At 48.0% G+C, this 266,339-nt stretch overlaps 75 protein-coding genes across 75 annotated transcripts; 42 read left to right on the top strand and 33 right to left on the bottom strand.

Moving 5' to 3' along the window:
- Positions 1–353: 353 nt before the first annotated feature.
- ACHE_10887S (uncharacterized protein) lies at positions 354–1,670 on the top strand (the record flags this gene model as incomplete). Its single annotated transcript, XM_043284263.1, has 1 exon — positions 354–1,670. The coding sequence occupies one exon, from the start codon at positions 354–356 to the stop codon at positions 1,668–1,670; it is 1,317 nt and encodes a 438-aa protein (XP_043132007.1).
- A 1,050-nt stretch (positions 1,671–2,720) lies between these two features.
- On the top strand, positions 2,721–4,331 carry ACHE_10888S (histidine phosphatase family protein; the record flags this gene model as incomplete). The annotated part of the gene is made up of 2 exons (XM_043284274.1): positions 2,721–2,914; positions 2,969–4,331. 2 exons carry the CDS (start codon positions 2,721–2,723, stop codon positions 4,329–4,331), a joined length of 1,557 nt encoding a protein of 518 aa, XP_043132008.1.
- A 222-nt stretch (positions 4,332–4,553) lies between these two features.
- Positions 4,554–4,986, bottom strand: ACHE_10889A (uncharacterized protein; the record flags this gene model as incomplete). Its single annotated transcript, XM_043284285.1, has 3 exons — positions 4,554–4,609; positions 4,672–4,736; positions 4,862–4,986. The coding sequence occupies 3 exons, from the start codon at positions 4,984–4,986 to the stop codon at positions 4,554–4,556; spliced, it is 246 nt and encodes an 81-aa protein (XP_043132009.1).
- Positions 4,987–5,771: 785 nt separating this feature from the next.
- On the bottom strand, positions 5,772–8,230 carry ACHE_10890A (putative GPI-anchored cell surface glycoprotein; the record flags this gene model as incomplete). Its single annotated transcript, XM_043284297.1, has 2 exons — positions 5,772–8,084; positions 8,216–8,230. The coding sequence occupies 2 exons, from the start codon at positions 8,228–8,230 to the stop codon at positions 5,772–5,774; spliced, it is 2,328 nt and encodes a 775-aa protein (XP_043132010.1).
- Positions 8,231–9,285: 1,055 nt separating this feature from the next.
- ACHE_10891S (putative oligosaccharyltransferase subunit ribophorin II) lies at positions 9,286–10,325 on the top strand (the record flags this gene model as incomplete). The annotated part of the gene is made up of 4 exons (XM_043284308.1): positions 9,286–9,425; positions 9,479–9,677; positions 9,747–10,031; positions 10,086–10,325. 4 exons carry the CDS (start codon positions 9,286–9,288, stop codon positions 10,323–10,325), a joined length of 864 nt encoding a protein of 287 aa, XP_043132011.1.
- A 330-nt stretch (positions 10,326–10,655) lies between these two features.
- Positions 10,656–11,382, top strand: ACHE_10892S (uncharacterized protein; the record flags this gene model as incomplete). Its single annotated transcript, XM_043284319.1, has 2 exons — positions 10,656–10,884; positions 10,985–11,382. The coding sequence occupies 2 exons, from the start codon at positions 10,656–10,658 to the stop codon at positions 11,380–11,382; spliced, it is 627 nt and encodes a 208-aa protein (XP_043132012.1).
- A 579-nt stretch (positions 11,383–11,961) lies between these two features.
- On the top strand, positions 11,962–12,288 carry ACHE_10893S (uncharacterized protein; the record flags this gene model as incomplete). The annotated part of the gene is made up of 1 exon (XM_043284330.1): positions 11,962–12,288. The coding sequence occupies one exon, from the start codon at positions 11,962–11,964 to the stop codon at positions 12,286–12,288; it is 327 nt and encodes a 108-aa protein (XP_043132013.1).
- A 2,678-nt stretch (positions 12,289–14,966) lies between these two features.
- On the top strand, positions 14,967–17,696 carry ACHE_10894S (uncharacterized protein; the record flags this gene model as incomplete). Its single annotated transcript, XM_043284341.1, has 4 exons — positions 14,967–15,211; positions 15,262–16,713; positions 16,765–17,058; positions 17,117–17,696. The coding sequence occupies 4 exons, from the start codon at positions 14,967–14,969 to the stop codon at positions 17,694–17,696; spliced, it is 2,571 nt and encodes an 856-aa protein (XP_043132014.1).
- A 782-nt stretch (positions 17,697–18,478) lies between these two features.
- Positions 18,479–19,778, top strand: ACHE_10895S (putative short chain dehydrogenase; the record flags this gene model as incomplete). The annotated part of the gene is made up of 4 exons (XM_043284352.1): positions 18,479–18,697; positions 18,777–19,115; positions 19,199–19,506; positions 19,760–19,778. The coding sequence occupies 4 exons, from the start codon at positions 18,479–18,481 to the stop codon at positions 19,776–19,778; spliced, it is 885 nt and encodes a 294-aa protein (XP_043132015.1).
- A 19-nt stretch (positions 19,779–19,797) lies between these two features.
- On the bottom strand, positions 19,798–20,703 carry ACHE_10896A (uncharacterized protein; the record flags this gene model as incomplete). Its single annotated transcript, XM_043284363.1, has 2 exons — positions 19,798–20,552; positions 20,604–20,703. 2 exons carry the CDS (start codon positions 20,701–20,703, stop codon positions 19,798–19,800), a joined length of 855 nt encoding a protein of 284 aa, XP_043132016.1.
- Positions 20,704–22,644: 1,941 nt separating this feature from the next.
- On the top strand, positions 22,645–24,708 carry PLB1_1 (lysophospholipase family protein; the record flags this gene model as incomplete). Its single annotated transcript, XM_043284374.1, has 3 exons — positions 22,645–22,690; positions 22,762–23,437; positions 23,484–24,708. 3 exons carry the CDS (start codon positions 22,645–22,647, stop codon positions 24,706–24,708), a joined length of 1,947 nt encoding a protein of 648 aa, XP_043132017.1.
- A 537-nt stretch (positions 24,709–25,245) lies between these two features.
- On the top strand, positions 25,246–30,360 carry ACHE_10898S (uncharacterized protein; the record flags this gene model as incomplete). The annotated part of the gene is made up of 1 exon (XM_043284385.1): positions 25,246–30,360. The coding sequence occupies one exon, from the start codon at positions 25,246–25,248 to the stop codon at positions 30,358–30,360; it is 5,115 nt and encodes a 1,704-aa protein (XP_043132018.1).
- A 1,696-nt stretch (positions 30,361–32,056) lies between these two features.
- ACHE_10899S (uncharacterized protein) lies at positions 32,057–32,473 on the top strand (the record flags this gene model as incomplete). Its single annotated transcript, XM_043284396.1, has 4 exons — positions 32,057–32,065; positions 32,122–32,183; positions 32,245–32,319; positions 32,398–32,473. The coding sequence occupies 4 exons, from the start codon at positions 32,057–32,059 to the stop codon at positions 32,471–32,473; spliced, it is 222 nt and encodes a 73-aa protein (XP_043132019.1).
- Positions 32,474–33,255: 782 nt separating this feature from the next.
- On the top strand, positions 33,256–33,696 carry ACHE_10900S (uncharacterized protein; the record flags this gene model as incomplete). The annotated part of the gene is made up of 1 exon (XM_043284409.1): positions 33,256–33,696. One exon carries the CDS (start codon positions 33,256–33,258, stop codon positions 33,694–33,696), a length of 441 nt encoding a protein of 146 aa, XP_043132020.1.
- Positions 33,697–33,889: 193 nt separating this feature from the next.
- On the top strand, positions 33,890–34,553 carry MGT1_1 (MGMT family protein; the record flags this gene model as incomplete). The annotated part of the gene is made up of 2 exons (XM_043284420.1): positions 33,890–34,061; positions 34,117–34,553. The coding sequence occupies 2 exons, from the start codon at positions 33,890–33,892 to the stop codon at positions 34,551–34,553; spliced, it is 609 nt and encodes a 202-aa protein (XP_043132021.1).
- Positions 34,554–35,362: 809 nt separating this feature from the next.
- ACHE_10902A (uncharacterized protein) lies at positions 35,363–37,345 on the bottom strand (the record flags this gene model as incomplete). The annotated part of the gene is made up of 1 exon (XM_043284431.1): positions 35,363–37,345. The coding sequence occupies one exon, from the start codon at positions 37,343–37,345 to the stop codon at positions 35,363–35,365; it is 1,983 nt and encodes a 660-aa protein (XP_043132022.1).
- A 2,439-nt stretch (positions 37,346–39,784) lies between these two features.
- On the bottom strand, positions 39,785–41,321 carry ARO8_1 (3-deoxy-7-phosphoheptulonate synthase class II; the record flags this gene model as incomplete). The annotated part of the gene is made up of 4 exons (XM_043284442.1): positions 39,785–40,835; positions 40,882–40,933; positions 40,986–41,252; positions 41,300–41,321. The coding sequence occupies 4 exons, from the start codon at positions 41,319–41,321 to the stop codon at positions 39,785–39,787; spliced, it is 1,392 nt and encodes a 463-aa protein (XP_043132023.1).
- A 377-nt stretch (positions 41,322–41,698) lies between these two features.
- ACHE_10905S (huntingtin-interacting protein K) lies at positions 41,699–42,120 on the top strand (the record flags this gene model as incomplete). The annotated part of the gene is made up of 2 exons (XM_043284453.1): positions 41,699–41,968; positions 42,019–42,120. The coding sequence occupies 2 exons, from the start codon at positions 41,699–41,701 to the stop codon at positions 42,118–42,120; spliced, it is 372 nt and encodes a 123-aa protein (XP_043132024.1).
- Positions 42,121–42,176: 56 nt separating this feature from the next.
- On the bottom strand, positions 42,177–43,965 carry ACHE_10904A (putative MFS multidrug transporter; the record flags this gene model as incomplete). The annotated part of the gene is made up of 2 exons (XM_043284464.1): positions 42,177–43,043; positions 43,093–43,965. The coding sequence occupies 2 exons, from the start codon at positions 43,963–43,965 to the stop codon at positions 42,177–42,179; spliced, it is 1,740 nt and encodes a 579-aa protein (XP_043132025.1).
- An 886-nt stretch (positions 43,966–44,851) lies between these two features.
- On the top strand, positions 44,852–45,772 carry ACHE_10906S (uncharacterized protein; the record flags this gene model as incomplete). Its single annotated transcript, XM_043284475.1, has 1 exon — positions 44,852–45,772. The coding sequence occupies one exon, from the start codon at positions 44,852–44,854 to the stop codon at positions 45,770–45,772; it is 921 nt and encodes a 306-aa protein (XP_043132026.1).
- Positions 45,773–50,541: 4,769 nt separating this feature from the next.
- Positions 50,542–52,216, bottom strand: ACHE_10907A (uncharacterized protein; the record flags this gene model as incomplete). The annotated part of the gene is made up of 5 exons (XM_043284486.1): positions 50,542–50,608; positions 50,667–50,748; positions 50,808–51,025; positions 51,080–51,946; positions 52,002–52,216. 5 exons carry the CDS (start codon positions 52,214–52,216, stop codon positions 50,542–50,544), a joined length of 1,449 nt encoding a protein of 482 aa, XP_043132027.1.
- Positions 52,217–54,510: 2,294 nt separating this feature from the next.
- On the top strand, positions 54,511–54,856 carry ACHE_10908S (uncharacterized protein; the record flags this gene model as incomplete). Its single annotated transcript, XM_043284497.1, has 2 exons — positions 54,511–54,767; positions 54,823–54,856. The coding sequence occupies 2 exons, from the start codon at positions 54,511–54,513 to the stop codon at positions 54,854–54,856; spliced, it is 291 nt and encodes a 96-aa protein (XP_043132028.1).
- Positions 54,857–55,542: 686 nt separating this feature from the next.
- Positions 55,543–56,887, bottom strand: ACHE_10909A (MCT family MFS transporter; the record flags this gene model as incomplete). The annotated part of the gene is made up of 3 exons (XM_043284508.1): positions 55,543–56,493; positions 56,546–56,687; positions 56,742–56,887. 3 exons carry the CDS (start codon positions 56,885–56,887, stop codon positions 55,543–55,545), a joined length of 1,239 nt encoding a protein of 412 aa, XP_043132029.1.
- A 582-nt stretch (positions 56,888–57,469) lies between these two features.
- Positions 57,470–59,297, bottom strand: ACHE_10910A (sulfatase family protein; the record flags this gene model as incomplete). Its single annotated transcript, XM_043284520.1, has 3 exons — positions 57,470–58,212; positions 58,260–59,112; positions 59,166–59,297. 3 exons carry the CDS (start codon positions 59,295–59,297, stop codon positions 57,470–57,472), a joined length of 1,728 nt encoding a protein of 575 aa, XP_043132030.1.
- An 815-nt stretch (positions 59,298–60,112) lies between these two features.
- On the bottom strand, positions 60,113–63,116 carry ACHE_10911A (uncharacterized protein; the record flags this gene model as incomplete). Its single annotated transcript, XM_043284531.1, has 2 exons — positions 60,113–61,168; positions 61,224–63,116. 2 exons carry the CDS (start codon positions 63,114–63,116, stop codon positions 60,113–60,115), a joined length of 2,949 nt encoding a protein of 982 aa, XP_043132031.1.
- Positions 63,117–63,568: 452 nt separating this feature from the next.
- ACHE_10912A (uncharacterized protein) lies at positions 63,569–65,213 on the bottom strand (the record flags this gene model as incomplete). The annotated part of the gene is made up of 2 exons (XM_043284542.1): positions 63,569–64,999; positions 65,064–65,213. The coding sequence occupies 2 exons, from the start codon at positions 65,211–65,213 to the stop codon at positions 63,569–63,571; spliced, it is 1,581 nt and encodes a 526-aa protein (XP_043132032.1).
- Positions 65,214–65,995: 782 nt separating this feature from the next.
- Positions 65,996–70,199, bottom strand: ACHE_10913A (ABC transporter ATP-binding protein; the record flags this gene model as incomplete). Its single annotated transcript, XM_043284553.1, has 5 exons — positions 65,996–66,870; positions 66,920–67,042; positions 67,090–68,983; positions 69,034–69,694; positions 69,745–70,199. 5 exons carry the CDS (start codon positions 70,197–70,199, stop codon positions 65,996–65,998), a joined length of 4,008 nt encoding a protein of 1,335 aa, XP_043132033.1.
- A 1,370-nt stretch (positions 70,200–71,569) lies between these two features.
- ACHE_10914S (uncharacterized protein) lies at positions 71,570–75,136 on the top strand (the record flags this gene model as incomplete). Its single annotated transcript, XM_043284564.1, has 1 exon — positions 71,570–75,136. The coding sequence occupies one exon, from the start codon at positions 71,570–71,572 to the stop codon at positions 75,134–75,136; it is 3,567 nt and encodes a 1,188-aa protein (XP_043132034.1).
- A 1,512-nt stretch (positions 75,137–76,648) lies between these two features.
- ACHE_10915S (putative aquaglyceroporin) lies at positions 76,649–78,317 on the top strand (the record flags this gene model as incomplete). Its single annotated transcript, XM_043284575.1, has 4 exons — positions 76,649–77,101; positions 77,161–77,343; positions 77,399–77,937; positions 77,999–78,317. The coding sequence occupies 4 exons, from the start codon at positions 76,649–76,651 to the stop codon at positions 78,315–78,317; spliced, it is 1,494 nt and encodes a 497-aa protein (XP_043132035.1).
- Positions 78,318–78,483: 166 nt separating this feature from the next.
- On the bottom strand, positions 78,484–79,990 carry MRL1 (putative vacuolar sorting receptor (Mrl1); the record flags this gene model as incomplete). Its single annotated transcript, XM_043284586.1, has 4 exons — positions 78,484–78,675; positions 79,095–79,221; positions 79,275–79,562; positions 79,620–79,990. The coding sequence occupies 4 exons, from the start codon at positions 79,988–79,990 to the stop codon at positions 78,484–78,486; spliced, it is 978 nt and encodes a 325-aa protein (XP_043132036.1).
- Positions 79,991–80,298: 308 nt separating this feature from the next.
- erg24B (c-14 sterol reductase) lies at positions 80,299–81,893 on the top strand (the record flags this gene model as incomplete). The annotated part of the gene is made up of 3 exons (XM_043284597.1): positions 80,299–80,375; positions 80,433–80,737; positions 80,785–81,893. 3 exons carry the CDS (start codon positions 80,299–80,301, stop codon positions 81,891–81,893), a joined length of 1,491 nt encoding a protein of 496 aa, XP_043132037.1.
- A 159-nt stretch (positions 81,894–82,052) lies between these two features.
- Positions 82,053–83,640, bottom strand: ACHE_10918A (tRNA-specific adenosine deaminase; the record flags this gene model as incomplete). Its single annotated transcript, XM_043284608.1, has 3 exons — positions 82,053–83,340; positions 83,395–83,437; positions 83,499–83,640. 3 exons carry the CDS (start codon positions 83,638–83,640, stop codon positions 82,053–82,055), a joined length of 1,473 nt encoding a protein of 490 aa, XP_043132038.1.
- A 181-nt stretch (positions 83,641–83,821) lies between these two features.
- On the top strand, positions 83,822–84,133 carry ACHE_10919S (splicing factor 3B subunit 5 family protein; the record flags this gene model as incomplete). Its single annotated transcript, XM_043284619.1, has 2 exons — positions 83,822–84,064; positions 84,122–84,133. The coding sequence occupies 2 exons, from the start codon at positions 83,822–83,824 to the stop codon at positions 84,131–84,133; spliced, it is 255 nt and encodes an 84-aa protein (XP_043132039.1).
- A 1,010-nt stretch (positions 84,134–85,143) lies between these two features.
- On the top strand, positions 85,144–85,518 carry ACHE_10920S (uncharacterized protein; the record flags this gene model as incomplete). The annotated part of the gene is made up of 2 exons (XM_043284631.1): positions 85,144–85,349; positions 85,431–85,518. 2 exons carry the CDS (start codon positions 85,144–85,146, stop codon positions 85,516–85,518), a joined length of 294 nt encoding a protein of 97 aa, XP_043132040.1.
- A 923-nt stretch (positions 85,519–86,441) lies between these two features.
- Positions 86,442–88,829, bottom strand: ACHE_10921A (uncharacterized protein; the record flags this gene model as incomplete). Its single annotated transcript, XM_043284642.1, has 1 exon — positions 86,442–88,829. One exon carries the CDS (start codon positions 88,827–88,829, stop codon positions 86,442–86,444), a length of 2,388 nt encoding a protein of 795 aa, XP_043132041.1.
- A 14,700-nt stretch (positions 88,830–103,529) lies between these two features.
- ACHE_10922S (uncharacterized protein) lies at positions 103,530–105,759 on the top strand (the record flags this gene model as incomplete). Its single annotated transcript, XM_043284653.1, has 3 exons — positions 103,530–104,912; positions 104,960–105,490; positions 105,541–105,759. 3 exons carry the CDS (start codon positions 103,530–103,532, stop codon positions 105,757–105,759), a joined length of 2,133 nt encoding a protein of 710 aa, XP_043132042.1.
- Positions 105,760–107,214: 1,455 nt separating this feature from the next.
- On the top strand, positions 107,215–109,110 carry ACHE_10923S (uncharacterized protein; the record flags this gene model as incomplete). The annotated part of the gene is made up of 1 exon (XM_043284664.1): positions 107,215–109,110. One exon carries the CDS (start codon positions 107,215–107,217, stop codon positions 109,108–109,110), a length of 1,896 nt encoding a protein of 631 aa, XP_043132043.1.
- A 2,202-nt stretch (positions 109,111–111,312) lies between these two features.
- On the top strand, positions 111,313–112,245 carry ACHE_10924S (uncharacterized protein; the record flags this gene model as incomplete). The annotated part of the gene is made up of 2 exons (XM_043284675.1): positions 111,313–111,570; positions 111,637–112,245. 2 exons carry the CDS (start codon positions 111,313–111,315, stop codon positions 112,243–112,245), a joined length of 867 nt encoding a protein of 288 aa, XP_043132044.1.
- A 252-nt stretch (positions 112,246–112,497) lies between these two features.
- ACHE_10925A (uncharacterized protein) lies at positions 112,498–113,350 on the bottom strand (the record flags this gene model as incomplete). Its single annotated transcript, XM_043284686.1, has 3 exons — positions 112,498–112,817; positions 112,907–113,010; positions 113,064–113,350. The coding sequence occupies 3 exons, from the start codon at positions 113,348–113,350 to the stop codon at positions 112,498–112,500; spliced, it is 711 nt and encodes a 236-aa protein (XP_043132045.1).
- Positions 113,351–125,470: 12,120 nt separating this feature from the next.
- ACHE_10926S (uncharacterized protein) lies at positions 125,471–126,900 on the top strand (the record flags this gene model as incomplete). The annotated part of the gene is made up of 4 exons (XM_043284697.1): positions 125,471–125,662; positions 125,714–126,118; positions 126,166–126,726; positions 126,775–126,900. 4 exons carry the CDS (start codon positions 125,471–125,473, stop codon positions 126,898–126,900), a joined length of 1,284 nt encoding a protein of 427 aa, XP_043132046.1.
- Positions 126,901–127,064: 164 nt separating this feature from the next.
- ACHE_10927A (uncharacterized protein) lies at positions 127,065–127,532 on the bottom strand (the record flags this gene model as incomplete). The annotated part of the gene is made up of 1 exon (XM_043284708.1): positions 127,065–127,532. One exon carries the CDS (start codon positions 127,530–127,532, stop codon positions 127,065–127,067), a length of 468 nt encoding a protein of 155 aa, XP_043132047.1.
- A 306-nt stretch (positions 127,533–127,838) lies between these two features.
- Positions 127,839–131,417, top strand: ACHE_10928S (DUF4470 domain-containing protein; the record flags this gene model as incomplete). Its single annotated transcript, XM_043284719.1, has 3 exons — positions 127,839–128,013; positions 128,062–128,109; positions 128,164–131,417. 3 exons carry the CDS (start codon positions 127,839–127,841, stop codon positions 131,415–131,417), a joined length of 3,477 nt encoding a protein of 1,158 aa, XP_043132048.1.
- A 755-nt stretch (positions 131,418–132,172) lies between these two features.
- Positions 132,173–136,060, bottom strand: ACHE_10929A (uncharacterized protein; the record flags this gene model as incomplete). The annotated part of the gene is made up of 1 exon (XM_043284730.1): positions 132,173–136,060. The coding sequence occupies one exon, from the start codon at positions 136,058–136,060 to the stop codon at positions 132,173–132,175; it is 3,888 nt and encodes a 1,295-aa protein (XP_043132049.1).
- A 1,649-nt stretch (positions 136,061–137,709) lies between these two features.
- Positions 137,710–140,529, bottom strand: ACHE_10930A (uncharacterized protein; the record flags this gene model as incomplete). The annotated part of the gene is made up of 1 exon (XM_043284742.1): positions 137,710–140,529. One exon carries the CDS (start codon positions 140,527–140,529, stop codon positions 137,710–137,712), a length of 2,820 nt encoding a protein of 939 aa, XP_043132050.1.
- A 1,061-nt stretch (positions 140,530–141,590) lies between these two features.
- Positions 141,591–142,814, bottom strand: ACHE_10931A (uncharacterized protein; the record flags this gene model as incomplete). Its single annotated transcript, XM_043284753.1, has 1 exon — positions 141,591–142,814. The coding sequence occupies one exon, from the start codon at positions 142,812–142,814 to the stop codon at positions 141,591–141,593; it is 1,224 nt and encodes a 407-aa protein (XP_043132051.1).
- Positions 142,815–143,436: 622 nt separating this feature from the next.
- ACHE_10932S (uncharacterized protein) lies at positions 143,437–143,896 on the top strand (the record flags this gene model as incomplete). The annotated part of the gene is made up of 2 exons (XM_043284764.1): positions 143,437–143,783; positions 143,839–143,896. The coding sequence occupies 2 exons, from the start codon at positions 143,437–143,439 to the stop codon at positions 143,894–143,896; spliced, it is 405 nt and encodes a 134-aa protein (XP_043132052.1).
- Positions 143,897–144,771: 875 nt separating this feature from the next.
- ACHE_10933A (uncharacterized protein) lies at positions 144,772–145,437 on the bottom strand (the record flags this gene model as incomplete). The annotated part of the gene is made up of 1 exon (XM_043284775.1): positions 144,772–145,437. The coding sequence occupies one exon, from the start codon at positions 145,435–145,437 to the stop codon at positions 144,772–144,774; it is 666 nt and encodes a 221-aa protein (XP_043132053.1).
- A 2,630-nt stretch (positions 145,438–148,067) lies between these two features.
- Positions 148,068–150,887, top strand: ACHE_10934S (uncharacterized protein; the record flags this gene model as incomplete). Its single annotated transcript, XM_043284786.1, has 1 exon — positions 148,068–150,887. The coding sequence occupies one exon, from the start codon at positions 148,068–148,070 to the stop codon at positions 150,885–150,887; it is 2,820 nt and encodes a 939-aa protein (XP_043132054.1).
- Positions 150,888–152,060: 1,173 nt separating this feature from the next.
- Positions 152,061–152,762, bottom strand: ACHE_10935A (uncharacterized protein; the record flags this gene model as incomplete). Its single annotated transcript, XM_043284797.1, has 1 exon — positions 152,061–152,762. One exon carries the CDS (start codon positions 152,760–152,762, stop codon positions 152,061–152,063), a length of 702 nt encoding a protein of 233 aa, XP_043132055.1.
- Positions 152,763–153,060: 298 nt separating this feature from the next.
- On the top strand, positions 153,061–154,778 carry ACHE_10936S (uncharacterized protein; the record flags this gene model as incomplete). Its single annotated transcript, XM_043284808.1, has 2 exons — positions 153,061–154,104; positions 154,158–154,778. 2 exons carry the CDS (start codon positions 153,061–153,063, stop codon positions 154,776–154,778), a joined length of 1,665 nt encoding a protein of 554 aa, XP_043132056.1.
- Positions 154,779–160,024: 5,246 nt separating this feature from the next.
- On the top strand, positions 160,025–162,400 carry ACHE_10937S (uncharacterized protein; the record flags this gene model as incomplete). The annotated part of the gene is made up of 1 exon (XM_043284819.1): positions 160,025–162,400. One exon carries the CDS (start codon positions 160,025–160,027, stop codon positions 162,398–162,400), a length of 2,376 nt encoding a protein of 791 aa, XP_043132057.1.
- Positions 162,401–163,146: 746 nt separating this feature from the next.
- Positions 163,147–165,450, bottom strand: ACHE_10938A (uncharacterized protein; the record flags this gene model as incomplete). The annotated part of the gene is made up of 1 exon (XM_043284830.1): positions 163,147–165,450. One exon carries the CDS (start codon positions 165,448–165,450, stop codon positions 163,147–163,149), a length of 2,304 nt encoding a protein of 767 aa, XP_043132058.1.
- A 1,860-nt stretch (positions 165,451–167,310) lies between these two features.
- Positions 167,311–169,071, top strand: ACHE_10939S (uncharacterized protein; the record flags this gene model as incomplete). Its single annotated transcript, XM_043284841.1, has 3 exons — positions 167,311–167,418; positions 167,466–168,046; positions 168,096–169,071. 3 exons carry the CDS (start codon positions 167,311–167,313, stop codon positions 169,069–169,071), a joined length of 1,665 nt encoding a protein of 554 aa, XP_043132059.1.
- A 129-nt stretch (positions 169,072–169,200) lies between these two features.
- On the bottom strand, positions 169,201–169,667 carry ACHE_10940A (uncharacterized protein; the record flags this gene model as incomplete). The annotated part of the gene is made up of 2 exons (XM_043284853.1): positions 169,201–169,398; positions 169,449–169,667. The coding sequence occupies 2 exons, from the start codon at positions 169,665–169,667 to the stop codon at positions 169,201–169,203; spliced, it is 417 nt and encodes a 138-aa protein (XP_043132060.1).
- Positions 169,668–170,499: 832 nt separating this feature from the next.
- ACHE_10941A (uncharacterized protein) lies at positions 170,500–170,911 on the bottom strand (the record flags this gene model as incomplete). Its single annotated transcript, XM_043284864.1, has 2 exons — positions 170,500–170,774; positions 170,824–170,911. The coding sequence occupies 2 exons, from the start codon at positions 170,909–170,911 to the stop codon at positions 170,500–170,502; spliced, it is 363 nt and encodes a 120-aa protein (XP_043132061.1).
- Positions 170,912–175,152: 4,241 nt separating this feature from the next.
- ACHE_10942S (uncharacterized protein) lies at positions 175,153–177,002 on the top strand (the record flags this gene model as incomplete). The annotated part of the gene is made up of 2 exons (XM_043284875.1): positions 175,153–176,850; positions 176,901–177,002. 2 exons carry the CDS (start codon positions 175,153–175,155, stop codon positions 177,000–177,002), a joined length of 1,800 nt encoding a protein of 599 aa, XP_043132062.1.
- Positions 177,003–177,722: 720 nt separating this feature from the next.
- On the top strand, positions 177,723–177,947 carry ACHE_10944S (uncharacterized protein; the record flags this gene model as incomplete). The annotated part of the gene is made up of 1 exon (XM_043284886.1): positions 177,723–177,947. One exon carries the CDS (start codon positions 177,723–177,725, stop codon positions 177,945–177,947), a length of 225 nt encoding a protein of 74 aa, XP_043132063.1.
- A 431-nt stretch (positions 177,948–178,378) lies between these two features.
- ACHE_10943A (uncharacterized protein) lies at positions 178,379–179,167 on the bottom strand (the record flags this gene model as incomplete). The annotated part of the gene is made up of 2 exons (XM_043284897.1): positions 178,379–178,497; positions 178,573–179,167. 2 exons carry the CDS (start codon positions 179,165–179,167, stop codon positions 178,379–178,381), a joined length of 714 nt encoding a protein of 237 aa, XP_043132064.1.
- Positions 179,168–181,031: 1,864 nt separating this feature from the next.
- ACHE_10945S (fungal specific transcription factor domain-containing protein) lies at positions 181,032–183,412 on the top strand (the record flags this gene model as incomplete). Its single annotated transcript, XM_043284908.1, has 5 exons — positions 181,032–182,182; positions 182,231–182,311; positions 182,372–182,571; positions 182,628–183,144; positions 183,196–183,412. 5 exons carry the CDS (start codon positions 181,032–181,034, stop codon positions 183,410–183,412), a joined length of 2,166 nt encoding a protein of 721 aa, XP_043132065.1.
- Positions 183,413–185,800: 2,388 nt separating this feature from the next.
- ACHE_10946A (uncharacterized protein) lies at positions 185,801–189,283 on the bottom strand (the record flags this gene model as incomplete). Its single annotated transcript, XM_043284919.1, has 1 exon — positions 185,801–189,283. The coding sequence occupies one exon, from the start codon at positions 189,281–189,283 to the stop codon at positions 185,801–185,803; it is 3,483 nt and encodes a 1,160-aa protein (XP_043132066.1).
- Positions 189,284–190,151: 868 nt separating this feature from the next.
- Positions 190,152–190,958, bottom strand: ACHE_10947A (GTP cyclohydrolase I; the record flags this gene model as incomplete). Its single annotated transcript, XM_043284930.1, has 3 exons — positions 190,152–190,457; positions 190,515–190,834; positions 190,895–190,958. The coding sequence occupies 3 exons, from the start codon at positions 190,956–190,958 to the stop codon at positions 190,152–190,154; spliced, it is 690 nt and encodes a 229-aa protein (XP_043132067.1).
- Positions 190,959–193,621: 2,663 nt separating this feature from the next.
- ACHE_10948S (uncharacterized protein) lies at positions 193,622–193,861 on the top strand (the record flags this gene model as incomplete). Its single annotated transcript, XM_043284941.1, has 2 exons — positions 193,622–193,628; positions 193,686–193,861. 2 exons carry the CDS (start codon positions 193,622–193,624, stop codon positions 193,859–193,861), a joined length of 183 nt encoding a protein of 60 aa, XP_043132068.1.
- Positions 193,862–195,556: 1,695 nt separating this feature from the next.
- On the top strand, positions 195,557–195,994 carry ACHE_10949S (uncharacterized protein; the record flags this gene model as incomplete). Its single annotated transcript, XM_043284952.1, has 1 exon — positions 195,557–195,994. The coding sequence occupies one exon, from the start codon at positions 195,557–195,559 to the stop codon at positions 195,992–195,994; it is 438 nt and encodes a 145-aa protein (XP_043132069.1).
- Positions 195,995–198,429: 2,435 nt separating this feature from the next.
- On the top strand, positions 198,430–198,887 carry ACHE_10950S (uncharacterized protein; the record flags this gene model as incomplete). Its single annotated transcript, XM_043284964.1, has 2 exons — positions 198,430–198,609; positions 198,666–198,887. The coding sequence occupies 2 exons, from the start codon at positions 198,430–198,432 to the stop codon at positions 198,885–198,887; spliced, it is 402 nt and encodes a 133-aa protein (XP_043132070.1).
- A 43-nt stretch (positions 198,888–198,930) lies between these two features.
- Positions 198,931–199,320, bottom strand: ACHE_10951A (uncharacterized protein; the record flags this gene model as incomplete). Its single annotated transcript, XM_043284975.1, has 1 exon — positions 198,931–199,320. The coding sequence occupies one exon, from the start codon at positions 199,318–199,320 to the stop codon at positions 198,931–198,933; it is 390 nt and encodes a 129-aa protein (XP_043132071.1).
- A 12,269-nt stretch (positions 199,321–211,589) lies between these two features.
- Positions 211,590–213,871, top strand: ACHE_10952S (uncharacterized protein; the record flags this gene model as incomplete). The annotated part of the gene is made up of 6 exons (XM_043284986.1): positions 211,590–211,872; positions 211,934–212,032; positions 212,085–212,800; positions 212,861–213,189; positions 213,258–213,694; positions 213,744–213,871. The coding sequence occupies 6 exons, from the start codon at positions 211,590–211,592 to the stop codon at positions 213,869–213,871; spliced, it is 1,992 nt and encodes a 663-aa protein (XP_043132072.1).
- Positions 213,872–217,513: 3,642 nt separating this feature from the next.
- ACHE_10953S (uncharacterized protein) lies at positions 217,514–217,816 on the top strand (the record flags this gene model as incomplete). Its single annotated transcript, XM_043284997.1, has 1 exon — positions 217,514–217,816. One exon carries the CDS (start codon positions 217,514–217,516, stop codon positions 217,814–217,816), a length of 303 nt encoding a protein of 100 aa, XP_043132073.1.
- A 1,175-nt stretch (positions 217,817–218,991) lies between these two features.
- Positions 218,992–219,743, top strand: ACHE_10954S (uncharacterized protein; the record flags this gene model as incomplete). Its single annotated transcript, XM_043285008.1, has 2 exons — positions 218,992–219,592; positions 219,664–219,743. The coding sequence occupies 2 exons, from the start codon at positions 218,992–218,994 to the stop codon at positions 219,741–219,743; spliced, it is 681 nt and encodes a 226-aa protein (XP_043132074.1).
- Positions 219,744–224,376: 4,633 nt separating this feature from the next.
- Positions 224,377–225,150, top strand: ACHE_10955S (uncharacterized protein; the record flags this gene model as incomplete). Its single annotated transcript, XM_043285019.1, has 1 exon — positions 224,377–225,150. The coding sequence occupies one exon, from the start codon at positions 224,377–224,379 to the stop codon at positions 225,148–225,150; it is 774 nt and encodes a 257-aa protein (XP_043132075.1).
- A 7,522-nt stretch (positions 225,151–232,672) lies between these two features.
- Positions 232,673–234,715, bottom strand: ACHE_10956A (uncharacterized protein; the record flags this gene model as incomplete). Its single annotated transcript, XM_043285030.1, has 1 exon — positions 232,673–234,715. The coding sequence occupies one exon, from the start codon at positions 234,713–234,715 to the stop codon at positions 232,673–232,675; it is 2,043 nt and encodes a 680-aa protein (XP_043132076.1).
- A 685-nt stretch (positions 234,716–235,400) lies between these two features.
- Positions 235,401–239,288, bottom strand: ACHE_10957A (uncharacterized protein; the record flags this gene model as incomplete). Its single annotated transcript, XM_043285041.1, has 1 exon — positions 235,401–239,288. One exon carries the CDS (start codon positions 239,286–239,288, stop codon positions 235,401–235,403), a length of 3,888 nt encoding a protein of 1,295 aa, XP_043132077.1.
- A 2,141-nt stretch (positions 239,289–241,429) lies between these two features.
- Positions 241,430–243,952, top strand: ACHE_10958S (uncharacterized protein; the record flags this gene model as incomplete). Its single annotated transcript, XM_043285052.1, has 1 exon — positions 241,430–243,952. The coding sequence occupies one exon, from the start codon at positions 241,430–241,432 to the stop codon at positions 243,950–243,952; it is 2,523 nt and encodes an 840-aa protein (XP_043132078.1).
- Positions 243,953–245,180: 1,228 nt separating this feature from the next.
- Positions 245,181–245,492, bottom strand: ACHE_10959A (uncharacterized protein; the record flags this gene model as incomplete). The annotated part of the gene is made up of 1 exon (XM_043285063.1): positions 245,181–245,492. One exon carries the CDS (start codon positions 245,490–245,492, stop codon positions 245,181–245,183), a length of 312 nt encoding a protein of 103 aa, XP_043132079.1.
- Positions 245,493–259,895: 14,403 nt separating this feature from the next.
- ACHE_10960A (uncharacterized protein) lies at positions 259,896–260,423 on the bottom strand (the record flags this gene model as incomplete). The annotated part of the gene is made up of 1 exon (XM_043285075.1): positions 259,896–260,423. One exon carries the CDS (start codon positions 260,421–260,423, stop codon positions 259,896–259,898), a length of 528 nt encoding a protein of 175 aa, XP_043132080.1.
- Positions 260,424–262,117: 1,694 nt separating this feature from the next.
- On the top strand, positions 262,118–263,793 carry ACHE_10961S (uncharacterized protein; the record flags this gene model as incomplete). The annotated part of the gene is made up of 3 exons (XM_043285086.1): positions 262,118–262,410; positions 262,472–263,538; positions 263,651–263,793. 3 exons carry the CDS (start codon positions 262,118–262,120, stop codon positions 263,791–263,793), a joined length of 1,503 nt encoding a protein of 500 aa, XP_043132081.1.
- Between the last annotated feature and the right edge of the window lie 2,546 nt (positions 263,794–266,339).

Genomic DNA, 266,339 nt, shown 5'->3' on the forward strand with positions numbered 1-266,339 from the left:
TCTTGTTTTGCCTTATATATATATTACTCTCAATCTGGGCAACTGGTTTTGTCCAAAGCACACATACCTAATTACCATCTCAATCTCTTCATTCTTTTTGATTATACAATAATACCTGTACAACCTTCACCGTGGCTACACTCGGGATCAGCGTTTTACCGGCACCTTACGCCAACTCGGTGCATTCCTCCCCTCAGTGTCATTCACTTTCGGGCTATCAAATCACCCACCATAATATTCACTCGGCTGCCTCCCCCTCTCTCTCGCGCCCCAAACCCACGGTGCTCTTGGAGAGAGGGGGCCCTACGTCATGCGCCAGTGTACAGCGTCTGACGAACAGCAGTGACGCTGAAATGCCCGTGTCGCACAACCGTTCCCTTTCGGGCTCCTCGTCTGATGACCTTTCCCCGACTCCTACGGCAGCAACATCAACAGAAGAATCCCACAGTCCGGTTGACAAGAAGAGGAAGACACCGGCAGACAGTGAGTCTCCCGAGACGCGGGACTCTGAGCGTCCTCGGCCGGTCTCCTGGCCTTCGGGGCCCGTGGAACCTCCGACGCAGCTTCCTCCAATTGCTATGCCTTCCATCCTGAACCCGGCCAAGGGGGCATCTCATGTCCGCATGCCATCCTCTCCCACCCCACGTTTCGCCCATCCGTCGTCGGCCCACCCGGCCAAACGGCTCTCGCTGTCCCCAGGATCGCAGCACCGCTCGATGACCACACCTATCTCGAGCAGCTATCCCGGAAAGCTGAGCACAAATAACTCTCCCTTGGCACAAGAGTCCCGGTCCGGTGTGTACAGCACGCCTGGATCACCACTGACCTTGGACCCTCCGATAATGTCTGCCGCAGCGCCAACATCGACCTCTGTCCACTCTACGCCAACCTTCCACAGCCGGCGGATCAGTGCGAACCCAACTCCCAACCCAAGTCCGCAAGAAACAACCGCCAGCACTCCCCAGTCCATCTACAGCCACTTTGGACGGTCGTCCCCTTCCTTGTCTGGGCAATCGCAGGTGCCACCCATGATGCATCCTTCGCCCTACGGGACACCCGACTCTGCCAGCCGTTTCCCACATGCGATGGGGGGCCATCGCTACCCCACAGAGCCCCCGATGGGTATGCAGCCGGACCAGAACGGCGCATTGATTCCGTGCGTGTTGGACCTCAAGTCCGGCTCCTCGAGCCAGGCAGAGAAGCGCAAGGCCAACAGCGATGCGTCGCGCCGGTTCCGCAACCGCAAGCGGAATGAGCTGCAGATGGAGCAGAAGATTACTGCCCAACAGGAGGAGATGCGCAAGCAGGCAGACCTCCTGCATCGCCAAACCCAAGAAATCCAGGCCCTAGCGCAGGAACGCGAGTACTACCGTTCCGAGCGGGATTTTTACCGGGAACAACTCGGTCGCGTGCTCCCGCCCAGCCAGCTTCCTGCACGCCCAGCCTCACCTCGGGCACTGTCGTCCGCCATGGAAAAGCCCGGCAATGAGTCGGTGTGGCAGCAGGGTGCAGCACCCGCGACAAGCCTTCCGGCCCCCATTCCCGCCACGAGGGCGCCAGGCACATGGACGACGGCGCCATCCGCATACACTACCGCTCCATCCGCGAACACCGCGGAGGAGCCGGCCCGATCATTGCCTCAGATCTCCGCGACCTGGGCACGGTCCTAATCGTCTTCGTTTCGTTTTGCACTCTTGAAAAGCACCTTTTCTGGTCTTCCATTCGATATATTACCTTTTTTTTTTTTTTCTTCTGACCTTAGAAGACTTTCTGCTGCATGTCTTGAAGACGCCGGAAAGCCGTTGACTTTCGACCCTATTAATATTTTGGTTCTGCAATGTTGGAGGACAGTACAGATTGCAAGCAACTGATGCCACCCAGCGTGGCTTTGGTGTTCAAAAGCGCGGGTCTTTACGCACATATTTCACTTTATTCCTTTTTTATTCCTCTATATTTCTTGTTTTATAATTTTGTCCGCTGTTTTTGTTTTGCATCCCAATGTTGGGCTTGGAGTTGGTATTCTGTTTTCTAGAGTTATTTCGGTGTTGAGGTTAGACTTGATGCGAAGCCAGCGACTGGTGACGACAGAACAATACACGATAGATACAATTTTTTACAACTTTTCTTTTATTATTTCTGGTTTTCTTGAATTATGCCTTTTGGACGTGTCTGACAGGGCCCTGAAACATCACTGAGACTGCGACATCGGTGGGTGCGTGGGATACCGACGAGGCTGGTTAAACTCGTGCATTGAGTCGGTGTACTCCGTAGTAAGTACTCCGAGTACTGTATGTATCTGCTTGTCGCCCCTTTCGGAAGAGTTCTAGGGCTGCTGATCGCGGCTTGAGAGATCCACCGGCTAAGGCTAACGGCTCTGCAGTCGATTTCCTCTGATTCTTATCTGCGCAGATATCAGAACTACTGACTCTACTCCTCTACTTCTTGTAGAGTCTATTAAGAATTGATATATTTAATATCATCCTCTTGCCAGTCATTGAATTATCTCTTCCCACGTGGCCGCCTCCGGCCTATCAGGCACCTCCGCCGCTCCACGTTGAGCCTGACGCGCATCTCCCATCATCCCACGGTCATGTTCAAAGTCCTCGGATTCTCCCGCTATCCTACCCGTCTGTCCGTCATTATTAACCTACGGCGGACCGTTTAATCAAGACGTGATCTTCCGATATCGCTGGTGTGGGTTCTATCTGAAACTCGGTTAGATGACGATGAGCGATTCGCTATATCAGGGCCGTCCGGTCCCTGAGGACCGCATGGGGGACATGGAAAAGGGCGAGTACTTCTACGGCACTTTTCGCGGTGATCAGAGTGAAAAAAGTGCGGAACAGGAACGGTCATTCGGAGTGCGTGTCATGATGAGCATCGCTGCGCTTATTCTGCTCTCGTTGGGCTTTTCGTGAGTTTCCTGCGGTCTTGTTGAAGAACGACATGCTAAATTGAAATGGATCAGGGTCACTGGAAAACCAGTCCCAACCACGACCTCTGACCAATCCTCCTGCGACACTGTCGACGGGGGATACCAATGCTTCTCCAATGTCTCCCATCACTGGGGACAGTACTCTCCCTACTTCGCCGTAGAGAGCCAGTCCGGCCTCTCTGGTGACGTCCCCTCAGAGTGCCAAATTACCTTTGCGAATATACTCTCGCGACATGGAGCTCGGTACCCAACAGCATCCAAGAGCTACAAGTATTCATCCCTCATCAAGAATATCCAGAAAAACGCGACCTCGTTTCCGGATAAGTATGCCTTCCTCGAGACATACGAGTATAATCTAGGCGAAGACGACCTGACCCAATTCGGCGAAAACCAACTCGTCAACTCGGGAATCAAATTCTACAACCGCTACGAAAACCTCACAAGAAACATCGTCCCGTTCATCCGCGCATCCGGCTCAGACCGCGTCATCGCCTCCGGCGAGAAATTCATCGAGGGCTTCCAATCTGCTAAGGCCCAAGACCCTCACGCCAAAAACCAAACAACCCCCACCGTCAACGTCGTCATCGCCGAAGGCTCCCAATACAACAACACCCTCGACCACAGCATCTGCATGAGCTTCGAGAACAACGACGACTTCGAAGACCAGGTCGCCGATAACTTCACTACCCTCATCACCCCCTCCATCCGCAAGCGCCTCGAGGCCGACCTCCCAGGAACATCCCTCTCAGACTCCAACATCATCAACCTCATGGACATGTGCGCCTTCGACACCGTCGCCCGTACCGCAGACGGCAGCAGCCTCTCCCCCTTCTGCAACATCTTCTCCGCCGAAGAATGGCGCCAGTACAACTACCTCAACAGCCTCAAGAAATACTACGGCTACGGTGCAGGGAATCCCCTCGGACCCGCCCAAGGCATCGGCTACACAAACGAGCTCATCGCCCGTCTAACCCATACCCCGGTGCACGACCACACGAGTACAAACCGCACCCTCGACTCGAACCCCAACACTTTCCCACTAAACACAAACCTGTACGCGGACTTCGGGCACGACAACGGTATGATCTCGATTTTCTTCGCCCTGGGCCTGTACAATAGCACGCAGGACCTCTTGCAGGATACCATTGAATCCGCGAGGGACGCAGGCGGGTACTCGGCGTCGTGGGCTGTGCCGTTTGCTGCGCGCGCGTATATCGAGATGATGCAGTGCGGGTCGGCGGAGACGGAGCCGCTTGTCCGTGTGCTTGTTAACGACAGAGTCGTGCCGTTGCATGGGTGTAAGACTGATGAGCTGGGGAGGTGTCGGAGGGATGAGTTTGTGAGGGGACTGGGGTATGCGAGGTCTGGGGGAAATTGGGGGAGCTGTTTCAAGTGATTTTTATTGACCATGGAAAAGGGCATCAGGTGCTGTGTTGATGGGTTGATGCAGTTATGTTATACATAATACCTATCATAGTTTTGGACATTACTTTGGAAATATCATTTCGGTTTTGTCGAGCATCTTCATGTCGGATCGTATTCAATAATAGAATGCATAAACGCTATTATATAAACATATCAGTACCATGCTACCCTAACTCGCACCCAGTCACACCCATCACTCCCGACCCTCCCCAGACCGAACTGTCTTCTCCGTCTTCTTACTCCCATACGCTACAGCAATGCCACATTAGCCATCCAAACCCTTCGAAACAAAAAAAGAATTTAAGACTCACTCCGATCCCAAAGCACATAAGACGTAACCAGGAAAATCGGCAGCGCCACGATCGTCGACGTCCATCTGCGTTCACCACCCAGTTAGCATCCTTATTCCCCCATATCCATATCCATACTCCAGTATCCACAAGATCAAACCCTAGTAAATAAAAAAAGAAGGGGAAGCAAGAAGAGAAAGAAGAGGAATACCGTCTCGCAGCAGTCTTATATTCCCTAGTCTGTCTGATATCAATTGGTTGACGGGGATGCGGGTGCGGATGGGCTCGCGGGTGTGGTGTAGTGTTGGGTGTTATGACGCGGGGTTTTGGGGACATTTTTCCTTATTTCTTTTCTCTTTCTTTTGTTGGATGTGGTGTTATTTATTTGTCGGATGTTGGTTGTCTGGATTGGTAGTTGCCCCTAAGATTCAGTTAGCGAATGTAAAGGATCTTGGATGGATGGCTTGCTGTTTGATACGTAGGGATGTGCTACCTTTTATTTCTCTATTCAGAAAGAAGTTCGTAACATGTAATACTTATAGAACATGAGGGCTTAATTCTCGTCGACCTCGACATCGCAGTGGGAGAGCAATCGTCGCACTATACCTATTTCGTACATCACATGACTCAGATCACGTGAACACTACAAATAAACAGTCCAGTTCAGTCCAGTATAGCAAAGCAATTAATTCGATAAACCAAACCAAACCGAGATAAATTATATATAAAACAGACAAAGGAGACTCTGACGAACTAAATCAACAATCAAACAGACCAATCAATGCTACCAGCCACACACACACAACCAACCCGACTCTTGCAATTTAATATTTGTAGAAAGGATCTCTGGGATGAACTGGAGATCGAAACGGCTACTATTAGTGTAATCAAACAAGAAGGAAGCCCGTTCGATGCTGAGGGTGTAATGTGGACAGCCAATGCGATCGCGGGCGCGATGCTGGCCGGAAAGCCGGGTTCCAGCTCAGAATACGATAAGCCTCGGTCAAAACTCCTCCGAAGCGTGGATCGCATCAAGCCGGAATAAGGATGGTGCTGTAGTGGTCGCATCGCGACCGGCCTCGGCACGTAAAACCTCATAATTGGAAGACTTGTGCACACAACTAGATGCCCGCAATGTCCCACCAATTGCCCGTAGCGCGACGGCGGGGCCGCCGACCGGGGGTATCGTTTGCTCCCTGCCCAGTCGCCTGATCATCATCAGCGGTGGCCGCCTCGGATTCTGAGAGCTTCTGTTTCTTAGCCGGGGGTGCCTCATCTGGATTATCTTCAGCCGCCGAGAGATTGCGTTTTCTTGGTGGACTTGGAGTGTCATGGTCGAGAGTCTTATGTTCATTGTGCATTTGATGTGGTAGACCAGTACTGGGGGTTTCAAGATTAGGATCATCATCTATTTCCTGTCTTGGTTTCTTGGGAGGTTCGGCATTCGTGCCGTTATTCCCAGCATCGATAGCAGCGGCGATACCCTTTCCGAATTTCAATTTAATCTTCATCGATTTCTTATCGGGTGACTCGGGTGCAGACGCTTGAGCCGATGTTCCCGGTGCCGTAGCGCGACGGCGCCGTCGCTGCTTGGGCTGATAGTCCGAGCTTTCCTCATTCGGTGGCACCTGAGTCCGGCGTCGCCTGCGGACCTTCTCGACCGGCTTAGGCGTTTCCTTCGGGATTTCTGGTTTAGAAGGGTGTTGGGCAATCTTAGCACGGATATCTGCGGCCTGCATCGATCGATCGACGGGAATACCAATCCGGCGCGCCTCCTCGCGGGCCAGTATTCTCTCCCTTACTTCGTCGACATCTTCGTAGTAAAATGTGAATTGGCTATTTCGGGGGAGGTTGCGCTCTCCGATGCGTGGGGGGAAGCCGAAAATGCGGTCTTTGTCGAGCTGTTCGCGAGACTTCAACCGGATTGGTGGTAGCGGGAGCTTTGAGTCGCCATAGGTGTTGTTTGGGCGATACACTTCAGAGTCAGAAGGTACCAGAAGGTACTCCTCTCCATGCTCGTTGACAAAACCGGTGTGTTTCCAGCCTTTCTCGTCCGTCCACGGTTGCGAGATTTGCTTACTTTTCTTTGTAACACCTGGTTTACTTGTCGCTGCTGTCGCCGGGGTCGCGGCCGCCGTAGCCTTACCCTTACGTGTCGATATTGACGGAGCGTTCTGTTGTTCTTTCTTGGCGTAATACTCCTTGCGTAACTGGGAAAGCTGGGTTTTGGCATCTGGGGTCGGTTTGAAACTTGGTGACACGGCTTCCACGGCTAATTCGAACAACCGTTGGGCAACAAGTGCCAGATCGGGATGAACGGTTCCGTTTAATTCACCAGACTGTGAATCAGCTCTGGCAGAAGCGCCTCTCTTTCGGCGGTATCTCTTTTCTGACTCGAAGGACTCCATCGCACGCATCGTAGGCTTCCTATTTCTTCGTGAAATCCGGGCGGTTGCCGAGCTTTTCGGTGATGCTTGACCGTCCATTTGACCGTCGACATATACCTCCGTGTCGTTGTCGGATTGAATACTGTCCGGAGAATGCAATGCACTATCTGGCACTTCTGGTTCACGAGTTCCGTTCACCTCCTGGGGAACTCCACGTCTTCTAGTCGTAGATCGCAATGGAGTAGCATTAGTAGAGTCTGCGGCGGTTTCTTGATTTTTCCTTGCGGACTTGCGGTCACGACGGGTGCTTGACGGCGGTAATGGAGTAGCAGATGTTGCATTGTTTTGCTCTTTGAGGGCCTTCTCGGTGTTCTTCTGTCGAGGTCCACGAGCAGACATCTTCGAGATTTTGGCATTGGCTTCGGCTGCTGCATTCTTCGACTTGCGTCCTGGACGCGGCGTAGTTATTTGAGTCTGGTCAGGGGTGTTTTCAACGCCTCCAGCTTCCTTTAGTTTAGCTGGCATGGACTTTCGCGTTTTGCGGTTGCCTTCAGTCACGGAGGTTTCCAGTGCGGGTGCTTTGTCAGGCTTGTCTTTCTTTGATTCAGCCACCTCTGTCTCAGTCACAAAATGACGCGCATTCTCAAGAAAGGCGTGTAGATTAGACTGTTTCGCAGACTGAGAGTTGCGTTTTCCATTAGATGCCGGAGTAGCGGTCTCGGCCGTGTCGCCATTTGGACCGTCGGGCTTATGATTCCGTGCGTGATTTACGGCGACAAAGCCGGATGTTGTTACCTGAGGAGCACTAAATGAGTCATTCTGATTTGGCGTCTCAGGCACATCCTGCGACATTTGCGAAGCCTTGTCATCACCGTCCACTGACTGCTGTGTCCTCCGGCGTTTCCCAGGGATTGGCTTTTCAAAGGTGGTAGTGAGGGGGGTAGTAGGGAGAGATTGAGACTGAGATGTTTGAGACATGAAGGACTCGTTGGTATCAGGTTCTTGCGTTGCTATGCGGGAAGCACGCGAAGAACTACGCCGGGAATTCTGATAAGGTTAGCGATGATTCAACACAGGCAGAGTACAAAGCCAAGAGTATAGAGTAAGGCTCCGATCGGGAAAGAATGGATATAGCGAGGGAGATAGTAAAGCGAAGAATATCATGAGGATGGACCTACAGAAGGGTGTTCCATGAGAACTGCGCTACCTTCCGGGGGAAAAGATGCTCTGCCGACCACTGTTTAATTTATTAGCATTCAGCCCTCCAAATAATGCAGACGCAGCAAACGCGATGCATATGCATATCCCCGGGAGTCGAGTAGGGCGTATGATCCTAACCCTCGACCGGGAACCAACAACCACATGGTCTTACTTTTATATCCAGCCTTTCCAAGGTAATATCCTCCTCCTATTCTATTATTGAAAATCGCCAGAGTATTGTTATCGCTTTGGGTTATTCGAACACAATTCAACTCGTTCAGCGGCAAGGTTAGGCAAACGGATAAAGAGTGTCACGCAGGGGGAATCGCTCGACTCGAAACCGAATTCGGGAAATTGTTATGTCGTAGAAGCCTTCTAAACTCAATAGAAACAGCATGTGAGTTGAGCCGAACGAAAAGGAGTGGTCAAAGGAGAGAATAAGCAATAACCGCAGCTCCGCCGGTAGCAACAAGGGCTCGGTGTACGCAGCCCGCCACCACCATCGCGATAACAATAATAACCCAACGTACCAGTGTAAAAAAATAATATCCAAGCCACTCAAGACGAGAGAATAGTCGAAAAAGCGACACGAAAAGAAATGTAGGGAGCGTCGGTGAGGTGGAGGGAGGAAGGAGTTAGGGAACGCAAAGTCGACTGACTGTTCGGCGGACGCAGGAGAGGCCTCGTCAGGGCCTAGCAGAACACCACGTATGGCATGATACGGGGGGGGGGATAAAACACAGCGATCAAGGTAAGTGGAAGAATAAAGAGAATAAAATGTATTTTTATGGTTTATTGAGGAGGGTGGGAGGCAAAGACGGGGGAGTAGGCTGGTAACAGGGCCCGTTGGAAGGAGAAGAAGCGCCGGCGGGCGTCTGGAGCAGCGCCGGATGGGCAATTAGGGCTTGCGCTGGCGGCGTCTGGTCACGGGACTGCCGCTAGCCCCAAAACAGATAGCCCGCTTGAGCCTCCGCCGGCAGAACAACAGCCACGTCTCTCTACTACCTCTACTTGTCTTCCGTTGTCTTGTTTTGTATAGGCAGTCAAAATGCACCTGTGGCATTCTCTTCAGCTCTGTCTTCTCGCCGCCGCTATTTCTGCGCGCGCTGCTTCGACATGGGGCTACACTGATGCCACCGTGTCAGTTCAGACCAAGGGCGCCGGCGTCGGGTCGGGCTTTAAGCAGGAGTATGTTTGCTTTCCATAATTTCTTAATTTTTTTTATGCTAATCAAGACATAGAATTCCAGACAACAAACCCCTCGCGACCCCCGTCTCTCTCGGAAGCTTGGATACCCTCCGCGTGACGCTGACGGCCCAGGAAGGTCGATCTCCGAAGCGGGCGCATCAAGTCTTCCTCCTCCTCAACGACCCCGAGACTGGCTTGGATATTTCATACCCGTTTAATGTGAAGGACAATGGCAAGTCGAGAGTAGATCTGGTGAGTACCGACCGCGACAACAAGTGTTATTCCCCCCCCCGGCGCAGTAGCTGACATGCCGCTGGATAGACCCAAAAGGACCTCCCGATCCAATTCCTTTCCCTTTCCCAGCCTGTTGACGCCCGTCTCCTCATTGGATCCTTTGGCACCTCGGAAGCATACAATGAGCCCGCGTTCCAGCTGTTGATTACCCGCAACCCCGACGAACCAGTCCCGACAGTTGAGGTGTCGCGGTACGGCAAGCTGCCCGAGATCCACCATATCTTCAAGGAGGACCCCAAGAACCCACCGATTGCTGTTACACTTGGTTTCCTGGGCGTGACTCTGACTGCTATTCCGATCCTCGCGGGTGTGGTAAGTGCTGGACAATCGATTTTCCCCGGTCGGATTGATGCTAATCTGCTCCAGTGGCTCTTCCTCGGCGTTAACCTCAACCATCTCCCTACCGCACTCAAGTCCGCTCCTGTTCCCCACGCTGTCTTCCTCGGATCCTTGATTTCGATCGAAGGAATCTTCTTCCTGTACTATACCTCTTGGAACATCTTCCAGCTGCTCCCCGCCGTTGCTGCGGCTGGTGCTGTTGCATTTGTCAGTGGTAGCCGTGCATTGGGTGAGGTTCAGGGACGGCGACTTGCGGGTCTCCGGTAGATGTGTCATTGTTGAGAAGGGATGTGATTGTCACTCTATGCCACCACTGCATGTACTACAATCCTGGAGATTAGATTACTGTAGCCTTTCAGCGAACGTAAAAGCATTTTTCATAAACGTATTCCATATTCTGTATATAGTAGTGTAGTAGCAACCCTAACAAAACAAACCTGACGTCACTCGCAGTTTCCTAATCGGGCTAGTTTGGTTGGCGGGTCGCCGCCGAAGATTATCTCCGGCTCTATTATTTCTCTCTTAACAACACCATCGGATCCTATCCTCGCCCCAAAGCAACAATCCACAGCTATCTGTTTGTCCTGCATACTCACAATGGGCTCAGCATCGTCAAAGCCGGCCAGATCGGCAGCAAACGCAGTCTCCCGACGCCAGTATCCCAAGCAACCAACCGCCCCTCCGACAGCCGCTCCGAGCGCAGCAGCAAAAGCAGCGCAACCACAAACCAGACCACAAGCTCCTCCTCATCTTGAGAGGGAGCCTGAACCAAGTCAAGGTCCTATATATCATCCAAAGGAGCGGCCAGCTGGCGTGAAGTCAAGCGGTACGTTGTAATTGCGCCGAGTCGAAGCGCAACCATCCTCATTGTTACCTACAATTCCCATCTTCTAAGGACTATCTAGCTAACTATTCAACCAACACAGCAATCGACCTCGACGGCCGCGACCCCGACTTCGCCGCCTCCCTCCGCCACATCGGCCCCGTAAACCCAGCGCCCACATTCTCCCCTTCTAGCACCTTCCAACCACGCCCCGGCACACAACCCACCCAAACCATCTTCCCCCAAGCATCCTCCAACTCAGCGCTCCTCGTATTCAACGCTCGCCAGCAAATTGCCAGAGCTGCAGAGAAAGAAGCGGAGCAGGTCGGAAAGCCGAGTTTCGCGGGAAGGCAGTTTTTGGATGCGTTGACGATTAGGCAGGCGATTTCGATGCGGGATAGGCAGGGTTTGGGGGCGGAGGAGATTGAGGCGATATTGAGGTTGAGGAACGGTGTTGTGGAGAGGTTAGGGAGGAAGGGGATTATTGGGGAGATTCAGTGATCTGTGGTTACTGCATCTTTGGTGGTTGGTGGTCTGTACGATATGCATGTGAAAAATGGTTGGATAGCATGTTATGTACTCTACTCTGTATACCCATAAACAGGATTGAAATTTATTGTTTTCTGTGGACTGATATAGTTGCAATGTTACTACGTTGGCAGTTTGCCCTGTTTGCGAGTTACACATTATGCTCGCAGACGAAGAACTGCTCCAGAAATCCAACATCATTTGCCATATACCAACCATGGCCGATAAAAATATCACCCTGAACAACAACCTAGTCGCAAGCCTCTAGCATCCTCAACTCCGCTGGTATATCAAATCTCCCCTGGACAGCTATCTTTTAACCATCTACGGGGTTCCTGCCTTTGTCGATGTCAGTAACCCAACTTTTCTCAAATTAATCTACCAAAACAGCCTCGTCCTGTCTTCTGAATGCCTGTCCCGGTCTTATCCCTGTCCAAAACGCCCAGCGGATTGCCATTTCCCAAACGGATTTCAAAAGCCGCCTCGCGAGCATCTGTATTTGAACAGCGACAAGAAGCTGGCGGTCTGCATATACGGTAAATTTGACGTCCTATGGGAACTCCCTGGCTTTCAACTCCCTTTGTCCGACTCAGATACAAGAACCCCGGTATCTGGAGTCCCTCGGATCCTCGCCTCCCAAAAGATGTCCTAGGCCGCGGTGAAGGGCGTCTCTCACCAGGGTTCGAGTTCCTGTGGATCCCAAGTCCTACTAAATACTGCGAGGCGGTTATTCTCTTGCTTTGTCGAGATTCAGATACGAATTACGAGTTTTTTTTTTTTTTTTTTTTGGATTGCGACGATTATATTTTGGAGTTCTTGGATGATGGATCGGAATCTTTCTGTGAGGAGGATTTGGGGATGGAGTTTAGGGACTTTTGATGTATACCGTCGTCGTAAGGAGTGCAGATGCCTTCATCCACCTGACGAGAGGGAGAAAATACACCTATTACTGACAATAACCTGAAACCTGGAGGTAAAGTGCTCCTAAACTGCTGTCATATCGGAACTTAAACCGATTCTGCACAGAAACTTCCAGAGTGAGTGGCTTTAGGCGTATGCCTTGATACAGAAATTCCTGACGTCCTACGTCATTTTGCACACACCAGATGTGTAAAAGTAAGTATTACCCTCTTCTGGGATACTATGCAATTTGACAACGACTAAGGGCATGGGTCAGGTTGATAAGTCGTCTGCGAGATTGTTTACGGAAACAAGACCAAGAAAATGGCCAGCGTTCCTTTTGAACAACGGGTAAGAATAAGTTGGCCAAAAAAAAAAAAAAAAACTGAACAGAATACGATAGCATTTCTAGTGCTACTGAGCCGTCTTTGGTATATCGTTGCGGTGAGCAATAATAAGACATGTATATCAAGACATCGGATCTTCTACGACCAACACACGAAGACATGCATATGATAGATCCGATAATCAAGCGTTCTATGAACCCAACATTACAAGTATTCCCGCCTAAGTTATCTTCAACGTTCTCCACATGCCAATTTTGTCAACATTTTTCCTGCTTATCGGAAACCTTGAAAGATGAAACGTGGACATCTGCGGCAGTGCCTGTGCGGCGATTGATTTTGCACATTGCTTACCCTGCGTACTGCCATATAGTGGACCCCCATTCTCCGTTGCAAGCGCCATTGATCAAGCACCAGAGACGTTGCATTTTGCGGGCAAATCTCCATTTCAATTCTGTGAAAGCTACAACGATATGAAGCCCAGCAGGAGGACCTTAGCAGATTTCTGTATAGACTGTTGGACCAGTTGCTGGAGGCATTTTGGCGAGGTGAAAACGGGGACTTGGTTTGGGAGGATGAAGACAATCTTGTGCAACTAGTAATTGTCTATGATTAGTTTAACACCTTCGTCGATGCGGATTGAATTCACGAATGGAATAGTCGGGGCTGTTGTCTTGCGCTACTTTTTGGGCGAGGCAGACTACAAGCCGACCTTGCCGTTGGATCTGATGACGACGACTGCATTCTTTTCCATTGGGGCTGTGAGAGAAGGCTTACTTCTACAAAGTATGTAACAACGCTGCTTCGACTAGGAAGTCGACGTTGCTCGTTACATCTCGGCGACTCGGTCGGCGCTTATTAGTGCCATGAGGAGATTTTACAGGCTATTGTAGTACATTGTTTGAGATTGTCATACTGATTGTGCCCATTGTCGAGTACAATACAAAGATTGGTATCGCTAGGCGAATAAGCATAACGTTCTGACTAACGAGTATTGTACATAGCACAGGCGGTGTCAATCCATGCAGGGTCTGACACGCTGTACTCGAATACGAGCAGGTCAGTGCTGGCACAGTACAAAGGGCAGAGTAGGGGCCAGTACTCCATACAGCTACTCCAAACTCGTACTCGGAGTGCACTTGGAATCGTCGAGTAGGAACTAGGGAGACACTCGGCGCATAAATCACACCATAAGACATTAAGATAGACATGCGCCTACTGCATCGGTAATGCTCCGTCAAGGCCGACGGAATACTCCGTCAGCCGAGACAAAGTCGCAGAAAGCCAAGAATAAACCGAAGATGGCAGAGGGTTCCGGCGAAGCCGCTGCAATGTGACAGGAACGTGGCTGCTGGTAAGCACCGATTGAGTATCTGCGGGGATGCTCGTATTAACGGAGTAGGTGAGATGTAGGGTCTCAAAGAACGTGACCTGCACTTACTAAAAAAGGCAATTCGGGCAGAGGACGATGTCATGATTGGTCCGAGCGAGTTATTTCTGGTGCCTGTTCTTGGCTAGTGGAGTACTCCATATTGAGACATTGAACAGGATTATAGAGTGAATGGATTTTATGTCTTACTGTAATCTACAATGTCTGTACTCTATTCTGTACAGGATTGTACAGATAATTGTACTCTTAACAGCACTCAATCCTCGACCCTACAAGTACTTGTACTGTATACAGGACGATGATCGACGGCGATCTGATTCGGGAACGAACCCGTGATCGTCATTCTTGTTGGTGCAAAATTACGAATTGAAGGCGTCACGCACGTAATTGCATTCTCTCTTGCCCCCGTAAATAAACAAGCATATTACATGCCAATGCATAATGGGATTAAGCATAAGACGTGTTATGTATCGTCCCTGAGACCCTTTTTTTAGCGCGCCCCAGCTGAGTCAGATGTCGCGTGAGTGATTCCTTTTTGGGGATGACTCGCGTGTTGATTGGTGGGGAATATCTCCATCGTCATCTGTACAGAGTACACAGTACATAGTAGAGAATAAGATGAGAGTGTAAGTTGTAGAAATAAATACAGCAGAATAGGCATTGGGCTACAGACCGGTACTTGTAAACAACTTGTGTGGAATTGGACTGGACTGTAGATCATGGGAAATACATACACAGGGACGCAGATCAAAGGGTCTGGTAAGGCTGTGTTGGTTCGTATTGTCACACATTACGCCTCCTTCTGACAGATCGAGCCGCACTCTTTCGCTTTCACCTTTCACCTCTTTTATCTTCTTTTTCCCTCCCTCTCTCTCTGTTCTCTCCTCCCTCGACTCTCCTCTCCAGTCTAAGATGATCCCGTCATGCTCCGCAAGTACCTGCCTTCCGTGCCCCCGCTACTCTTCGCCCTCGTCTTCGTGAACGTCCTCTCCTCCAAGTCGCTACATCTCTTGCAACATGTCCAGTCGCTTCCAGTACTCTACTTGGTGCTCTACTCGCCAACGCTGATTCTCTGGGATCTGTTTGTTATATTCGTGTCTCGGGTGCTGCTGGTCTGGCCCGAGACGCGACTACGATGGATTCCATTTCTCTTTGGCGGCTTTATTGCGTACGTCACCCTTCCTCGAGGCTCGTGCTACTCAGATGCTAATTTCTTAGCCTCCTCACATGGTTTGCAGCTGCCGTCCAGTTTGGCTTCTTCTTCGAGACCGGTGCCGAGGTTGAGTGGTCCGCGACCGATAGCTTTGTTCGGGATCCCGCAGCCATGAAGATTCTCATGAGTGGTATTTCCAGCGTCACGGCCGCTGGCACCGTCCTCTTCCTCGCCTCGTTTGTGCTGAGCAGCCGGTTATACTCCATCACCGGCCGCTGGCTCGATTCGCTACGGGATCGGTGCTGGCAAGGCGTGAGAGAGCCGAAGACCCTGCTTCCATTTGCTAAATCCCCAGCCGGTCGACGATGCGCCTTCCAATACCTCCTGCCTCTCACAGCCCTCAGTGTCTCGTTGATATTCCTTGAAGCAACTCGGCCCTCCATCCCGTACGATCACCTTGCGCGAGCTTTGCCGTTGACCATGTTGGATGCTTTTCACAGACCCTCTACGCAGTCGGTGGAGGGCTGTCGACCACCACCCCTTCCCTTCCCTCTGCTACCACAAAGGAAAGGAGGTCCCCCTCCTCATCACCATCATCCGTTCGACTGGGCGTTTGGGAAAGGACCTCCTCCGTTTCCTCCGCCGCCTCCGCCTCCACCGCCGTTGGGTGACTTTGGGGTTCAGCCTTCGTGGTTACCCGAAGATCCTCCGCCAGGTTTTAGCCGTTGGCAGCCCGCACGGGTTCGCGAGGAGGAACATGGTGATCAGCCGCTACAGTGTCCAAGTGGACCGTTCCAATACTACAATCCGCGATCCGATCCTCTGAAGGTTTCCAACTTTGATGATGATATCATGGGGCCCTTGCAGCAGGCCTTCAAGGATAACCCGGTCGATATCAATCACGTGGTATTGTTGACGCTGGAGAGTGGTCGAAAGGAGGTCTTCCCCATGCAGGCTGGAACGCCCATGTATGATTATCTTGTGCAATCGCACGAGGAGAAGGAACGGAAAGATGCGATCGACAGGCTCTCGAAAATGACTCCTGTCGCGCAGATGCTCACAGGCGAATATGCGTTGAACAGCGAAGGAAGAGTGAACGACTTCAGCAACCACAAGTGGCATGACCAGTCGGGACCAGGAATGGGTGGTCTCAACGTCAAGGGTGGGTTGACTGCGAGCACGTTGACTCTGAAGAGTATTCTGGGCAGTCATTGCGGTGTGAGCCCGCTTCCGGTCGATCTCTTGGAAGAGATCAACCTGGAGTTCTACCAGCCTTGTCTCCCGCAGATATTTGAGCTGTTCAATCGACACAAGTCCAGTGAACCCGAGTCGAAGGATGGCGGGTTCCAGGCAGACCAATGGAAGTCCGTCTATGTGCAATCCAGTACAGTTTCATACGACAGACAGGATAAATTGAATGAGGCCATGGGTTTCAACTATTCGATCTCCAGGGAGTCCTTGAGAGATCCTGATTCGAAACATTGGCCACCGGCGACGGGCGAAATCAATTATTTTGGGTATGTATCATCCTCGCTTTAAATGTCTGTCATTGTCTAACAATTGAATAGATATGCGGAATCCGAAACCAAGCCATATCTACGGGATTTGATTTTCGACGCTGCTGAGAACAACACCCGCTTGTTTCTGTCGCATCTGACTAGTTCGACGCATCATCCTTGGCGCACACCAAAATCGTTCCATACCGAACAATATACCGGAAGCGAAGGCAGCGTCGACCATGAATCGATGAATGATTATCTGAATACCGTTCGTTATGTTGATGATTGGTTGGGTGAGATTCTCGGTCTGTTGGATGAGGCTGGAATTGCGAATTCCACTTTGGTGGTGATTATCGGTGATCAGTATGTCTTCTCTTCTCGTTACCCTGTTTGTGTTGTGACTCAGGCTAATCAATTACAGCGGGCAAGCCTTTTCGGAAGATGCCAAGGTCACTGGTACCTTTGAAAACGGACATATCAGTAATTTCCATGTGCCGATTGTGTTCCGACACCCTCATTTGCCTCATATTGACATTTCCGCCAACGCGACATCTCTCGCTATTATCCCGACTATTCTCGATCTCCTCGTTCAGAGCCAGTCTTTGAACGAGAAGGACTCGGCGATTGCATCGTCCCTACTCCCTGAATACCAAGGTCAATCACTACTCCGGCCATTCCACAACCAGCGTCCCGATGACGGCCTAGCGGTGTGGAATTTCGCCTTGATCAACGGTGGAGGTTCAATGCTAGCTATCACAACAGCAAACTCACCCTACCGTCTTATCCTACCACTAAAAGAAGAATTCAACTACCGATTCACACACCTCGGGAAAGACCCCGGGGAGCTCAAGCCACTAGAAGGATGGTCCATGCCACGCTTAGTGGACCGAGTACGCAAGGACCATGGTGAAGAGGCTGCAACCTGGCTTATGGATGCGGAGAGAGTTGGTCGCTGGTGGGTTGATGAGCAGAAGCGGATTTGGGATTATCGTGGGGAGTAACGGTTTTCTTTTTGTTCTTTTTGGGTTATTTGGGCTTGTTTAAACTGAGTAGTGTACAGCATTGCAGTGTATTATCATGCATTTACGGCGTTGTATAGAGATGATTAATGAATTTTGGACTTGGAGCCGGAAGATTCGGATCCCGTTTCACCTGACTACCCCAGACACCGGACTATATTCGCCTCCAGCCCGATTCAATAAGAATAGCAATCCAATCATAGCACCAACCACCCAAATCTTACAATAAGCTCCATGCGAAACTTTCAGAATGGCAAAACGGACATCAAAGCAACCACCCCGTGACCCCGGTTTCCCTAATCTGGATATCCGCCGGCATGCCCAAAGAGCGTTTCCACGTATACGACCAAGGTTGGTTTATCAGTTTTGGTGTTCATGTGTTAGCTAGCTGTGTGGAATCATCCAGATCTTCATGCATGCATATGCAGTTTGCTTTTTCTTCAAGATACCTTGCCTGTCAGTCCATGTTCTATGGATTTGAGTGACATAGGTCTATAGACCTGGCTGGACTGTGTACAGTATACAGGGGGTTGAATGCGTACAGATATCCCCTCGCTGACGGTGTCTGGTTTGGGGTGTTCATGTGAACATGCGAAAGTCTTGGATATCATGGGGTTATCGCCAGGAGTATCATGAGTCTGGACGCAGAGAGATGTAGTATTTAAGATCCCATTCCCCAGTGTATCTACAATCATCAGTCAACAGCCACCAACTATCAAGCCATCCATCCCGTGCCCTCTCCTTACTCTATCCTACACTACACCATGGCCATCGAAACCCACCCAGCTCCTCTCCTCCAACCCCAACCCCAACCAGCCCCCGAGAACATAGTCCTCGGCACAAAAACCCGTCTCCCAGAGTTCAGCCTCGCCGGAAAAGTCATCTGCGTCTCCGGCGCAGCCCGCGGCCTCGGTCTTACACAAGCAGAAGCCCTCCTCGAAGCAGGCGCAATCGTCTACGCTCTGGACCGGCTGGAAGAACCCGTACGCCCTCTTCCCCTTCCCCAACCCCACAAACTTGGGTAACGTTACCTAACCTAACTGGGTTCGGGTTGACGAATAGGACCCGCACTTCCACACAATCCAAGCACGAGCCAAGACCGAACTCTCCACAACCCTGTACTACCGTCGCATCGACGTGCGTGACACAGCGCTCCTCAACGCTGTCGTCGAAGACATCGCGAATACACACGGCCGGCTGGACGGGCTCATCGCGGCCGCGGGCGTGCAGCAGGAGACCCCCGCGCTGGAGTACACGGCCGACGATGTCAACCGGTTGCTGGGGATTAATGTGACGGGGGTGTTTATGACTGCGCAGGCGGTGGCGCGGCAGATGGTGAGGTTTGGGAGGGGTGGGAGTATTGTGCTTATTGCTAGTATGAGTGGGACTGTTGCGAATAGGGTATGTCCCTTCCCTTCCCCCTATGCACTCCTGTCCCTAACTTGGAAAAAAAAAATCATCTTGCTGATACAAAAGAAAAAAAGGGCCTCCCCTGCCCCGCCTACAACGCCTCCAAAGCCGCCGTCCTCCAACTAACCCGCAATCTAGCCATGGAATGGGGCCCGTATAACATCCGGGTTAACTCTTTGTCCCCCGGGTACATACTAACGTCGATGGTGACTGATTTGTTCGAGGAATATCCTGAGCGAGCAAGCGAGTGGCCTAGGCAGAATATGCTGGGCCGGTTGTCGAGGCCGGAGGAGTACCGGGGGGCTGCTGTATTCTTGCTCAGTGAGGCGAGTGGGTTTATGACGGGGGGTGATCTGAGGGTTGATGGGGGACATGCGGCTTGGTAAGTGGGTTTGGGGATGGTTGTATGTTGGTATGTTGTTTTGTTTTTGGTTATAGTTGGTTACGATTAGGTTGTTGATATGAACGGTTATTCTTGTTCAACCGGAAGCTCTACAATGAAAAAAAAAAAAAGTTATCTGAAGTATTGCATTGCTTTCAAGTAGAATTGTACAAAAAAAATGCTAAACAAACCAAACTCCAAACCCACAAAACAAAACAAAATCACAAATCTAGCTAAAAATGTACATGTCCAGGTATCATCAATCCGTCTAATCCTTCTCCAATAGCCAGTTTAGTTCACATAAGTCGGCTCAGCAGTGGCCACAGGGGTGCTGACAACCTCCCGCTTGCTTTTGTTCAGGTTCTTGTTCTTGCACACTTTAGCGGAAGAACTGGCGCTGGGCGTGGGTGTGCTCTTGGGGGGTTGAGTGGTCTTGGGAGGCTGAGTGGTCTTGGGAGGTTGAGTGGCCTTGGGAGACTTGGAGGGTTTGGGGGTCTTGGAGGGCTTGGGGGCTGGCTTGGTGTTGGTGGGCTTAGGCTTGGGCTTGTCCTTGTCGTCGTTTTTGTTGCTGTGGCTGCTGCTGCTGCTGCCGCCGTGGCTCCTGCTCTTGCGCTTTTCGAGGCTGCGAGCTTCGTCATCTTCACCCTCTTCGTCGGCCTCGTCATCCTCGGCATCACGAGCAACTTTCTGGTGCTGATCCTCATCGTCATTGGCCTCTTTGTCCTCATCCTCAGCTTCATCGGCCTCGTCGTCTTCGGCGTCACGAGCGACTTTCTGGTGCTCATCCTCATCGTCATCGGCCTCTTCGTCCTCATCCTCAGCTTCGTCTTCTTCAACACCACGGGCAGAAATAGCCTCATCATCCTGCCTCTTCCCATCGTCATCCTCGGCGTCAACATCAGCAGATACATCGCCATCAGCGCCAGCGTCCCGAGCAGGGATCTTATGATGAAATGACTGGTCAACCCAGTCGGTGGGAAGGATGGGCAGACCAGCGGCGGGAGTTCCCTGGATATCGGGGGTTGCCCGTGTGCTGCATTCGGTGCCTGTAGTCTGTTAGTTGGATGTTTGATGGTATAGAAAAGGGAGTTGCGTACATTGCTTGACGCCCTCCGTATTACCCTGGTTGAGGCCCTGGTTGAGGGGGGCGCCTAGGGCGAGGCTGGCGACGAGAAGCTGGAGAGTTGTGAAGTGCATGGTGATGGTTTGTAGAGTTGTGTAGATAGGTTGGTTGGAAAGAGAAGAATTGTGATTGTTTGTTGATTGATTGGTTGATTGGTTGGATTGTTGATGATGATTCGAATGAGCAGGATGGATGGGCATATTTATGTCTTTCTGACTTCCATCCTCCAACATCCAAGTCTGTACGAATATGCCTCGATCAAGCATTCCGCCTTAACGTGCTAGCAGCCGCTGTCAACCTGGCCCCAGACCGGGGCGATATGCCTTGCGGTGGGGCGGGCTGTGGTGACGATCGCGGGAAGTGGGCTTCTATTCCGGGGATGTTAGAGCTGTATAGAGCTTGCAGTGTATGTACTATGTACAGTTGATCAAAATGCCTCCCAGCTACCAACTGAGCTACACTCCCTTTTTAATATGATTACTCGAAGTGAAATATGTAGAATGTTGTGGTGCCTGCTGTGGTATTACGGTGTTTAGCACAGTGTCTGGTTATGTGCCTGAGGCTGATTGCGTGAGGTTGTATACACCCACCGAGATGCTCGATTGGCCAATAATATTCTGTTTCCTATACTACTAGTATGTAGAGTGTTATGTACACTTGAAGATCAGAATCCTAGACCCAATGCCTCTCCACAGGTTGCTGAGGCGTTTCAAATGGCCCCAAGGCATTGCATTGCGGGATCGGCATCAGCCTTGAATCGCCCCCGATATACAATGCATAACACGCATAGAATATACATGGAGCCAAATATTGAATAGGACTAAAGTAGAATAATATTGTAGTGTAATAGTAACTTGCATGACATGAATACTCTGTAGTGCAATACTGGAAATAGGCCTAGGTTCTCAGTCAGCCTCTTGACCTATGCTTGTCGCGATGCAGTCAGCAGTTGGTGCTTGGTGTTATCGCAAATGAATAAAATGGACATGGGATGAGGGTATTGGAGTCATGTCCGATAGTCTTGTGTTGAGACATACTGGATAGATAGTCATGCTGCGCATACATACGCACAATACTAGGGCAGTCCGCTAAATATATATCCGAATGTATAGACTACGTTCCATATCCCAAGGCCAAGAAGTATCTATATTCAAACAGGACACTTGGATATACTCAATATACTCTAACTCTAATAGCCAGTGCTAGTGAATTGTAGACAGATGTTTACACAACCTCGACGGTACCTACGCAAGGTATGCATGCCTCAGGCAATGAACCATATGGACCTCAGCAATTCGTACTCGTACCGGCGGACCCGTCGGACATCCATGCGGATATATTATCCAGTGCGCTATTGACATGCCATTGAGATGCCATGGACCAACTGAAACAGGTAGAATACCGGTGCCTAACTGCAGTCAGCCGCAGAATTTTCAGGTGTACTCTGTGGTATACGGAGAAACACGGTGCATAGACGTGGCAGTGCATATGTACGAGTAATTGTTGTCACCTGTTGTCAGTGTACAGATACATATGATTCTACTTTACATAGTATTCTACTTCCAGTGTAGAAGCAAACAAACAATTGTATTCAATTGAATGCTCTTTATGTTCTTTATGCTATCCCTTTATGTACGAGGACGAGATTCCGATCGGCAGGGTTGTCCCGATACGGCAATCGGAAACACCGGAGCTGAGAAAGCGTGTTGACATCATGGATCCCATGCTCCTGAATTTCGGGGCGTGGTCTGATTGGTTGAATTTCAAAATGTTCAGGGACTACAGCCAATCACATGTGTTTCCAGCCTCGGCCTCTGCAGCTGACATAAAAAAAAACAGGGAGCCTCAGAAAACAGGCAGGATCAGGATCTCACTTTTAGGACGGGGATACAAATACAACATTTACCCGCATCATCCCGTCGCTTCGATGATCAACGGTCCTAACTGAGGACAGAGTACTTTGACGTCGACATTGTAGGGAAGTACTTCATAGTACTACTACAAGTACTGTCACCATGAAGCCCACCTCCGTGGTGCTTGCTCTGGCCGCCGCCTTGCCCGGTATGTCTAACCATGCCTGACCTGTCTGACCAGGAATTGCAAATCGCACCGTAACACAGCTGACTGAACAGGCGCAACGGCTGCTCCCGAGCCCGAGGTTGCTCGCGACTTTAGAATCTCCAGCAATGTTCGCCGGTCGCTCCCCAATGCCCCCGATGGCTATGTCCCCTCGTCGGTGGAATGCCCGTCCAGCCGTCCGACGGTGCGTCTGGCAGAGAAGATCTCCAAGAATGAGTCGTCATGGTTAGATACGCGCCGTGACAAGGCCACCTCCGCCTTGAGGGATTTCTTCGGTCACGTTTCGATCGACAACTTTGACGCTGCCGGGTACATTGACCGGGTCAAGAGCAACTCGTCCAATGTGCCCAACATCGGTATTGCGGTGTCTGGTGGTGGTTACCGTGCTATGTTGAACGGTGCCGGTGCTATCAAGGCGTTTGATAGCCGGACGGACAACTCTACTGCCTCGGGTCAGTTGGGTGGACTGCTGCAGTCGTCGACCTACTTTGCTGGTCTCAGTGGTGGTGGCTGGTTGGTTGGCTCCATTTACATCAACAACTTCACCAGCATTTCGGATCTGCAGACGCACAAGGATGGTGCTGTCTGGCAGCTTGAGAACTCGATTCTCGAGGGCCCTGACTCCGGTGGTATCCAACTTTTCGACTCTGTCGGCTACTGGAAAGATATCCATGATGAAGTCTCGGCCAAGTCGGATGCTGGCTTCCCGACTTCGATTACGGACTACTGGTATGCTCTTTCTATCGAATCTCAATTGTCAATGCTAATGAAGCAGGGGACGTGCTTTGTCCTACCAGTTTGTCAACGACACCAAAGGAGGCCCAAGCCAGACTTGGTCGTCCATCGCCTTGACTAATGACTTCCAGCAAGGTAACATGCCTTTGCCCATCCTGGTGGCTGATGGTCGTAACCCCGGCGAGTTGCTCGTTAGCAGCAACGCAACCGTGTTTGAAATTAACCCTTGGGAGTTTGGTTCTTTTGACCCCACTGTCTTTGGTTTCGTCCCTACCAAGTACCTGGGCTCTCGTTTCGTGGGCGGAAGCTTGCCTGACAACGAGTCCTGCATTAGTGGCTTTGACAATGGCGGTTTCATCATGGGTACCTCGTCCAGTTTGTTCAACCAGTTCTTCCTGAATGTCAACAGCACTGCGTTGCCCGATTGGCTCAAGAGCATCTTCACCAACATCCTTGGTGACATTGGTGAGGATTCTGATGATATCGCCGTCTACTCTCCCAACCCCTTCTACGGATGGCGCAACGGCTCTTCCCCGTACTCCTCCTACAAGGAGCTAGACATTGTGGATGGTGGAGAGGATCTCCAAAACATCCCTCTGCACCCGCTGATCCAGCCTGAGCGCCACGTCGATGTCATTTTCGCTGTCGACTCCTCCGCTGACACGGACTACTCGTGGCCCAACGGTACTGCTCTGGTTGCAACTTACGAGCGTACCTTGAACTCGACTGGTATCGCCAACGGCACTGCTTTTCCGGCTGTGCCGGACACCAACACCTTCGTCAACAAGGGCTTCAACCAGCGACCCACATTCTTCGGCTGCAACGCCACCAACGCTACCAGCAGCTCCGGCGACGTCGCTCCCTTGATCGTCTACCTCCCCAACGCACCCTACGTCCTCTACTCCAACGTGTCCACCTTCGAGTACCCCTCGTACAACGACACCTACCGTGACCTCCTCATCCTGAACGGCCAGGATATTGTGACGCAGGGTAACAGCACTGTGGACTCAAACTGGTCCACCTGTGTGGGCTGTGCTATCCTGAGCCGCTCTTTGGAGCGCACCAACACCGATATCCCCCAGGTCTGCACCAAGTGCTTCCAGGACTACTGTTGGGATGGTAGCATCAACAGCACTGCCCCGGCTCCGTATGAGCCTACCACCGAGTTCCACCAGATTAGCGCCGACAAGAGTGCTGCTTCGATTGCGATGCCGACGCTGTTCTCGGTTGTGGTATCTGCTGGTGCTGCGATGTTTTTGATGTAGGCCATTAGTAACTTTGATTCTTTTGGATTTTTTACTTTGAATTTGGATTTGATAATAGTTGGATAATACCATTTTACATTATTTTGGAAGATAACAATGGACTGCTTGGAACTTCAGCTATGTATCTTTTGGACTTCGTACTCTAATTGGTATTTTTGTACATTGTAGGTGCACGTGACTGTCACCACAGCAACGGCAACAGACTACCCAAACAAGCAACCCGCGGCTCCGCCTCGCCCGCTGACCTCCACGACAATCATCCAATCCACGCCATTTCCATTGTGTGCCGATTCTGTCTTTAGAGACTTATACTAACCAGCAGATACCTCCAGCACGCGTCTTATATCGGAAAAAAAGCCCTACACAACCGAGTTTGACGCGCTCACAATGACCGCGGCGATTTGTCAACAATAGATTCGACTGTTTGTTGCTCCCCACCCGCAACGACGCGCAGAACCCACGAAACGAGACGAATCGGCAGGACATTGAGATATTCTTAGCATCACGACAAACCATTAAAAATAAAAACAGGGAAAGATGGCTCGCGCGGCAGTCATCCCCCAATCATCCCCTAAACGGGGTCGCCCCGCGTCCACCAGCACCGCCAGAGGTCGTCCTTCCGTTGCAACAGCGACCACGGCAGCAGCTCGAGCGAAAGCAAGACCCGTACCCGCGAAAACAGCGACGAAGAGGACAGCGCGTGCTGCTGAGAGCACGGATGACGACGACGATGAAATCGCGGCTGATAGTAATGCAAAGACGACGACTGCTAGAGGACGGGCGAACGCTACGACGACATCATCATCGACAACAATAGGGACAGGCCGTGGGCGGAAACCGGCTGCTAGGACCGTGGCGCCGCAGGAGCAGAGCGATGACGATGATGAACTTGCGCAGATGGATGTTCCGAAAAAGCGCGTTGGACGGCCGAAGAAGGAGACTGCCACTACTGAGAAACCGGCAGAGCAGGCGGCTAGGCCGAGAGGGCGACCGAAGGGTACTACGAATGCGAAGACGACGGCGACGACGGCTGCGCGCCCGCGTAGGACTGAGGAGGAGTTGAAGCCTAAGGATATTGCGATTACTTCGGCTGCGCTGAGGTCGAATATTCTCAAGGGACCTGCGAAGAAGAAGACGGTTACATTCCAGGATATTATTGATTCAGAGGAAGAGGAAGAGGAAGAGCCTGCTCCGGCCCCTGTTACGCGGCGAAGGGCAACTCCTGCCAAGCGCGGTGTGGGCGCTAAACCTGCTCGCAAGCCTGCTGCTACCGGCACAGCGACTGGTCGGGTGCGCAAACCCGCCGCGAAGTCAGCTACGAAGCCGAAGCCTCTTTCGCCAAAGAAGGCGAACCAAGTCGCCAAGTCGATTTCATCGTATGTGAGCTCGGATGGTGAAGATGATGAGCTCGCTGGTGGGAAGGATCAGATTAAGCTACATGTCAACTCGCCTACGAAACACGGATCAGAAAAGACCGGACTCAGCTCCCCAGTCAAATCCATTAACCTTACTCCTCGCCACAAGTCTGTTGACGAGAATGGGAAGCCTGTTCGACGGTCTATCGATTTCAACGATGTTATCAGCATGTCCAGTCCCACTCGGGAACCGTCCCCTTCGCCTTTCCATTACACATTACGAGAAACTCCCAGGAGAGTCGGTATTGCCGTCGCAGAGGAACACACTCGACCAATTGCCCAGCCCAACTTTGGCCGCTCCCAGAACTCCCCGCTGAAAGCATCCCCCAAGAAAGCCCTCCTAGAAACCCCGCGAGGAGGCAGCAACTTCGCCTTCAACAACGACATGAAACCCTCTTCCCAACCCAACTTCACCCCCGGCCGAAACTCACCCCTCAAAGCCTCCCCCAAAAAGGGCCACTTCAATGAAACCCCCAAAGCTAGCACCATGGCTCCCTGGGATGGTACCAAGCCACTATCCCAGCCGAACTTCACACCTGGACAGAACTCGCCACTAAAGGCCTCTGCAAGGAAAGGCAAACTGGCCGCTTCGTTTTCAGAGAGCGCGCTGAAAGCATCATCAACGCCCTCGTTTAACGCTAGAATTTCGCTGCTGCAGAGCCCCGCGAAGAGAGTTGCTTCGCCGTTTAAGGGGTTTACGCCGAAGAGGTCTGCGCTTTTTGCGCCGAGGGAGGTGGAGAGTACTACGCCTCGTGATGAGGTTACACACGAGGATGGTGATGTGCAAGCTGCTTCCACGTCGCAGATGGAGGAACCGCTTAGGCTTGGGGAGTTGGATGAGGCTGAGAATGCGGATGAAGAGCAGCAAGAGCAGCAAGAGGAGTCTGCGGATGAGTTGGATGATGAGTATGATCATGATGTCCGTGATCATGATTCTCAGGGTACGATTGAGGAGATTGATGAGGGTCGCGATGCGGAACAGGAAGAGCAGCCCGGTGACCACTTGGCACATGAGGCTGATGATCATCAGGCTCGGCCGGAGCCTCAATCGCCCTTTATGGTCGACGACGAGATGAATGAAGAGCAGGATCGGAACGAAAAACTCGCTCATGAGACGGAGCGTGAGAGCGACGAACACGTCCGTGAACCTGAGCCTCAATCGCATGCCGAAACCGACGAAGAAATGGATGAAGGCTCTGGTTTGGATGCTGAGCCTGAGACTCGGGACGACGAAGACGATGCTGCAGACTATGCCCCTGAGGCTCCGACATATGAAGACCTCGAACGAGAGGTTGCCGACGAACCTTCTCTAGACCTTGGCGAAGAGCTCGCTGAGACTTTCGCTGAGGAGTACGCTGAGGATGACTACGAAGCTCTCGCTGTTCAATCCGAGGAGCATGACTACGACGATGCCATTGAAGGGCATCACCAGGAAGAGCAGAATGACGACGCAGAAGAAGCCGACCAACTTGCCGAGTCTGTTCTGCAAGATTTCCAGAATCTCACTGAGGAACATCAGGAGCCTCAAACCCAAGAGGATGACTATGTCGATGATAGAATCGCTGCGCTGGAGTCGGAGGTTGAAGCTGAGATGCGCGAGGCGGATTTTGGTCCGGTGTCGGATCGGGAAGAAGAAAGTGAACAGGAAACTGACGACGATCAGCCAGAGGTTCCGGCTGAGCAGGATGTGCCCGAAGAACCAGAAGTGCCCGTTCAGCAGCAATTCCCCGAAGAGCCGCAAGAGGCCGCTGCTGAGGATCGTCCGGCAGTCGAATCAGAACCCGAAGACCTCAACGATGGCGATGAAATGGAAAGCAACGACGATTTCGAACCCGACGACGATGTCCAGGAAGTTCCTGCCCATGGAGACGGTCATGGAGACGATGGAGAAACCGAAGAGGAAGTCAATGATGAAGAAGATTGGGATGTTGACGGGACTACGCTTGTTGTCTTTGACGAGGAGCAGATGTACATGGAGGGTGCGAGACCTTCGCCTCGTCGTATGTCACCTCGGCGGGTTTCTCCTGAACGGGCTTCTCCACGCCGACTTTCTCCTCAACGACCTTCACCCCGCCGTGTTTCTCCTCGTCGTGCTTCGCTTCGTGCTCCGCCTCGCCGTGTCTCTCGCCAGAGCATTCAAGTCGAACTTGAGCCCAGTCCTCAGCCCAGTCCAGTGCATATGGAAAGTGCCTCTTCGCCGGCCTCTGCTTCAGTTGTCGACAATGAATACCGCGATGAAGCAGATCAAATGGACTCCGACGAAGAAGCATCCAACCTCCAGGAGACCGCGCACAACGAAACCAACACTTTCGACACCCCCGAACCCAACGTCCCCACCCTAAACCTCCGATCCAGCATCCACCACTCAATCTTCGACAACGCTCCGCGCTTCACACCACTAGCTCACCAATTCAGCCAGTGGCAGACCGGCACTCTCCAAGAGCGAGAGGGAAGCGGATCGAGTCGCCCACGACGGGGAATTTTTTCCATTGGTGGTGCTCCTAGGAGACCTTCTTCGGGAAGGATTTCTGTGGGTTTGGATGTTTCGTATCCTGATCTTGGACGGTCACTTGGGTCGAGGAAGTCGTCGTTGGCGAATGCTACTAGTCAGGAGGATGTTGAGGATGAGGAGGATATCGAGCCCGTTGAGCAGGAGCAGGAGCAGGAGCCGGAACAGGTGGTCGAGGCAGAGCCAGAGACTATCGAAGATGATGCTGCAAAGGCCGATATACCACAGCAGCCTGCTACTGAGATCTACACTGATCCAGAACCTGAAGTGGAGGCCGAGATCGACGAACGCGGAGAAGATCTCCCTTCCCAGCATGCCAGTCCCGCACCCGCACCCGTCCGCGACCAGTGGGACGATGATAAGGAAAACGAGAATGAAAACCTCCCTGCACCTGGACCAGTGACGCCCATGAAAAACACGGAAACTAAGATCAGCCCCTTGCACACCGTCCACACGGTGTCCAAGGTCCCACTAAAGCCCGAGGGCCAGGACTCGCCGCTGAAAATGCCCCTGTCCCTTAAACGACGTCGCTCTTCCTCGAACGCCTCGCCAACTCGTGCCTCGCCGCGGCTGCGCAAGTCATCTATTTTCGCTCCTGCCCTTGCTGCTCAGGAGGAGACTGTGCCTGAGTTTTCGCCGAGGAAAGTGCCCAGGCTTATGGAACATGATAGTCCCGCACGGCGGGCGAGTGCGCATATAGCACGGAGTGTGGAGAGGAGGCAAAGCAGAGCTAGCATTGGCAGCAAGGCGCCCTCCCGATCATCTAGCCCCGTAAAATCTCGTCGCACAAGCGAGTTCAGTGCGCGCAGCGCGGACAGTCGCCAAAGCAGACCCAGCACCAAAATGCCGTCCCGCTCCCCCAGCCCCATAAAATCACCCCGCAAGAGCATCGGCAGCAACAACGGCGTCCTAACCGGTGCCGTTGTTTACGTCGACGTGCACACCACCGAAGGCGAAGACGCAAGCGGCATCTTCATCGAACTCCTCCAACAAATGGGCGCTCGCTGTGTCAAGAACTGGGCCTGGAACCCGCGCGCAAGCCTCCTCCCCGAATCCGCTGTAGAGCAACACAAAGACGGAAGAGTAGGCATCACGCACGTCATTTACAAAGATGGCGGCGTCCGCACGCTCGAAAAAGTCCGCCACGCCGCCGGCCTCGTAAAATGCGTCGGCGTCGGCTGGGTCCTCGACTGCGAGCGCGAAAACAAATGGCTCGACGAGACGGACTACGCAGTCGACAGCACCATCATCCCGCGTGGCGGCGCGAAGCGCCGAAAGTCAATGGAACCAAGGGCATTGAGCAATGTTAACGGAACCCTCATCTCTTCTTCCACTGCCGCTGCAGCCAGGCGCAAATCGGGCATCACACCCTCATCCAGCGAAGAACCGCATACACCAACTACAACGCGAACAAGGAAATACGATACCCCCAGTGCCAGGGATAGAATCTACCAAACGCCCAAGACCCCCGGAACGGGATACGGCTTCCGGTTCAACATGGACGATTATGCGGGTATGTCCCCTGCAACGCCGTTTTACCTTTCGCGCGCGAAACTGGTGCAGCAGACTTGTCCGCCGAAGCAGACGAGACAGGGCATTTTTGGGGGTGATGATGGTGATCTGGGTATGGAAGGGGATGTGGGCGGTGGCGGCGATTCGGAGAGTTCGAGGAGGTTGAAGATGAGGTTGGAGGCTGCTAGGAGGAAGAGTTTGGCTGTTAAGCCTTGATTTATTTTGGATGGAGCTTGGTTAACTAGCATTGGTTTCGCGACTTGATGGATTGTACATACCCTTTTCAACTTTGTTGATATTGGTCGTTCTTCTGGAGTCTTGGGATTTGGAAATTGACTTTGGATTTGATTGACTATAGATGGTCTTTGCTACGTCCGTAACCGCCGTAGAAACAATCTCCTACTCTAATGCAAGTATTTTGTCTCCAGAGTGATCCAAGATTACGGAATCCGTTATGCAGAGCCCTCCCCCCTCCCCATCCGTAATCTTCGTCGGAAAGCGTTAGTTCCAATTCAACGATCACAAAGCAATCCTGTGATCTTGTCGAGCTTGCCAACTGCAAGGTCATCAAATGCCCCGCCGGTATGTCTGCCACCACCAATCCAGCAGCCAACCATGTAGTCTCCTTCGGCAATCAGAGGGATTTATAGGCGTGGAAGGAGATATTCGGGAACGCCTTTAGATGATGAATGGTATTGTTAGGCGGACTCATGGGGAAGTCAACGACAAATGTTGCATTTTGTGGCCTGTCACTCTATTAAGCCGATGACGATAATCTTTCAAATGAACTAGGAGGGGATCGGCCAGGTGATGAAGACTCTGTAACAGGAAGTATTAGGGTTAGTATTATTGGTCGGAATCCAGCAGCTTCCGCTTGTATTGCAGAGTCAAAAAGCTCGGCATTGGCACACCGGGTTAGGCGCGCTTGACAGGATGGCCGACAGTAGATACCAGTTGTGCGCATGCTGTAAACAAAGGTGTCAACTGATATGGCCCGAGTGACGGCGGCACGCCATCGAGCTGCCGTCTTGATATCAGCCACCATGGCAGGCGTTGAAGCGTTGAGCCATCGCATCATGCTGGTGTGATAAAGTGCTGTATACGCCTAGTCGATCCCTATTAGCGGCGAATTGTTTGGCCCACTGAATGCTTGCTTCCTCCAGAGCACGTCCGTTGAGTAAGTTGGTTGTGTATTGGTCAACCCTGTCTTAGGCATCCCTTCTCGCGCATTCGCATTTGTCGGCTGAGCTGGGGGAGTTGAGTATCTTCCCCTCATAAGTGGAGGTCTGTTTCTGTCAAGCAATCCTCGACAACATAACTCCCGTAATTTTGAACAAATTAGGTACATAATACTCTGTCTAGCGGCTTATCGATTGGCTATCTTATCCTATGGCATAATTGGTCGGTCATGAGCCGCCCTCCCCGCTCCCCCTCCTTCCTCTTGTTCTTATATGTGTGTAGAGCTACAACTCGCTTCCACAGGGTGAATTAAGAGATCATTTACTTAAATGGCAACACATACGTACTCTGTACAATTCATGAGTTGCGCAGCCAGTCGGCCTCCCTCATTCAATCTTGCCTCCGGATGTATCTCTGTAAAATGACGCATGTAATCCACTGAACTGCAGCTAATTTGTGGGGCTTCAGCTGGACAATTGTCATGGGTTCTGCCAATAGTTGCCCATGAATGAATGATGAGTTGCGTGACTGGGTGAGGCAAAGCTGGGGCCATATGATGATATGCATGATGAGGTGTATGTGCAGATCCTCAGCCAGCCACATCTGCAACATAGAATTATATATTCCTATACCATCAGCCCACAAATACGATTTCTCGAGAGTCAACAATTATCAAGGCAGTACCACACAGATTTCTGAATATTATATTCAATAACTCTCCTATTATCTGACAATGCCTAAGGTAGGTTAGATATAATACAACCCTGACAACTGTTATTTATACTAATCTACATATAGCCTGTTCAGATCACTTTTGAGGGTGTAGAGGCATGGGAGGACAATCATGAGGAGGTTAACAAGTATGTTGGAGCAGAAACGTCCTAGGGACTTCTTAGAATATGCTATGGCTGACAATCTCAGGCTACTTGAGGAATTAACTGGATACCACGATTACCCCTCAACCAGGTCATTGCCTCCAATTATTTTTGGCGCTAGGTATGGCCCCCTCCAACAATACTATTGTTTCTATATATCTTATGAATGGGCTGGTCCTAATTTCTGACTCAACTTTAGCCTCGATGAATACGGTATTGAACGATTGAAAAGCATTGAGGGAGTAGTTGTCCATGTGTCTGAGGATGATGATTAACTGGCTATATTCCGTTGTCAACTATAATAGCTCGGAAGAATATCTTAGGCACTATTCGGTATGAATAAAGAAAGAACTGTGATTGAGAAAACTATCAAGCATAAGGGCCTATTTATAAACAATCCGTCGGCCATCAACTAGCTGCTAAAGGAGATCGTTGCAACCGAAATTCAGATAAGCAAAATGAATGAAAAAAGGTGCATAACTCATGTATGTGCTGCCCGTAGTCCAAGGATGCTGGCTGCATGGCCCCCCAATCCTATCATCCGTCATCATATCTGTGCGTACCTACTTTGAGACAGCAAGAATACGTATAACGGTTTCGGTTATGGACGGAAGTTAACAGCTGCCTACAGGCGTGTAAGCTACGACAGCAGACTAGTGTGGTGCCCAAAATCACCCACGTATTGATACCAGCCAGACGAGATCAGGAAAACCTGGATGGACTAGGCTGCGTTAACTTTGGGAACCATGTTTTCCATTCAGTGTTCGAGGCTGACTTCGCCCATCCCTACAGTATTGAAAGGCAATATTAGGTGATATATAGCCCAGATAAGGTGGTCATTCTAGAGATGTACTTTATACTCCATTTAACAATGTGACGGTTGGCAGGCGGCCGAAAAGGGCTACGCCGCTCCTCCTTCACCGGCCGTTTTAGGAGCCTCTCTAACCAACTCTCGTCTTGGCATCAGATGAGCGTATTCCCACGGCCACGGGCTTTCCCTTCACGCCAGGTCTCTTGACGCTAACAGGAAAAGCTGGAACTTTTCCAGGATTGGACGATGGAAGCAAAGCAGAAGTATAACAAAGCTTTCCGTGAACTGCGTAATGAGAAGCAACGACAGCGGAACGGACAGATCCGGAATCTAGAGCGGTATAGGAATGAGCAACCCATGATGTTTCTGAAGCGCAAGGGTTTCATGTCTCCGCAGCATCTAATGGTGATTGACCCCACCTTGACCTTACCGGGTGCCACCCTTGAAGGGGAGTATAAGCGCTGGATCAACGCGATTAATGCGATGACTGCATTCTGCCTGTGGAAGAGGGGCGGCCCACGCCTCGCCCCAGCCAATCTCACTGCCGGCCTGTATCTGACAACGACGAACCCTGTCCTCCTGCCAAACGGCGATAGCATTTCTCGGAGGATGAGACCGAGATTATCCTGCATTATACCAACGACGAGACAGTACATTCAACTCTACTACCTGGATTCCATCTCATAGCAGAATCGGAACTAATTGAGAGAATTGCAGACATGAGTATGATGCTCATCCCGGTACACCTGAGATTTGAAGTGGAAGGCTATGATCACTCTGGATAACATGTTTGGAACCCCAAATCTCAGATTCTTCAGTGAAATATGTCAGATGGAGTGTCTTGTTGAAAATGATGTAATCACGTGATCCCCGAAGGCCGATGGTAAATAATTGGTCAATTCGAGAGCAATTGAATGTTTATGATCCACTTTCGGGTATTCCAACATGGATCACTGATGGGAATGTCTGCTTAAGAGGCAAGGCAATTGAATTTTCACCTGGGACTCAGATCTATACTCTCTCAGCAGTGTGTGCTTCTTCTTTTTCACCTGGTGAGAATAACCGCACTCTGTACTTGGCCGTGTTTATCCAACATCAACCGAACAGATAGAACCATGACCATCAAGACAGGACCTGAACACTCCATCACTGTTTTCCAAATCAACAAGTCTCTCCGTTGCATTTCTCACCATCCAACTTTGACGCCTTATCGCCGTCGCGTTTACTGTACTCTCCTCTCCATCCCTCCCGGCCGCTGGACTACATACTCCGCCCTGGCCACATATCTAGGCTCGTCCGCGCGAGCCGTCGGGAACGCCATGCGCACAAACCCGCTTGCGCCAGAGGTACCGTGCCATCGAGTGCTGGCGGTAGATAGGTCCCTGTGCGGGTATAAGGGGATGTGGTCTGGGGGCCGTCGTGGTAATCTTGAGGAGAAGAGGAGGCTTCTGGAGACAGAAGGGGTAGAGTTTGGTACAGACGGAAAAGCTAGGGGAGTTTGTTTTGAGGAGTTCCAGGATTTGGGCAGCAGGAGGAACGGATAGGTGAGCACAGGCATCATTCAGTATTTAATATGCCATACCATACTCAACCACCAAAGCATTCATCTCAAACATTTTCAACATGCCATTTCTTCAATTTGTATCTACAAAATGCCTTTATCTAAGGAATCCTGTGTACAAACGGCTATTACTGCATGGGAAGACGAAAAAGTCCAATTAAAATTGAGAGTCGCCCAGATACTTGATGTACCTGAATTCTCCCTCGCAAGCGGCTTAATGGAATCAAACCATGTCCAAAAACGCGCGCAAATGGTCATAAATTGATATTATATGAAGAAGAGATGCTTGTCAAGTGACTACTAGATGCAGACAGATAAGTGGGGCGTTTCAATTCAGTCAGAATTCCTGTGTGGAATAATACAGATTTTACTTCATAGCTTTCACAAATCCAAGTGCAGTCCTTGGAATGAACTGAGCCTGTTCCTTTACCAAACGTCGTCCTAAACTACATACAAGATATAATTGAAGCATCATATACTAAAGGGCAAACCAGGAGGATCGAAAAATTCTTAAACAGTGACTGAGACTGTACATACAGCTATTAAAGAACATGATATACATGAAGATGGCATCTAAGACTTTGATGGAACTGGCTTTGCAATCAGAGTCTGTGAAACATCCAAGGCTATTGCTGCAGCAGAAAACAGCCAATACCGACAAACACCAACGACCAAAGTGCTGCCCCAGATGAATTGGAAGACTCGTTGGTAATACTTTTGGGAGTTTGGGATGGACAGAGGAACCGGGCGAACATTCTATCTATTGACGCATATCATATTGGTGTCTATATTTCAAGTAGGCATTCGCGCGGGGTCGAATCCTTCGCGACATGGCATTGCAGGCCCTTGCTCTAGAATCTGGCCATAGGCGTCCAAAGCCTTTCCAATCATTCGTACCACGTCCCAAACAGCATCGCCGCTTAAAAGCTTCGCCCAAATTTTGATAACTCGGGTACATAGATCAGAACCATACGGACCGCCACCGCCCCCAGCATCTGCTTCCGTGACCATGTCAGTTATGTAGACAAGGAGTCTAGCTTCATCTTCGTTGAGAGCTGCTCCAGAGGCACGAGGTTGTACATCAATCAGCCATTTGCTGATCACAAAAGCACACTCCAGTGCACAGAGTGAGTGTTGGAGGGACCAAGCAAAGGCTTGGTTGCGTGCCACAATATTAACTCCAATTTTGATCGGAATGCTCAATGCATGTGCAGAGTAGAGTACTGCACGCGTAAGCCTATGGTTGGACGTCAAGTGCGGGCTTCGGTATATAGAAGTCGCGATTTCGCGAGGATTGTGAGTGTCAAGAGCACGCCACGGACCTACGTCCACGTTTAGTCGTATATAGGCCATTCGAAGCAGGGCAGTCGAGTTGAAGGAAATTGGACCCTGTGGACTTCCTGGGCCCAGGAATGATTCTGGATCCCGATACCATTTACTCTGCCAATTTCTCAGTGCTTGCTCCACGTTGGTCACATCTGTGGGAGATAGGCTTCGATCTGAACCAAAGTTGTATTTGCTAGTCTCTCGCAGGAAATAGATGTGCTGGATCAATGCCAGTATCAGAATGTACCCGCCTAATGAGGAACATTCCTCAGGATCTTCATCGCCTTGCTTTGAAAAAAGAAGCGAGAAAGAAGACTGGAAGTGTGGTTCAGGTTCAGACTCTTGCCGAGCTTTCTGCCACTCAATCTCGCTTTGGGTCTCCCAATCTTTTTCCCGCGAGGGTAGATGAATTTTGAGTTCTGAATTTAGAATCGGAGGGGGCGTATCATAGACAATTGTGTGGAAGATGAAAAAGCAGAAAATGATGGCAATGGTCCTTTTGAAACCTTCTGCTTGGATCCATAAATGCCAGGTCGTATCTTCTGGTGCCTGTGGGTCCAAAAGCCTTTCCTCCCGTATATAACAAGCAAGACTATTCCGAAGCCCAACAGCTTCGTTGAAGATAGCCTTTGAATTCCCCCAAGTTGCCATTGCCATGAGCACGAGCAATGTCTGCGCAAGAGGCACCATGTCGAACCGATCATTGCGATTTTGATTCACAGTCAAACCCGCTTGCAACTCTTGAATATGAGATCGTTCCGGCGGGAATTCATTTGGTTGTGATTCGGTCGACAACCTATCTTCCGTGGGAAATGCCCTTTCACATCGCTCAGCTTTGCGGTATCGAAGGCGCTCCTGGACTATACCAAAGGAAGCCTTGAAGAACATGACTGCGTTGTTGTGATCAAAGGCGGACTGCGCTCCGATGCTAGCCATAGCTAATAACAAGTCGACTGGACACTTTGTAGGTGAGAATGTTGGAAGGTGTAAAAATGGCAAATGACGGTGGAACCCAGAGAAGTACGTTGCGACGTAACGAGTCATGGTGTGACGGGACGGGAGGAAGAAACCTGGGGGCAGAACCGGCATGAACACCTGGATTTCGGCCCAGAAGTGATTCCAGTCTTGCTGCGTAAATTTCCAGGGTTCCTGTCTGGTGGACTTTGCAGACTGTGACGGTTTAAACGAAGGAAATGTGGATGTGAATTCGTCAAATAGATGGGATTCCGATGTCCGTACCATGACCGGGTCAGATGAAACCGCAGCAGGATCTTGCCATTGAGCCTGAGAAGGTTGAGAATTAAGGGCACCGAAGAGAGGAGTGGGTGACAAGTTTAAAATAGGTTGATCAAAGCAGATCATAGATGGATTATTTCCATATGGTGTGCTCATACTGTCAATGAATAGAGCGAAGTCACTGAAGTTGCTGGTCGATCGAGCCCATGGCATGTGAGACGTGTTGACTGGCGATTCACCTGATAGCCCAGCTGAACTACCGAGGGGAGCCTCACGGTTATCCTGAGCAGAGGTGCCTGGACATGACGTAGAGACCGCTTCCAAAGATGGCAAGTTTGAAAGAGATAAGGTTGTGTTATTGCATACAGGTCCCGTGTCTCGTGCATGAGCGACATGTATTGGCGGGCTCTTTGGATCATTAGGGGTGAACCTAGCACGCTGCGGAGATTGGTGACTAGCAAGTGTTTCGGGGTCACGATGATCGACTATTGCATTGCTATGGGACAGCCGAAGATGACGGGTGAGGAGGTCACTGTTTCAGTCATTTTCTGTCAGGCCCTTTCCGTGGATGCTATTACGAGGGCACGAGGGGCTAATAAATACCTTCGGCTGAAGCCTGCATAACAGGTTGTGCAGCGAAAAGGCTCTTCCTTAGTATCTGTCAACCAATGAGTAACATGTCTGATCCGGGTCTAGTGGCCATACGTAGTCTTTCATGTCGTTGTAAGTGCTCATTCCGTAAGAACTCCCTGGCACAAAACTGACAACGAAACGCCCTCTTTTTTTTTGGATACGTTAGTCATTGATCTAGATTGCCTGTCTCTCCACCCGCTTGTTCGTCTTCCTTCTCAACCAAGCGTGATTTCAGTCTTTTCTTGGGGGGCATGATTTTATTAAATCATGAACAGCGATGCAAAAATTCGAGAAAAAGGAATTATACTTCTGTCTTTTGAGGGCGTGACTACGGCAATCTATAGCGGCCAAATTGCAATTAATAACTAGTTAGTTAACTAACTAGTCAACTAAGTTAAATACAATGATTAAGCGATCTCACCGCCGGCAGTTCTGCCTACTAGTCTTCTTTAGTGTACTCTGGAGTACACACCCGTCTTTGATCACCTATTACTCATTTAATTATGAATATTTTGGCTTGATATTGCAATAATAGATAGATTATATATGTAACTTTGTACTGGAATGGGGCCGGTAAGAGTGTCTTGAAGAATATTGGTTTTTGACATTGGTCATGACTACTAAGATATATATATTTGACACCTTCTCCAGAGCACACTTAATCAACATATGATCCCTTATGCATATGGCCTTCAATTGCTTAACTACCAGGAGACTAGAAGCTTCACTATATGCTCGATTAACTCGGTTAGATAGTCAATTGGATTGTCGACCATATGCTCAAATTCAGGATTGATTTATGCTTGGTTGTGTCACGAGCTCGGACTAGTAGATACTAACGAAATGATATTCCTATCTAGACTAGTGTAGCCATCGACGAGAATATCAAATCTGAGGAACGAAAGAAGAGAAGAGCAAGGCCTATTTACACGGAGGGATTTTATAGGGGTTGTGTGGCATCGCTAAGCAGCTGTTTGTCTTAAATTGCTTGCATGACATCGTTTGCCATGCTGATGGTGTTTGTCGATAAAGGCGCCGAGCTGAGCCGTCACAGGTTGAATGCTTGGTTGAATGCTCCCCTGGGATTGTACAAGGAAGTTCTGGTTGTTTGTTGGTGTCCCTTCATTCTGTGCTGGCTTTAGTCAAACTATCATCCTGTGGGTTCGTACGAGAACCCCATAACACTCTGCTGTTGTTGGTTTTATTCAATAAAGCTCCATTAGGCTTCTCTTCTAGGGGTGTCAGGCTGATTTTGGTGTTGCCATAGGAATCATTCTCTGCTGTTGCTTGGTCGCCTAAGGTCTCCGCGGATAGCTTGAAATCTCCCCAGATATGAACAACCGCTTTCTCTCCAAAGTGAGCATGTATTGCGGAGCCTTGTATCCGTGACATGCTTGAATCAGAGCCTTGGTATTGACCAGTACGGCAGGTACTGTACCGTAGCGGCTGATGCAGGATTCCATCAGCGGCGCACGATATAGGATACCAAAGGCCCTGGATTGTCACCAGTGACCGTAGCAATGTCGGTCCTGGTAATCTTTAAGCCTTGAAGAGTTGGTGTAATCTTTCAGCCACGAGATGAGTGCGGGTAGATTGAGGGATGGGCCGAGATGATAACAGTTTTCTGCGAGGATATTTTTTTGTCCTTGCTTTTGGAGGTTGTCGATAAGAGGCGCAAAAACATGCTACCAATTTGATAGTGGAGGAGCCGGTGGCAAAAGGGGACCTGAGAGTCCTTGTGCTGGAAATCTGATGGTTTCATTTGCATGGGCAAGACTACTAAGTGAATGGTATACATATAGAGCGTCCTGACTGGATTGAATTGGAGAACATTACCAGAAGTTCTCTTCATTTTTTTTTATTTGATGTTGAAATAGCCATCATAGTTATCTTGAATTGATAAATCTTCATTCATAACGCGGAATTAGACGACACTGACATAAAGCAAATACTGATTTTGGAAACCCGACCTAAACAAACCCGAAATATTCCAATCATTCCCAAGAGCGTTCGCCTCAACTAAATAGAATTCACACCCTCCTCCTTCTCCTCATCCCACTCACGATAGAAACCCGCCACCAAAAATGCCAGCTCCAACGCCTGTTTCTCATTCAACCTCGGATCACAGAAAGTAGTATACCTCTCCCCAAGCCCCTCTTCCGTTAAACCACCAGCACCGCCCACACACTCCGTAACCGCCTCCCCAGTTAACTCGAGATGCATACCGCCCAGGAACGAGCCAGCCGCGCGGTGGATCTCGAGCGCCTGGCGCAGTTCGGAGAGGATATCGCTGAAGTGGCGGGTTTTGATACCCAAAGGCGTGGATTGGGTGTTGCCGTGCATGGGATCGCATTGCCAGACAGGGATGTGGCCGGAAGCTTGGACCGCGGCGATATGTGCGGGGAGGTGCGAGGAGATCTTTGAGGCGCCGTAGCGGGAGATCAGGGTGACTTTGCCGATTTCGCGGGTTGGGTTGACGGTGTCGAGGAGCTTGACGAGGTCTTCAGGGGAGATGCTGGGGCCGATTTTCAAGCCGATTGGGTTGGCGATGCCGCGGAAGAACTCGACGTGTGCGCCGTCAAGCTGGCGTGTGCGGTCGCCGATCCAGATGAAGTGGGCGGATGTTGCGTAGTGGCTGCTGTCGCTGGGGGATGAGGAGGAGGGGTTACGCTGGAGGCGGGTTAGGCTTTGTTCGTATTCGAGGAGCAGGCCCTCGTGGCTTGTGAAGACTTCGACGGTCTCGACGCCGCGGTCTGTGTCGATGCCGACTGTGTGCATGAAGCGGAGGGCATCTTTAACGCGGGTGACGATACGTTCGTATTTTTCCTTAATGGAGGGGGTGATAACATGGCCTAGACCCCAGTCTAGCGGGGAGTGCAGGTCCGCGATGCCAGAGGAGAGCGAGGCGCGGAGGTAATTGAGCGTTGCTGAGGAGTGGAAGTAGGCTGAGACCAAACGGGAGGGGTCTGGGGTTCTGGCTTCCGGGGTGGCAGCGAAGCCGTTGATGTTGTCACCGCGGAAGGAGGGCATTTCGATGCCGTTGATAGTTTCCATTGGGCTTGAGCGGGGTCTACACTATTAGTCTCTGAGGATTATGATTGAGCTTCAGGACTCACTTAGCGAATTGTCCAGCAATACGTCCAATACGGACGACCGGCTTGTTCGCACCTTTGACCGTCAGCAACTGCAATCAGGAACAATAATAGATAAAGCAGCTCACCCCAAATCAAAATCAAACTCATCTGCAGCAAAAGCTTCACCTTGGCCTCGATCATATCCTGGTTACAGTAGTCAAATAGCTCGGCACAGTCACCCCCCTGCAACACAAACGCCTTTCCCAGAGCCACATTCTTCAAATGCTTTTTGAGATTGTGAATCTCCTGTGTAGTCACCAGCGGAGGCAATTTCTGCAGCTTGTCGAGGGCAGACTGCACGCCGTCCGAGTCGCTGTAGACGACATCTTGCTTGATGGGTTTGGATTTCCAGGCTGATACATTAGCTGAGTTGCAATGACAATATGAAATGAGCACTTACAGCCAGGAGTCCAATTGTCCATGGTGGGTGGGTTAGAAAGTATGATGATACTCAAAATAATAGCTAGCTGGACAGTCTTATATGATGGTGTCTCGGTCGTACAACCAAAAGTACAAAGCTGACCTGGAGTGACAGAAAGCAGCAACGACTGCGAGAAATAAGCAAAATAAAAGCCCGAATGCCAATTGAGAAAATCTCGCACAAAGAGAAGCGACAGTTAAATATACAAAGAAAGCCAGTCCAATTCACAAGACACCTGACTCACGCGCTATACCCCTTCCGGTCAAGTCCCTCTGTTATCGGTTATCAGTGACTTCATTCCTTCCTTCTCCAAAGTAAATCCACCAATTTATTCTTTCAAGCTGAAAACTATCGCTGTTCCTGAACTTTATACATACCATGGCTGAACCAGCTGACGACCAGCTCCAGAACCTCCCCGCAAACCCCGAAGACCGTAAGGCTGCCGTCGCCCTGTCCTCGCTCAATGATGACCTCGGCAGCCGAGGGTCCTCCGCGGACCAGGAAGCGCTCGGGAAGGCGATGGGTCGGTTGGAGATTGCGGCGGGTCAGGGTGGGAATAATAATGCCGGTGCTAGTGCGGGGCAGATGAAGCAGAAGCCCGAAGTAAAGAAGGTGGTTAAGTTTAAGGCGGAGGACGTCAATCTGTTGGTATGTGCTTCTGCCTGTGTTTTGTCTATGGGAAGCTAATGGCTAGGCAGGTGAGGGAATTGGATCTGAGCAAGACTAAAGCGACGGAGCTATTGAAGGCGAATGACGGGGATGCAAAGAAGGCTATACAGGCTTTTATTGCAACTGTCTAAGACACTGCTGTTACGATCATGACTTACGTTAATGAACATGACACACACTCATCAGATCACCTTCCAATCCCTCTTCCTTCGTATATCGTCCACAACAACAACCACCCGGCCATCGCTTCCAGCGCCAAAAACCACCACACTCCTCCGATGAAATTATACTGCAGTCCCAATCCCAATCCCCAACCACCTACAAATGGTCCCAGCGTGCGTGCTCCGCTCGACACACTCTGTGCGACCCCGTGGATCGTACCCAGAACAGCAGGGTTCGTGACGCAGTTGTTGACAAGAATGATACCAGCTGGCAGCGCGAATGTCCGAGAGATAACCTGTAGTGCCGCGACGAAGGTGAACGCAGGCCAGACGAGGGCCGGATGACGCGGGATGAGCACAAGAAAGGGCGCCAATGCGTATGCAATCGCAGAAAAAGGTAGAAAGGTGCGGAAGGATGATAATGTGCCCATTTTGGCTTGCATACCGGGATAAACGAAGATCTGGAGCGGGAGACCGATGACCCCGATGATAGCCGTTGCCAGACCCACCCGTGGAGACGGGAGACCCAGCCCACCGCCGAAGAAGATACCGTGCCAACTCCCTTCTGGGGCGCGGGGAGTGGGTAGGAACGTAAAGGTCATGGAGTTGAAGGCGCTGGTGTGGAAGGCGACCAGGAAGTTGCTTAGCAGCGTTAAAAGGACGTTCCGAGTCCAGGTTTGGCGGAATGTCGGGCGTTTGTATTGTGGTCGGATTGGGGGAGTTGGAGTCGGAGCAGACTCGTTCTCGTCACCGTCATCGTACAAGGAATTGTCTTCTGGCTGGTCGGTTAGAGGTCGATAGTATCGAGGGATGCGGTTTCTCGAGACGGATCTGGCGAGTCTCCGGCCCAAGTTCCGGCCCCAGTCATCGCGATACCGCGCAATCACATGTGTCTAGTCGATCTGTTAGCATTGTCTGAGTGCAACAGTTCCATGCACATACCTCATCCAGTCCCAAAAACACAGCCACCATTGAGCAAAAGATAAATATCCCACTCAGCACATTCGGCAACGCATACGGCCACTGCTGCATCCACCAAACTCCATCCTTGCCCCCAAGCACCGACCCAGGTCCAAATAGACCAGGATAACTACCCGCCGGATCAGCAAGCATACCCCCGAACACCGGACCAATGATAACTCCAATGTTGAAGCACATGGGCAGCAATAGGAACGCCCGAGCTTGAAACTTTTTCTCCTCGATCATCTCGGCAATCATGGTCCTCATCACCCCGATGTTACTATTCAGCATGCCACCCAGCGTTCTAAACACCGCCGCCGTCACAAAGGATCTGGAAAACCCAAATCCAAGACACGATATCGACGTCCCCAGCAGTCCAATAAGCAACACCTTCTTCCGTCCCACGGCATCTGCATCCGCCAATCTCCCCCAAAAAACGGAAGAAACGAACTGCGCCGCCGTAAAACAAGCCTGTAGCATACCCGCCTGCGCAGAAATCGTCGAATCAGGCAGCGAGGGATCAAAAGACTTGAGCTGGTAAAACATATACGCTTGAAGGGACGTCTGCGTGAGAGGTTCCGATAGACGTGCAAAGGTCAAAATGGCGAGTTGGGACTTTTTGGGCAGCGACATCCAGGTCGCTTGTTTTTCGGCTTCGTTTCCATTAGATCGTACGGGGTCATCGATATCATCGTCATCGTCGTTCATCGTAGGCTCTGGGATCGGAGCGACATATTGGAAACTTCTCGAGTCGGTGTCGTCGGTCACCGTGTCGTCGTCTCGGTCGCGGTAGGATTGTGTTTGTGATTGTGTCTCTGCATGGCCGGCATGCTCGCGGGATTGACTCGAACCCATTAACAATCGTGATAGAGATGAATCTCTGTTTCTGTGAATTTCACCCAGACACACCAGGCAGGGAAAAAAGAGGATAAAGCATTTTCAGCGTTGAATCGCCATTTGGCGGCCATCGTGCGCGATTCGATTGTGACTTGGCCGGTGGAGTTCGTTCAGCCGCTCCGATTCGGCTCGGATTACCGAATGGGAAAAGGTTGCGGATCCTGGCACGTGACCCGCTGGGTTACTAGTAAGGGAAAAATCCCTTATATAAAGAAAGGAATAAAAGGTCCGCTTTAAGATGTTAATCTTGGAGTTGCGGCTTAGTCAGGGTCGAAAGTAACTACGTATCAAGCGTATATATTCGAGGTCTCTGATTTCTGCAAATAAAGCTATCTAGTGTGACGGCCTGGTCACGTTGGTTGATTATCACGTGAGGTGTGGTTGTTTGCTTTATTGCTTTGTTGATAAATATGGCGTTACCTCCTTTCTTCCTTCCTCATGTTGATTATTCTCGTCGATAGCTACCTAGGTAGAACCCATGAGTTGGACGTTCCATCATCCTAGTAGAGCGCCGTGACATAATAATCAACATCCTCCTTTTATACCTTAGGGAGAGAAATACCAAAGGCTTCTCCCTTCAAGGGATTCGCTGGTGCCGCAGTTCGGGAGCTGGCCAGGCTATAACAGTGTCTCCATTCAAGTTTCCATCCTCAAGTTCATCCTCAAGTCAAGTCAAGCGCTGCTTCAGTTAAGTTTCTAGAGCTCAGGACTGAAACTTCTGTTGTTGGCATATTCAAGTTCAACTTTCAAGAAGTCCAGTGGTTGCGACTATGCTGGCACCCCTTCAAGTTCTCAAGACTTAAGTTTTTCAAGATTCAAGCTCACGATCCCTTTCTTAAAGATCATGGACCCCTTTCAAGAACTCCGAAACGAATTTTCTTCTACGATCCGCGCCCTCCAGAATGAAATCGAATCCGTCAAAAATGAACCCAAACCACTTCAACGACCAAAGCCATGCCTCCCTGATCCCGAGAAATTCAATGGCCAATCTTTGAAGTTTGATACCTGGCTTGCTTCGATGAAGGCTAAGCTTAGGATTGATGCTCCAGCTATTGGTGATGCAGTGGCTCAGTTCTACTATGTCTATCTGAATCTGGAAAGCAAAGTCCAAGCTCTAGTTCTTCCCCAGTTATCTTATGCAGAAGACACCAACACCTGGGATTACAACACCATCCTTGATCAACTATCTCTGGTTTATGACAACCCCAACAAGGTTCAAGAAGCTGAAGATTATCTACTAGTCCTAAAGCAGGATAGTGGTGAATCTGTGGCAGCCTACATCGCCAAGTTTGAGAGGATTCTTTATGAGGCAAAGGGCAAAGATTGGCCTGATGTCACCAAGATTTCAGCGTTCAGGAAAGGCCTCAATCCTACTCTCCGAGGACGTCTCAACCAGCAGTTGAATCTTCCAAAATCATACACTGATTTCCTTCGTGTGGTTCAACAATTGGGAAGTCATTCTTTCAGCTCAAATTCCACCAATGTTTCCCACTCTCAATCACACCAATCTGGCTCTCACACCAAGTCTGATCCTATGGACCTCAGCGTCATCAATATCAACTCCCTGTCAGCAGCGTCCACCTCCCTAGATGAAAGGAACAGACGACGACAACAAGGATCCTGTGTGAGATGTGGCTCCTCTGATCATTGGGTGAAGGATTGTTCCATGAAGGCACACAAGGAATCCAATAAAATATGGAACCAGCAGATGATTGCAAGGTTAGAGGCAAACCGTCTTGATGACCTTAATGATCTCGATGATTGATTTTTGGAGATGTTTGGACATGTTCATGTGTTTTTCTTTTTCAAGTGTCTCATGTATTGTTGCCTTCTCATGTTTTCTTACCTGTGGGTTGACCATGACATTGAGGACAATGCCTATTGAAGCCGGGGGGTAATGTGACGGCCTGGTCACGTTGGTTGATTATCACGTGAGGTGTGGTTGTTTGCTTTATTGCTTTGTTGATAAATATGGCGTTACCTCCTTTCTTCCTTCCTCATGTTGATTATTCTCGTCGATAGCTACCTAGGTAGAACCCATGAGTTGGACGTTCCATCATCCTAGTAGAGCGCCGTGACATCTAGGATCCTATATAAGACCGTAGCCTACCTAACAGGGTATTCTAAGCGAATGTATGGGCACCAGAGGGTACCCGCAAAATTGCGGCCATGGGTATCAACCTGATGCCCATGACCGCGGTTATGCCGCAGTCTACCTCTGAGTAGCCCCTTATGGCCACTCTCATTGAGATACGCCACTCTGGCCAACGACCAGCACCAATGAATGCATGGGAGCGACACATGCAATGGGCCACCGGCCCAGACCATGAACCTTTGACATCACCACTAGAACGGTGGGGACGGCGAATCGCGATCTCTCAGAACAGGTTAGAAGTTATACACCCACATGTGACCCCACCATGGTGGTCAGGTCTGGAATCCCATGTAGCAGAAACTCAGGAAGCTGCCCTAGAAGCTCATCAAGCTGCCTTACACAGCGGCGCCAACATTTTTGCATACACAGATAGCAGCTCGACAGAACAGGGAGTTGGAGCAGCGGTAGTTTCGCCTCTGGGGCGCCAGGCAGTTCGCATTGGCTCCCCAGCTACCCATACAGTATATGCAGCAGAATTACGAGGCATAGAGATGGTGCTCACTCAAATACACAACACAGGTGGACTGGCATCAAAACTTTCTCATCAGACCTAAAAGGCAATGAGTGTGCTGACGCTCTTGCAAAAGAAGCTGCTAATTCTCCGGCACCCAATGGTGTGGAGGAGCTCACTCTCATAGCTAGCATTCGAAGAACCCTCCGCATAGAAGCAGCAAATGCATGGAAGACTGAATGGGCCGCTTCCACTCATGGGAATTCCCTCCATTGTCTATGGAAAGAGCCTTCAAAAGCACCAATGCAACTATACCAAGGCCTACGGAGAGCCGCTACATCCTCATTCAAAGGCAAACTGGAAAGATTGCGCTGGCTAGTTATCTTGGCACCTTTAACGCTATGGAATCGACTGAATGCTCTTGCGGACGTGGCATTCAAGACACACACCATGTTCTCCTCCACTGTACAAACCAGGCAGGCCCCCGGATGCGCCATCTTGCACAGGGGTCAAGGCGGGAGCTGGATTACCGGGCCTACCTAATACGGCCGGACTTAATACCGAAGGCAGTGTGATTCATGCTCGAAACAGGCCTTCTAGGCCAGTTTCAGACTCTACCAACCACATACCGAGTCACAACAACGGACTTGAGGCAACTGGCAGCATAGCGCAGCCAAGGGTATGCGCTTGCAGAAGTAGGGGCGGAAACGAGATAGTATCCAACAAGCCCATGGATCTTCGTGGCTATGGGAGCAGCAGTACGAAACCAGCAGCACGGGATATACAACATGCGGAATAAGATATCAGGATATGTGTATAAAGGCGACGATGTACATAGCGACTACCATTACGGCGGCTTACCCGGCCGCCCCGCAGGACCTGCCGCCACTCGGCCTATAGGGCTGACAGATGCGTGTATGAATAATAATAATAATAATAATAATAATAATAATAATAATAATAATAATGATAATATACACCCGCTTCCTTCATGCCTCGACCCTCCAAACAAACCACAGCAGCAACCACATCTCCTCATCCATCACACCTTCGCGTCTTCCGACGTCATGCAATCGTAGTCCATGCAACATGTCTCTAAGACTCCCTGCTTCGTAGCTTCGTCTCATCTGTGATATGATAGAGATCCAATCCCTCTGCTTTACCATGTCAAGCTCGATCATCAGGTTATGATAGTGACAACATGCCGCTAAATTGATCAGCCCCTTCGACGGGACTTATCCACATTAATCGTCTATCAGTGTAGATCTCCACCTCGGGCTTCCGTTCATTCAAAATTCGGATATCATCAAATATTCCTGCCCGGACGATTGTAATCTCATCAGAATCTCCGTTGGAGCTTGTCTTCCGTCCAAAAAGCGGCGTGCCTATAACTTTCATCAGATGCTGTCTTCCCAAATCTAATATTATAATACAGACCACAGTCAGGACAGAAATAATTCCTGATATAATTTCCACTATCCGATGTTTTTGCCACTTCTTTTGGATTTCCAGAGATATCTAGTTCTGCACTTTTGACGACAAAATTATAGGTATAGGGAGCCCCGGTAAGTTTGCGACAATCGAGACAGTGGCACAGTGCCTAGTGGAAAATAATATTAGGTTAGGTTAACAAAAAGTTGAGTCCTGTGGGTTATACTAGCCGACGTCATAGGCGGGCCATTATATTCAATTCGAACCTTGCCGCAGAAACAGCCGCCAACAGCCATTCTCATAGAGTAGGATCTACTCCAGAAGTGTTTCATGAAGAAGACTCTTAAAAAACGCATAACCAGTTGACTACATCCATGTTGACTTGTGACTAAGCACTTGGTTGTTGGCCCCAACAATACAGTATTGGACAAACCCACTCCAACCATTATGATGATAAGACTCATTGGTTATCTACATCAATTACCATCACAGTTCTGCCGGAATTACAAAGCGGTGAACCAAAGCGGATTAGCGTATTAATTGTTTATTTTCCGGGGATGAAGTCGCAAGAGTGAGGAGGTATAACTAACTGATTTCGAAAACTAATCTTAATTCAATCGAAGATTTTTTGCTGAGCTGAGAATGTTTATTAAACAAGATTGGCAGGTTTATGAAGAGAGTCCAAGCCAGGACTTCGATGATTTTCTTGAATGGTGTGTTGATACTGTAGGTTCACGAGAAGAAAGTGCAAAAGGCCATTTTCGACATTCAGGGTTTCCCATCGACGGCAGGCGGTAGGGGTCGGCAGAAGCGCGGTTCAATGGGTGCCGTTTCTGGCGCCCCACTAACCGTCACAACATTAACTAAAGAACAAGTTAATCTAAGATAGGGCTATAAATACAAATGAGAGGTTCCGATTGCTTATATTGTCTATAATTTAAGAGGTGAATAAGTTGCGGTTTCCTGTAATTCTGACGTTTATGGTAAATGGCCAGTGTTGTAGGGAAAATATATATTCTATATTGACGATAAGTTATGGATTGAGTAAACTATGATTTATTCATTAATTTCTCATGCCCAGATTCATAGTCCGGGGATAGCACAGCAGCTATCCGTCAATCCGAGCTCGTATAATCTGACAGTTAGCTATAAAAATAAAAATGAAATGAAGAACATGAGTCTAGCCTCCTTCCTACTTCAGCATTTGAGTGTCATTCGTCAGACCAGATCTCCGGCTCCGAGACTGAAACACGAAATCCGAACTATGAATGGCCTATCACCATGACCATCACAGAAAATATTCGAATCAAAACCAACGCCTACAATGTCCAATATCCGAGAACTAGGACCAATACCAGCCACACCGGGCGGGGAAATGGTTCCTGACACCTTCCCAGTTTTAAATTATTGCGGAGCTCTGCTCCACAGATCAAACTAACACTGTCCAGCATCTCACTGATATTGTCACCCATTCAGCATGTATATCTTCTCTTCCCTCCTCTTTCCTTTCTTACTTCGCTGACTTTCCTCTGCAGTTTGGCCAACACTGCCTCCCCTCTTATCCCCCTTCTTTGTCACATCTCTACCTTTACACCCTGCTTCATCGCATCCATCATCTGTGGGTCCTCACGCTTCAAGTGACAATCTGAGCCAAGTAGACTAGTTGCTCTCTGTTGACTACTGACTCTCATAAGTTTAAATCCGTGTTTATCGCCTGCGCCACCACCATTGTTGTCTTATGAGGGCAACCAGGGCGCCATAAGGACCGCCGACAACCCAGTTAACCACCCGAAGATGAAGCATATAGCCTACGATACAACGCCATTCGGGACCATATAGGCAATGGAGAGATCTGCCTTGAGCATCTCCCTACTGACAAGATTATTGCTGATGGCTTGATGAAGGCTACCAACCATGTTAGCCAGGGACGGTTGGTTAGAGACCTGGGCCTCGCTTAATTAAGCGAGAAGAGTATTCAACATCTAAGAGAGTTGAAGCGCACGTCCAACTGCCGCTTATCAAATTGCCAGATTTATTGGTTTTTGATTGGTTTGAATGCGCGGCGATTGTACGAAGGGGAGTGATGAGAATCAACCGGAAATAGTTGGCTCGAGTAGCGAGATCCGGAGGTACTTATATAAGCCAGCGTGTATGCACATTTAGCTAGTCAAGCACTCAATCAGCTGGGGATGCGCACATATGTTCGTTAGGCAATATATCTCTACCTTCAGCTAGTCTTCTCCATGTAGACCTCATTTGGTCCGGAATAATTGACTCCCAATTTTCCTTCTGAGCTACGATTCGAGAGACCCCGCTTCAAAAATTACGGAGCACTCACGTTCTGCCTTTATAAAAGCGGTGGCACCCGTATCGGGCAACCGGACGGAACTTGCAGAAAAACAGTTCAGTTATACACTACAAGTATTGGGTATCTTTGTACTGTATCTTTCTACATGATTTATATGCTAATCTCTAGTGGACCTTATTATGTTGAAACTCAGACATCTCGAACCAGACGCGGAGTCACCCACGGGTACGGATAGTTCTTCTGCCACCAATTGAGGCTATTCCGTGTTAGTTCAAAGACATGGGACCAACAAATTGGAGATCCCAGCAACTTACAATGTCCTTTTACCAGAGATCCTGGGATGCAACGCCCACGTCCCCCCGACGACAACAATATGCTTCTCGTCCATAAAATCGGCTATCACAAATCAGCACTCGACAACATCCACATCCATCCATTGCAACCGGAAAACATACCACTATAACCAGGGTAAATATCCATCGGTTTAAAGCCAGGCTGCGGCGTGAAATTTGAACTCGTCCACTCATACGCGCCACCAAGGTCACTCTGTCCGCACAGTTGATTACCCTTGTGCGTCACGGGCGTGGGATGGAAATGGTTGAAGCCTGTGTTGTACCCCGTCATGTCGATGTAGATATCCTCGCGGGAGGAGGTGGGGAGCTGGTCTCTTGGTCTGTCTATGTTAGTGGTGGCTCTATTGCATTCCTTGAATTGGTGAGGGACATACAGGTCATTGTTCTCCGTTGCCTTTCCCTCCTCGACCTGTCGGTGGATACTGCGAGCTTCATGGAGAGTTGGGAGTCGCGCACCGGCCCAGTCAGCGTATGCTGCCGCATCGTTGTATGAGATGTAGACGGGCCAGTCGACGGCGAGTTTCAGCGGGACGGGGCCGAAGACGGTTTTGATTGTGAGACCTTCGATGAAGTTCTCAACTGCATCGCCCGATGAACCATGGCCGTTGGTCAACGGCATCGTCATCGGGGTCCATGATACAGGAATGTTATCCATCTTGCTCGTTTCAACAAGGTACTTGGCGTACTCCCCAATGCACACAGGCCTTGCCTGCGCCTCAAATCCATGAACCACAGCATCATATGGCCCACGCTCATTATCCCATGCAAAATAACCATCTCCAGAGTCATCTTCCGCATTATTGATACCGATGGGAAAAGTCCTCGCCTTAACAGGAAACCACTGATTCTCAACGCGCTGGCCAGCAGCCTCCCGCGCCATCCCCTCGAAATCAGGCCTCTCCACCCCCGGCGGCGACTGCACATTCGGACTCAGGATACTCATCCACAAAAACGTTTCCAGATGCAGACCCTCATGCTCGAACCCAATCCATAGCGCGCGACCAATAGTCCTATCCGACCAGGGCTTATCGGTCTGATAAAGCGCCTCGATCCTCGCGCAGACTTTCTCGCGGAAGGATAGGATTTCGTCCAGCGATGGCCATGTATCTGGGACTTCGCTGTGGTCTTGGCAATTCTCCGGGTTGTCGACGTCAGGGTCTATTCCGCGCTCGAAGATTGTTTGGTAGTAGACTGGCTCGATGGGTGGTTCTTTTGTTGCGCGGGAGAGATGGATGTCCTCGCTGTTTCCCTGTGAGCTTTGCTTCTCATACAGTTTGGGGAGAATGTAAACCTTACAACGTGGGAATATGTCCCAGATAAAAAATCAACTCATTCCGTAGCGGAATCGGCTTCTCATGCAACGCCTCGTTTGGGATCATTTTCAGCGTCACCAGCTCCCAGGCTTTCCATAGTTGTCTCCACTCCTGTATACTCGGCACCGGCTTGGGTGCATAATCTGTTGGACGCAGCGGGAAGGCGTAGGGCGAGGGCGACGTCGAGGACGAATCCATCTTGTACTACGTATGTATGTAGCACGTCAACTCCGGGGGAAATTGAGCTCATCCAGGACCTATGAGGAATGCTCTTGCATTTAAATATATGAAATACGAGTACCTCTAGTAGTGGGGCAAATTGCTATATCTTGTTTTCAGCCCGCCAGTCAGCCACCGCGTCTCCACACAGCCCATCAGCCAGCTAACCTTAGGGTTAAGAGGGCGGTGTGAAGCCATAAGGTTGCAGGATCTCTGCTGAGCTGAAAAAGAATGTTTGGCTTGGGGGTTCCACTGGGTTGCCATGTGGGCAAATGGTGGGAGATCTCAGCTGAAGATTGTGGGGGTTGGGATCCACGTGGCTATCATTCTCTCTCTCTTTTTTTTTTTCTTTTTTGTACGCTTTTTGAGCCGGTTTGAAGAGAATTGCTAGCTACATAGTAACTTTTAATCTCCAGATCCGAAAGGTCGTGTGCAATGTAGATCTACTCTGGCTGAATCTGGTCGATGCTCTCCTTTGTCAGGCGCGGCATATCGTACGACTAGTCCGCAAATTGCGCATCTTGGATATCGGGACGAGATCCAAGTCCAACTGCCCATATCCAACAAATATCAAAATTCGCTAGTTTACCCTATTCCAGACGATCAGGTGACAGTTGTAAAGCTGACAAAGCCCTGTTTTGAAACCAAAATTTTTCATGTTTGGTTATGACAATACTATTCTGCACTTTCCCCTACTTACTGGATGAAATAATAAGAAATGATCTTGTATTCATTATTGAATACTATTAAAATGATAGATCTGGCATGGATTGTAGAGTAGATAAGGCGTGGTTGCGAGTAATTTTATGATTGTTAGTTGATCCATGCAGTCAGGGTGACAATATATATTTAACACGGTGCGAACCAAGCATATTTTCTCGCAAAGGGCTTCAGTACAACATTAATCTACAAGATCTCGCCAAATTTCCTTTGAAATAGCACAGGAAGATAGAGAAAAACATCATAAAGCTAACTATATATAACGTTAACCTCAACTCAATATGGTCATATATAAAAGTACAGAGAGAACTACACTCAAAAACCAGATTCGATGGACTTAATGGTATTCATTTTAATTTCCATGATCGAGGAATTTTGCTGATATCCAACAGATCGAGTTGGACATCCAAGTCCGCAATCTGCGGATGTGATAGTTGGATATTATATGATCTGTTGGATGCTGCCGCAGCCTAATCCGACGTATTTAAGGAACTCGTATCCTTGACTCTCCAGGATTACCAGAGAAGAAGGGACGATGCTCGGCTAGTGGGGAATAGGGATCTTTCGTTAGTAGCCAATTAGCTGCCACTCTCCTCCACCGAGTGCAAAAGCACAGAAGCATGGTTGATATGTAGTTACTACGTACTAGTATATATGCACTCCGGAGTACATATGTATATGATGTCCCTACTACGTAGAGAAATATTCCAATCCTGATTGATTGATGTAGATTAGTCATGTGCTTTGAGTCACAACTTCAACATTGCAATCACCGTTACCACCGTCTCCATACCCCTCTACCTACATGCTCAGTTGCCCTAAGTGGTCAAGAAGCAATCAGAACCGTGATAACGATGCTGGGCCATGTGGTGTCACCATCCAAGATGGCGCATTTTGCTGCATCTGCAAGGCCGGAGTCGCTAAGTACCCATCCTCGTCGCCCTCCTCGTTCCAGCTTTGCAAGTGTGGCCATCCGTAACAGCCCACAAACGCCTTTCAGGTAGCTTCCGTTTTCATTAGGAGTCACCTTTATTATATTCTAAAGACCCAGGCGCTCAACCGTACCTTGCTTTGGAACTATATGAGCTCTCGAGTTCCGAACCCACCCTGCCTGGGGTACGTCCTACCGACATGGGTCTTAGCGATTCCACCTGTCCTCGAACGCGAACTATCCGAGAACTTGCCCGACTTATCAGAGATTATGCTGTTGTGCACATCCGAGGCACGCCAGCATCTAATGCCAAAGCTCTTATCTCGTTATTATGCCAATAATGAGCCGCGAAGGTGGTCGTCATTGCAAGCTGGATTGAGTGGATCAAAATGAGAAAAGATACCGTCGAATTTCTCCTCCGCATGTGCTGCCGTCAAGGTCATACAGGTGTCCTCAAAAACGAACTGCTTAATGAGAAGAACTATGATCTGCTATTCAATGAAGCGCAGGTAACTCATGATGATCCCTACTTCTGGTATGTCATAATAAAGGAACGCCTAGGAATGCCGGGGGGGGGGCGCTTTTGTATTTTCGCATTTTCGCTAGCTATGGCAGCCCTTCAATGGGCGCGCCAGATTATCCCATCATCACTACCCCACCAATTCTCAAGAATCAACAACGTATTTCTCTGGTCGTTCCTCACTACAATGTCGGTCACAACGTTTCTTTGTTTTTCAAGGAGGCGGAGTTCCACGACACTGTTGAGAAGTATCTTCAGTTTAAGGAGTTTACTATTGATGAGGACGTCCGCCGGTATATTTCGAGCAAACAAATGGACATCCCGGTGTCTCTGGAGGGATACCCCGATTTGTGGAGCAGGTATGATTGCGGAATTTAAGAATTCTGATAGGACATGTGCTAATTGTCCAACTAGCATTACCGCGTCAATCTTTATCGTACTGGTCTAACACACATCACATGGAAGGACATAGGCCCGGCTTTCGAAAAGGATGATCAACTCTTCGCCATCCTAACCTCCAACATCTCTGGTCGTTGCTCTCCATCTAGGAATACGATGCCAGACATTGATGCCGATATAATTGATGAGTGTGACTTTATATCCAAAACAGCAAGCAGAACCTGGAGGCCTTTGCTAAAAAATAAATCAGAAAAAACAAATGTGTGGCCCTCCAGGCGGTCCCATCATGAGTCTATGGAAGGCACCCATCTATGTGATGGCTCAACACCGGCTCACCGCCGCATCAACAGCCGATATAGGCAAATGGTGCTAGCACGCCAAATGATGCTATATGAGCAACCAAGGCAAACGGGGGTATAAACCTTGTCGTACAACGCCTACAAAACTTCTTCATCGTCTAGATAGAATTTCCTTTTTTCTTCCTTCTATATTCTATATCCTGGTGATGGTTACACTAGTTCAGATATTCTAGTCCGAGCCCGTATGCTAATCTCGAGCAGTTTTGGGCTTTGCGTGTGCGGTTTAACGTTGTTTATGATGATGTTTCTTCGAGAAAGGCCGATACAGTAGACTACAAGACAACATCCTTCTTGGGAAGAAACGGAAGCGTATATACACATTAACCCTAGCTTGCCACCAAATCTATCCACAACAACATACAAACAGAAAGACAACCTAGCCCCTCTTCTTCTTCATCAAAGTAACCTGCGTAACAAGCACCAATCCACTCCCCACAAACACAGCAACCCCACTGAACACCATCGCAGCCCACCACCCATACCCATCAATCAACGCCCCACAAATCGGCGTCCCCGTCAAACCCGACACCCCCACCAGCAACAACGCCATCCCCAAATACGCCCCAATCAAACTAGGATGCGGCGCAATCTGCGCAATGCACGGCGATAGTAACGAAACAATCGCTCCTGAGAAAAACCCATACAGCGCAGCGAACACGATAATCGCGGCATTAGATTTTATCGCCATCCAGCATAAAAGGAGGACACCGGTGCAGGTCCCCGAGATAAAAAGTAGCGTGAAGTTGCCGAAGTGGTCGGCGAGGATGCCCGGGATGATGCGGCCGACTATGGAGGCGGCGTTTAGGATGGAGAGCATGTAGGAGGCCAGGCGCGGAGACATGCCGCGGTATGTGGCGTAGGTTTCGATGTAGAAAAATGGGGTGAACATACCCCAGATTAGGAAGAAGAGGGAGGCAATTGTTAGGACGTAGCTGGGATCGCGGAACGCTGAGAGGACTAGGATGTTTCCTTTGCGGGGAGGCAACCGTCTTCGCACCGTTACGCATGCTATCGCGAGAAGCGCTAGGATGATAAATCCCGCAATGCGCACTCCCCAGCCAAACGCAATACTGCGTATCTGGATGAGATTGTTCAAGGCTATCGGAAATATCACACCCCCAAGCGATGACCCGCTAACCGCTATACCCATAGCTAGGGCTCTCCGGGTCCTGAAATACTGTCCGACAGCAGCCATAGCCGGAGCAAACATCATGCCGCAGCAGAGCCCACCGAGGATTCCTTGCGCGAGCATGAATTGGTAGTATTCCTTGCACAGGGAAGTCATCATCACGGCGAAGACGAGGAGTAGTGCTGGGGGAATGATGATCTGGACAAAGTCAGTAATCAAACTTAAGAATGTCTCACTAGCAGCGACATACAATAGCACCTATCCGGTCGAACAACGGACCCCCTATCACGCCTCCGGCATAGAGGAAGAATACCTGCACAGATCCAATCCATGAGATAGTAGACGACGACTCATGGCTCAGTTGGTGGCCCTGGTAATAATTCTGGTATACGCTGGTTCAATGAGCATACATCAATCAAATCCCCAGTTCCGGCAACAAAGCATACCCATAAGCATTCAGGTACCCAAACGTGCAAAACAGCACACAAAATGCCCCGGCAACAACCCCCCACGCCTTAACCCCGCCCTCCGGGAAATCATCCAGCTGTGGAGGTGTCTGTTCCTTCTCGATGTCATTCTCGGTGGCCACCATTTTCGGGTGCTTGTATCCAAGTGCTTCTCTTCTGGCCGAATCCGAGAAAAGTCGAAATAAAGGATGCACCCATATCTGCAAACACTGCGATCATATTATATTCCATCCCCGGATAACCGGCAACAAGGCGAAGTTTATCCCAGGGGGGAAATTGTAAAAACTGGATCGGCTTCGGGCGTCGGGTGCCTCTTTCGTAACAGCGAACACGAACAAAGAGAATAAGCGCCCCAAAAGAGCAATCGCGGAAGATCGCCAGATCTAGGCGAGGTCGCTAGCGATCGGGGACAAAGATTTTACTAGAGGGAATGTAGAGATTTGTTTACTTTCCGAGCCGGTGGGATACATATGTATTGATATTTCCGGGGGGTAGAAACAATATGACCGAATCGGGGAGGAGCGGGGAGCGGGGAGGAAATATATCCGAGGAGCTTAATAAAAGGAGTTTAATCAAAACACAAGCTCAAGCACCAGACAAGCCTTGGATATATACATATATATATATATCATTACCGTCATTATGTACTACTCATATGTACTCAGTACTATGTCCAATATGTACACCCCATATCAATCACCGCTCACTTAAAGAGGCAGGAAGTTCCTCCTAGTACCACTCTTCCCCTTCCCTCCGGTATACTTATTAAACTCCTGCGGTCCCTCCTCAGAGATCAAATACCCATTCGCACAAGAACTAAACGAAACCTTGGGCTGTCGCGCATAGAATCCATCGAACTTTTCATCCAGCGCCTGCGTCAAATTCGCAACCGCACCCGCAGGATGCAACTGCTGCCACGGCTTGCGACAAGCATCACCATCACAAGATTTGAGCACCATCATCAGCGCGTCCAGACGAGGAATAATCTGCCCGATTGGCCGATTCGCGATCTTAAAGTCCTGGTGGGCTTGCGGGTTCGCGGCGAGGTTGACGGTCTGGTGCGGGTCCGCTTTCATGTTGAAGAGTTCTTTCTCGTTGGTGCACCAGACGGAGTAGTAGACGCTGTAGGAGTCGGAGATGAGGCGCAGCGCCTTGTAGGTGTTGTTCTGGAATTGGGTGTCTGGCTCGGCGGGGACGTTGCTGTAGTGCCCGTAGATGCCTTCGGGGATGGCGAGGCCCCAGTATTCGATGGCGGCGTGCTCGGTTTTGGCGTCGCGGGTGTCTTCTTGGGTAAAGGGGAGACGCTTGCCGTCGAGGCCTGGTCGACCGCCGGCGCCGGCGATGTGGAGGAAGGTTGGGGCGATGTCGGTGTGACTGGTCACGACGTCTAGGGTTGCGTTCTCGGCGATGCCAGGGCCACGGATGGCGAAGGGGACGTTGATGTCGGTTTCTACATTATTAGCATAGAACTCACACAGTTGGTAGTGAACGACTTACCATAGCCACAGTTCTTCCCGGGGTTCATCCGATGTTGTCCAATATGATACCCATTGTCTGCCGAAAACACAACATAAGTGTTATCCAACACACCCGCCTTATCCAGCTGCTCAATCAGACTCCCAATCATCTCGTCAACAGCCTGCAGTGCACGCAGCCGTCTCCGCCCGAATTCATCATTGTATTGAATAAGCGTCTCATTCAACTCGGGTAAATCCTTCACCCACCCCACTGCGCCCTGAATGGGGTTGTTAAAGCTCGCATCCCGAGGAATCTGGTAATCAGGGAACAAGCCAGCATGGCGCGGCGCAAACTCCGGCTCACCAAACCAATTTGTGTCACGACTGGGATCGTAAGAACCATTCGAGTGAGGCGCCGTAGGCGCAACAGTCAAAAACCAAGGCTTGTCCTTGTGTCCGATAGCCTCGTCCAGGAACCCGCGAGCCTTATCCGCGATGACATCTGTCGAGTACTGTCCCTGGTAGCTGACCGGTTTGCCGCCGTTACGGGTCATCTGCGCGTCGTAGTAGCGGTAGGTGTACGGGTCGAGGAGGAAGTCGGAGCTATTGAAGCCTTTGGCAGGCGGGTTGTTGTAGTTGGTTGTGCTGTGCGCGTTCCACAGCTTGCCGACATAGTAGGTGTTGTAGCCGGCTTCTTGCAGCCAGATGGGGAGGTAATTGTCGTTCCAGCCGGCTTCGACGACGCGGGGGTAGCCGCCGTAGGGAGGGTTTACGTCGGTGATGTTGGTGTTGTGTGGCATGCGGCCGGTCCAGATGTTGGCGCGCGAGGGGCAGCACAGCGCTGTTGAGCAGTAGTGCTTGGGTAAGGTGGTTCCTTTTTGGACAATTTGTTTCTTCACAGTTATTAGTTCCTATTCCAACATCGCTCTAACACAATTGAACATACCTGAAGCTGGGGCATATAATCCGGACTCCCCATATGCTTATCCTGATCATCCGTCAAAATAAACAAAATGTTAGGCTGGGTACTAGCCACAGCCAGACCGGAGAATAGCAGGGTATTCAGAAACTTCATCATGCAGTCGTCTGTTTCTCTTTCTGTTTCCTTTCACTGCTCTTGAACGGCTTGACACAGAAACCAGCCCAGTTCATCTCGAGCAATGACCATCCTTATATATCCTTTCTACCGCCCGAGATCACCTCTACCATCATCGCCTGAGCCAGAGCCAAAGTCTAAGCTCGCCTGACTCTCTTCTCCACAATCCACCCCTCCACACCCGACGCGCAGCCCATTCCCCCGTTATCCCCCATACGAGTACAAAAGACGAGGGCAGAGTCAGTCCATCCGTGCAGAGATCATCACATCGGCAGAGATAGGTACTCTGTCTGGCGCGGGACGGAAAATATCGTACTTGAAAGGGTACAGGGAACGATTGCGAGAGCGCAGCTGTACATTGCGCGAGATGAAGTGCAATTGGCTAGGAGATATGATAACATCAATAGTCCAAAAATGAGGTGATTGCTGGAGCGAGGAATACATATGATCAGCGGAGGTAATATCAAAGTCAATTTGGATGGCCAGTGTAAGAACATAGTATTCGGGTACTGAGAGTAAGGCGAGGCTTTGGTGATTTGCACTAAGAGCACACCATCGGGTCCACCGCCGATCAGATATAGGGCCCCGAGTATTTCCCCGTGCCTGTGTTATCATAGCAGAGCATAGCGAAGTAGACAATAGAATAGACAATACTCCATTAACCGGTTCCTGAACCGAAATCCAATAATGCTTTAATATACATCAATGCAATATCATCCAACGAAAACGCCAACATCAGGACAGTAACACAGTAACAGATGAAAGGATAGGGAAAAAGAATGAAAAGACGTTGAATGTTAACGTCCACTCCGACCGGTCACGTCCATCGTACTCTCAATGCCCTCCCACGGCAGCTCATCATCATCGTCCTCATCCTCTACTGCAGGCTCAGTGTTTTTCCGAGCAGATGCAGACTTGTGAGTCGACGCTGTCACATCTCCACGCTCACCGGAGTTATCAATCCCGATGGACTGCAGGGTCTGCTCCATTTCCCGTTCCGTCATCTCGCGTCCATCTTGCTTCTGCCCCTCCAGTACGTCATACAACGCATAGATTTGATCCGCTTTCATATCGACGTCTTTTAGCAACTTCTCGATTCTCTCTCCGAGAGTCTTGCGTTGTCGCTTGCCCAGAGACGCATCGAGTTTATTGTACGCCGCTTGGTAGGTTGCCAGCTGCATCTTCAGGTGCGACAGTTCATCTTCCAATGCTTTGAGGACCGTGGCCAGTGCGATGGGAGGGTCCTGCGCGGGACGCAGAGTGGGCTCTTCGTTGTATACAGTGGGTTCCGGCATGCGCTCCGACACCGGGATGGGTTTGGGCACTTGGACCTCGTGGGTGTGGTCGCAACTGCTACCAGCGGGGATGATGCGCTGACACACCGTGCAGTTCTTGCCATTGTGCTGTGCGATTCCATCCAATGCGCGCTGTGTCGCTTCGGGCAATTTCGACGGGTCCTGAGCGGCCAGGTCTGCATGACGGATGGTGATATCGGGAAGGATAAAGGCAGAGGTCATCTCCTCCATGTCGCGACGCCGTCTCCGAGGAGAAACAAAGTTGGGACCGTTGTCCGAGTGTCGCCGTTGACGCTCTTTGGGCACGGTAAGGTTGCCATCTTCAGGCGCGCTTGCTTTGGGAGTCGCTGTAACATCGCCAATGGCGGAGGTAGGTCTCGGAGGTGCTTTGCTAGTGTCTTTCAAAGACGACTTCCGTGGGACAGGGGCCCTCGAGCTCTGGCGGGTAGTGTTCGAAGTCTCATGCGTGGCGGTGGGTTCCTTGGGAAGACCCAGCCGTTGTTTTCGTGCCAGTCGCTCCTCTTCGAGAGTCTTTCGCAGTTGGGCAATTTCGCGTTCCTGCAGGACAAACAGTTAGAGACAGTCAAATCGTAGAAAAAAAGACGAATCTTACGTCAATAAAGCTGAGCAAAGTCAAGTCCTGCTCCCCCTGAGAAAGTTTCCTCGTGTGTCTAGTAACTTCCTCTGTTGTAGTTTCGACAGGGTCAGTGACATCGACTTCCTCCACAACTACCCGCTTAACGCGTTTGCCAGTATTCGGCTTCTTCTTGTCAGATCGGTCGGCCGATCGGCTCTCTGACTTCTGCTTCCTGGTGCGCGGAACATCAAGCGAGAACAAGGCCTCTTCAGCCCGCTCCTTCTCGAGTCGCGAGATCTCCTTGTCCACTTGGGTCGAGATCTTGCTACGGGTGTCTTCGTCGCGCGTAGGCTTCAACCTCGAACGCGTGCTCCTCGTGGTAAGGTCTCTCGTGTTGCGACTGACATCGGCACTGCGTTGTGTGTTGGTTTGTGTATCGTCATCGATCTCATCAGTAGCAACGCTTTGCTCTGTCCGGCCAGTGTCATCACGGGTTCCCTGGGTGTAGTTTGTAGATCTAGCAAGCTGAGACTTGAGTTCTGCGTTCTCGCGCCTCAACTTCTCGTTCTGGTTTTTAAATTCCTGTGCCTCAAGATAAGCGACACCCAATTGGGAGACTGCCATATCGCGCTCGTGAGTCAATTTATTGAGCGTAGACTCGGAAATTTGAGCCTTTCGGTCGATGATGTCCAATCTGTTCTGCAAAGCGAGATTCGTGGCTTCCAATTTCTGATTCTCGCTGGCCAACCGACTGTCCCGTCTGTACTCCTCTTCCGAATCGTAGTCCCTCCGGCTGTACTTGTCCTTGGGACGAGACCTATCCGACTTGAGGAACGCATTCTCCTGACGCATATCTTGAATCTTCTTTTCTGCATCGGACTTTGCATGTTCCAATTCAGCCACTCTCTCCTGGAGAACTCTCAATGAAACAAACAGAGCCTTTTCATCATCCGGAACTGGCACCGCATCTAGAGGAAGATGCTGACGGGAGACCGATGTATCAGGGTCTTGCGACGGGGACACAAACCGCGTTGATCGCATCTTCTTATGGCTAGGCAAAACCGGAGTTCCATCTTCATAAACCCCAGAGACAAGCTCTGAAAGATTAGGCAGATCCGGCAACAAAAAAGACTGATGAGTAAAGGTGTCCCCAGCCCCGTTACCCGCAACACTGCGCGTGCTATTCGACAGTTTCCCACCGGGACGCACCTCCCTCGATGCCCGTTCAACAGCCTCAGCAATCTGATGCGAAAGATTCGCGTTGCCAAAGCGCGTCGACCGCGAATTACCACGTCCAGGCGAAGGCCGTTGCTCATCACCCGTAAACGAAATATCATACGGATCACGCGCCCTAGCATGCATCTCGGAAAGCGTCCGTTTCGGGGCATTCGATTGCGGCTTGATATTCTCCTTCTGCGCCTGACTCGCCCTCCGCACCTGGGCATCCTTGCGTAGATTCTCGCTAACCGCTCGTCGAGGCTGGGCGCGCATTGCTGATTTCTGTGGCGTGTGCGAAGTCGGGTAGTCAAGACGAACTGCAGGCGAAGACGAGCGAACGCTATTCTCGAAGCTCATGAGCGAATTCCGTGAATCTTCCATATGACGCGTCGGGTTCGAAGATACGCCCCTGCCCAGCTCGACGGAGAGTTCGTCGTCCAGGAGGTCGTCGTGGAGGTCGTCGTCGGATGAGGAACCGGCGTTGGAGAATTCGGGGAAGGCGCGTTCGATGGCGGAGGTGTTGATCGCGTAGTCGGGTTCTTCGTCGTCTGCTCCGTCATAAGAGTGATGGTTGTTGTGGTTCTTGCGCGCGTTGCTGGTCATGTTGGGGAGACGCGGGCTGTTGTTGCCGTGGTTTGTGGATTGGAGAGCCTCGTGTTCGGGGTCGAAGTCTGAGCCAAACGACGCGAAGCTGCCCGTGGTGTTGTCCATTAGGGCAATACCTAGTCCGTAGTCCTTGTAGCAATTGAAAACTAGGGACGTTAGACGTTAATGTCCCCTAGTTCAAAACAAACAAAGGACCAAAATGGAGCATGGCAAAGCAGTGGAGAGTGGATGACAGCATCAGGAGTCTAAAATGTGCGGTGGCTGGGGAAGGTTTGTTTACACGGCAGAATGTCACCGCCCGAGTCGCCATAACAAAACATTCATTTGCCTCACTATTGTAGTAACTGTACTCCGTAGCAATAGATATACCACCAAGTTTATGGCCAATATCTACAATTAAATACCATAGCCTTCCAGATATGTAAATGTCCAACCAAATTGTTAACACAATCCCTCCAACGCCATGCTAGCCCGCTAATTCGGGGCTTATATCCACTAATGTCCGGGGAATTAAAAGATCGTAATCGTCATACTCGTAACTAGGTGTACAATTGAAATCAAGAGTTTTGGTGGGAAGCCGCAGTAGTCGTGTCGGAGGCGTTGTTGCCGGAATGCTCGGCGGGCTGCTGGGAGGGATGCTCTGGAGCATGCTCTGAAGTGTGCTCCGAGGTGTGTTCCGAGACGTGCTCAGCTTGCTCCTCTCTTGGTCGAGGCATGGTTGGCGTCGTTGGTGTCAAGTCACCGATTGGACTCGCAACGTCGACCTGAATAGTAGGTAGGAGGGAGAGTTGAGGCAGTTGCGGAGGCCGACTTCTTTCCGTACTCTGACTCGTCTCGTTAATTTGTGCAGTCTCGTCTTGTTCGTCTCTTGTCTCGTTTTCATTCGAGCCCGTTGTCTGGCCAGCCTCTCCCGTCAGGTTCCTGCTTCCTCTCGCATCCGAACCGAACTGCGCCACGACCGGGCTTGAATATGCAGGTGCCTCTCCCCAGTCCAAAAAATCATACTCCGGAGGAGGCGGAGCACCGGTAGTATCCAGCTCCTCTTCCGGAATGGACTCAGGACGGCTATTCGAGCGAGACCGCGCGGAATGCATCGATTGCCGCTGAGACACCACAGGAGTCAGAGTATCTCCATCCGAAGTAACAGACGATCCCGAAACAAGAGATGAGTACGATTCACCACGGTAATGAGCAAGTTCACCCGTAGATCCATCCCCCGAGCTCTGCAACAGAGGGCGGTTATCAGAATCAGACGAATTATTCCTCAGACGCGAACCATCATGCCGCACGCGGCCCAAAGCAGCGTAGTTAACACTGGCGATCCGCCTATCCCGACCACGGCTCTGATGTTCTGCCAGCAATGTCGTGGCCGATTGATTGCGGCTGTTGTTCCTTCGAGCCTCCGAACGACTGCGATCGCGGATGGTGCTCTGCAAGCGAAGTTCCTCCAGACGAATAAAATCGCCCCGTTGCCGGGCCTCACGACGCGCCTGTCGTCGAGCCTCACGCTCAGCATGTTCCTGTCGCCGCTGCACTCGAATCTGATACAGCGATTCCATCAACTCCTCTCTCCGCGCCTCCTCCTCCTCAGCGGTCTCGGGAAACTCCACCACAACATCCATACCCTCCCGTTCACCTTCCCGGGCGATAATCTGTTCTTCGGGCTTGGGATTCGCAGAGTACGGAGGCAGCGTGATCACCGATCGAACCGAGGTCTCACGACGGACGCCATTCGTAGCATTGTCAGTCGTGTTCATCTCCGATCCACCTCCACGACCCGAGCCGTGGTATGCCGTGTCCCCGGTCTGATTGGACGACGATCCATTCGACAACTGGCCATATGACCGGCCGGCATTCCATCCATTCCATTTATCTTTAAGGCGTTTCCCGGGGATGTATTTGGGAGCATAGTTCATTCGACGCAGGGTACGGAGGAGGAAGAAAAGGATGACCCCGACGGTGATGGCGAAGACGAGAACTGCAGCGACCTAGCAGAGTTAGCTTTACTTCATCATCATCATCATCATCATCATTGAACAGAGAAAAACATACAATGATAGCAGCATTCGTTCTCGCCGACATCCCCCCCGAATTATCCTTCCCTGGATCAGTATTCCCAGAATCCGGACTACCCTGGCTGTCGGCTCCTGAATTCGCACCCTGCCGGGCCTCCAACCATTGAAAATGGGGAGGAATGTACATAATTTATTCTTTAACTGCTTCCAGGCAGTGTTTGAAAGACGCCTCCGAAATCCTGGGTGACAGAGCATGCAGACCAGCTGTAAGCAGATGGAGACTGCCGCTGACAGTTGTATGTGGCAGACGATGCGGATAGCGGAGAAAAAAGAGGCGATGCAGGTGTACAGGCAGAAAAATAGATGTAGATGCGATATGTTAATAATGCCAGCTCAGAGGACAGCGAGAAGATGACATGCAACAGCAGAAGAGAGAGAAAGAACCGGAGAAAGAAAAGAAATCTAAGAGGCGCAACCGTGGATCCAGCGCTGTATTCGGCTTTACAGGAACCAGCCACAGGATTTTGCCATAATACAAGTATCGTACTTGTACAGAGCACTACAGAGTATATTCGCAGATTATATGAAGCGTAGATGCAGAATATTCTGTAGAAACCTCGAATAAAGAGGTAAAATAACAGCACACCACTTGAAACAACCAATATTCTCCCGATTCATCTTCTTTGCTCTCTTTGAGATCTTCCTCGGCGGTTATTTTTAGAACAGCGCTTCGTACCTGTCCTTGTATGTGTGAATGCATTCCTATTAAAATTGAAAATCCAATAGACAATAGTAGGAACAATAGAACAGGCAGCTGTATATTATCGATATTCACTATCAGTATGGAATATGCACTGGAATGCTTCAACTCTATTAACAAGAATCTGGGGTATGGAATGCTAATGATGCACTTGATGTCTCAGGCCACAACGCCAACGCCTTTATCATAAAAAACCATTAAGAAATAAATTACATACAGTCCTCCACCAACGCCCTCAATTTACCCCCATCCCGTCTAACAAGCTCCCCATACTCCCCCTGCTCAACCAAACACCCCTGCTCCAGCACCACCACCTGGTCCGCAATCTCCATCATCTCCCGCGCATGCGTAATGATAACCACCGTCAACCCTAGCTTCGCCTTAACCAGCTTCCTAACCGTCTGCCGGATTACTTCCGCGCTGGTCGGATCCAGGGCCGAAGTCGCCTCGTCGAGGATGAGGATCTGTGGTCGTCGTACGAGAGCTCGCGCGATAACCAGACGCTGTGCTTGGCCACCTGAAAGCCCAACGCCGCCGTCGCCGATTTCAGTGAGGTAGCCGGAGGGTAGGGAGGTGATGAAGTCATCGATACCGGCGGCTTGCGCTGCAGCGTGGATGTTGCGCATGCTGCGGAGGGGGGAGTTGATGTCGAGGCCGTAGCTGATGTTTTCTTGGATCGTGCCGGGAAAGATGGTGGGTTGCTGGGAGACAATTGAGACTAGAGAGCGGAGGATTGGGATGTGCAGGTGCCGGATGTCGACGCCTCCTAGGGAGATTGCTGGGAGGTTGCTGGTGGACGGTGGTGATTCGTAGAGAGACAGTAGCAAGGACGCGATTGTCGATTTGCCCGACCCGGATCTTCCGACTATGGCGGTACATGAGTCTTTAGGGATTGTGAATGAGATATCTCGTAACACGAAAGTATCGTCGCGCGATGGATAGCGGAAATTCAGACCGGTGATTGTCACAGGAGCGGCTCGAGAGATGCCCATGCTGGCCTTGTGTTCATGCGATACACCTTCCGGGAGGTTTGCGAGACGCAATAGTTGCGCTGCCATGTCGCGCGAAGTGCCTATTTGGGGAACTGCATGAGGTTAGATGTGGTTATAAAAAAGAGTAAACAAGATACTCACTCCATGATAACACAGTTCCCGCATATCCAATACTAAACAGCAGCATCGAAAACGTCGTCATTATATCCTTGACAGTAAACTCTGCCAACGACACCAAAATGGCCCCATAGTAGAAAATCAGAGCTGTTCCACGTTAGCAAAGCCCTGAAAATACAAAAGATATCACTCACCACTGACAAATATGATGGTCGACTCAGCAAGCCCAAACAACACCCCAGTATACCCGGCCCTCTTGAACCCCATCGACATACACTTCCCCGCAGCCTTGATATGCTTCTTATGAAAAAAGGACTCAAGTGTCAAAGACCTTACCGTCTTCACCTCCGAAAAAGCCTCAACAAAAACCTCCCCCGCACTCCTCCCAGCCTCAATACACCTCTTCTCCCAATACCCACTCGTCCTCTCAAACCCCCTCGTAATAGCATAAATGACCGGTCCACACGCAAGCGTCACAAGCGTCAACTTCCAACAAGAAACCAGACTCCAAATAACAGCCAGCACAGTAATCGTAGCAGCCACAAGCACAAAGCCAGCAAACCGGCCAACCAAGTTCCGCATGTCCTCGCCGTTCTGATCCAGACACGCAACGAGTTTGAAAGGCGCGTTGGCTTCGTCTTCAAACCATTGCTTGGGTTGGTCGAGGACGCAGCGGAGGGCTTTCTTGCGGAGAGAGTCGACCCAGGCTTCGCCGCAGAGTTCGAGGAGGTAGTGCATGAAGAAGGAGACGGTTGCGTCGCCGATGGCGACTCCGAGGATGGCGAGGGACCATCTTGTTGCGCTGGCGTGTTCGTCGTAAAAAGTTCCGAAGAGCTCAGACATGCAGTATGAGAAGAGTGGTGTTGCGCTTGCATGGCAGAGGGCGCAGACAAAGCCTATCAAGAGGAGTAGGCGCTGCCAGCTGGTCAGGTTCGGGACTATCGTTTTCATTATTCCATAGATCGATGTTTCATGCTGCTGTTTCGAAAGGCGTTCCGGCTTCGTTTGACTTCCGTAAGGGTTGATAGACTTTCGACGATTCGGGTCTATAGGCTGGAAAGGAGCGACTGAGAGATGACGGTCTTGGAGGTCCATGAGCACCGATTTCTGCTTGTTGATGCGAGCCCTATTAAGCCGACGCATCGGGATTCCAGGTTGATCGAGAATATCCTCATCCCCAAAACCACCGTTTCGGGTGGGGCTTAGTAGCAGCTCCTGAAAAACCGATTTCCGATGTCGCCCATAGGGTGCGGTGGGTGACTTTAGAGGAAGGTCAGGTATGTTCTCGCTCGTCTCGCGTAGACTCTCCGCTATTAAGGTATTATTATCCGAGGTATCATCCGTAAGGTTGTGATTGGTAGAATCACGCATCGTCCCGTGCAACGCCTTTGCAGCGAAGGGGTCGCTTTCTGTGCCCTTTTCCAATGCGCTTCTGTACCCCGACTGCACGACAGAGCCATGCTCCATAACATAGACAAAGTTGTCGTCTTGGATCTGGGCCATATCGTGCGTGATAACAATTGTGGTTTTCCCCTTCCGCCATTTCCGAATCGCCTTCATCACGGCCATCCGATTGGCACTGTCCAGAGCGCTAGTTGGTTCATCCAGGATGAGAATCGGTGTGTCCCTCAGCCGTGCTCTTGCAATAGCTACTCGTTGCCGCTGCCCTCCACTCAAAAAGCTCCCACCACTACCAACACAGGTATCAATGCCGCGTGGCATGTTGTCGATAGTACTTTGAAGCATCGCCATATCAACGCAGTCTTGCACATCATCTTCACCAACGGGTTCGCCTTCTCGACATCCAAACCCAATATTGGTAAGAATTGACTCATTAAAAAGCACGCTCTTCTGTTCGAGGAGGGTTATGTTGTTCCGTATCCAGTTAATGCTGAGCGACTCAATCGGATTACCATCAATGTGAATTTCACCGGATGTCGGGAGGTAGAATCGCATGAGTAGTTGTCCAAGGGTGCTTTTTCCAGAGCCGCTTTTTCCAATCACGAATGTTGTCTCGCCTGCTGGGAAGAAGAAACTAGCTGAGTTTAAGACTGGTCTTTCGGGTTGTGATGCGTATGCAAAGGATGCCTGCAGGGTCAGCTTTTGATGGTAAAACAAGGATATCTGGTAAGACTTACATTGTTCACCTCGATATCGCCTTCGCAATAGTGTGGATACAGAGCACCCTCCGTCTCATCCGAAGGCGCATCTATCTGATAATTCAATGTTCCCATCAACGCCGCAGCAGCGACTTTACCCTTCTCCAACACAATAGCCTGCGGAAGCCCGAGCTCAATCGACTGCGCAGCTATCAAACAGGCCCAGAACGTCCGCAGAACCTCACCTGCTGACAATTTACCAGAACTTGCCAGGAAGCTCCCGTACCAGAATCCCTGCACGAACATACCAAACATCATCAGCCGTATAGTTGCTATTTGCAGAGAGTTGATGCGCGCGTGTCTCAGGTAGTGCATTGCGGATTTGTCGATTCGGAAGGAAAAGTTGCGGAGTTCGACTGATTGTGCGTTCAGACATTTGACGGTATCGATGGAGATGATGGCACTGTTTCCGATCTTTGAGGCGGTTGTAAGCTCGCTCTGCTGGGCTTCAATGCTGGGTTTCATTTTGGTTGAGAGGAAGGCGACCATAGCTGAAAATACGGGGATTCCAATTAGGGTAACCAAGGAGAGGTTCCAGGATGTGTAGAGCGCCAGTACCAGCGATGAGATGGTTCGGAAGGCATACTGCAGAACAAGGCCTAGCGGTTGGGATGTCGCCATTTGTAGATCGTGTATCTGTCTATCCTGATGTCAGCGTGCATCCATATTGTCGAATCGGGGATAACTCACGCTTGGAGACAAGACAAGAAAGCCGCGGTACCATTCTCCCGCCCTTCGAACCACTCAATCTCCCTCTCCAGCAGTCCCTGGAAAATCTTGCCACGAGCACTGGTAGCCTGCTGTTCTCCGAAAATAATGAAGAAAAGAAAATAACTTCCATTCAGAACCCAATTAGCAATACCAAGACCTGCCAGTTGCACGCAGCCAGAGACGACCTGATCAAGCAGCGTCTGGCTGGAGATACTGCCTGCACCAAACACCATGAATGTGTTGAAAAGATTCCCCAGAACTATTGCAAAGAGAGGCATGACGATACCGGCCAGAAGAGCGAGAAAAGTCGCCAACGCTAGCGTCAGGACGTGGTTTGCGGTCGTGAAGCTGAATAGGGACATCCAACCGTTCCGGTGCTGGCGTCTTCGTTCTGGGCGAGAAGTGCCTTTCGTAGGCCAGCGATTGGAGCCCATTGCTGGATTTGTCTGTTACTGCCTGTCAGTAACGATGTCGCAGAAGAGCATCTAGATAGTATCAAGTAGAATCAAGCGAAATCGTAAATAGATATGGGACACGAACCTGCAGCCATAGTGCCGTTGCAGACCCTGGTTAGTGAATCAACAGCTTCCTGATGCAGTAATATTCATAAAATTCTCAGCCTAGAAGAACAATATGATCTTCGTAGTATTGTTGATTAGTTTGATGTGGATTGTGGAGCGTTTTCTTTGTTCGTTCCCTGCAGTGTTCAAAGTCGGGACAGAGAGTGATGCTTCAAAGGCACGTGGTAGAAGCCGCCGACAAGCATAACACAAGTCTGGTCTGAGAAGGCGTATAACGGTCAGAACAAGTCGTTAAGATGGTTCATATTGAATGTTGGAAGGGAACTTTTTCCGAGGTTACTCCGACCCCAGGAAACATATTTTCGGGTTCCAGAATGCACTTGAGCAACATACCCCTCGCTTTTCTACCTTCTACAACGTGACTACGCTATTACTGCTGGTGATTGCAGTACAGACACCGGTATATCATTTTGTTTACAGCCATTACGCATTTGCTGCCAGACTTTTTCTCTACCAGTTCGGTCGTGGTGATCGAGCTGAGAGACGAATCATTAGAGCCTGCAGTGCCGGAGTCAGTTACAGTGCCTGGTTGAAGTGCTCATCTACGCTCTCGGATTGCTGCTGGTGGTCAGAGCAACTGAGTCTTGAGTCTGCGCTGCCATTCGGTGGGCCAGGTCGAGGGTAAGGGGTGATAGTAAGGCAGTGGCGGACGTTACTAGTCATGAAAAGGAGGTCATTTCCAAATCACAACATGAACCCTAGCATGAATTGGAATCGGATGGCAGGGAGAGAGCTGATCCCCAGCTCTCCTTAACAGTACTGATCCAACTGTAGAGCCTGGAGGCCATCAAAGTCTATCCGACTATCGCCGCAGCAGAAATGGGCGACAATATGGAGCATGTGATTCAAAACAGACAGGCACAGGAAGGCAGGCAGGAAGGCAGGCAAAGGAAGTGCGATATAACGAAAATTTCAATCTGAAAATGTCCATATGCATTAAGATCTTATTTGGTGATTGATTAGTCTACACAGATCACCTGATCAACTAGAGTCAGCCTTGTCCACAGGCCTTCTCAGTCACCGTGGCTTTTAAGAGATCGCCCAGCAACTGGAATTCGCTGCAATAGCACTGAAGACTCATCTTACATGTTTGTAAAAACCAGTCTCATACCGCAGACCACAAATTATTTTCTTCAGTATTCAGATATACGAGCAGCACAACACCTTGAACGACTCTACCGAATCCGACTTCCAAACTCGTAACTTTGCAGTAGAAGTGAACCATGCGTCTGCTCCACACCGATACACTCGAAATCAGCCAATTCCACCAGATCCCGCCATACGCCATCCTCTCGCACACCTGGGGAGATGATGGTGAGGACGTGACCTATGAGGACATCAGAGACAAGGTTCTCACGACAGGAAAACCAGGATACAGCAAAATCAAGAACACATGTTTGCGAGCCGCTGAAGATGGGTTGGACCATGTCTGGATTGACAGCTGCTGTATTGATAAATCTAGCAGTGCAGAATTATCGGAAGCGCTGAATTCAATGTACGCTTGGTACCAGGAAGCAGAAGTATGCTATGTCTACTTGGTCGATGTGCCACACGGGTCTGACCGGAGTGTGATTTCGAAAAGCAGATGGTTCACTAGAGGATGGACACTGCAGGAGCTGATCGCCCCGTCGGATGTGATTTTTCTGGATAACGAGTGGCGTGAGATCGGGACCAAGTCTGACTTGCGGGAGGTAATATCTGAGATTACTGGAATTCCGGTTAATATCCTCCTGGGCGATGATCCAGGTCAAGCCAGCATCGCCCAGCGGATGTCCTGGGCGGCAAGTAGGGTGACAAAAAGGATTGAAGATCGTGCTTATTCGCTCATGGGTCTCTTCGGAGTCAACATGCCTATGCTCTATGGAGAACGAGAGAGAGCATTCATCAGACTCCAGGAAGAGATCATGAAGGCTTCAAACGATCACAGCATCTTCGCATGGATGTCCCCTGAGACTAACAGCGGTCCTTTGGCAAGCTCTCCAAATGCATTTGCCGACTCCCGAGATATCGTCCTAGTCGATGCGTTAAATACATTCGACAACCACGCAACAGTGACTAGTCAAGGAATTCAATTGACGGTTCCATTTATGGGGGTAGGACAAGAGGCGGTGGGTCTCGCTATGCTCAATTGTGCAAGGAGCAGCAGACCAGGCTGGTTCATCGCAATCTACTTGCGAGATATATCATTGACAATGCGGAATTTCGAACGAGTTCGGTGCGAAGAGCTCAAACTGGTAAATCCAAAGAGCTTCAACCCACTTATCTACCCATCTCGCGAGATGTATATACGGAACAACCGCCCAAAGATAAAGGTGATACCTGAACGTTCAGAGATATGTGTGCTTGACTTGCAGGGAATACGTACCAACAACCTTCACTTTCATGCCGCATGGGAGTTGTCTAATGGGACACTCGCAGCTGCTATTCCTAAGATAGATGATACAATATGTGGTCGAATACTTGTGTCGTCTACTGATGGGGCTTGGTCCCGAATCTTGCTGAGGCGAAGTGAAGGACGCCTTTCTGCAGAGGTCTCGTCTATCGAGCCGCAACGACAGAGCGAGACGGGTGATATAACGCAAAGAGTCTCAAGTCAAAAGCGATTATCTGTTGCGATTCAAAAGAAATTACGGCAGAATAATCTCTTTTGGACAGTGCGGATCGGTCATGCGCCTCCAGAATGTGACCCCTACGAAGGAATACAGTTCAGCCAAATGATGGTGCTAGATAGAGCATCTGAAGACGAAGAACTCTTATTTGCCGCAAGTCATGGTGTTGAGCAGATCGTCAAGCTTCTCATTGCTCAGAAGGATGTAAAGATGAACTGCAAAGATTCCTTGGGGGCGTTAATTGCACGTGCTGCAGAAGGGGGCCACCTCAACGTTGTCAGGCTACTACTTGAGATTGGTGCCCAGCCAGAGTCTTTTGACATTGAGAGACGCAGTCCAATTCATTATGCCGCGGCAAATGGCCATACGGATATTGTCAGTTTATTGCTGGCTCGAGGGGTGAATGTCAACTTAAAGGATAAGGATCTGTGGACCCCGCTGGCCCATGCAGCAGCGAGAGGACAGGATTTGATGGTGCAGCTTTTCCTCAGCCGCTCGGACACCAGTATAGATATACATGACAAGTACAGGCGCACTCCACTACTGCAAGCGGCACGAGAAGGTCATGTCGAGATTGTCAAAATGCTTCTCGGGTCTGGGAGTGATCCGAACTCTGAAGACCAGGATGGCATGACTCCGCTATTATTTGCAGCACGCAATGGACACGAGGTCATTTTGAAGGAGCTTTTCAACACAGGAAAAGTTCACATCAACTTGGCGGGTGAGAAAGGGAGGCCTTTGCTACAGCTAGCAGCTGAAAATGGCAGAACAGAAGTCTTGCGTATGCTGTTCGCGACAGGGAAAGCTGATCCTCTGTTTCATAGGGCGAAGCTTAGTGGTCTGCCACTCCAGCTAGCAGCAAAGCATGGCCATGCATCCGTGATAAGAGAGCTGCTTGATACTCAGCCTTTGGATCGAAAAGATGGAGCTGGACTACTACAAGTAGCTGCAAGCAATGGGCATGCCGCAGTAGTACGGGAGCTTCTGGCCACGAAAGGAATCATTATGCATACCAGATACGAAAACGAAAACACATTGTTGCATCTAGCAGCTGAAAATGGACACAAAGACGTGGTTAAAGAGCTCCTCACGGACATAAGAGTCGATCCCGATTCCAAGAATAAAGAGGGAAAAACGCCCCTCCACGCAGCTGCAAGACACAGCCATATCGAAGTCATTCAGGAGCTACTTGCAACCGGAAGGACTTACGCAGACTGCAAGGATAATGTTGGAATGACTCCTCTGCAATTAGCGGCTTGTCATGGGAATCAATGGGTGGTTTGGCTGCTGCTGATCAGAAAAGATGTTGATGCCAATTATGAGCATTCACGAGGAATGACACCCTTGCGCTTAGCAGCAAAAAACGGGCACGCCGCGGTTACGCGTCTACTACTTGCTATAGGCATGGTTGACGCGGATGTCCAAGACTTGGAGGGGAAAACACCATTCTGGTGTGCGGTGGTGTATGGTCATCACAAGGTCATAAGGGAATTTCTTAAGGTCGGGAAAGGTGACTTAGACTCCACAGACGGCAGCCGATATCCAGCAGTATGGCACGCAGCGCTGTATGGAAAGGCAGCGGTCTTTGAAGAGTTACTCAATGTGGGAGAGGTGAACTTGGAGTCCACACCAGCTTCAAAATGGACATTACTCCATCTTGCAGTGATCCATGGTCGGAAATATTCCGTGGAGTTATTGCTTACAAAGGCCAAAGTTAACCCGCAACCAGAGGATAACGAGAAGAAAACACCATTATGGTTTGCCGCAAATCTTGGCCACTATGAGATAGTCGAAGACCTTCTTGAAATTGGCAAATGCAACCCAAGCTGTGAGGACAAAGATAAAACGACGCCACTGCATATGGCAGCAGCCAAAGGACATAAGGAAATAGTGAGGAAGCTACTTGCGACAGGTCAAGTTAACCCATGGGCAAAGGACAGTGCTGGGAAGACTCCGATCAGCTTGGCAAAACGCAATGGCTTCCGTGGAATTGTGGAGGAGTTCTCTAGAATAGACACAGCTGGTCCACGATATGAAAACAGTGGAAATACTTCATTGTCACGGCAGGTCAGTGAAGATAAGCACCAGGAAGTCATGGAAAAGCCGCTCGAGACAAACATGGCAAATGCTGTAGGAAAGAGGATGCTGATACGGAACATCTTTAACAAGAACAAAAAATGAGCAACACCGACTGTTTGCCAATATGGTATCTTTTGTGTAAGTATCTGAGCTAGACCTTCAAAAACATCTGGTCAAATCAATCACCTCCCACTTGCCAGTTTCGGTTAAGGGTAAGATCGGAATACTTCACCTCCCATCCCAGAAATACCCAGCTTCAACCTCTCCCCAAGCAACCGGCCGTGCAAAGATGATTCTCGCCGGCTTTCACGGTAAATTTGGCAAGAGGAATATTTCATCCATTGCGAGTGGGCCCTGTAGGACAACTGTAATACTTAGCCTGCATTTCATCCTAGTTAACATGAAGCTCATAATCGAAGATCAGTTGAGTCAATTGACGACAAAATTTCCCTGACGTCTGTCCCTGTTCAATACATCTCGAAATCTACGAGCACGTCAAAACGCAAGACATACATAATGAGCGATCTTGTGACTCACAAGACCAAGATTGAATGGTTATACCGCGTCCATCATACAACGGCGCAATGCCAATTAATGGCATTCAAGCCGCTGATACTTTCATCCCCTGGCCGCATTTCTCTTAATTCCTGTTGTCAAGCAAGAGACACATGATAGCTGAAGCTTAAAGGCGGAATCACGAACAAGCCATGCTGTATAACATACAGGCTGTCTTCAAGTTCGAGTTCCCCCTGGCAGACATGATGACATCCGCGGAGGGCCGCAGCCAGCAGAGATAAGAAGCGAAACTTTTCACAGATCTTCATGGCTGTACAATCAGCATTATATCGGCATTCGGACCAATTCCCAGTAGTGCGATGAAGTTGTTTGTCCTTATACTGCACATACTGCACACATTTTAGAGCGCCGATATAGAATATGGCTGATAAGTGTCGACTCGGAGAAACAGTACCGGGATACCGAGAATAATATAATAGGCTTTTTTTGAATTTCCGATAATCTTCGATAGTGGATTCCTTGTTTTTTCTGTGGATCAAATTTTCCAACTTCCTGATACGGCAATGGGTGGAAATGATACTTGTTGGAAAAATTCGGTGAAGATGGAAAATTCTTCAATGTGTCAGGAGGCAAAGAAAAGGGCAAGTTTTTTCTGTTTCTAGCTGCTCAACATTATATGTGTAGAGTTATTTGTCGGAGAGCTCGAGGGCCACCAAGACCGGCGATTGACATGTCACCTCGACTTCAACCACCATCCCTAGTCCCCATTAGCCAAAGTACGCGACAACAATGGCTCTTCCTTGCTTTGAGACTGGCAATCATGAAGTTCTTTCAGGGTCTGCGGCTCCACTTTATGATATTCTCTACGTTCTATTTCCTTGAAATCATCCATTCATGGTGACGCAATTGTGGATATCATGGCTTTGGAAGTAGCATTTCAAGGTCTTCCATCGGCGCCACCAGACCTCAATGGACTCACGAAGACATACATAAAGCAGTTCGCGCTTTTGCGTCTGCGTCTGCTTTTGATTTTTTTTTTTTTACCTGTTCGTTGTCGTTTTCCGTTGTTGCTTGTGCTAGCGTTGTCTAACCATTTCGATGGCCTCAACCTTAGAACAAACCACGCTCTCCCGCGGAAGCGGACCAAGAAGCCCGGAAGACCCTTCCACCGGTCCTAGAAGTGGCAAGCCATCTACCGACAATGAGCATAGCCTCAACAACCAATCCCAAGGCCACAATGCCACTGGCAACGGCAACAATGTGAACCGTGATTCCGGCCACGACACTCTAGGATCAGAGACTCCCGCTGTAACAGGGGAAGATCACGAGAAGGACGATGCAACGGGTACAAATCCCGACTTCTCGCTTGCGGGCCCGTACAATAATGCGCAGGGCGTCTATGTCTCGCCGGAGTACTTACAGAATGACCCGAACTATGATAAATTGCATGATGAGCCGCTGTGGAGTTTGGCGCAGTCGTTTCCCAGGGTTGTTAGGCCGGGAATGAGGATTAGGGGGGATAAGGGGGGGCAGGTTGTTGCGACGCAGACTGTATGTCCCATTCTATCAATATCACTGGGAATGGTACGGAAGAGACTAATGTTGAACAGGGAACACCGGAAGAAGCACAGGAAACCGCTGCATCGCCCGAGAAACATGATGCGGAATTTGGGAAAGAGGGCAAGGGAGAAGACCCAGCGCATAAAGTCTCGAAACCGCAACACGGTGACTTTTTCAATACCTGGGGTCGCATCCGCAACATATTTCGCGAGTTCTTGGGTGAATTACTTGGAGTAAGTCCAACTACAAGAATCACTACAACAACACACTAACCTAATAACAACGTAGGCAACTATCGCCCTTCTAATCGGCCTTTGCGCCTCTCTCTCCCGCGTAACCTCCCAAGAACAAGCCGGCACCTTCGAATCCCAATCCTGGGCCTGGGGCTTCGGCTTCATGGTCGGCATCTACGTCGCCGGTGGTATTTCCGGAGGTCACCTCAATCCAGCAATCAGCGTCGCGCTCTCCGTCTTCCGAGGATTTCCCGTCCGCTTGTGTGTTCAATATGTATTCGCGCAGATTCTCGCTGCGCTAGCTTCGGGCGGCATCGAGTACGGTATCTACTATAATTCCATCTTGCACATCGCGAGCGTGAACCAGCAAACGCCCGCGCATATCATGGATAGTGTGTTTTACACCATGCCGAAGCAGTGGGTGCACCCTGCGGCGGCTTTTTTCAATGAGTTTGTGGGGACGGGGATCCTCGTTTGCACGATTCTCGCGCTGGGTGATCATACCAATGCGCCGCCGGGAGCGGGTATGCAGGCGTTTTTGGTCGGGTTGCTGATTATGATTCTGTGTGTTGCGTTGGGGTATAATACCGGAGGGTACGTCTTTCCCTTCCGCCAACCCTTCTCCGATTTGAACGTGATATACTAACAGGCAAAGATGCTTTAATCCAGCCCGAGACTTCGGCCCGCGCCTCTTCGCGCTGATGGCCGGCTACGGGGGGAGACTGTTCACGCAGCAGCACGCGTGGTGGGTCTGGGGTTCCTGGGTCGCTGATATCGCGGGTGCGCTCTTTGGCGCGTTCATATACGATCTGTTCATTTTCACGGGTGGTGAAAGCCCCGTGAATTACCCGCCCATACGGCGGAGGCGCGCTTTTACTGTTAAGAAGACGAAGCTGAAAAGCAAGCTGCTGGGGCGGAAGAGGCATGAGACTGCGGATATTGAAGCTGCGCTTGGGGAAGATGAGCATCGCTGATTTTGGCTTTGTCGTGATGATGATGATGCTGATATTCATTCATTTCATTCCATTTTATTGAAAACAATGGATATCCAGATACACGCGGGTCCATCCAAAATTGAAATGGACGGTCAACAGATTTCCTACCCTAGGTCCAACCAAACACACTCAGTGATGTGTCGTTTTAATCCTCCCACTCTTCGTCCAACTGATCGATCAATCGATTCTCAGCGTCCACATCATTCCGGTCTCCGCGATTGATGAAACTGCCGCGACGAGTATCGGCTGCGCCGCCGTTCATCCGGTCATAGCCACTGGAAGATCGTTTGAGGCGGAAGATATTGCCTAAGGATGAGAAGAGAATGATGGCCATGTCCTGTGATTTTAGAGAAAAGTGTCGTTAGCTTAATTCTTAATTCAAGAGATGGCGTTTCGGTTCCATAATCAAACAGTGACAGTAACTGTTATATTAAAGAATAAAGAAAGTAAATAGGAGGGGTGGGGGGACAGTCTAATGTCCAGACGTGGTTATTGACGGCCTATACAGACATAGTCGCTATGCAAAGTACAACAGTTTCTGGTTGCAGTTTCCAAGAAAGTCACGAAACACCCATGATCAACACAGGTCTAGCTTCCTTTTATATATCCAGCTTAGACCAGCCAAGACAAGATATCCAATGTCTAATCCACCCTCGAAACCGGTAACTTTGCATTGCCATACTCCTGAAAAGAGCCTCGACCGCGACGTCTGGACGAGAACGATTTCCGAAATGGTATCAACACCAGGATACTTACTTTGATGAAGTCCACCATTCCGGCCCAGAGACTGTAATTGGGGCACTGTCTCCAGCCGCGCTGGTGCATGACGGTTCGTTGGTAGGCACAGCCTCCAAGCAGATATGCTGCGACCGCGATGAGGGCACTATACATGTCAGCTTTCTAAAAGCGAGGGGAATGTGTGTAATGTTCACTCACATAACGCCAAACACACCCGCAGGTCCTAGACCCTGGCCATCCGGACCTGGGGCCATGCCTCCACATGCAACTGAGCTCCGGACTTCGAAGAAGTATGTGCACTCGTCCATTGTTCCGACGTATGATATGGCCGTTTGAGAGGCGTGGGCATCGCGATCGCAGAGGAAGGACATGATGGTGGACTTGGTTCGGGTATCATCGTCTGAGGAGTCGCTGGAGCAGGGCGAACCATTGGTGTAATTAAGGACGAGCTTGCGGCCGCGAAAGAAGGGATCGGATGCTTGTTGTCTGCAATTGTTCATCAGTGTCTCTATTCTTAATTGTAGTTAAACAATGGATACACACCCAATGGAATAAACCTCCCCATCCAACTCATAATAAGCACTAACATTCTTCCACCGCGCCTTCTCAACCCTCACCACATCCTCGAGCTCCTCAATCACCGGCGCACAGATATTTATGGTGAAATTGGACGGATAGTCATGACCTCGCGCATGCCAGCTCTCCTCCGGCCCTCCCTTGTATGTCTTCTCCCCATCTTTCGACTCGGGCGGGGTTAACGAGATCGCGCTCAGATCGTAGTACAAGCCGGTGGTTGGAGAGCGTGCAACGCAGGGGGCGAGGGATTCTGAGGAGTCCGAGGCTGCAGTGACTGGGATATAAGATGCTGCTAAGAGAAGGGCGCTCTGGATGAGCGAGCTGGTTGATAGCTTCATGGCGATCCGGATCACCGCGACACGACAGAGACAATCGATCTGTCAATCAGTAAGTACTCAAGAGATGAATGAGAAGCAATATAGATGAGATTATTAATCCCTGTGTCCGAAATGGAAGAATCAGACGAGACAGAGAGTGTGAGAGTTGAAAGAATGCCCAAAGACGTACGATTGCGGAGAAGCTTCAGCCGGAGCCCGCGAGATTTAAATCATCGGTCGTCACTCCCAGCTTCCTCTCCCTCTCTCTCACAGCACCACAGTTCTACCCGGAGAGCATATTCTACCGTCTCCCGGTAATTCATTTCAAAATGCCATCCAAGGAATCCAAATCCGGAATTCCCATTCAGCCCGTTCCTGAGAAGCGCGGCTATGAATTCGGTGGACCGTACGTGTCCTTGATCGAGAGCTTGAGGTATATAAGCTAACATTGAGATCCTGATAGATTTGGAGCTTTTGGAATTATCTTCGGTCTTCCCGTTCTGATCTACGGCTTCACGTTCTTCTGTAACGATGTCTCCGGTTGTCCTGCACCGTCGCTGCTTCACCCGCCCTCCCTGACCGTCGATGCGTTGAAACAAGAAATTGGCTGGCCGGAAGGAGGAATCGCCGCTTTTTATGATACACGGGTCACTCTAGGAGTGCTCAGCTATTATTTGCTGAGCCTTCTCTTGTACGTGTTCCTGCCCGGACATGAGGTGGAGGGCACGGAGTTGGCTTGCGGAGGAAGACACAAGTATAAGTTCAATGGTATGGCCTCTTTGAATTACGGTTGGTTTATCTCTAACGCGATACAGCATTCCTCTCCGCCGTTTTGATTCTCTCGGGCTGTGGTGTTGGCACATACCTATACGGTGCGGAGTTCGTGGTCTGGACTTTCCTGTGGGACAACTACCTGCAGGTCATTACGGCCAATCTGTTGATCTGTACTGTGATCGCGGTCTTTGTCTATGTCATGAGTTTCACCGTCCCCTCACCAGGCGAGAAGAACGCCGAACTCCGACAATTGGCCCCCGGCGGACACACCGGCAACGTCCTGTACGACTTCTTCATCGGACGCGAACTGAACCCTCGTGTGCGGTTGCCTATCCCGTTCGTCAGCGAAAGCTCGCGGACTATCGATATCAAGGTCTGGAATGAGATGAGACCCGGTCTGCTGGGATGGATTATCCTGAACCTCTCCAACATCGCTCGTCAGTACCGGGAATACGGTTACATCACAGACTCGATCGTCCTCGTCACCGTCTTCCAGGCATTCTACGTCTTGGATGGTCTCTACATGGAACCTGCACTTTTGACCACCATGGACGTCATCATGGACGGCTTCGGCTTCATGCTTTCCTTCGGTGACCTTGTCTGGGTGCCCTTTATCTACAACTTCCAAACCCGCTACCTCGCCATGTTCCCCTTCGAACTTGGCCTTCAAGGTCTCGCAATGGTCCTCGGCGTCACCGCAATTGGCTACTCGATCTTCCGCGGCGCCAACAACCAAAAGAACCGTTTCCGCACCAACCCCAACGACCCCCGTTGCAAGAACCTCAAGTACATCGAGACCAAGAGCGGCTCCAAGCTCATGATTTCCGGCTGGTGGGGTCTTGCGCGCCACATTAACTACCTGGGTGACTGGACTATGTCATGGGCTTACTGCCTGCCCACTGGTGTTGCGGGTTTCGTCATGGTGCAGAGTGTGAATCCGGCTACTGGTGTTGTGCAGAAGCAGGCAGTGCAGACCCCTGAGGCTCGTGGGTGGGGTATGGTTTTTACTTACTTTTACATGCTTTACTTTGGCATCTTGCTTGTTCACCGTGAAATGCGTGATGAGGAAAAGTGCAAGAAGAAGTATGGAGCTGACTGGGATCGGTACACGTCGTTGGTTCGCAGCCGGATCATCCCGGGTATTTACTAGTCGTGGTGGTGGTGCATTAATATTGAAATATTGGATAGGGTCTTCGGTTCTTGTCTACTGATCTACAGTTCGGCTGTCTGCCCAGGAGACAAAAAATTATTGTGCTATTAATACTTGGTTTAATCTTCGTCGTTAATATTAATTTGTAATCTTTGTATCTTAATGCGAACGCTTCTGCTTCTTGGGATCAATCAAGACATCTAATCCCCATTCCTCGTCTCCCGAATTCGGCACCCATCCTTTCAACACCTTCCTGGCGTCTTGAATAACGTGTCCTCGTACCTTCGCCAAGCCCTCCATTTCTTCCGATACACTCTTGAGCTCATCATAAGTAGACGCCTTAAGCACAGTCTCCCACTTATTGCCTTCCAGACCGCGACTCTGCTCGATAACATCCTTAACCAACTGCCACAACCTCGCTCTCGACAACGCACTCGCCCCCCTTGCCAACGGCGCCGACGCCCGATTCCCCTGCTTCACACCATTAATCAACGTCTCATACAGCCCCGTATTCGACCCGCACAATTTCGGTAGCGATTTGGGGTTATGATCCGGTAAGGTGGAAGCGTGCGATGGTGCGATTGTCCAGATAGCTGATACATTTCCTGGTTTTGTTTTTGGTTTACTTGGCTTATCGTCTGACGGACATGGGGATGGTTTCCGAAATGGGTAGAGTGTGTCTATTTGGCCACTGGGAATTGAGAGAATCTTGAAAGGATGGAAACGGTATCCATGTCTCTGGTCGCCATCATCCTGGTCGATAGTATTGGTCTCCGGCCACGCCCGTCCATTAAGCGCCTTCATCCTTCCATCGCCCCCAAACGCCCTCTCGCATGCAACCCGACTAATCTCTTCCTCGGGGCAAATCACACCAGCGAGGTAGACATTTGCCGTCGGCGCAACAAGCAAACTTGTCTCACAGGACAGTAACGAGGATACCTGCCTCAGCGCCAATTTATCAGAACACGATTTGCTGCGTGTAGACTCTGCGTCCATGCGCGCGGGCTTGCGGCGGACAACGCCTAGGAGTTGGAAGTGGGCGCGACCGATGAGTGATGCCTCCTTGGTGGTATCGTCTTTGTCTGCATTGGTTGATGCTGGTGTAGTTGCTGGTGCTGGTGCCGGTGGTGGAAGTTCCCACGGCGTGGGATCCTCCTGTGCCGCCATGCAGAGTTCCATGCTTGCGTCGCCGCAGGGGGCGCAGGTGCAGTACATGTAGATTTTGATGTCGGGGTGGAGTTCTAGGGGTGGCCAATCGCCATTTTCACTATCGCTGTGTTGGCGATTACGGACGTATGGCGATGGCTGTTGAGCCAACACACCGCGGGATTCGTTTAGAAGCCAGTAGTTGAATGCGCGGATAGCTAGTATCTCCGCGTGGCAGTCATGGAGGACTAAGCCTCTGCATTGAGGGATTTGAGATGCGGATAGGCATTTTGCGCCGGTTCTGGGAGTGTGTTAATATATTTTCATGGCACTGGGAGGATGGGTTTGGACGTACGTGACGGCCACACAGAGTAATCTTTCTGATAGCGTGTTTTCTCCTATTCAGTCTCTTGATCAGTTAGGTCCTGTGAGTCGAATTGATATGCAAAGTATGGTTACCTTTTACGATGACTATTCCGGTCATCGGGATCCATTCTCGCGATCCATCCGGGTGGATAGTTGGTTTGCTGCGCGCGGGGAGAGCATCGAAATGCTCATGGACTAGCTTTGCTATTCGAGATGGTAATGTCTCTGAATCCATATTACTTGAATGTATAGATGTGGAAGAGGCTGCGATCGTTAAAGATTTCTTATGTAAATCACGTGATATCCAACTTTGTTCCAGAACCACATCCTTATCGCAAACCAACCAACACCACCGAACGAATACTTTAACAACCAAACCTATCTATTCCTATAACAAACCAATAAAAAACGATAAAATGGCCGACAAACTCCGTACGATGCAAAACCTGGAGGCCATGCAGGCCCGCTACGTCGGCACCGGCCACGCCGACACCACCAAGTACGACTGGACCTCAAACATCGTCCGCGACAGCTACGCGTCGTATATCGGGCACCCGCCGCTGCTGTCATATATGGCTGTGGGTATGGGTGAGTCGAAGGAGAAGGTGCGCGCACAGATGATTGAAAAGATGGTTAGGGGGGCTGGGAATCCGCCTGAGGTAGGTTTCTGTCTTTGGGATGGGATGGGTGGAATTGGGGCTAATGGGGTTTTATAGACGCAGGAATAAGTCGGATTAGTGTGTGATGCTTCGTTTGGCTCGAGTTTGACATCGCGTGTTACGGTGATATCCTGAGTACTCGTTTGCGACAACGCTGGTCATCTATGGCCCGGTTGCGAATCATAATCGCCATATCTCCTGAATAGCCGTACGACGAGAGCCTACGCGGGTGGAGGAATATCTGGTTTTTAGCATGTATATTCTTCAGCAGTATCCCCCGCGTCATCGTCGCGCCTGGGGATGTACGGGACTGGGGGAAGGGATGCTATAATGTATGGGAGTGTGGTGACTATGTCCAGATAACTGTCTGTTACTGTACCAGTGGATATCTCTCGATCGTAACGTAATAAATATTCGTTTAAAAGAAGCATCATCAGATGGGTTTTTCTCAGCTTCCTACTTTTGCGGCCTGCACTCTCATCTTCTCATTCATCTCAATAGCATCCATACAACCCCCGAATGTCGTTATCTTACACCTGGACCAAACTGTCACATGTCTAACGTAGAGCCAAGTTGTTTTGAACGCTCAGATCTGCGCATTTTACACGAGATCGTGAAGATAAGTTATATGCCGCTTTAATTAAAACCAGCCGACATCGATTGGTCTACGACTTACCATTTTCCAATTTTCACAAGATAAAGATCTTTTAATGACAGCTGCCACTCATTCTCTTCGTCTTCTTAGACACACAAGGAGAAGAAGAAGATATTAAGACGATATGGCACCTACTACGGTTGTTCCAATTTGCGCTCTTGAATCGTGATCCATGCCGTCACTCGAAGAACAGTAACCTTCAGAGCATCAGAACCGTCGCATTAGCTAATTGTAGGCTTCATTCCCATCTCGGATACCATACCTTTACCAGATCCTACGACATGCAAGTACATTAGTAGCATACACAAAAGATCGGTGGCTTGATTTGAGCCCAGAAATGGAAACTTACTACGATATTGAAGCGGTTCTCTTCGCATATTGATGAGACTAACACAACAGGGGCTCGTGGCCCTAATCATACTGCATGAATACGGGCAATGGCAACGAGGCTGCGAACAGCCAGTTCCGCCCGGGCGGTCAGGCTTCCCATGATGGTGATGGCAGCGAGCTGCCTGGCCCAGGTTCTCGCAGCGAGGAATCCGAGGATCTGGGACCAGAAACCCGGGCCAAACAGGGAAACTACGAGAAGCGGTGGTTGTTCTGGGCGCCCATCCAAGTAAGCACAAGAGGGTGGCATCATTGAGGCTTTACGGTATGTACTGGCATCTTGGAATAAATGATAAACGGCAACTTATTTCTCATTATTTATAGGACTCGCTTCTTTGGCAGCCGTGAGCATGACAGGGAGGCTATCAAGATCTCCCACAACGCTATTCATGCCGGCTACAAAACGCGGTAAGTTCCTCTGAAAAATAATGATACTGAGCCCTAATTCTTTGTTTTAGCGCATGCCAAAGGTCCCCATCCAAGACACTGAAGGCGGCCCAGAGAAACTTCCTTGCGGTTGCCACTATGAGGCCCATCTATCCTCTTTTCCTCTTCTCTGTTGTCGGGAATCTTAGCCAATAGATATTCTTAGCTCACGATGCTCGAAATGTGGCTGGTTGTCAAAGGGTTGTTTGATGACGCGGGGAAGAAGTAAGGCCCAATGGTATGATGCCATACATCTTGCTATATAATCTAGGCCTTAGTGTCTAATTTACTGTTTTTTAGGAATCTCATATGACACGTTGCATTGGGAATCACAGATTGTGCTTTAAGAAATCTTTTGAAATCATCTTCGGAGGATTCTCAAATGAGAAAGTATGCTTCTCCCCTCATATATTCTCTGCCATTTGTCTCTTTCTATCTGTTTTCATACTGCAAGACTGACTTTTCTAATGGATGTTAAGCATTGACAATCTCCGCGCTTATGGGGCTCGGCGTTCTGCTGAAGCAGACTATGGCCGGCGATCCTCTGAGTGGGTTTTCCTAAAAATAAAATAAATAGAAAATGCCAACTTTCTTAACATTTGTCTAATTTTTAACCAGAGAAACATGAGATCATCCATAATGACTGAGTTCTAATATACAAAATGAATAGCAACTACGTCAGAGGCCATGTATGGTGTAGCAGCCGGAGAGAATTGGCATATAGCTACGAAGTATCCAAGTCGTAGTGTCGTACTGCAACGGAATTATCATGCGTAGGGCTTCTAAAATTGCGGACAGTGTCCAGGGCATTTTATTATCAAACAAAGCTGTACAATATCAATCCAAATACATGATATCGTACGCAATCATACATCCAAATATACACCTAATCTCTCAGCCTCTGAGAATTCAACCCGCCTGACCCTCAACCTGCCCACCTTGTCCCCCCAACCTCTGATTCTCCCCCTGCAAACTCGCCACCAAATCCACATACTGCTGCCTCTCATTCCTAAGCTTCTCAACCTCCTTCTTCAACTCATCAACTTCTTTCTTCATTCCATCCATCTCCATCCGCGACCTACTCTTCTCCTCCCTCTCAGCCTGTTTTTTCTGCCGTGCTTCGACCTTCGAAGCCTCCTTGAGCTGGTCCTGCTCGATCTTGCCGAGTTGTTTGAGGAGTTTGGATTCTTGGGCGAAGAGGCCCGAGGCTGCTTTGTGGATTTGCGCGGCGGAACGGTGGGATGCTGTTGATACTGTGCGGTTGTGTTTGGGGCGTTCTTGTTTTTCTCTGGGCCGGGGGAGGTCTTCGGAGGAAGGGGGTTGGTGGTTGCTTGTGGCTGTGCTCTTGGAGTCGGAGTCGGGGGCCGGTGTGCTGTCGGGTCGGGATTGGAGTTGTGTTTCGGGGACGGAAGGTTCTTCTGGAGCCTTTTTGCTCTTGCGCTTTTCTTGCTTTTCTCTCTTTTCCCTCTCCTTTTCTTCTTTCTTCTCCCTTTCTCTCTCTTGCTTCTCCTGCTTCTCCTTTTCTTTCCTCTCTTTCTTCTCCCTCTTTTCCTTTTCTTTATCTGTTTCTTTTTCTTTTTCGTCGCCAGAAGCACCAGCGCTGGCACTAGCGTCCAACTTTAAGGCTTCAATCTCCGTCCGTACAGCCTCCAACTTCGCCTGAATATCGCGTTTTTTTTGCGCAAGTTTAGCAAGATGTTTCTCGTGCGAATTCAGCTTCCCGGCTTTCTTATCCATCTGCATCAGATCAACGGGTGCGATGTTGGAATGGCTGATGTCTGAGCCCTCTTTCTGAGATTCCGTCTCCCCACGAGCCTTCGAGCTACTCCTCTGTTTCAAGCTAGACCGCGTGCTTGCCGTAGACAACGCATCGTCGAACTCTTCGGAACCACTCGAATCAGAGCTGAGTGAGGATCTGCGCTGGTAGGGTACGTAGTCGAGAATTGCTTGTGGTGCGTAGCGTTCTAGTCCTGCATTAAGCAAGTAGGCAAAGTTGGCGATGAGGCCGTTTCGCTGTTCTTGTTCGTGGATCTCGTCTTCTTCATTTTCGTCTTCGTCTTCGTCGTTGAGATCTTTGTTCATGCCTGACGGCTTGGCGCTGCTGCTGCGCAGGCTGGATGGTTTACCACCATCCTCCTCGTCATCCCGACTAGCCCAGTCTATAAACTTGACTGTATCGCCCCAGATGCTCTTTGGTGTTCCTTTTTCGATCACCCAGCGGGGGATGCTTCCCCCGGGGTCACTTCTGGTAACCATGATCCATTCAACGGGGTATGGGTTCGCTTCGTCCTTTTCAACAATGCCATCAGCATCATGCTCACCCTTATCATCATGCTTTCCCTCCGAAGCAGTATCCGTCTTCCCCCTCTTTCTCCCCTTCTTATCCTTTTTGCCGTCCTTCGACGACTCTGAAATACCCTCATGCTGGACAAGGTTCGGATCACTCGCAGTCATACCCTTCCTATCCTCCGCCGCCACAGGCGGAATCTCCCTAATAAACTCCAACGAATCATACTGCCCCCGAATATACCCATCCTGCGGCGGCAACTCCGGATGCGAGCACGGCTTCGAAATCGACAACCAACTCCGACATCGTCTCGTCCCTCCATCGCCATTCTCAGGCGTCTCAACACCCTCCTCCCAAGAAACATTTACCTGCACGAAATCCCTCGCTGTCGTGGGCTTCGGGAAATGTGCACAGATATCATACACCCTAATACCCCCAATCACCTTCCCCTCTTCCCCTTGATCCGTCACATCAACACTCTCAACCTTCTTCGCAGCCCCTAACCCCCTGACAACCTTATCTGGCGCAAGCCCATTCTCCAACCTGCCCTCATTCAACCGTAGCGTTTCCTCCAGCTCAGACGATAACTTGCCCCTCCACCGCTCAAACGGCATTCCGTCATGCACACTCCTCCTCCCGAACCACGTCGCTTTTCCATCGCCTGCATGCAGCTTATATAGCGGTATTTCGTGTGGGTTGTCCCGCGAATTCCCCGGCTTAAGCGGTTTCCCCCATTGCCTCTGCAGCGACAACATCTCCGGGTCCGAGGTGCCGAGGCGTGTGGATGACGGCGTTACGGTGTATGTATGTCCGTGTTTGAGTTCTTTCTCTTTCTTGTGGCGGTGCTCGTCATCGTCGTGTGAGGAGGGGGGAGGTTCAGGAACGGAAGCGATGATGGTACGGGCTTGTTGGGCGAGGGTGGAGAGGTAGGCGCGGAGGTCGGGTTGGGATTTGGGGATTTCGTCCCATGTTGTTGGGCCGAGGGCGTGGAGGGCTTCGTGGAGGGACATTGGTATGTTTCCCTTCTAGGTTCTGGTTCTGGTATTGTTCTTGTGTTGTCTCGTGGTTCTGGGGTGTTGGTTGTTGGATGTTGGTGGCCCGTGGATTATCTCGGGTGATCTTCGAAAGTGGATGCCTGGAGAGATCTGTCTTGTAAGAATAGGAATATGTACTAATGTAATACATTTCTGCGGAAATTTCGACACTTGCCCTTTCCGTTTTCGGTCCGACTTCTCGCCGCTTTTGGCTCCCTGAGCCGCCCGGAGCGTACCCGGAGCAAGGTGAGGCGTGCCCGGAGCGCTCAGGGAACCGCGCCGGAGTGATCCTGGAGTGATCCCGGAGCAACTCGGGATTGCTCAGGCTAGGATCACTGCACCCTGGCAAGGGAGCCAAATAAAACGTGCAAAGCCAAGCCTGCGTTCTTACCTCACAAGACCGACCGCTTTGATTTAGTGATGCCATAGAATAGCAAAATGTCTATGTTTTACAACTGTGACCCACTTTACAAGTAATGATTACTGCCTATCACTGCCCTGTGAAGTTAAACCAGTGCAAATTGTACTATTCAGCCTCATGAAACATTATAGCCTTGTGCCATGTATGATATATGTACATATTGCTGAATAACCACACCATAATAAAGAGTGATGACAGTGTATTCGAGGGCTCATTGCTCCACAAGAGGCATTTAGGACTTCTCTGAGTCACAAAATGAGCCATGCATATATGCATGCATAATTTGTTCATGGGATAAGAGGAGCGGTAGTGACTACAGAAGTTAAACCTAATGCATGTATCCAGGAGAGTTGTACAATAATGAAAATATGGGGATTGGCGAATAGCCATAAAGAAAAAGACAAAAGTCTACACCAAGGTCTTCAAGAGGTCTGAATTCTTTCCAAGTCGTGGCTGACCTCTCATTTTCTGATCCTCCCCGCCTCCCGCCTATCCTCATAGGTAAGGAGATATATAATGCTATGTCCTAGATGGAAAGGGCACTATCATAGTTTTCCATTTATCAAATTCTATTTAAAGTGTCAGACAGCTGATGATGTTAGTTGTTTTTGATCTCTATGTCTTTGGCATAGGGTTACAACCTGACAATTCTCGACACGCAGTAGTATCACGGGCTTAGAATAGTGGATAATAATGAATCAATATTCCTATCTAGGCTATTACAACCATCGACGAGAATATCGAATCCGGAGAAGAAAAGAGAAGAGGAAATCTATTTAGGTAATGAAGGGGTTTTATAGTGCTTTCTTTTTTGCGCGGACAGAGCGTTTGTTTATATCAGCCACGAAGGCAGCGCTGAAGTATTGAGTCGTCATAATGAGCCTTATAATGAAATCACTGATCTTTAGTCTTGAACTCTTGATGCATACGTAAAATATGATACTGAATAAAATAAGAAATGCTAGGAGGCCTACGTTCGTAGAATTCATCATCAGTCTATATAGAAGGAATGATAGGAATAATGGAGAAGAACGACTGGCTGGATAAACAGACATACTGCTGTGGAGTGGAAAGGGGAGTCCATCACTTGACTGTAGTACCAGCTAAAGAGGATTCAGGTCAGTTTGAGGTTTCTTAAGGAGATGTTTGTCTATGAAAACCATAGTAGATGTCAAGAGCATGGGCGCTCGTGCTCCATGACAGCAGAAGCAATGCCCTAAAACTGAAGCCATGTTTAGAGTGTCACCGGACGACCTGGAAACCCGCCCCGAACCCGCCCCAAAATCCCGCTGGGCCGGGGCAACGATGGCCATAGCCTGCCTCAGCCCACCCTGAGTGACGCTCTAGCCATGTTCGCATTAGCTTAGAGGAGCTGGCAGGTATCCAGAAAATACCAAGCAGTACAAATACTGTACTTCTGTGCACATGTCGTGTAAGGATCTGAAATAGACCTGTTTTATTACGTACATAGATACAGACCAGCCACAGTATGGCAGTGCGTTATATTACATTAGTATTAACAATACAGGTAATGCACAGTAAATTACTGTAGTAACATGAATAGAACATACTTGATACAGCAGCAAATCCGAGAAGTTGAACCCAATTACAGCGAGAAAAGCGAGGAAGTTGAACAGTTGAACATATGTATTACTGTCAACCTTTTAGTATTCCTGTCCAATCAGCTAGCCAGAAATAGAAACAAAGAAAAGAACCCCTGAAATTTCTAACATTTTTCTGAATACTAAAAATCAATATGATAAGATCACTTGAAGATTTACAAATTCTGCGGCCTTCTGCTTAAGACAGAAAAAGGCAACTGTTCAGAATGTATACCCTCTGTAATCGGCTCCACTCCCCTGTGTTAGAAAAGCTATTTCCAAATCTCATGGACATCTCTTTTTATTAGGGATGTTCTTTTGATAGCCTATGCTCCTATTCGAAAAGAGTAACTAGGAGGTACGTTGAAAAAATATGACAAATTTTTAAAACGAATGTCTTGCCTGGGGGATAATTTATTGGGCAATTCATGAGTGTAATCCTATAGCATTGTATGCCTCATTTTCTGTTTATCCAACTATCTAATAGGCCAGACTGCATTGAAATCTTCTCTAGATGTTCAACACTCATTTTGCTCACGTCCTGTTGAACAGCATGGTTTATCCTTTCCAGTTTTGGATATACCCCACCTAATGTACTGGAGACCCTCAAAAAGATTGTTGATTGGTTGACAGCTTTCCAAAATAACTCATCCCGAATTATGACCAACATTTGATCATTTTTGAAGTCTGAACATTTGCTGTTGAACCACTTCTAAGAACGTGCGCTACATAGAATCCATGATTTGAATGTTCCATTATCCTAGCTGCACTCATGACACAGTATTCTTATAATGCGAAAAGTTAATACCAAAAATACGGTAGTTATATGCTTGAAATAATAAGATGGTGCGCAGTTTATATGATACAGGAAATCTATAATGATACAGGTATGGGTTTAATGTCTACAGTATATGTATAAAATGACACATATTTCAGGCGTTCACCTAACCAGTATAAAATAGTACCCTCACTGTGGCGCCGAAAAAGAGCCAAAGAATGGAATTCATGTAAAAGCCAGGATTTTCTGACACTATATGAGCGCAAAAGTATCTTCTTTCACAGGCATCACCAGTGGGAAATGCCCGGGGGTGTTTGTATTCATCTGGGTAACTGCCAGTGCTCGGGAACAGAAGGGAGTTGTATAGCTTTGAAACGAGCGGATAGCTCAGTATCGGGAATCAGGGAGTCGGAGTAGTAGGAGTAGTAGTAGGAGTAGGACAGGTCACAGGTGAGCCTGTGGTCGCCAAGACCCGCCGGGCGTGTGACCTTTTTCAAGGGGCACATGACCTGTGACCTGTGTACTCGTGAAGAGGCGCAGCATTATTAATAAGTATGTATGGCGAGTCAGGGCGCGGCGTTTTGCAGCCACAAATTGGGTAAAAAAGACTTTGACCCGAATGTCTTACCCCTCCACTAATGTCGCGAGTGTTCCGAAATCGAGTCAGGCATTGGCATAGAGAACTTGAAAACTGCTGGGATACTAAGCACCTTTTCTCTTCACTTACAGTCTACGTTAACCACCTCCCTTCAGAGTGAGACTTAAACAGGAGTCACGACGCACAGAGAATTTCTGATATGACTGTAGATTCATCTGCAAAGGTCTTGGTCTGTACAAATCTCACGAGATTGCTGCCGAAAATCTACTAATACCTAACAGTGTGACCGGTTCAAGGAACTTCCTGTCAACTCAAGTTATTTTGACAACTGTATTCTTCATCCAATAATCTTATATCGCACACGAATTACGAGCGCATTTTATATTTTAAATGTGAAGAGATCATATTTCACAACAGGGAAGGAAAGAAGATCTGTTCAAGACAAGGGAGCAGCTTCATGGTTCTTCTAACACAAGTTTCTGTTATGATTAAGAATGGGAAACACCACATACAGCCGGAGTCAAAAACAGTTTACCCTTTGTACACTCGCGACTTGTTTCCCAGACCCCAATTTGAAACACGCTAGTCTAAATATAGTATGGCAGGAGATCCTCCGTATCCTAAAATAGAACTCTATATTTTGCATGACCATTATGTGACCTTAAATACAGTGGTGACCGATATTGCCTTCCATGTAGTAGTAGTAGTGTGTGTGTGTGTGTGTGTGTGTCTCTATTTAACGTCGAGGGTCGGGTCTTTCCATGCCTCCGCAACTCCTTGGGAGCCTCGGAAGCGGAAAAGCCCTGGTCCCGGTGCGGGACATACGACGGGCAGATCAGAACTGCCTTTCTTCTAGCTAAACTACCATCTATCATCTAAATACAGGTAGCCCCCCGCGCGGGGGGCTGCTTGAATGTAGTAGTAGTGTGTGTGTGTGTCTCTATTTAACGTCGAGGGTCGGGTCTTTCCATGCCTCCACAACTCCTTGGGAGCCTCGGAAGCGGAGAAGCCCTGGTCCCGGTGCGGGACATACGACGGGCAGATCAGAACTGCCTTTCTTCTAGCTAAACTACCATCTATCATCTAAATACAGGTAGCCCCCCGCGCGGGGGGCTGCTTGGGATTTTCAAACTGTTAAACAGTAAACTGCGCGTCTTGGGGTTTTCTTGGAAAGGAAACCGAGGTGGGAGGAAACAGGAAAGGGGGAGATGAACAAAAAGGGAAAATGGGGTTAGAGAGAAACACCTGAAAGGAGGGGGGAGGGATGGAGGAGGAGGGGGGGGGGAGTCAGAGGTAAGCCTATGAGTCCCCAGATTGATGTGTTTAGCATCCTAATAGCGTTTACAGATGGCTGTGTAAAACTGTGATTTCCTCAGCCAGTCTGCGTATGCAGTGAATCCTGTCTTTTTGGTAAGGATGTCTGATACTGGTTGTTGGCCCCATGGGTGTGCTTCTGCTTTGCGACCTTCGCGGCAAAAATAGAAGTGGGAGGGCTCTTTTCTGCGGCCGCATGAGCATGTCAGCAAAGCATCATCATGTTTGAAGCGCTCATGGTACTCTGCAAAGTCGCCATGACCGCTCCTGGCAGCAAGGAGGCGGCCCAGAGTTGCTCGGGGAAGCTGGAGCTCTGGTGGTCGCTTCTCTATGCCTATACCGAGGTCCTTGTAGCGTTTGGAGGCTTTTTCTGCCCAGAATTGTGCAAAGCATTGCCAGTGCTCCCTCTGAGCTGCCCGCTTGGCGGCTGCTAGTGAGGCTGGTGGGGGAGGGAGCTCCAGAGAAGCTTGGCAACCCTTCTTGGCCTCCTTATCTGCTTCTTCATTTCCTTCAATGCCTGAGTGTCCAGGGACCCACTTCACCTGCACTGTGCCTGATTGTATGCCAGGTGCTTTGGGGTGTTGTGGCCATGTCCGGGCAGCTTCTTGAAAGTTCATGAAAATCGATTGACTCGATCCTTTGGGTTGACCCTGGAGTTGTTGTACTGCTTCCTGATTGTCCAGACAGATATATATGTTTGTGGAGTGTTGGGTTTTGGGATCCTTAAGGGCTGCCTGTAGGCCTAGCAGGGCTGCTCTAGCCTCTGCATCAAAGACCTCATGATTGGGAAGCTTTGCATGTCCACTGAAGATCTTGGTCTTGCTGGTTCCCCAATAGCCTGCCCAACCAGCTCCTGCAGCCGTGCCTTCTTTTCCTTTGGACCCATCTGTATAGACAACCATTGACAGTGGTGGGATGAAATCAAGCCATCTTTGAAACTCCTCCCTGGCCTGTGCCTTTGGGGTAGAGGTTGGTTGCTCTTTGGGCTCGAGGTCTGAGTCCCAGGGGCTTGTCAGCAGCGGGTCCACTTGCTCAATGGAGTGGAAGTTTTTTGGGTCAGCAGCCCGGAGTAGGCGGGTACTAATATACCGGTTTGGTTGGTGTGTGACCCGGAGGTGCAGGGGGTGTTGGGTGTCTAGTTGGTGGATTCTGATGGCCAAGTTCCGCCGTCTTTGGTCAAGGAGTAGTTCCATGGGCGGGACAGCTGACTCCCGGTGTAGTACAGCTGTTCGGGTGGTCCTGTAAACTGGGAGGGTCCCTAGGAGCGCATTGCGGAGTACCTGATCCAGACAGGCTACCTGGGCGCCCACCCCATTGGAGATGAGTTTCTGTCTGCCTGAGAGGTCCTGTCTTAATCTTCTCCGCCCTGGCCACCATGCCTCAGCCCCATAACACAGGACTGAGACCACACAGGCAATTGTTGCTTGCCGCAGTAGGGGAGCTTTAACTCCTCGTACAGTGTTGGCCAGGGCTTGTATGCCATTAGCAGCCAGTTTTGCCTTGGCCGCCAGTGTCTGGGTGTGTATTCTGAATTTGAGTTTCCGGTCAAACCAGATACCCAACCATCGTGTGGCCTCATTGAGTTGAGGAGGTTTAATCTCCACTGTGCCTTCAGGGGTTTGGATTGAACAGGTGGGATTGTTCCTTTTCCATCCCTTGGCAAAGTGTTGGAGTTCTGTTTTGGCCAGGTCAAAGGTGAGACCCTCTCTTTGGCCCCATTCTAACAGGTCTGTTGTGATGTTTTGTAGCCTGGTGTAACGGGCTAGGCCCGAAAGGCACCTCGAATCATGAATGATTCTCGATTGAGGCTATCCGCAGAACCACCTCGAAGTCAGGTGACCTCTGGTCACCTGATCACGAGGACACGTCCAAATTCATTGCCCGCCATACTAACGATTCTTCCTTCCTTCAACGAGTTCTTTTTGTACATATCTATATACTAGATAGTAAGGCTTCGGCCTATTACACCTGGTGGTGTTTTCTTCTAGGGACTTGCTGACAACTAGTTGGCAGATGTCATCTGCATATCCAAAACGACCTCTGCAGGCGATTGTTGGACCCATCTTGAAGACAGGTTCAATGTACAGCATGAACAGAATTGGTGAGACTGGGGAGCCCTGAGGCAAGCCTGCTGGGACTGCAAAGGTTGGGCTCTGATGCCCATCCAACTGTATAGCTGCTGTTCGGTCTTGGGTGAAGCTTGACACCCAGCGGAGCACTGTGGTAGGCCATCCTTGGCTGCGGAGTCGGTGGTTCAGCCTGCCTGAAAGGACCGCGTCAAATGCGCCTTTCAAATCCAGAGTTAGTATGGAGGCACTGAGGCCCCGGGCCCAAGATTCTTCAATATCATGCACCAAAGCTGCCGCCAAGTCGGTAGCTGAACGGCAGGGGAGAGCCCCAAATTGTTGGGGGTGAAGCACCTTGTGTTTGATGGCTGTCCAAGCTAGTCTCCGGGCAATAAGGCGTTCCAGTCCTTTCCCCAAGGTAGAGAGGAGAGCAATTAGTCTGTATGAGCGTGGGCTACTGTAGTCCTTCTTCCCTGGCTTGGGAAGGGCTACCAACAGGGCTTGCCGGAAGGGAGTTGGGTGCCATCCAGTTGCAGCACAATGTTTGTACAGAGCTGAAATGTGGGGGCCGAGAGCAGGCCAGGCTTTCTTCAGGACCGCATTGGATATCTCATCTTGCCCAGGTGTGCTGCTCTTGGCTTGGAAAATAGCTTGGTATGCTTCACCAGATGTGATGGTTGGAAAGGGAAGGGTTGCCTCCAGATTATCACTGTTGTCCAAGGGGATGTCATTTGTACAGGCAGCCTTCTGGAGGAGGGTTTTTACCAGGAGCTCTGCTTTGGCGTCAGAAGTGGTGTGGACTGTTTCTCCATTCTTGAGAGGTGGGATTGGGAAGGATCCCACTGTCCTATTCCACTTGATTGCTCTGAAAACATCCTGGCTGTCAGTGAAGCTGTCCAGTTGTGTTTTCCAGTATTGGCGTTTTGCTTGGCGTACTGTGCGGCGGAAATTTTGTTGTGCTGTTTTCCTTTCAGTTGGGGGGCTGTATGGGTCTCGTGAGACTCTTCGAAGTGCCACTACTGTGTCCTGACAGTCCTTATTCCACCATCTATGTCCTGATGGGTGAGCATGGGCTCTTTTTGTGGATGCTTCCAGGGCATTTGTGATTGCTTGTGTGATTGCAGAAGTGTAGTGGTCTAGAGCTTCAGGTGTGAGGTCTAGCTGTGCTGGTGGTGGTTTGTCCAAAGCTGTTACTTCCTTGTGGATGACTGAATGAAAGATGTCTTCCTGCATAGTGGCCATTCGGAGGGGCGGCACAGGCTTTGTGTTGTTGGTAGGGTGCCAATGGACAGTTGAGGACAGAGCTATGTGGTCTGCTAGGACTGGGAACCCTGGTGCTGGCTCTGTGTGTGTTCCTAGGCAGACCAGAGGCCTATTGGCCCAAATGAGGTCGATGGTGTTGTTATCATGTGTTGGGGTGTTTGGCTCAAGCATCAGGGTCATCCCCTGATGATCTACCCATTGCAGGAAATGCTCTGCTCCTGCTGAGTTGATTGTATTGGTCTGCCAGGATGAATGGTGGAGATTGAAATCCCCTGCAACCAAACAGGGCCTGGTAGGGAGGGGCTGGCTTAGGAGGTGTTTCAGCCCCTCCCCTGCCTCTACAGAGCCAGGGGGAGCATTATACAGATTCATTAGTGTCACTTGTTGGTCTCCTGAACCCACCTGGACTGCTGTCAAGTCCCGGCTGGGTTGGGGGCCATATGGCACAAGCTCTGCTTTGAGCTGTGGGTGTTTGCGGATATAGGTGAGGGTCCGTGGTTTGCATGCCCAGTCTTCTATTGGTGTGAATAGATTGAAGGCAGAATGGTGTTTAGAGAGGCGTCGTGTGCGGAAAGCAGAGATCCATGGCTCTTGGATAAGAATGACATGATAGTCTTGTTCAAAAGCAAGTTGGAGAGCGGCTTCATGAGGGGAGGGACTCCGGGCCACATTGACCTGGATGATCCGCAGCTGTGGAAGTGTTTTGTCATATCTCATTGGGGTGGTATGGGACTGGAGCCTCCTTCTGGGTCTTTGTCTTCAGAGGTGGGGTTCATATTTGTTTGATTAGTCCAGTTGCTATCCTTTGTGATTTTGGGTGGCGGGACTTGCTGCCGGCCAGATTCAATTCGCCGAATGGCTGCTATTTGAGTCTTGGGTACCCGGACCAAAATGCCCTGCTTGATGCTGGGACGTACAGGGCAGTTCTTGTGATCTGCTGGAGCTGGACCTAAGCAGTTTGCACATTGCTGGGCGTTCTTGTGAGGTGTGGGGGCCTCATGGTTCTCTTCAGTGTGGTCTTTATCCCCACACAGTCGGCATTTAGGTCGTCGAGTGCATGTCCTGGGGCTGTGAAAGTCCCAGCAGCGGGTGCATTGTTGGATTCTGGGGTTTATGTTTTTGCGTACTATGCGGAGGTTCTTGCCAAAGAAATGGATCCAATGTGGGATTCTTGAGGCCGCAGTCTCTGGAACTGCCAGAACAATTGTTGCTGTGTTATCTGTGTTAGATATATGGCTCTTTCTGGACCAGTGTAGCTTAAGGGGTGAGGTGCCAGTCTGCAGTTTGAATTCCTCTTTTGCTGCTTGCTCTGACACTGCAACTACCGAGCCATCATAGCCCATATACTGTTTAGTAGCTCCTGGAATCACAAAGATGGCCCACTTCTGTTCTGACTCTGCGTTCGAGCCCTGGATTGTCTGCTGTATTTCCTCCTTTTTGTCGAGCAGGATCTGTCCACTATGGCTGTCCCTAGGCCCAATTGCAAGCCCTGTGGGAACATGTTGAATCTCTTTTATGGTGTTGGTAGCTGTTGGGCCCAGATCGTTCCGCAGCTTCTGTAGTACTGCATACGGGCTGGCCTGCCGGGCAGGGTGATCAGTTGGGAGCCGGAGGAAAAGGCGGAGAGGTCTTCCTAGCTTAGGGGGCGTGGTATAAGATTTCCTTGGGGTCTTGCTGTCTGATTTGGACTCAATGGCGGCTGCGTATGTCTGGGGGCGGCTAGCTGGGGCTTGATTGACTGTGGGGCCTTGGTCTTGTACCTTGGCAGTTGATTGGGTGAAAAAACTCTGCACAAATGTATGCAGAGCCTTGCCGAAGGAGAAAGCTCTAGGCTGTTCTTTTTGTTTCATGGAGGAGATCTTCTCATCTAGTAGGGATAGAATCTCCAGTATGTCCTCGTCTTCTTGCTTTTCACTCGTAGCCCGGGCTTGTAGGATATTACTGACATGTCTTGTCAGTTCATGGTCCAGCTGCCCATCCGGACTCCGGGGCTCTGGGAGAGCTGGTGGTGGATTATCTATCGAATCCATGTCCATATCCATGTCCATGTCTGGTGACACTGAGGTTGGCAGAGTTGTAACCTGTTCATCTGGGGTGCTCTCTACTGGGGTTGTCTGTTTATCTGGCTTATCTGGTTTCAGTCGTTTGCGGATTCCCGCCCGTTTGGCAGTGCCATAGATCAGGCTGTTATCCCATTGTTGGGGAGTGCCTAGGGTGCGGTCTCTGGCTGAGAGACGAGTGACAGGTGCCATCACGAGGAGTCGAGTCGGCTAATGATGGTGAATGTAGTAGTAGTAGTAGTTGCTGAATGTAGTAGTAGTAGTAGTTGCTATTTAACGTCGGAGGTGGGACGTGTTTTTAGTGTGCCAGAGTAGTTGATTGGACCGATGGTCTATCGGCTTGGCTAGCTATATGACTACCGGGCAGAAAGCGAGGGCGGTCAGACACGTGACCCGATGGGTACTAACACGTGCGTCAAATCACGTGCCCACAGAGATCCCGGAACGGAATATACGACGGGCGAAGCGGCCTCGCCTATCTAGTAGCTAAACTAATTCTATCATACATGCTGGCAGAAGCTCCCAGACAGGAGCTTGCCTAAGATTCTTGGGCCGCAAAGCGGCAATATGCATTCTGTGGAGGAAAGGGGACGAAGGAAGGAGGGGTAGGAGAGGAGGGTGAAAAGTTTTCAAAGTGTGGGGTTTAGTGCGCTGGGCATACTGTGTGGTAGAAGTGAGATCTTTGCAGCCATTTATGGAAGTCTCTTGTTCCTGACTTCGTGCGCAGGATCTCATCTACCTGCTGGTTTCCCCATGGGTGTGGGGACGCCTTGTGGCCCTTTCTGCAGTAGAAGAAGTGGTGGGGGGTCTTTAAGTTCCCGCATGAGCATTCTAACTTGGCATCTTCGTGTCCAAAACGCTCATGGTATTCGGCAAAGTCTCCATGGCCTGTCCGGGCGGCTAGAAGTCGGCCGAGGGTGCCCCTAGGGAGGGATAGTTCGTGGGGTTGTTTGACCAGGCTAATAGAGAGATCCTGGTATTGCTGTGGTGCGTTTTCAGTCCAATATGACTGAAATCGTCGCCAGAACTCCTCCTTCATTGTTCGGCAGGCCCAGGCGTATCTTGCAGGAGGGGGAGTGATCTGTGGGGTAGATCTAGCTCCTCTTTTTGCTTGCTCGTCCGCAACTTCGTTCCCTCCAATGCCTGCATGTCCAGGGATCCAGCAGACATGCACCTTTCCAGGTGGGATCGCCGTGCATCGGGGAGACCGATTGGGCCAGGCGTTTGCGGCTTCTTGGAAGGCCAGGATGGTGTTCTGACTGGAGCCCCTGGGGAAGCCCTGCAGCTGTCGTGCTACTTCCTGGTTGTCAAGGAGGACATATAGGTTCCGAGTAAAGGGTGCCTGGGTGCTGTTGAGAGCAGCCTTCAGCCCCTCAGTTGCTGCAGTTGCCTCTGCATCAAAAACCTCGTGCTGTGGGAGAGAGAGGTGGCCGCAGACAGACTCTTTCTTCCATATGCCCCAGTATCCAAACCAACCAGCGCCAGCTGCAGTGTATGAGCTGCTCAAGCGGCTGCCGTCTGTGAAGAGGAACATGGAGAGTGGGGGGCATGAGTCTGCCCAGTACTGAAAGTCTGCACAAGCTTTTTCTCGGATGGAGCAGATATTTTGGAACGTGTTGAGGTTCTTTGTCTGCCAAGGGGGATAGATCAGAGGGTCTGTCTGTTCTGTTCCCTCCAGCCACGGCAGGTGATTGCGGGTTAGGCGTGTATTTAGTAGGGAGGTTTGTGTTCGAAGTGAACGTCTGAGAATTGGGTGGCGGTTGTCCAGCCTGGAAGCACGCAGACTGGCAGCAGCGCGTTTTTGATCAAGGATGATCTCCATAGGGGGGATTGCAGTCTCCCGATGGAGGACTGGAATAGGGGTGGTGCGGTATGCAGGAAGGGTTCCCCGGAGGGCTTCTCTAAGCACCCGGTCAAGGCACGATAGGGCAGAGTCGACTCGGTTTGATATATAAGTATGGTTTCGGGGTCTGCGTCGGCCCGGCCACCAGGCCTCAGCTCCATAGCATAGGACTGAGATGACACAGGCAACTGTGGCTTGCCGCAGCAGTCGTGCGCTGGCGCCTCGGACTGTGTTGGCTAGTGATTTGATTCCAGCTGCTGTCTGCCTGGCTTTTGCAGCCAGGGTCCTACAGTGTTTGCTGAAACTCAGCCTGCGGTCAAACCAGATGCCCAACCAACGTGTTGCGCCACCAGGAGGGGGAGGCCTGACTGTATGCATGCCTTGCAGGGTGTGTATGGAGCATGTGGGGTTAGAGTGGTTGGTACCACGTGAGAAGTGCTGTAGCTCTGTTTTGTTGAGATCAAAGGTGAGTCCTTCTCTAGTACCCCATTGTCTGAGCTCTTCGGTGCAGTGCTGAAGGACAGTGCAGTTTTCCTCTAAAGAGGGACTGGCCACCAGCTGGCAGATGTCATCAGCATATCCAAAACGGCCGCGTCGGGTGCGAAATGAGCCCTGTTTGAAAATAGGCTCGATGAATAGCATAAAGAGGATCGGGGAGATTGGGGAGCCTTGTGGGAGACCTGCTGGAACCTGGAATGTCTGGCTTGTATGGTTCCCTAGGCGGAGACTGGCTGTTCGACCTTGGGTGAAGCTAGCTACCCATCGGATTAGATTGATAGGCCATCCCTGTTCCCGAAGCCGCCGGATCATTTGTCCCTGTAGGACAGCATCAAAAGCGCCTTGTACATCCAGTGTCAGCATGGAAGCCTTCAGCCCTCGTGACCAAGCCTCCTCAACATCATGGATCAAAGCGGCGGCTAGGTCCGTTGCGGAACGCAGTGGTAGAGCTCCGAATTGCTGAGGATGGAGGACTTTGTGTTTGATAGCAATCCATGCTATTCTGCGGGCTATTAGGCGCTCGAGGCCTTTTCCCAAAACTGACAGGAGAGATATTAGTCTGTAAGCTCGGGGGGAGCTCCGGTCTCTCTTTCCTGGTTTTGGTAAGGCCACAAGTGAAGCATCTCGGAAAGGAGTAGGGTGCCAGCCTTAGGCAGTGTTGGTACAGTGTTGAGATAGCAGGGCCTAGGGAGGGCCATGCCTTCTTTAGGGTGGAAGTGCTTATACCATCCTTCCCTGGAGTGCTGTTCTTTGGTTTGGCAACTGCAGTGTAGATCTCTTTCTCTGATGGCAGGGAAAGGCAGTTTGGGATCATTGATAGGCTCCAAATCGATATTCACATCCTCTGCGCACGAGGCCTTTTGTAGGAGTGCATGGACTAAGTAGTTTGCCTTGTCATCTGTAGAGGAATGAAGTCGATCTCCTTCTCTCAGAGGGGAGATAGGTAAGGTTCCTTCAGTTCTGTTCCACTTTACTGCATTGAATACATCCTTGGGTTCTTCAAAACCTTCAACCTTTGAGCGCCAGAAGTGGCGTTTGCTGTGTCGAACAACACGGCGGAGGACCTGTTTAGCATCCCTAATGTCCTCCAAAGTGGATGATGGGTCCCGTGTTACCCTGCGGAGTGTCTTGACCACTCTGGTGCAAGGGGGAAGGAGGGGACACTGCTACCAACAACAAAGCAAACAACACCACTACACGTGATTTGTCAGCACCTGAAACGGATAAACCAATGAAGTGGTTAAACTCCGTGCCGGGGAAGTCGGGGAGTCGATTATCCGGACTGCACGAGGCTATAGGCAAGGAATCTAAATTACACTAAGGAGGATGACATTGAGCTCTATAGACACGTAGATAATAGAATGAGTGCTTGTCTATCTAAATGTGTGCGCGTCGTCGACGCGTCCAGTCTGGTTAGTATGTCTTGGCGATCTAGGGTTTGAAAACGACTCCGTATGTACACGACATGGAAGGCAATAACGGACGTCACTGTACTGTATCTTACGTGTAACAACTACACACGCGCAATTAATGGTGATGGCCGTGATCAGTTTAAAAAAAGGGCGACATGATGCAGACAAGCGGGCAGAAAGCCTTCATCCCTAGTTCCACCAGCAATGCCGGAAATGAGCACACCGGGGATGACCAGAACACGAGCAGTTTCTTATTGAAAAGGGTTAAGTCTGCGGTGTTTCGGCCCCTTTGCATAGGTTCTCTTGGAGGGCAAATGGGAAAGAGGCGCAAAGGGAGCTAGCTAAATCGGCAATTAGGAGGTTGGGGAAAGAATCCTGTGGCAAGGGTTGATGTAAAATTCGCGGTGAATCAACTTGTATCCCTTCTTGGACACGACATTGCTAGTACTTCTGGTCTCGGATAAACACCGCGGAGATTAGATTACTGTGACCGCCGGTGATGACACCAATGCTTTGACTGTTTGGTCACGAGTCGTTCTCCTTTCAAATATAAATAGGATACCGCCTTCATTCTTCCGCAAGCCACCCTTGTTCATCGTTTGTTTATCGTTTGTTCATCGTTTGCGGTCGTGGATTCCAGCCCCCCTATACATGGTCAACTTGATTGGGTCGTTCAGATATCCTGGATGACTTAAGGCTAAGTCAGGCTCAGACACGACTACCGTTCATCGCGTCTATAAAGAGTCAGGTCCATCTTTATATTCTTTGCCAGTTTTTTTCTCATTAGGACCTTTCCAAAGCACGAGCAAGGGCTACATCTCTATGGATACCCCGTCGAAAAAAGATTGGATTCCGCTGGACAGTGGTCAGGTCCGAAGCGGACTTGGCCTAGTGTCATCCAGGATATCTGAACGTCTTAATCAAGTTGACCGTGTTCGCGCCAACGGGGTTGGAGACCACATCGCGCTTCCGCAGCTGGCTGTCTGTGGTGATCAATCATCGGGAAAAAGCTCCGTCTTGGAAGGGATCAGTGGAATTCCCTTTCCTCGCCAGGATGGTGTTTGTACCCGGTTTGCCACGGAAATCATCCTTCGCCACGAGCCAAAAGATCAGCGAAACACGGCGACCATCATCCCTCACATGTCCCGCACAGAAGATGAAAAGATCAAGTTGAGCGCCTTTCGCCGCGACATCAACGACCTTTCGGGTTTGCCTGGCATCATCGACGAAGTTGCGAGACTTATGGGTGTGCAAGGCACCAATGACTTAGCTGACGCGCCAACATTTGCCGCTGATGTACTTCGCTTGGAGGTTGTCGGGGATACTGGTTTGCACCTGACCCTTGTTGACCTGCCTGGTCTGATCTCCGTCTCTGAAAACGAGGAAGACGTGCAGCTTGTCGGCGATCTTGTGAACTCATATTTGGAGAACTCACGGACAATTATTCTTGCTGTGGTCCCCGCAAGCAGTGACGTGGATACCCAGAGTATCATCCAACGTGCTCGTCGTTTTGACAAGGATGGGCTCCGCACTGTTGGAATTATCACCAAGCCCGATCTGATCAATGACGGTACCGAATCACGGGTTGCAAAATTGGCCAAAAATGCTGATAGGACTAAGCTGAAACTTGGATTTTTTCTTGTTAAGAATCCTAGGCCTATTGACTTGGAGAAGGGCATGACCATGGTTGAGCGTCGGAAGATGGAGGCGCAATTTTTTGCCAATCCCCCTTGGAATAATCTTGGACTCGATCCTTCACGTGTCGGCATAGACAATCTTCGGGTCTTTATGCAAGACCTCCTTGACCGACACATCGAGCGCGAATTGCCCAAAGTTCGAAAGGACGTGTCTCGGCTGCTTAATGAGATCAACAAGGAACTCATGGATCTTGGGACCGAACGAACCTCGCCTGCACAGATACGCATGTACCTGACGCGCATTGCTACAGAATTCCAAGATCTCGTGAAGGCTGGAGTTGAGGGAATATATGGTAGCCGAGACGGATTCTTTCAAGAAATCAATGATGAAAAGGAATGTCATCGTCTTCGGGCCGCGATCCACATGGCAAACGGGAAATTTGCCAACTACATGAGACAGCATGGGCAAAAACGCAAATTAATTTCGGCCGAACAACAGGAAGACACTGATCCAGAGATTGGTCAGATCTTAGTGACCAAGGAGCAAATGTCGTCGTGGATCAAGAAGGTGAAGTCGCTGCCATTTCCGAACAGCATAAAAACTAACAGCTGCAGATATACAACAGTACCCGTGGCCGAGAACTTCCTGGCAATTATAATCACGCATTGCTGGGTGAATTATTTCATGCGCAGTCATCTCGCTGGGGTGATATTGCTCGCGAACATGTCACTACAATCACGGACTTGGTTTTTAGATTTGTACAATCTGCTTCGGCATTTGTAATAAAAGATACAAATGCCCGGGAAAACATTTGTCGACATATTGTTACGATATTGGATGAAAATTCCAAGCGCGCATCCAATGAACTGAGAAAGTTGCTAGATGACGAAGCTGGATGTCCTATCACATACAACCATTATTACACTGATAATGTCCAAAAGGCGCGCAATAACCGTTCGAAGCAAGACCTTGGCACGTCGCTAAACAATACCATCAACGAAGACTGGAATGGTCGCTTTCATGTAAGCAACTCGCCCGACGAGATCAGTCGGCTTGTGGCGTCTCTTCAAAATCATGGTGTCATTGTTGATATGGAGGAGCGGGCGTGCTACGAAGCACAAATTGATCTGGATGCCTACTATAAGGTTTGCTTTCTCCCCAGATACTACCACCATCTGTATTGACAATTTTCTAGGTCGCTATGAAAACCTTTGTCGATAATGTCTGTCGCCAAGTTATCGAGAGGCACATTCTAGCTAAGCTTTCAACTGTATTCAATCCGATGACGGTCAGTAGCTATTCAGATGAAGATCTATTCTGTTTGGCTGCCGAGTCATCTAAGCTTAGTAAGCGTCGGGTTGAGGCAAGTCAACTACGAGGGGCATTAGAGGACAGCCTTCGTGAATTGCGTTGATTTAACCTTGTGTTTGTACTGCTCCGGCGGGGTTTTTTCCATCCTCGGTTTTCCCCCTCCGTTACGCAAATGCGGGAGCGGCTTTCTGCATCGGTTTTCTGTTTTTCCAATTTGTTTTAGCAATGTATTTGTGGTATTTCAATCTCATTCATTGGTCGCCGTTTAAAGGCTAGCATCCTAACTACTCGGTAGAGCCAGTTGACCTTGCCCTAGCAAAATTAATGATTTTAGATATTTCATATACACTCACGTGTAGGTAACCCAGGTGTGGAGGAAGGTTGCGTGTGACGGAAACGATGAATGGGAATTTTGCCAGATCCCCAGATCCCCAGATCCCCAGAATGGCCTGCTTGCCAAGAAGATTCTACAAGATTCTATGGAGCCTTACGGTATCTAAACAATGACTCGTTAAATACCAGAACCAATACGATACAACTAAGCAGGGATTCTTAAGTAACTAAAATTAGATTAGGGTGTTTCAAGATAGGGTTTGGAAATAATTTATGAGTGTGAGAGGGAGAATCTGATTTCGACCACAACTGTAACCGAAAACCCTACCACAAGCCCATCGCCAAGGTGAGGAAAGCGTATGAACGAGCAGAGTGGGACAAGATCGGAGCCGAAGTGCTCCAGCGGATGGGCCCATGGAAAGAGATCAAAACGAGACCAGCCCTAGACGAAACAGTCGAACGCCTCACGGAAATCACGATATCCGCCGTGGAGAACCACACCCCAAACCGACGCCCAACCCCCTATTCCAAACGCTGGTTCACGCCAGACCTTAAAGGCCAACAGACCGAGGTCAACCGCTTACGTCGGAAATGGCAAGAGAGCTGTGCGGAATACGGACGAGATCACGCACGCTCAGGGACCCTCTTCCAAGAGATGCAGCAAAAGCGTCGAGCCTGGACCCGTACAATTGAAAAAGTCAAAAAGTCACACTGGAAACAGTTCCTAGACGGAGCTGGGGAAGGAACGCTATGGAAAGCGGCTACCTATATGAAACCGCGAGAGACCTGGGGCTGCGTCCCGGCCTTGCGCGTTGATTCTAACGAACTGGTGGAGAATGAGGACAAAGCACAAGCGTTTCTTGACACTTTCTTCCCTAAAATGGACCAACCCCTCGAAGACCCACCAGTCCAGGCCCCGTTGGAGCTACCCTGGCCACTAATCACGGAACTGGAAATCCAGCAATCTCTTAAAGCAGCCAAAAGCTCCACGGCACCGGGCGAAGACGGTCTACCGACACTTGTGTGGAAACACCTATGGAAGTATATAGGAAAGCTCATCACCAGAATCTTCACAGCATCAGTTGAACTAGGACACCACCCAAGACGTTGGCGGAGAGCAAAGATCGTGGTGCTGCGGAAACCTGGGAAGCCGGACTACTCGATCCCTGGGGCCTATCGCCCAATCTCACTCCTTAACACACTAGGTAAACTTCTTGAGGCAGTCATGGCTCGACGACTATCGTACCTCGCCGAGAAGCACGGCTTACTACCCGACACACAATTTGGAGGGCGACCGGGCAGGACCACTGAGCAAGCCCTGCTAGTCCTCTCCAACGCGATTGACCAAGCTTGGTATAAACATGGAGTAATGACACTCATCGCGTTCGATCTGAAAGGGGCCTTCAACGGAGTCAACAAAATCAGCCTGGACGCCAGCCTCCGAGCAAAGGGAATCCCAGCCATAGCTAGAAAGTGGATTGCAAGCTTTATGAGTGAACGCTACGCTAGCATAGGATTTGATGACTTCCGTACCGAGGTCGCCCTGCTAGTCAACGCAGGTCTGGCGCAGGGCTCACCCCTCTCACCCATTCTGTTCACATTCTTCAACTCCGACCTGGTCGACCAACCAGTCACCTTTCGTGGTGGCGCATCAGCGTTCATTGATGACTACTTCCGCTGGCGAGTAGGCCGCTCAGCCGAAGAGAACTTAGCCAAAATCCAGTCAGAGGATATTCCTCGCATCGAAGCGTGGGCGCAACAGACTGGCTCCTGCTTCGCAGCTGAGAAGACCGAGCTTATCCATATCACCAGGAGAAGAAGCGAGCAACTACAAGGGCAAGTAGTCATAAACGGGAAAACTGTCAAACCATCACCCACGGCGAAGCTACTGGGTGTGATCTTCGACCATGAGTTGCGGTGGAAAGAGCATATCCAGCAAGCCATCAAACGTGCCACCAAGGTAACCGTTGCTCTGGCTGGACTGCGACATCTACGCCCAGAACAGATGCGACAAATTTACCAAGCGTGCGTCACACCAGTGGTAGACTATGCGTCAACGGTCTGGCATGACCCTCTACGTGATAAAACCCACCTGCGCCACCTAAACACAGTGCAAAGGGCCCCTCTGGTTCGTATCCTGTCGGCGTTCAGGACAGTAGCGTCCGCCACTCTAGAAGTGGAAGCGCATGTCCTTCCAACACACCTCCGCCTCCGCCGCCGAGCACAATATACCATCGCGAGACTCCACACTCTACCTCGTATTCACCCTATTTGGGGTGCGCTCCTCCGAGCTCAGAGACGAAGGAACAACATTGGAAGCTACGCTCGGTTCCCACTAGCGGAAGCTCTAAAGACTATGGGCTTACAAAGATTGGATGAACTAGAAACAATCGACCCAAGTCCACTGCCACCGTGGCGAGCTGAACCCTTCGTGGAGATTGAGGTTGGATCGGACCGAGAAACGGCCGTGGAGCGAGCTGAAACTACACGGTCCACATCGGATATTGTTGTCTACTCAGATGCCTCTGGACGCGAGGGTCACCTAGGCGCTGCCGTTGTGGCACTCGACAGCAACTTGGAGACTGTCGAATCCCAACAGATTCAAGTAGGACCAATGGACCGCTGGTCGGTTCATGTAGCGGAGCTTATTGGTATCTTCTACGCTATCAGCACAGTGTTTAAAGTTGCCCATCAGCCCTCAGAAAGCTTAGAAAGGAGACGGAAAACAGCGACAATACTGTGCGACAGCCGATCAGCCTTGCAGGCGACTCAAAATCCGACGAACAAATCTGGACAGCGGATCATCCATGCGATCCTCCAGGCTGCCACAGAGGTCCAAACAAAAGGAATCGCGCTGCGCCTTCAATGGGTGCCAGGGCACTGCGATAACCCTGGAAATGACGCTGCAGATCAACTGGCCAAGGATGCTGCACGCCCAGGCAAAACGCACCCCTTCTGCCCACTACTCTCGAGGGAGAGCGCGCGCCTCCACGGCAATATCCTTAATCAGTGGGAGCAGGAATGGAGGTCATCCAACAAAGGTGGTCACCTACGAAAGATCGACAGCACCCTACCAGCAACTTACACAAGGAGGCTATATGGGAGCCTGCCCAGGAACTGAGCATACTTATTAACACAGCTACGCACAGGCCACAGTTGGTTATCTACCTATGCTAAAGCCTTTCACTTCTGTGACAATGACCGGTGCGTGTGCGGCGCACAAGAAACTGTCACCCATGTGCTGGTGGATTGTCCAGATCTGAGGGACATTCGAAGAGAGCTACGGAGGGAAGTAGGGGACGCGTTCAGTAGCGTCTCGAGTCTACTGGGAGGCTCGACCGTAGGTAAGAAAGGTAAACCACACACCGTCTCAAGAGCAAAGACGGTCAAGGCCGTTTTGGATTTCGCCGAGGCGTCACAGCGGTTTTGGAATTGCGCGCCACGAGGGCAGCCTAACAATGGGAACGGCAGTTAGGCCACGGCAGGCCTTGACAAGGCACTAAGTTCGTTTTCAGGAAGTGGAACACACTACATGTACGTACGCGCGGATATATATAGTTGAGGTAGCCTGCATATCGCTTTCGAGCGAGGGGTCGGGGTAAATGATATCAACCAACCAACCAACCAACGACTGTAACCGAATCAATCGTCGCATGAATAAATCTTGGTGGCCATTAGAATGGCACGGGAAAAACAAACAGCAAAGACATGATGCCATCATAAGGTTGACTTCGACCTATATCCAAGCTTATGCAATCAGTTGTATTGGGCATAAAGCCGTCGACCTCCCACTTTCGAAGTTGGCTTGCTTCAATGGCTTGGTGGATGTGAGGCCCAAATACCCCTGGAATGTTTGGCACATATGCCCCTTGAAATGTGAAGTATGCATTGTCATCTAAACACCATATGTAAGCATTTGAAAACTTCCAGCATTCATCTTTTACTCACACTTGTGTCTCAGAAGATTCTGAGCTTTTCTGCTGTCTTAACGCCCAAGTCCCATACTTTGATTTAAATCTCTCCCAAGCATTTGGAAACAGAGCCTTTACAATTTCATCATTAAAGCTGATGTCAATTCGAATCATTGCGTCTAGCTGTTCAGAGCAGGAAAAGCTCATGCGGATGCAGTGTGTTGTTTCATGTAGTCTGCTTTCTTTCTCATGAGATCGCCTCACAGAGTTTTCGATCGCTTCGAAAAAATCTTCATTGAAGAAGATCCGACTATTATATATATTAGCTGCGTTGTATAGCCAGACATTTTCAGAATCTGTTATAGTTTTCGGCCTCCGCCACGGTACTAGGCTGGATATCAGTTGCAGTTCACGTAAAAAAGGGTAAAACTTACATGAAGGAAAAAGAAGGTGCTTGATCTTTTGATATGTTGCAGACTCTGTGACTTTCTTTGACTTAGCAATATTTTCGAAGCAGTCTTCGTGCCTCCTGTTCAGCTGTAAGGGAATACAGCTCTTTAGGGTCCTCTCAACTTCACCAGTTTTCCAGTTTGAACACGACCTGGGCGATACAACCAGAAAGAAGGGCAAGAATGCAAGAGGGAATTTTGTAAGGACCTCAAGATAAACATCTCAGGCTCTTTTCTGTCAGGCATGCGAATTGTATTCAGTCTTTGATCGTGGTGTCTTCTCGCACTTCAAACGATCAGGTGGCTTGCAGACAAGAAAGAGGCGTTCTTCGAGTATCAATTCGTAATTAGCAGGTATAGACTGACATCGATCTAAGTCTTCGATAACAGCGTTTATTCTTTGTGATATTCTCGTTTTCTCCGACATGATTATGAAGTAAACAAAGGAGTATGTAGTAGGCGTGGGAGCGGTAGGAGCGGTAGGAGCGGTAGGAGCAGTAGGAGAGTACACAGGTCAGGTGGACTATAAAAAAGGGTATCCGACCTGTAACCTAGCAGGAGTAGTAGGAGTAGTAGGGTGGTGAGCAATATGACACGTATTGCACTAGTCCAAATCGGGTTAAGTGATAAGGATTCAGCCTTGCAGTTAATCCGAATCCGAATCCCAAATACGTCTACGTGGCCACATATTTGATAGTTAAAGCACTTAAGCACTCAGATACTCTAGGCTACGTTTAATAGGGCATATTACCGTTGTTTAAAGTTTTTACTACTCGCCTGGGCTTCGTGCAATTATGCGAATCGACTCCCTCTGTCCATTCCCCTGAGCAGACGACCTCTGAGTACAGACTCTGCACGAGAGTCCACTTCAATCCTCTCTAGGAAGTAGGGGCGCTTTATTATCTATTGCTCAACAGGTCATAATACTGCCACCATTTTTGATCTGCTTCTATTGGGGCAATCATGAGTTGGCTAAAACTTCATCCCCTGTCTTCTCTGAATACTGCTTCGCAGGCCGGGTCGGATAGTGACGACAAAACCAATGAATCCGGAAACTGCTCAGACGCCGAGTCCACATACAGCAACGAATGCGCGTCTAACCATGGATATGGCACGGATGATACTCTTGCTGTTACTCAGGTGTTGGAACAGCATGGTATTCCTTGCTGTCTGGTTGGTATAGCTGCCCTCGTTTTCTACGGCGCTGGCAGAGTTCGTGATGTAAGTCGCTCAGGAGCTCTACTACCTTTTTATGCAGAGGCTAACATGATCCGTCTCATCTTGCAGGACTGGGAAATTTGCGTTCCAACAGAGCTCGTGGGCCAGGCAGCAGAGCTACTACAATCAGAACCATATGCAACACACTATCGCCTAGTCAAACCGTGGCCCTATTACAGTCCCTGCTCTCTAATCCACACATACCACCGGTTCAAAAGCAGAGGGATTAATCATTACTTCTTCCTTGTTCCTTCGATCGACATGCATATTGACTGTGACCCTTCCAACTTCACACGCAGTCCCAGAGGGTTGCCGTATCCCAAGCTGGATGTCTTTATTCAAAGCTGTTTAGACACCTGTGACATGCTTCAGCTTTGCGATGTTATAGATGGTACCAATGTTTCAGAGGAATGGGGCGAGAATAACCTTGACCTTGAGGGTACTAACGATGTAGAATGGGCCGAAGAAAAGAATAAGAGGGGAGAGGAGTTTGGCGGAAAGTGGGCCCATGCTGTGTTTGCCTGGGAAGGACGGAAAAACAAACGGGAGATGTGGCAGTCGTTGGTGTGCACCAAGGAGGACAGGTTGGACTGGACAAAACCAAAGGATGTCTTTATAACTCAATATCGTGTTATAGGCGCGCCTGATCCCTGGACAGAGCTATCTGACATGTCTTAATAGTCTCTAGCGGGGTATTCAGTCTGTTTGTCAATGGCTCTATCTGAAGTTGAGGGGATGTATATTGGAAAGTTGCCACCGGAACCTCAATTTCTAACACGATGAAATAACAATAACTAATACTATTTATTCGGCATACATGCCCTGCATTTTTGTTACCCAGGCTCTCTTGGATCAAGCTTGCGACATGCAACAGGTTAGATACCCAAGTTGTAAGCATCGACCATAATATAAAATAGAAGCCATGCAGCGTTACAAAGAAAGCACCTTCTTTACTTCTTCAAACCTTTTTTTGTTCTTTTCATAAGAGCCGTAGACCACACAGAAATCTTCCCGCATCTTTCGATCCAAGAATTGACTCCACTGCGCGATTTCACGACCATATGTAACCAAGAGAAAACCTAGATCAAGAAAGTCCGAGTCCTTCCTTCTTGCGAACCATGCAGTAAGCTTTGTCTCGACTTGCCATGTAATATGGATAACGTTCACCCGGTTCCCTTGTGGGGTTTGAAATGATGGAGGAATTGATTCACGAGATTCCGACTCGCTGAGGTTGGGGGTTCCTATCGCACCTATTAAGACATCAGTGAGTGTACACCCTTGAAGTCATGGCTGACTGATGTCGGAAAACAAGTGAAAATTACTAAGGAGACCGGCTTACCAGAAATAATAATATCTACACCAACAACTTGTCCCCCTTCATCAATGTCAATGAACATCCTCTCTTGAACCCCACCAGCAGGCCCATAGAATGCCAATATTGCCCTATTATGCGTTCAGCATAGCCAATAGACAGGTTTCGTGGTTATAGGACATACCAACTGTATTGGGCCAAGACAGTTCTAACCTCGACCACGGAGGGGACCAAGACAAGGAAGTCAAGGTCTTGGGTTTCTCGCCGTGATCCTCGAAGCTTGAGTGCCCATCCACCAAACCACGCTGTTTTCATGCCACTGAAGGCTTTTTCGAGATACGATGCGGCCTTGGCTAGTTGCTTTGGTGTAGCCCTTGCAGCATTGCTTTCAAGCTCTTTAAGCTCCTTAGGCGAGGTCTTGCCAAAGTACTTGGCTCCGCTGGATTGATCGGTGCGCTCTGCTTGAGACATTGGAAAGTCACTTAGTTCTTGGGTAGTGGAAATGGATGCTTTGAAGAAAGTGAAGATGTTGAGTTGGGAACTGGATTGAGGGCTTCAAGACAATATTTATATCATTGCGACCCTGGTTCTGTATTAGAAAGCTGATGCACGGCCTTGTGACCTGGCAGAAAATGGGAGGACATAAGGTCCAAATTTTGCCAACAAAAGCCAGCTGCTGAACTACTGTAGGTTACAATGCCTAGGCCGTGCATCCACCCAACGACTGAAAAGCATGCACAATAGGTGATTGAAGTCAATCTTATCACCAATGAGAGCATCTTACTTCGAATAACTAGAAACGTTGGCACATGCGGGCTCAAAAAAGAAAAATATATAAAAAATATAAACACCCAATTTATGCATACTTAGTGGACGGAGTACACCGTGTATGCAACCAAAAGTACTACAACCAGAGTATATGATTGACTGAGGTTAATAACTAAGATTTGTATGATTAATATATGAATTAGTTATGTGTTTTTAGTTTTTTTTGCCTCAAATTGTCTCATATTCCTAACTTTTCTTTTCATGGGCAGATTATCTATAATCAAGAATGGCACTCAAGACACCATACTACGCTAATGTAGTTGTCACAAACCAAATCTTAGACCATCCATGATATATGAAAGACGAGAGCCGTTCGCTGTGTCATTTGCTAGAGGCAGTTCAGGAGCATTGTGGCTATGTGCAGATGCCAAATTATTCATTTTTGAAGCTGGGAAGCGGACAGCCAATTGATTAGCCGCTGCAGCATGTCACTAGATCAAAAGGATTTCAAAGGATTGAAGTTTTGTGACATTCTCTCCCCCTGCAAAGATTATTTCTCGCCCTCCCTCTTTTTTTTTTTTTTTTTTTTTTTTTTTGGTCCCGAGATTTCTTCTTCTTTTCCCTTTTTTGGTGCATTTAGTAAACACATCTCACTCGTGGTAAATTAACGGCGGCTTACCTGGCCGCCCAGCAGGACCTGCCACCACTCGGCCCATAGGGCTGACAGAAGCGTGTATGAACAACAGCAACAACAACAACAACAACAACAACAACAACAATAATAATAATAATCCACTCGTGATAGAAAGCTGCAATTCCCACAATTTTTTAGAATGCAAGTATGCCGACGAATGGACGATACTCCATCTTCACCTATGCCGAATTCGATGTTCAAGCCCTCTGTTAGTGAGCGATTTGCGCCCGGTGCATTTCATTTGTGTCAAATGGCTTTGACTTAAGACTTCGTACCGCGCTTGCGTAATACCGGAAGTGAGCAAGGCCATTGCCTATCCTTATCTGAACCACACCCAGAGAGGAATCAAGCGCCCTGACTCCCGGTATCTCCACCTTCCGGAGCTTTCAACGCGTTCCCAACATAGTGGTTCAGCGAATCACCGCCCTATCCTAGGCGCTGTCTGTGTGGAGGCCTTTACCCGCCGCAATTACTTTTGGGACGGCGACATCCATCCAGCTGCAAGCTTCCCCACAAGGGGATGCGGCTATACGAACTACACAAGCCTGGCTAATCGGGACAGAACCATCCATGTCACATGCCACGTCACCGGGGAAGATAAAAAGGCCGAAGCCAACCTCACATAGAAGTTCTCTGGTCTCGTCTCATCCCGTCCTGTCTTGTCCTGTCTTGTCCTGTCTTGTCCTGTCTTGTCCTGTCTTGTCCTGTCTTGTCCTGTCTTGTCCTGTCTTGTCCTGTCTTGTCCTGTCTTGTCCTGTCTTGTCCTGTCTTGTCCTGTCTTGTCCTGTCTTGTCCTGTCTTGTCCTGTCTTGTCCTGTCTTGTCCTGTCTTGTCCTGTCTTGTCCTGTCTTGTCCTGTCTTGTCCTGTCCTGTCTCGTCTCATCCTGTCTTGTCTCATCCTGTCTTGCCTCATCCTGTCTTGTCTCATCCGTCCCATTTCGTTTTCTTTTCAGTTATCTTAAACCACTTCGCGAAATGGATGCTACTCGTTTTTTTGAGACTCAATTCAGACCCCATCTTGAAAATCAGCTGCTTGGATTTTGGAGCACACTCACTGATGACCAGCTAACCAGAGTCAAAAGCTGGATTGATCTGTTTACAGAAACCAATGAATCACTGCAATCAAGATCTAGACAACAGCGGAGTTTAAGACGCCGTGCGCTTCATTTTGCAAAAAGAGTACTTGCCATTGGAAATGAACTCTTTGTGCTATGTTCTTCTTCAAATAGCATTTCTGGTATAGGTTCAATTCCGTCTAAACTGTTCTATGGCCTACTTGAGTACCTTGAGGAATGGTGGATATCAAAAAGGCCTCCAGAGTCTCTACGCAAGGCTACGAACAGAATCCATCAAATTTTACCACAAAATGAAAATGCTCAACATTCTCCTGCAAATTCTTCTCTGCAGAGACAACCAGAAGAAGGCGGATCTCAGCCGCTGGTGGCACAGAGCCCCTATGGTCAGGCTCTCCCGCTCACAATGCAACGTCGACTTTTAGTAGGTGAGGGCAATTAAAAAACTCATGTTTGGATAATGATCACATTTTTCCTAACGCCTGTCCCGCATAGAGAATGATCAGAACTCAACAAAGGGTGCTTCTGCAAGCCAGGAGAAATCGAGTCACACAAGTCAGCATCAGCTCACTAATGGAACATATGGTGATACTGGCAATACAGACAGACCATCGAAGCGCCCACGACTAGGGCCAGAAGTTTCAGGTGCGTTATATTACCGTCGCAACATGTAATGAGACTTATAGTCTTTAGGAAACCCAGCGTCTCCTGGCGATAGCCAATACTTGTCCTTCTCATTCATGAGGCGTCATATGATTGATAGACTACCTGAACCGTTTCGAACTGGAATGGAGAGGAGTAAACTCTGGAGAGACGAACAGGAAACAGGGGGATTGTCAGTCACGAACTGCTTGTCCCTCCACCTGCCAGAAAAGGTTAATGAGGACACGTTCTTGGTTATCAGAATGGGATATCGTGATGGGTTTAACGTCTCCGATATGTTAGGCCTTGGTGATCTTGAAGACTCAGAGAATGGACGAATGGATAAGTGGAATGACTGTGATGCAAGTTCTGAATAAAGCCACTCATTATAGGAGCTATTGAGGCCCTTCTTTCTCAAACTTGATATTTCCATACAGCACAAAGCATAAATGACCAGCCTCGACGAGTACCTGTTTTGCTGGAACACCTGAGCCATATGAGCCGACAGGCTCGTTGTTGTCGTTGTTGTTCTTGGTAATATTGCATGAACGCCCTTCAAAGGTCATCAACATGTTCTCCTTCATCTCAAAACATTTATTTTTTATCCACTCAAATTCCCCGCTGAGTGCCCTTTTCCCAACTGCATCTGACATCCCTTATTCAGCGATAAGTGGTGATATTTTGGCGGATATTGTATCAACGGAAATAATCTGTAAATATTTTGAATATCTCTAGCCCAATAACGCGAATATTCTGGACTATTCGTTGTTAGTATTTGCACTCATAACCAATTTCAAGTGAGTGACATTTACGCGCTAATATGGAGAATAACACACTGGTTTGAAGCTTTGCTTTCTCTTTCCCTCTCAGTCGCTGGGTGAGCGATGGATAAAAACAGCGAATTCTGAACTTGTTCAGACTAAAATGCGAAGGACAATGGTGGTCAGATTTTGCAGATTCGTGATGTTGCTAGATTCATGCCCGAGATTTTGTGATGGATGACAACCCCACCCTCAATGGGACCAGCTGACTAATAAAATAGAACCTAAACAACCGTTATCTGAAACAAGGTATTGTGACCGTGTGGAATAAATATTGAAATAAAAAGCTGTTCTTTGATTTGAGTGTAAACAAATGAAGTTTTACTGGTGCCTAGCAGAAAAATTTTAGGTCACTCCAGGTAAGGGAAATTTACCGCTAATTTTTCAGTTGGGTTATATGTGCATGACGGATGGAAACGAGAGAGGACAGGACAGGATGAGACAGGACGGACAGGACAGGACAGGACAGGACAGGACAGGACAGGATGGGACAAGACAGGACGAGACCGACGTAGAGCTGTCCAAAATTAGCCAAGTTACTACCAGGTCTACATTGAGCCTTGTAAAGAAACGACCTACCACTCACCACTAAGCCATTTTGAAAAAGATAAATACGAAGTCATGCCTCTTTTTGGTCCCTTTGTATTGAACCATAGCCTTTATGTTCTACCATCAACAATTGACCAGACTATTTCATTGTCTTATATGGCTTGCCTTTATTTGCCTTTAATTCGCTAGGTGAAACATCTTCTACCAAACCCACGAGGCGCGAATAGAGACCAGTCCTATTCCCCTACGTTTTCGTGGGGCGAAGATATCGACATTCAGCATCCACCACATACTCGTTTCCGGGACACTGTCGGATCCCAGAACCCTAATAGAGAGGCAGGCGTTGTAGTATACCAAAGCCCTCGCACTCATTCAGCATCAACGCTCAACGAAGAAGCCACTGTGCTCCAAGCCCCGGGATATTATACAACGCTGCAGGTCCCAGTGTATATAGAGAGAGTTTGCCAGTGGTAAGTGTTGGCCGCTGGGCCCTGATTTGACAAAACAATATCAGCCTAACGGAAGCACTTAGATCTACAGAAAGATTCAAACAATAAGCCATACTTTCATCTGCTCTACAGGTGAGCCACAATATCATGCTCGGCACTCAATTCCACGTGTCACTGACCACTTTTTTTTAGATACCTTCACATGGCAAGCACATCTGCAATCAGGCAAATACCTCCTGTCATGGAGAGAGGTGCATATGATACAACAGGAATAAAGGAACCTGGTGCACCGCCACCGCCATTGAAATAAAGGGCTCAGTGCTAGAACCAAAACATCTGCAAGATAGGCCAACCTCAATTTAGCACAATGAGAATTGATGATTAGAATTTGACAAGGTGAATTAGATTCCAAATCTTCAAGCAGACCATCAGATCCTCCGCAATTTTTGATATTGTCTGCTTGCCTCACTGCCACTTTGGTGGGTTGAGACCACTAAATTAAGCAAAACATAGTTGCGCTCTTGAAGGCTTTGCCAACTACCTGGTGACGCAATTTTTCCTTCCGCGTGCATTCTTAATGCTACATAGTAACAGTAACTGACACAAAACAACGCATATCTCTCCTGAGACGCGACTGCCTCGTCCGCGATCGCCATCGATACGTTGTGAGTCGGAAGTTTGATATAGCGGAGGCTAGAAGACGCCTTAACAGGGATAAAAGCTCTACAGACGACGACGGAAAGCTCCTTGAGTTGGAACCACGCGGCAACTTCCAGTACCTGGGAAGTCGCCCATATACTGCCTCATTGCCTTACAAAGGTTGTTTCGGGGTATGAGGATATGGTACGATAAAACTTCAATGCTTCTACGGTTCTACTAACCGGCATTCAGCCCGATTGCAAAAAAAAAAAAAAAAAAAAAAAAGAAGACATATTTTTGAATGTTGCTGTATCCAGCCATTTAGGCCTAGATTCATATCAAGTACCAATCTATTGGTTGATATTTTGGACCAGGTTGCCAAGGCACATGCCGTTCGTGGAGAGCAAGACACCCGGACAAAAAGCGCTTTACGGTAAAAACGAAGATAAATGGAAGAAGAGGGTTCTTTCTTCGAGCTGTTTGATTGCTACAGGATTCCTGTGGACGTGCTTGACTATAGAAAGCGTCATATAATAACACAAACGGAGAGCGGCTTGGCTTATTCCTGGGGCTGATAGACTTACTTTATGTCACGAGCTCGAATTAGCAGAAACCGACATTGATATTCCTATCTAAACTAATGTAGCAATAAAGGGAAAACGTGACGACAAGTTGCTGTTAGACGTCTTGGTGTTACTTGCGTTTAAATTTATATTTCCGCAGGTTGAAAATAATGATGGGCAGATCAAGCGATACATCCTGTAGGAGTAAGGTAGGGAAAATAAATATTGACAAAATCTTTTGAGGGAAAGTATCACGGTCTAGCACTGTATCACCACCAAGACCAACAAATGGCATCAATGAAGCTAACCATGCCACCCATGCAAGCAGACAAAGGAAGCCCTAGCCTTGCAGCCGAGGTGTGCAAACGCTCCCAGATAGTCAGCTGTGACAAACGCAGGCTTAGCCCCTTTTCCAAGCAACATAAACTGTATATAACTATCTCTATCGACTAGATGCTTTTTCTTCTCCAGATTCAATATTTTCGTCGATCGTCTTCTACTTCCATTCCGTCGCCATAACTTTTTTTTTCTTTCTCAGATACAAAAGAAAGCTTGAAGCGTCTGATTATTCCCGCTTGAATTCTGCTTTACTATCTTGACTTCTCACAAGGAATAATCACAAAAATGAGGAATCCTCAGAACCCTGATCAGTCTACGTTGACCGATCCCGCTTTGCTTGACAAGATCGACAAGCTTTTCGACACCAGGATATATAAGCGATAACACCGAAGGAATCTTTTCCAATTTTTGAAAGTTCTTTGACTGCCTGTTTCAGTATTCAACATACTTCTTGAGGGTTGGGCTGCATTATTATAAGATTTGGGATATCATTTTAAGACACTGCTTGTTTCTATTGTCTAACCAACTTGACACATTTCCCTTTTTGTTGGCACATGTCTTACCGGAAAGAATCTGTTCCGAGCTTTCTAATTGACATTTATTTCAAAAGAGAATTTCTTGGTAATCGGGAGGACGTGCTCTCAAAGCCTAATGGGTAGACTAGACCTGGACATGGGTACCCATTTGGGTACAGGTCTCGTACCCATACCCAAGTTCCATTTACCCTTGGGTAAACTTACCCTTGGGTATAAATACCCAAGGATATTGCTTGGGTAAATTTACCCATACCCAAGGGTATGTTTATACCCAAGTCTGCACAATTTTCCCGCATAAAAATCCTTAGTCACTAGCATGTATTTTTCTCGGTTCCTATCCCGTCACAACGTCAATGATTATCATACAATCTAATAATCTATCTCTTTCATACCTACCATCTATAATATAATAAGAAGAGACCTATTATATGAAAGCCTACAGCGTAAATTAGGTGGATATTGATTTCAAAGCATTTCCGATCAGTGGAAGTCAGTTGATTTAGAATGTGGTCTTTTCATTGCATACTCAGGTGGAATATATATTTTCTACACTATGGATAGCACCACCATACTTCTGCTTAAAGCTCATTATAAACTTGATTTATCTTGAGAAAAATGAGAAAATTCTGTCAGTGTCGAGGATCATAGTAGTAATTATATAATTTGTGGATAACCTGCTGAATACAAATTTTACATGTTATATCTTATACAAAACTAGTATATACAGCGCCCGAACGGGTTGAATATTGTTTTTAAATACCCAGGAATTGGGCTCGCTCCCCCGGGGGGCCCAGGATATTAGGAAACTCGGGTAGTTGGGTATACCCTTGGGCATACCCAACTACCCGGCTCTATTAAGCCAATAATATATTTCCACGAGCGAGCCCACTGATATCTAATTGGATATCTAGTATGCAGCTCCATAGGAAAAAGCAACTATTTTGCCCAAGTACACCTCAGCAACACTTCTGCAGAGAAGGCCTTTGATATATTCTACTGTAGTAAAAGCCTTCTACCTGGTAATCTATCCTATACCCTTTTAACCTGGTGTTTTTATCTAATGTCTCAGCAATCAGATCCCTTTCTTTCCTCCCAACTTGGGAGTGAGGATAACCCTCTATTCACACCAACAACACCCTCCGAAAGCCAGACTTGCAGTAATCTAGAGCTTCACCTAGCTCCTCCAGTCCCATCATCACTCCGACGCTCAACCGATCGCAAGAAAGCATGGGTTATCTTTGATGAGATGGATAAGAAAGCATTTCTTGATTGGTGGTTTAAAACGCAGTTTGGGTCAACTGAGGATATACAACGACAGATTAAATGGGATGGAAAGAAGCTAAACACAGAGCTTTGGTCTGATTTTAGCCATGTGGCCCATTACCAGACAGGTGAGCCCAAGGTTATGTGTAATTCCTGTGGGAATACCCTGAATCATCCAAACTATCGATCAACGGGCACGAGCACCATCAAAAAGCACCAAGCTTCATGCAAAAAGGCACAGCTTCATGGGAAGCGGCCAAATATTCAGCAGCTACTACAGAATGCAGTATTTCTTCTATCTATCCTGTATTAAAGATATATAGTTACTGATCCATCCTATTTTATAGGCCCGTCGCCCATCCTCTGGACCCTTTTCTCATGATCGATGGCTCCAGCAGCTAGTGACTACAATTACCACCCTACGGCTCCCATTCGCAATTGTTGAACACCCTGCCTTCCATGACCTAATCCAGCTAGCCCAATCAGCACCCTCTGTTCCAGAACCTGTTTCTCGCAAAACAATACAGCGTCGACTTCAGATGATCTCTCACAATCAGCAGAAAAGCATGCTTCAAAGCTTACCTCCACAGGCTAAGCTATCAATTAGCCTGGACTGCTGGACATCCCCATTTTGTCAGGCATTTATGGCAATTACAGGCTATTTTATTGATTCAAACTGGGAATATCGGGAGGTATTACTTGGTTTTGAACCACTGTCTGGCCAACATACTGGTCTCAACTTAGGTGGTGTCCTTTGGGATATACTCCAAAAGTATGATATCGAAGACCGCATTCTTGCTATTACAACAGACAATGCATCTAATAACAGCACATTGGTTGAGAGCCTATATGATATACATGGCTCATTCATCATTCGAACTCCCTGCCTTGCACATGTGATGCAGCTCGCCCTAAAGCAGCTACTTGGTCAGATGAAGGCAGATCCAAAGAATGAGGCTATTGAGATAGTTTGGTCTGATGATCTTGATAAATTTGCTCAAAAGACTGCTAAAAAGAGTGGTGATATTGCAACTACCTTGCAAAAGGTAGGTTTTCTGTAGCCTTTCACTAATATATGCTAACCTGATCACTCTTTAATAGGTCCGAAATCTTGCTGTTTTTATTAATGCAAGCCCACAGCGCCGAGAGATATTTAAAGATCTCCAACCTGACCAGCCTGCTCAGCCCAATCAGCCCCGGCCCCCTCGTTTAGTCCCAATCCAAGATGTTCGAACGCGTTGGAATTCAACATATCTTATGCTGCGCCGTGCTAAACGACTACAAATATATTTTGATTGCTTCTGCACACAGAATTCCTACAATCATCTGAAGTTATCTTCAGATGAATGGCGACAGGTGGATTACTTGATTACAATTCTCCAACCATTCTTCCAATTTACTGAGGCCATCTCAGTGTCCAAGGATGTGACTATTTATATAGTCCTTAGTGTTTACAACAAGCTTTTTGGCCATATTGAATCTTCAATCCGAAAGTTACAGCAAAAGAAAATTGGATGGAAGCAAAAGATGCTTGCAGCACTGAATTCATCTATGGATAAACTGCGTGAATACTACACCCTAACATGCAACAAGGAGCTTGGTGAGCTTTATGCAATTGGAACTATTCTTTCACCTCAGAATAAGCTCCAATATTTCCAAACAAAGGACTGGAAGGATCAGAAAATCGACTATGCAGCCCTCTATCGTGAGAGTCTTAATGATTGGATCAAACCCTACTGGCTCTCTGAGACTCAACAACCTCCATTGCAAATTCAGAAATCAACCCATTCCAATATGCTTTCCTTACTACTTTCTGAAAACCAAACAGAGATGCCAGCACCTACCGTCCAAGGCGAAGTTGATCGGTACTGTGATAGTGGTAGGTCTTGAATCGAATCCTATTTATCTGATCTTGATCTAATTTTCTTTAGCAACACTACCTAATGGAACCTGCCCTCGGCAGTTCTGGAAGCATCATGAGGCTGAGTACCCAACTCTAGCAGCTCTTGCCCGGGATATCTTTTCAGTCCCAGCAAGTGGTGCAGGTGTTGAACGATTATTCAATTCTACTCGTGATATTTGCCACTACCGGCGAGGATCTTTAAAAGCAACAACAATCAAAGATCTGATATTATTCATGTGTGCTACAAAGTTCGATATTGAAGAGAAGGAGCTGGCATTTATACGAGATTATGCAAAAACAGATGGGATTGCTGCACTACAGGAGGAAGCTAAAGTCCAACAGTCTAGTATTGATTCTGCTGATCTTATTAGTGATGATGAGGAAGATGAGATAGATGATGAGAGTCAGCCCACAGTGCTGCTTGGAGAGGATAGCACTGCTTCAAAGAGGCAGAGTAGTGTTCTATCTGAAGATTCTGCAAGTGAAGATGAATCACTTCTCCCACAGGTGCTTGCAAGGCCTCGTAGGTCTCAAAAGAGACCAAAGAGATTCGACGACTTTGAATTGATATAGTACTGCTTTATTTATGGCATTTTTCCAGTAATGAATATGAACTTTCTTCAGAAATCAGTCTATCGAAGGAAATATTTATCATGAACTTATAAATATGAATTCACCTACGCATTGGTAATATTCAGGACTACTGGTTATTAGATTACTAGTTTAATTACTTAAAAAACCACTACCGTTGCATAAATTATGCAAGTCACGGGATTACTATAATTAGTAAAAAGTTGGGTATTTGGGTAAATTCTTGGGTATACCCAGATGGGTCTTGGGTACAGACCTTATACCCATACCCAACACTTGGGTAAGAGATTCATACCCAAGAACCACTTGGGTCTACCCAAGGGTATACCCAAATGGGTATACCCAAGGACAATGTCCAGGCCTAGGGTAGACCAAGGGATTGTAGTGGTGACTTCAGCTCCTAGAGCCACATCAATAAAAAAGCGTAATATTATAAATCAGAGGATAGTCCGCTGACATTAGCCTCTAGACAATTGATTCAATTTTATTTTATCATTATATACCAGTATAAATATTTGGATGTGAGTAGAGTTAGATAACACTGCCCTTTTTCAGATCAATCTACTGTAACACATATTGCGACGCTTAATCTGCGAGGGGCCACATGCCTTGGTTATGAACGCTGTGTAGATGCAACATAACTGAGGTGGCATTCGTAGAGACGAGCAGAATGAATGTCTCAGACTAGGGGTACTCTGGAATCGGATCAAATATATTCCGCACTTCTTAAGTCGTGAAACGAGCGGGTAGCTCAGGAATCGGGGAATCGGGGAGTCGATAATCCGGACTGTACGAGGCTATGTGGCAAAGAGTCTTATTCAATCAGAAGGATATATCGAAACCTATAGACACCTTGATAATAGAACGAGTGCTTTTTAACTATACATGTATGCGCCATGTCGACCATATATATAAGTATACTGATCTCGCCACTCGGGCCGACCATTTTCCCGATAGTTCCTTACTCAGCTTTCATCAAGTCGGAGCTGATTCACCTCATGGTTTACACTAAAACCAAACAATGTTCGCCTCAAGAAAACTGCCCCGTCACTATACAAGAATACCGCATTGTTTACTATGTGGTGAAAGGTTTTGTTTGGATTCATACTTCCTTTCAGGTATGCCTCATTTGGGCTTATTTATTTCTGCTGCTGATGTTGTGTTAGTTGTCTTGCCAAACCAGTATCAACACCCAGTCTTGACCCAGCCAATAAGTTTCCGAGGAGAAGATGGGACAATTATCCTAGAAGATCTGAACATTCAGATACATTATGGCCCTCGGATAAGATCCAAAAATGTCCCCTCTGTTCATCGCATTTGCTGGATGGCGCTGGTGAATCAACCAAGTATCCATGAGCTTTGTGATCTAGGTACCACTATGACACCCCTAGTTTGGACTGGACTTCCACAGAACATCTACAAGGATTGTCTTGCATTGTCCAAAGCAATCCATAAGTTGTCTTTGGATTCCAAAGATGATAACAAAAAGACGACATTGTATGAACTGTTAGAGAGATCTCGAAGTCTCCCGACCGAACTAATTGCCATCATCTGGGATTTCATCACCCCTTGTACTGTTCGCTGCTTGTGTGCACTTTCGGCCGCAGAAAATCAATGGCCAACTCTTTCTTCTGCTGCGCGCAGTGGGACCATGTCTTTACATGGAAATATCTCAGTCTATCTCACATGTGTGCTGGACGGGACTTATATTTGCGGCATTCACAACGGATACAAAATTTACGGACATGAAAGCAACAATATATGTCAGTGCCTTCATCTGCCACTGTTTTCATTTTCAGACTTGGAATATATGGGCTTCGAAATATAGATTTTCTCACAGAAACGCAAACCAAACCAGCCAGCAAAGGATATCTAACAGTGAAAGACAATGAGTTTGTCAATATTATCTACCATCAGCCAACAACGCCACTTCACGTGGACCTTGAATGGGATGTAAGACGGCCTTAAAATTATCAAATGTTCAAAACTGACGATAAACACCAGGCCCTGAAAATCTCACGCCTCAACTGTCACACCGAATCAAATTTCGGACATGACTTTCTATGGGTGAGCCCACTGCAGTGGGCTCAACTATATCCTCCCTCTGCTGACTCATTTTATAATTGGCCGCGACATTACGATTTCACACGACATTCCCAGAGATTCATGGCATATATTCCACTACATAAGGATAGATTCAGCTTGTACGGTCTCACTGCGTTCTGCTCCAATATGGGGCTTGTTGGCCTGGGCACTCATTTTTGCTCTCGGTCACACTCGCCCAAGACATACTGGTATGGAGAACAAAAGGGCTGTCCTGTTCATGTCCAATTGGAAAATTCAGAAACTTTAAGCCTGCTTACAGTCTTCTGGCACCGGGATGACCATCTGGCGAAACCTTATCTCATTGTATGTTCAATACACATGCCGCAAATTCGTACTAATTAGAGATCTAGGTCACAACAAGCAAGCAGAGAACGTTTACTCTTGGACCATGTTTTGCACCTCCTAAGATCGACACAAAGAATGTGTTTAGTGAGAGCGGTGGTGATATCTTAGGCCTGTATTATGACAAATCACTAGGCATAACCAGTTTTACTAGCATGGGTACTGTCTGTCGCCCACGTGAATCTTCTTCAAGCCGAACACCCAATCATTCCGCACCAATAACACGCCACTCTGACATGATATATCTTTTGCATACTTCCCCATTTGGCGGCTTTGCCTCCCAAGCCTCTTTGAAGAATGTCATAAGCCTGAAAGCTTGCTATGTGGGATCTAGATGCAAGGGTATGCTGCTTGTTTACAAAGGGGATACCACATGCACTTTGGGTCAATGGTATGAAAATACACAAGCTCAGCCTGATGTACAGGAAATCTATTTTCAGCATGACAATGTGCTGAGGTTCCACCTGATGCAAGGAAAGGGTAACAAGCAATTTCTAGCACGGGTTGAATCCTTGCCCAAGGTCTTTCCCTTAGATACAAGTGATAAGTGCATAGATATGGTGTATGGTGTGAGTGCACATGTTGCCATTCTATTTTGGCTCAGCTAACCTGGCTAGGATGATATCGTTTGGCTGTTTTCGGAGTACTCCGACATCATCTTCCGTGGGTCAGAAGTCATTAGCACATGCAACACTGATAGGAGATCATCAAGTGCTTTTCCTATGGTTATTTCCGGGTTTTAGGGTAATAGTAAATCTTGATTTAAGCCAGTTCCTTGGCGACTTCGGAAGTTTTATGACTATAGTATGAGCTGTTTCGTTACCATATGCTGTCTTCCATTGCTTATATGGCTCGCTTCTTTATTCAAGACAGGTCTCCTGTTCTTACATACAAAATCACTGGTCCTTCATGACTTATCATCCTCGCTTTCTGTCTCTGACTCGGACCAATCAACCAGTTTGCCAAATTGTTTGATTCGATTGGCTGATATGCCCTTTTTCTCATAGACATTCCTCAGCTGCCTCAGCACATTCAACCGCGGTTCTTCAAGATGCTGCAACAATTGTTCCAATTTCTTGACGTCTTCGCATTCGCTGCCTTGAAAGGGCCACGTGATTCGAGTGGGTTGGGGTATGGGGTATGTTGCTTCGATATTTTCTGTCTGCTGTTCTTTGATGTCATGCTGCTTTGGAATTTTGCTTCCGTGGTGGCCATAGTTCACCTCGGTGAGAAGGTTGGCATTGATGACGGGCTTTTTCTCTTCTGTGTGGAGGTATTCAATGGAGGTGTCTGACTGATCGTCTGCACTGATGTATGTCGTACGCGGTTGGTAGCCGCCCTTGAAAATAACTTCATTCTCATCCTCGGGCTCCATCTTTGGCGTCTTGGAGACCAACTACCTAGAAGGAGATGATATCCAAAATAGTGGCATTAAGCTCGGAAGAGGAAAAAACGAGTTTCTTTTTTCACGGAAAATGAAACATGAACACTCGCCTGCTGTATAGTATGTTTTATTACTTTGGCCTGTTTGGCGCAGGAAATTCACTGAGCCTCGCTTAAACCCCGCGCGCACGCTAGATAGCTCGTCACCGGCAAGCTTTCCTCTTTCCTTTTTTTCCCCCTCATCAATCTCATCGCTTCAACTAACAACAACCGTCCCGGCCAATGGATGTTATTGCCCATGATGGTCACACCCACGCATCTGCTGACAGACACCTTTTTCTATGCTATTGGAAATACTCCTGCCGTCAATCTCACTAGCTCAGTGCCTCCTGATCAAGATGCAGATATATTGCTTCTGGGATGTGGTGATGTGCGGAATATCCTCTTCTCTATTTATATGGGCATGGGGAACGGTACGTTCTATACACTTAGGCCAAGGTAAAACTTCTAATAGGAATTAGGTCGCAGGATTGATTTTACGTGTTGTGATATTCAGCCTGAAATCATAGGTAGGTGTCACGCTGTACCTGCATGGTGGGGATGGACTGACTAGATGACTATAGCTCGAAATATCATACTTTTCACACTAATACTTGATGATACTGGAGGCGACAATGTTGAGCGGATATGGAACATCTATTACCATGTTATTGTTGATGATGCTTCCTTAAATACCCTTCGGAAGCAAGCCTCAAAACTTCTCAAGGAAGCAGCCACAGCTACAGAATGGAACAAGACAAGGTATGGCGCTATTCTTCGATTTTGTGATAGCTACACCTTCTCCCAGGTCTTGAAACTCTGGAAGTTTTATGCTCTCCAACCGTCGCATGGGCAATCATTTAAAAAACAACAGGAGAAGCTTCGCAATAGTACTAAAAAAGCGAATGAGATCCAGAGAGACATAGTGGGAGACAAGCTGGTTTACACCGGTCTTCTATCGGCAGCTCCTCAGATGAATTTTGTTGCTATGAAGGACGTCGCCAATTCATACAAAACATTTTGGAGGACCGGGTCATCAAAATTGAACCAAGCAAGAACACGGGCGAATCGCAACCCCATGTTCGGGACTACCGACTCCCGCCACATTTTGCACTACGGAACGGATCCTGTCATTGGGTATCACCTTTCCACGGCATATGCTGAGCTATCAGAAGACTCTCCCTTGAAGACCGATGCGAGCAAAGCCAAGAAAATGGGTACCTGCTTTAGCATGGCCTTTGAGCAATTCCGCGCATTCACCAAGGCGCTCCGAAAGTCGGCATCATATTTAACTCTACGCTTCGTCATCACAGATGCCATGGCCCTCTGTCACACTTTTCAACATATGCAAATCCATGAAAGCAGCAATTCTGCCGGGTGGTATCGAAGTTTTCGGACATGGCAGCCCCTGGTCCTTGATAACAGGGACTACTTCGCGGAGGGTACTAACACCGTTGCCCCTTTGTCATTTGACGTTATAGACACATCCAATCTGATGGACCACTTGGGCTGCTTGAACTTGCTTACTGCGGCCGGCGCTCTTTTGAAACAAATACCAACGTCTACCTTGTCAACTGAAGTATTGGTGCCGCGCGAAGTGAACATGGACGAATTTAAGAAAAATCTCTTGTTTGGAGATATCCCAACAGTTGCCCTATTGCTGTCCCTTAATCCAGTGGAGAATTGGACGGGAGCAACTTCTCGAGCTGGCTCTCCCACAAGGCAGTCACAGTTCATACTACACTGGAAAAGCACGGCAATTTACGACAAGGAAACCGCAAACCCGTCCCTCTCATTTGAATCTAAAGAGCTTGCCGGGTTTCTGTTTCAAGTCTACAAAAGAATGTTCAGTAATGAAAACCCGACAGGATGGCTCAGTGGTATTCAAGATAGATTGCAGAGACAGGCATACGCCCATTACACAAGGTCAAGTTTTGTCGCGATTCTTAGCCTTATACGTCGTCGAAACATGGTTGTGTGGGATGATTTCATGCGTGAGCTTTACAATCTGATTCTAAACGATCCGTCTATCAAATTTGGTGCAAGCTATGTAGCAGAGATGATTGCTTATTTGGATGTTTTGGGGTTGCGTCCTATGCCTGATACGGAGCTCCCTTCGCGATTGGCTGTCAATAGCCCTCAGTGTCCGCTACAGCATTGGGAACATGTGCCTTCATCACTGTGCGTCACAATGATTATTCCACGTGAGAAGTTGCGACTATTCGAGAGAGCATCAAGCAAGGGTGGACCGGTTGTACAGATGGTTTTACGAGACATGGAAATGGACGTTCAGAGTTTCTACCTGAACATTCAGGCTGGCTTTGGACATCTGAGAGTGCTTGGGGAAAGATATTCTGAGGATCTTGCATTGGAGATTGAGGAAGACAGGCGAAATTGGGATGGCACTGCCCCCATGATCGTATCTGCCGTGGTCCCGTCGTGGGTGGTTCTGCAGAAGGTTGACCTATCGACCGAGGTCATCTTCGCTCTTAATCAAAGCCTTTACTCGTTCGCCGCGTTTGGTAATAAGCTGGGCTTGGAACTCGCTATAAGCAAGTCAACTCTTGCCAGTGAAGATGTTTATATCACCAAGAACCGCCCGAATATGTCTACACATGTGTCTTTCTCGGGAATCAGTTCCAGTCCATCTGTAGAGGATGTTAAGCATTTCTCAACAACATCATCTGAGTCTGACAAGGAAGAAACGCAAACCCAGTTCCACGCACGACTGACCACCGACCAGTCAAAGCTGGAAAGTATAATGGCGCATATTGATATCCTTCCAGGACAGTTACAGAATGTGCTGCAATCAGGAGCTGGTGTAAAAGCTATACAATCCTCCTTATTTGAGGTTTCCATCTCATTCGACACGGGGACCCTAATCAAGAAAGTGCAATTTCCCACACCAATCTCTATGAATGGAAGCAAGACTCTGGTTGCACAAAAGCCATCATACGTTGAGTTTATCGCGCCCGTGCCGCCTCAGAAGGAGATTTCTGACCGTCCCGACAGTTTGTATCCCATGGTCCATGGGAGAACATTTGTCGAGCTTCGCACACCGCACTATGTGTCACTTGACAGGCTACCGATTCTCAGTCGCATGAATGCAGCTGGGATGTCATGGTTGCTTCCACATCTATCGAGTATGTTTTCCCTTAGTGGGCATGATACGCAAGAGACCCAAGTGAAATCTGGATCAAAAAGTGGAGATGTGCGCGTGAATTTCAAAGACTCGCTTTTAGCATTATTTTCATGCTCTACAGGTATGAATGGAGTCCGACGTCATGATGTTCTGGCATTGAATAGTCCAGAGGAGGGAGGAGTCCACATGCTCATTTTCGTGTCTTCTCTTCGCCTGGACATGTCCTGTCAGCATGTCGTCCTAGACGTTGCCGTCCTTCCGCTTTCATTGGATACCATTCCAAAAATGGTACCACTACTCAACACGGTTAAACAACGGGGCTTCTTATCCATTACAGTAGATAAAAGCGAACTCCTCCAATGGAAACATGCATTGCCGGCCATGGTCGAACGCTGTCGTGATTGGAACCATAAGCCGTCTTGCGAATACCTAACAAGCGGCAAAATCCCTGTCTCTGTTGAATTTGGACAACAGCCACTCTGTTCTTGTGGGAAAGGCAGGTTCCCTCGCAGCTACAAGACCGCTTTACCTGGTATCTGGAAAGAAATGTCAAAGCACGCCGTGAGAGCGGCCATTGCACCAGTTTTCCCATATCCTTCATTAAGCACTAATTCGAGCTCAACAAACCAGATGAATAGAGTGAGAGGCAAATTTCAGGGGTTGTTAATGGCGTTGCTCAAACGCTTGAGGCGTTGAGATTGAATCTTCCCAATGTGATAAGCGGAAGACTCATTTCTTCAATGCGGGGCATGGTGCTGGAAACTGAATTGGGGTCATATCCTGCGGAAGAGTTACTGGCGTCTTTAGATGAGAGATGAGATATAGGACATAGCTTATTGATTCACAAAGGACCATTTATTGTCCATGTCATGGCCAAGTTAGGAAATTCAATGTACGATCTGAATGCATGGGATATCTCAGATTAAAGAGATTCCTACAAGACATCTATGAGAGATATAAACAGACGAGGCAGATTAATAAAGCCACTTTTTAATCATATACCTTTCACAGAGTGCCTGTTATTACCTCCAGACTGAGAAATAAGTTTCTGATCTGATCAAGATTTGCTCTTTCCAATTTCATCGGAGAATTGGCATTGACTGTCATATGGTCCTGGGGGTATAGTGAGCTGCTATTTTCTATTATGCAAACGGTTTCTCGCCTTAATTGGTCAAGAGTGGAGCTGGGAATGGCTGCCTCCTATGCCTTGGTTGAATATACGGGCCCGGATCGAGCCGATCCCAACAAGGTGTTGGATCACCTGCCCCACACAATACAAAAGCCCCGCACATGATACAGCCGTTGGTTGGTTGGTTGATATCATTTACCCTGACCCCTCGCTCGAAAGCGATATGCAGGCTACCTCGACTATATATATCCGCGCGTACGTACATGTAGTGTGTTCCGCTTCCTGAAAACGAACTTAGAGCCTCGTCAAGGCCTGCCGTGGCCTAACTGCCGTTCCCATTGTTAGGCTGCCCTCGTGGCGCGCGACTCCAAAACCGCTGTGACGCCTCGGCGAAGTCCAAAACGGCCTTGACCGTCTTTGCCCTTGAGACGGTGTCTGGTTTACCTTTCTTACCTACGGTCGAGCCTCCCAGTAGACTCGAGACGCTACTGAGCGCGTCCCCTACTTCCCTCCGTAGCTCTCTTCGAATGTCCCTCAGATCTGGACAATCCACCAGCACATGGGTGACAGTTTCTTGTGCGCCGCACACGCACCGGTCGTCGTCGCGGAAGCGAAAGGCTTTCGCGTAGGTAGATAACCAACTGTGGCCTGTGCGTAGCTGTGTTAATAAGTACGCTCGGTTCCTGGGCAGGCTCCCATATAGCCTCCTCGTGTGAGTTGCTGGTAGGGTGCTGTCGATCTTTCGTAGGTGACCACCTTTGTTGGATGACCTCCATTCCTGCTCCCACTGATTAAGGATATTGCCGTGGAGGCGCGCGCTCTCCCTCGAGAGTAGTGGGCGGAAGGGGTGCGTCTTGCCTGGGCGTGCAGCATCCTTGGCCTGTTGATCTGCAGCGTCATTTCCAGGGTTATCGCAGTGCCCTGGCACCCATTGAAGGCGCAACGCGATTCCTTTTGTTTGGACCTCTGTGGCAGCCTGGAGGATCGCATGGATGATCCGCTGTCCAGATTTGATCGTCGGATTTTGAGTCGCCTGCAAGGCTGATCGGCTGTCGCACAGTATTGTCGCTGTTCTCCGTCTCCTTTCTAAGCTTTCTGAGGGCTGATGGGCAACTTTAAACACTGTGCTGATAGCGTAGAAGATGCCAATAAGCTCCGCTACATGAACCGACCAGCGGTCCATTGGTCCTACTTGAATCTGTTGAGATTCGACAGTCTCCAAGTTGCTGTCGAGTGCCACAACGGCAGCGCCTAGGTGACCCTCGCGTCCAGAGGCATCTGAGTAGACAACAATATCCGATGTGGACCGTGTAGTTTCAGCTCGCTCCACGGCCGTTTCTCGGTCCGATCCAACCTCAATCTCCGCGAAGGGTTCAGCTCGCCACGGTGGCAGTGGACTTGGGTCAATCGTTTCTAGTTCATCCAATCTTTGTAAGTCCATAGTCTTTAGAGCTTCCGCCAGTGGGAACCGAGCGTAGTTTCCAATGTTGTTCCTTCGTCTCTGAGCTCGGAGGAGCGCACCCCAAATAGGGTGAATACGAGGTAGAGTGTGGAGTCTCGCGATGGTATATTGTGCTCGGCGGCGGAGGCGGAGGTGTGTTGGAAGGACATGTGCTTCCACTTCTAGAGTGGCGGACGCTACTGTCCTGAACGCCGACAGGATACGAACCAGAGGGGCCCTTTGCACTGTGTTTAGGTGGCGCAGGTGGGTTTTATCACGTAGAGGGTCATGCCAGACCGTTGACGCATAGTCTACCACTGGTGTGACGCACGCTTGGTAAATTTGTCGCATCTGTTCTGGGCGTAGATGTCGCAGTCCGGCCAGAGCAATGGTTACCTTGGTGGCACGTTTGATGGCTTGCTGGACATGCTCTTTCCACCGCAACTCATGGTCGAAGATCACACCCAGTAGCTTCGCCGTGGGTGATGGTTTGACAGTTTTCCCGTTTATGACTACTTGCCCTTGTAGTTGCTCGCTTCTTCTCCTGGTGATATGGATAAGCTCGGTCTTCTCAGCTGCGAAGCAGGAGCCAGTCTGTTGCGCCCACGCTTCGATGCGAGGGATATCCTCTGACTGGATTTTGGCTAGGTTCTCTTCGGCTGAGCGGCCTACTCGCCAGCGGAAGTAGTCATCAATGAACGCTGATGCGCCACCACGAAAGGTGACTGGTTGGTCGACCAGGTCGGAGTTGAAGAATGTGAACAGAATGGGTGAGAGGGGTGAGCCCTGCGCCAGTCCTGCGTTGACTAGCAGGGCGACCTCGGTACGGAAGTCATCAAATCCTATGCTAGCGTAGCGTTCGCTCATAAAGCTTGCAATCCACTTTCTAGCTACGGCTGGGATTCCCTTTGCTCGGAGGCGGGCGTCAAGGCTGATTTTGTTGACTCCGTTGAAGGCCCCTTTCAGATCGAACGCGATGAGTGTCATTACTCCATGTTTATACCAAGCTTGGTCAATCGCGTTGGAAAGGACTAGCAGGGCTTGTTCAGTGGTCCTGCCCGGTCGCCCTCCGAATTGTGTGTCGGGTAGTAAGCCGTGCTTCTCGGCGAGGTACGATAGTCGTCGAGCCATGACTGCCTCAAGAAGTTTACCTAGTGTGTTAAGGAGTGAGATCGGGCGATAGGCCCCAGGGATCGAGTAGTCCGGCTTCCCAGGTTTCCGCAGCACCACGATCTTTGCTCTCCGCCAACGTCTTGGGTGGTGCCCTAGTTTAATTGATGCTGTGAAGATTCTGGTAATGAGCTTTCCTATATACTTCCATAGGTGTTTCCACACAAGCGTCGGTAGACCGTCTTCGCCCGGTGCCGTGGAGCTTTTGGCTGCTTTAAGAGATCGCTGGATTTCCAGTTCCGTGATTAGTGGCCAGGGTAGCTCCAACGGGGCCTGGACTGGTGGGTCTTCGAGGGGTTGGTCCATTTTGGGGAAGAAAGTGTCCAGAAATGCTTGTGCCTTGTCCTCGTTCTCCACCAGTTCGTTTGAATCAACGTGCAAGGCCGGGATGCAACCCCAGGTCTCTCGCGGTTTCATATAGGTAGCCGCTTTCCATAGCGTTCCTTCCCCAGCTCCGTCTAGGAACTGTTTCCAGTGTGACTTTTTGACTTTTTCAATAGTACGGGTCCAGGCTCGACGCTTTTGCTGCATCTCTTGGAAGAGGGTCCCTGAGCGTGCGTGATCTCGTCCGTATTCCGCACAGCTCTCTTGCCATTTCCGGCGTAAGCGGTTGACCTCGGTCTGTTGGCCTTTAAGGTCTGGCGTGAACCAGCGTTTGGAATAGGGGGTTGGGCGTCGGTTTGGGGTGTGGTTCTCCACGGCAGATATCGTGATTTCTGTGAGACGTTCGACTGTTTCGTCTAGAGCTGGTCTCGTTTTGATCTCTTTCCATGGGCCCATCCGCTGGAGCACTTCGGCTCCGATCTTGTCCCACTCTGCTCGTTCGTACGCTTTCCTCGCCTTGGCGGTGGGCTTGTGGTAGGGTTTAAGGCTCCATTCCGAATATGTTGCTCGGTGGTCCGACCCGTAGTTTTCGTGGTAAAGGTGACATTTGATGAGCAGGCCCGGTCGGTCCGTTACAGTTAGATCGATAGTCGTGCTTTTTCCTGGGTCGTTAAGGGGCCAGAAGGTAGCTGTACCTCGAGGCAGGCAGGTTTGTAAATTGTGCTCTTGGAAGAAGGTGATGAGTTCACATGCGTCTTCGATAAATCTCGGTTGAATATGGTTGCCGCCCCACATTGGGTGATGGCGGTTGAAATCTCCTGATAGGATAACAGTCGTGGACCGCCGGTCGTCCCGTCGGGCGATTGAAATTGTGTTTTGGATTGCTGTGAGCATGGGTTCTGCTGATCCTTCATCGGGGGCGTATAGCGGGACAGAAGGGAGGTAAACAGAAAACAGGAGAATTTGGGAGTCGGCAGTCCAAATCTTGATGGCAGTAATGTCTGGGTGTTCGCACCGAATCTGCCGGTGCGAGGAGGTTGATAGGTTGCGGTTAACATATACGAGGCTACGAAACCGAACTGCGTCCGTGTCGACAGTTGGTCGGTATAGCCGCCATGCACTGTGATTAACGTGTGTTTGATAGCTAGTGATCGACGGTTCCTGGATCAAGAGAATATCCAGGTTCTGGCTCTGGTGGTCGTTGATGAGCGCTTCCATCCTTGGCCCCGATTTCATGATGTTCAGCTGTAGTACGCGTAGGTTGGTCTCTAACATTGCGAGGGGTTGAAAGTTGCGGGGGTCAGGCACTGATGATCGCCGGTTGGATGCTCACCGCTGCAGTCAAGGCATCGCGGCCGTACGCTGGATGGGCAGTGTTCACAAAGGTGTTGGCCGGCACAGTGGCCGCAGCGTGGTGTCTCCTTGCACGACCATGCCAGGTGTCCGAAACGTTGGCACCAGAAGCATCTCTTTTTCTTGATTTCACGGCGTTCAACGCTGCCGATCTGTCTTTGGCCAACAAGGAGGCCGTTATTGAGGATGTATTCGGCTCCCTCTGCCGAGTCAAACCAGATGCCGAGCGATGCGAATTTCCCTAGCACTTTGTCCTTCCGCTTGAGCCAAGCCAACTCTTCGATTTGAAATCCCTGCTCTGCTAGGTCGTTTTCTTCCATAATCTTCGTGATAGCTTCCGTATTGGCATTTTCCAAATCGAAGTCTTCTGTTGGGGTACGGTGTACGACGACGCCGAACCTTGGCTTTACCAGTTTTGTGTTGTTTCCTAGTTCGTTCAACCATTCAGTGTTGTTTCGAGCAGCCTCTGCTGACGTTTGGTTCTTAAAGCGAATCACATATCCGGTTTTAGTGGTGCCAATCCCGGCGACCTGTGCATCTTGCGTAGCTGGTGCACTCAACAGGGCTGTACGAATGTAGGAGTTTGCAGAGTCGGTGGGGAGGTATCGGCCAAAGGCGTTCCCATCGTTGGCCTGGTTGTCCTCTGGATCTACGAATGACCGCTGGGTGCTGATCCGAACGCACTTCTGGTCCTTGTCAGGGCGTTGGTAGCTCGGCTGAGGGTTCGCATTGCCCGAGCTGGCTGCTACGGCAGCCCACGATCTAGCCGAGGGCGCTGGTGGGGAAGTATCAAGTTGTGCACTCAAGGCTTTGACTTCTTCATGGAGTTTCTGGTTCTGTTCGTGAAAGACGTTTTGGTCGTGTTTGACCTCCTGTAGCTCGGCTTTGGTAGATTCGATGAGTGCGGTTTGGTGGTGGATGATGTCCTTCAGGTCGTCGATAAGCTTCCACACCTCCCTGGTGGTGATCCGGCCGGTGCCCTCTTCAGAAGCATAGCTCTCGTTGAGTCGTCCTCTCTTTCTTGTGACTCGCGTTGGGATATTGGTCACCCTAGGCTGGAAATCCTCGACTGAGAAATTGGTGGTTTCCTGGGTGTTTGTGGGCGTGGCCTCGGGAGGCCCCGCGGGTGGGTCCGCCATCAGTCCGGGGTTGGTTCCCGCTCGGCACACAACGACGTTTTATATTGCAATAGTATCAACCACAACGCAGTTCTCCGATTGCTTTCGCCTCCGGTCCTTTCTATTCTTCGTTTCGGTTCACCGTAGTCCTCAGATGCAGCCCTTAGCGAAATCGCCTTCACCGGCAGACATACGGAGATTGTTTTCGGGCCCCACTGCCAAGGCTTTAGTGGGGATATTTTATTGAGCTGCCGGCTTTAATTGAGGGCTGCTGTAAATTATTTGTTCACACATGATACAGCCGTTGGTTGGTTGGTTGATATCATTTACCCTGACCCCTCGCTCGAAAGCGATATGCAGGCTACCTCGACTATATATATCCGCGCGTACGTACATGTAGTGTGTTCCGCTTCCTGAAAACGAACTTAGAGCCTCGTCAAGGCCTGCCGTGGCCTAACTGCCGTTCCCATTGTTAGGCTGCCCTCGTGGCGCGCGACTCCAAAACCGCTGTGACGCCTCGGCGAAGTCCAAAACGGCCTTGACCGTCTTTGCCCTTGAGACGGTGTCTGGTTTACCTTTCTTACCTACGGTCGAGCCTCCCAGTAGACTCGAGACGCTACTGAGCGCGTCCCCTACTTCCCTCCGTAGCTCTCTTCGAATGTCCCTCAGATCTGGACAATCCACCAGCACATGGGTGACAGTTTCTTGTGCGCCGCACACGCACCGGTCGTCGTCGCGGAAGCGAAAGGCTTTCGCGTAGGTAGATAACCAACTGTGGCCTGTGCGTAGCTGTGTTAATAAGTACGCTCGGTTCCTGGGCAGGCTCCCATATAGCCTCCTCGTGTGAGTTGCTGGTAGGGTGCTGTCGATCTTTCGTAGGTGACCACCTTTGTTGGATGACCTCCATTCCTGCTCCCACTGATTAAGGATATTGCCGTGGAGGCGCGCGCTCTCCCTCGAGAGTAGTGGGCGGAAGGGGTGCGTCTTGCCTGGGCGTGCAGCATCCTTGGCCTGTTGATCTGCAGCGTCATTTCCAGGGTTATCGCAGTGCCCTGGCACCCATTGAAGGCGCAACGCGATTCCTTTTGTTTGGACCTCTGTGGCAGCCTGGAGGATCGCATGGATGATCCGCTGTCCAGATTTGATCGTCGGATTTTGAGTCGCCTGCAAGGCTGATCGGCTGTCGCACAGTATTGTCGCTGTTCTCCGTCTCCTTTCTAAGCTTTCTGAGGGCTGATGGGCAACTTTAAACACTGTGCTGATAGCGTAGAAGATGCCAATAAGCTCCGCTACATGAACCGACCAGCGGTCCATTGGTCCTACTTGAATCTGTTGAGATTCGACAGTCTCCAAGTTGCTGTCGAGTGCCACAACGGCAGCGCCTAGGTGACCCTCGCGTCCAGAGGCATCTGAGTAGACAACAATATCCGATGTGGACCGTGTAGTTTCAGCTCGCTCCACGGCCGTTTCTCGGTCCGATCCAACCTCAATCTCCGCGAAGGGTTCAGCTCGCCACGGTGGCAGTGGACTTGGGTCAATCGTTTCTAGTTCATCCAATCTTTGTAAGTCCATAGTCTTTAGAGCTTCCGCCAGTGGGAACCGAGCGTAGTTTCCAATGTTGTTCCTTCGTCTCTGAGCTCGGAGGAGCGCACCCCAAATAGGGTGAATACGAGGTAGAGTGTGGAGTCTCGCGATGGTATATTGTGCTCGGCGGCGGAGGCGGAGGTGTGTTGGAAGGACATGTGCTTCCACTTCTAGAGTGGCGGACGCTACTGTCCTGAACGCCGACAGGATACGAACCAGAGGGGCCCTTTGCACTGTGTTTAGGTGGCGCAGGTGGGTTTTATCACGTAGAGGGTCATGCCAGACCGTTGACGCATAGTCTACCACTGGTGTGACGCACGCTTGGTAAATTTGTCGCATCTGTTCTGGGCGTAGATGTCGCAGTCCGGCCAGAGCAATGGTTACCTTGGTGGCACGTTTGATGGCTTGCTGGACATGCTCTTTCCACCGCAACTCATGGTCGAAGATCACACCCAGTAGCTTCGCCGTGGGTGATGGTTTGACAGTTTTCCCGTTTATGACTACTTGCCCTTGTAGTTGCTCGCTTCTTCTCCTGGTGATATGGATAAGCTCGGTCTTCTCAGCTGCGAAGCAGGAGCCAGTCTGTTGCGCCCACGCTTCGATGCGAGGGATATCCTCTGACTGGATTTTGGCTAGGTTCTCTTCGGCTGAGCGGCCTACTCGCCAGCGGAAGTAGTCATCAATGAACGCTGATGCGCCACCACGAAAGGTGACTGGTTGGTCGACCAGGTCGGAGTTGAAGAATGTGAACAGAATGGGTGAGAGGGGTGAGCCCTGCGCCAGTCCTGCGTTGACTAGCAGGGCGACCTCGGTACGGAAGTCATCAAATCCTATGCTAGCGTAGCGTTCGCTCATAAAGCTTGCAATCCACTTTCTAGCTACGGCTGGGATTCCCTTTGCTCGGAGGCGGGCGTCAAGGCTGATTTTGTTGACTCCGTTGAAGGCCCCTTTCAGATCGAACGCGATGAGTGTCATTACTCCATGTTTATACCAAGCTTGGTCAATCGCGTTGGAAAGGACTAGCAGGGCTTGTTCAGTGGTCCTGCCCGGTCGCCCTCCGAATTGTGTGTCGGGTAGTAAGCCGTGCTTCTCGGCGAGGTACGATAGTCGTCGAGCCATGACTGCCTCAAGAAGTTTACCTAGTGTGTTAAGGAGTGAGATCGGGCGATAGGCCCCAGGGATCGAGTAGTCCGGCTTCCCAGGTTTCCGCAGCACCACGATCTTTGCTCTCCGCCAACGTCTTGGGTGGTGCCCTAGTTTAATTGATGCTGTGAAGATTCTGGTAATGAGCTTTCCTATATACTTCCATAGGTGTTTCCACACAAGCGTCGGTAGACCGTCTTCGCCCGGTGCCGTGGAGCTTTTGGCTGCTTTAAGAGATCGCTGGATTTCCAGTTCCGTGATTAGTGGCCAGGGTAGCTCCAACGGGGCCTGGACTGGTGGGTCTTCGAGGGGTTGGTCCATTTTGGGGAAGAAAGTGTCCAGAAATGCTTGTGCCTTGTCCTCGTTCTCCACCAGTTCGTTTGAATCAACGTGCAAGGCCGGGATGCAACCCCAGGTCTCTCGCGGTTTCATATAGGTAGCCGCTTTCCATAGCGTTCCTTCCCCAGCTCCGTCTAGGAACTGTTTCCAGTGTGACTTTTTGACTTTTTCAATAGTACGGGTCCAGGCTCGACGCTTTTGCTGCATCTCTTGGAAGAGGGTCCCTGAGCGTGCGTGATCTCGTCCGTATTCCGCACAGCTCTCTTGCCATTTCCGGCGTAAGCGGTTGACCTCGGTCTGTTGGCCTTTAAGGTCTGGCGTGAACCAGCGTTTGGAATAGGGGGTTGGGCGTCAGTTTGGGGTGTGGTTCTCCACGGCAGATATCGTGATTTCTGTGAGACGTTCGACTGTTTCGTCTAGAGCTGGTCTCGTTTTGATCTCTTTCCATGGGCCCATCCGCTGGAGCACTTCGGCTCCGATCTTGTCCCACTCTGCTCGTTCGTACGCTTTCCTCGCCTTGGCGGTGGGCTTGTGGTAGGGTTTAAGGCTCCATTCCGAATATGTTGCTCGGTGGTCCGACCCGTAGTTTTCGTGGTAAAGGTGACATTTGATGAGCAGGCCCGGTCGGTCCGTTACAGTTAGATCGATAGTCGTGCTTTTTCCTGGGTCGTTAAGGGGCCAGAAGGTAGCTGTACCTCGAGGCAGGCAGGTTTGTAAATTGTGCTCTTGGAAGAAGGTGATGAGTTCACATGCGTCTTCGATAAATCTCGGTTGAATATGGTTGCCGCCCCACATTGGGTGATGGCGGTTGAAATCTCCTGATAGGATAACAGTCGTGGACCGCCGGTCGTCCCGTCGGGCGATTGAAATTGTGTTTTGGATTGCTGTGAGCATGGGTTCTGCTGATCCTTCATCGGGGGCGTATAGCGGGACAGAAGGGAGGTAAACAGAAAACAGGAGAATTTGGGAGTCGGCAGTCCAAATCTTGATGGCAGTAATGTCTGGGTGTTCGCACCGAATCTGCCGGTGCGAGGAGGTTGATAGGTTGCGGTTAACATATACGAGGCTACGAAACCGAACTGCGTCCGTGTCGACAGTTGGTCGGTATAGCCGCCATGCACTGTGATTAACGTGTGTTTGATAGCTAGTGATCGACGGTTCCTGGATCAAGAGAATATCCAGGTTCTGGCTCTGGTGGTCGTTGATGAGCGCTTCCATCCTTGGCCCCGATTTCATGATGTTCAGCTGTAGTACGCGTAGGTTGGTCTCTAACATTGCGAGGGGTTGAAAGTTGCGGGGGTCAGGCACTGATGATCGCCGGTTGGATGCTCACCGCTGCAGTCAAGGCATCGCGGCCGTACGCCGGATGGGCAGTGTTCACGAAGGTGTTGGCCGGCACAGTGGCCGCAGCGTGGTGTCTCCTTGCACGACCATGCCAGGTGTCCGAAACGTTGGCACCGGAAGCATCTCTTTTTCTTGATTTCACGGCGTTCAACGCTGCCGATCTGTCTTTGGCCAACAAGGAGGCCGTTATTGAGGATGTATTCGGCTCCCTCTGCCGAGTCAAACCAGATGCCGAGCGATGCGAATTTCCCTAGCACTTTGTCCTTCCGCTTGAGCCAAGCCAACTCTTCGATTTGAAATCCCTGCTCTGCTAGGTCGTTTTCTTCCATAATCTTCGTGATAGCTTCCGTATTGGCATTTTCCAAATCGAAGTCTTCTGTTGGGGTACGGTGTACGACGACGCCGAACCTTGGCTTTACCAGTTTTGTGTTGTTTCCTAGTTCGTTCAACCATTCAGTGTTGTTTCGAGCAGCCTCTGCTGACGTTTGGTTCTTAAAGCGAATCACATATCCGGTTTTAGTGGTGCCAATCCCGGCGACCTGTGCATCTTGCGTAGCTGGTGCACTCAACAGGGCTGTACGAATGTAGGAGTTTGCAGAGTCGGTGGGGAGGTATCGGCCAAAGGCGTTCCCATCGTTGGCCTGGTTGTCCTCTGGATCTACGAATGACCGCTGGGTGCTGATCCGAACGCACTTCTGGTCCTTGTCAGGGCGTTGGTAGCTCGGCTGAGGGTTCGCATTGCCCGAGCTGGCTGCTACGGCAGCCCACGATCTAGCCGAGGGCGCCGGTGGGGAAGTATCAAGTTGTGCACTCAAGGCTTTGACTTCTTCATGGAGTTTCTGGTTCTGTTCGTGAAAGACGTTTTGGTCGTGTTTGACCTCCTGTAGCTCGGCTTTGGTAGATTCGATGAGTGCGGTTTGGTGGTGGATGATGTCCTTCAGGTCGTCGATAAGCTTCCACACCTCCCTGGTGGTGATCCGGCCGGTGCCCTCTTCAGAAGCATAGCTCTCGTTGAGTCGTCCTCTCTTTCTTGTGACTCGCGTTGGGATATTGGTCACCCTAGGCTGGAAATCCTCGACTGAGAAATTGGTGGTTTCCTGGGTGTTTGTGGGCGTGGCCTCGGGAGGCCCCGCGGGTGGGTCCGCCATCAGTCCGGGGTTGGTTCCCGCTCGGCACACAACGACGTTTTATATTGCAATAGTATCAACCACAACGCAGTTCTCCGATTGCTTTCGCCTCCGGTCCTTTCTATTCTTCGTTTCGGTTCACCGTAGTCCTCAGATGCAGCCCTTAGCGAAATCGCCTTCACCGGCAGACATACGGAGATTGTTTTCGGGCCCCACTGCCAAGGCTTTAGTGGGGATATTTTATTGAGCTGCCGGCTTTAATTGAGGGCTGCTGTAAATTATTTGTTCACACATGATACAGCCCTTAGCGAAATCGCCTTCACCGGCAGACATACGGAGATTGTTTTCGGGCCCCACTGCCAAGGCTTTAGTGGGGATATTTTATTGAGCTGCCGGCTTTAATTGAGGGCTGCTGTAAATTATTTGTACAATGTCTCTCGAAAGTATGGCAAAGACTACCGAAAGTGACAAGGAATAAAATCAATAAGACAACATACAAGCGACATAAACAGGCCAATTCAAAACAGTTGCTAAAATTTTCCTGACGGATATGCGGCATGAGATTATAACACTTTGGTCCAAGAATTATCTGCTGTTTATTGATGAAGAACTTCCACCAAGCTCTGATTTCCAACGTTATCCAATGGTGGTGTCTTATAAATTATTATTGGACACTGAATCTCGCAGCGAGAGAGATAGATTGCGAGCTCGATTCTATAAGGTGCTTTTCTACCAACTGAAGGATAGATTGTGTGAGACGTACCTTCGATCTGATACACTGGATATGATCACTCGGTTCATCACATCATCCAGACTTATCGACTGCGAGTTCAATACAGTGAAGCAAAACATCAGAAAATGGGCCCAGAGTGGTGGAAAATATGATGCCTTATGCAGAGACCTGGCTGAGGATGAGGAGGATGTCAATGGTCAGGAGTACGGATACTTAGGGACCTTATTTCGTCTACCTGATGATGTGACAGATAGATCGTGAGTTGGAAGCTGCTTATTTATTTCCTTGGCTAACATACATATATATATATAGCCTAAAAGACCTTCCAAATGAGGGCCATCCAGGGAAATCAAGATTAATCGTTTCATAAGCCGTGGTATATGCAATGTTGAAAACAGAAAGTGTATGAATAATCTTGCACATACTATTTTCTATCATCTGTGGGATGACATAGAATCTTCAGGTTGTGTATTTACGAGATCGGAATTTGAAGGGATGTGGGAATAATTCGGTCGATTCATATTACTTTTATGTGAACATTGATTGTTAAGAGGCCACTACATACGAGCAAGTTGTCTCAGGAAGAGATAGGGACAAGAGACTGTAAAATAGCTGCCGGCCTCTAGTCCACGAATGACGGTATGTCATAGCTCTAGGGACAGCAGTACGAAACCAACAGTACGCGACAGAATAATGCATCAAGATATTGTAGAAAAGCGACAATGTACATAGCGATTACCATTAAGCGGCTTACCCGGTCGCCCCGCAGAACCTGTTGCCACTCGGCCTACAGGGCTGACAAATGCGTGTATGAACAATAATAAGATAAGAACAATAGTTAACTCAAGAGGCACGGGCCGGTCTAATAGGTACTGATATTCCTATCTAGACTAGTGTGGTCATCGACGAAAACATGGGATCTGGAGAAGAAAAGAAGAGAAGAGGAAGGCGAAATTTATTGCGTGTCGTTAAGGGCTAGGCCCGTGATGCTACTGACTAGCTATCGCATGTTAGGAAAAAAAAAAAAGGAAAGGATATCTGATCAGACAGCTCCATACATGTGCGTGTCACGCGGAAAAGACAAACCCACTTGGAACAGGTCACAGTGGAAGCAAATGGGTCAACCAATCTGGGATATAATGAGGTTACGATTTGATGGCTGGGTAAACCAATTAACTATATTCTAATTCGGCGAGGTCCTCTGTTCTTGATTGTTTATTCCGACTGGCGAAAAGGGTAGACCAACTAAGACCCAAGTGTTTCACTTTGGCCCGGATACTTGTACCGGATGGTCGGAAAAAACTGGGGATTCCCAGTGATTGCTTTCACAAGCTCATCTCGCTTCATATCATCGCGAACCCCTGAATGACTGTAGATTTCATATTCTATATCCTCCAATGCGTTATTTGATCTCCGCCCAGGGAAAAATCCGCTCGGAATTGTTGTTGATATATCATAAAAAGGGCATGCGAAGACGACATTACGTTCAGGCCCCCCACCCTCGAAGATGGCAAGGACACGATATTCATCAGCCACAATGCCGCCTTCAACAAGGTATTCGTCACGGTGCTGCCATAGCTTCCTCCGACGATCCAGCCCTGTATCAGAATATCCAAGCCTGGCTGCGACCTCCTCTGCGCTGTATACACCTGATAAATGCTCTACCCATACAGCGATCACAACAATATCCGTTTTCCCCTCCCTTTCCAGTTCTTTCCGTCGCTGCATGGCCCGCTTCCAAGTACCGAAGGATAGGAATCGCGTGGGTTTTCGGTTCCAAGACAGATGGTCATCAAAATTTTGCCATGATGGCGGGCCTTTGTAGGTAGAATTGGCGCGCAGTCCGTTCTTGGTGGCTGTGTTGCTGGGAACTGAAGGGATAGGGGAATTTTGCCGCCCAGTGGGCGTCATCAATCATCTGTGCCATTGTGGACCACGTGACAGTGTGCGCATTCACAAAAATAAATACATAATGCTTGCATAATTACGGTACGGTACAGAGGATGCTGAAAATAGCTCAATAATTTATTCAAACCAAGTTCTTGGGAGTGGGGCTGACGAAGAATTAAAATGTGTTTGGAGGTCAGACCGATTTCGAGAATCACTGTAGTAGATAGAGACCTCAACGGTAACGCGATAGAACGCGATACCCAATAGAAAGGACCGGAGGCGAAAGCAATCGGAGAACTGCGTTGTGGTTGATACTATTGCAATATAAAACGTCGTTGTGTGCCGAGCGGGAACCAACCCCGGACTGATGGCGGACCCACCCGCGGGGCCTCCCGAGGCCACGCCCACAAACACCCAGGAAACCACCAATTTCTCAGTCGAGGATTTCCAGCCTAGGGTGACCAATATCCCAACGCGAGTCACAAGAAAGAGAGGACGACTCAACGAGAGCTATGCTTCTGAAGAGGGCACCGGCCGGATCACCACCAGGGAGGTGTGGAAGCTTATCGACGACCTGAAGGACATCATCCACCACCAAACCGCACTCATCGAATCTACCAAAGCCGAGCTACAGGAGGTCAAACACGACCAAAACGTCTTTCACGAACAGAACCAGAAACTCCATGAAGAAGTCAAAGCCTTGAGTGCACAACTTGATACTTCCCCACCGGCGCCCTCGGCTAGATCGTGGGCTGCCGTAGCAGCCAGCTCGGGCAATGCGAACCCTCAGCCGAGCTACCAACGCCCTGACAAGGACCAGAAGTGCGTTCGGATCAGCACCCAGCGGTCATTCGTAGATCCAGAGGACAACCAGGCCAACGATGGGAACGCCTTTGGCCGATACCTCCCCACCGACTCTGCAAACTCCTACATTCGTACAGCCCTGTTGAGTGCACCAGCTACGCAAGATGCACAGGTCGCCGGGATTGGCACCACTAAAACCGGATATGTGATTCGCTTTAAGAACCAAACGTCAGCAGAGGCTGCTCGAAACAACACTGAATGGTTGAACGAACTAGGAAACAACACAAAACTGGTAAAGCCAAGGTTCGGCGTCGTCGTACACCGTACCCCAACAGAAGACTTCGATTTGGAAAATGCCAATACGGAAGCTATCACGAAGATTATGGAAGAAAACGACCTAGCAGAGCAGGGATTTCAAATCGAAGAGTTGGCTTGGCTCAAGCGGAAGGACAAAGTGCTAGGGAAATTCGCATCGCTCGGCATCTGGTTTGACTCGGCAGAGGGAGCCGAATACATCCTCAATAACGGCCTCCTTGTTGGCCAAAGACAGATCGGCAGCGTTGAACGCCGTGAAATCAAGAAAAGAGATGCTTCCGGTGCCAACGTTTCGGACACCTGGCATGGTCGTGCAAGGAGACACCACGCTGCGGCCACTGTGCCGGCCAACACCTTCGTGAACACTGCCCATCCGGCGTACGGCCGCGATGCCTTGACTGCAGCGGTGAGCATCCAACCGGCGATCATCAGTGCCTGACCCCCGCAACTTTCAACCCCTCGCAATGTTAGAGACCAACCTACGCGTACTACAGCTGAACATCATGAAATCGGGGCCAAGGATGGAAGCGCTCATCAACGACCACCAGAGCCAGAACCTGGATATTCTCTTGATCCAGGAACCGTCGATCACTAGCTATCAAACACACGTTAATCACAGTGCATGGCGGCTATACCGACCAACTGTCGACACGGACGCAGTTCGGTTTCGTAGCCTCGTATATGTTAACCGCAACCTATCAACCTCCTCGCACCGGCAGATTCGGTGCGAACACCCAGACATTACTGCCATCAAGATTTGGACTGCCGACTCCCAAATTCTCCTGTTTTCTGTTTACCTCCCTTCTGTCCCGCTATACGCCCCCGATGAAGGATCAGCAGAACCCATGCTCACAGCAATCCAAAACACAATTTCAATCGCCCGACGGGACGACCGGCGGTCCACGACTGTTATCCTATCAGGAGATTTCAACCGCCATCACCCAATGTGGGGCGGCAACCATATTCAACCGAGATTTATCGAAGACGCATGTGAACTCATCACCTTCTTCCAAGAGCACAATTTACAAACCTGCCTGCCTCGAGGTACAGCTACCTTCTGGCCCCTTAACGACCCAGGAAAAAGCACGACTATCGATCTAACTGTAACGGACCGACCGGGCCTGCTCATCAAATGTCACCTTTACCACGAAAACTACGGGTCGGACCACCGAGCAACATATTCGGAATGGAGCCTTAAACCCTACCACAAGCCCACCGCCAAGGCGAGGAAAGCGTACGAACGAGCAGAGTGGGACAAGATCGGAGCCGAAGTGCTCCAGCGGATGGGCCCATGGAAAGAGATCAAAACGAGACCAGCTCTAGACGAAACAGTCGAACGTCTCACAGAAATCACGATATCTGCCGTGGAGAACCACACCCCAAACTGACGCCCAACCCCCTATTCCAAACGCTGGTTCACGCCAGACCTTAAAGGCCAACAGACCGAGGTCAACCGCTTACGCCGGAAATGGCAAGAGAGCTGTGCGGAATACGGACGAGATCACGCACGCTCAGGGACCCTCTTCCAAGAGATGCAGCAAAAGCGTCGAGCCTGGACCCGTACTATTGAAAAAGTCAAAAAGTCACACTGGAAACAGTTCCTAGACGGAGCTGGGGAAGGAACGCTATGGAAAGCGGCTACCTATATGAAACCGCGAGAGACCTGGGGTTGCATCCCGGCCTTGCACGTTGATTCAAACGAACTGGTGGAGAACGAGGACAAGGCACAAGCATTTCTGGACACTTTCTTCCCCAAAATGGACCAACCCCTCGAAGACCCACCAGTCCAGGCCCCGTTGGAGCTACCCTGGCCACTAATCACGGAACTGGAAATCCAGCGATCTCTTAAAGCAGCCAAAAGCTCCACGGCACCGGGCGAAGACGGTCTACCGACGCTTGTGTGGAAACACCTATGGAAGTATATAGGAAAGCTCATTACCAGAATCTTCACAGCATCAATTAAACTAGGGCACCACCCAAGACGTTGGCGGAGAGCAAAGATCGTGGTGCTGCGGAAACCTGGGAAGCCGGACTACTCGATCCCTGGGGCCTATCGCCCGATCTCACTCCTTAACACACTAGGTAAACTTCTTGAGGCAGTCATGGCTCGACGACTATCGTACCTCGCCGAGAAGCACGGCTTACTACCCGACACACAATTCGGAGGGCGACCGGGCAGGACCACTGAACAAGCCCTGCTAGTCCTTTCCAACGCGATTGACCAAGCTTGGTATAAACATGGAGTAATGACACTCATCGCGTTCGATCTGAAAGGGGCCTTCAACGGAGTCAACAAAATCAGCCTTGACGCCCGCCTCCGAGCAAAGGGAATCCCAGCCGTAGCTAGAAAGTGGATTGCAAGCTTTATGAGCGAACGCTACGCTAGCATAGGATTTGATGACTTCCGTACCGAGGTCGCCCTGCTAGTCAACGCAGGACTGGCGCAGGGCTCACCCCTCTCACCCATTCTGTTCACATTCTTCAACTCCGACCTGGTCGACCAACCAGTCACCTTTCGTGGTGGCGCATCAGCGTTCATTGATGACTACTTCCGCTGGCGAGTAGGCCGCTCAGCCGAAGAGAACCTAGCCAAAATCCAGTCAGAGGATATCCCTCGCATCGAAGCGTGGGCGCAACAGACTGGCTCCTGCTTCGCAGCTGAGAAGACCGAGCTTATCCATATCACCAGGAGAAGAAGCGAGCAACTACAAGGGCAAGTAGTCATAAACGGGAAAACTGTCAAACCATCACCCACGGCGAAGCTACTGGGTGTGATCTTCGACCATGAGTTGCGGTGGAAAGAGCATGTCCAGCAAGCCATCAAACGTGCCACCAAGGTAACCATTGCTCTGGCCGGACTGCGACATCTACGCCCAGAACAGATGCGACAAATTTACCAAGCGTGCGTCACACCAGTGGTAGACTATGCGTCAACGGTCTGGCATGACCCTCTACGTGATAAAACCCACCTGCGCCACCTAAACACAGTGCAAAGGGCCCCTCTGGTTCGTATCCTGTCGGCGTTCAGGACAGTAGCGTCCGCCACTCTAGAAGTGGAAGCACATGTCCTTCCAACACACCTCCGCCTCCGCCGCCGAGCACAATATACCATCGCGAGACTCCACACTCTACCTCGTATTCACCCTATTTGGGGTGCGCTCCTCCGAGCTCAGAGACGAAGGAACAACATTGGAAACTACGCTCGGTTCCCACTGGCGGAAGCTCTAAAGACTATGGACTTACAAAGATTGGATGAACTAGAAACGATTGACCCAAGTCCACTGCCACCGTGGCGAGCTGAACCCTTCGCGGAGATTGAGGTTGGATCGGACCGAGAAACGGCCGTGGAGCGAGCTGAAACTACACGGTCCACATCGGATATTGTTGTCTACTCAGATGCCTCTGGACGCGAGGGTCACCTAGGCGCTGCCGTTGTGGCACTCGACAGCAACTTGGAGACTGTCGAATCTCAACAGATTCAAGTAGGACCAATGGACCGCTGGTCGGTTCATGTAGCGGAGCTTATTGGCATCTTCTACGCTATCAGCACAGTGTTTAAAGTTGCCCATCAGCCCTCAGAAAGCTTAGAAAGGAGACGGAGAACAGCGACAATACTGTGCGACAGCCGATCAGCCTTGCAGGCGACTCAAAATCCGACGATCAAATCTGGACAGCGGATCATCCATGCGATCCTCCAGGCTGCCACAGAGGTCCAAACAAAAGGAATCGCGTTGCGCCTTCAATGGGTGCCAGGGCACTGCGATAACCCTGGAAATGACGCTGCAGATCAACAGGCCAAGGATGCTGCACGCCCAGGCAAGACGCACCCCTTCCGCCCACTACTCTCGAGGGAGAGCGCGCGCCTCCACGGCAATATCCTTAATCAGTGGGAGCAGGAATGGAGGTCATCCAACAAAGGTGGTCACCTACGAAAGATCGACAGCACCCTACCAGCAACTCACACGAGGAGGCTATATGGGAGCCTGCCCAGGAACCGAGCGTACTTATTAACACAGCTACGCACAGGCCACAGTTGGTTATCTACCTACGCGAAAGCCTTTCGCTTCCGCGACGACGACCGGTGCGTGTGCGGCGCACAAGAAACTGTCACCCATGTGCTGGTGGATTGTCCAGATCTGAGGGACATTCGAAGAGAGCTACGGAGGGAAGTAGGGGACGCGCTCAGTAGCGTCTCGAGTCTACTGGGAGGCTCGACCGTAGGTAAGAAAGGTAAACCAGACACCGTCTCAAGAGCAAAGACGGTCAAGGCCGTTTTGGACTTCGCCGAGGCGTCACAGCGGTTTTGGAGTCGCGCGCCACGAGGGCAGCCTAACAATGGGAACGGCAGTTAGGCCACGGCAGGCCTTGACGAGGCTCTAAGTTCGTTTTCAGGAAGCGGAACACACTACATGTACATACGCGCGGATATATATAGTCGAGGTAGCCTGCATATCGCTTTCGAGCGAGGGGTCAGGGTAAATGATATCAACCAACCAACCAACCAAGCTGTAGATACATGATATCGCTTTCGAGCGAGGGGTCAGGATAAATGATATCAACCAACCAACCAAGCTGTAGATACATGGAGGGCGAAAGAACAATTCCTGTCAGATAGGTGGTTGCGGTATTGCAGCCTTGAATACATAGATATATCCAGTTAGCAATGGTCTCTGTATACATAGTTGGCTGCATGCGCATGCCTTCTATGTATCATTACTCAAACATACCTTTGATTTCGTCATTCTGTATGAACTTTGAAACAAGAACGTCTCCCATTAGGAATAATCCATATAAACGACTTGCATGCTTCCTTGTCCCGTTTGGTATCTGACTTGGCGCTTCGTGGTCCTGTAGTCAGATTCCATTCTGTAGTGTCTTCGATTGGTGCATTCTTGACACCTGGGTTGAAGAGTAACCACGTCCACAAATGTTGTTTGAGTCGATGTCGGCATATCAACAGGAGTCTGAAGAGGTAGTTGTTGTAGAAAAGACTGGCACATCATACCAACCATACCCTTCTCAACCAGAGAAGCGTCGATAGCATTGACTGTCTCTTTGATTTTCAACACCATTCACAACCAAGGATCCTCTAACTCTTCTCAAACAGCCATGCTACAGTGAGATCTCCCAATGAGGGAATCTGCCCAGACCTTTGTAAGAGGGCTGTTTTGTAGCTCGTTGGAATATAGTATTATGGAGATCTGACTGAGACAGAACTACCACCGATTAGTATCATATTTGACCTCAAATGTCTCTAGTACTTACTGCTCCCTCATGGCAACATCAGAAAGTGAAACAGTTCCTTTCAACAGGCCAAAGTGTCCAGCTCTCAGTGTCTGACTTGGAACTGGCATGTTGGCAGTAGCCGCCGTGACATCGAGAATATCAAAGTGGCCAAATCGATTGCCTGCCCAACAAATGAACCGCCTAACTACAACCCTAAACAGAATGTAGCTCGCCTTGTATGCACCCAGACACAAAGAGCTACTAACAGATGTTGCGCGATATCATAACAGTCTCTGTAATCATGATTTCTGGCGAAATTGTCTCCCCTTGCTGTTCTTATGGCGACTTGGTCGGGGAGATTTAGGCTCTTTCGAATTCTCCTGCAAGCGTTTAATGCGTGCACTCCTTCGGGGTTCAGCGTTCAATCGTTGGGCTCTTGGTTTCCGAACACGTTTCTTAGGACTATTTGGTATTTGAGTCGTACACTGGTCTTCAGCGGCCGGATGTGGATGAATAGGGGTCGGCGTGAGATTTTTCAAAAGTTCCGGAAGCACCTCCATGATATAGTTAATGCGGTTAATGTATGCATCACTTTTAATGAAGTCCCATGCATATTGGCTGACAACTCTGAGTTTCTTGATGTCCAAGTAGGCAAGATGAGTGTCCAAGTATGAAAGATGATTCAGGAGAATTGTTGTCCGGCAAGCTTTAAACTGCGCTTCTAGTTCCCCGTTTATCTTCTGCAGCCCAGCTTCTATCACTTTGAAATCATCGATTGTAATTTGCGCGCAGTCTTGGGTTTCAACGAGGCCTTTCAAAATATCGAAAAACTTCGCATTATCATGAATGGAAATGCACCGCTGATTATACTTGCTCGATAAATAATCCATGTCGGCCGATGTCATACCTCGCTTTAGGAGATAGTTTCTGCACTTTTCGACTGGATGCTCCGTGTCGTCTCTTTGTGAGAGTGGAGGCCTAGAAGATACAGTGGTATCCATGATGGGAGGTGATTGTGGAAGTGTATGTATAAGTGAGTCAGGATGTGTTCTGGTGTTTGGTGCTCTTTCGCGTGATCTTAAGTGACGCAGTGAACTTGGCAAATCCCCCCCTGATGCGGAAAAATAGACGGGCCGAGACTGGCAGGCGCCAAAACACGTACGCTGGATTAAGAGCAGAAAACAAACTGTTCACTCGCCTCCTGTATGATTCTTCAGGGTATATGTGCACTTCTCATTATTCAACCGGATATCGAGCTCTTAATTTTGTTTTATATATATATTTTGGCCTTGTTGGTCTATGAGACTCCACTCCGACTCCCTACTACCTCACTTCACCTTGCGGATATCACTTGTGGAATTGGCAAGTATAAGTATCTTTGGCTTTAATTTTCCTAAAATTCTTGATTTTGGGGCGAGATACAGAATGAGTTTTCCACTCACCCCGCCTCCAGATACTGGGAAAGAATCCATTGATACTCCAATATATCTCATTCCTTTGTCAAAATCAACTTGCTCCTCCTTTCGGTTGCAAACAAATCAAAAAAGACTAGCTCCCTCAACAATTCCATCGCATATTTCCGACCTGGAAGATCTCGGCCCGGTCTGGAGAGCTGGAGTTTCCAACGCACTCAGGCTAGCACCGAGACTCGAGATAACCCGTTACACACTCGGGTCAGACAATAATAGCGATATTGTTATTAAAACAAAAACTGAAGATGAATGTTGGGTGAATTCCCAGCATTGCCAGCTCATCCCAGATCCTGACGGGGCTGCCATCACTGTGTCCAATACATCAAGGACGACTTTCACCGTGCAGAACATTGACAAGCGCGACCCAGAGTTGGAAATTTTGCCAAAACGCACCATTTCTATTAGCCACAGTAATTGGTACCTTACGCTTGGACGAGGGCTCAAAATCCTTGTGATTGTTTTGCCGCCCCATCCAGATATCCACCAAAGACCGCTCATCCACAGGAGGTCAAAAAACCCCACCAAACCGCGTTTGAATGATAAAACCGCTCTTTCCTCAACTCCAAAGAGAATACCCAAAAGGAAAAACGGCAGAATCGTACGCCCTAAAAAATGTCAAGGTCACAAGACACATGAATCTGTGGCGTTCACTCGCAAAATCAACATACCGATTCCTAAGCGTGGTACCAGTGGCGAAAGCAGCAGAAGGAAAGAAATCATCACTTCCACTGACAAAACTCGGGTATTCAAATCCCAGCGCTGTGGGATCGTCGTTGCAGCCAAAGAATTTCAGGATACAAGGTCGAATTCAGCAGCTAAAGTCTGGGAAAACGAGAAGGCGATTCTGGAACATTTAAAGGGACACCAACATGTATGTTTTCCTCTCAATGGCCAATGTATGCCATTCCTAACCCAAACCGATAGCAACATATTGCGAATGTAGTAGACCATGACGAGCCTCTTCGGATTTTATACCTTGACTACATTGCGGGGATAGATCTTGAGAAGAGGGTCACTCCAAGTGGCTTTTCCACGATAACAGAAGTTCAAAAACACATTATATGGACGGACATAAGCAGTGCCTTGGAATTCCTTCACAGAGAGGGTGTGATCCATAATGATGTCAAACCGCCGAACATCGTTTTAAGCGAAGAGAGGGCAGTTCTTTGTGACTTTGGGTTAGCCACAATGGGTCCCGAAGAGCACTATTGGGGCACGGCGCCCTATGTTTCTCCGGATATTCTAGTTGATGAAAAACGGTCAGAGCCTGGTGATATATGGGCCCTAGGAGTTACTATGCTCTTTGTGATCGGCTTGATCCCGCTGCCCAAACGTTCCTGGGTTATCAAAGATATAACGAACGATAAATCGAGGGCATTACTTTCAATGAACCGCTGGCTACAGGAAATCCGGCAGACTTGTGTGCGGATTCCTGAAAAGTTTAGCCTGCTTCGACGCATGCTCACTGAAAATAGAGAAGAACGAATCACTGCTACTCAGCTTTCAGAAAGTCTTACACACAGATCACACCTCAAAGTTCGTTAACAGATATATGTCTAAGGGCAAGCCCATGGGTCTACAGCTATTACGTGGCCCACAATCCTTAAAACGGACTCTCGTTCAGCATAGGAACATACAAATAATGATGATCTCTTTCGCGCGGCTTAATGCAAACTGGGATCGATTGTGCTAGCAGGCTCATCGACGAAGGGGGCGATTGAGGATGTGCTGGAAATATAGAGATATTCCTAGGTCTTGGGGCAAATCTAACTGGAATTCAAAGATTTGCCATTTAACACATGTGGTTGGTTGACTCGTGGAACTATCGACACCAGAGTGACTTTCCTCTTCCTGTACGCCTTCTTTCACCGCTATTGTTAACACGCACATCATCTATTGTCTGAAGTATTCTTCTCATTGCTTGTCAATCTCTTCTTGCGTTTGTTGGACAAAGTTTTGAAGGTTCACCTTTACAGGTTGTATAAATGCTCAATGACTATTAAACAGTACCGGGATACTGTGCCGGGTCTAATAGGAAGTATTTTATCCCCAAGGGGAAAAGAAAAGAAAAAAGAAGCCGATTTCAGAGGATGGTGAACGCTCGATTGAGATGCGTCCCTTAAGAGCTTTCAGGATGTATCGGCCGTCAACTTGCCAAGGTTCCTTTCATCTCCTTCCTTTCTGTCAAAAGGCAAGCGTTAACTAAGCTGCAGCCAGTCCTTTCTATATAGCTCAAGAAGGTTTTCAGCAACTCCTTTCGCCCGGAGCCTTGATGTCTTCGCTCATTAGGACACCAGCGCGGATAACGAAATGCAAGATTTTTGAAGGGTCATCAGTTGTCTTACATAATAATTTACCTCCTTGATCTCTGTCCAAACCTTGTTCAAAACATGCCTTAAATGTGAGGCAGATTCCCCGCATGCGCAAGGTGATCTTTTTGCTCGGCCATTCAGACTGGCGGGGAACTTGGCCAGGAATGGCTCATTATGCAAGTTGCGAATTTCCGCCTACTGTTAGCCGCCAATCTCACCCTGTTAGGACCGTCGAGGGGGAGATAGCATCAGCTGCTATCATTTCTCCGCCGCCAAGAATTCGAAATTCTGAGTCTCATGTCACTGAATAAGTGCTTACGGCCCTCCTATGATTGGTGGCTATCTCTGGCGACGCAGTGTCAAACGCAGATTGAAGGCTTCCATAAATTCCTGTATGACAGAAAGAAATATACCAATATAATTACACTATGTGTCCCGGTCCGAAAAATACGTACTCCGACCTGTCCGTGAGGATTGGTGGAATCCCATGGTAGATATTCCGTCAACTAGGTAAAGCCTGCTGCTGATGCTGGAAGACCTGCCACTTGGCATCAAATGCCCTTCTCTGGTGATCGCTACTCTAAATTATTTTCGCTGATACATGTGTGTCACGAGAAAAAAGAAAGAAGCAAGGACAGGTATAACGGCAGGAACGGCAGGGAACCAGCCACTGTTTTTTTTTTTTTTTTTTTTTTTTTTTTCTGGTTTGTCTGTAGCCCTTGGGCAACCAATGGATACCAGATAACTATGGGGTGAGAAGTTTTATCGACAGTCACTAGCAACAGAACTAGTACAACATGAATAACTTATTGTGAATCCGAAATGAAGTCACTGGCAGATATATACCTCATGAGAGGATAAAAAATCCTTCGTATATAGTTATGGACCAGCGCAACCCCAAGAATTATGAAGGATGTAATAATCGCGGGACCAAGAGCATTTCGTAAGATGAAAAGCCCGAGGAGGAACAAATTCATCGTATATATCCCCACGAATAGGTGATTCAAAGCTTCCCAATACAGCCAACCAGCGGTTTCTTTCTTAGTTTCGAGGACATATATAACCTGGTAGGCATGAACGATCAGAAAAAGTCCAAATACAGTCATGCCGATTGGTAGAATGAGTGGCGAAATAAGAGAGAAAATTATGCCTTAATCGTATTCAATGTTAGTTTATACTTGTATGCTGGGCTGGGATACGGACATATGCAGACTAAATTCGTAAAGACAGGATATATGAGGCTCCATTGGACCAGTTTAGGGAAGGTATTCTTTTTCCCACGGGTCAGGCATGCCCAAAGGCTCTCTGGAAGCTGAAATAGTACCATAACACATTGGGTGACAGTCTGCAAAAGTAGATAGGAGAAAAAGTAATTGCAGGCTTTTGGCAGATTCCTAGCTAGAAGCGAGGGTACCGACTGGACATCGCCCAAAATGTCGGGAATCATGGTTGTCACGCTGGAAGATACAGAAACCACCAGAAATACCTGGATGTAGAGGAATACAAAGTAATACCTCTGTATCAGAATTTCAACTTCCGACTGTTCAAACTGCGGGTAAGATTTTGCCAGGAGCTGTATAATAAAAGGGAAGCAGTACATCAACATGGACAATGCTGCTTGAGGCGCCAAACCTTGGATGGCACTCATTTGACGGTTGGATAGAACATTAAGACCTGAACTGATGACATCCAAATAGACGAGCTGTGATAAGAGACCAGTCATTGAGATCGGTATTGCCCAAAATATAGCAAGAGTATTCAAAACTGCAGTTGTGCCCAAAATCCGTAGAGCTCTCACGCGCCAGTTCTGGTAGATAGAGAGCTCATCCAGTGCCTCGCCATCAATTGCAATGGCGTTCATATTGAGAGGTACTGACGATGCTCTGGCCTGCAAGACAAGATGTGCGGTAAAAAGATCAGGGAAATGAAGTATAGCAACACTTTTGAGTGCTTCAATCTCTTTTCTGAGCTTATGTATGGCTAGGATAGAATGAAGTTCTGGTGTCCTCTTTTTAACCAATTTCCAAAAGGTAGAAGCAATATCAGTGTTTTCAGATAGGTTTCGTCTTGTACATTCCAGTTTTTTATGGAGATCGTTTAGCTCAACCTCCTTTATATCGCAAATTTCTTTCCTTGGAAGGATCACATCGATTGTACCTCCATTGTATTTTGAATAGACTTGCTTTAAAATTGTCTTTTTCCACATACGTGGCGGTATCTCAGTAACAAGGACAGCGGTCACAGCATTTGCCCTGGAAGGATGATGGAGGTAAGACTGCCTCATTTGCACAGTTGTCCTGAATTCAAGAAGCAAGAGACGAAGAAGGTGAAGATTTACCATGGTTGCCACCAGAACGGTTATCCAACATCGAACATCTTGTCCATTCTGGATGCTTGCTATACTGAGTCTGTCGAGACCGCTCATACTGGTACTTCTTGCAGTGTAATTTACCGGCAGCAATGTCGGTAAGACAAGTAGAGTCATTGATGTGAAAATTTTCAAGGCCGTTTGTATGAGTCGCAAAAAAAGATAGCAGTCAAGACCATGCTTATTGATCAGATTCGACTTGTTCCGAAGTAGATAGCATAAGCGACATATCCAAAGGAAACGCCCTCTCGGTAGTTTCTCGACGCTATTGTCCACCATGAATCTTGGTTGGCTGTTCATTCTGTTAACAAGTATTATAGAAGGGAAAGGAGAAAGGAAGAAAAGAAGACTCACAAAATTTCGCAATTGTTGTCCTTCAGAAAAGTGAAAAGATATACAGCAGGCACGAATATGCTTATGTAGACAACAAATGATATAAAAAAGGATTCAGCGGAAAGCCCTTCTTTCCTTTGGGCCTTGCCTGCCGCATTGTTCATGGTACTGTTTAAATCGGAAAGATTCATCGCCGGGTCTCTTCAGATGGATGGGGAAGAGCGATAATCCTAAGCACTAATTTCAATCTAATAAAGTACATAGAGCAGCCTCCTGGCTGCTTCAGGGCAAGATATTCTTGATAATAGTTTTCATTGTCCCCTCTTCCTTTTAAACTGTCTTAATCTGACACAAAGAGCAGGCCGAGGAGAACAAGTGCGACAAGCGTAGTACTAATATATGTTTCATGTTTTGTACTGTAGAACGAGGACCTGTGAATTCCCTGTTCCGGTTAGTTTTGCCGTTTCTGGTATAGCCTCCCAATACGCCGTACTGTAAACGCCGCCCGCCTGGCTTTCCAATATAAAAGAGCCCTCCCTCACTGTTCTGACCTCGTCCCCTCCCAAATCTTTTTTTCTTCCCAAACTCCCTCACATATTCTGCACTCATCCATATTCCTGTCCATTTGAACTCCTCCACCCCCTCATTTTTTTTTCTTTCGGAAATTGCGGCTGCGCCCTCTCACCTCCACTTCCAGTTTCCTTTTCCTCGTTTACGTTGACCGGCGTTTCGAGCTGAATCTGTCTCTATTCTTTATACAGTGAATTAATTCATATTCTCTGCTCCCCTATCTTCTACTAAAAAATGAATTTACATGAGGTCTTGCGTTTTCGGCCGCTCTTCATTAATGGTATCCGCCCTTTCGACTCCCTTATCAAAGGAAAGATATTGACTCCAGGCTTGACAGACTCCCAAGGCTGATTACAGCTTACAATCGACCCCATTCGGTGCCCGTCCTGTCTTCCACTTTCGCCCTAACCACGCCGATCCCATGTGTTGCGTATGCGGTTGGAACGCTCAGATGACAATGATTTAGCATCCGGGAGAAACAAATCCAATGGCATAAATGCCTCACCTGTGGTTTTGTTGGTTATTTTCGCCACAAACACTGGTCACATTCCCGCGGAGGCGGTTTTGTAAAGTCTGGAACCAAACCTCACTGCCAAGTGATGAATGATTGGAGCTCTGTTGTCAACTTTCTGGTCTGCTGCGTCCCATGACACGCTACTGTGGAAAGGACAATGCTACAAGAACAATCATTTGCTGATGCAGAATTTCTTGGCAAATGATACTATGCTCTCGTGCTCTCATGACCATAACACTGATTTCACACCTTGCTTTGAGCAATACGGGCAAGAGCAATACGGGCAACATTTGGTTAATATTGCCATTGACTGGGCATAGTGACTGTAGGACGACCGTGCTGTAGTGGATTTTGGCATCAAAGTATAGTTTATCGTCTCACATCCATTCATGCTGTCCTTGTAATGTCGAAAGCATATCAGGCTTATCCTTGTCTTTACAAAAGCAGCATCACCGCCTGGGGGCAGATTGAGATTTCAAAATCAGTGTAGTTCTGTTGGAAATTGTCGCATTCGTACTTTCAGCTGAGACAGGGTGTAACGCGTTCCGCATGACGTATTTACGAGGCGTCTTGAGCAGCACTGATGGGTTAGCCACGCCAATCATATGTCGACAACTGCAGGAAATACTTGATGCCTAAGGCAGAAAGCGTCCGCGCTAGCTGGATTAGTAATCGAACATAAACTGGTGCTCGGATGCCACATCGCGACTTCTGTCATGCGTTGTGTCATGCATGGTGTCCTAACAGCGGGTCATCCACTAGCTTTTTGAAGACAGATTTACCGCTAGTTATGCAGGACGATATTGCTGAATTACGACGTCAACTGGATGAAGAGAGACGGGCAAGGGAAGAGGAGAGACGGGCCAGAGAAGAGGCGGAACAGCGCCAGGAAGGAGAGAGACGGGCAAGGGAAGAGGCGGAACAGCGCCAGGAAGAGGAGAGACGGGCCAGAGAAGAGGCAGAACAACGACTGCAGCCCAACTCTCTATTTCGCCTTCTCGATCGCTGCCACGAATCTCTGTCACAGACGATCCGAGTCGAGACGAACGCGACCCTGACGACCCAAGGCAACGTGACTGACCCCGTCAATCGATATTTTCCCAAGCGGATTGTTCCATGGCTTGATTTCCCTCAGATCCAGGAGCAAATCTGGAAGAAACTCGAGCGTGCAGTCGGCTTTACCTCACGTCCGCTCTTTCCTTCCGATACCCAGCTAGACTATGTCGCAACAAATGTCCAAGACCGACCGATTTACTCAGAAGCGACTTTACGAAATTTCGAGCGAGACACTGTGGATAACTTTGTTGAAAAGATTGTCGAGGCATTACGAGGCGATGAAACATTGCAACGGGAGTTTGGTATTGAGGGCCGAGTGGCCTTTTATGACCGCACAAACTCAACCTCACTGGATGACAATTTGGAGATGCATCTTGACAACGCACCCCGTCAACCAACAAACACCAGCCGCGGGAGAGGTAGAAGAAAAGGGAAGGGGAAACAAATGGGTCAAAGTCAGACAAGGGCTCGCTCACGAAGGCGGCGCAATCGCCGTGCTGATCAGTTCTGTGTTCATGTCGTGGCTGATGAGCGCCAGATACCAGTATATGCGGTGGAGTTTAAAGCCCCTCACAAGCTTACAGTCGCGGAATTAGTCGCGGGCTTGCACGAGATGGACCTGGCCCGCGATGTTATTGATCAGGAAGGAGACACGTTTGAGTTTCATACCACCCGCCTTGTTGCCGCTGTTGTCACTCAAATATTCTCATACATGCATGACTTGGGGATACAGAACGGGTGTATTCGGACAGGGGAGGCATTTGTCTTTCTACATATTCCAGAGGATCCCACAATAGTTCAATACTACTTGTGTTTCCCAAATCAAGACGTGCAGGCAGGCGATGAGAGCCGTCTCCACCGGACTGCTGTGGGCCAGATGCTTGCGTTCACACTCCAAGCGCTGGCTGCTGAAACTCCGTCCCAAGAGTGGCACAATACCGCACATGAACAGCTCTTGACCTGGAAAGTCGAATACTTGGACGTCTTGCGCGATATTCCCGAAACAATTCGCAAGGAGCCGCCGCCCTCAAATTATCGGCCTTCATACTGGAAACCGAATCCAAAGACACACAATACACGTTCCTACGCTCGCTGTAATCCAGGCGTATCTACCCCGGTAGGCTCGCCAAGTGAAAGCAGCGATAGTGACGAGGATATGCCTTCGCCGTCCACCGCACCAGCCGCGCGCAGTCGATCAAGTCGCGGGAAAGGTAAACATCTATCAACTGGCAGACGCGAACGGGCACCACCCGACCGAAAAACAAAGCAAACTCCTTCTCAAAGGGTGCAGAGACCGTACTGCACCATGGCTTGTATCCGCGGTATGGTCAACGGGGGTCCTCTGGATAAAAAGTGCCCTAACTGGCAACATCACGGCGGTCAGAGGCATCCAATGGGCCCGCAGGAGTTCACGCGCAAGCTGCACCGTCAACTCGTCCAGAATCGAAATAAGGGTTTTGAGCCGCTACACATCCGTGGTCGGACGGGGTATCTCATGAAAGCGACTCTATTGTCTCATGGGTATACCGTAGTCATGAAGGCTACAACGAAGGAGAATCAGCATGCCCTCAAAACAGAAGTTGACAATTATCGCAAGCTCCGAAGCTTGCAAGGATATCAGATCCCGGTCTGTTTAGGCGACTTTGAGCCAAGCATCGCATACTGGTACCACGGTCAGGTAATGGCACATATGATGATCCTGAGCTGGTCTGGAACTAGGCTTCAGCGGATAATCAAAGACGAAAATCTGGATTTCTTCCACAAAGAGCGAAAGAAAGCTCTGAAGTCCCTCCAGAAGTATGGTGTTGAACACAAAGACAAAGAGTGGCGTAATATGCTGTGGGATGAACAGACCCGCAGTTTGGTTGTCGTTGACTTGGAGGACATGGAATGGCATAAGCGGCCTCGGCCTTTCCAACCAACACCTGGCAATTCATTGGGTCGTCGTATCGTCCTGAGAAGGAAAAATGAACGAAGGCGCCTATCTAGTCGAGCTGCTGTCTGTACATCATGATGGCACTGGAAATGGCCGCCGCTTATCACTGTCCCGGTCTTATTCCCTGTGCGCCTTGTTGACTTCGGATTGTTGTGTTTTCCTGGCGAAAACCACCGTTCGGAGGAAGATGATGGTTTGGCTTTCGGCGTGATCAGCCATTTCTTGAGTCATCCAATTAATACGCTACTTAATTATATTCGGTCAAGCGACTGGAGGGGTTCACCACACGGCGATGAAATAATCTTAGTTTTAGCAAGCACTTTCTAATGTCACGGTGGCAGGTCAAATAGCAATAACCAAAATTAAAATATTTGTAACCATATATGGTGAATATACGAGAAATATGGACTGACTACTCTATGTTTATCTGACTGTCATGGTCCACTTCATCGGCAAATCGGTGGACGTTGATTCTTGTCTGCTGATTTCCACATTTGTCTCACTCATGCCCAGGTTTTGTCCGCTCATGCCAACGCTCCTATCCCACACGTTCCGCTGCTGCTTGAGGGCATGCATGTCGAAAATTTAGATGGTAAATAGTAGACTGGCTACAACTAATGTAGTCTATTCGACCCCGGAGCGGACTTTAGGATTTTTTGATAATAATTGATTAAATTAGACTACAGCCTCTATCAACTTGTGTTCCAAAGCGCCAGTCGCCGTAAAAAGAAAAAATAATGAATCCCATGTCAAGAAATTCCGGTTCACAACACCCCAGGAACAGATCTTCTCAAACGAATGCTTTAATAATGTACAGTTATCATTTAGCAAATAGTACGACGTTGTTTTGGCTGACGTGCCTCTGCCCCGCACGAAAGCAGCCGCTTTCTCTTCGGTCGACGGTCCAATCTAGCCCAATGAAAATCAATAATCAGGGCCCTTCGCAACTCAGCGTTCCACAAAATATTATCCGGTCGAAGGTCCTCATGAAAAACTCCGAGAGAGCGGATATTCTTCACAGATCTCGAGATTTCACGATTCAACTCTTCCCTATTGGATTCTGGACAAGAAGGCATATTCTCAATACTGCTGATAGGCTTCCCACCCCACCCCATAAGTAGCATATGCCGAATTGCCCCAGCCCCATGGAGGAAGTAAGTTTTCTTTAGGTCAATTGCTCCCAGGAAAACAGGAACTGCAGAACCCTGAGCCTGCTGCAGGACATGATAAACCTCAGCTTCGCGCAGGAGCTCCGGCCACCGGCAGGAGGTCGTGCCTTTTCCAACAACAGTGTACCCATATGCAGCACAGGTGACCTTGAACGGCGCTCCTGATGCTCCACAGTCTCCCATTGGTGTACAGTTCCGGTCGATATTGTCACCCAGCTGTCGCTTCACCAGTTGCACCAAAGTTGTGGAATCAATGGTGTGCCGCCTACCGTCTCCACCCTGTTTATGGAGCATCACATTCGGGCAGTCATCATCGAGCCGACCACCCTGCTGCAGGCCCAGTAAACAGCGCTGTGTACAGAAGTCTGCGTCGTGCCGCCCATGTTGACTGTCTGACTGTGAAAAATGTCGCGAACCCGCCCGGCGTACCGTCCGTTGGACCGGCGATGAACTGATCTCGCTGAGGCCGCGTTTCTGACCTTTTTGACCTGAAGCTTCAAAATCCGAATCGGGATCTGAAGATTCATCATGGTATGTTGTAGTAGAAGGTGAGCAGCCAGGCCGAGACCGGGTTGGCGCTCGGCGTCCCTCAGCGGTAGGGGATTCCGCTGAGGATGACGACGGCGGCAGAAACTCGGATGTGGTGGACTTGGGGCTAGGATAAGTGCGCTTTGAATTCGGGGTATGTTGTGGCGATTCAAATTCGGAGACTGGAGACCAAGCGCCATCAAAGCTACCAAAGCTAGACTCCCAGATTGGGAGCTGCGCATCTGCTTCGTTTCGCCACTGTTGGCTACGAGGACGTGAGCGAAAACTCATCAGACAAAGACACAATACCCGAGCGATAGCTGTTGCTGGCTGCAGAAAACTCTGTTCATCTTCTGAGTTCACTTCCTCGTTCGGTTCACACAGATGGTAATACAGGGTGCCTGGGTCTTCATAGGGGACTCGCAGAAGAATTAATGCAAGTCCATTAGTCACATATGAATATTCAAGTCCTTCCTGTATCATCACATGGTACTCTTGGGCGATCACTGATCCAACGACCCTTTCAGCTTTCTCATCCTCGGTATTGGGGACACTGTGAGCCTTGACCACCTGTCCCCAGAAGTCCATGGATTTAAGACCTCTGCGAAGGCTCTCAACAGGTAGCTTGTGGGGAGGCTTGTACTCGACTGTGGTAAGAAGTGTGCTAGTACCGTCGTCAATGCGGTGTATGCAATACTGATCAGGCCTGGAAGACCCGGATCTTGATGGTTGGTTTGTCTGTAAATCAAGGCTATTGGCATGACTGTCGAACTGGACTCCATCACCCAAACGGAATTCATCTCGAGCGGTAGGTATCTTGCAAAGCTCTGTGATTATGTTCCGTACATGATTCTCAACAGCAGATCGCTCATAGCCCTCAAGGTCCCGTTCACTGCTTATCGGTCTCTCTTTGACATTTTGTCCCTCATACTCCAGCGCAACGAGGGGTGGAAAAGCCCGACGTGCTGTATTCCCTGTCAATCCAAGATGGTTGCAAACAGAGCGATAAATTTCCTCCTGCTGGGTTTGACATTCGGTCCACGGGCGCAGTTTTACCGGGCAACTTTTTCCGATCGGTGCTGAGATTTTCCCTGAAGTGCAGCGAGATTGGTTTGCGATTGTCAATGATTTAGCGATGATATTATGACCATATCGAATGAGCTCGCCAAAGGTCGTTGGTCGATTTTGTTCCTCTGCCTGTCTCCTTAGCTCTGCTTCATGCCTTTGTTCCTCCTCTGCTTGTTTCCGTCGCTGCTCTTCTTGTTTCCGTCGCTGCTCTTCTTGTTTCCGTCGCTGCTCTTCTTGTTTCCGTCGCTGCTCTTCTTGTTTCCGTAGCCCCTCTTCTTGTCTCCGTAGCTCCTCTTCTTGTTTCCGTTGCTTCTCCGCCTCCAGAAAGAGTTTTTTATAATCTGGAATATCGTTGCTGGCCATGGAATTTGCAAGACGCGTGTGAAGGAGTGTTGATGTCAAACCAATTTGGCAGACGTACCGACAATTTTTGGCTCGTATTAAACAATGTTCGATGGCATAAGTAGAAGTTAATGATCAGATGATAGCCCAAAGTTGCAAAATGATGTAGGGTAGTGAAAGTGCATTGAGGTCATTCAGCATGCGCAATAACGAAAGGAGATCGTTGGGTGCCTTTCCTATGGCTGTCTGTTTTGGTGTTCGGAGCGGGTATTAGTAAATCCTAATCCAAACCAGGCTCCCTTTGCGGCTTCGAAGATGGCTTGCCTCTCAAGAAAGGGTTGGGCTCATGCTTGGTGGTCAGGCAATTTCTATCCACACTACCGAGTAATTACTTGTATTCAATGCGATATAGTGGGGGTCTTGGGCGTGGACTGATGTGATCCGTAGGGAAATCGGCCTTAGGGGAATTTCGTGAGGGAAACAGTATAACCAGATTCGTCAGCTGACGCCAAGACCGACTGTCGTTAATGTCATCTTATGAGGCGTCAGCAGTAATCCCCCAACCTTCCATTGTCTGCTTAAATTACGGGAATTTCAAACATGTCTGCAGCAGCAAGTCCTTAGGAGACCAACACATGATTATTAAACTAAGAGAGAGGGTAAGGCGGTCGGGCATCCATGTGTGAGCGCCAGCCTAGTAAGTTTTTCACGTGTGCGCGGTTCCCTTTATTGAGCCGATCTCTGGAGAGATGGAATCGCCTCGACCCATGCTACTCACTGAAAATCTGCTCCTGCATGTGATGTCGCGCAATGACTTCAATGAAAGATGCCCGTACATCAAGTATTGCTTAGGGAAGACCAGGAACGCGTGGTTGACCGTAGCGCTAGCATGGCCCTCCACCAATGACTTGTAGAAAGGGGAGACCCCATACATCCACGAATCCATAGATGCTGAGAAGTAGTGGAACGATTGAAAGTCATAAGTCTCGACCTTCGGCTGCAGCAATGTGTTGGTATGCGCCAGAGCACAAACAATGCTCCGCCTTTCAATCTCCCGTAGTAGCTGCGGCGCAGGACCTCCACACACACAAGCGCCTACGATATGGCGGTGATTCGCTGAACCACTATGCTGGGAACACGGCGGAACCGCCGGAAGGTGGAGACACTGGGAGTCTGGACACTCAATTCCTTTCCGGATGTAGCATAGCGTTAACCAGTCAAGATAAGGATGGGGAACGATTCAATCGGCTGGTATGCCCTTCTTATAGATCCCGCAGCAATTGTTCCAAGCGGTCCCATTAACCCTGCTTTTATTTGTGAAGTTTATTGCGTATGTTTTGTAAGAATTTCTCCAATATGAGACATGAAAGGCGAGGAAGTTGCTTGCTGCAGAGTTATTGCATTAGTTTCATGTGATAAAGCAGCGGGTAGTCAGGCCCTTGGACACAGTCGGCGCGAGCTTGGCTGGTTGGGCGTGGGCCAGTCAATGGCACTGGGCGTGCGCAAACATTCCGTATGACCTCAAACACTTAACAGTTGTCTGGGGAAATATCTGAGATACATGCTTTTTCGTTAATGGAATTTTCGATGGCTTCGCGAGATTACAATTTATAGTGTATCTTAAATTAGTTGGCTCCTTTCCACAAGATGCCGATCACAAAGCGGAAGCAGGTATTGCGCCTATAGTACCTTTGGCCTACAACTATAAGTGGCTGGACAACATATGCATGTTTGTTGGCCGAAAAGGGGTCTTTGGAATTGTGGACGCGTGGCTTAGCACGTGCGGGGTAGAAAGCACCAATTCCCTCCAGTTCCTTTCAATCACTCTTGCTCTCAACTTCGCCATCTCAGTGACAACGAGAATCATTGAACTTCATCGATATGGGACTTACCGAGAGTAAAATCGTCCTGGAAAGATTTAGTGCCGCATGCTTTGAAGCAGATTGCCATAGGCGTGACGATATCCGCGACCTCCTTTCTGATGATAATGTAAGTTGATCATTCTCTATACAGACTGTCATACTAACATAGAGAAGTTTTTAAGGCTCCTAAATAATCTATGGAAACAAATCCCCCCAGTTTCAAAGAAACGAATCATAAAGGCCAATCGTCGTAAATCTGCGAAATATGCGACGCCCCCAAAAGTTGACAACATGTCTGACGACGTGCCCGAGAGCTTGATGAAATTTATCCCACAATGGAAAAACAACATTCAAAGCTTTTTCACTGAGGAGGACGCGCTTGACCTCAACTTGGATCATCCTGTAGCTGAGTCGTACAGGCTACTTTTACAACTGGAGAACCGGGGAGAAAGGGATACTTGGCGTACCCGGTTCCTCAAAGTCGTGTTCCACCGTCTTATGAAGCAAATAAGCAGTGGTCAGTACACGCAGTCGGCCGATGTCACGAGAGCCACAACAATAATCAAAAATTCTGGTATTGGTGACAATTCCGAACAAATTAGAGAGCGTTTCATTGCCTGGGGCAAGGCTGGGCAGAGATTAGAGTTACTTTGCACAGATCTTTTAGATGCTAGGGACAGGTGTGATGATGGCAGAAAGAAAGAAGAGCATCTCGGTTTCTTGTTCCGCTTGCCTAAGTACATGACGGATAACTAGTAAGTGCTCCCTGATGCCGATTATAGCACCATATCTGATCTTTACCAGCTTAAGGAAACTCCCTAAAACTGGAGTCACCCGAAACCAAGAAATCAGACGTTTAAAGGACAGTGGCTTGCATGCAGGAACGCAATACAGCACTTTAAGTGATCTTGCTTTCAATATCTTCCATCATCTATGGGGTTTCATTGAAAGATCACTCGCGCAGGAAGCTTTCATAATACAGGAAGGACCAATACTTTCGCGCCAAGCAGTGTCCCGATCTCGAAGCAAAAGAAGCGCGTGCGGAACTGCTGATGCCGGTAGAGGCAATACACCTCTAATTCCACAACCTTTATCGGGACGACTTTTGAATTACCAGGCAGAAAACAAGGGAGTCGACGAAGCACTCCATCATAACAACACGCCGAGCGCCGCATTTCATATCTTTGAAGAAGCTGGTCAGAGTCCTGCAAGACCTTGTTGGGATAGCCCTAACACAGGTTTGCAAGCCAATCGCCAGAATGAACTATTGCCAAGCATGATGGTGGATGGCTTTAATCCGCGGCAGAACATCCATCCCACGCTGCTAGATGGGTTCGCCATTCCATCGGCTGAGAGCACGACGGTCGATGCCTTTGATCCGCGGCAGAACATCCATCCCGCACTGCTAGATGGGTTCGCCATTCCATCGGCTGAGAGCACGACGGTCGATGCCTTTGATCCGCGGCAGAACATCCATCCCGCACTGCTAGATGGGTTCGCCATTCCATCGGCTGAGAGCACGACGGTCGATGCCTTTGATCCACGGCAGAACATCCATCCCACGCTGCTAGATGGGTTCAGAGTTCCTCAAGACGACTTTCCTATTTCAGGAGAGTTCACGCTACCAGTACCACGAGCCTCCGATCAGGGCATGTCTAATTCACCAAATTGTTCAGGGCAAGATGCCCAGAATAGACGCTTTAATGCCTACCCATCCGACGGAGTAAATTGCCCAGAGGTATCTAGCCAGCCACATTTCCAATCTTTATTAGCTTATTGATCTCATGGAGTGAAAAAAATTTCTTTTTTTCCATTGATGTATTTACAATAATTTGCGCTTTCATTCAGTTTGAGCCCAACCCCATGCAGCAAAAAAAGCAAGCAGGCAATTTTCACATAGTACTTCCTATCAGACTGAAGCAATAAATATAACAGTTGTATCGGAGCTAATGGTAGGCTGGTCCGTGATATAAGTGTAAGACTTTTCAGGCAAAAGGCCTCCAGGCGTTAAGCTTGCTCCCTCTGATAGCGGCACGAGGTACATTCGCTTTGAGTTATTTATTATGGGCTTAGGCTCCGAAAAGTGTGCCAGGTTCCAACCCCATCCCTATGTATGAATGAGCCAAATCAGAAAGACCAAGAGTGGCACAAACATACCTCGCCTAAATTCATTTCATTTACCAGATGTGATGCCAATATCCCAAGTGTTTCACCAGAATAAAGTTTGATTCCTCCGCCAACTTTTCTGAAAACGATATCTTTTGGAGGCTGACTCTTATCATCCAGCTGACTCTTATCATACTCAACCGCTCCGGGTATCATTTCTTTGATTTTCATTCGAAGAACCTCAGCGGCTTCAGAAAGTGGACGGTTCATTTCAAAGAGGCTATAAAAACTCGACGTGCTGAAATTCGCTATAAAGACGTCTTAAGTTGAGAACTGGAAAAAAGAAGTTAGTGCTAGAAAATTGATACTCAGATAAGGAATACTTACCAGCTTGAGGACTCGACTGGTTACTATGGGGCAAGAAATCGTGCTGTTGGTATGGGAAGGAGAGGGGTCTGAGGGGCAATTTCAGTAATAGACGTAATCGTAGTTGCACTTCGTGTTGGAAAAAAGATCACGCGGTAAATCACGTGTTGCGGGGTCCTGGACCGGAACACACAACAGGCGAAGCGGAATCGCCTGGCTCAAATCATATGCAGTTGGGATGACTGGTCAGTCCTGAAGAAGTGAAGACTGAAGATCGACTCGAGAATTAAAGACCTGTGGATTGAGGAGTTTATAGTTTGCACTCATTTTTATACGATTACTTATAAGATTGAGATAGTGAATATGTCTGACATTATACCAACTTTTTCTCTAAATACAGCGCTCGCCTAGCTGAGTTTTGTAGTTAGAGGAAGCATTGTACTCAATGGATGTCATAGGCTGATGGCTGCACTGGATTCTTTCGCGCGCTTGGTTCGGGCATGTTCCATTAAAAATGACACTTTACAATCCTCTTTTTTATTTATTTTTTTTCCTTTTCAAATACAGATCATGCACTTGAAGAGTTCTATTGGCAAACCTTGGGAAAAACGTCATCTCAAGGTCCATACAATTTATTTAAAAGCTATATATGACATGGCACTTGTACCGAATGACACTAAACAAGAGCCACATTGGACATGGAAGACACACTTTTCGAAATCAAAATAAGCAATAATTACAGACAGACAATGTGATAGCCCTTGCAGAGTAGATAATCGTCTAACAGCTCTTTTCCACGCTTTGATCTGCACAGCTCGCCCTCTCCAATAATAATGTACTCTATCCAATTCAATGTAGCTGTATCTCCACCTGAGTTGAAGTAACACTGACTCATTTGGCACGCCACCTGGTATTTGTTGTTCGGAAGTTTTCCTTTTATGTAATGTCTTCGGTAACCGGAGCAGCCATCAATTTGTGTTGGGCCATCTTCGAATACAGGTGCCAAAGCATCTAATGGGTATGAGTGTTATATTCCTGGACAATCCATAGGCAGACAAACCTGGGTTGGATGAATTGGAAGCCTCGCCAGTGTATCCAAAACAATTGTAAAATGGCGAAAAGACAGTGAGAAAGAAGCTAATTGCCATAGCTATACTTCAGAGGACGACAGAGAGTAACCAGAAGGCATGTATGGCACAATGCTGGGAAACGAAGGAGGTAGCGCGCATATATATCAATCAAACCTTCAAACTTCAGATGAATGGACGTATTCCTGGTATGCAATCGCATCGAGCTTCTACTGAAGGGTATCTATGATGTGATGGTGGTTGTGTTTGTACCCTGGCTTGACCTAATAACACTTTTTTGAAAGTATATGCGCGTCTTTCTGGTAACTGATCTGTTCCGACGTAAATAAAAATCCCAAAATTCCCAATACGTTTTGCTCATTCAATATCACATATCAAACCTTTCATATCCCGAGGACATAAGCGAGTTGGTATCCGCCCAGGCTGAGGCCGTTTTGTTGCATCAGGCATATAAGCCTCGAGGAAATGGCTATCGAGCTGGCGGCGGGTGGGTTGGTGTTCTGAAAAATGCTTCATCTGACAATAATGAACCTTCGACATATTGTTGTTGGCTTTTACAGTGGAGATTAGTGAAATGTGAGGTTAGTATCGCTCAAGGACACGTCGTGGCTAGGATTTACCTTTCTTGATCGAAGCGGATGTTGTACCCAGATACGACATTCGCCCTGTTTAGGAAAAGCGTCTAGTTCACCTTTCGGCTAAGTGTCTCTTATTGGACAGATTTGTTGCTGCACGGAGCAGAGTGAAAGGTAATACGAGTCTGTGGGGCTGAGAACGCTTTTACTAACAGGGCGAATGTTGTACTCGGGTACAATGTTCGCTCCGTTTAGGAAAAGCATCTAATCGCTGACTTACTGACCCACTACCCACTACCCGCTATCCGCTCCGATGTGGACAAAATTATTAGTATCAATGAGATTATATAATCTTAGTTTAGGCCGAAAATCCTAAAGCAGCTGCACTTATCATACTTATGAGTGATATGCAGGCTGCACCGCTGCAGCAGGCATCAATTGCTATCTATTCTCACCATCTGCTTCTAATCATTAATCCTAGGCCAAACTTATAGCACAAACAGTAAAAGTTTTTCACCAACCATTTCACTTTCACTGATGCCAGGTATGACCCTAAAAAGGTAATAAGAATAAAGAACCTGTATGTAATGAAATAAACTGGAATGTCCATCTATATTTACTCCTGGAGATCATCAATCAATTCGATTCTTTGATGATAGATTATCAACAGTAATTCTACTTCATCTGTGGCAACGGTATGTGCCTTGCTTTCCATCTAATAAAATTGTTTCTAACTCACTAGGCATAATATGGCCTGCTTGGACGGATTATCCCCATGGAAACTACTTCCATGCTGGGTCAAAAGCTTTTTCCAACGCGACTCTGCCTACTCGGACACGAGTTCCTATATAGATACGTTCTCATCGGGAGGGGTGCGTCTGGAGATCCGAGACCTAGAGCCTTCCTATACATTCTCTACAAGACCACTCTCAGACAGCAATTCCAGCATAATCCGCCTTCCAACACCTCCTCCCCAGTGTGTCCCATATCGAAGAATCCAGCCAATGCCATCTTCGTACGAGACACTTAATCGAGAGCCAATGCCAGAGTTAGAAGACAGAGAATTCAAAGGTTGGTCAAAGTTTTTTCTGGACAACAGTAAGTGGCTCATGCAACAGTACTTGTGCTTTTTACTGACAATGAATAAAAAGGGGATAATGAAGCAGAAAAATCATGGCTGTCCCATCTTAAACAGAAATCTCTACCGTCATATTAAAAGCTTTGAAAATTACTGTGGCGTGATATACAGCCCTGGTTCCGAGGCATTCATTGTGTTGCATGTTCTTTATCACGATGAGACTACTGGACGTTTACGTTGCTCGGCTGCATTTTTCGATGAAGAACCACAATTGTCAGTGCGGTGGGATCTGGGCTTTCTTATATGTGCTAAAGAATGGAGGGATTTGAAAAAGCATGGTTTTACTTGGAGATGTTGATATTCATTGTTGCTGTCTGGCTTGTATATATACGCATAATTGATGTTGTCGATCAATGGATTTGATATAATCTCTCGCACGTTCACGTTCTAAATATGATAAGTGGAAGTCCATTCAGCTGGTCAGGTATCTATACTTGAAGCAAATTTAGTATAGATATGCAGAGAGCTAAAAGAAAGAAAGAGCGGGTGAGACAAATCACGACAACACAGGGAAATACTTGATGTACTGAATAGATAAAGGTCAACAGTTGTATATGTACTGTTTGTAGACAGCCTCGCTAGTAAAAAGAACAATTATTCCAAGTAATGATCTATGGGTAAGCACTCATCAAAACGAGAAAGATCTTGGTCCAGATAATATACAAAAAGGACCCCTTCCCCGTGCTGTTTCTTGTTTCTCACCATACTTTTTATTTTCTATCTTCCGCATCTACACGTCATTGATCTTGAGAGTTCTTATATCTTTGGCAATATGGAGTGAGTAGAGCTCTAACAATTACTTCAGCTAACATTTGACTGATAAAGGTACCTGGACAGTGGCCGCCGTGGTTCATCTGGCTCCAGTCAGAGTGAGCCCAGTCAGACACAGAATAGCCCGTCGAACATTGCATTACCAATAATCTTCTTCTGCAGCAATTGCGGTGAGGATTTACAGCAAGCCGTCTTTGGTCGAACACTACAATACCAGAGATTTGGAAACGAAGTGGTGTGCTGCTGTTGCGGACAAAACCACCAATATGGGCGATATGTGAGTATCCCTAATTATCTTTATTTTTGGTTGTGCTTACTTAGAGGTAGGTTCATGAAGAGTGGTTCGGAAGAATTATCACAGCACGCAACATGTCCAGGCGCCTTGAAGAGTCATATAAAGATTTACAAGCGCAGCAGGCTGATGAAAGGTTGTACATTCCCTTATCTCATAGTCATGTGCGTCACTAACATATGTATTTTTGGATACATAGTGACTGACTGGACAACGCTCCTTTTGGATAACTTTGCAGCATTTAGGAAGTGTCTGCTGGAGCCCAAGGGCTTTTGTAGATTGTCACAGGAAAGGCCATCAATCTATAATCTCCAATTCTATAATATAACATAGTATACCTTTTTTCATGATTCATTTGTTTCTGCTTGAAGCCATGAGTAAGCAATCAGTCAAGTTCGGCCTTGAAAATTCTGAAGGTAGAAATCCTCTAGCGTCCATTTTTTATTATATTATTTTGCTAGAATGTAGCTCTGACTGAAACTGGAAAATATACTGCTGCTGGATCGAAACCAGCGAGTTGATATAGCTAGAGTTTGAAGAGAAAGGGAACGGAAAGAAAAGCAATAAAACGAGTCTAGCTGTAACTGGAACAATGATATACTGGATGAACTGACATCCTTGATGGTATGCTTCTTCACTGACAACTTCATCTTACCTCCTATTCAGGCTGGGACGGTTATAGTCCATTTTCGGGTTGTAGCCCTACTTCCGAGTTTCCAGGGCGGTCACCCCACTACATTACCATAACACAAATCTGTGCAGCACGCTGCACAATAAAAAAAAAAAAAGTATAAGTAGGTAGAAGGTCAGCAAAAAGTAGTAGAAGAAGAAGGTCAAGTTTGCGTTTAATTCTCTTTGAATACGTCTTCCCAGCTGAGGTTGACCAGTACAAAGAACAGACATGGTAAGCTGTACAACTAATGGACTTAACAGCAGTATGCTAATTCTCGTATTCAAGGCGGCTCTTTCTAGAGTTGTCAGTTTGCACCCAGCCAACTTGGCTCTGAAGTCTCTGCAGGCATTGTGTCTAGCGTCTGTTCATTTCGAACATAGAACGTTTCTCGACAGTGTTGATCCTGACGGCAAAGCACTCTTGGACATCTGTCGGAACCTGCAGAAAGAAGGATATCGCCAAGAAGACATAACCCGCCTAAACACCAACTCAATACTTGATGAGCACATCAGATGGGTCTCAAAGAGTATTACTGATGACGGTCTCACCAAGTTAGCCATCCTTACTTGGAGCGTTGATGCATCAACCCAATTGCTATCCCAAGAGCTTTTTCACTTTATCGTCCGCCTATATGAGGAATTCAACACCTTGTATCCCACACTCCACACATCATACAGCAGGTTCGCCGAAATTGATTCAACAAACCGGTTATTTAAACAGGATTTCAGAAAACTTCTCGACTCCCTCAAGGATCGTTTGACACATAAATGGAATGTCATATGGAAATGCACATATTTGGGGCGACAAACCACTGTGTCATATTTAGCATTGCCTCGAAATTGTCTGCTAGCTATGGATAACTCTTTCAGCCGTGATTCTTGGGAACATCACACTATCTCCGCCAGCGCCATTTATTCCAATTTTCAGAACGAAGGCACCCGTCCGAGACAACCAGAACATCCGGATAATTCATCATTCAAGAAGGAGGGAAATGATGAAGAGGAGCGAGGATTGGGCAGCCATGTCAGTGAGGTTCAAAATCATACTGTCCTTTCAGCGGAACCTGCACAAGCTCATGACACCAAGCGAGAACAATTGGTCGATGAGGTTAGCAGGATCTATGCCGGATTAAAGATGGTGGAGAATAAGTGCATTGAAACAACCAAGCAGCACACCGAGTCGTCAAACAGATTGCCGGATTGTCAATGGCAGGCTCTAATTTATTTGCACCGGATACTGCTCCAGGAGCATCATGACTTCTTTCTTGCCACGCAGCACCCGTCTGCGAGCCTGGCTTTGAAACAGTTACCTGAGAGGTACGCCATGCCGGCCCGCATGTGGCACTATGGTATCCATTCATTTCTGGAATTATTGCGCAATCAACTTCCAGACTTGCTGGAATGTACACTTACATTCCTTTACTGGGCGTATTCAATGATGACCCTATTTCTGGAAAGTGTTCCCGCGTTTGAAGATACCTGGATTGAATGTCTTGGTGATTTGGCCCGATACGGCATGGCCGTCGAAGATTCCATTGCTCGAGATTGCGAGAACTGGGCCGGCGTGGCCCGGTACTGGTATCACAAAGCAGCAGATAAGAATCCAAACTTTGGCCGGATCCAACATCACTTTGCTGTTCTTGCCTGCCCAGACATGCTTCAAGAGCTGTTTTACTACACAAAGAGTCTTGTCAGTGTCGACCCGTTCCCTCCTGCTGGAGAGAAAATTAAGTTGTTATTTCGCCGCGTTCAGAACGAACCTAAGCCTGATAATCAACCGACAGTTGCTGTGTTTATGACTATTCATGGAAAACTGTTCGCGCAACGTCCTCTGTCTGGTTTCAAGACGCTCATGAATGCATATCTGCTCTGTCTGGACAAATTCATCGGTCAACTTGGGAGTGAGTTCAAGATGCATGGCGTTTTTATCGCATCGTGCAATTTCGCTGCCGTTTTTCAGTATGGGTCTACTGATGCTGTGCTGTCTAATGAGTTCAAGGAGAGCTTGGCACAAGAAAAGACCAGTCTGACTTCATCAAAGAATTGGACGCCTGTTGAGAACTTGGACACAATTGAGGCTGAGTTTTGCGAGTATAAGAACTCACAATCCCAGAAAAGACTGGTCTACTACGGTGCTCATGTCACCTTCAAGACTTTGTCTGCCTTACTGGATCAGATTGGCAACAAGAATGTCTTTCCAGCAGTGCACGCCTATTTGGCCTTTATCTGGTGCATGACTCGCAATAACAACAGCATAAGACATATCGAACTAGTTGTGCCATGGAGAAAACTCACTGTGTTCCTCAATGCGATGATCTGGAGCAACATAGATTTTCGCGTCATGGAAAGGGATGAGATCCCTATTGTAGAGGACAGGAAGTGTTTCCCAGAAGATTTCCTTTTCCGTGGGCAGGTCTGGAGTCAGCGATACTTCTCTGCTGACTATTTCGAGGGTGCTTTGGCAGAGGATGATGGACGCTCAGTTGAGGTGCTGTCCCTGACCGTTGCGAGAATGTATCGATGTTTATGGTTAGGGGTTCAACTTGCAAAGGTTCGTTTTTTGTCCACTTTATTCGAGGCGAATACTGATATTAGCTGTAGCTCGACCGTTGGATCATATATGATGCGTCAACTTCCCCCAAATTTTCTGTGACACAATTTACCCTAAACCTCGAAAACCGCGCTCGAAGTTTTGATCTATGAGATACACTGGCCTTCGTTGGGCACCCACCCTTTTTTTTTTTTCATTCTTTTTTAATTTAGTTGATACGTTTCCCGGTCTATAGAGAAGCCAAGTTATCAGGTTCATCAAACACTGCGAAACGGGCAATATGGGACAATAATAGAGCCCTATCCCTCAGTCTTCATATCGATAGTAAATTCAGAAACTTCTACGTATACTCAATGGCCAAAGGAACGCGATAGTATTTGAAAAAGAGTTATACTAACTTTATAATTTTGATTAACATCTTCAGTAATGACTACTTTTTTTGGGATTTGAATTAGAAGAGTACGACACAGATAGTATGGACCTGGATGGGTAGGAACTAAGACGACACATGTATTTTGCTATTCAGAAGTTTTTGCAGATCGAGCAAACGGGATTTTCATTTAATACGCATTGAAAAAAGCACATCCTACGATTCAAGCCGTATGGGCATACATTAATTAACAAAGTATCTCAGATTCTGTACATCTTCCAGGATGCACGGGACTTGACCATGGAATTTAGCGCATGTAGATGCCTTGTCTAATGGAAAAAAGCTCTTTTCATTTTTTTGGCTGACATATCCGATTACTAGGAAGAATATAAAAGCCCATTATAGTCTGTAATCCCTACGATTTCTAGTAGTTGACTCAAAACACATCGAAACAAGTCTTTGCCATTGTTGTGTTTGCGAATATTTACATTAGTCATCCACCATGGACAATCATTTGGAGTGGTGGACGCTGCCCGACGATGGCATAACCTCCGACATGGAAAGTTTGGGATACGAGATCCATAAAGTCCCGGAGTCCCTGGAAGAACTCCGGGAAATCGAGGAGGAACCTAGCGATGAGAATCCAGAATACTCCACAGAACAGTTCTCATATTGGAAGGGAGGACTTGATTGCTTTGAGTTCGTGATGTCTGAACCGGTACGCTGATCCATTCAACACCAAGTGAATCCATCTAAATCAAACGAGCAGGTAACCCGCCGAATTGAAGGGATATTTGGAACGAATCTCATACGTCTCAGAAGACAAGGGCCGGTTGTGGTTCAGTTCAAACAGAACTCGATAGAGTCGCACTTGATGAGAGCTCACCCGTCACGTGATAATACCGTGTCAATTTTCCGCCCACTGAGACATGATGCTAGCTGGTATAACGGTCTGTTCGAAGTGTATACATCTTCCCACCATCAGACCCCAGAGCAATTTCAGAGCTCCCTGAAAGACGCGCACAAGCTGGTTGTGAAACCAAATGAATGTCTGCTCGTGAAGGGAGGACTTCGTATCAAGCCGTCACCACATGGTGATGCTCGAATGATATGGGTGGGATATTCAACAAAAGTCATGGGGGAAGATATCAGAACGCCTTATGCACCGCAGTTTATGAAAATATAGCTCTGGACACGGGCTTGGGTGTCCCTATGGAGTTCTGTTACATGAGTTGTCGTGGGTTCACTTCGCTTTGAAGGCAGGGTAAATTTTTTGTCTAGACATAGCATATTTTGCAGACGTCAGTCGAGATCATGTATAATGTCTGGATTGATGAAAGGGTTTCTCGCACTTATGGAATAACAATAAAAATAAAAGTACCGTCTGATATCATCACCAAGATCGTGTGCCAGTAACATGACCGGTTGATAGGAATCTTGTTGTAGAAGAGTAATGACCTCCTCAACTGCACTTCTATAAAGATGTTGAATTTTTGGTAATACAAGAATAAACACAAGCGAGATTCCTGGCTCGCCAGTCCTGCGTTCGATCTCGAGGAGTTTCTGGCCAGACTCAATCCAGCGCCGGCATTTAGACGGAAGATGTTGATCGTGAATGAAGGCGCCGCGTTGGCCGTGGTGGCGGGGACAACCACTGCGATATGTTGCTTCTGAATGTCCTTTACTCTCTAACCATTCCTCAAATCGCAGCGCTAAAAGTCGAAGGGCAAGCAGGCGTTTGAATAGGTCCTCCAAGGTCGGCCAACCCTGTGTATGAGTCTCAAGAACAACGATACTCGGATCTTCAGTTCCGCTCTGACTGATGTGTTGAGCGACAGGGGTGCGGTCAACACTGTAAAATTCTGCCGCGTTGCATAATTCGTATAGAATATAATCAAGAAGGGCCTTGCCCTCAACAGCCCGGTTGCGTGTTTGTTGATTAACCATGGTTATTCAATATATACGTCAAAATAGAGAACGAAAAGGAACAATTCGATAGACGAAGTGATGTTGATTTAGCACAAGACAGGTGAAATGAAAAAGAAGGGAAAGGATGAACAGCGGAAGGAACAGGATACGAGTCTAGCTGGAAGAGAGGGACAGCCGGAGTTCTCCGTCAACAACCAAATTGAACCAATAGTATCATGATTTTCCGGCTCGCGAAGCCGGATTCCGTTAGCCAGGGATGAAGCCTTGCTGGAGGTGTGTGTGAAACAGTGTAACCCGGTGAATGGAGCACTATGGAGCACCAACCATTCCTCTTATTGGTGAGCTTGCAAAGCGTAATACTAATCTGGTGTAGCCTGACTACACTTAGCCTTTCGCCTACTGCATCGGAACGCCTCTTTCTGGCAATCGAAAACCACGCAAGCGCTTCTCACAGCATTACAATTTGAAAATTTGATAACAGTTTAGCCAGGAGATGGAACACCCCAGTTTGCTATGATCCTTTTTCCTTTTCTTTTTTATAGCAGGGGCCCGTCCGGGCGCACTTCCATGGGTTTCTATGCAAAGTTATGTGAAGATGGCAATCATGGCACCACTATGAGAGAATATAAAGCAAGCTCACATTGGGAAAGCTCATGTGATTAGTTTGTATTGGAGCAATCAAGATTACGCGATCTTTCCGCTTTGGGCAGTGGTATTCCACGGAGAACGAATTGTCAACAGCATGATGATACCCACAGTGCTCCACTTTAACAGTTTCCACCAGTTTCTTGTTATTTACCGGATGGTGTTCCGCGCATGTTTGCAGAAGGAACTGCCTGGCTTTAAGATGTTATACAAACCAGGATGCCCAAAATGTGATTGGAGAAATGCAAGAAAAAAATCACTGTTCCAATTCGCGCATAAATTGGGGAAGCAATACATCGCACTATTGGATGGATCCACTAAGCAGGTCTCTTTAAATTATAGTCTTCCTACAACTTTCCATGTAAACAGCAACTCAGCAATATTGAGCCAGGTTATGTCTTGTTAATCTTATTCTGTTATTCATGAAAGTAATTAGGATATTATGGCCAAAGATATCTCCTCCTATCCGGCACTCCCTTCTTCTCATCACTCACCGGCCATGCGCATGCCACCTCCTCCTGAGTCCTCAAATCATTCAGTCGCGGCTACTGCTACCACAGCCACTTTCAACCAGAGTTGGGCTTACAGCAATCCCTCTCAATCCTCGCCAGTCTCCCCATCTCATGGCTTTTCCACCATCCACAATCATAGATTACCGCAACTGCCACCCAACGATCCATATAGGGGCACAATGCTTCCCAGTGATCATCATCACCATCTCCCTCCTTCATTGGGAAATTATCGCGTGAATGGTACTGTGGCGGGTGCTCCCTCTCATCCTCTGCATCATGACACGCCACGACACTCAGCGCCTCTGGAGTCTACCAATGTTGAACTGTCTGCACATTTGGTCCCGCACCCTCAGTATCATACTCCGGTTCCAGCTCCGACTATTCAGACTCCAGCCTTTTCTGATCACTGCTATCAAAGTCATACGCATAAAATGCGCCCAGGAAAAGCCCCACGTGCACAGCAGGTGAGACAGAGAGACAAGAAGTGAGCCGCGCTGGTGGCCAAGTTACGCGGATACTAACAGTTCTAGGCTTGCTACCAATGTCAGACGAGAAAGACCAAATGTGATGAAGGGAGACCATCATGTAGTTGTTGCAAGGAAAACGATCTATCCTGTGTTTACAGAGACAAGCGTCCTTATAGGTGTGTAAGGCCCTACTTCTCCCCATTTCTCTGACTGACACGCAACAGACCAGATAAAAGTACTCAGCACCTTTTGGACCGCATGCGAGAGGTGGAAGTTAGCATAGGCAATTGGATAGACCGTCTCTGGTCTCTTCAGGTGGAACAAGGGTCACAACTCCGTGACATCCTAACATCCATGACAAAGGAAGTCAGTCTTATGCTTCCCCAAAACCCCATTCAGCCCGCATCGCAAGATCAAGTCATTAGTCCTATGAAGAAACCTGATACACCCGTCAACCAGGAGATCAGGGAGGAGAGCACCTTTTATGTAGACCAGGATATCAATGCCGCTTCAGGAGTTGAAGGAGGCCTCAAGAATGATGATAGAGAATTGTCTATGGACCACATTACTGTTGTCCACAAGCTCCTCACGTGGCCCTCCATCAAAGCCCTTCTTTTACGCCTTATGAAGTACAGGGATAATGCGGAACCTGAGGTGGATTGCGGTCTGGTACGGGGGTATGGACGCGGCGAAGGCAATGATACAAATGAGGGCTCCCAGCAGGGGCAAAAACCATGCATGGAAAACATGTACACTCTCAGCTGGGATGAGGGCCTCCTCCCAACTGGCTCGCCCAGTGGTGCAACCTGGAAAGCCCCTGGTAAAACAACCCCAATTAACCCCAGCACATCAGTGATAACAACTGAGCATGGCATTGAGGAATCCGGCACATTCACCACCGACCCGGACACTGTGCGTCGTCTACAATGCAACTACATGAAGCACGTGCACAAGCTGCACCCTTTTCTTGACCAGAAAGACCTCGAGAAGAAGATTGACATATTCATTGGTATATATTGCCCAGCGAGAACCACGGACAGCCATAACAGTAGCAGGGGTCACCAGAAGGGAACCAAGCGCAAGCGTTCCAAGAGAATTGAGCTGTCAGTTGACAATGCAGTGATTTTGCTAGTCCTTGCCCTAGGCAGTATCAATGAATATCACGATTGTGCTGTGCCGTGCCCGATGCCCCGATGTTGTTGCAAAGAAAGGAACACTGGTATTATCCGAGGATCAAAATATTATGGATATGCCGCCCAAATTTTGGGGAGTCTCCAGGGAGCTAATTGTCTGCCCCATGTCCAAGCTGCGTTGCTTGCTGGTCTCTATGTCGGTCAATTAGCGCATCCATTCCAGAGTCATGGATGGATTAACCAGGCCGCTCGGGCCTGTCAGGTGCTAGTTCGACCGTATGTTCCTCCTCTTTTCTTTGACTGAGGTTGCTAACCAGGTTGTAGGGGACGATATTATGAGATGAATGATGGTCTTATGAAAGACCTTTGCGGCTTGGCCTACTGGACTTGTTTGCAGCTGGAAAGGTACAGACCGTATATTAATCTCATACGAAAGAGAAAAACCGATTGTTCTGATAATTCCAGTGACATTTTGACCGAATTTGATCTTCCAGCTAGTGGAATATCGCGTCTGGAAGGCATGATTGCCGTTCCCAAGGGACTTACTTTGAATCTGTCCAATGAGACCGACATCTCTAGTCAAAAGATGATGTTCGTCTACTCGGCTCGGATTTATCTACAGAAGATTTTAAATAAGGCCTCTACGTATCTGTGCAAAGTTGGGAGTATGTATGATGTAATAAAATGGCATGTATGATGCTGATTATCATCTCGCAACAAGAACAACCTTGCTCGTTATTTAAGGTGCAGAGAATCCTGAGCATAAACCTTCAGCAGTGGCGAAATAGTCTTCCAGATATGATGCAATGGGAAGATTCTGGTCCATCCTCAAGGGATATCGACATCGTCCAAATGCGCGTCAAATACTACCGAGCACGCTATATCATTCACCGACCACTACTCTACCATGCACTGCACATTGCCAGTCAGCCAGAATCTGTTGGAACTTTTACTGCAGCCTCTGGCATGAGTGTCTCACATTCCCAGCAGGTGTCTTCATCCATGATACACAGCCAACAGGTCACCAGTATTGCGCGATTACATGAGGGCTCCGGACCAGTGCAATCCTCAACCACCACGCCAGTTGGCAAATGGACATCATTGACCTTTCGAGATCTTTCACCAGCATTGCAGCAAACTTGCAAGATCTGCATCGACTCGGCAATTCTGAGTATGAAGACATTGGATGGCATTGAAAGTCGTCCTGTGGAGAGCAACATCTTTGGCACGGCTCATGCGTATGATCCCAGTGCACTTTTGTTGAGACTGACTGGCTAACCCGTATACAGGCAATTTGGTAACATGTTGGTGCTGTCTGCTACGTACGTGTCCAGTCTTTCAGAACTGGTGGACAGCAATGTCCTCAAGCAATTACTCAAGCGTACGATCCATTTCCTGCGGCAGAGGCAACATATTTTGCCTAGTCTCCGGGCTGATGCGAAGATTCTGATGAAGGTTTATGAAGAAATCTTCTCGGAGGCTCCTGTGAGTATTTCATTTGTTTGATTGACATATTTGTATTGTTTGGTTTTATTATTCTCTACTACATATAGTTCGATCTGAAATTTTATTGTGATACTATTTGCCCTAGAGCGCGCTCTACGCGCTTCATTTAACTGTTTGAGATTACATGTGGAATGATAGAGACCGCCAGGGCCGGTCTGTGAATGGTGCCTTTCGCGGAAATTCGGCGACCTTGAATATGATAAACTGCATTATGCCATTGACAATCCGTTCTTCACGAAAAACCACTGTCCAAAGCGGAAAGACTTGGTGATCTTAGTGTCCTATCTCCTATCTAGGCAATACCACATCCACTGGAAAAACAAACCCAGTTTTAGTCTCAAGTACGGGTCGGATAGACAGTTGTCAGATGGTTGTCATAACCCGTTTTTCTCTAATGGTGTGGGTTGGGCAGCTGTTCGAGCAGGTGAGAATTCTGCACTTCGGCAGCCGCCCACAACACGTTGGATTTTTTTTGGCTTCCCCTCCCGAAAGGATAGGGTACTGTACTGACCAGACACCACGAGAAGGTAGGAATCCCTCATCCTAAATGCTTGATGAAAACAGTTACCCAGCGTGCTCACTGAGGGCGTCTTTTCATGTAAACAGGCCTTTCTGCTTTCTTTTCTTCTTCAGATTCAATATTCTCATCGATCAGGCTACCCAGTGTAGATACTAATATCATTCGTTTCTCGTGATCAATCCCGTGACGCTGCTCAATTCCTAAAAATGACTTTGGCAGAGAGCGCCTAAAGCAAGCTCATGACTCTCTCATACATTCAAACCACATGTATTTTCCTTCCAAAGGATCAACCCATTCACAAATATTCTCTCGAAGCAGGCCACACGTATATTGCAAACAGTATGAATCGCCAAAATGCCGGCGACCCTTCAACTCTCCTACTGAAACCAATGACCGATCCCCACACACTTTTTTGTACTCAAACGAAGTACGACCCAGGCACTTATCTCCTCGGGCCCGTCTCAACAAACAAGATGTCCTCAAACTCAATGTCAACCTGGGCATCATACAATACATCCCTTTCCATGTAACCACATTCAGCGCGTCTGTCCCTCGTGCATCATCAATTATTCCATCCCATGCATCACCATTAATAATGCAGATCTTCATCAATACCATGTCACCACGCCAACATAAAATTTCAGAGCGCACAGGATCCTCGACTCTCATACCTCCGTATCTCGACAAGGCAGTCCGTAGCGCATAACCCCTATCCAGATTCCATCTCCGAAAAGGCACATATAAAGTGACCGTCTTTTCCAGAAAAGTCCCCCAACCAGGTTCAGCACATCCTAAACAATCCCGTTTCTTCTCCTCCATCAAGAAAAACCGCAAAACCCTCTTCCCACTAATTATGCCCTCATATATGCCCAGTAACTCTCGGAAGCCATATACATTATCAACATATTCTCCAAAGAAGCCACAACTTGTGTCCAAGACATCCCCCAGAATCAATCTCACTGAAGGTAAAAGAAGCCCTTCTCTCATAGTAAGTAGTAACCAAAAGAAGTGATAAAAAAAGCCGAAAACATCGAGATCACAAGGGGAACTGAGAAATAACTCGGATTTTATAACTAAGTATTTTCCTACAAGAAAAACACCTCCTGTGCCGCAAAAGTCTAGTGGGGAGTCAGGGAACAGCAGTACAAAAACAGTAACACGGGATATACAACATGCGAAATGAGATATCAGGATATGTTATAAAGGCGACGATGTACATAGCGACTACCATTATGGCGGCTTACCCGGCTGCCCCGCAGGACCTGCCGCCACTCGGCCTATAGGGCTGACAGATGCGTGTATGAACAATAATAATAATAATAATAATAATAATAATTGGCTATGAAACATGAGAAGCGAAGATGCGATAATTATTCGTATTTTGCCAGAGGCATTAGAAATCCACAAGAAGAGCGATGCAAACTAATGGTAGACGTTTGCTGGGTGAGTTCAAGGATGATGCCGCTTATTGGCCGCGCGACCGGGGTAAGCTTCGGTGAGTGATTGCCAATATCACGCAGCGCCGCACAAGACAAAGAAAATTTGAAATGCATAATTTACTGTATGCATTTGATTTGCCATACAGATGTTGGTTGTCGAGTTCGGCCAATTTTTTGTAATATCTATTCAATTTACTGTAGAGGTACGCACATACATTCGATAGGCAGAGAGGGATTTTCCCTTCAGGGCTCCTTGACGCATGTACTAGTGGTGTAGACAGAAGGGCTTTTGCATTGGTCTGGTATTGATGTAGCAAAAAGCACCTGTCTTAAGATCGAATTGTAAGACATCTTAACATTGAAGAAAGATGTGAAATTGGTTGAATTTGATCACAAGTCCAAGTTTCCAAAGATCGTCTCCTTTCTTTCCTAAGCACCACCAAAGACCAGAAGGCTTTGAACATTGACTCCGCCGAACCCATGCTGGCGCAACAGTTCCCGGCCACGGTGCACAGGGAACTCGGCCACGACCATGATGCTGACATTCTCAGCACCGATGCCAGCTTTATCTAAAAGCTGTAGCACCGCACAAAGTGTCTTCCCCGTGGCAAGCACATCATCCACCACCACCACTGAGGCGCCTCTGGGGATCAGATCCCGGCCCATCTCAATCGTCTCTTTTGAATTGTCGGATGTTGAAGACGATATATGCGATGTAGACTTGAGGACCGAAACAGTGGGTGGTGGGAGTTTGCCAGCTTCGCGAATTAGCGCCAAGGGAATATTGATCCGCGAGGCCAACGCCGACGCATAGACAAAGCTACCTGCCTCACAGCACGCTACCACGTCGACTTTTGCCCAGTCACCGGTGAAGTGAGTCTGCAACAAAGATATGCACAGGGCCAGCCCACCCAGCTGCTGGGAGATGTTCAGCACATGGCGGAACTCGATGTCCGGGCGTGGAAAGCCAGGTACTGGGTGCACCATATCGGCCAGTCGCTGAAGGTCCCTGTGGAAGAAGGGAAGCAGATAGCGTTCGGCAAACCTTTTTGCCGCCTCGTTTCCGATTGTGTCATTATCAAAGATGAAACTGGGGCGGTATTCCAAGGCCGTCAGTTTTGATCCGCCACTGTTGTTGTCCCCATTGTCGTCACCATCATAATCACCACTGTCACAACCTTGGCGAGCACGCCGCGACTGTTTGTTAACTTTGATGCGAACCTCAAGCAGTCTGCTGTGTGGTACTAAATGCGACAACGCTGCGACCGGGGCCTCATCTCTCATCCCAGTGATTAGCAGCACATCCACATCTTCAGCACCTCGCACCACCTCTAGAAAATGCTCTTCTGGCAGCCGAGGTCGATGCTGCACTTGATGCTGGAAGAACGCTGTCAACTCTGGCCGGTGTTGCTCTTTGTAGGCACGGTCCCAAAGCAGGCGGTCCAGGTCGGCACCAGTAGCTGCCGCGTATTCTCTCTTGGTTGCATCACTGATGCTGACTGCCCGTGCCCTGAGGCTTTTGCGGTCGCATGTGAGGAATACAGAGACCCAGATGTCAGCACAAAAGTCCTTACCGGCACAGTTTTCACCTGTGATAAGAATGATAAGCTTCTGTTCAATTTGCGGTTTTGGGAGCGGGCAGGCGTAAGCCAGCACATTGTGTGGGTCTGAGCTGTGCTTGAGGTGAGCCAGGCGCGGCCAGTTCAGTCCAAAAGCCTTGGTCGCCAGCGCGGCGTCTCTGGGGTCCGGCCCGAGGTCTGCACTATAAACTCCGCTGCTCAGAGGCAACAAGTTCCTGGCGACGTTGTATACCCACTGCACGGCAGCTTGAGCGACTTCGGTTCCATCCTGGTCGCGGGGCCAGACACCAGTTATCACACAGGCAAAGTCCCAGTCTCGACAGCCGAAAGCAGTGGCATGAGCCGCCACATCGCCAACCGCTCCACCACCTTGCAGCAAATGGAGATAGGAGAGTGGCGAGGGACGAGTCTCAACGGCCGCCACCAAGATGTCGGCGATGTTCAGTGCTCCGATATGTTTTAAGAATAGACATCTTTTGAATGAGGACGTCCTGCCCTCGCCATGTCCGCTGTGCATCCCGGATATGTACATCTCAGCCTCAAACAAACCGACGCCGTCCACAACCTTGAAATTGTCTTTCTGTCCCAAAACCGTGTCAACAGGCCCGGACGTGGGCGTGGGTGTTCCAGATGTGAGCCTAGCTGTAGAATATTCGAACATAGTCACTCCGAGATGCAACTGGCCTATGTCCCAGTAAAGATATGCGTCTGCAGAACAGTTGCGGGGGAGCTTCCTGGCGATAAAGTTATCAAAATCACTAAGCTTGAGCCGCGCCTCTTGGTTGTTACTTAGCGGGACAACCCAATTTCGAGTCAAGCAGGTCGGAGCCACATAAGCCTTGAAAGTCACGCTGACTACAATGCCAATGTTAGTCCCGGCCCCTTTTATGGCCCATAACATATCACTTTCGTTTTCTGGGCGCACAGCACCGGCCGGCCAGTGTTGGCTTGGTACACAGCCAATGCAGAGGGCCTGACTAGAGTTGACGCTGACCACCACAGCACCAACGATGGCATCGCACGCGAGCCCGTACATCCTAGCCAAGTGCCCGATGCCACCTTGTAGCCACAGCCCCGCGCCCACGCTTGGGCGGGACCCCAAGGGCACTGTCATGCCCGCTTCCATGGTCTTACGGATAATATCCCCCGTTTTGCAGCCGGCCTCGGCAACAATCAAGGAAACGGATTTGGAACCGGATTTTCCTCCGCTATCCCCGGCTGCAAGAATGTGCACTTTGTCAAATGCGGCCATGTCAACCGAAACGACGTTGGACCACAGACAGTGGCCGCTGTGACCCCCACCAATGACTGTCAAGCTGACCCCGTGCTTCAGGGCCCATTGAACGCACTGTTGAACGTGTTGGACCTCTGTCGGCCTAACAATTGAGGCGGGATTATGGAGGCAAGCCTCACGGTTTTTAACCACCTTGTTCCCCATCGACAATGGCACCTGTGCCGTCAGCTCCGGCAATGTAGTCGTATGTTGGGTGAAGGCCGCCATCACGTTTGGCGAGCTGAACAAGAGGTGGTCTGGATGGGCTTCCTCACGACGGCCCAAGGCGCGGCACATCTTACGCCATTCAACTCGAATAGCCTTGTCCGCCTCCACACCCTGCATGACAAACCCTGCCAAGAAAGAAGCAAAACAGTCCAATACCTCGTCGTTATTTGCTATGCTAACGGCTCCGATAGGGAAAGAAGCCATTTGATGGCATACTAATCCGTCGAGTTGTAGAGTCCCCTCACGATGGAAAACCACCACCATTCCGCCTTCGGGCCGCTCAACAAGCATTTCCAGCGCCCGTTCAATGAACTTGGCTTTGGGCTTCATGCCATACATGCTGTGACAGAATAGTATGAAGTCAAATTTTTCTTCACTTTCACGCGTACCGGTACCAGTACCGCTCTCTGTCTTTCTGTTCAGAGCGAATGGGATTCGATGGATGTCAGGCGAGCTTTCAAGACAGGGCAGCGGGGAGTCTGCCTCAGAGCAAAGCCACTCTTCCACCCTTGTAGCAAACAGGCTGTTAGGCTCAAATGCAACGTATCTTTTGACCTTCCGTCTCAGACGACCGGGCAAATATCCGAGTACGCTTTTTGGGCCAGGTCCGATTTCCAGCACTGATATATGGGTACGCGAGTCGAAGAGAGGGGCTAGCAGCTGAGATAGTTGAGGGATAATGAAGTCTTGGTACGTTATCCATCCTGAGCCTTGCAGCAAGATATCGAAGCCAGCGCTGTATTGTGTGTCTGACAATGGCTGCTTCAGGGATGATTCCGTTGCTGTGGCTTTGTGCACAAGGTCAGACTTGAGAGATTCAAGAGTGGCCATGTCAATTAGGCATGAGTATCGATGACAAATATGAATGGAGAGTATGGTTGGCGAGAATGGTTGATGTTGTGATAGACCTTATGCAACAGAAGGTTTTATTGGCAGGCGACTAATTAGATGCAATACCAGCATATAGAAAGGAAGTAGAAGCGAAGGAAGGAATGAAATGAAAAATGAAATAAAAAAATCAAAAGGAATTCTCTTCGTGCTCCCTAGGTCTTTGCCCTATGCCCCGCTAATATAAAGACAAAGGAAGCAAAGGAAGCAAAGGAAGCAAAGGAAGCAAAAAGCGTAAACAAAGAAAATCGCTCTATCAACATACTTCACCGTGCCATTCTCCTTCTTTGCTCAGTAAGCAGCGTTTGCAAATGTCAGCTTCCATAGCCATTATTAGTCGTGCTCTCAGGTATCAGCCGTTGCTAGCCATCGCTATATTGAAGTCACATGTTGGGCTCAGCCAATACTTATTTTTCCCTTTTGCTCACTGCCGCTATTGGATGAGCTCTAGTTGGGTACAGATGACTAGGCACGAAGGGTATACAGTCCAATATCTGAACCTAATTACCTTGAATTATCATCAACATGTTGTTAAGAGCTAAGCCCGCAGCGCTAATATCTAGTCACCATACAAGGGGTTTCGTTAAAGAGAAGAATGCATGTCCGATCTGACAGCTTTTATATATAATAATACATTATGCGGATTAGGTAGCCAGGTAAGCACCCCGACCATCCCTCCGAATAACATATCATTTATTCTACAGGCACAGCTTGTGACACATGTACAGCGGTTTCAGTAGCTAGTTCTTGGATACAAATGAAGCTACTGAAACAACATCAAAACAAATCAATAATCAGGAATCTTGTTATATTACTGTCTCACATTGAGTAATGCATAAAACTCTTCTCTTGTCTCTTGATCATCTTGTAGAAGTCCAATCCTGCTGCAAGTGGTGGTCATCGCACCTGTCTTTTGTATTCCTCTCATCACCATACACATATGAACGCATTCGACAACTACTGCCACACCCTTGGGCTGTAGCACTTGGTTGATTGCATTGGCCACCTGTTGTGTAAGGCGCTCTTGCACTTGTAACCGGCGAGCGAATATTTCTGTGATGCGAGCCAATTTTGAAAGACCCAGAACGCGGTTATTGGGAATATACCCAATGTGTATCTTAAATGTGTCAGTCAGGCCACATATAAAATGTAGATACATTAAAGATTGACGAACCTTTCCCATAAAGGGTACCATATGATGTTCACACATGCTGAAGATCTCAATGTTTTTCACAAGAACCAGATTCTGATGATCCACCTCAAAGATAGCATCATTGACGACTTCATGGATATCTTCTGAGTATCCCTTGGTAAAAAATAGCAACGCTTCAGCATATCGGTCGGGAGTCCTAACAAGGCCATCTCGTTCTGGGTCTTCTCCAATGTATTGCAGGAGCTTTTTTGCTGCTTCTGCCATTGCCTTTTGACTCTCAGCGTCGTCTCTCTTGATTTCGTTTCTTTCACCTTTGCCAAGGCATTTGTTCTGTGTGAGGACTTGTATTGGTTAATAGGTAACTTGGTTATCATTCGATGAGGACTTTAGATAATATATACCTTGGTCTTCCACATTTGTTCCCCTTTCTGCACCGTCGTTTTGAATTGTGGAATTTATTGTCATTCTGACATTGAAGAAGAGAAAAAAAAAGATCAATAAATCAGTGCTAGATGAAAACCAAGCTAGTTGTAACAGTCTCACGCGATATGAATCTGTTGGTAGACTATCTGGAGAAATTCAGGCACGAGAAATGAAAGGGAAAAAAAAGGCAAGCCTGTCAGCGATGAGCCATTTTGTGTGTGCAAGGGTTTAAGCGAGGCTCAGTGAACTATGCCAAACAGGCCAAAGTAATCAAACATTGTATATGGTGGGTGAATGTTCATGTTCTGTTGACACTTGTTTGTGTAACGGTATGAACCACCTAACTATATATGTGAGTGCAATACTAAGCCTATAAACTTAGTATCCTAGTCTTTTTAGACTGCACTCTATAATTGTGGCTGTGACAATTTGTGATGACCATCTTGAGCAATATAAAATTATTTTATCAACACTCAGTTGCTAGCAGAAATGGGCTTCACCAGCATATGACCAAATTCATGGAAAATCGAAGAAGTGGACGGGGTAGCCCCTTCAAAAGTTGAGATTATTATAGCAACACAAGCTACATTGTTTGAATGCCAACTGATGTATACTTGGTAGCTATCCCCCATAGGATGCAAATTGTGTAGGCTTCGCCTGCTTCGCCCACCACAACGTAACTATAACCTAGATGAGGTGACCGCATCGTGATATTTCGCTAGAACAATCAAGCAGCTCTAGGTTCAAGCGACTAGAATAAACTGGTCTTCTACTATATTCAGCAACCCTGGGATTTGAGAGATTTTTAGTGTGCCAGAGTAGTTGATTGGACCGATGGTCTATCGGCTTGGCTAGCTATATGACTACCGGGCAGAAAGCGAGGGCGGTCAGACACGTGACCCGATGGGTACTAACAGAGATGATTTATCATGTGACAGTCTCGAACAATATAAATTTATTGGTAGACTCTCTATCGAAATACTAACATGGAGAAGGAAAGAAGGAAGCTGGGCCTGCCAGCGCTGCGCTATCTAGTGTGCGAAGGGGGTTCCTGCCCTATATTCAAACAGGCCAAAGTTTACAAACATCTTGCATTGTTGGTGAATGCCCGTACTCCGTGACATATCATATCACTAATAGAACTTTGGGCCGTGCCATTCACGGTGCCGTTATACCTACGCTTCCAGGAGTCATCTTCAATATTCATTCGTGTTTAGAAGGTGAGGTAGTAGGAGGGGTAGATGTTAAGATGCCATGTGTCACGGTGTGTGTGTGTGTCTCTATTTAACGTCGAGGGTCGGGTCTTTCCATGCCTCCACAACTCCTTGAGAGCCTCGGAAGCGGAAAAGCCCTGGTCCCGGTGCGGGACATACGACGGGCAGATCGGAACTGCCTTTCTTCTAGCTAAACTACTATCTATCATCTAAATACAGGTGGCCCCCCGCGCGGGGGGCCATGTGTCACGGTGCCAGCCGTTGATTCGGATTCGGATTCGGATTAACTCATACCCGTCCCAGCCAATCTTAATCCATGGCTATGCGGGAACTGCCCCTCCGGCTGTAAGCCGCCGGGGTAGTTTTTGATACCTATTTACATCTATGGTGTGTGCTTTTCTTGAGGGCTCGGCTCCTCTCAGATTCATGAGAATCCGGGGCTCCCCGGGTCCTCTTTGTTTGCTATGTACCCAAAGACCTCAATGCTTCGCCTAACTTACTTCTTCCTCGTTTACGGCCCCGAATTGCCCAAGGAGCCTGGTTCTCAGCATGAATTTGGCTGCACGGATTGCGAGCTTCGGCGTGTTCAGGATTGTCCTCAGATTCCCTCCTCCTTCTAGTCCTCAGCCTGGTTTTCCCAGGAACTGCTCTCGAAGATCCTTGAAGATGGGGCATGCCAGGAGTACGTGTCGCACTGTCTGGGTGGACTTCCCACAGCGGCAGTCCCCATCTGGTATGTCTGGCACCCCACAGGTGCCAGCCGTTGATGAAAGTCGAGGTGGATCAATAGTTTGTCCGATTACCGAGGCCGACAGATCCCTCATATACGGACACACACTCGTTTAGATAGCTAAGCACTCATTCTACCATCTATGGTGTCTATAGATATTATTGTCACCCTCCGTAAAATCTAAATTTCCTCTTCATATATAGCCTCGTGCAGTCCGGATAATCGACTCCCCCGACTCGGAGTTAACCGCCTTATACGTCTTGGTAGTTTTCTTGTTCTATCGAGTCTTGGATTTCGCAGTGGCATCGTATAAGCTGAAAATGTGGCCATCTTCGGCTTAATCAGAAAAAATCTCCTGGACAAGGCGTAGGGTATTGCCCAAATCCGCAAGAATTTATATTTCAGCAATGACAGCCATGTGGGGTATGCTATGAACCAGTTTGAAAAAAAAAAGAAGGGGGGGGGGGGTTGAAGTGTATACTCAATCTCCATGTTTATCGCTGGGGGCATTCGAATCTGATGAGAGGCCTTTATTTTACATACATTCACCTAAAAGGACAATTTTGAACGATGAATGCAACAAAGGTATTACCCTTTTCCATGTCCATGCCATTGGTTGAATGATAAATCCCATTGAGAAGTTATAAAGATGTCAACTTTGCGCTGTAGACTTAGAGTAGGCAACTTCCCTCCAGCCACATCGCAACTCTTTAACACCGTCCAAATTGCGCTTACTTGCCACATTGAGAACAACATCCATCATGGCCGGTAAGAGATAACAAAAAGACAGGATTGTAATGAATTTTTAATTGACCATGTCAAAAGGACGCAGCACCTCTGTCGAGATCATCAATCCCCGTTCTCCCTCCATTGAGATCACAAACACCTACATCAACAACAGCAACAGCCATGTTCTTCCATGGCCTTTTACTGTTGAGATTCTTGACAATCTTCTTCTCCTCAAACGCGCCATCAGCGATCTGACAGGAGGAGGGAACTGAGAAGGATCCAATCAATGTTTGATGCTGTCACCAAAATTCTGTAGCTACATGAGAATAATGAGAGCCGATTTTCATGAAAACCGAGCAATAGTGTTGTACAAAGTAACATGCATCTTCAATAGCAGGCCAATAAGGTAAGACTAATATTAGTGATTAGACAGCTATTTATAGTAGCGAGAATTCTCTCAACGACTCTGGGGCCGTCCCACCAGGGGGAAACAAGGGTGAATCACTTCCATGTGTTCAATAATCAGGTGCCGCTCCAGTCGCTCTAGTGGGGATATCAAGGGATCATTATTGGGGCCAATAAGTTGTGACAGCCGGGCGTCCTTGGTGGTGGGCATTGACCAGAGCGTCGGATCTCATGGAGTAAATGTGAAATGGTGACGTATACATTCAGAGGCAGCCTTCCTCTACCTGGCGGGCAGTGGTCGATCTGCTTGTACCCAATAAGGTGTCGTTCCAGCTGAAAGCCCAGGTCGCGAGGTACTGAGGTCGACCGGACTTCCACCCCCTGGACGTTTGACGGGCCATCTGTTGGGCCAAGGGGCAGGGGAATTCCGGTGCTTTCTCCAGAAGTGTATGAGACCGTACTTTGTGGGGAAGAACTGCGAAGCATGACGTCGTTCCCAGTGTTCAGCAAGCCGATGGATGTTTCCCAGCTTTCGGCTATTGACTTTCTGTTAACTTCCGTCTACTGCTGAGGCCGTTTGATATGTCGGCTGCAATTGACCAATCAGGGCTTTATTCCCCGTCTATCCAAAATGTACAACGCACTGCTGCCCGAAAATATACATGTACAGGTGTGATGGAGAATGATAGGATCGGAGGACTACGGCTATGCAGCCAGCATCCTTTGACTATGGCCAGCGCAGACATATTTTATGCACTCTGCACCCGTTCTGACTCGTTGACATTCTTTCGCAACGGATTTCCTTTAGTTAGTAGTCAGTTGTGGCCGACAGATTTTTTATAAATAGGCCATTACATTTGATAGTTTTCTAAATCAGAGTTCTTCCTCTATTCACTCCGAATTGTGCTTACGACATCATTCCAAGCTACGGTGATTGACAATTATTCTCTTTCCCGGATCTCATCATGTTAATCCTGCCCCTCTGAGAATCACGAGGTACCTCAGCCAAGGCCAATCATCGCTTCTCACTTGACCACACCATTTAACGAACTGCACTCGTTTATCAAGCACCTTCTAAAATCCTCCCAGTCAGCACGATATACCTATTGATTAGATTCCTGTGTGGTGTTCAAATTCTGGCTCTGTTTATGATGGCGGACGAAGTTCCTCTGACTCCAATTGTTGTGTCAAGTCTTCTGAATGATTCCCCCTCGGTGATCTCAGAAGAGGAGAGACACCCGTGGAGTCCTCACTGCCACATGAACTTTGACATACCACTGATGAGGATATGGGACGACCGCTCTGGTAGCCGTCCAGACACAGCAAATCGGATGGAATCAAGATCACACCGTCAATCCCTAAGCACATGGGGAAATCGTAAACGATATTTGGCTATACATGCTGACTACACGCGTTGGGAGAAAACTCCTTTTATATCATTTACTGCTTCCGCGAGGGAATTGCGGAGAATTGCAGATACCAGGCGTGCAAACAGAGGTATTCAAATGATCACTGTTATCAATCCGAACGTACGACTAGCGAAGGGCCTTCCTGTCATCGCCATGGAACCTGAAATGCGCCACTACGGAGTAGCGGACCCATACCAAAGATCAAACGAATTTTACAAAGACGAATTCCTTTGTCTATGGGAAGTTACAGAATCAGAGGTTGTCGGATATTGGCAATGGAATGACTTGGTCAGTAATAGCTGTTGGTATGAGGAAATTGTCTCGCCCGCATTTGAAAAGCATGAAAGAAGCTTCGTTAGGCGGAAAGATGGGGAGGCTTTAAATATGTCCACTTTGCGGGATGCACTGCCTGACGACACATGGCCATCATTCGAAAGTGATTCTCCTGGGCCATACACGGATTGGGACACAAACAGTGAAGAGCACGAAGTCTACTTCCTGGACGAATATGACTCATATGACTCGTACGATGAGGTTGAAGAGGCTAATGCAACGGATGATATGTTCAAAGTACTTGAAGGAGACTGGTGATATTGTTTAACCAAGATTTGATGTATAAATTGGAATGGTGGCAGGGTTTCTATTGGAGGGAGCTCGATTATTAGTTGTACGCAACGTAAGAAGCCTTTAAAAAAAAAAAAAAAACATTGAGTTACCGAAAGCTTTTTTGAGAATATCCCAACTCAATTAGGCCAGAATGGACTTGATTGGGCGCAGATTGTAGACATGCAGACAGCAGGACCTTGTTGCATTTGCACAATTTTGTGATTTGCGACCCACTCTAATTCAGCAGATATCCAGTATTCTGGGTAGTTAATCTTCTGCTAAAAAGCGCGCGGAGAAGGTGATCGTGGCGTGGGAAGAGAAATTTGATCAATGGTATGTCAGATATCGACAATTTCATGCATAATCGCAGCGTAATGTCGCTCGGTTGAATTTACACACTAGGGTAGTAAAAGATGTTGCGCGGTGTAATGGCGGTCTTTACATCATAATCTCCGGCGAACTTGTCTTCCCTCTTTCCCCTGTTTCCCCTTTTTATTCTGACGGCGAGTTCAACGCATGTTGCCGGAGTATTCCTTGCGAAATAATAGTTTTATGATCATATTGCAATACCATATGGTGCTGCGACCTATATTGGTAACGCGCTCCAAATAGGTGACGGCAAACAAGGCACACAGCACCCTGGAGATCATCGCTGAGTTTGAAGACTCTTCTGATGAAGTTGACGGAATCGACGCACTGGAATCCAGGAAGTGGAAGGAGTACAGCGCACTGTCATGTGGAAAGTGCTTTACTATTGAACGATCCTACTCCAACACCAACACAATATCCGACCGCCGAAGACCCGCGCACGATTCAAACGCCAGGCAGTTCTAAGACGTGCTCCAAAATCAAAACCCCAACCATCGAACGTCAAACTCCGAAGGAGTGCACGCATTAAGCGCTTGCAGGAGGATTCAAAAAAGCCTACATCACCCCCGCCGACCCCAGTCAACTGACTTTTTCTGGAAAATGCTGTGGACACTGGTTCTGCTATGGCCGGTGCTTCTACGCTTTGTCCATTCCAAGGACATCTGTTCCCTGTAAGGCGTCCATTTGTCTGTTCATAATACCAATCTAACATGCCCAGAGAACAAAATGGTAATCTCATATCCCTACCTTTCCCACTAACCCCATGAGTAACGGGGGCGATTATCTCCTCTCTGTCTTTGGCTTTTCCCTTGCCCAATCAAGGCAGCCCCGCGAAGCGCGACTCTGTCATTCCTACAACCACCCAAAATGCGGCCAAGGCACCATACTCTCCCAGCTTATGGCCTTTTACTTCAATAATTTTTGCACGGCTCTCCCTGACAGCGAGATTAATCAGAGCTTTACATTGTCCAGCACATATACACTCCCTGGGATAGCTGTAACGCACACGCTGACTCCAGCGCCCTCAAGCTCCTCTGATGCACGCCTTATTCAGTCAAATTTGAGTTTCCTTTTTATTACATTTCTCTTTGGTGTCCTATAGTAGCAAGACATGGTGGTCTCTGAAATCTGTTAAATAAGACATTTGCGCATCAGGATTGGTTTGACGACAGGCGATGGCGAACCATATCCGGTTTACTTCATTATGATTTCGTGATTTTGTACAGCCAAATACATATATATATATTATTATTCAATCAAGTTTATTGTCCATACCGAGCCCTAGGGCTATGATAGAGCTTTATTCGTGGACTTGAGGCTGGTGGCTATTCTACAGTTTTTTATCCCCATAAGCTCCTGAGGCACTAGCCTCCTTCTATAATCTTTCTGATCCTTTTCCTCGCCCCAAACCATCTGTATGCGCAAGGCTTTCGAGCAGAGTGCTCTCCTTGTGTTCCGGAGCAGGTGTCACAGGCTGCGCCTATCGAATAAACGATATGCTAGTCGGAGGAATGATCGGAGTGGTTACTTGACTACTACCCCGCATAACGTATTTTTGTATATAAAAGGCTGTCCGATGGGACATCCGTTCTTCTCTCCTTCAACGAAACCTCTTGTATGATAGCTAGTTATTAGCGCTGCGGGCTTAGCCCCTAACATATATCATCGTACAAAATTCAAATTTAAGGTTGCCAAATACCGGACTCCGACAATTAATTCCAGCACAAGATATGCATCACCTTTCGTTTCGTATTTAATGGCACCATTCATACTGGTAGAAATCGTGTGGTCCTCAATTAGATGTACAGGCCCGATGAAAATGGGCTCTTCCGTCATTTAGAGGGGCGATCGGAGAGCGCAAATACTATTTTCCATCAGTCATGTGCTCTACATAACGGGAGGACCCCGCAACACAAAATCTTGGGCATCTTTCAGTTCTGAGCATTTTATATTATCAACTCCGCTTTGCCTGACCTCTATCAGCTGTTAAAAAATTATATGCGCTGATAGATTCTTCACAGAAGGAAAGGTTTCAGGTTGACCGTCTCAAAATGGATTCAAAACCAATTTCACAAGGCTTGAAAAACATTGTCGAAAAAATGAGTGATCTTATTGCGGAAGAGAAGACAGAGCGTTTGAGGGAAGATACAGGAGGATGGTTGTATGGAGGGCAAACTTTTATGGGTTTGGTCAAAGACTTGAAAACAGAGATGGAAAATCAAGGCTTCAATGTGAGCCCATTCCTTATCCCATTCAAAACCATCTGCTGACCAGTTTTTTTATGTAGATCTATAGCTGTGCGGTACGACATTTTTTCAAGGGTGCAAATATCCTAGATCTTCCCACGAAAGAACTGTTAATCATTCCAATTAACGGCGTTGCAACCCTCTCACCCGGTGGTCAATTAATACCCGATACTTATTGCTCTCTCAAAGATCAACCCACACTCTCTGGCAACAATATTGACGTTATAATTGTCATCTTGGAAAAGGGACGGGCAGAAACATGATGATAACCGTAACGACCAATGGAATCGAAATAAATATATGCATTTAACGGTGTCCTCTTGAAGATTGACTAATAGAAAAGTTGTGATTCCAGAGAGGGTTAACATAATGTATATCGACATCCTGAAGGCTCGGGTTGTTGATGAGCCGTGAAACATTGTCGCCGTCTAGTAGAGCATTGTAATCATAGTCGATAGCATTGACATCCTGAAGGCTTGGGTTGTTGATGAGCCGCGAAACATTGTCGCCGTCTAGTAGAGCATTGTAATCATAGTCGATAGCATTGACATCCTGAAGGCTTGGGTTGTTGATGAGCCGCGAAACATTGTCGCCGTCTAGTAGAGCATTGTAATCATAGTCGATAGCATTGATATCCTGAAGACCGTAGACTTCTGAAGGTAAACATCCACCTTCTGGGAACTGCGTGTTGCACATGTTTATGACATCAGGATCTTGGGACACACATGGCTCCCTATGTGTTGGTGAGGCTGTTGAGACATTATTCAATGTCGAATTCTCATTTCCGTCAGGCCGCTGACTACTGAACTCATCTCCCGTAGCTGTTGACGTCGGCTCTGAGTTGGTCGTCGGAGTAGAACTTTCGACATTCTCGGAGCTTGATAATTCCAAAGGATACTCTGTACTGTAACTTGTTGACGGAAGAAGTGATGGGGTACAGTCTATTCGCCTTCTTTTGGTTGGTGGATCCATGGTTTCTTGGTTCGTACTTGTCTTCACATGCCAATTGACCATTTGGAGCTTGTCCTCTTTCCGTAACATGTCGAGATCGATGAATTCACCGAGGCGTTTCATGAATTCAGTATCATAGTAGGATTTCCTATCCCATCCGCATATCGAAAGTCCCTCGATCAACAACCTTGCGGCTTCGAAATGAAGCTTTTTGCAGTTTAGATCCCAATGAGGAAGAAAGCGTTTTGCATATTGGAGCACCATATCCACCTCATCATCCCTCAAACCGTTTTCCCACCTTTTACAGTATCAGAGAAAGAAAAGAAAAGTGTGGAATTGGAAAGAAAGGGAAGCGAAAAGCTACTTACAGATTTAAACTATCATCGCCCTCTCCCAACAGTAGGAGAGCACCAGGCCCTATTTTCTTATAAATACGAACGTAGTGGCGACGTCTCTTGTTATCATTAATGATTTTGTTATTATCCGTTTGGAGGCAGCACGCCAACTTTCGTATCGCAAGAGTCTTTGAACTGACTCCTTTGGGGCGCTCAACACCAGAAAGGGACTTTTCAGCCGCCTCAAGCTCGTGGGTTCCCAGAAGTAGGGTTATTCGTTGTCTGTATCTGGTCATGGTTGCATTCTGTTTATTGTCGGCAAGGATGTGTTCTAGCGTAGCATAACGGTTTATTGGATCCCTGGCATTGAATTGAAGTTTTTCTCTACCAGCCCATACACTCCTGTAAAAATCCAATGTATATGGCATAGACTTTTCCATACCTTGAATAGCATTCCAAGCCCTTCTACACGATTGGGCCCGTTCTCTCAGCAATTCATCGTCAGTTTTAGGAACAGCTTTTTCCATGATGTTTGAATTATCATTATACCAAGAGACAGAGTCGATGTAATTATGGCTTCCTGACACTGCATCGGTATTGGAATTGATACGACTCGCAGAAGCATCATGAGTCCTCTGCGAGACCTCACTGTATGTTTGCTGGTGATGATGCTTGCTGGGACCCAAAGTTGACCCAGAGAGACGGCCACCGTCCTTTTGACAAATGGGATCGCTTTGGCCATTCTTTTCACGTGCAACTATGACTTTTGATCGTGAAGAGACAGCAGGCATATGCTGTCGAGGAGATGAAGTAGACGATACTGCTTGGGAGCTGTTTCGAGGAGACCGAGAACGACGGTTCGGAGGTAAAAGTTGGTCCACCTCATCCTGTGTTCCCTTGGAAAAAAATACATGGAAAACTTCTTCCCAGCCCTGCTAGTAATTCAGTATCTGCCAAAGCCTGATAGATATAAGAGACTGCAGTACCTGAGATATAATGGAAGAAGGCGAGAGACTGCCCAAGGCAACTAGAAGGGCGTCATTGATTTCTTCTGAGCGCATTATTTGGAACCAGGAAACAGCAAAGAACATTGATCAGTTGCTGATATCCTGTAGAAAAGCTATTCCATAAGACATCAAAGGACGGAAGAGAGGAAGAAAAACTGCAAGTAATGGAAACTGTTGATTGCGTGTCGATTGTTGTCATTATTTAGAATAAGGTATCCAGGCAGTATGGCGCTTTGACAGGACCGCAAGCGGCCCCGTCAATATACCCCGCCTTTCGACGAAAGAGGTTTAGATTTGATGTTGAGCGCTCAACATCAAATCTAAACCTCTTTCGTCGAGTTGGAAGGAATGCATCGGGTATCAGGAGTCAATACGATACTAAAAATAGCATATGTTTCAATACAATGGAAGACAGAAGCATGCATCCTATAAGAAATTGGCAGTAACATGGATCCATCGTTTGTAATTAGACTTTAAGTAAATGCACTGGTCAAGCACGGATAGCACTATCCCAGTAATAGAGCAGCGAATAGTTTGCATAATTATGGACAGGTAAAACAATTCCGGAATTTGTAGAATTATAGGTGTACATGAAGTGATAATCTCATTCATCTGGATACCGACTCTCAATGGTGTGAAAGGTGTAGCGTACAGGAGAAATGAACATTATAATAAGAAGTGTGGACTGATGTACTTAAACCGGCATAGTCACTGTACAGCCATCTCAAAACCATACTTATGGCTTGCATAGATATTTCATTTCTGGGTGCCTTACTTCCATCATGGGTGAAGCGCTTTGGTGGATTCCCAGTTGAGCTTCCCAGCCCCCCCGAGCATTTGCCTACAATATACGAACTAGTACAATCTGCATTCCGCACAGTTGATGGCGAAGATCAAGCATACAAAGCCATCAACCAAACACCGCCAGTTCCGCCTACCTTAGCAAAACTTGCTGCCGGCAAACAAATGAAAGGTAAGTAAGCCTCCACTATCATTATCAGCTCTTCTTTGGCCTGGGTGTACTGATTTAACGTTTTGAAGATAATTACACTATAGTGTACAATGACCTTGTGTACACTATAATCTATAATGGCGTTGTATGCACTTTAAACTTCGAGGCATACCTGTTACTATCTGTTCAGCAACATAATTCATTGGGAAATCTACAACGAATCTCATGTTCAGAGTTCAACAGCAACAGATTTTTGCGGCGGCTGCTGGAAGACATTGTGCCTCGCTGTGAATGGCAATGGCTCCGGCAAACATATGGCTTTCATTTTGGGGCGTTTTCAAGGTGGACATACGTTTGAGCATATAACATTGTGCCACAGGCTGCACCTTGAGCAGTATGTAGGTCGGAGAGATTGATCAGATGGGTTATTGGGTTATTTAACAGGCACGGTGCACACATGTATATAGAGCCGTCCGGGCAGACATCCGTTCTTTTCTTCTTCAACGATACCTCTTGTGTAATAGCCAGCCAATAGTACTGTGGGATTATCCCTTAAGATATTGCTGGTAATTGTTCAATCTCTATATCACACCACTTGTGTTATTTTTGTCTAAGCAACTCATACAAGAAATCTAGTAAAATTGATTGCCAACTGCATTGCAATTGCATGAGACTGTGATTCTGACCATGACTCGGAATATCTCGTCGCCTTCTAATGATTGTGTAAATATGTTTATAGCAAAATGCGTGTTTGGCCAATGCGTATTCTTCTTGGATTTGCAGGTTTCATTGATGCCTGCCAGTATTCTGCCACTTATACAACTTGTTCATTACATATGCATGTAGACAACAATGAACCACAATTTGCATATCGCTGTAGATATGGGTGACTTTTGTTAGGCTATCTTATTAACTGATGTTGACTAAACCGTTAAAAGCGGTAGGGACCCGTATGCGATGAAGCAAAGTTGAATGGCCATCTATATTTATTCCTGGAGTTTCTCAATCAATTCGATTCTTTGATAGTCTAGTATCAATAGTAATTATATTTCATCTGTAGCAAGGGTGTGTGCCTTGCTCTCCACCCAATACAATTGTCTCTCACTCACTAGGTATAATATGGCCTGCTTGCACGGACTATTGCTATGGAAATTACTTCCATGCTGGGCCATGAGCTTCTTCCAACACGATTCTGCCTATTCGCACACGAGTTCCTATATGGATATATGCTCAACAGAGGGCGATGAGCCTCTGAAACTCGCATACTCAGAGCCTTCCTGTACAACTTCGATGCGGCCACACTCGTCAGACAACAATTCCAGCATAATCCACCTTCCAACGCCTCCCCCGTGTGTCCCTGCGCCGGAGTCATTCGCTCTTCGATGCCATAATACTGGGGTAAATGACTATGAAAGAACCCAGCCAATGCGATTTTCATACGAGACATCTGTTCCAGATCCAACGACAAAGTTAGGGGGCAGAAATTTCCGATGGTCAGATTTTTTTTTTTGGAAAATAGTAAGTGGCTTATGTAACAGTGCTTGCGCTTCTTACTGATAATGAATAAATAGGTGATAATGGAGCAGAACAATCATGGCTGGCCCATGTTAGATGGAGGTCTAACCAATCTAATTAAGGTCTTTAAAATTACTGCATAACATACAGCCTTGGTTCGGGGCCACTCATGGAGTTGCATGTTCATGTATATATGTGGACAGCCTCGCTAGTAAAAAGAACAGTTGTACCAAGTAGTGATCTATGGGTAAGCATTCATCGAACTGAAAAAGCTCATGGTCCAGACAATATATAGAAAGGATCCCATCCCCGTGCTGTTTTTTGCATTCCACCATGTTTTTCATTTTCTATCTTCCACACCCACACCTCCTTGATCTTGAGGGTTCCAGGATTTTTGGCAATCTTGAGTGAGTACACCTCTTACAATTACTTTAGCTAACATTTGGCTGACCAAGTTTCTGGACAGTAGCCGTCCTGCAACTGGCTCCATTCAGAGTGAACCCAGTCGGACGGAATCTAGTCAAAATGGTCCCTTGAACATACCGTTAGTCTTCTTCTGCAAATATTGTGGCTTGACTTTAGGGCCAGCTTTACCCTTTGGGCGTACATTGAGATTTCAGAAATGTATAAACGAGGTGGTATGCTTTTGCTGTAAAAAGAAGCGCCAATCTGGGCGATTTGTGAGTACCTCAAATCAGTTAAGTCTACGACACTTACTAAGGGATAGATTCATGAAGAGCTGGTGGACACCGTCTTGAATGCTCGTGACATGCACCATTACCTTCTGGACCTTGAAAGGCTATATCGTACAAGGACAGCTGCTGAAAGGTTGTACCCCCATCCTTGTAGCCATATATGTGTCACTAACATAAGTTTTCTGATATAGTGACTGACTTGGAAACATTGTATATATGGGCTTCTATATATTGTCACGGGAAAGGCCATCAATCTACAATCTCCACCTTTCAATAGTAGATATCTGTAACAGTTGAGTGATTTCTTCTTCCTCTCCAGATGCGATATTCTCGTCAAGAGGCTACCAAGCTTAGATAGAGAATATAACTGGCATCTGAGTTGTTTCCAATCACGTCCAGACGAATACCACACTTATACATAAATGCAACACGCAGAAGGCATAACCTGGTATCCGATTAATCTACCTTGTTCCCCCATCGTCACGTATGACCGATACGATAAAGCTTGTAATATAACGCATCATTACCATCACTCATAGCGGTACGATCTTTATGTATTTTCGGATGAAAGTGTGCAGTGTACTTATTGGCAGAATCACTGAAAACAAGTGGGCAATAGCAGACTGACATGATCCAACTCCTGGTTAGCATTGCGTTATTGCCATAATTACAAATAGCAATTCCGTGGAGAATGCTCGTCCAATTGCTAGAAAAGAGCATTCAGAGTAGTAAACGGAAGGCAAAGTGTAGAAAGACTATACTAGATTAGTCTTAAGCTTGCGGGTCTCACCAATAGGAGGGCAGTATGATGCTCCACAGCATTCCACTTGCTGGATTACACGAGTCACTTCCCGTCATTTACAAAACAATATTCCAGCTGGATTGTCGGTTGGTTATTTCCTTAATTGCCTAGGCGAAGTCTGAGATCGAGGGTCCATTTTAGAAAGCAAAAAATGAAGCAGTCCATTCTAACACACAATTTCTCCACTTTCCGAGAGTTCCGGGCAGGTAGCCAGGTACATCTCTTGGTCAGCTCAGTATTTGCCATGCTCGACTATCTGAAGTGTTGTTCCTGTAGAGACCAACTGCGCGGCAATCCCTGCAAGATGTAGGAATTAATCCGTAGTTTAATCTCTAATACTTCACCAATAAGGAGAATGAATTGATACCCACGGTGTTCCACTTAACAGTTTCCACCAGTCCTTATCTTATTTACCGGATGGTGTTCCGCGCATGTTGGGAAAGGGAACTACCCACTGGACTTTTGCGGCGCAGAAGCTGTACATCATAGGAGGTACTTGTAGAATCTCAAGTATCTCTGGGTTTTTTATTGTGGTCTCATCTTCTGCTTTATTTTCATCGCTTGTTTTTGTTACCTTCTACCATGGAAAGAGGCTTCGTGTCACCTTGAGGAGAGAAAGAAAAGAACAGAGCAAACAAATCACTGACTGAATGGTAATGTATTCACTTCTTCTCTACTTTGAACACATATTGTGCAGGCCCTGACAGAAGAAGCATTATGGCAGGAGGTGGACATCCAAACATTCATCCGCAGGACTTGTCAATGGTGTCTAATCATGACTTTCTGGGACATGATTCGATCCCATTCATGCCCTTGCAGCCATCCTACGACCCGATCTCTCGCCTATACATGCCATTTCCCATCAACGAGTGGCCCAACATGTTCGCGATGCAATTACATCCATTTGATCTAGGAAGGTTGGATGATCCCAGATCAAACCAGGGTCAGATTATCCATCCACAACAGCAAGGAACTTCGGCCAGGAGAAAAAAAACTCGGAGGCTCCTTACAGATGAGGAGCGCGGAAAGATCTGTGATTATTATGAGCAGAGTGTGGCAGCAACACAAAAAGATACAGCAGGTAATTTTTTAACTGCCCTCAGGGATTTACAGAAATGCCATCGCAAGCTAACTGAACGAATCTGAACAGAAATGTTTGGAGTAGAACGGAGGTAGAGTTCATCCCCTATCAGGAAAAAATCAGGAGTTTCATTTGACAATATCAGTACGGTTTCCAAAATCCTGCGCCGAAGGGGCTCCAAATCTAAAGAGTTGACCTCGGCTCCCCAGACTAGAATCGGCAGACGAATGGTCTTAGCCATCCAACAAAGCCTAACAAACTGGATTCAGAATTACCAAAAGCAGGGGTTATTTCCAACAGATGACAGTATTTGGGAGAGAGCGCTTTTTCTTGGAAAAAGCTGCGGTGACGCTACAGTAAGAGAGACTATCATGAATGCAAACTGGCTGAAAAGGTTTAAGCAGCAGTACAATTTCATCACTGCCAGTCCGTCGATGAATGTACCAGATACCAATAAGCGTGGTTCAACTGTCCAGAGAGTTCCTAGTACTGGGACAATGCTAGGCTTCATGGTAGGTGTTCCAACTGTTCTTCCATCTATCCTTCGCACTCCACTTGAGGTTTCCTCATATTAGCTCTACTCATCACTCACCCCGACAAGAACACAGAAAATTACCAGACAGATTGTTTACAACAGATTGCCACAAGCTCAATGGAGTCTGGCTTCGATCCTCGCTTGATCAGTGAGGTCAGTTCGACGCCTCCCTGGCCATTGGATGGTATACTGCCTCCGACCGAGTCTCACATATCGCCAATGAATACCAACCCAGGCACATCGTGGAGTGGGGTCTCTCCCGTCAGCACGATTGATCCAAGGCTCCAATTTACCGAACAGCAGCCACAGCAAAACTTGGTGAGTCAGCCACAATCCGAATCACCTGGCATTGCTGCCGCAAAGCTGCGATCCCCTTCAGCCATTAGATCACCAGTAGTGGTCAACAATAATATTCCTGTTGGCTTTGCTGACATTGTGCAGTGCATCGGTAACAATGCTGAGAAGATCAATCAGTCATGTTTGTGTTGTCTGTCTCACTTATCCTCATTTGCCACTGTTGTTCCCACCAGTATCCCTGGCCCCTCCCTCACCTTGTGTGAAGCGAAAAAGGCTTTGGAGGTGGTTATACGCTATTTTGGACATCAACCGATCAGATTAAGCTCATCAGAACGTTTGCTACTCGAAACGCTTGCAGAGAATCTCGATCCGGCCAGCAATCAGATCAGTATGTTTTCTGGAGAGCACGCATTCCAATGATGAAATTTATGATGCGCCTTCCCATATCGCATACCGCCGTTGGTAAGGGCACCACCTCTGGGCTACGGTATTAGCTCTTGCGCAAAGCTGATGTAATATCATGTCCTGCGGCAAGTTCAAGGATCTGCAGTCCCTGTTTTTCGTGGGGCAATTGATCTCGAGAAGACCTACTTCCTCTATGAGGCTGGGGCAATTCGACATATATTGCTCATGGGGTCTACCGGCAGTCTCGAACATATGCGGTATTGTATGTCATTGAGATTAAAGAAGAATATATTGGTACTATAGGAAAACATAACTGTTTGGAGAGTTACCGATAATTTCTTTTGGGGCTTCTGGACAGCGATGTAAGTTTAATACTTGATGATATACGTATCTCAGGCATTCTTTCAGAGCATCAGTAGTATGTTCGCATGCATGTCTGGAAGGGTTTCGATTTGCTGTAATATCACACGAGCCTAATGTAAGGTGCACTGACTTCCATTTTAATTTTCCGACTTATATCTCACATTATGACCTTGCCTTTCCATCCATCCTACGACTTCAGTGTCTCTCAATATGTCGATTTCTCACCATCTTCCATCTCACCTGTCTGATTCAAACTCCTGGACCGCAAACCCGACACGTCCCCATCGCCCTACTGATCTCAAAACTGAGCTTGAGCATCTGAATCCTGACTCCTCTCCAGCCATTTGCCTCGCTTTAGTTGATTTGATTATTGCAATAATATCTTATCTGAGCTCTACACAGTGATTTCGGCACATTTAACCTCTAAGGCACAACACTTAGGACGGTCTATTGATGTGCTGAACCAATTGCCAGGAACACGGCGTAGTTGGTGATCGTCCGGAACCACCTGGAGGATGGAGACACTCTCAAATCTTTTTGAGATATCTATCGTAGATGTCAATCAGTTCAGGCAAGAATTAGCCCGACACACCTCCAACATTACTTAAACAGCATGATTGGATATAGGATAATGTCATACTTTGGCGGCACAGTTCGAGCTATCCTTTATCTGAAGTGGTCAACGCCAGTCTCCACTTTCCGGGGGTTCCGGCGTGTTCCCAGCATAGTGGTTTAGCGAATAAGCGCCCTGCCCTAGGCGCTGTGCGTGTGGAGACACTGCGCCGCACCCACTATGGGAACTCCGATGGTCAGCACAAAGGCGGAGTATTGGTTATGCTCTGGCGCGTACTGTTTTGATTGGCTACACCAACGGATTGCTGTAGCTAGACTGCGGCAAATCCGCAAACGCGGATGCCATTTTGCCATCCGCATCTGCAAATTTGCCGCAGTCTACTTACAGGTAGATATCGCCAAAATTCGCAAATGGGTCGAAACTCTCGACTAGACTGCAGCAAATCCGCAGACGCGGATGCCATTTCGCCATCCACATCCGCAAATTTGCGGATTTGCCGCAGTCTAGCTGTAGCCGAAGGTAGAGACTCATGTCTTCAATCGTCCCATTACTTCTCAGTCTCTACGGATTTGTCGATGTATGGGGTGTTTTCCCTTTCTGGAGCGGCGTGCTAGCGCTATGGTCAACCGCGTTCCTAGTCTCCCCTAAGCAATCCTTGACGTACATGCATCTTTCATTGCGCGATATCACATATGCAGGAGCAAATTCTCAGTGAATAACATGGGCCGGGGCGCTTACACTTCTTCCATTTTCCATTCAAAATGAGCACGGCACTTGCCCAGAATGTCACCAGCAGACACATTTAACATGCCGCTCCTTCGCACACCCTGGTATTGACTGTCCGATGGATGACGCACTTCATGGTGTTTTGGCAATGGCCGATGCCGAAAATTGGAGGCGATGCTTCAATTGCCGAACCATGATAGAGCTCTAGCATGGTTGCAACCATATCACCTGTCGGTAGGTGGACATCGCCGTCCTGTTTCCCCAAGACAACGAAATGTATCAAGGAGCTAACGCTTTCAAACTGCGGCCGCGAGTTCTGTTATGCTTGCGGACTGGTTTGGAAATCATGCAACTGCCCGCTTTGGCACGAGAACAGACTAGTTGCCATGGCAAACCAAGCGGTCGACGAGGAGGTTCTGCGAAATGCCAATAATGAAGATCGCGAGAACGCGTTTAACCGGATAGTTGAAGATCTCCGGCAACATGGGGATGTCGTATGTGAGCATTACAGGAACTCCCAATGGGCTTGGCGTAACCGAGGGAGTCTGCAGTGTGAGGTCTGCAATCATTATCTGCCCGGCTACATATTTATGTGCAGAAATTGTCGGACGAGAGCCTGTAACCGTTGTCGAAGGCATAGATTGAGATAATATACTGGCCCTGCGTTCTGTTTGCAACATGCGTATTTAAGTAAAACAAATAGAGACTATTATGACTATCAAATCAAAGGAAGGCAAATGACTTTTAAAGTCAGAGCATAGATACTGCGGAATATGTCGTGTATAGAAGGAACACCAAGCCAATCAACTTCGTGATATAAGTCCACTGAGGTAGGATTGGGTGCCCGGAACATCAAAATTAGCACTCACAGAAACACGTCCTTTCCACGCGCCAATCGACCGATAGGGTCCTCCTGGCAGTTATAAACCGTCATGGAGGTACAGAGAGAGTATCCGCCCAAAGGAATTTCAAACGTCGCATATCGGCAGAGCTCAACTTTTGCATCATTATGATTGCGCATGAGTTTTACATAGCCCAAATACAGGCCCGTCACGTTTGGCACTTGCCTCTATGAGTTCGATAAAAGATCGATGCTTGAAATGGCTGGTTCCCGAGCTGACTCTTCCACAAGGCAGCCATGGCTCAAACTACACTGGAAAAGCACAGCAATTTACGACAAGGAAACTGCAAACCCGTCCCTCTCGGTAGTTCCGGTGTGTTCCAGCATAGTGGTTCAGCGTTTCATCGCCCTACCCCAGGCGCTGTGTGTGTGTGGAGGCCCTGACTATAGTATGGGCTGTTTCTTTGCCGAATGTTACCTTCCATTGCTTGACATGGCTCGCTTCTTTATTAAATGCAGGACTCCTGTTCTTACATACAAAGTTACTGGTCCTTCATGATTCATTATCCTCGCTTTCTGTCTCCGACGCGGACCAATCAACCAGTTTGCCAACTTGTTTGATTCGTTGGCTGGTATTCCCTTTTTCTCGTAGACGTTTCTCGATCCACTTCAACGGCACATCAGCTCATTTGCCTTGCTCGTGCCCGGTTTTTGTCCGCCTGCGTGTCGGAATTTAGATGGTAAATAATAGAAAGATATTCTTGTTTCTCTATTCCGAATGAAATAGGCAACAAGTTGGGGCTAGCCATGTGCGAGGGCGCTACCCTACACACCATATCCACCCAAACCGGAGACGGCTATTATTCGTTTTTCCTCACCTTAAAATTTTGGTCTCCATCCGTCTGAAAATAGGAACCTCTAATGATCTTTTGGTCTTGATTATACTGACGGTTGACAGTATCAGGCAGCTTGCAGTCGGCTGATGATCCGTTCGCATCCACTTCTCTAATCCACCAATCTAGGAGTTCACAGACAGCAATGGAACCGGGGTCGTCCATCGCGGCAAATTTAGTCATATCCATATGGTTTTTGTGAACTCCAATGGAGGAGTAGCCCAGCAGCGTGGCTGAATCCTGAGTCACGACCTATGTTCTTGGCGCCTTGCTTTAGCAAATCAATAGACTGTCCTAAACGCCATGTCTGTGAGACCAACTGTGCCGCAATCACGGTGTTGGGCTCGGATAAAATACACATGATAGCGAAATCAGCTTTCGCTTCAAACACTTTCTGTTTCTTCTATAGCCTCACAACCGGGACGCTAGAGAAAAGCCGGTGCTCGCAGTAGTAATTTTGGTTCTGTCATGAGATTGCAATACGATACGAAAACGCGGCGGTAATTAAATGATGGATGGTAGTTTAGCCAGGTGACTTGCCACCGACATAAAATTTTTACATACATATATTCAATAGTGAGAAAAAAGAAAAAAGGACACTATAGAATACATGGCGATGATAGAGAAAAGGGAGAGTAAATATAGAAGACAAAAGTGACAACGGAAGCGCTGGACAGTTATGGATGGCTTTGGTGGGGGAAACGGCAGAATCGGCCAGGCGGACTGTACTGGAGTTACATGTTGACCTACATACAAGATTCCCCTTTCTTTCTCAACCTCATCTTCCTTCATTCCTCCTTCCTCTTTCGCTCCATCTCCACGAGATAACTATCTGTCATAATACCAAGTGCTCATCCACTCCAACCTGATTCGCAGTCAGTCTTCGACAAGGGCTAAGGATCGACCTTCTAAGCAAACATTGGACTTTGTTTGCTATAACGGCGCCTACAACTCAGCTCTTATTCCGTAGATAACTATAATTGGTTGGATGTCATGCTTATCATGGATTCAAATTTCTCTTCACCACCGTCACAGTCCTTCTTTCCCCCTCCATCTTCTTCACCTTCACCTCCTCTCTCAGTGTCGTCTACGTTACCCTCTGCCACACGACGGCAATACACTGCACTCATCATGCTAGGTCCATGTACCTATGAGCGTGGCAATTACAGGTGTCAATGCACCCAAGGAATAGTCCCTGGGGTCAACACCTCAAATCTCAATGATGCTCAGACCTGTGATACATGCTTGCATCCAATAGCCATGCACCTTGACTATGGTTAGTTCCTCGTACCTTCTATAAGGCAAAGTTCTGTGGCTAATGGCTGTTGTACAATCAGCTCCTCCAGGCCCTTCTGCTCCCAGCACTGCTACTGCTCTTGCTCCCTCCAGCAGCGCCTCTTCTAGCAACATTCCATCGAAGATAACTGAACCTTACAGTAAGTCAACCCTTGTTGAAAGGTACATACAATGAAACTCATTCTCTCACAGATCTTTCAAGTTGGATTTATCCGCGGACGAAATTGGTCAATGAGTTGATACATCGACTTCATTACTATCATATCATTCGAGTGCGCGGCACGCCAGCTTCCGGGAAAACAACTGTGATGAACCTTGTGGTCAATCAGCTGCTTGAGAACTATGGCAAGGAAAAGCCTATTCATGTTCTTACAGATTGGAATGAGAGCAAAGTTGATGGAAAAGGCGGCTGGGGTGCATATTTAAAGCACAAGACAGGCGTTCATGGTAATCAGTGGCTCACCTACCCCGCCTATCTGGTTATAGATGAGGCACAAGTGTCGTATTGGGATGCCGAACTTTGGACAGATTTCTTCAAACGTATTGTGCCCCTTGTCAGCCCATACATCCTACTTTTCACATCATACGGCTCGCCAGGTCGGGGCTTTGTGGGCTTCAGCGAGAAAAGGCATACTCAAACACCCTTGATATTTGCCCCTGAACAGCAGATATCACTACGAGCTGATGAGAATATCAGATATTACGACCCGTGGCGAGCAGATTTATCATTGACGCCAGTTGGCCTGCTACTTGACCAAGATGAAGCATTGGAAGTGGTGACATTAATCACAAAACATATGCAGCCACGTCCATCTTTGACAGAAGACCTGAAGAAGGGACTGGCTTTGTTCAGTGGTGGGCATATAGGATTACTCGAAAGTCTGCTACGTGCCCTACATGGTGTATCAGTAAGTATTCCAACCCTTTTAGTTCCAGGCATCGAATTTTCCTCTCACAGCTTTCAATAGGATATTTATGACCATGTGCGGAAAGGCAGGATGCTTTATTGGAAGACCGTGGCTAGAGCTCTCTTTGGTCGACCTCGAGCGCTCTTTGGACGCCTTTCCGGCCAGCCATTTGCTAGGGGCTTGCCTAGACCCGATCAAGTACAGTCAAGTGATGCAATCAGAGTTTTTAGAAGGGCTATTCTTCGCGATGGTGTCTTTAGGTCTGAAGCCGAAAAGAAAGATCGGGGATTTCAACAAGCTCTTGAAAATATTTGTCGCAATGGATGGCTGCATGAAGAAAAATTAGGTCGGGATTCTCACTATGTATTTGCCAGTCGAGTACACTGGTGGTAGGTGCTGCATGCCTCTCCCCTTTTCTTTCTTTCTCGCCCTGCCAATAACGATAACTGGTATCTAGGTATTGTAACATGCTCTACATGGCTACAGAGTGTGACAATGAGATCAAACACAGTACACCACTTGATCTCGCAATTGATGCTATCAGGCATTTCAGACCCTCTCAGCTGGCAGATGCTCCCCGCTCAAGTACAACTCCTGCTGAAGATCAATATCAAAAAGAATTTTATCGCTGCCTAATACCAATACTCAGCGGCCATCTTATACTGTCCCCAGAGTTTGGGATTGGGGAAGCCACCAAAGGTGGTGGGATGATTGATTTCTTCATTGAACAGAAGAATTGGGGCTTCGAGCTTTTAAGGGACCGTGATCGCCTGGTAGAACATATGAAACGGTTTGAACCTGACGGGCAGTACTACAGCATGATAAAATCTGGGGAAATGAAAGAGTACATTGTCTTGGACTTCAGAATTTCACAGCCGACAAAAGCCCGTCCAGGTATTGTTCTAACCCCTCCATCATTAGCTTCAACTGACCCTCTGTTTAGAATATGCGCACCGTCTTTACCACGTTGTTTTCTCTGAACGGTACCGACAAGTCGATATTCTTGAAGGGGGTACCCTCAGCAGTGTAAGCTCCTTTACTTTGCTAGAGAACCCTGACCCTCTAGATTGATGTCCTCTAATTGTTATTCACGATTCTGCTATATCCTTGTTTTCTTTTGTTGATCCAAATTGAATCTATTGTTGTTGTTATTCCCTGTTTGGTCTTCTTTAGTAGTAACTTAGTATTATTATTATTATTATTATTATTATTATTATACGCTGGGTAATTGCTTTCGTCTTTCAGTTAAGATGATGGATTTCTACCTTCTCGTGGTGTCCGGTGTCAGTACCCTCTCGTTTTGGGGAGGAGAAGCCGAAAGAATCCAAAGTGGTGCTGGGCGGCTGCCGACATGCAGAATTTTCACATATATAATATAATAATAATTGTAAAGGACAAAAAACGCTTGTAAACCAGAATAAGCGACTCATCAAAAACCACTGAGAATTGCTGGGGTACTCTTTATTACAATGACACAAGCCCAGCTTGGTGTTGACATTCCAATGCTAGCTTTCCCTGAGTGGAACCTCGCACAACTGTTCCGTGACACCTCTGCGTGATTTAAAAGATGAACTTTCTGTTCGAGCAGCTTCACCCCCCAGATATTACACTCAACCCCTTTGGTTGGCCAGGGGGGATTGACATGTTTTCGTAGAAAATGCCTGGTGAATGAACCGGGTGTTGTATGTTCCGCAATTCGATTCTTTAGCGGGAGATTAGCGTTCCCCAGGCAAAGAAAGCAGAGCTTAGGTCGCTCTTCTGGAGATTTGATCCGTACAGGTTCCATCGCTTGGCGCAGGGGAATCTCGGTCTCGTCCTCTGAGAAATGCTGTCGCTGTTTGGCAGGAGGACAGGGTTCGTCATTGTCAGGTACAGGCCGGCAGCGAGATTGGCTGGGCCGAGGCATAGGCCGCCCCTCTTCCACAGCGCAGAATGCAGTCATCGCATTAATCGTGTTGATCCGACGCTGATACTCTGCTTCAAGGGTGGTACCCGGCATGCTCAAGGTGGTGTCAATCACCGTTAGATGCTGCGGATGCATAAAATTCCTGTGCTCCAGAGCCCCCATTACCTTGGTATACACCAGCTTCCCTGCCAGTTGACATTCAAGGTCGATCACGGGTTGCTCATTCCGATACCGTTCTAGATTCTCCCGGATCCATCGGTTCCGCTGTCGTTGCTTCTCATTACGAAGTGCACAGACAGCTTTTTTATACTTCCGCTTTGCTTCCATCGTCTGATCCTGGAAAAGTTCCAGCTTTTCCCATAGGTGACGGTGGTGCTTGGAAAGCGCTCCTTCATCAAGGTGGCCAAAGGCAGCTTGACATGCCATACTGGCACGGTCTAACTTGGCTACCAAGACAAGATATAAATAGCATTCATTTCATCTAATAGTCAATGAGCCCAAGGCACAGTTCAATTCGTAAGAGCGACTTCAATAGAGAGCTCCTAAAGCAAGCTCATAACTCCCTACACTCAAACCAGATGTATTTCCCTTTCAAAGGATCAACCCATCCAGAAATATCCTCCTGAAATAAACCACATGTATATTCCAAACAGTATGAATCACCGAAATGCCGGCAACCCTTCAACTCTCCCGCTGATTCCAATGACCGATCACCCAACTCTTTTCGGTACTCAAACAAATCGCAACCCTTATTCCTTTGAATCCAACTGAGCGAGCAAACCTTGCTCAAAGCCAATGTCAACTCGGGCATCATACAATACATCCCTTTCCACGTAACCACATTCAGCGCGTCTGTCCCCCGTGCATCATCAATTATCCCATCCCATGCATCACCATTAATGATGCGGATCTTCATTAATACCATACCATCACGCCAACATAAATATTCAGAGTGCACAGGACCCTCGACTCCCATACCTCCGTATTCCGATAAGGCAGTCCGTAGCGCAAAACCCCCATCCAGATTCCATCTCCGAAAAGGCACATATAATGTGACCGTCTTTTCAAGTAAAGTCTGCAACCCAGGTTCAGCGCATCCTAAACAATCTCGTTTGTTCTCCTCCATCAAGAAAAACCGCAATACTCCCTTCCCACTTATTATGCCCTCATATATGCCCAGTAACTCTCGGAAGCCCTGTACATCACTGACATATTCTTTAAAGAAGCCATAACTTGTATCTAAGAACTTCCCCAGAATCGATCTCACTGAAGGTAAAATGAGCATTCTTTGCATAGTAGGTAGCAACCAAAAGAGGTATAAAAGCAAAACCGAGAACATTGAAATCACAAGCAAAACTGAGGGGACTTTCGCATTTCATAAGTATTTTCCGACAAGAAAAACACCTCCTGCGCCGCAAAAGTTTAATGGGTATTCAGGGAATGGATCATGCTAATAGTGTGAGGCAATATTGCTACCACTGAGAAATACGGCAATGATGCCCACAATGCTCCACATTACGGTTTCCACCAGTGTGCTTTCCAATCACATACCAGGTTATAAGAGCGTAATACTAACTAGATAAGGTCTGGAAACATTTTTGCCTTTGTTTAGCAATCCTCGCCAAGTGATCAAGACACATGAGAACTTCCCACGGCATTATTATTTGAAATTCTCGCAATCATTATATTAATTAATTGATGAAGGATGTCAGTGTGCCACGGTTTCCTTTTTTTAAGGAGTTTCATAATCTGCATTGAACCTTATGGAAACTGGTATACGGGATCCAATCCTTTTGGTTTCATAATGATCAAGACATATGGTAGTGAATCAGACCTGGGCCAGGTTGACCATATTTTTACCGATCAAATTGTCAACGAATGATGCAGGAATAACAGCATCATTGCTGACCTTGGCAATCTATGTATCGGTTTATCCTTCGCTGGCAATACCCTGATTATATATATTTAGAATCCAAAGTCTTGGGCCTTTATTGGTATTTTCGCTGAGTGTACTTTGGTCAGAGACGTCCTCACTCTAGGTGGGGACGCACTTGGCCTTCACGATCCGACGCGCGGAATGTTGTGGGGCATCATCCCTTCTCCTTAGTGGTTACTTGAAACCCCAAGACTAATCTGGTTTAGCCGTCCTACACTTTGCCTTTTGCTTACTGGCTCGGAACGCCTGTTTCTGGCAATTAAAATCACACGAGTGCTTCTCACATTATCATTGAAAGTTTGATAATAGTTTAACAGTGGCAAACCCTACATGGCTGAAAACTTTCGAACAGCAGCAAGGTCTCGTCACTGTTAGACCACAAAAAAGTATATTGGGTACCAATAAAAGTGATCCACCCAGCCAGATCTCTTCGAGCTCTGAGTTGGTGCTTGGTTCTGCCCTACGTACTCCTACTGTTCTTCCACCCATCATTTCCTTTACGAGTTCTTCACCATCTGTCCCGCCTCCCTCCCACTGCGGCGAGAACAAAAAGAACCATCAAACGGATAATCGTCCGCATTTGAACGACACAATCTTGACCAGTCTAAGCTCCTCTCCCTACTCGGCCGGCGAAGTCAATTCGAAATTTGCCCAGATATCAGATGTTTATTTGTCTCCCAGCGAGAATCCTCTGTTGCTACCAGATACGTACCTAGACGCATTGCTGGACCAGACCTCTTTGAGCACGACAATTGATTCAATGCTCATATTCAATGAGCACCAACAGGAGCAAGACATTACCGGGCAACATTCTGGGTCCCCTGAGGTCATTCTACCAGGGCCGCCGTCTCCAAATCTCAGATGACCTATCATGCTCCATAACACTGCTCCTGTGGGTTCTGCCAGCACCCCCCAGTATATTTGGAGGAGCACCAAGTCATCATGTCTGTCTCACCATTCCCAATTAGGCACTGCCGTGTTTACCAAGCCTGCCAGTTCACCTACCCTGGATGAAGCACAAGCAGCTTTGGAGACAGCTGTAAACTACTTTCAAAAGCAAAAAATGAGATTGGACCCGTCCGAATGGGTTTTGCTTGGAAGGCTGATGGAGAGGCTTAATCGAACCAAGGGACAGACAAGCAGAGGACCTGTGGACTGTGATGGCTCAGCATAGGGTTATTGTACTCCAGATATTCTTTCTTTCTGCCTCCAAATCATAAAATTCTTGCGCCATGCTACAGGTCGCTGAACATATACTAAACAGACGATATACATGTAAAACCCCTCATGAGGTATTATTCTGAACGTCTGATGAGAAATCAGACCAAGTATACAGGCGAGGCCTCTTCATATAATCTTTATCAGGCGACTACCTCTGACCTCGGTGATATGAAATACGTTCAATACACATATCAGGGATAATTCAGCGAGCGAATCCCTGACCCAAGTATCTAATAATGAACTAAAGCATAACCATTTTCTGGCATGTTCTCATCCAATGAGAATCAGAACGCATTTGACTAAAGAGGTATCTTTGCCGCTCTCCCAGTACTGATGCAATAGAAACCTTTTCCAGATTCAATAAACTACAGGTAAATCTCTATTTTATTCCATGTGTATGTATGGCGAACAGGAGATCTTTGTCAATTCATTGATGCTAAGTCCATTATTTGTTGTTTTCAAATAAGGTGGCTTATTTTGGTACGACTCAAACTGCAGCATTCCTTCTAACAAATCGTTTTGTGAGATCAGATTAATACAAACACTGGCATATCTTTGTCCTACAGCAAAGTTGCTCTTTGACCTCTCATAGGCACAACAATGAAAACAAGGGGTAATAGTGGACCGACATGCTCCGTCTCCGCGCTAGTATCGAGTTATTGCTACAATTACAAATAGCAATGTTGTGGAGAACGCTCATATGTCTTTCAATTGCCAGAAACGGGCATTCAGAGCCAGTAAGCGAAAGGCAAAGTGTAGGATGGCTATACCGGATTAGTCTAGCTTTGCGAGTCTCACCAATAAGAGGATTGTATGGTGCCCCATAATACTTTATCCACCGGGTTACACCAGTCATTTCCAGTATGATACACGCACACTTTCTGCAAGGTTCCCTCCTTGGCTATCGGCATCCGGCTTCTCAGACTCGACGGATCATGACCCTATTGGTTGTCAACGGAGAGCTCCGACTGCCTGCCCTTTCCAGCTAGACTGGTATCCCCATTCCTTCCGGTGTTTATTATTTCCACTCTTTTTCACTTCAACTGTCTTGTGTTAAGTTAATATCGCTGCGTCTTTCAGAAAACTCCCTTTTATTCTTTTTACTTTTGATGTACAGATTGGATAGCCATGGCTAATCGGCTGGGAAACAACCGGGCTGAGGATGCTGAGTCTTTCCTTGAAAAAACAGAGAAGAAATTGGACTCGGTGAGAGAATTTTTCCATGTTGATCAGACCGCCATCATTCGACGCATCCATCTGTGCGAAGGCCAGGATCCACGAATTGTTTTTCTTTCGGCTAAGGAAAAGGGGCGTTCTACCATCAGCAACCAATTCAAACGTTTACTTGCTGTTCGGTTTCTGGCGTTGCAATATGAGAAATGGCTCATGCATACAACAGGAGAACCTTTAGAGGCAGCACTTTGCAATAACCGACTCCACAACCATGGCCAGTGGAAGGCCTTCATTCGCAAACAGCGTCTCCCAGGAAAATCACAATGCCGGGGCTGGGTTGAGTCTGGCCAGAAGCTCCTCAAAATCGAACGTGAAACTTGCATCCCAGGGATCTCACTTGCGTTTATTCCTGTGCTACCACGGATTCCGCACCTCTATAATGCTGAACTCGAGAATTCCATCAATAGTTTAAAGCACGGCTATCCTGAGATTAGAGAATTGGCACAGGATCTTGAGAAATTTTCAGACTACTTTGATACCTACAGCAAATATATCTGTGCGAGATGCCCTTATCCCAATCCAAACATTGTGCAAGTTCTCAGCTAACGTCTGCTAAAATGACATTAGGCCGGCAACAAGAAGAGTCGCACCCAAAAAGGGAAATTGCACAAGAAGAGTCACCCATACCCGCAGCTATACTTGCATAAATTCAAACGCCTCAGGTGAATCAATATCCTCATGCATGGGCTTTATTGAATACCCCAACCACGCAATTTGAGCACCACCATTCGGTGACGGCTTGATACGGAGTCCTCCCTTTACAATCAGATACTGGCCTGGCTTCACAGACAGTCTGTGTACTTGCTTTGGGCTATTTTGAAATTCCTCTGCGTTTTGGTGATGGGAAGTCGTATAAACTTCGAACAAGCCGTTGTTCCAGCGAGCAGTTTCCCCCAGTGGGCAGAAAATCGATACGGAGTTGTCACGTGACGGATGACCTCTCCTCAAAGGCGGTTCCATCGAGTTCTTGATGAACTCGACTATGACGGGCCCTTGCCTTACGAGGTCCTTGAGTTTTCTCCCTAATATCCCTTCGATACGTTGCTTAATCTGCCCGATAGATTTAGACAAGGCCGCCTGGGGTTGAGAATATGAGCGTACCTCTTCTGGGATCACCAAGTTGCTGCATTCCTCTCCTCCTCCGCAAAAAAGGAGAGACTTTGTGCGGTATTTCGGACTCTGTTCGAAAGCTTGCTTGACCCTTTGGATCATTTCATCTGAAGGCTCATTTCCGCTATGGATCTCGTATCCGTATAGTTCCATGTCGTCGATGGGCATATGGACCTTAGGCAGCGGCCACTCCAAATTCCCATTAACGTAACCCACAAGCGGGTCGCGCACATTCCGACCAAGGACAGCGAAAGTTCTAATTTAAACATTCAAAATAGCATTTATATATGAAAACTAATTATTACTGCGATTAGGACAGTGAGTCCTTTTATGTCCCAGAACATTGCAATCAGAACACCGTGGTGGCGCCCGTACATGTGGTTGAAATGTCAATGGCGCAGTCTCCATCTGTACAGTATCTTCAGTTCTCTGGACCTCATTCCTCTGCTGCATAAGCTCTATGCCTTCTTGAATAGACAGGCCACCTGTACGAGCCATCTGTCGCTTGGATCGATTCCGCTTTTGCAGCGTTTTCTCATGTGCAGCCCGTAAATCCTGGACTTCTTTGGAAAGAAGGATTGCACTATTCATATGGATTTCACACCCTTTGATAACCCGGTTTATTGCATCATTCATTGGGCTTGGAGGACTCTGTGTACGCTGCCTTAAAAGCCTCTTGATTGTAGATGCCTGCTTTTCCAGTTGCTTGAGATTATGAGGTGTTTTGGGTGCTGAATCAGTAGAATGGCTGCCCGGTGGTGTAGGGGTCTTGAGTTGTATATTGAGCTGCCCAAGCACCCTTTCTGGATTGAAAGGAACCAGGCCACTTGCAGCAAAGCTATTCCTGATATTTTCCATCTTAAAGGCCTCTGTACGAGCTTGCGGATAGGCTTCAAGAAAGTCAAATTTGTCAATATGGTTGATGTTGAGCCGTGCCTTGTTCTCAACCAGACGTCCATATGCCCGCTTCAAAGGTGAGAAGCAACCCACATCAAAGGGCTGTAGGAGATGTGATGAATGAGCAGGCATGCAGATTGGTATAATATCATTCTGACTGCATATCTCATCAAATTTAGGTGTCAAATGACTCCCATGGCCGTCAAGGATCAAAAGGCGATATTTTCCAGTCATGCAGCCATTTGTAGCTGGAATAAAGGTTTCTTGAAGCCATTGTAGTCCAATCTGATCAGTTGTCCATCCATTATCACTGACTTCAATCCTCCAATTGCGTGGTAAAGCCTTATCTTGATACCATCCCTCAATATGGACCTTTCCTTTGAAGATGATACACGGCGGGAGAGCCCATCCAGTAGAGTTGATACACTCAATAGATGTCACCCATTCTCGATTCCCTGGCTGTACAAGAACGGGTTGACCAGTCATTTCAGCTCTAGTAACTACCTTAGCAGTAGCTATTAGGCCCATTGCATATCCTGTCTCATCAAAGTTGTAGATATCTTCAAGTGCGATCCCATGTTGCATGATAGTAATTTGCACCCGATCAAACCACTCCTGAATAATTTTTGGATCCTCATTCTTAGCCCGCTGATAATTATAGCGTCGAGAATACTTGGTTTTGAGCTCATCTTGCCGTCGAATGAAGTTGTAAACCCAATTAACACCAACAGTTTGGATGTTGACAGAACCACGCTTTGACAGTAGAATATTGGCCATTTCTTCAATATGAGCTGGTCGGGGGGCTGCTCCACGTCGATCCATGGAGAATATCCAATGTACAAGTGATTCCTCTTCATTTCGTGTCAATTTATGGTTGTTGGCACGTTTCTCAGCGCAATAGATCTTGCCATGAAGCCGGTCTCGTAGTGTTGATTCAGGTACAATATAAACACGTGCTGCCTGACGTACAGAGCTAATTTCCTGATTTTTGATAGCCTGTATAGCCAATAAGAGGCGGCCCTCTTGTTCAATAGAATTTCGACTTGATTGGGGGCGCTTTGGTGGCATGGTGGCGGTTTAGATTGCTTGGTTGGGTTGAGATACGTAGAAAACGCGAGGGGTGCGCGACCCGCTTGTGTGCGCGAGCCGCTTGTGGGTTACGTTATGCATGGTGGATGACTAATGTGGATATTCGCAAACACAATTATTAGCAAAAGATTGTTTTGATGAACTCTGAGCCAACTACTGAATTTCACGAGGTGCAGGCTATAATGGGTTTTTATAATGTTTCTAGTAACTCGATATGCCAGCTGAAATGAGGAAAGAACCTCTTTTCATTAGATAACTCATCTACGTGCGCCGATTTCATGGCCAAATATCATGTGTCTTGAAGATATGCAGGATTTGGGATCCTTCGTTAATGTAACCCACACGGTTTTAATAAAAGGGCGAGACTTTTAAATCCAAATCAAATGAGCAGTCAGATACGCTTGATCTGCAAAAATAGGGACGTTACTTGTAGATAGCAAACCACATGTATCGTCCTACCACCCCCCGTTCCATCCAGGCTCGTACCCCATCAATTCAAGTTCTAAAGTAGTAAAGCATCACCGTAGACATTCATTTGAAATCCTTAAGTCAGTATAACTCTTGTTCAATAATATAATAATATGCCGGATTCCTTTGACTAGGGAGTGTAAATAGAAGTCCCTGAAGTGCAGCGAGATTGGTTTGCGACTGTCAACGATCTAGCGACAATATTGTGACCATATTGAATGAACTCGCCAAAGGTCGTCTTTCGAGTTTGTTCCTCTATCCTCCGCTGGCTTTCCTCTGCTCCTTTCCGTTTTCTCTCCGCCTCCAGGAAAAGTGCTTTGTAGTCAGAGGAGTTGTTGCCAGCCATAGTCTGCAAGGCGCGTATGAAGGGGTATCAACATTAAACCGGTTCGGCAGGCACATCGGAAATCTTTCGCTTAACAATGTTCGACAATGCAGACATATATGGTAGCACCCGGGTGACAGACCAAGATTGCAAATTAATGAAAGGCGGTGGACACGGACTGAAGTCATTTTACACATGCAATAATGAGAGGAGATCACTATGGTTACGGTGAAATGAGCATGTCTGGCGTTCAGGCGGGTAAATCCTATTCCGACCCACTTTTTCTTGGCGACTTTGGAGATTTTTCCAATCTCGCGCCGCGTCATCCTTGGCACCTTTTGCTGGCTTAGAGGACATTCAATATTCGATATCGCTAGCAGCAAGATGGCCCAATTTCTGCGAGGTCACATGTCGCAGAAATTGGCAGAAGTGCTGTCTGTTTTGTGCTACCGACTTGGTTACAGTGGCAATCATTTCTTGGATGCCAGCCCGCACAACGCGGTATAAATTCTAGCGAATTCGAGAAGCCCGATTTCATAGCTAGTTAGTTAGATTAGTTTACTGTTAACATAAGTTAGTTAACTAAGCCTAACCGTCAGGATTCCCCAGTATAACTCCTATTTCTATCGGCGTCACGTATATTCTCCATATCATATGGATTTAGTCGCAGGATCATCGCAGAGGTCGGCTGATTCAGAGTACAATACGATGCATAAACGTTAAAGGAGATACGAGAATATTTGAATACCTTAATGTGTGGTGGCATTTTCTGGGGCCACTATATAGAAACATTGAGGAACAAGAAAACTGATGAGGATTTAATATCGCGTCGAATGGGTAGTAAGCAAAACGTCTGACGGCCAGGCTTATAGGTCAAAATAAAAACTAGATAGAGAATTAAGAGCTCATACACTCACGTACGTGATATAGGCGATAATAAATTGTTCTATTTGGCCATATCTTCAACATGGCAAAGTCGAGGAGGGAATGCTTGTGCAGCCAGGTCAAGGATATGTTGAACAATTACCGTCTCTTCTAAGTCAGTGAGTTTCCGCGATTTAGGCTTGATATCGCGCTGTGATGCCATTCCTTTGAGTCGCCGACTTAGAGTTGCATGACTGACTGAGTAGATCTTTGCAGCAGCCCGGGCACTTAAACTTAGGTTATTTCAGATAGCTTAGACAGCTAAGATCACTTAGTTTCCTATTTTTGACAATTCCATTTTTGTTGGTGAGGGAAAACGCGGTTGATGGTGATCGCGTCGCGGTGATTTGGTGTCTCACTTGCTTATCTGTCTCATCCGCTTATCATGCACGTTACTCCGTAACACCTTATATCTCATATTATGACCTTGCCTTTCCATCCATCCTACGACTTCAGTGTCTCTCAATATGTCGATTTCTCACCATCTTCCATCTCACCTGTCTGATTCAAAATCCTGGACCGCAAACCCGACACGTCCCCATTGCCCTACTGGTCTCAAAACTGAGCTTGAGCATCTGAATCCTGACTCCTCTCCAGCCACGATTGCCGCTATTCTCAACCAGTTCCCCACCAACTTCAACGCCCCATACGTCCATCATCGACTAGTCACCTTCCCAACTGACATAGATCGTGCAAACTGGTCAGCCGCCTTACCTCCTGGTGACGCTGATCTCCGCGACACTTTCTCCTCCTGGTGGTGCTCCCCAAAAAAAAACAAGTCCACCTGGATTGGCCTCTTTAGTACCTGGACCTCCTCCTATGTCGGTGATTCGAACTGGGACAAACGTTCATGGCATGTATGGGGGGTAGCAGCTATTAAGTCCCAGGAGGGGAGAGGCAAATACCTGATCATTTGGGACTGTGACCCTCGCTCCCCTTACAATGAAGAGGGGGAGAAACATGACATAAAACGACCACAGGAATTCATGCTTGGTACTCAGGTGAAACTTCTCGAATTCTTACAACAACGCAAAAATGGACGCAAAGCCCGCGCCCAGATCAATGCAGTTTTCTACAACATTGATACTTCCTTGTCTGGACAAGATAAATGCCTCGAACATACAATGCGCTGGGTGGTCGAGATGACAGAATTTGGCGACTCACCATTTAAAGGGTTTGATCACAACAGCAATTCACTGGATCCGCGCACCGACGGATGCCTCCGAATCCTGCGCCGTTAACACTACGCAGAGGGATTCCAACATCTGAATAAACCCACTGAACACTATATTCGAGACAAATCACCACAATTGAGGGTGTTGAAGTGATGTCAATTGTGGTGCAGAAGCATGGTGGTAGGAATGGTGTCCTTGGTCCATTCAATAGGTCTGGATTTCTGGTGCATCTGGCTGTGGTATATCTGATTTTACTTCAAGCTCGAAAATCGCGCTAGTTGTTTGATCTATGAGAAATGGGGGAGGGAGAGCAGGATGAAGGCAGACATGGTCTATTCTATGTGCTTCAACAAGCTTGCGCCCGGCCTGGGCTGATCCACACTGCTTAGCCCGGACTGAACCTTTGATTCCTTTCGAGTAGTGCCCAATAATCATGCATGCGAGATATCACATGAAGAAAGTTTCTATCTAGAGCATCCTGTTTAGCTGTAATAGTAGGCATTCCGTTTGGGCATCGGTATATGCCTACATTAAATAGCCGAGCACAGCTGTGCGAAGCTGGACCGTCAAATGTTATCAAACAGGGATTGACAATCGACTGGAGTAACTTAGCATTTCAGACACAGATGATGCGCATATACACACTAGTGGCGAAATAGAAAAGAGAATATCACTGGCGTTGATATCTCGGCACGGCGACTTTCTGGTCGCTGAGCCATCCAGGAAGGAATTTCACCATCAACCAAACTGGTAACGGATGGCCAGACTTGCTCTTCCCACTCGGTGCGCAGACCAACCAGGCGCCGTTTTGAATTCCAGTGTAAGCGAGAGGTCCCTTTATTATGATTATTCTGTGATTGGAATATAGAAAAAGATAAATCAAATGGCCGATGCAGTACAGTGGTGGACATTTCTCATCACTCAGGGCCTATAAGTGGGACATGCCATTAGCGTTGTCCGCCTTGGAAAATATTGAAAGTGGGTCGGGCCACCGCAGTCTCCATGTTCCGGTTATTCCGACGTGTGCCCAGCACCAGCGTAGTGGTTCAGCGAATCACTGTCCTGGCCCAAGCACTGTGCAGGTGGAGGCTATGCGTCGCGGCAATATTCATTTTGATATCTTTTCCCCTCCTTTCCGCCCGTAGGCTCCGCTTTTAGTGTTGATCGTCGGAGTGGCACTACGTAAATCTCGGTCCCCTATATTGACTGACTGCGGCGCATAACGCTCACCCACACAACGATTGGCGTAGGACAATGATTGGCTGAACCAAAACGCTGGTGCTGGGAGAACACATCGGAATAACCGGAACATGGAGACTGCGGTGGCCCGCCCACTTCCAATATTCTTTCTCTTTTAAAGGGCCGCATGAAATATAAACGAAGATCATTTTGATACCAATATAAATATATTGCGGCGCAGTCATTCTACACATACTTAGCCTAACTGTATTCAGACAATGTCAATCTGCCCAAGAGAAAAGCGAGCGCTTGGCATACAATCCAGCAAGGCAAAGGCAATGCACCTTTCCCACTATATACACTCAATTTTTGTCCTGTGAATCAGCGCATGATCTCTGGTATTTGGTCTTAGACAGGGCGGATTGTCGACCCACTGGAGATCATGATCAATTGGCCTGGTTTTAAGGAAACCATAGAATGTGACGTCTGACAACTTCTTTTCGGTAGGAATAGAAATTGAAGTGCTGTAAATTTTTCTCCTTTTTTCTTTCCTTTCCTTTTCTTCCTTCTTCCTTTTCTTTCTTCCTTTTTTTGTTTTTCTTTCTTTTCTTTAAGTTGGCGTGGAACTGTCAACCAACCTCAGTCATACTACAGGGACCAGTAAAACCAGTTTCATAACAGAACACACACTTTTCCTTTATAGGTGCCACAGCCAAGAAGCTAGCTGTAAGATTAGGTGCAACTGAAAGGGCCATTGGGGCTACAGGAAAAAAGAACATAAAGCGATGGAGTGGTGCTGTGATGGTTTGATGCTGTTTAGATGATTGTTCTGATTGCTTTGTCTTAAATCACTGCTTGCGGGATGTTTGCTTTGTCACTCAGGTCACCTAACTACACACCATTTTGCATATTCTTCATGTACAATATATTACAGTAGGAAAACGAAGCATCTTCCATCTATCTACCTACAAATGGACTGCCAAATTCCTACATGGCAACGAGTGAGAGAGAGCAAGATGGAGCAGATGAAGTCATTTGAATACTACATCAAAGAGATTCAGGGATGTGACCAGATTTTTGACCATGGCATAACGCACAGAACGCCGCTCCTATGTGCTGGAATCATCAATCGCATCGTCTTCTATCCTGGCTGCTTCAATCCCCCACATATAGGTCACCTCGCCTTACTGCGACATGTCTTCGAACACAGTGGAAGAGATATGAATATCATAGCTGCGGTTATATTCCCATTGGATGATGAGTCACTCGTGGGAAAGCTAGGGCCACAGAATGATGATATTATATTGACAAAGCGTCAGCGAGTCAAGCTTTGGAGAGGTCATGGACTGGCTGACTACTTCTGGGTATACGACGGTTCGGCAACAAGTTGGGAAGCCTTTCAGTCCCAACTTATCCAAGACGTCTCGCGTGATGGATTTGACCTGAAGTTCTCCGTTCTTTTTGGCCCAGATCACCTGCAAAACATGGATATCTTCCCCCCTACACCATGGGGATATGGAGAGTGTCTGACCAGTGACATTAGCAGAGATGCAAAGCTGACAGAGATCACATCGTCTGGGATGACTTCAATGAAGCGATTAGATCTGTACGAGCCTTGGGAAAAAACGATGATAGACTGTGAAAGCATAAGAAAGACCGCTGTATCACAGGTCTCGTGGATGGTTTCTGGCCTCCACATGATGAGCCCTATGAGTACGCGAGATATGCTACGGAGAGGTAAAGTTCTGAGTTCTAACTTCAATCTGAAAAGAAATTGACTAATTCGCTATTAGATCCAGGTTTGATTGATCGAATGATAGAGGATATTTTTAGAGAATCATTAAAATCAGCCTCGAGAGTCTGGATTTGCCATCGCACAAATAATCCCTCCTCAACAATAAGGTTCATACCGAAACCTGAAGGAGAAGAGATGCCAAAGATTAGCTCATCGATTATTCGAAACCTGATTAGGAATTCGCGGCCAGACGAACTTGAGAGAAAACTCAGGGAAATGGTGTTGCATTTGGATATCCTGTGCGACATTATTGCGCCCCAACTCCCACGTTATCACAGATAATTTACTATTACCAATCACTATCATCGCACGTCAGTCGTGGGCCGGCCGACTCGAGAAAAAAGTCCAAAATCGTCCCAATTGAAGGGTAGACTGGAGAGGAGACAATGAACAATAAGAAGCAAACTTCAAGTCCAGATTACGAATGTGAATTCAAACCAACTGGTCAGAGAGGATCATTTGGTGATCGTTTTCAGGGAACAGCGACCTTGACTAAAAACAGAATAATCTCCGATATGAAGTGACATAATTTCTTTACGGTGCTTGTGCGCGAGAGGAGCCAGTACAACTTTTTAAATAATAGTAGTATTCTCATACCTGTGTTTGAAGTTATGTATACGAGACTGGCCTGTTCCCCCAAATACAAGTAAGCTAAAAACGAAAAGAAAATAATTGAGAGACTGTCAGTAACCTGAGGCCTCTATGGCGTATTCTTGAGTTTATGAAAAGAACAGGAGTTTCCCGACCTGAGCATGTAGATACATGTGTACCAAAAAGAGCGCAAACACACTGCATCATGATAGGAGAACAACATATTCTATGGCATCAGACTCCCTTGTCACGCATCCAAGACACGCATCTTCCTTCCCAAGTGATGAACCCAGCCACAAATATTCCCCCGAAATCGATCCCAAATATATTGCAAACAGTATGAATCGCTAAGGTGACGGAGAACCTTCAATTCCCTCCGACTCTGGTAGCCGATCCCTACACATCTCATTGAACATAGAAATGAACACAGATGGAATGCGACGTAATCCCTTGTCTCCTCGGGTCCATCGCAAACAATTAAATTCTTTTGAGTACCTTAAATCATATGAGAAATACATGTCCTGTGCGGAAAAAGCTTAGCGGGTAGTCGGGGAAGAGATTATTATTATTATTATTATTATTATTATTATTCATACACGCATCTGTCAGCCCTATAGGCCGAGTGGCGGCAGGTCCTGAGGGGCGACCGGGTAAGCCGCCGTAGTGGTAATCTATGTACATCGTCGCCTTTCTACAAACATCCTGATATCTCATTCCGCATGTTGTATGCCCCGTGCTGCTGGTTTTCGTACTGCTGTTCCCATGGCCACGAAGGTCCATTGGCTTGTTGGATACTGTCTCGTTTTTCTCTAGCCATAAAGAACAACTTTGTTTCAAAAACGTGCTGGTTATGTACCTAGAGGCAAACTGCGTATCCTCAGAAGTTAGGCAAGTTCTGACTGTAGATAAAAAAGATATCTTGACCATCAGATCCAGTTGAAACTTGAAAATTCCATACATCAGTCTGAAATTTCCCGCGTCAATGTTGCGAGGGTACGGCGTTCTGAAAAAGGGTTAGAAAAGAGATACCTGTCACGGGCTCGGGCCAGTAGATAATAACGAAATGATATTCCTATCTAAACTATTGTGCCATCGACGAGAATATCGAATCTGGGGGAGAAAAAGGAAGAGGAATTCTATCTATGGGAAAAGGGTTTCTATATCGGTGCTGTTTATCTTGGCACCTTTAGCGCTATGGAATCGACTGAATGCTCTTGTGGACGTGGTCGCCAAGATATACGCCATGTTCTCCTCCACTGTACAAACCAGGCAGGCCCCCGGATGCGCCATCTTACACAAGGGTCAAGGCGGGAGTTGGATTACCGGGCCTACCTAACACGGCCAGACCTGGTACCGAAGGCAGTGCGCTTTATGCTTGACACAGGCCTCCTAAGCCAGTTTCAGACTCTACCAACCACATACCGAGTCACAGCAACGGACACGAAGGAACTGGCAGCATAGTGCAGCTGAGGTTAAACGCTTGCAGAAATAGGGAAGGAAACGAGATAGTATCCAACAGGCCCACGGACCCTCGTGGCCATGGGAACAGCAGTACAAAAACAGTAGCACGGGATATACAACATGCGGAATGAGACATCAGGATATGTGTATAAAGGCGACGATGTACATAGCGACTACCATTACGGCGGCTTACCCGGCTGCCCCGCAGGACCTGTCGCCACTCGGCCTATAGGGCTGACAGATGCGTGTATGAATAATAATAATCATAAACTACCTACACCGATTGAGAACTAGAGGAAAGCCTATTTACAGAAAAGTCTGTTAGGGTTTGTGTGGCCTCGCTAAGCCCCTGTTTGTCTCGATTGGTCTCATAGCATTGTTTGCCATGTTGGTGGTGTTTGCTGATAATTACGCTAAACTGAGCCGTCACAATCTTCTGACACTAACGATTATTTTGTTCTCTTAAACATGCGCTGTCAGGTTAGGTTCTGGCGAGAAAGAGTCCTGCTCTCAGACAAAGTGAGTCCCATAACTCACATCAAAGTTAACAGATATTCCTCAACTATTTTTCAATCTCCACATCTTCCTAGAGAATGTATCCAGTGGCTACAAGACTGTTGAGAAGGTGGCATGGAATGCTAGGATTACCCCGACAGTCACCACCGTCGTGGTACCGAGACAGACTACGAGAAGAGTTGCATGAACGACGAACAGCGACTACACCGTGGCAGAGAATTAGTGAGACCTCCGACGTTCTTTTTTCTATCAGCAGAGCAAGTTTTGATGGGTTCCCCATCCGCAGGCTGCCTTCCATCACGGGTCCTTCGCATGTGTTAGTGTATGCGTACATGTTAGCCAAGTATACCTCACGCTGGACGTTCTACAGGGTAGCCGCAATGCTTTGCCGTGCTCCACAGTACAACCTGGTGCGAGAGGTGGTGAATCCTACCAGGGATCATAAGCTCGATGAAGTGGCTTCTCGTCACCGGATTGATCGTGAGCAATTTAAGAGAGTCAGCCGTCAACTGCGCCGAATATGGCCTCTGTTCCCGTAAAGATTTTTAAGTCCGGGTCAGATTGATTTTACTTGATCTATGGGTCGAGAAAGTAAAGGGGTCTTCCATCTAAGTGCACTTGTCAAACCAAGTGGTTCTCTGCGGCTTTAGATCTGGTGAACTGGGGTCTTCTAAAAGAGGGGGGAAAGAAAGAGAAAATTACAACAAGAAATGCATTGTTATTTTTGTGTATTCAAGCGAAGAAGTCCGTCTATGTGTATCATCGCTTAATTACGATGCTTGTTACGATGTCATACGTACTATCAGGAGTGAATAGACGAAGAACTCTGACTGGGAAACCCATTTATTGTAAGACCTATTTACAGGCAGTCTGGCGGCGATCAACTAGTTCCAAAAGAATATTGCCATAGAGAAAGTCAAGAGTAGTGCGAAATGCATAAAAGAATGGCATTATCCTGGGGAAGAAATGACTGGCTGAGAATCAAGTTCGACCAGACTGCACTTGCGACCGGCTGCCTTGGCCCGAGGAGATGATAATATTATCAACAAAAAACCGGAACTTTGAACACCCCAGCAAGAAGCTCGACGAAGTGAGCAGGTCATTTCAGGTCCTGGCAAAAGAGGAAAACGCCTTCTGCATTGACAAATGCTTGGAGCAAGTGTTGGTTTGGCAAGCGATATCTTTCCCTCGTCACGGCAACAATCGATGGTGACCTGAAAACGACATATTTCAGCCATATCATCTTAATGAATTACTTATCCCACGGTCGATCTTAGTGTTCTAAATGGCAAAATGCCTTCAAAAGTGGAGAAACCTATTACTTCTAATTACAGAAAAAGCTCTCTGACATGCCACAGCCACAGATCATTGGCTGTTTTTCCCAATTCCAAGACACCGACTTATCTTGGCATCTGCACATAGCCACGAACAAGTCTTCTCTCAGGGATCGGTGATAGCATTGATAACTTTGGATTCAAATTATTCATATTCGTCCCGGCCAATCTTAGTCTATTGCTATGTGAGAATTTTTCTGCCGCCCGTAAACAGTTGGAAGTTATTGATACTTATTTTGTCATTATGTACTGTACTGTCCAGTCCGACCCAACATATTTTCTCATAGATGCTCTCATCAACTGCCCCCATTTAGCCGCGTCAATAAGCACGGGCACTTCCTTTGGTTGGCCATAATCTATGCATTTTTGCGTACATCAGCTTAGCTACGACTAATGGCTTCCCACTCCACAATGTACTATCTAGTTCAAGCCTCGGGATTCGTCTACAAGAGATTTGGCAGTTCCATACTATGGAAATCCAAGTTTCAAAATGTTTTGGGTGGCCGACCTTATCAAAGTTGAAAATACCATTATGGTGGTATAGTTTGATAGTATCAATTGAATCCAAATACATTCTTAACACGCATCTTATCCGTAAAGTCTATCTCTTCTACTAACAATCGCCATTGCCATCACCAACATCATCCTCAGCGCTCCAAACAGTTCCCTGTGCTTCGTATTCTCGAGGAACAGTTACCAATCCATACCAGCTTCAATCCAGGTGAGTTGTGTTGAATAATCGGTTTCCAGTGTCAGTGGTTCCCTTTCCAGTGTACTTATTACCTGACAGGCGAAGCGCGACAACAGTAAGCTCTGTGGAACGTGCGACGGCACGAATAGGGCTGCAGCCTCTAACAGCCTGATCCTGGACAACGCCAGCAACGATAATGATACGAATCGTGCCATGCATTTCTTGAATGTGTCGCACGAACTGGACCATCGACTCACCGCTGTTTATCACATAGTCGACCAGGATGACGGTAACAATGCCCTCAAGATGCTCCTTCTTCATATCCTTCGGTTCTTTGGCGTGGAGGAGTTGAGCCTTGGGGAAGACCTTGTTGACGCCAGAAGCCATGGGTTGCCCACCGCGCATCAGCGGAACGATCAAGGTTTGCTCCTCTCCGAGCAGCCGGTATCCAGCGATATATTTTTTCTGAGGGTGGCGCATAGTGAACTCCTCAACACCGATGAGCTCGACCAGGTATCTTATGGCTAGATAAGATCCGGCCTTGCTATGGGCCTTTTGCTGGGGTGGTCCGCGGATATTGTCATCTCGCATTGGAGTACTCAACAACTTGGCCGCGTTGCTATCCGTAGCATGGTAAAGTCGTAGGCCACCAGAGCACTTGTGGGGTTGGAAGATTGAATCCAGAAATAACTTCTCTGTGAGATTGACAACTGGCAGTCTCACAGAATCCAGCCGCGGCGGCGACAAATCATTTGGCAGCAAAGCCTGGCGAGCTTGCAACCCATCATTCACCATCGCAGTCAACAAATTGTGCTCCATGCTCTTGCTCCGGTTTTGCTGCTCGCCAACTGCAATGATGGCCTGGTGAGCAGCAATCATCATCGGCAGGTCGACAGGGCTATCTCCGAATGCCCAGGTATACGCTGCATGAACTCGCTGTGTACGGGTAACCAAACTCTCTTTGACTGACGGGGTCACAACAAGCCCGTCTGTAATTCGATTCCCGCCCACAACCTTTATCATATTGGAGAGGCCTGCTTTCTCCATAATTTTCTCCCACACACGGCGCAGTCCACAGGTCACGATAATGGGACAAACATGGTTGTATCTTCCCGCTTGGTGCAAAAGCGCGGACATTTGCGGATAGAGCTGTGTGTACATAGCTAGTTCTTCGCAGATAGCCTCAAATTCGTCGTCATTGGTTGACTCCTCATACAACAACATCGCCTGTCGGAATGCAGTATACGAGTACTTTAGTGGGCCTCCGAACAGTGCGCTTAACGGATCATCTTCACCTTTTGTCTCCTTGATTCCCTTCCAGAAGCGTACACCGGTATCATCCGCGGCGAGCGTCTTATCAGCATCAAAGAAAAGAACAGTCTGCAGCTCATCATAATGCACAGAGATGGTTTCATCAAGAATTTGCTCGGCAACTGATCCATTGTGGCTCTCATCATGACGCTGGAAGTCACGAACCAAGATCGCTAGCTTACCCTTCAGATTTGGGTAGATGGTTGCGAAGAGAATGTCGTTTTCACGACAAAGACCACGTATTTCCTGAATCTCGGTCTCCTGCCAGCGATGCAAATGCTGGATCGACACAGTCAAACGTTCTTTCTCGGTATCTTCTGTTCGCTGTTTCGCCGTCACTTCCACAGGTGTGTTGACGTACAGGACGTGCGTATAAGTCTTTAAGTCTGCCTGAGTACAAACCCTCAACGGCTGTTCGCTTGCTTCATCATCCCAGAACATAAAATGCCCGGTCACAATACCGATGTTGCCACCCTGGGCGCATGCCGACTTGATCTTGTTGATGGCAAGCTTGCGAATCTGGTTTTTCTGGTGCTCATCTAGCTTCTTGAAAGCGTTGAGCCCACCAACAGTCACAGAGTTGATTACCTCAGACCCTTCAAAGTACTGGAAATCCGACTCGCCCAGCTCCTGCTTGAGTTGTTTCATCAGGTATGACTTGCCGCAGCCGGGCACGCCATACAGCCCTATCACTCGGGGATCACCTAACGCAATGTCCACATTCGCAAGCTCAGGTGAGATCTTCGGCTCCATCTTGGAAGGTGAGTGCAAGTTTATCGTGGAGGTTCAGGTAGGTGGGTTGGGCTAAAGAAGTCAGGTCAGAGACTGGCCGCAGTGCAATATGATGACAGGTATAACGTGTAAAATTGGGTAAACCGGTCAATGCTTCAAGTGTTAGATCAGGAGTTGGCTGCAGTTGAAGGTGATGACATCTGAAGCCCTGCAAGTTATGTAGAGAATGATAATAGAGAACTGATCCCTAGAGGAAGCAAAGAGGTGGGAGAGCTTTGTTAAAGGAAGCTGCCCTGTTGGCCTACGTTGTCTAGGAGATGGTCTCTCTTTGTGATGGCTCAGTGCCTCAGTGAATTACATCGACAAACAATGCCACCTGAGCAAACGAAGAAAAGCACTTAGCGAGGCCACACAGCACTGAAATAAAGCCCCTATTTCCGTAGACAGGATTCCTCTTCCTTCCTCCCCAGATTCTATATTCTCGTCTTTGGCTACAATAGTTTCGATAACTAGGAATATCACTTCGTTAATATCTACTACAGTGGTTGGTTGGTTGGTTGGTTGGTTGGTTGATATCATTTACCCTGACCCCTCGCTCGAAAGCGATATGCAGGCTACCTCGACTATATATATCCGCGCGTATGTACATGTAGTGTGTTCCGCTTCCTGAAAACGAACTTAGAGCCTCGTCAAGGCCTGCCGTGGCCTAACTGCCGTTCCCATTGTTAGGCTGCCCTCGTGGCGCGCGACTCCAAAACCGCTGTGACGCCTCGGCGAAGTCCAAAACGGCCTTGACCGTCTTTGCTCTTGAGACGGTGTCTGGTTTACCTTTCTTACCTACGGTCGAGCCTCCCAGTAGACTCGAGACGCTACTGAGCGCGTCCCCTACTTCCCTCCGTAGCTCTCTTCGAATGTCCCTCAGATCTGGACAATCCACCAGCACATGGGTGACAGTTTCTTGTGCGCCGCACACGCACCGGTCGTCATCACGGAAGCGAAAGGCTTTCGCGTAGGTAGATAACCAACTGTGGCCTGTGCGTAGCTGTGTTAATAAGTACGCTCGGTTCCTGGGCAGGCTCCCATATAGCCTCCTCGTGTGAGTTGCTGGTAGGGTGCTGTCGATCTTTCGTAGGTGACCACCTTTGTTGGATGACCTCCATTCCTGCTCCCACTGATTAAGGATATTGCCGTGGAGGCGCGCGCTCTCCCTCGAGAGTAGTGGGCGGAAGGGGTGCGTCTTGCCTGGGCGTGCAGCATCCTTGGCCTGTTGATCTGCAGCGTCATTTCCAGGGTTATCGCAGTGCCCTGGCACCCATTGAAGGCGCAACGCGATTCCTTTTGTTTGGACCTCTGTGGCAGCTTGGAGGATCGCATGGATGATCCGCTGTCCAGATTTGATCGTCGGATTTTGAGTCGCCTGCAAGGCTGATCGGCTGTCGCACAGTATTGTCGCTGTTCTCCGTCTCCTTTCTAAGCTTTCTGAGGGCTGATGGGCAACTTTAAACACTGTGCTGATAGCGTAGAAGATGCCAATAAGCTCCGCTACATGAACCGACCAGCGGTCCATTGGTCCTACTTGAATCTGTTGAGATTCGACAGTCTCCAAGTTGCTGTCGAGTGCCACAACGGCAGCGCCTAGGTGACCCTCGCGTCCAGAGGCATCTGAGTAGACAACAATATCCGATGTGGACCGTGTAGTTTCAGCTCGCTCCACGGCCGTTTCTCGGTCCGATCCAACCTCAATCTCCGCGAAGGGTTCAGCTCGCCACGGTGGCAGTGGACTTGGGTCAATCGTTTCTAGTTCATCCAATCTTTGTAAGTCCATAGTCTTTAGAGCTTCCGCCAGTGGGAACCGAGCGTAGTTTCCAATGTTGTTCCTTCGTCTCTGAGCTCGGAGGAGCGCACCCCAAATAGGGTGAATACGAGGTAGAGTGTGGAGTCTCGCGATGGTATATTGTGCTCGGCGGCGGAGGCGGAGGTGTGTTGGAAGGACATGTGCTTCCACTTCTAGAGTGGCGGACGCTACTGTCCTGAACGCCGACAGGATACGAACCAGAGGGGCCCTTTGCACTGTGTTTAGGTGGCGCAGGTGGGTTTTATCACGTAGAGGGTCATGCCAGACCGTTGACGCATAGTCTACCACTGGTGTGACGCACGCTTGGTAAATTTGTCGCATCTGTTCTGGGCGTAGATGTCGCAGTCCGGCCAGAGCAATGGTTACCTTGGTGGCACGTTTGATGGCTTGCTGGACATGCTCTTTCCACCGCAACTCATGGTCGAAGATCACACCCAGTAGCTTCGCCGTGGGTGATGGTTTGACAGTTTTCCCGTTTATGACTACTTGCCCTTGTAGTTGCTCGCTTCTTCTCCTGGTGATATGGATAAGCTCGGTCTTCTCAGCTGCGAAGCAGGAGCCAGTCTGTTGCGCCCACGCTTCGATGCGAGGGATATCCTCTGACTGGATTTTGGCTAGGTTCTCTTCGGCTGAGCGGCCTACTCGCCAGCGGAAGTAGTCATCAATGAACGCTGATGCGCCACCACGAAAGGTGACTGGTTGGTCGACCAGGTCGGAGTTGAAGAATGTGAACAGAATGGGTGAGAGGGGTGAGCCCTGCGCCAGTCCTGCGTTGACTAGCAGGGCGACCTCGGTACGGAAGTCATCAAATCCTATGCTAGCGTAGCGTTCGCTCATAAAGCTTGCAATCCACTTTCTAGCTACGGCTGGGATTCCCTTTGCTCGGAGGCGGGCGTCAAGGCTGATTTTGTTGACTCCGTTGAAGGCCCCTTTCAGATCGAACGCGATGAGTGTCATTACTCCATGTTTATACCAAGCTTGGTCAATCGCGTTGGAAAGGACTAGCAGGGCTTGTTCAGTGGTCCTGCCCGGTCGCCCTCCGAATTGTGTGTCGGGTAGTAAGCCGTGCTTCTCGGCGAGGTACGATAGTCGTCGAGCCATGACTGCCTCAAGAAGTTTACCTAGTGTGTTAAGGAGTGAGATCGGGCGATAGGCCCCAGGGATCGAGTAGTCCGGCTTCCCAGGTTTCCGCAGCACCACGATCTTTGCTCTCCGCCAACGTCTTGGGTGGTGCCCTAGTTTAATTGATGCTGTGAAGATTCTGGTAATGAGCTTTCCTATATACTTCCATAGGTGTTTCCACACAAGCGTCGGTAGACCGTCTTCGCCCGGTGCCGTGGAGCTTTTGGCTGCTTTAAGAGATCGCTGGATTTCCAGTTCCGTGATTAGTGGCCAGGGTAGCTCCAACGGGGCCTGGACTGGTGGGTCTTCGAGGGGTTGGTCCATTTTGGGGAAGAAAGTGTCCAGAAATGCTTGTGCCTTGTCCTCGTTCTCCACCAGTTCGTTTGAATCAACGTGCAAGGCCGGGATGCAACCCCAGGTCTCTCGCGGTTTCATATAGGTAGCCGCTTTCCATAGCGTTCCTTCCCCAGCTCCGTCTAGGAACTGTTTCCAGTGTGACTTTTTGACTTTTTCAATAGTACGGGTCCAGGCTCGACGCTTTTGCTGCATCTCTTGGAAGAGGGTCCCTGAGCGTGCGTGATCTCGTCCGTATTCCGCACAGCTCTCTTGCCATTTCCGGCGTAAGCGGTTGACCTCGGTCTGTTGGCCTTTAAGGTCTGGCGTGAACCAGCGTTTGGAATAGGGGGTTGGGCGTCGGTTTGGGGTGTGGTTCTCCACGGCAGATATCGTGATTTCTGTGAGACGTTCGACTGTTTCGTCTAGAGCTGGTCTCGTTTTGATCTCTTTCCATGGGCCCATCCGCTGGAGCACTTCGGCTCCGATCTTGTCCCACTCTGCTCGTTCGTACGCTTTCCTCGCCTTGGCGGTGGGCTTGTGGTAGGGTTTAAGGCTCCATTCCGAATATGTTGCTCGGTGGTCCGACCCGTAGTTTTCGTGGTAAAGGTGACATTTGATGAGCAGGCCCGGTCGGTCCGTTACAGTTAGATCGATAGTCGTGCTTTTTCCTGGGTCGTTAAGGGGCCAGAAGGTAGCTGTACCTCGAGGCAGGCAGGTTTGTAAATTGTGCTCTTGGAAGAAGGTGATGAGTTCACATGCGTCTTCGATAAATCTCGGTTGAATATGGTTGCCGCCCCACATTGGGTGATGGCGGTTGAAATCTCCTGATAGGATAACAGTCGTGGACCGCCGGTCGTCCCGTCGGGCGATTGAAATTGTGTTTTGGATTGCTGTGAGCATGGGTTCTGCTGATCCTTCATCGGGGGCGTATAGCGGGACAGAAGGGAGGTAAACAGAAAACAGGAGAATTTGGGAGTCGGCAGTCCAAATCTTGATGGCAGTAATGTCTGGGTGTTCGCACCGAATCTGCCGGTGCGAGGAGGTTGATAGGTTGCGGTTAACATATACGAGGCTACGAAACCGAACTGCGTCCGTGTCGACAGTTGGTCGGTATAGCCGCCATGCACTGTGATTAACGTGTGTTTGATAGCTAGTGATCGACGGTTCCTGGATCAAGAGAATATCCAGGTTCTGGCTCTGGTGGTCGTTGATGAGCGCTTCCATCCTTGGCCCCGATTTCATGATGTTCAGCTGTAGTACGCGTAGGTTGGTCTCTAACATTGCGAGGGGTTGAAAGTTGCGGGGGTCAGGCACTGACGATCGCCGGTTGGATGCTCACCGCTGCAGTCAAGGCATCGCGGCCGTACGCCGGATGGGCAGTGTTCACGAAGGTGTTGGCCGGCACAGTGGCCGCAGCGTGGTGTCTCCTTGCACGACCATGCCAGGTGTCCGAAACGTTGGCACCGGAAGCATCTCTTTTCTTGATTTCACGGCGTTCAACGCTGCCGATCTGTCTTTGGCCAACAAGGAGGCCGTTATTGAGGATGTATTCGGCTCCCTCTGCCGAGTCAAACCAGATGCCGAGCGATGCGAATTTCCCTAGCACTTTGTCCTTCCGCTTGAGCCAAGCCAACTCTTCGATTTGAAATCCCTGCTCTGCTAGGTCGTTTTCTTCCATAATCTTCGTGATAGCTTCCGTATTGGCATTTTCCAAATCGAAGTCTTCTGTTGGGGTACGGTGTACGACGACGCCGAACCTTGGCTTTACCAGTTTTGTGTTGTTTCCTAGTTCGTTCAACCATTCAGTGTTGTTTCGAGCAGCCTCTGCTGACGTTTGGTTCTTAAAGCGAATCACATATCCGGTTTTAGTGGTGCCAATCCCGGCGACCTGTGCATCTTGCGTAGCTGGTGCACTCAACAGGGCTGTACGAATGTAGGAGTTTGCAGAGTCGGTGGGGAGGTATCGGCCAAAGGCGTTCCCATCGTTGGCCTGGTTGTCCTCTGGATCTACGAATGACCGCTGGGTGCTGATCCGAACGCACTTCTGGTCCTTGTCAGGGCGTTGGTAGCTCGGCTGAGGGTTCGCATTGCCCGAGCTGGCTGCTACGGCAGCCCACGATCTAGCCGAGGGCGCCGGTGGGGAAGTATCAAGTTGTGCACTCAAGGCTTTGACTTCTTCATGGAGTTTCTGGTTCTGTTCGTGAAAGACGTTTTGGTCGTGTTTGACCTCCTGTAGCTCGGCTTTGGTAGATTCGATGAGTGCGGTTTGGTGGTGGATGATGTCCTTCAGGTCGTCGATAAGCTTCCACACCTCCCTGGTGGTGATCCGGCCGGTGCCCTCTTCAGAAGCATAGCTCTCGTTGAGTCGTCCTCTCTTTCTTGTGACTCGCGTTGGGATATTGGTCACCCTAGGCTGGAAATCCTCGACTGAGAAATTGGTGGTTTCCTGGGTGTTTGTGGGCGTGGCCTCGGGAGGCCCCGCGGGTGGGTCCGCCATCAGTCCGGGGTTGGTTCCCGCTCGGCACACAACGACGTTTTATATTGCAATAGTATCAACCACAACGCAGTTCTCCGATTGCTTTCGCCTCCGGTCCTTTCCCTGTATCTACAGCTATTCTCGAAATCGGTTTGACCTACAAACACACAATGATTGTTTTCCAGCCCCACTGCCAAGAACCTAGCGGAAATATATTATTGAGCCAACCGCTTTTAAATGAGGGCGGCCGTGACTTTCCTATTGTACTGTACAAGGATGAAATATATAGTTATATAGTACTGTATTAAATTTATGTTTAACTAATTACTTTGATGCCTTATTAATTTGTAAAGATTCGATGTCCCTCAATATGTACAAGATGCTGCAAAAATCGCTCCAAACAATTCATGCAATAATCTACATTTAAAGCCGGCAGATTGACAGAAGTAGGTATTTAGGAAAAGTAGACCTACATTTTGCGCTTGGAAAAGTTGTCCGTAGCTGTCTTAAAGAAAGACCAAACCCGGCATGTGAGCCTATATGTTTTGACCTGAGGCGGTTGCAAAGCAAAGTGGTGATAGCAAACTGTTTTTTTAAGCAGCTCCCGCCCTTCCTCCCCTCTTTTGTTCCTTTTTTCCAGGTTGAGGTGGGATGGAGGGGAAAAGTGGGGTAGACCCAATCAAGATCTTCGACTCTCCTCCCCACATCTTCCAAGCCATGACAACTGGTTTAGATATCTCCGGCTATGAATTCTGCAGAATACTCTTTTTTCATTTGTTTGCCTTGATTACTGCTGCTGGGGATTTGGATAATTTGATCACCCGTAGATTGCTAGCAGACCAGCCATACGATACTTGGTTCCCATGATCAACATTGGCTGGTTCAATATCCTCTCCACTATTGTTTACATTTCCCAGTTCCCACAGGCCGACAGGGATCGAACAAAATGCTGTCCGACTTCTTGGCTAGCAGTTATCTGCAATACAAAGCAGATACGGATGCTGTGGCATCATGGCTGGTGGCCACAGCTCGAAACTATGGTTTCCCCGTTGAAACGTTGGGAGGAAACCCTTCCCCCTCCAGCAGTGCGCCTGCTCCCTCTAAGATTCAGCCGTTGAAACGATTAAAGGGCAAGGCAAGAAAGTTGGCCCGTGAGGGTGCGAGCAAACCGGCCCCTACTCCTTTAAAAAAGCCTGATCAGCAGAAGCATACTCTCGCTGTGAAAGATTTTGTCAACCTGGCAGACTACATTGCCGCTGCCACTAAGTCTCAAGCCAATGTTCCAGCAAGCTTTGTCGCCGTGCTGGATCGAGCCATTTTGATGCGACGGGAGCATGGTTTGCAGGCCACAGCAAGGTTCCCTGCCGACATCCAATCTCAAGCATCGTCTGACTCACACGGCCATTTTATTGGAATCCTGGAGCATGTTCAGCAGGCGTTGTGTCCTCGAATGCCGAGCGAGGACATCAAAGATCGATTGACCCAGCTTTCAGGTGACGCTTCATTGGAGAACATTCAAAATATCAGTAACAAATTCGATGGCCTTGATGTGCAGGAGCCTTCGGAAGCATTTGTACAGGCGCCTGAAATTGCAATGCCAACCCCCACGAACGGCAAGCCAGAGGTCGACTATGAATCTGAGAGGATGCAGGATTTCGAAGAGGCATACTTTGGTTTCAATCTTTTGCTTCGTGATTTTGCTAAGCTACGAAATGTCATTACCCGCACTTGGGGCGGCTATCAATACGGTCTCTTTGATCTCATTTCTGCTTCAGTAATGACAAATTCTGCCATCGACATAGCCCGACGAATGCAAGAAGACGTTCAGCAGCTGTTTGACGAATATGGAGGATCTGCCAAAATGCTCAGTGCATTCTACGCGGCTCATTGTGCGCAGGAGGGAGAGGATCCAGAATTCAAAGAGCATTTTGGAGACGACATGAATTTCCGGACCTACGACATTGCCCAGTCTATGTTTCTGCCCACATTCTCATTTTTGAACTCGTTCAGTATTCTCGTCGAGGGCGATAACTTTCTACCATTTAAGCAAGGGTACTTTGGCACCTTCGACCGAGCTAGGGACCGGTCGGAGAAGAGCGCGAGAGAAAAGTTTTCGGAAGACAAGATCATCATGTTGGAAATCCTCTCCGATTTTCTTACCATGCATCGGATCACGCCTCCACGGCCCTTTGAAGATGAATTTACTCGGGGATTAAGGAAAATGTTCGACACGCATGAAATTCCGCTTTGGCTTGTATTCGCCGCCCAGGTTTTTCTCGACATCCACCATGTCCTCCGTGACGGTGTGCAACGGGGCTTTGAAGATTTTGGGCGATTTGCCAAGTTAACTGAATCATCCATCCGTCAGAATCTTGATTTCCATTCCAATCTTCGAATCGAAAAATGGCCAAAGCGAAATGACAAAGCATTTGAGGAGCTCCTTCAGTTTATTGATATGTCCGTGACCTCAGATCCCACCCTGCTAGTGCAGGAAGCCCTTGGATCAAGCCTAGGAGAACCTTTCAAACTGATGAAATGGCATCCAATGCTGTGCGGTCTCGCCATGTTCTACTTGAAGGCTCGATACCAAGAGCTTTCTCTTTCTTTTCAAGCTGCGTGGGGTTCGGTTATGTACTCGGCTCATCTGTACAATGCCCTCCGCAAAGAAAAGCTACTGAAGGATCAATGGATTGATATGAACCTGGTCATGACCTGGCATGATGAGATCTTTGTTGGTGAACCACCCAGCCGACCAGAAGACTACTTGAAACGATTCAACCTGAGCATGGGGTGGTCGGCTGCATCATATGCGCGAAACAGACGTCAGACTGTCCGGCTACCAGAGGCGAAGAGCGGACCAAAAACAATTAAACCAATTGCCAACGTTTCGCAGATGTTCGTGGATCGTTATTGCAAGGACTCTGGCTCTGGACAGACTGAATTCACCGAAACTGATCTTGGAAGAATCCTTGCCCAAGGGATGTGGGATAATGACGAAGAAGGGGAAGAAGGGTTTATCTCCATGTCACGTAGTCGCAAAGACACGGCTAAAAAGCGATGGAAACATTCCCGTCAGGTGACAGCTGCTGAACTACTGGAGACTTTGCGCAACGCGATTCAGAGTGAAGTCGTGGAGATGAGCTTTGATTACTTGATGTTACATCGAGTATGCTGGAGGATGCTTCGGTCTGCCAAAGAAGCGTGTGACGTCCACCTGCGAAAAATCTTTGGTTCTAGGTACCTGGAGAAAGAGAGCCAGCTGCCATTTCTGGTAGGATATATCTTCATGGCTGTCATGAATACTGACTACCTGGGGAAGCAGATAGCAGAGGGCGAAGTAGTTAAGAGCAATTTACTGATGTGCGCCGCGGAGGTGGTTGAGGGTATGATAGATACAAAGTCTGGATCCATTGTGCACAAGAGGCTGGCCGCACAAGGCTTTCAGATTGAATTTGAAGAAGAGGATTGATGATCAGGCACTACTTCAAAGGGTATGTATGTGTACTTAGTCAAGCAATCTTAGGCATTGTTAATTCCGAAGCTTCTATTCTCTACAACACAGCGTGAATACTCTATCATGCTTGAACCTTTAAGCAGAAGAAAAGCGCCAAGGGTGAAATGGATAGCTCAAAAACTAATGAAGCAACTGTAACCCTGTCTCAATCCATCAGATGACCCGTCGGCGACTCCGTAGCGGAAAGAGCGAAAAGAGAGGAGTGGGCGGCGTGGACGGCACCATACTGGAAAAGGGCAATCGTCGAATAACGCGGCACCCTGAGAAGGGGATGGTGAATCGGGCGAGGCGGACGGCAAAGGAGAAAAGGAAAGACAAAGTGCGTCGTCGTTCGGGGGAGAGGTGTCAGGCTTATATAGATGGAGTGGTTGTGTCGAGGCGGCACGAGAATCCCCCAAAAGCGGCGAGTTGAGCCGCTATCCCGAAACCGGTATCCGCCATACCGCAACGGGCAGTATGATACTCCCGGGAGGCAGGCGGTGGCGGACGGCAGATGGGCGGTGCAATGGGAGCCATTTCTGGCGCCCCGTTAATCGTGTCATCGTATACTAAGAATACATTTAGTAATACGATTCAATTTCTGCAGCGTCTTTTACATATTGAGGGACATCAGAATTGTATAGTGCTGCAGCTACTCCCTGGTCCGAGCTCGTGACATCAAGACTAATCTGGTATAGCCTTCCTACACTTCGCCTTTTGCTTACTGGCTCTGAACGCTCGTCGTTTCTGGCAATTGAAAAAGACATGGGCATTCTTCACAATGTTACTATTTGTAATTGTGGCAATAACCCAATGCTAGCCAGGAGACAGCACATGTCGGTCCGCTATTACCCCATAATTTAGTATAGTACTATATTTATTTCATGTTTTGTACAGTACAATAGGAAAGTTACAGCCGCCCTCATTTAAAAGCGGTTGGCTCAATAATCATTCAAACTAAGTCCTTGGCAGTGGTGTTGGACAACAATCACCACGTGATTTGTATGTCAGACCAATTTTGAGAATGATTGTACCTGATTTCGAAAAATGCTCATCATATTAACGATCTGGAGACTGCGGATGGATGTTGGAGAAGAAGTAAGAATGGCCAAATCATTGATAAACTCCATGTGATTCCAATCAATCATCTGTATCTCTGCATCATTTCGTTTGAAAATGACTGTCAAAATTGAGATTGTTAAACTCATTTGTCCAAATCGATAACTGTTATGAAAGGGTCTGAGTCGCTGGGGCGAGTTTCTGCGAGAATTCGGATGCGGTCGTGATCGAGTCCCAGGTGTTTGAATTTAAAATTTTTTAGGAGAAGGAGCGCAATTGCATCCTTATATTCAAATGGTATAGGAGAAAGGGTTTCGTCTTGAAGTCTACCGCATGTGCTCAAGCGCTTTTCTTCTGTACCTCCACGGACTAGGTACAACGCAACAATGCCATAATCTGTGAGGGTTTGATTATCTGGAAGGAACATCTTCTTCCATTTCGCCTTAAAAGCCTTCATCTGGCTCGGTGGTATAGGAATAATAGGAATATCTTCAAAGAAAAAGTGAATCAAAATAAGATGGACGTGTTAGGATGACGTGTTGTTGTAAATAGGAAACGCCTTGTGAATAATAAAATAAATATGAAAGACTTATGTCTCAGCCTCTCGGGGCCAGCGGCCATATTTATATTTTGCATGGGGGTTGGAGCCCACAGGCGCCTTTCTGCCTTGCGCACGGACTTATGATTCTGAGCATCTTTATATCACAAAGGATTCTCCCTGCGCCTGTACTTTTGAAATACAGTGTGTAAATATGTGGCTGTGTAGATTTCATTATTTGAAGATAATGGCTTCTTAGAAAATTTTTTTATCCAAGCATTTTCCATCGTTATAAACACTATTACAAATATACTATTAGAATTGGACCCTGCCCATTCATTTTTCGAGTCATCTCCGGCGCTCGTGTACTTCCCATATAGCCGCGTCTCGCTTGGAATTCCCTGCAGCTCACGACAACCAGTTTCATACTGCCATCCTTTAGGCGAGGTCTTTAAAATGAGATCGTATCCAGAGAAGGGCTCAAGACCTTGGGGACCTGTATGGGTATTTCCGACAAGAGTACTTTGATCAGACACACCCTTGCTGTAGGTGATGATGCGCTTGGCCTTTCACCCACGAAGGAAACAAGAAAAAATGTTCACCTTGCTTTCTTCTGTTGCATCTGACTGGATTAGGAGGAGATAGAGAGTTGTACCCAGCCCCCATCTGTTGCTGCAGCCAAATAGCGCGTATCAGTTGGTGTAAGTTCATTGTTGTTTTTGTTTCCGCGCCATCCCTGCTAAATCCACACATATTCAGGTGTGCATGCGTTGATGCTAGGATGCTGCTCCGCTGATTATATAGTGAGCTGTGGGGGAAGTTTGGAGCACTCTATATCCGGAGATGATCGGGTGGGTTACAGTGGCAATGTATCTCTTCAGCATGAAATAAGCTGCCTGTTGAATCAGTACTTTGTAAGCCTAGCACTGAGGTATCACAGGCGGTGAAAGTCACGTATAGGCAGGGTGCCTCGTGTAGAGCAATGAAGAATGAGTGGGGGAGAATGCGAACAGCCACCCCTCGGCTGGGCGTATTCGTAACTTAATCAGTCATGGTGTTTCTACCTATGCAGCAGATTGACGGGAAATGCATCGATCAACGAAAACTTATATCCCTACTCCAAACTGTCTATGGCATTTCCAATGAGGGCAGGAATAACTTCTACGTTGAGGTAAGAAGCCTTCCGCTCTGACTGGACAGCAATGTAAGTTTAATACTTGATGATATACGTATCTCAGACATTCTTTCAGAGCATCAGTAGTATGTTCGCATGAATGTCTGGAAGGGTTTCGATTTGCTGTAATATCACACGAGCCTAATGTAAGGTGCACTGACTTCCATTTTAATTTTCCGACTTATATCTCACATTATGACCTTGCCTTTCCATCCATCCTACGACTTCAGTATCTCTCAATATGTCGATTTCTCACCATCTTCCATCTCACCTGTCTGATTCAAACTCCTGGACCGCAAACCCGACACGTCCCCATTGCCCTACTGATCTCAAAACTGAGCTTGAGCATCTGAATCCTGACTCCTCTCCAGCCATTTGCCTCGCTTTAGTTGATTTGATTATTGCAATAATATCTTATCTGAGCTCTACACAGTGATTTCGGCACATTTAACCTCTAAGGCACAACATTTAGGACGGTCTATTGATGTGCTGAACCAATGTGCCAGGAACACGGCGTAGTTGGTGATCGTCCGGAACCACCTGGAGGATGGAGACACTCTCAAATCTTTTGAGATATCTATCGTAGATGTCAATCAGTTCAGGCAAGAATTAGCCCGACACACCTCCAACATTACTTAAACAGCATGATTGGATATAGGATAATGTCATACTTTGGCGGCACAGTTCGAGCTATCCTTTATCTGAAGTGGTCAACGCCAGTGTCTCCACCTTCCGGGGGTTCCGGCGTGTTCCCAGCATAGTGGTTCAGTGAATAACCGCCCTGCCCTAGGCGCTGTGCGTGTGGAGACACTGCGCCGCACCCACTATGGGAGACTGCGAGATTTACATAGAACGATCAGCGCAAAGGCGGCCCTCAACTATTTAGACGTAGCTAAATTCCATGTGGACAGTTAATGTCAGTCCGAATTAAATGAGCTTTGACCAAGGGTAAACACTAAGCGGATGTAAACTAAGCTTGCGCGACCAAATTGGAGGCCCAAGCTCAGCTGATCGGTAGCGCTAATAGTAATTGTGAGTCGGGATGAGTTAGATTGTTGGAGTTGTGGTTAAAAGGACTGCACCAATTGATAAATGGGCTTTGTGTCTCGCTTTCTCCTAGCCAAAACCATTCACGGAAACGGACACCATTCGCGCTTGAGGACCTTGATAGTATGACCAATAGAAGAGATTTGTTCTTATCTCTCCCATACCGTCCTCGTGTGATCACGAAGTGGACCCGGGAATCCCCGTTCATCAATATGTATAGTGAAAGGATGGCCTCAACGCGCCGAGTATCCACTTACCGCTGGTTCCGGGCAGATTACCAAATATTTGATCCCGACGGAGTGGTTCAGCGAATCAATGGACCGTTCTAAGCACTGTGCCAATGCAGGCCAACTGCGCCGCAATCCCCGTGCGAGACTTGGTCAGGATACCAACAAGTCTAACATATTCTGAATTCCTTTGCCTTATCCGTCTTCCTGAGTCAAAGAGCTTGTGTTTCCATAGGAAGTGTATTATTGGTTGATCCTTTAAGTATTAGACCAGAAGTTGGCTGCAGTTGAAGGTGATGGCATCTGAGCCCTGCAATGTAAGTTATGTAGAGGATGATAACAGAGGACTGATCCCTAGAGTTAGCAAAGATGTGGGAGAGCTTTGTCAAAAGAAGCTGCCCTGTTGGCCTACATTGTCTAGGAGAAGGTCTCTGTGATGGCCCAGTGCCTCAGTGAATGACATCGATAAGAAATGCCACCTGAGCAATCAAGATAAACAGTTGCTTAGTGAGGTCACACAGCACTGATATAAAGCCCCTTTTTCCGTAGATAGAATTCCTCTTCCTTCATCCCCAGATTCGATATTCTCGTCTTTGACTACAATAGTCTCGATAACTAGGAATATCACTTCGTTAATATTTACTATTCCGAGTCCGTGACACTCTTTGACCACCCTTTGTTAAATAAAATTCTTCCGAGGGCAAGCTATGGTCCTGTTTGCTTCTCGAGTACCGTGGAATTTACGAAAATAGACGAGTTCAGTGAAAGGTTGGCTCGTTCTATGAATTTGTTGGAGTTCCTGTTTCGATACTGTCTTGCTACCGTATTGGTACTGTATTATTCTGTCACCCTGACCGCACTACTGCCGTGTTAGAACTAGATCTGTTTCATCCAAGTATGTATATAAAAGGGTCACTTGGCTCAGGAGGCGCATGATCAATCACCACACAATACAACTCCTTTACAGTCATAACAACATTTTGTAATCTTGCATCTCGTCAATTCCTAGTTCCTACCTCCCAAGCCACACGGAGTTTAATATTAGGAGTACAGTAGTGTACCGTTTGATACTGTACCAGTAAATTTCCGGGAATATGGTTATTCCGCGTATTATATACTAATTAGCGTGTCTTGGCTGGGGTTTGAGAAACAATCAAACAAATTCGATACCCGGGCGCCGGTTTTGAATCCGAGGTGTATCACGTCGGCTTCAATTATAAGCCTATATGATTTTTTCAAACTCAAGAACCAAAGTCATGATGCTACTGCATATTGACTGTATGACCTGTGTACTCCACAAACGCCGTACCTTCATTTTCGTCATTTATGCTTATTAATAATGCTGCGCCTCTTCGCTCCTGCTCCTACTACTCTTACTCTTACTGCTCCTACTGCTCCTATTTCAGATTGAGCGGGATATATTCTATAAGATGCCAGCCTCAGCCCAAATGCTCACCTCAGTTTGGCACAAACTAATGCAGACTTTGGTCCATCTTTAATCAATTTTGTATCATTGCTGTGCGTTTTTTGACTATGCCTTGGTTTAGCGCCTTGCTCCGTTGTTTGAAAAGGCGCAGAAAATCTGATGACTTGACTGCTTTCTCCGGCGAAATGCCTCCCTTCAAGACGAAATCAAAAACAAAGACGCATGGACTGTAATTTTCTCCTTAATGTTTCCGCGGCACATATGACATGTGACAAGGCTTTCCCCACACTCAGCACAGCAGACATGTCCGCAGCTTACAAAACAAGTATCAAGTTTTCTATCCATGCAAATCATGCATAGCGAGTCAAGGTCTTCGCTCGTTCCGTGGGTTTGGAAATGTGCACTCCGGGCAAGATATAATTCGTTTCTAAAACGTTCAATATGCGGAAATTTTGCAGTGAGTTGTCTCCACACGTTGAGGCTTCGCGCAGTTTCTCCTAGCTTTAGCAGTGCTAGTGACAGGAACACTTCATTGTCATGCATTATGCAATCGCATATCTAATAAAAAAAAAGCAGATTTCCTCTCATAGAACGCGTAAACGTTTTACATCTCCTGACTCTGTTCGAAGCAACTGTCTCTTCGCTGGTCGTGATCGCTTTGGAATTGGCCGACACTCCAATCTAGGAAGATGAAAGTCGATAATCAACGCCCGTCCGAGCTCTTTATTCCAAAGGATATTATCACGCCTAAAATCTTCGTGAATGATTCGCAATGCTTTAACTTCCTTATTTGACCTGCGAATTTCCTGGAGAAGCCACGACTCCAGTTTCATCATTGCTGTCCTTTCGCCTCCCCAGCCCATGACGAGCAGGTGACGGATCTCTCCAGCCCCATGAGTAATACCAAATCTTACGTTTGTTAGTACCCTTTTTTCATCACATTAATCGTAAGGGCATATTTCTAAACAACCTGACGGCCCTCAACTGACTACTTAAGGTAATCGTTGCAAAATAAGTTCAAAGAGACAAAAAGAGTGCATAGTGCATACATAATGCATGTATGCAGTGACCATGGTTAAAGGATGCTGGCTGCGTAACCGTGATTTCCCGTTCCTATCATCTTTCATCATATCTGTACACACATACTTTCGGGCAGCAGTAAGTTATACGTTCCTAATTTATGGGAAATCGGGTTCTGTTTTGCCAATTGGAGCGGCCTACATATTAAACGGCTTTAGACATATATGGAAGTTAACAAAATGGGCTGTCTTTTTTGGAAGAGGGTCTATTCTTGCGGGTGACGGAAGTCAACGGCGTCTTAAAATCGGAGCCCCATCAGTTTATAGGTCATTATATGCAACATAGCATCAATATTTGAACAGCTTGAATTGTTATGCTCCACTGATTGGACGAAGAAGAGAAGATGAGCTAATTTCTTTTCCTGTTCCAATTTCCTTGGGGCCTGGGGAGCACTTATATTCCGTGGAAGCGCTAAGGAATATACTGTCTGTACTAACTATCCTTCCAGCCATGATTGAAGCAGCAATAGACAATTTATTACCTCACTCAGATCTTACTTTTTCTGAATTATGGATTCTTGGGCTTGGAGTCATATTACAGAAGGCTTGTTTCCAGGAGATAACACCTGCACAGAATGCCACAAATCAAAAACAACATAATTTGTGCCAAATCACAGATTCATGTAATGATATGGAAATCACTCGCTCTCTAAGTGATAAGACACAGTGGTCGCTGGGAGCATGCAAAACCAGACAGGTCCTAGGAGGGTCGAACAGTCCACAACTCAATGTGCCTTCCAATCCACCTAGACTATTTTTGAGTCACCTTATGGCTTCTCAGATGGCTACGGTGTACCATCTGTCAGACGTTCAACTACATAAAGGTCGCAACCAGATTACTAAAGGCAAAAGCTGCTCGTCAAAAATGAAACGTCTAGCTGTTCGCGGAACGCACCTAGTGGTATGTCGTTATCTTCAGCACATTCAGCTACCATTTGATGAAAGTTCTCACCTTGGCAATGCCATTGAAATTCATGAAAAATGGGCTATTCTGGAAAAGCAAGCTCAGAGACACTTGATTATGGCAGTACTTCGAACAGTGAAGAGCCAAGCAGCGAAGTCAATGTTTCGGGGTATCTCAAAGAAAAGAGGTTTACAGGAAATTTCCTCCGTGGTATTAAAGTTAGTCCGTCGTTCTGCGGTCTAAAATCCCGATTCGGGCTAGATAGGCAATGGATGGGATGCCTTGAAAACTGTGAAAGTTAGATTTACATAGGTATATTTAGCTTTATAGTGTGACGGCTTGCTCATACGGCTTGACTGCAGGGACCAGCGAAACCAGTTTTACTACGGAGCATACTCTCATTGCTTTTGAGCGCCACAGCCAAGACACTAGTACTGTAATGAAGAAGAGCGGAGATAAACTAGCCCGTCTAGATCTAACTCAACAAATTGTATTGTAGATTACACCTAATGGCATTTTATGTGCACCTAATTTTACGGCTAGCATCTTGTCTGTGACGCCCAGAAACAAAATAACTCTGTTCTGTGGTGAAACTGGTTTTGCTGCTCTCTGTAGTCCAGCGCTGGCAGGCTCAACATTTTCCTTTTCTTCCTCATGCTAGTGTTTCGTCAAATAATCTATTTAATGGATTCATATCGCTTGAGACCGTCACACATAAAAGGAAAACGCCTCCAGTTTATATCCACCTTTTCCACTGTTTTCACAAGAGGCCTTGGTTATTCCATAGTCTGTGGCATGTGAATGGCGGCGTATTGTGGCATACTGTGCTGCTATTGACAGCATAATAGCTTTGCCAGAATTCAGTGCAAGATGAACTATTCACAGAGAGTTGGTCTTTGTTAGGATACCACGAGCTGAACTCTCTCGTTGTTGAAATGTCTAATTGCTCTTGGCCCTCAAGTGTGCGATTGAGTTTGAAACTGCGCGAGATTTGACAATTCGAGATATTTCGAGAAAGCGCCTGATTGCTAAATACTGTGATGCCCTTATTTCCTTGACAGTTTAGCTGGTCCCAAGCTTCTAGCTGGAGAGGAGCATAGAGGCTCTTGAACAAGTTAGGCAATCCCTTGTGAATTTTCAAGCTTTCCATGCTCTTTGGAAATAGATTAAAAAAAGGGTTATTACAGTTACCGGTGGCGGAATCTCAGCCTTGTGAGCGAGTCTTAGAGCACTCACTGCTGCTGTAGTTGAGAGAATAAGTTGTATCGTTGCTATAAATGCATTCATTTTACAAGTATGACAAGTACGGAAATTCAGCAAAATTCATAGTTACCTGACCTATGTGCCAAACTCATAATGCTTTTATGGCTTTGGTGGAACAGTCTTTATGGAGGCTCTCTCAGAAGCCTCATTTGAATGTTATTCACCTTCTGCATCCTTAGATGGCCATCAGCCAATACTTGCCTCTCTGGCATGGCGTCTCATCATAATCTAACCACCGCCCCGGCAAAATACACCCCCTCCTTAACCTTATGCAATATCAACACGGCCGCTCTGGACACGAGGAACTTTAATTATAGTTACTTTTAGGGTCTAAAATCATACAGTAGCTTTCAGAGTTGTGGGCACAAAACTTTGAAGTGAGTTGGCACCAAGTCCCCAGTAGTACATGCGTGCATGACTCTTGTAGCTATGTTGAAATATATTTGCAAAGAAACATGCTATGATAATCTTCATGACTCCGTGGATCAATGTATGGTGAGTTGTGAAACTGAATGAAAGAGGATACAAAAAAAAGGGGTCCTAATAGAAAGCATAAACTTTATTCAGGTACTAAGAATTTGATCTATCTTTATCTATTTCTTTTCTTCTGTGCGGATGTGAGGCGGGGGATAGATGATGGGTCTGGCTGTCTTGTATTGATTGATAGAATATATTAAAGGCAAGAAAAGAGACAAAATGGCCAGGGCTTCACGCAAAGGCTAAAGACCCAAAGATTATACTTTTCATATAGATTTAGGAAGCTCAAGAAGCTATGTAAAAACAAAACCAAATTGATTTTTCTATCATTCTCGAGAAGCTTTGGCAGCAAAAAAAAAAAAAAAAAAAAAAAGCGCAAGATCCCTTGATAAAACATGGTTCAACAACTCAAAAGACGCATAAATTATGATTATGAGGTCAATCTCATCCGCGAAATCAGTTGGCATCGAGGCAAAAACTGCTTTTATCGAGCATTTTATGGCTTGTTCAAGGGGTTACAAGAGATTGCGGAGCAAGCCATGGATGCCCTCCAGTTTCTATATCAGTATGAGCCTCGTCTGTCCCAAAGGTCTGCTGGATATAGACCTGTAGCCGACATTGCAGCTGCACTTCAGCTGGTCTTAGAAAATTTAAGTTATCGAGAACGCGAAGCATTAGATTCTTGGAATGAACTCCAGACCCGCTAGGTGGACTTTGGTCTTGTTTCTTAAGTGTTTTCTTTGAGAATGAATCATTAATTCTATGTACAGTAATGAAAGACCTAGATATTGAGAACGCAATTCGCCTTCGAAAAGCCTTCTCAGTGTAAATTGATGAGAGCTCATGGCAAATAGCAAAGTCTATGTTTTTTCGCAATGCCAGGTTGCTTGTGACTATTCAATCTCCATACAGGTTTATTTATTATTTATTTAATCAAGTTTATTGTCCATACCGAGCCCTAGAGCTATGGTAGACCATTATCCGTGGACTTGAGGCCGTTGACTATCCTACAGTCTCTTGTCCATATAAGTTCCTGGGGCACTAGCCCCCTTCCATACTCTTTCTGATCCTTTTCCTCGCCCCAGACCGCCTGTTTGCGCAGGGCTTTCGAGCAGACCATACGGGTTTATATATAGTTACATATATATGCATTGTGACGGCCTGGTCATGTTGTCTGGCTATCACGTGAGATGCAGTTGTTTGCTTTGTTGATAAATACGGCATCACCTCCTTTCTTCCTTCCTCATGTTGATTATTCTCGTTGATAGCTACCTAGGTAGAACCCATGAGTTGGATGTTCCATTATCCTAGTAGAGCGCCGTGACATGCATTAGGAAACGTTAAAATATGCCGCTTTCTATATTCGGATATAAATTTTAGATATCGAAGTGTCATACAAAATAGCTTTAATCTGGATATTGAGGCCATGTTTGAGCATGTGCATGGGGATTTATTTGCACCAGGACTAAGAACCCTAACAAACTAGGCCTCAGATGAACTTGTATTTGTTAATAGTAACTCATTACTTACAGTTATAAGCACCCCTTCAATAGTATAGCATGTATGAGTTGAACTGCAATCACGATCCTTTGCACGCAGAAGGGGAGCACCCAAAATTCTACCAATCAAGTTCCGGAGGCACTCTCATTTTAGAATACCAGGCGGCAATATGCCCGACCCTTTTTTTTATTTCTATTTCTCTTTCTATTTATATTCTTAAGAAGCGGTTGGCCACTTTCTCAACCTTGGCTGCTATAGAACTTCAAACTGGCACAAGAGCTGTCCAGTTCTGTTGAGTGGGCAACATAGGATTTCAGCCCAAAGCGGAAGCATTTGCGAATTGTATGAGTTTTGCAGAGGCTCAGAACAATCTTTAATATTGAGCGTTCTCATCATGCTAGCCAATATTATCATTAACATTCTCGTTAGCCGTCACAATTAATCAATGTCTGTTGAATCAGGCTGATGTTTTGCAGGTCTCACAGGATGAAGCTGACCCTGCTTTGGAGATAGAAGATGAAGTAGTATAATATCACATACAACTTTCTTCTCCGGGGCCATGCTTATGATTTTCTCTTCTAGAATGTTGATGGGCTCATACACTGCGTCACGTGGATATCTAGACTCGATGACATGAGAAAGCAAGCGGTAACACGCATTCTGCTCAGAAAGTGTCCGACTCTATTCCGACTACAAGGTAATTGCTTGCTATAAGGTTGCATTGATATCATCTTCATCCTACCTATTCTTGTGTTGTGTTTTCATGCGGCTGAATGAGTTACTTGATTTGCTATGACAAGAACATACTGGAAATATACTACTTCAGTGCTCGCTGACCTGGTTTAGAGGTTTCCACAGTCAGACCCAGTGACATTCAGCCCCTTACAGCATCTTACCTCCAAACACCTCCTAGTGACACCCACATAATCTCCAACACCCCTCAAGTTAACAGTCTGGTACCAGCCATTAGCATCATGCCCCAGGATATAACCGAAAGTGACCATGAGATCTCTGGACATAATGGAAATGATGATCCGACTTACATGGAGTTTTTGAGACAGGTGGTATCGTTTCCGGACGAAGACACATCTGTACCTGGCGAAAACTCACTTGCCTTAAAAGAGGCGAAGAAGAACACAGATGAACGATACCATCCAGCCTTGGAGATTATGTTGAACTATAAAAGCCCTAACAGTGCTTTTGTTGATTTCAAGAAGATAACACCTGCTGTTCGAGCTGGCCATGCAATCATAAGACCAGATCTTGAAGCTTTCACAGAAAATTTTCTTTTCAAATGGCTTCAAAGTGGGCTATGGTCGGTTTCGAGAAATATACCAGCACAGGCTAATGATAACAAAATCCAATGCTCAGAAGATATGACAGATTTGAAATTTGAAAAGGACCCAGAAACTAGTACTATAATGCGCAGAATCGCAAGAATACGATTGTATTATTGGTACGAAAAAGAATTAGAAAAAATGCAGGAAATCTCCTTGGAGCTTACACGAGGCGTGGATCCGCGTACCAGAACAATTGATGCCATTCTTGAGTACTTCTTTCTCGACTGGAACACTATAAATAAAGACGTGAAGGAAAAACGTCGCAGCCAATTTCATAACGAGAAGAAAGCAGGCAAGCGGTGGTGTGAATTGGTTCAATATCTAGGCGAAGGCATTTTAGTGATATGTGGCAAAGAAATGGATACTCAGATGTACCAATCTTCTCATATGAGTTACAGGGGCTAGCGCTAATCTATGAATATAGGAACAGCAACAACTTTCCTACTGGCAGTGTGCATGCACTTGCCACATTTGTGATAAATTGCTTTCCAGAGGCCAAAAATATTAGCAGCAGCTTTGGTCTTGCTGTAAAAGCGTTTATCCGAAAAGAGCCAATTGAAGGGCAGGAACTTAGGCAATGGAACAATCAACTCAATCAACTAAATTGGGAATTCATAAAGAATTTTGCCAAGAAAATCGAAGATCTACCCCATTGGCAGGGTTCTTGGACTACAATTCCTGATCACTCAAATTCCGACCTAATGAATTTTATTAAGGAGGCTTTAGCTTAGAATGAACGCTCATAAAAAATCAAACTGTGAAGTGCTATGAGTAGACCTGGAGTAGGCTGCAGCAAATCCGCAAATTTGTGGATATCTTGTTACTATCCGCACTAGCATAATTCTCGCTAGTTTACCTCAATGTAGACTCTCATCCGACCTTTATGCAGCTGACTAACTGCTAGTTTAAATTGAAATTTAAACGTATTTCGGTTATTACAGTATTAACCTGCGTTCCGACCATATTCATGCCTGAAATAATAAGAAATAAAGATGTATTGACTACTCTAATTGATTGGCAGTCTCAATTCCTTATGTTCGTATTTCGTACAGATCTCTATTTGATTCCATCCAATAAATGTTCAATAACAAGTTATGAACAGCACTCTTTCCTAATGTAATTGAAGTATGAACATAGTAACGCAAACCACTCAAAATTAGTGCTGGTATTCCATGCTGCCCTGAACATTGTAAAGCAGTGGATAACTTATTGGATCTGTCACAAAAGACTTTTTGGCTGTTCAACAACTGTTTGCCATTTGTTGAACAGCAAGTGATCTGCAAATTCCAATTTTGGCTCTCCACAATAGTAGAAGCCTTCCATGTAATTGGCTTATGGTGTCACGGCGCTCTACTAGGATGATGGAACGTCCAACTCATGGGTTCTACCTAGGTAGCTATCGACGAGAATAATCAACATGAGGAAGGAAGAAAGGAGGTAACGCCATATTTATCAACAAAGCAATAAAGCAAACAACCACACCTCACGTGATAATCAACCAACGTGACCAGGCCGTCACATTACCCCCCGGCTTCAATAGGCATTGTCCTCAATGTCATGGTCAACCCACAGGTAAGAAAACATGAGAAGGCAACAATACATGAGACACTTGAAAAGAAAAACACATGAACATGTCCAAACATCTCCAAAAATCAATCATCGAGATCATTAAGGTCATCAAGACGGTTTGCCTCTAACCTTGCAATCATCTGCTGGTTCCATATTTTATTGGATTCCTTGTGTGCCTTCATGGAACAATCCTTCACCCAATGATCAGAGGAGCCACATCTCACACAGGATCCTTGTTGTCGTCGTCTGTTCCTTTCATCTAGGGAGGTGGACGCTGCTGACAGGGAGTTGATATTGATGACGCTGAGGTCCATAGGATCAGACTTGGTGTGAGAGCCAGATTGGTGTGATTGAGAGTGGGAAACATTGGTGGAATTTGAGCTGAAAGAATGACTTCCCAATTGTTGAACCACACGAAGGAAATCAGTGTATGATTTTGGAAGATTCAACTGCTGGTTGAGACGTCCTCGGAGAGTAGGATTGAGGCCTTTCCTGAACGCTGAAATCTTGGTGACATCAGGCCAATCTTTGCCCTTTGCCTCATAAAGAATCCTCTCAAACTTGGCGATGTAGGCTGCCACAGATTCACCACTATCCTGCTTTAGGACTAGTAGATAATCTTCAGCTTCTTGAACCTTGTTGGGGTTGTCATAAACCAGAGATAGTTGATCAAGGATGGTGTTGTAATCCCAGGTGTTGGTGTCTTCTGCATAAGATAACTGGGGAAGAACTAGAGCTTGGACTTTGCTTTCCAGATTCAGATAGACATAGTAGAACTGAGCCACTGCATCACCAATAGCTGGAGCATCAATCCTAAGCTTAGCCTTCATCGAAGCAAGCCAGGTATCAAACTTCAAAGATTGGCCATTGAATTTCTCGGGATCAGGGAGGCATGGCTTTGGTCGTTGAAGTGGTTTGGGTTCATTTTTGACGGATTCGATTTCATTCTGGAGGGCGCGGATCGTAGAAGAAAATTCGTTTCGGAGTTCTTGAAAGGGGTCCATGATCTTTAAGAAAGGGATCGTGAGCTTGAATCTTGAAAAACTTAAGTCTTGAGAACTTGAAGGGGTGCCAGCATAGTCGCAACCACTGGACTTCTTGAAAGTTGAACTTGAATATGCCAACAACAGAAGTTTCAGTCCTGAGCTCTAGAAACTTAACTGAAGCAGCGCTTGACTTGACTTGAGGATGAACTTGAGGATGGAAACTTGAATGGAGACACTGTTATAGCCTGGCCAGCTCCCGAACTGCGGCACCAGCGAATCCCTTGAAGGGAGAAGCCTTTGGTATTTCTCTCCCTAAGGTATAAAAGGAGGATGTTGATTATTATGTCACGGCGCTCTACTAGGATGATGGAACGTCCAACTCATGGGTTCTACCTAGGTAGCTATCGACGAGAATAATCAACATGAGGAAGGAAGAAAGGAGGTAACGCCATATTTATCAACAAAGCAATAAAGCAAACAACCACACCTCACGTGATAATCAACCAACGTGACCAGGCCGTCACATATGGCTCACATTTGACCCATAAATGCTCCACTGTATTGCTCCACCACACATGTTGTTCAGGAGTTGTCTTGTTAACTCATCTGAATCTTAACACTGTTGGTAATTGCTCAATGCTTGATAATTCTTGAGCGTTTAATGCTCACAGCACATCAGAGAGTGTTCCGCTATTTTAACTTTGATGCCCTTAGAAAGAAGAAAAAAAAAGGGAGAGAGGGAGAGCGCCTAGATTTTTAGGAATTCAATAGGAACCCTATGTTTTCAAGCACTGAAATTGATCTGTGGGGGAAGATAGCGTGTAAATTTGACTTGGAATAAATAAAACTGACAGCTGGCTTACTGGAATGAGAGCGGACAGCAAAGACCCGGCAGGGATCTACAAAGGTCCACTTGCAGGTGTATTCAACATCCCCTGGAAGTGCTACAATCAAAACTAGACAAATTGGTGGCCTTTCTGTTCGATCCTGGTAGTCTTTATTTCATTCAATTGAATGCTGCGTGATGCTTTCGTGGATACACCAGTGGCAATACAAATGTCAGGTCAGTCTTGTTGTCTTATTCCATTATGCACGCTGCAAAGCAAAGATGAACAAGCACAACTAAAATCACTTCATCATTTTGAAATTACACCAACTTGTGTGGGCCTGGAAACAGATTTACCGTATCTCACACTTGAAGTCCCATGTTAAGGGCCTCCCCAGGAGATTCCAATGTGGACTGAAATGCATGGCCTTGCAGCTTATTCGAGCATTCCCACAAAGCCTCGGGTCTATCGTCTCTGTTCTAAGGTGACTAGTGGATTGATTCTCAGTTAGAAATGCTCACCTGTCCATCAGCTATGCTCTCGCCCTCGTGGCAGATGACTGGTTCCCTCCAGTCCCGTCCTTGGATTCGTGCATTAGGCAGGGATGCAACCTGCCACAAGCGGCCAGGTAGATCCTGCCGAACCTTCAGACGCCATGGGCTGCTTAGCCGGAGGGTAACTGGAACGTGACTCAGAAACTCCAGGATGAGGGGCCAGTCCTCAAGGCACTCGAAGTCACGTGGATGGACCCGCACGCTGAGATCCGCCAATGATGGGAGCGTGGTCAAGCGGAATGGTAACAGCCCGGACACGGAGTCAACAATGCTCAGCTGTTTCAAGGCAGGGTACATTGTCTGAGGAGGAGGTTTCTCCGCATTGAATTCACAGTCTAGTATGTGGATGGCCTCGAGATTAGCTCCTATCCCCGCTAGGACCGCGCCCAGATCTAAACCGCTGGAGTAGGTGATCTTGAGCCATCGAAGCTGGGTCGCCTGTCCACACCAGATGATGCTTTCGCCATGTGCCCCCATGATGGATAGGGAGCGGAGCCGCGGGAGCCGCTCAAAGTTTAACAAGGTCCAGGGCCCTTCGCAATTTCTTGGGCACTCCAAGCAGTAACAGCAAAAATTGAGTGCCAATGTCTCCAACGCTGGAAATGATGGCAGGCTACAAAGCCCTGGCTCATGCTCAATATAGGACAAGTGCAATGTTCGTAAATAACTGAACGTCATCGGGAACATCCATGTTCGTGGAGACATGAAGTCCACGCTCAGCGCCTCCAATGATGGCCGGCTGGCCAGCCGCGTCAAAAGTTCTTGAAAGCCGACCAGGCTTGGGGGGTAGCTGATACTGGGTTGTTGTCAGCATATCTGTCACCATAGCAAATAAGGATGGGATGAATCCTCTCGCTCGGGGAAAGAAGAACATGCCTGAACGCTCTCAAATTGTCCAGGGTATCCAGGACATTGAGAAACTCTAGCTGAATTGCGTCCTCATCTCCCCAAAAATTCATTTTCTTGACATGAGAAGACCACTGCGTCAACATTGGCAGAAGACGATTTGGCCCTGATGGGAAAGACCGAGAATTGAGAAGCGTTGGATAGACACCGTTGAACCTGATTTCCACAGAATGAAAAAGCAACCGGGCCGAGCATATTCGGAGTCCCCAACAGCTGTTGTAGAGAGCCCAGAGGTCTGGGAGGTCCAGCTAAGACTGATTAGCATTAGCAGCCCAGTAGACAAGGGAGAACGTGACTGTACATTCTCAGTGACCAAGAACAGAATCTCCAACGGTAGCGCGAGGATGGGCATTAGAGTCCAGATAATGTGCCGTGTTGACTGCCCAAGGCCCAGGTTTTGGTAGGTTCCCTGGCGGAGTGTTTTCCAATAAAGATGACCTGCCAAGAAGTGCACGGAACTCCTGACCGTCAACTTAAAACAGGACCCAATCAAATAGGGATAATTCAGGGTGTAAGGAGTGAGGTAGAATGGACAAGTAGCGTGTAGGCGTTGAACACAAATCAAGATCCAATCCATGTCTTCGTGCTAATAGAAGCCACATTGTGGAGAGAATTTGAAACAGAAGCTTGTGGTGGCCAAGGGCCCAGGCAATGCACAGGGTTCTATGAACATGTTTGTGCTCGTCTGCACAACCTTTCAAATACCACCTGAGAGCGTGAGATGTGTGTTCACCTTTCATCATTGCCAATGCAATAGGCCTGATTTACTCCTGGCATGTAGCTTTGCAGTCAGCCATCACTCGGCAGCCACTCTAAAAGAGTATATAAACCAAATATCATTACAACCAACTGGCAAAAACTTCTCTTCAGCAGATCGCAGGCCTACTACAGCAATGTATTTTTCACAAGTTTCCAGACACAACAATTCGGTTTTATCATCGGCCTTTTTTGCCGCATCCCCGGAATTCGATGAACCTGTGTTTGTGTCATTGACCCCAGCATCGTTGTCTCGGAAACGCCTCCACGACGAGGCAAGTATCGTTGGGTCGACAGGGCCATCCGCCAAAAGAAGAATAATACAAGATCCTGGCACCCGGGGATCTGGAGAATCTTCCTACTACGTCATCGCCCCAAAGCCAGCACTTCCCCCAATTCCGGAGGAACCATTGGTCACATCCGATGCTGGTGCCCTAGGCAGAATCACCGCGTTACAGAATTTTTGGCAGCAAGTAGGGACGAGAAGAAATGATACCAACCCAGAACAAATGCCACTGCTAGGCACCTTTCAAGGTCGTACGGGAACCGAGGAGTTCTGGACTGTGATAGCTCCAATGGTGTTATTCCCGACTTGGCACACACTGCTGTTCACAGTTTCTGATCCTCCAGTTGATGGTCATTGCTCCAAACTGCAAGCGTCAAAACAAAAATTAGGGAAGCAGCCGCAGCATGCAGTGGAGAACCCCCTGCGGCTGTTTTTTACTCTCCTACAGGATGTGGCGAATGGCGTAGACGCTGGTTATTCCCAGACTGGATACCCCGGAATCGATTTTTCCTCAAAGTAAGTAGCCTCAGTCGCCAGGAATTGACCAATCTCCAGTATGCTGACAGAAATTACTTAGGAGACGACATACCAATCTGCAGCCGGGTGGAACCAAGATCAAGGATCATCCAGACGGCATTCAGCCTGCTCCTACCTCCTCAGTGTCAGTGAGTGAACCACGTCGCGTTACCCGTGGCGCCCTCTGTGCTATAATGATAGATCATTTCACACGAGGACTCTCCTGGATGAAGGCTATGGAGAAAAGTGAATGGAAAGGCGGCGTCTCCAGCAAAGCCCTAGCCCTCATTGCCACACATCCCTCACTGAGCAGTGAGAAGCACGTGACTTTGGTTGTCACACCCACAGGGCTTGTCCCGCAATGGAAACAAGAGATCCAGCAGTCCCTCAACTGTTGTGAATATCGGCGCTGCATCTACATTGGCTATAATGAAGGAGCGACTGGAGCCGACTGTTTCCATCTCGACCACTATGACATCGTATTCAACACCTTCAGAGTGATTGCAGTGGAGATGAAAGCTGATTCGCATGATCAGGCATCCCATCTGGCTTGCAGTCAAATACAGGACCTCAATTCAACCACCGCGCAGCAGGGTCTCATGCGAACAATTATGCTGTGCCAGATGAAGATGTCAACCATCCACGGTCGACCCATTCTTCAGCTACCTGAGATGAGAATTCAGAAGGTTTACATAATGTTTAATCACGAACAGCAAATTGTGTACAAGAGTTTGCAGAGCTGCACATGGGTCCACTTCTACCAGTGCCTGGACGACGTGAACGACCATTGCAATGTATCTCACATGCTGGGATTCTTAGGCTCTTACACCAACTTTGGAAAGCTTGCTTATTCATTTCTTGCTTCCAACGCTGTGCTTGCCTCCGGTGACTGGCCACGGTGGGGTGAAAGACATGAGCATTGGACTGCAGACACCCTGCAGTTCTCTGAGGTTGAGGTCATCCGCCTCCACGACCACCAGAGTATCTGGGAGTGCCTGGCCTGTACCACCAGCGTAGAAAACCCTATCGCGTCTACTCCAAGCAGTCATGGTGCCCTTCCTGGAGAATATCATAGCCAGATTACTTATCCAACTCTGTCGACAGAACAAAATATTGGCGGGACTGCTGGTACATATGTTGTGCCTCCACACTTGGCAAACCATCGATCTAGCAAAAGCGAGGGACAAAGTTTCTTTCATGAGAGATCCTCCCCCTGTCCCGCCCGCTGACTGCGGCACAGTCAATGATTTGGGACAGGCTGGGCGCTTGGCTGAATTTTATCTCCACAGTAAGGCGTCCACGATCCCTGGACGGCAGTATCAACTGGGTCTCAGCCAAACCAACGACATTGAAGGAACCTTTGCACGGTCGCAGCAGCGATAAGCATAGTTTAAGCTGGCAACAAAATGTACCTACCGGTAAGCTTGGGAAAGGGAGTGGATCAGTAGTTTGAAAATTAACAAGGGATGTATTAAAATATCGCATAGTCAAAATTAACGATATCGATGCAATCATGTGGGTGCCAGATGGCTTTGAATATTGACATTCACTTCCGAAGAGCGTAAACGTACCAATATGTTCATTATGACAGGTTCAGAATCAAGTCCTCATGAATATCGAAGTGAACCCACTTTACAACACTGATACAAATTAATACGCCATGCCAAAAAGGTACTAGCTGCAATACTAAGAGGTCGCAGTAATGTGCATTTTTTATTTTTATCGGATTCCCAATATTTATATAATGGAGGTCGGTACCCTGTACCAAGATTATTATTATTATTATTTAATCAAGTTTATTGTCCATACCGAGCCCTAGAGCTATGACAGACCATTATCCGTGGACTTGAGGCCGTTAGCTATCCTACAGTCTCTTATCCATATAAGTTCCTGGGGCACTAGCCCCCTTCCATACTCTTTCTGATCCTTTTCCTCGCCCCAGACCGCCTGTTTGCGCAGGGCTTTCGAGCACAGTGCTCTCCTTGTGTTTCGTGCAGGATGGGTGCGGCCTAGGCTGACTTCAGCTCAGGCTACCCTTCCTGCTATCCTTCTCCTGTTCGAATTGCCTCTTCCAATGATTCCAATCCCCATTCATCATCTTTCTGGACCCTTTCTGCCGTTCGCTGTAGGTGTGCTCGAGGTAGAGCTACACTGGTACTAGCTAGGAATTGTAGCAGCGCCTTGGTAGCTCTGGGCTCTCCCAGAAGTCGTCCTTGCGGGTGTTCCTCTGCAGCAGTGGGCCTCATAACTCCATCCAACTCCAGATCCTTGTAGAGTTTGTTTCGTTGATGTCGCCATTTTCGGCATTCAAAGAGAAGATGGTGTATTGTCTCCCTTGATAGGCCACAATCTCTGCAGGTTGCATCTTCTTGGGCCTGGATCTGATGTAGATATGCTCCAACAGCTGCATGTCCTGACTTCAGTTGGAAATACCGGCTCGCTAGGTGTTTGGGAGCCCCTGCGGCTGCAGAGTTGAGTCGCCAGTTCTTCTGTGGTCTATATGTTCGCTGACCTTGTTGGGATCGCTTGCTGAGCTCCTTGGCAAGCCATCTCTGCTTCTGTGCTGTAATGGCCTCTGTTCGGGCTCTACAGGTGAATGCCAGGGAGATCTCTCTTGGGCCTCTTCCTGGGGGTTTGTTGGCTGCCTGTTTTGCCACCTGATCAGCTCTCTCATTTCCTTCTACCCCTGCGTGTCCCGGAACCCACTGGACAGTGGGTTGATGACCTTGGGCATGTAGTTTCTTGGCTATAGCATGTGCTTGGACCACTAATGCTTGGCCTGGTCCTGGTTGGGTATGTCGCAGCCTTGCAATGGCCGCTTGGGAGTCTAGCAGGATGGTGACTGGTCTTTGATCTCCCATTTTCTCGGCTAACTGGAGTGCTTGAACAACTCCAAGAAGCTCTGCATCAAACACCTCACGTCCTTTGCCCAATGGGAACCCCTGGGTCCTCCAGGATCCTGCTTCTTGCCATGCAAGTCCTACTCCGCACCTGCCGTTCTCCAATCTTGATCCGTCTGACCAGATTACTAGTCCTGGAGAGAAAGTTTGTGCCGCTGCTAGGGCCTCTGGACCTGGTAGCACCTCTATTCTCCCTGGGAACTGGCTATTGGCTGTTTGTGTCGTGCTTTCAAAACCCTCGGATGGGTCTGCTGGTAGGGTATTGGCTAGTTGTCGAGCTAGATGCTGTCCCAAAGACCATGGTCCTCGGTTGCTGCTTTCTGCCCATTGTCGGTTCCCTGGGGTCTGCTCCCCAGGCTGGGTGTGCTGATCCCCTTCTCGGAAGCTCACTGGGAGGATCTTTTTAGCTGGGTGATTCTCCGGTAAGCTGAGCAGTCGGGTGGTATATCTCAATTGCCGGGCCTCCAATAGGGCCTCTGCCGGCGTTAGGCCTGCTTCGCGGACGAGTGGCCCTACAGGAGTTGATTTTAACATGCCAGTAATAGCACGGGCCTGTCGATTTATCATCAACTGTGTGCCTGCTAGCCGATCTTTCTGGCCCTGCCACCAGAGTTCTGCTCCATATAGAGCTACTGACTGCACCGCTGCAACTTGAACCTGGCGGGCCAGTCCTGGAGCGAGTCCATGACTCTGGCATAGGCGCTGTACCTGATGCTCTGCAGCCCGTGCCTTGCGCATACAGGTCTGATAGTGGACCTTGAGGTTTAGCCCAGAATCAAGCCAGACGCCAAGCCATCGGGTTGCCTCTGGGTTGAAGGGCACATGGTGGCCATCTACTTCCACTTGTGCTCGTTGAATCTGATCTTTCAGTTCCCGGCCGCGCTTGCGGGTAAGCAGGACTGCTTCTGTTTTCCCTGCATCAAACTGGACCACATTTTCATTGCCCCATTCAATAGCCACCCTGGCTGCTTTCTGCAGTTTGTCACAGACTTCTTTGACGGAGTGTCCTGAGGCAAGCAGACCTATATC

Source organism: Aspergillus chevalieri, chromosome 1 (genome assembly GCF_016861735.1).
Source record: "Aspergillus chevalieri M1 DNA, chromosome 1, nearly complete sequence".
NCBI lineage: Eukaryota > Fungi > Ascomycota > Eurotiomycetes > Eurotiales > Aspergillaceae > Aspergillus > Aspergillus chevalieri.